This window comes from Saccopteryx leptura, chromosome 3 (genome assembly GCF_036850995.1).
Source record: "Saccopteryx leptura isolate mSacLep1 chromosome 3, mSacLep1_pri_phased_curated, whole genome shotgun sequence".
Taxonomy (NCBI): Eukaryota; Metazoa; Chordata; class Mammalia; order Chiroptera; family Emballonuridae; genus Saccopteryx; species Saccopteryx leptura.
The window spans coordinates 12,539,832-12,828,189 of record NC_089505.1 but is presented as its reverse complement, the minus strand read 5'-3'; the positions used below and the strand labels follow the sequence as shown (position 1 = coordinate 12,828,189).

At 44.0% G+C, this 288,358-nt stretch overlaps 1 protein-coding gene and 1 non-coding gene across 8 annotated transcripts; one reads left to right on the top strand and one right to left on the bottom strand.

Annotated features, from left to right (window-relative positions):
• The first annotated feature begins 76,747 nt into the window (after positions 1-76,747).
• Positions 76,748-249,273, top strand: SCAF8 (SR-related CTD associated factor 8). Of its 7 annotated transcripts, none has more exons than XM_066372952.1 (22): positions 76,748-78,234; positions 78,572-78,655; positions 84,683-84,745; positions 109,849-109,932; positions 113,420-113,464; positions 116,655-116,816; positions 119,978-120,131; positions 120,922-121,052; positions 125,770-125,946; positions 127,031-127,110; positions 128,812-128,929; positions 131,595-131,726; positions 132,008-132,120; positions 133,830-134,023; positions 137,704-137,804; positions 141,929-142,042; positions 143,263-143,419; positions 146,044-146,180; positions 147,735-147,879; positions 149,718-149,786; positions 153,162-153,380; positions 154,082-156,197. In XM_066372952.1, exons 1-22 carry the CDS (start codon positions 78,154-78,156, stop codon positions 155,533-155,535), a joined length of 4,014 nt encoding a protein of 1,337 aa, XP_066229049.1. In that variant the 5' UTR covers positions 76,748-78,153; the 3' UTR covers positions 155,536-156,197. The 7 variants fall into 7 exon arrangements, with proteins under 7 accessions (XP_066229049.1, XP_066229048.1, XP_066229044.1 ...); XM_066372947.1 differs by lacking the exon at positions 76,748-78,234 and adding an exon at positions 249,187-249,273 and having other exon boundaries at positions 78,291-78,655; positions 154,082-155,549; XM_066372948.1 differs by lacking the exon at positions 76,748-78,234 and adding an exon at positions 215,364-216,479 and having other exon boundaries at positions 78,291-78,655; positions 154,082-155,549.
• TRNAG-GCC (transfer RNA glycine (anticodon GCC)) lies at positions 184,883-184,958 on the bottom strand. Its single transcript has one exon. It is a non-coding gene; the product is annotated as a tRNA-Gly (tRNA).
• Positions 249,274-288,358: the final 39,085 nt, after the last annotated feature.

Below are 288,358 nucleotides of genomic sequence, written 5' to 3'. Positions count from 1 at the left end.
GGGCGGGGGGGGGCGGGGCGGGTTTGACCAGGGGACCAGCCGGAACACACGACTGCTCCCGATTCCCACCCCCCCTTCAGAGCATCGGTTCCCTGCCCTACAGCAGTGACTTTGCGGAGCTCCGCGTGGGGCCGACAGTCATGCCGCCTCCAAAGGGCCCGACCTGCCTGCGCCGCCTTCTTCTCTTCGGTTTCTCCCTGGTGCTCGGCATTGGCCCGGTGCCTCCATCACAGCTGGCTGGTGACTACAGTGGGGTTCTGACAGAGACGAGACTCACCAGAAGACAAGGGCAAGGTCGCTGCGGGCTGGATTCAGGGATCTTAGAAGACCCCCAGGGCAGTTAGGGAATGCTCCCATCCAAGCAGTGGGCCAGTGAGGGAATGAGGGTCCCCATTACCCGATATGCTAATGAGGCTGAGTGGTGAGATGCAGGATTGAAACAAGCCACCCAGAGGACTCCTCTCACTCTGCTCCAGGTGCCCAAGGAGGAGATGTTATCACGACAGTGTGACAGCAAGCCTGAGGCTGAAAGGTGATGTGTTTCTCCTTGCTGAGTCAAGCAGTCCCCAAAGTGGAAAAAACAAAATTGTTAGGACAGAGGACCTTGTTATTTGTTACAGAGCTCTGAGTTAGTCAAAAGCCTTAGAACTTTATTTTATTCGGAGCCAAAAGCAAGCGGCTGCTCACAACCAGAAGTGGATGCACAGCTTTGCCAAACCGAGAGAGCTAGCCAGGTTCCAGGGCCTGGCCTCAGCCAGCAAGGAGGAGGGGCTGGGGCCTTGGTGGCCAAAGGCGTGAAAGACAGTGGTAACACACACAGACAAGGAATGGGGTCTGCAGGCCCCGACGCCCACTGAATGCCAGGAGGTTCAGCACCAGCGCTCAGACCCTGACACTGGAGCAAAAGAGTCATGGGAGAAACACAAGCCACCCCCCTATGCCCACAGGCTGGCCCACCCTCCATGCTGCATTCTTGTGTCCCCAGGAGCGGTGGCAGCGACCCCCTGGCTGCTACTGCGGAACCCCATCTCACCCACATGGACTCATGTCAACACGCCCATAGGAGAAATGGCCCAGATTTCAACTTAGAGTGGGGCTTAGACTGTGGGGAAGTGAAATTACTATAACTTTATGGGTGAGGGCCCCTGGGTCAACTGATGTGTTGTGGTTTCCACATCCGAATGTATATGGAGTTGAGGTATTACTCACTTCGATGTCCCTCCTCCTGAGTGTCAGAAGAATTCTCCTATCCACAGCCACAACCTACTCCCTGAGCCTTCCCCGGGGGTCCAGTAGAAACATTACAGAATCTGAGCAGGGAAAAGGGAAGTCATGGCTTCCTCATGCCATTCCCCACCTGCCTAGGCAGCCGCCGAGTGCACCCCTGTGGAACGTAAGAAGGCAGCTATCAACCTCTCACTACGCTCTTGTCAAAACTGGAGGTTCTGTGATACTCCTGCTTGGAGTTGGGTCAGCTCAGGCTCAGTGACTAACAGGATGGGGAGAGCTGACCAGGCCTCAAGGTAGAACTGGTGTCATCGGGGACACAGCTGGCCCGGCTCCAGGGGTATCTTGGGTTTACATGAAAATATGGCGGCTGCCCTTTGAGGAAAGCTGCACTTCCGACTCTGACACTTGAAGTAAAGTCACCTGCTCAATGGAGCCCTCGGTTTACAGAAGTTCCCCATAACACCTCGTCACCTAGGCTGATGCTTTGGCTGAACTGAAACCCAATAGTGTCCACTGGGCCACTTGGGCCAGGGATGCAGAGCTGAAAGCAGAATGAGGCAGAATGAGGTCACTCCATTCACTGGACAGAAGTCAAAGCCGTCCTTCCAGTCCTGGACTGCAGCCCCCTTAATGAAGTGCGCTGCATTTTTCCGGATGCTTGGCTGCTGCCGGTGCCGTTGCTGGCTGCCCAGGCTCCCCTTTGGAAGACTACAGGCTATCCGATTAAAGACACTTTTCTCTGGGGCTCTGAACTAGGGAAATGGGTCACAGTTGTGACTTGTGTAGATTTCCATAATAAGAGCCCATTTTTCTGATGAGACCAACTAGAATCAAGCTAAGCAAGACTGCACCATTAATGCAGACTGCCACGATTAACACTGGAATCCATCAACACACTGGACACGACAGTGCGTCCACCATCATAGACACGGCACACAGTAAAGAATGATGATGCCGGCGCTAACACTGTGACTGTGAGTCCTGCCAAAGGTTGGTCCATTCGTCTTGTGGTCAAAGATGCCATAGTGTGTGGATATTAATCCCTCTGCTCCTGGCAAACTGACTGTATCAGACCTTGGCGTCTCCTCTAGGGTACAGTTGGTGTCTGTCAATATTTTTTTCAGGGTACAAGTGTTGCTGTTCTAGTCCAGTTAGTAAACTCTGGCAACACCTTGTGGCTCTTGAACTGTGTCATGTATTTCTGCTTTCTGGATCACTTATAATCAGAAAATGGTACACCTTCTGTTGCAAAAAACCCAACAAAAACTAATAGTTAAGATATTTTATGAATAGCCCATGTTCCCTCCAATCCACAAGCATCCGGGATTGTTGAACACTAGACTAACCTTCCCAAAAATCACTTCTAAAAGATTCTGACTTGAAAAGCTTTCCTTTTGTACATCCTGGTCAACACAACAGAGTAAAGCAGTTTGGCCACTGAATGCAGTGTCTCTAGAGAGGGATCATCCTGGTTAGTAATCAGAATAAAGGGGCAAAGGGTTGCATATACCTATTTTGAAAACCCAGTATTCCACCCGGACAATTTCCGGGCATGATATGGCTCTCTCCTCTAACACTAACCCGAGCCCAGTCTACCTGGTACACCCTTTGGATGATGTCAACTCAGTCCAAAGGGGACCTATCACCTCCACGCTGAAATCTGGGTCAGCTACCTGAATTCTGATGTTGTCTTGACATGGCCCTAGATCCAGAAGACAATGATCACTTGGTAGGGTACACTGTTCAATGGTTCCCGTGCTGACCAGGGAGATGACATAACTGGTCTCTGTAAGTGTATGAAAAACGCTGCCCTTCCCCCTTCCAGCCAGCGCACAGCAGCTGGGCCTGCCAGGGAGGACGCAGAACCCTGGCTCCCCAGGAATGTCCTCCTCTTGCAGCCCTCATCCACGCTGCTTTGAATTATAGTTGTTTTTCATGCGGTCTGTTCCCCTTACAAAGCTGTAAGTCCCCCAGGACTGAAGTTCACTTCCCTCTCTTCAATAATGCTTCGTACAACACTTTGCGTGGCTTAGGCTTTCTATGAAAACTCGATGCTGGCTGCCTGTGTCACCTCCGCTCTGACCTTGACTGCTTTGGACCTGCTGCTGCAGGAAACACAGTCTTGGAAGAGACCTCGAGAGGCCCTTTTGGGTCCCTTGGGAATGAGCAGGAAGGAACCACAGCCTGGAGAGGGCGGCTGACAAGCTGGCACGGGAAGGGAGCAGGGGGCATGGGCCAGGGCCTGGCGTGGGGCCTGCCCTTCTTCGAATTATATTCAGTTACAATTGGCCTCGACAACTATTTAGTTTATAGGAATAAATCTTCCCAGAAAACACTGGAAAGAACATCCATGATAGCATTTGCATGAAGTGCATTAACAGACATTCCTCACTGAAAAGAGAGGTTCCAGCTGCCCCGAGAAGCCTGATAGAGTTTGCAAAGGGCAGCAGTAGAAACAAGTCCCTTTGCCTTTTTTCCTAAAATGAAGTCAGTGCCAACTGGCCCTCCATCCAGAGGCCTCCTCCTTCCTCTAGGCCAGTGGTGGTCAATCTGGTCCCTCCCGCCCACTAGGAGGCGCTCCAGCTTTCATGGTGGACGGTAGCAGAGCAACCAAAGTATAAATAAAAAGATAGATTTAACTATATAGTAAGTTGTTTTATAAAGATTTATTTCGCAAACTTAGCGAAAATCCAACATAAAATACTTGGTAAGTAATTATTATTATAAGCTTTAACTTGCTGTAACTCTACTTTATAAATTTTATAAAGTAAAGTTACTTCCCTACTTTATAAATCACCATTACTGTGGAACCGGTGGGCGGTTAGAAAATTTTACTACTAACAGAGATACAAAAGTGGGCAGTAGGTATAAAAAGGTTGACAACACCTGCTCCAGGCCAGCGAGGAGCACTGTAAAAAGCCAGTAATAAATATTTGTATTTTGTAGATCTAAACAATGCTTTTTATCCTCAAGTTTTATCAGCTTTCTCACTTTTTCTTGTATTTCTTCTTCCCAACGAAGATGATAGTGAGGAAGGGTCCCCCATGGGTCTTCCCTGGCATGTGCCTCTTCGGTCTGGCGTTAGAATAGGTTCCCAACTCCTTTGCTTTGTGTTCATTCCATGGCACTTTTCCCATAGGTGGCAGTTTCTGTTAAACCCATAAATCAGTCATTTGTGGATGGTCGGGCAATTTTTTTGGTCATAAAATCTCTTACATGACTCATGACTACTAACTTCATTTACTTGATATTTTCCCTGGGTATATATATTTTAGCTCTGAGTCATAAGAAAATAATCTAGCAGACAAAAGCTACACAGAGATTTCACTGAGTGGGGCCAGCCCAATACAGATAATAATCATTCTCATTTGCAGATGATTGGAAGCCCATTCCTGTGGATATAGTATATAACCCTACAATCTTACCCTTGGAAAAAAGAACATTAGAATTCATCCCCTTCCACCATCTGATTCTCCAAAAGAGAATACTGAAGCCTCGTGGCAAAGTAATGTCGGAGGCAGGGCAGGAAATCAGATTTCTCCATTTCTCAGCAAGTTGTTTCCGAGGAAACCAAAATATCGTCCAGTAAAAATGTGTTACTAGCCCTGGCCGGTTGGCTCAGCGGTAGAGCGTCGGCCTAGCGTGCGGAGGACCCGGGTTCAATTCCCGGCCAGGGCATACAGGAGAAGCGCCCATTTGCTTCTCCACCCCTCCGCCGCGCTTTCCTCTCTGTCTCTCTCTTCCCCTCCCGCAGCCAAGGCTCCATTGGAGCAAAGATGGCCCGGGCGCTGGGGATGGCTCTGTGGCCTCTGCCTCAGGCGCTAGAGTGGCTCTGGTCGCAACATGGCGACGCCCAGGATGGGCAGAGCATCGCCCCCTGGTGGGCAGAGCGTCGCCCCTGGTGGGCGTGCCGGGTGGATCCCGGTCGGGCACATGCGGGAGTCTGTCTGACTGTCTCTCCCTGTTTCCAGCTTCAGAAAAATGAAAAAAAAAAAAAAAAAAAAAGTGTTACTAAAGCCTTACACATAGTAGGCCTTCAATAACTATGTTTACTGAGCACATGATTCATAGTGGTTTCTTTTTTAAATCTCTGGTGATAATAAATAAAAGGGGGAGAAGAGACTAAGCACCGGTGCAGAAGAATTCCACCCTCAAGGAAGCGGAGCACGATCCCTGCGCAGAGGCAGAGGGCTCAGAGTGACTTCCCTCCAGGGAGGACAAGCTGGGAAAGGTGAAGGGGCCAGACTAACTCTACTGTGGAGAAACCGACGGCCACTGCCTCAGCCAGGTAGGTGATCAAGGCCAACATCCACGGTGATACGTCATGTTGGTAGCACGGCCCCTCAACCAGATGCCATGAGAATGGTACTTCCTGTCTAGTCTTCCGTCCAAAAAACCATCACTCAGTCTACTCATGAGAAAAGCATAAAGTAAATCCCAACTGGAGGACTGTCTGCAAAATTCCTCACTGTTACTCCTGAGACTCCCCGGACTAGGAGAGTCTGAGAAAGTGTCACAGCCCAGGAGAGACTACAGGTTTGACAGATCAATGTAAATTGGGGTACAGTGGACTCATGAAACAGAAATAAAAAGACAGTAGTAAAAAAATTAATGCAATCTGAAAAAAGGAAAAACTTTAGTTAATAATAATAGTATTGGTGTATTGATATTGGCTTATTAACTGTAACAAATGCACCACATTAATAATATAAGATGTTAATAATAAGGGAGACCCTCATACGACTATAGGAGAACTCTCCATACTATCTTCTCACTGTTGTGTAAATCTCAAACTGTTCCCAAAAATATGATGATTTTTAAAAATCCTGGGTGAAGGGGTCAGGAGAAAAAGCAAGTGTTCTCAGTTGCAGCTCTACAACCTCCTGGCTTGCTACACTATGCCTATTTCATCCATCTCATCCAAAAGTGTACCTTTCAGGAAGGAGTTGCCTTAGAGAAAAAGGAAGGGGAGTTACTGAGCTTAACTTCACCAGAGTCCCCTTCCCACCCAAATATCTGTGTCATTTGTTCACACAAACCCCCCAGATGGGACTACGAATTAAGAAAACTAGAATACACGATGCGTGAGGACAGCGATCTTCTGGTTTGTTCACTGATGTTTCCCCAGTTTGTAGAAGAGTGTCTGATACACAGTAAGCTCAACAAATGTTTATAAAATAAAGCCTTAGGGCAAGAAATTACCCTTTTAAAAATATCTAATCTATGAAAGAAGATCTAAAATGCTATAGCTGATTTTTCAAAATAAATATAGCAAAACTTAAATATTCAAATGAATGCGGTCCCTCCAAAGTAGTACCCTTGGCAGGCACACACTTAATTCAATCCTGCTGTTAGTATTCCAAATAATTTTAGAATTCTTCACTTGGAATCTTCAGCACTCACAGAATCAAGTCCAAACGTGGAAAATGAGAACTTCACGCTCTCGGCAGACCCTGCCAAGCTCTCAAGACTCATTGCTATTCTTCCTCCCCTCACAGTTTTCCTCTAAACCACCTCCCCTGAGACAAATGTCCCCTGCCTGAAACCGTTTCCCATCCGCCTAGCCAACGACAAAATTCCAGTTCCTCCTTAAACTCCTAACTCAAGGGACACATTCTCTGAAAAACTCTTCCTTGCCATCACACCATCAGCATTCCAAGAGGTAATCATTTTTGGGTCCTACCTCTGTCCCCTGTCATTGCCCTTATCGTGATGACCTGTCTACGTGTTTATCTTTGTTTTCCATATTAACTGGTGAGCTTCTCAAGGGCAGGAGCCTCGTATCATTCATCTCCGATCCACAGCTACCTGCAGAGCTGCTAACTCGGTAAGTGCCTGTTGACTGGAATGGAATAAACAGGACTGCGTTACATCCAGAGTCATATGACATAGTCCTTCGAACAACCTCAGTGGGGGGAAATCTTAATGCCTTGAGGATGGAATATGACTGGGAAAAGATCAAAGCCGTTTAGTATCTATTGAGCAATGCCATTGTACATAACCCAGAAATGTCTACAAATAATGAGTTGAATGTTCTTAAATTGGCTCCGAAATAGTCTGAATAGCTTATAGCTCAAACTGTACCTACTACAAAATACTTATATTATGTACATAACTGAATCTAGTTAATGCAAGATGTAAGCATTCATTTATTCAACAAAGCACTCTTTTAAAAATGTAGTAAGCATAACTCTGTCTAGAGCTGTGGTATTGTGAGTATGAATAAGACCAGGTCTCTGTCCTTACCAAACTCATATCAAAGGGGTGAAGACAGATCTACCTGATTAACACATAAGTCAGACTGTGATAAATGACAATGGTGTAAACACTATACGTTAGGGACACAGATTCAGAAGTAGGTCTTTTTTTATTTAGCAATTTTTTAAGATTTAATTTGATTGTGGTAAGAACATTTAACATGAGATCTACTCTCTTAAAAGGTTAAGTGTAGAATACAATATTGTTGACTATACAACATTATAGAGTAGATCTCTAGTACTTATTTGTCCTGCTTTACTGAAACTTTGTTCATTAGCAATTTCTCATTTTTATTTCTCATCAGCCCCTGCCAACCGCCACTCCTTCTTTCTTTCTTTCTTTATTTATTTATTTTTAATTTATTTTTCTGAAGCTGGAAACGGGGAGAGACAGTCCGACAGACTCCCGCATGCACCCGACCGGGATCCACCCGGCACGCCCACCAGGGGGCGATGCTCTGCCCCTCCGGGGCATCGCTCTGCCGCGACCAGAGCCACTCTAGCGCCTGGGGCAGAGGCCAAGGAGCCATCCCCAGTGCCTGGGCCATCTTTGCTCCAATGGAGCCTCGCTGCGAGAGGGGAAGAGAGAGACAGAGAGGAAGGAGTGGGGGAGGGGTGGAGAAGCAGATGGGCGCTTCTCCTGTGTGCCCTGGCCGGGAATCGAACCCAGGACTTCTGCATGCCAGGCTGACACTCTACCACTGAGCCAACCGGCCAGGGCTTCTTTAAATCTATAAATTTGAGTATTTTAGATAACTCATGTAAGAGGGATCATGAAGTATTTGTTTTTCTGTGATTGGCTCATTTCCATGTCCTTAAGGTTCATATATGCTGTTACATAGTGTAGAATTTCTTTCTTTTTAAAGGCTCAGTAATATTCCATTAAATATTATACCACATTTTCTTTATCCAATCATCTGACAGTGGATGTTTCTATGGCTTCGGTGAACCATGCTGCCACAGACGTGTGAGTAGTTCGTTTTGACTAGGAAGGTATTAAGAAAGCCTACACTTGCATTATCGTCTTCAGCCATCATCAGCTCTGGATGCCTAGGGTGTATGAAAATGAAAGTTTAGACCAGATTGTGGTAACTCTTCAATACTAGCCTACGGTATCATTCTGTAAAAGAATGTGCAGCCATTGGAAGTTTCTAAGCTCAAGGCAACTACCAGAGCTATGTTTCAGGAAGATGACTCTATTGCCTGTCTGGAGGACAAGCTGAGGATGACCCTGGTAAGGGACAGGACTGGAGAAGCGTGAGAACAAGGAAGTCCCGGGAGCCAAGGCATTCGTGGAAGCCAGCAACTCTCATACCGTTGGTCTCAAGATCCCTTTATCCTCTTAAAAATTATTGGGGATGCCAAAAGAGCTTTGATTTACATGGTATATATCAATTTACATTTACTCTATAATAAATTAAAATTGATAAAATTCTAAAACAGAAGAATGCATCAACACACATTCTGTTAGCCATTAGAGATGTGACATCATTGTAGTTTCTGTAGCTTCTGAAAAACTCCACTTTCTACTCCTTAAAGAGTAAGAGTGAAAGAAGAAAAGAATGGTTTGTTATTACTATAAACATATTTTGATCCCACAAATCCTCTGAAATGATTTCAAGGATCCAAAGAGCTTAAGAACATACTTTGAGAATAACTGATCTAGGCAGAGATAGCAGGGAAGCAGACAGATTACACTACAGAAGTAGACTCAGAAGGACTTGGTGGCCTTGATTTAGTGGTGGGGTGGAGTGGGGTTTGGAAGCAAATTAAGGAGAAAAAGAACCTAAGAATGACTCGTGCTTTTATCTTGGAATACTGCATGAATGGTGACTCTTTCTCCCAGCCCTTCCCACACATACATATGTGATTAATAAAGCAGAATTTGAATATGTTCACATAATACTCACATACTTTAAAAGTGTCTATTAAAGTAAAACACTAGCTTGTTTTCAAGAAGGGAAATGCTTGTGCTGCCTTTGCATAGAGTCATTTAAAAAAATGGATAGGCTTCCAAAGGTATAATCCAATACACACACACACACACACACACACACACACACACACACACATAAAACTTTAGCTCTCTGCCAAAATGACTTCAAAATATTCTTCAAGAATTCAAATCTCTAAAACTTTACTTTCTGGTCAAGGGCATCAACTTCCCAGTGAAGCTATTTAGGTTTCTTTCCCTGACCAAGGGCCATGTTTCCTTCTTGACCAGATACGATATCCTGTAACCCTTACCTCTGAGTCCCTTTGTATGGAATTCAACTCTTTATCATTTCAAAGCAGAGCTAAGCACAAAGCCTGCTCACTGAACCCTGAGCCAAAGTAAGTCATATATCAACTTTTTTTAAAAAAAAGGTACTCCCTTTTATTAAAAGTAGAGAAGGGAGTCTGAAATATGTGGCATGTTTTATGTGTTCAGGCTGGATTCAGAAATAGAGATGGCATAAGTGTCTACTTCTTTAAATACCTCTCATACTTTGGATTGTACCCTTGAGCCTGTAGTAGTTATGGCATTTTATAAAATAATAACATAATTAGTTTTTTTAAAAGACACTCCTTTTAGTTTTAAACAAAACGAGGGTTGAGTGTTGTTCTGACTTGTACACCCAGCTAGCCTCCACTTTCCCCAAAGCTCCCAAAAGCAGTTTAGCAGATGGGGGTCAGTCTGATCCCAGGTTACTAAATTAGCCATACACATCAGGTTCTCAAAAGTCCTCTGGTAAGACTATTCAATTCTCCCTTTTCTTGTGATCGACAGACAGAGCTGGGTGCAGATCCACTTTCCCCGATCAATAGCCGATTAACGAGTAAGTTAGGAAATAATTCCTAGTCTCAAAAGGCAAGCAGGTCCGTTTTTCATTTCTTTGTGGTTATTGCTGGTGGCTCCGTCCCCAGCTTCCTTGCGGCCTGCATGGATGCGGTGATGCTCTGTCCAGTCCCTCCTCCAGGCGGGTGGCCCCACCGCCCAGCTGTTCAAGGCTGGCTGCTGGTGGCTCACAGTTGCCTTATTCTTGAGAGAACATCCTCACTAAGAAGTGCCTGGGAGGTTATGCCCCCCTCGCTGTGGGGGCAACGCATAGCCACGGGCTCACCGAAAAGGCACGGTCCCGTTTTCTCATGCTACTGCTGGATGTCACTGGAACTATGTCTACTTATTTTCTTGCTATTTTCTCACTTCCTTATAGGTTTCTCTCTCAATTAATCACTTACACTAGATAAGTCACTCTTAGTTCAAACTTAGAACAGGGCCTTTGGAGACCCCAATGAGGAGTATTTATAAGACCAACTTTTTTACAATGAAAAGGAGGACAAAAAAAATTGAAGAAAACAATGTAAATAAAAGAAACATTTTCTTCATTGCAACAATAATACACTATAATATGATAAATGCATAATAAAAACATTGTACAATATTTTATTTTGTAATTATGCTTACATGCCTATTAATTTTTAATAAGAATTGTAAGAAAAAAAGTACTCATTTAGATAATATTATAATCGTGTCTCACCGCACTGTACTGATCCTTGACGAATCATCACGTCAAATACAAATACATCACATCACATGCAGTGGATTGACTCTGCATTGGTCGAATACGGACATTTACAGATGAGTCTTCCAATATCAAAAAGGAGGACATGTAGGAGGACACTTTTTGAGGGAGGACGGAACTTACCAAAGAAGGACTGTCCTCCCTAAAGGAGGACGATTGGTCACCTTAGTATTTACATAAGTATATATATATTTATAGTTTATATATAAATTTACATAATTTGCATGATTAGATATAAAGGTCATATAAGTCATAATTGATGACACCTAAACATTGTTTAAATTGATGCCTGACCTGCGGGGGCACAGTGGATAAGGCAACAGCCTGGAATGCTGAGGTCGCCGGCTCGAGAAGCAACTGTGAGCTGGTGCTTCCACTCCTCTCTCCCCCAGCCTTTCTCTCTCTCTCTCTCTCTCAAATCAATCAATAAAATCTTTTTTAGAATATATTGTTTAATTTACAAATTGTTACAAAATACAACTGGCCCCCGCACCTCCATATTCAGGTCTGATGAAATCCAAAATATCATTCAAATTAACAGCAAGAACCAATGCTCCGGAGCAGAGAAAGCAGGATGAAATGCAGTCATTGTGCCCTGCATAACGATGGGGCATTAATACACAGTCAACAACTGGATAATTGTTTTGCAGAAATTTGATTGGAAATAACACTCAGTTAAAGAATGAAAGTGACTGAAAACTGAATGCTTATAAAAATGGTCCTGGCCCTGGCCGGTTGGCTCAGCGGTAGAGTGTCGGCCTGGCGTGCGGGGGACCCGGGTTCGATTCCCGGCCGGGGCACATAGGAGAAGCGCCCATTTGCTTCTCCACCCCCACCCCCTTCCTCTCTGTCTCTCTCTTCCCCTCCCGCAGCCAAGGCTCCATTGGAGCAAAGATGGCCGGGGCACTGGGGATGGCTCCTTGGCCTCTGCCCCAGGCGCTAGAGTGGCTCTGGTCGCGGCAGAGCGACGCCCTAGAGGGGCAGAGCATCGCCCCCTGGTGGGCAGAGCATCGCCCCTGGTGGGCGTGCCGGGTGGATCCCGGTCGGGCGCATGCGGGAGTCTGTCTGACTGTCTCTCCCCGTTTCCAGCTTCAGAAAAAAAAAAAAATGGTCCTGAGACTTTCATGTCACTTTTTGGATCCCAGAATACCCACTTAACATGTAGGGGTAACTATACAGGTTTGGGGAGTAGAAAGATGGGAGTTGGGCCACACTCCAATGTTCAAATGGCCTTTCAGATTCCACCATGATCCCCAACTCCATTGTCCTGTCCGCAGCCCAGAGGAAAGGATGAACAGTCCTGTCTCCGAGAGCATCTGGAGGGAAGGGCTGTCGGCTGTGTGAAATAGTAATAAAAATACACAACAGTGCACTGGCATTTTAACTAAGCTTTTCAGAATCTTAATCAGTAGATTGATAGATGAATAAATGGAAACAAGAAATAGAGAGAAAATACTGGCATATTGGTCAATTAGTCAAATGGAATCTATTTTTTATGCAGAGGATAAGTTGGAATTTTCCTTTTTCCAGGAGACTCTATTTTATAGCATGAGCTTGACCCAGAATAATTACATGTAAATAGAATTTTAAGATAGAAAAACAAATGACAACCTTTCCAACTGTGAATTCAGAGCTATAATACTAAAAACCAAAAGGAAAATACATGACATCACTTTCCGTGAAGAATGCAAGCGAATGACAGGAATGTAGTTTAATCATCTCTGCGATATATAAAGAGGTTAATCCTATTTTAAGCACTTTATGAGCTCGGACCATAAAACAGATCATATTTAAAAATAAATATTCATGACTTGAACATCTGAAGAGCATGTCTACATTTAAAGGAGTCAGTCCAGGAAAATATATATTCATTTTCCAACGAGGTTGCCATTTTAAACAATCTAGGAGACCTTATTTTAGAATCACCTTCACAAACTACAGCATATTTTTTAAGAAACATTTTTTAATTTAAATCATTTTTTATTTTTCAATTAAATTTGACATACAATATCCTATTAGTTCCAGGTGTACACCTCAGTGATTAGACACTATGTAGCCTACTGAGGGATCCTCGCGATAAAGCTGGTACCCATCTGACCCCCACACGTTGTTAGAATGTTACTGACTGTATTCCCTATGCTGTACATCCCCATGACTCTTCTGTAACAAACAGTCTGTACTTCTTCTTCTCTTTACCTTTGTCACTCTTCTCCCCTGCCCCCCTCTTATCTGACAACCATCAAACTGTTCTCTGTATCTGGGAGTCTGTTTCTACTCTGCTTGTTGGCTTACTTTGTTTCTTAAGATTCTACTGTTGATAGATCTGTATCTGTGGCCATTTTATTGTTCATATTTTTTACCTTCTATTTTTCTTCTTCTTAAAGAAGATCCTTTAACATTTCATGCAATACTGGCTTGGTGGTGATGAACTAACTCCTTTGGCTTTTTCTTGTCTCCGAAGCGCTTTGTATGTCCTTCGATCCTAAATGATAGCTTTGCTGACTAGAGTAATCTTGGTTGTAGGTCCTGCTTTTCGTCACTTTGAATATTTCTTGCCAAGTTGGGCACCCCAGGGGCACCCTTCCCGTGTGGGCTGTGTACAGAGTTCCTGTTGTAGTTAAACCTTGAGTGTTGTTGGCGTGTCAACGGGAGAAATTTACCCCCAGGCTAACAGGTCTCCAGGACTGGCTGCAACCACTGACAGCTGACCTCCGACCACTATGGAGGGTCAGCTGTGCAGAGCCCCCCCCCCCCAGATCAGGACTTACTTCAGGGGGAACCTGGTGTCCACTGAGTCCACCCCTTGAGTATGTCATTTGTGGAGGTGATTGGGTGGTGCTCAGCCACAAGCCCCACTGGTTTTTACAGCCAGAAGTTATGAGGACTTCTCTTCCCAGCACTGGAACCCTGGGCCGGGGGAACTGGTGTGCAGCTGGGACCCCTGGCTCCTCAGCGGTGAGCTCCACAGCTGAGAGGTCCCTTCTGATTTTTATCTGCCACATGTGGGCATGGGACCAGCTCGTTTCACATCTCCCTCCCTCCTACCTGTCTCCAAGTGGCTTCCTCTTTAAATCTCTAGTTACAGAATTTCTGTACAGCTAGATTTCAGGCTATTCTGAATGACAGTTGTTCCATAGTTTAGTTGTCACTTTGATGTGGTTGTGGCGGGAAGTGAGAACCTCGTTCACCTACGCCGCCATCTTGACCAGAAGTCTCTACAGCACATTCTTTTAAAAATTTTCAGTGGTGAGAAGTCCTTGCACTTTGAAGTTGGATTTGACCTTGAAAAACAGCCAACACCTATTTTCAGACATACCTGAGGAAAACTGAGTAACAGGCTTGGATCATTAAGGCAATTACAGATGTGTGGTAATTTACAAAACACGCAGGCCTAAGAGAAGTTAAAACAAAGGCAGTCGCCATATCCTGGCCCAGTTACTTATTGTGGGGTGTCTCCATGGCGTCTCCCCCACTTCCTCCTCCCTCGATATGAAAACCTATTGAGTTGTTTTTATAGCCCTAAAGTTCAGATCTCAGGACATAAATTAAATCATATAATATGATAACAATACTTTCAGCAACAATCTCTCCGTGATGTTAGCTTGAACTTTGACTCCTTAAGGCTTAGGTGCTTATCAGTTACTTTACCATAAATCTTGATGTGGCAATGACCCTGTTAAGAGCACGGGCCCTGGAGCCAGGCTGCTTGGGTTCAATTCTCCGTTCTGATACTTAATAGTAAGGTCAGTTACTCCTAATTCAGGTCAGAGGACCTTCAAAGGATCAAAAGCCATATAGTGAGTGATTCACAGGGCTCTGAACATGGAGGACACAGATGGCTGTTGAGAGGCGCTGTACAGCATCATAACTGGAGGGCCCAGTGTCATTTCCAAAGAAGTGGCCTTTATCGCTGTTATCACAAACTGTTGGTTGTTATACCGTATTCTGTTGCATTCTATTCCACCGCAGATTGAAACAAGCGTCTCTGTTTCAGAGACACCAGTATGAAACATGTGTGCCTCCTCATCAATGAAATACGGTAAGAGGACATGATGAGAGGACCTCCAGCTGGCTAGTCTCAGCGGATTCTCTCCTACATTTCAGGTGGGGCCCCAGCCTCCAGAAGGAAAAGCTTCCCAAGATGCAGTGACAAAGGTGACAACTGAGCTTTTACTTTATTTAGCACACTGAGAAGGGGAAAGAGCCCCCCAGGGAAGACTATTTTTATATGAGGTGAAGAAAATGCAGAAGAATGTGGAAAAGTTTGGGCAAGCATACGTGGTTCCTAAGGCAGGTGTTAAAGAAATGACCCAAGTGAATTCTGAAATGCAGGACTATTTTTCCATCTGTGGAAAGAGTACACTGTTCCCGTCCAAAGCAGAACAGCCGCTCAAGAGGGAAGAACTCTGACTTCTGTTGCCATGCTGCCCTTTGGGTTTCTGGCAGCTCCAGGTTCGGGCTACAACCCTGATTGCTGTCACCTGGGCTGGCTGGCCTTCTACGGCACCGGAGCCAAGACATCCTGTAATTAATATTAACGATGCAAATGGGACAGTGGGCCCTAAAGGCCCAGATCCCATTTGTAACCATTTATTTTTATATTCCAATTCCACAAATAATTAGTCAAGAATCTGCACTACGGACAAGGTATTGTTTTTAAAAAACGGGACCAGGTGCAGAGTGTTTTGCCCTAAGGGGTGAGAAAAAGCCTCCAATCCAGCATCCACTTGGAACTCCAGTCTGTGCAGGGGATGAAGGGTACAGGAACTGAGAAGGGGGGAGCGCAGAGGGAGAGGTGGAGGAAGGAGAGGGAGAGAGGGGTTTCCATCTGTAAACAGTCCGATTTTCTTAGTGTGTTGAACTGCCCCGAAAAGAACTCTACACAGACATGTAGGAAAGCCTGCCCTCTGGTAATGCATTGTAATCCACCAATCATAAATTTGAAAGAAACTGACCACACAGACTAGGTCTCTTCCCATCTCACAGTGTCCCCACCCCACCAGCTACAACAGTCCAGTTTGTAAATGTGAACCACACTTCCTGTATAAGAATGTGACTTTTGGATCCATCTCAGCTGGTTTGGAAGCATGTTTGCATAAATTGGAATGTTTTGAGCAAGCCCTTGAGTAAATCTGGGGTGGTTTGTGTTTTTTTTTTTTGCAAATGAATAGAGTATCATTCAAGGGTATCTTTCATTTTTCAGTATGAAATCTGGAAAACAAACAGCAGCACCACTTATCCTGCTTTTGAAAGTTGAGGTAGGAAAAGAAATGTCTCCATTTTTATTCACTTAGAAATAACTTCTCCTTAGAACGATTAACAGTTACGTTTCAGTACTTTCATTGTTACTCAATAACAATAATATTGCTCATATTCTATTGCAAGTCATCCTAAATTGTTTAATGTCTTCCGTTTATGGTTTGGATCAAATGTTACTTGAATTAGATCACTGAACATCTGGGTCTTGAAAATCTTGCATGTATAAAAGGATTTTTTAAAATAAGATTGGCAGTTATTATGGGAAAGTTGGCAGTGTTTTGTTAGGTAACTATCTCAGAACATAGTTTAACTCAACTTTTCCTTGTTTTTTCACCTTTTTTTTTTTAAGATTTATTGATTTTACAGATTGGGAGGGGGCAAAAAGTATCAACTCACACTTGCTTCGATTTATTATAGTTGCTCATTGCTTGCTTGTTGCTTGTCATATGTGCCTTGTCCGGGCAAGCCCAGGGCTTCGAACTAGCAACCTCAGCGTTTGAGGTCAACATTCTGTCCACGGCACCACCACAGGTCAGGTTCATCTAATGTATTTTCTAAAGGCAGCTTCCCAAATACAAAAATGAGTATGTTTGGCTCTCTAGTCCTTTTCATAACTAACTCATCAATGTCATTGTTAAAGGTTTTGTATCATGGTTTGTCATTGGCAAACTGAATGGGTAACATACTCAAAGCCTGTCAGCTCTAACTGGCTGATTATTTTTCAAGTTTGATGACCTCATGGCAGTGAATCTGAAGTCTTCTCCGCCATGCCCACTTTTCCTGGCATTTTTCTGAAATACCAGAGTTCCATGCCATTCTGTCTAAGTACCTAAAAGACGACAATGATATCACAGAAATTATATTATTTTGAGTTCTAAGTTTTTCTTAAATATAACTCCTGGCTAAGACTTCCCGGAGGTTGGGCAAAGGTCAGCCTGGTGTTTTTCTGTCTAAGTGGGTAAAACCAGAATTCCTTGGCCTTGCAAATTCTTGCGGTTTCCGTGAACGGCTCCTCCATTCTAACATCAAGTTCATCCTCAGTGTTTACTTAAATGTGTTTGGCCAACTAATTCTTAGTTTAATGAGAATTCAGTTCCCTGCCAGGAGTCCCATTTGGATCATTTACTTCTTCTTTGTTGATCATATCAAGCAAATCATTACAAATAATAATACTATAATAACATAGTTCTTTCCAGGAAATGTCATCTTGCTCATGGCATCTAAGACTGGATAGCATTAAAATCTGACTTGCTTTTTTCTTCATTCTGAATGCAGTGCAATTTAACACCCCTTGAAGAGAGACGGCGTGGAGAGATGCTCTGGCTTGTGAGCAGCGTCTCAGCGTGGTGGTCAGATGAGAGAGAGCTCTGATAGAACTCTCCCCAAGTATATGTTGTGTACTCCACTGTTCCTGGTTCTGTGGTGACGCGAGATGTTTTAGAAAATACCACTGTAAAAACAGGCCGTGAAGGCAGTTCAGAATTAAATAGGAAAAAATAAGAATTCCATTTGTTTTTCATTTTCTGGACTTGTAGAATCCAAATAACTTTATTAGCCTTTAATGACAAATGAATGCAAAATAAAAATGCCCAACAATGCAAAAACATTACAAAACATTTCATTCTGAAAATAAAATATTTGCCTCCATCTTCTGTTTTATCTATCTGTTCTTTTTAAATTTTTCCATTTATTTGAGAAAGAGAGAGAGAGAGAAGCATCAACTCATTGTCCCACTTAGCTGTTCCATTTAGTTGTGTGTTCGTTGGTTGCCTCTCACTGTGCCCTGAGCAGGGATCAAAGCCACATCCTCTGTGCGCTAGGATGATGCCGTATGCAGTGCGTCACCCAGCCAGGACCTCATGTATTCTTGTCCCATCTGTTCTGACATTCCACCAATCATACAGAAAGAAGTTTTCTGAATTAGTGAAAGAAACAGTGCTGGTTTGGATGAACTATAGACAATCTTTCTAAAGTAATATTAGTTTCCAACAGGACTTTGTAGAGCACACTTAATAAATCACTTCTCCAAAAAACAGCATGAAGTACTTCTTTGGCAGTAGATGGAAAACAAAAAGAAGAAGAAGAAGAAAAGGGTAGAGTTTAGGGGGGGAATGCTTAATCTCAATGTCAGGATGTATTTGGCTATAATTACAGAATATCCAATCAGAAGTAACAAATAATACAAGATTCTCTACCTCACCTGAGCAGGAGCCTGGGAGGGAGTTGCTAGCAGAGCTCAAGGTCAGAGTCAGTAACATCTCTGTTACGCTATTCACTCATCCTTTCATTCAACACTCCTTTAAACACTCCCTCGGCCTCCTCTGTGCCAGCCCATGTCCTAGAAGAACGTGTTCACACTGGTCCTGGGCTCAGGACCATGCAAAGCTCTAAGGCTGCTACCAACACAAGGTAAGGCCTTTCTTCTCACAGAGTTAACTCCCTCTGTATCAGGAACAGGCTCGTATAAAGGACACAGAAGTAAAACCGGACACAACAGTCAGACATTCATTTGACTATCACAGACTATATCCATCTGGGTAGGGACTTTGACAAACTTAAAGCAGAAGAAAGAATTTTCTGGAGGGTTATTGAGTGGCTCATAAAATTGACTAGAAGGCTGGAGAACTAAGCTTAGAAAACAAGGAATCCAGAACCAGGGCCACATAAAAGGAACTGCATCTTCACAAAGCCACTAATAGACTCCAGGTACAAGACACAGCCATGGCCAGATGAATTCTAAATTGCCAGTTTCATTTAGTTTCTGGCCCCTTCTCAGGAAGAGGTCACATGTACTGTGAACTTACTCTATGTCAAGCCCTGTTCTAAGCAAGCTAACTCTATCTCACTAATCCTCACAAGAACACCCTGAAGGAAGCAGTTGTCCCATATTGGGGGTGGGGGGGAGATACTGAGGCTTTCTGAGACTGAGCCCCAGCTGTGAGGTCACAGAGCTGGGGACAGAGCTGGCCCTCGAACCCAGGCAGTCCAGCTCTACAACTGCATCTGCCTCTCAAAGTCTGAGCTGATGGCCCGTATCCCAACTGCCAGGAACCAAGACAGGCATGTAGGTGACCTTTTTGCCTTCCCAAACATATACATGGTCAATTCTACAACATGGAAAGGGACATCAAACGCTGACAAAAAAAAAAAAAAAAAAATTTTTTTTCTTTTTTACACAATTTTTTTTTTCATGCCAAAGGCTACAAAGAAAGACAGGTAAGATGTAAAACAAGTGAAAGATCTAAACATGGGGGGAAACATCCTCGTTCTTCTTAGGATACACTCTCCTCTATTCAGCTGTACTCTGAATGCTTGTTTCAGCCTAGGAAAGCCCCAAGGTTTGCAAGAGTTTCCGGGAAGACCAGTTAAAGCCAAGCATGATGTTTTTCTTCTGCACTCTCTTTGAATTGTGCCGGGTCAACTCTAATAAAAGGGAACTCTCTTGTTTCAATGCTCAAATCAGCGGATATAAAAATGTCCTTATTTTATCCTACTTCTGAATCGAAATGATTTTCAGAAAATCATATGCGCAAGCATAAACTCGGGGAGCACTTTATTGAACACAAAAGAAGGGAGACTAAACCAGAACAAGAACTGCGAGTATTGCCTGATCAAGGTGGTTGCACAGTGGTTAGAGAACCGAACTTGGATGCAGAGGACCCAGGTTCAAAACCCCAAAGTTGTCAGTTTGAGTGCGGACTCATCTGTTCTGAGCAAGGCTCACCAGCTTGAGCCCAAGGTCGCTGGCTCGAGCAAGGGGTCACTTGGTCCGCTGTAGCCCCCCAGTCAAGGCACATATGAAAAAGCAATCAATGAATAACTAAGGTGCCGCAATGAAGAATTGATGCTTCTCATCTCTCTCCCTTCCTATCTGTCCCTCTCTCTGTGTTGTAGTAAAATAAGGTTATAGTAATTAAATATATAGAAATATAAAAAATATGGAAGATATATAAAAGTTATTAAAATATAATATTAAAAATAATTAAGAAAATTAAATAATTTTATTTAATTAATATCAGGGGTGCAAATGTGATAAACAGACTCTGACTTACAAGCAGGACCCAGTTAGTGTGTGTGTGAAGTTATACCTAGATAAGAAGTGGCTTGGTGTCATAAGTTTGTAAGTTAATGTAAATAAAAACATCTTAAAAAGTGGTTTGATGTAAACATTTCAGTAGATTAACATAAAAGGGATTCCCTGTAAAGAACTCCCAAAAAGGTGGTTTGAGGTGATAATCCTGTAGATTGACACCTGTTAGAAGGTGTTGGCCAGAAAAAGTACTAACGCTGAGGGGCCCCCTGATGCCGTAGTCGCCCAGACTCCAACGTGAACGTGGACTGTCTCCATGCCGCTCTGACCAAAGACAGCCGAGAAGAGCACACCGGCAGGGTCCCCTTAAGCTGTACCCAGGCATGCCAGAAGGATTGGTGAGTAATAAATTGCCTGTGTGATTCTTGCAACTAATTTGTGTGTCGGTCGTGTCTTTCCTCCAGTGGCAGTTTGTTTCAGCACTTATCAATAGCATCCTTATAGTTGCCTCAACAGTAGTCTCGAAGAGGCTGCCAGCCCTGCTGATAAGCAGGAGTGTCCCACAGCATGGGGAAGTCGAATCAGGGACACCTGATTGACATAGAGGTTGGGCTTCACTGGGACACTCTGTCTCTTTCTGTCTCTGTCACACACAAGAAAGAAAGAAAGAAAGAAAGAAAGAAAGAAAGAAAGAAAGAAAGAAAGAAAGAAAGAAAGAAAGAAAGAAAGAAAGAAAGAAGGAAGGAAGGAAGGAAGGAAGGAAGGAAGGAAGGAAGGAAAGAAAGAAAGAAAGAAAGAAAGAAAGAAAGAAAGAAAGAAAGAAAGAAAGAAAGAAAGAAAGAAAGAAAGAAAGAAAGACAAGTATTTACATCAGGGGTCCCCAAACTTTTTACACAGGGGGCCAGTTCACTGTCCCTCAGACCGTTGGAAGGCTGGACTATAAAAAAAAACTATGAACAAATCCCTATGCACACTGCACATATCTTATTTTAAAGTAAAAAAACAAAACGGGAACAAATACAATATTTAAAATAAAGAACAAGTAAACTTAAATCAACCAACTGACCAGTATTTCAATGGGAACTATGGGCCTGCTTTTGGCTAATGAGATGGTCAATGTGCTCCTCTCACTGACCACCAATGAAAGAGGTGCCCCTTCTGGAAGTGCGGCGGGGGCCAGATAAATGGCCTCAGGGGGCCGCATGCGGCCCACGGGCCATAGTTTGGGGACCGCTGATTTACATTCTCCCCTACATTTTCAACGGAAAAGTGAATGACCATTTGTGGATGCAAAGTTCAGCCAGCCAAGTTCAGGTCATCTTTCCATGTGTCCTAAGGGTTACAGACACTCAGCTATCCACGGCTGTGACTGGACCCTGTGTCTGTGCCTCCCCTCAGCACTCTGCCTTGAATCTGTGGGCTCTCTCAGCTTATACTCCAGTAGTACACAGAGAAGACCCTGCTGCCCGTGTTCACGTTGCTCACCCCTGAGGGAAGTTGATGAGAATTTCTTATTTTGTTCCCATACAGAGAAAAAGAAGTTGCGTTCCTCCAAATTACTTAGATTTATATATCCAGTATCCAATACCTAATATCATATGTGCAATATAGTACTGAGGTATTTTGATAATGGGGTGAGAATACAAGAGAGAGAAAGGGAATTTTAAACTCTTTAGAAACAGAGTCCTGTTCCATTTACCATGGACATCAAATCGTTAAGAACAAGATTCTTAATGCCAATGTCTTCCTTAATAAAAAGCATATCACTAGGCATCTAAAGTATATAAATATGCAGTATTTTTCCTACCAAAGAAAGTCTGGCTTGCTGCTGATTAACCATATGTGGTAACTAACTTCATGACAATGGGCACAGCAATAAGCAAAGCCATCATCTAACTCTGTGACAAATTTAAACTAAGGGGCCTCAAAATTACACCAAAATAAATTCCAGGTAGATCAAGATTTAAATGTAAATGAAGAGAAGAAAGAGAGAGAGCCTAGATGTAACTTACACTGAAGAAGGCCTTTTAAAGTATGGCTCAAAATATGGAAACCATGCAATAAAGAAATGCTACATTTGGCCACAAAACAAGAAATGATAAACTGAAAAGTGCTTGTAATTTCTGTCGCTGACAAAGGGATAGTTTCTCTATTATATAAAGATATCCTAGGATCAATAAGAAAAAGAGTAACAAACCGATAGAAAAATGTATAAAAGATATCACCAGACAGCTCATAGGAAGGGAAATGCAAAGAGCTTTTGAACATACGAAAAGATAATCTGCCTCACTTGAAATGAAGGAAAGGCTAATTCAGAAGTTATTGAGATGCTTTCTTCAATGGTCACACTTATAAAATTGAAAAATGTAGTGACTCAGTATGCTGGTGCATCTTCGTACATTACTGATTGCCATATAATTGGTGCTTCTATGGAGAGAATTTGGTGATAACCACTGACATTTAAAATATCCACACCTCTTAATCTAGCTAATTATGCATATACCATATATATATATATATATATATATATATATATATACTCACATCTCTGTAAAATTATATATTTTTAAGGTTATTTATTAAAGATTGTAGAATATAAAGTAGAAAAATGGCAGAAATACCTTAACAGTCAATCAAGAGACGGGTGATTGAATTTTGACCCTCTACGGGTCGGAATGAATGCTAAGGCGCTGCTTAGAAAGGATAAGAAAGCTCCTTATATTCTGATGTGCGACAATAATCAAGATACATTTTCAGGTGAAATGAGCAAAATGCAGACTATCATCTGAGTGAAAACAAAGGAAAACTCATTCATATAATTACTTGAACACACAGAGATTATCTTTGGCAGGACTTCCAAGAAACTGGTAATGGTTGCCTCTGAAGTGGGGAACTGAGTATTGTCAGGGAACAACAAAAACAAAATACAGCTTTTCAGGAGTTGTGAGTCAGTTGAGCACTTCTCGCCTACACGGTATTGTCAGGCGCTGCAACACACAGGGAGGGCTTCTGCCCTTATGAAGATACAGTCTACTAGAAAGAGAGGCTAGCAGATACTATATCTTAGGAAACCATTATGTATTAAATTGCTTGACCCCAACTGTAAATGCAACTGAGACATAGAAGAGCTAGAGATGGAACAGGAAGACTCTGGGAAAATATCTGAGATGGCTTTGAAATCAGTATTCCAGGCAGAGAGGCAATAACAGCACAGAGGGGTGGGGGAAGGGTCAGCCTGCCTGTGCCAGGAATTTGATTATTAGGAGTTAATGTCTTCCTTCCCTCTTTCCTTTCCCCTTCTTCTTCTTCTTCTGCTACTGCTTCCTCCTCCACTTTCTCCTCCTCTTCCCCCTCCTCCTTTTTTTCCTCCTCCTCCTTCCTCTTCTTGCAGATACCATTCATATTATGACCATGCATCTTCCAAGCACTTTAATGATAGGCAAGGACAGTCCAACCTCCAGCAGCAACCTTGCCAGTACAGCCTTGGGAACAGAGTAAGGTCTCTATTTTTTCTGTATTTTGGGTATATAGCTAATGGCCATGAGATCATTCTTACAAACCTAAATTGATTACAAAACAAATTGATTACAAAGCACATATTAGGAAGTGTTCAAATTTAATAATGTCAAAATTACTTCCACAGCAATAGAAGTACAATAGAGGCCTCTTTCTCTCTGATATAAGCCATTGTGAAAAAGAAATTTAATTAAAATGCATGCAAATTATTTATGGACCACAAAGCAACAGAGTTCGAACTTCAGTATCACTGATCCCGACTCAGCAGATTACAGTAGCAGATTTTAGGGCTTTACTTGCTTCTTTCATTATATGATTTCTTTCACCTTCCCACACCAGCTCTGAATCGAAAGTTCCTACTAACTGTCCCAGCTTGCGACAGAGACACACCCACAGCTCACTGCCCGCTCGGGAAGTCTTCTCTGTGCTTTCGGCTGGAAAGAACGCAGGGGAATCAAAGAATTTCCTTAACCAACGACAGCCAAGATAAACCCACTTATCCTAAGAAACAACTGAAAATGAAATTTCCACTGGGATCAAACTCAACAGAGCTGATTAGCTTTTCTTTCACGCTAAGTTCCTGGCTTACGTATCAGGTTAAGGGGTAGTAAAGGTGAGTTCATTGGCCATTATACTAAACACGAATGTTCACCAGAGAGTAATGAACTTGTGTTTTACTTCTTCAAGTGTCCTTTCTCATTCTTAATGATCAGTATTAAGTATCCTATTTTGGACCAAAATTTCTGTTTGCTTTTCACATTTTTCCAGTTTGACAATAAGAGGCTTATTCATTCTAGAACAAACCAGGCCACCCACCAACTGCCAACTGGTATTATTTTGTCATATTTATGTTGTGCTTTTAATCCATCTTCAGTAGCATTTATATCCTGTTCATGAAAAGACTCACGTTTCTTGTAGTTGTTCTTTCTAGTTAACATGTAACCGAAGTGGAGAAGGGTGGGACCCTAAGAAAATCCCAAAGATATACTATGTTCTCTGGAAGGGATGACTAGCTTTGTTTATGCATCCAGTATCGGGCAATGAAAACTTTTATCTTCTTTTCAATGAAGCTAAGCCTAACTAAGCACAGCTGACTTCAGGGTTATATCCCATGTACTGTATATAGGCTGGTCTAGTCTTTCATCCCCAGCAACCAACACAATGTCACACATATTAGATTCTCAACCAACAAATGTTCACTGAGTGAATTTCTGAGACAGTAGCAAAAGGTACTTCTGCCATTTGTCATGTGATTACACAAATGACTCGGCTTTGTTAGCAACATGCAGGCTACCTTCTCTAATGTTTATTTTCCCACTTTCCGGAAATAGCTTCATCGAACAGGACAAAATGCACACACAACAAACCCCAAGGATTCATCTAGACCTCATTAAATGACCTTTCAGTGAGAAAACTGTCATAGGCAAAACATAAAGCTACTCTTTGAGGTTAGGATTAAAGTCTAAGATCCCAAAATTAATAGCAAGTAAGAAAATTTAAGAAGGCCCCAAAGATTGGCTGAAAGATAATCAAGAAGTTAAAAAAAATGCAATTGGTCTGGAATGCTATGAGAATGCGTATTATAACCTTTCCCTAAAACCTCTATTTTCTTAAACCAGCTTTCATAAGACACTACACCTTGCCACCGAACACTCTAAGCCAAAAACGTATCTGTAAGTGTGTTGCTACAAAAAGAGTTTATAATGAAATATTTGATAATTTAGTAAGACATCAAAACAGCATGGATGAGGCCCTGGCCGGTTGGCTCAGTGGTAGAGCATCGGCCTGGCGTGCAGAAGTCCCGGGTTCGATTCCCGGCCAGGGCACACAGGAGAGGCGCCCATCTGCTTCTCCACCCCTCCCCCTCTCCTTCCTCTCTGTCTCTCTCTTCCCCTCCCACAGCCGAGGCTCCACTGGAGCAAAGATGGCCCAGGCGCTGGGGATGGCTCCTTGGCCTCTGCCCCAGGCGCTAGAGTGGCTCTGGTCGCGGCAGAGCGACGCCCAGGATGGGCAGAGCATCGCCCCCTGGTGGGCAGAGCATCGCCCCCTGGTGGGCGTGCTGGGTGGATCCCGGTCGGGCGCATGCGGGAGTCTGTCTGACTGTCTCTCCCTGTTTCCGGCTTCAGAAAAATACAGAAGAAAAAAAAAAAAAAACAGCATGGATGAGATGTTTCTCTTTCTGTAAAATTGTACAGAAAGGGAAATATCTGAAGATTTTTAAATCGATACATAAAACCCACACAGTACAGTGCACAAGTCTCGAACATTGTACGCCTGACGAATTTCCACTTTGTGTACACCCGCGTGACTACACAGAAATATAGGACATTCCCAGGGGTTCAGAGGCTCTCCTCACATCCCCCCAACATTTAGTAGGTTCCCTATTAGAGGGGTTTGAGGTGATTTTTAACTTTCTTCTTTGGACTATTAATTTGCTAGAGTTTGCAACATTAGTATCACCTGAATAATCAAAAAAATAATAATAATGTCATGTTCACTGCAGACTTTTTGAGCAGGAGAAATGCTAATAAACCAATCTCAAGAAAAGGGGCTTGAGGCGTCTCAACTCCCGATTCCAGCATTTATCTAGCTTTTGCTGTTTAACTTTTATTTTTCTTTTCATATTTTTTCTTTCCTTTATTTGTTTCTCCTTCAAACTTAGAAAAGCCTTCTTTTCCCTCTACCAGTCTGACCTATGCAGGTGCACAGGGCAATGTGTCCATGCTTTCTGGGTCTCACAGGAAGAGCAGCGTCCTCCCAGGCGGCGTGTGGGGCTATCGAGACTGAGTATTGGTGTCTCTCCACAATTCATATTTAAATCCTGATGCTCAGTGTGCTAGTATTTGGCGGTGGCACTTTGAGGTGATTAGGTCATGAGGGTAGAGTCCTTATGAATGGGGTCAATGACTTCATAACAGAGACCTCAAAAAGTTACCTTGCCCTCTTCACCGTGTGGAAAGATGACTCTTACCAGACGCCGAATCTGCTGGAAACTTGACCTTTGACTTCCCAGCAACTGTGGGGAGAGACATGTCTGCTGTTTATAAGCCACTCAGTGTGTGGTATGTAATTATAGCAGCCTGAACAGACCATGACACGTGGTCATCTAAAACCAAAGTGGAATGATCCCAATCAAGAAAGAGACAGGCGTCAGAGAGGAAAGTGATCAAAATATAATAAGACTTATTACCGCAAAAGGCATACTGAAGAAGGCAGCCTGGAGCTGGAGCCACAGTCAACCTCCAAGTACCCATGGGTGCTCAGAGCTTCCTACCAATCTCATCAAGCAGAGAAGTCCCTCAGTGCAGGCAGGTGGGAGAAGAGCAGAAGTGATCCTCTTAATGCCCCTTCCACGGACTGGAGAGGACGTTTTCTTCTATAGAAACACGAGGATCCAGAAATATGATCCCTCTACCACTCTGGGTACTTGGTTGACCGAATGATGCTTAAGGGCTCCGTAAATTCAGAGTCTGGAATCAAAGGAAAGGAAACGGTCTTCCTTTTCTACCTTTCCCTGCCGGGTTTCTTCAAGCAAGCGTATAAATAAATAAACAAGCAAACAAATAAGTGTAATGAAGTACAAAGAAACTTTAAAGAATTACGTGGACTCTTATACATCTTTAGTCATACACAGGGTTGAAATCCCCCGCATTGTTGCAAAAACAAAACAAAGAGAATCTGGTTGACTAGTAACCGATCCCTTTTGTGCCTGAAGGTCCACACTCATCTTAATCTCATTGTCGCACCATGAGACGATGAGTCACCGGAGTTTCTCTGTCAAGTGCAGTTGGCAGTAGATTAAATGCTGAAGCTGAAATTCCCACCATGCCTGTTTTTGTAACCTGTGAAACACATTCAAACAATTCAGGACCCATTTCCTGAAAGGATATTCTCAACTTTCCAGTGACTCTGCTAACTCAAAATTGGACTCAGCCTTCAAATGGAGAGTGTGAGGATCCTGAAAAGGAAACAACATTTTTTTCTTCAAGTAAAAAAAACTCCAGGGTGGGGTGGGAAGGGGAAAAGTTTACAAGATAATGACTTGCTTTCCTTCCAAAGAATTCTCAAAATAAGATCATGCACTGCTTTTTTTTTTAACTTATTTTGTATTTTTATGTTAAATTCTTCATCTCCTCCTCCTCTTTCTCCTCTTCCTCCTCCCTCCTCCTCCTTCTTCTTCTTTGAATTATAGCATACCTATATGGATGCAAGCGTTGGACAGTGAAGAAGGCTGATAGGGAAAAAATAGATTCATTTCAAATGCAGTGTTGGAGGAGAGCTATACAGATACAACACACTGTTGAGACCTCTCTCTGGTGCCATCCCATCACCCAGAGCTATCTCAAGATTTCACCCGTATCCCAGACTGATGTGTCAAACAGGATGCAAATTTTCAAAGGATTTCACAAAGAGAGAAAGAAAAATCACAACAGGCATGTGACTCTTGAAGCCCTCACCTCCCTGAGGACGGAAAACAGTAAGAAGAGCACAAATGAAAAGGTGTTAGGTGTCGGCGCTGTGTCTGCCCTCCCCCCCTTCACACACACACACCACATGCGCCACTGAGATGCCCGTCCTTCTCAAGCCGACGGAGAGGGCCCGGTGGAATCGCTCCGTCTGGGGTGACAGTGGCTCGGTTGCTCTCTGGATCTCAGCTGAGAAATCGACAGCGGAAAAGGAGGGATGGCTAGCTCTAAGGGGGCAAGCCGAAGGATTGCAGACCAAAATGTAAATGGAGCTGCTTGAAATTTTAACATTAAATCATTTATATTTAAATAAATGGAGTCGGTAGCTGCCCTCCCAGAGCACTGGCCTTGCGTGTCTCATGGCTCCAATCTCTGGAATGTCAAAACAGGGCAAGATGACCTTTAGATTGGGCCGAAGGCAAAACTGTGTCCCAGAAGAACTATTGGCCAAGATAACAAGAAAGCAGTGGTGATGATTCCTGGAACGGTAACACTGAAAATGTGAAATACCGTTCAGAATGAATGCCGCTATGTTGTAATATCTACACCACTACAAATGCCCTTCTTCTATTGATGTAATGGTTCCCTTTTTCTTTCCCGTAAATGCCCACTGCCTTTGTCCCCTAGTTTGAACATTATCTGGGCGTCTGCCTGAAGGAATGGTCCCCGAATAGCTCTTCTTATTGATCTCAAATAAATGCTTGTTGCCTCTCACTTTGCAAGGCCTTCTGCTTCTAGGTTAATAGGAATAGTAGGCCATCAGCAGTTGCAGAATTGGTGGGAGCGGAAATGAGTTAATGTTTCCTAAGGACCTCATAAGAGGAGACTGTGAGGTCCTGTCCAAAGGGGCAAACTACACGGGCAAAAAGCAAAGTGGAAGTGACCGCCCAGGCTCTAGCAGCTGAGGGAATGCGATCAGCTGCACTGAGAATGTGTTCTCTGCGTGTGAGAGGGGAGGGCAGGGGTAGCAGGCAGGCAGTGCTCCCCCAAAGCCAGCCAGTCAGCCTTCAACCCCGGCAGGCCAGGAAATGCTAGGCCAGCCCAGGACACTGCCAGAAAAGAAAGGACTCTCCTGGTCTGGTTGTCCCCCTATCCCCGTTCTATGGCAGAAAAATAAAACTGGGGTGGGGGAAGGCAGAAAAGTCAAAAGTCCTTTTTTTCAGTCTCCCCACAAACCCCCTCATCTCAGGGCTAAGCTAGGGAGGGGAGTAGATGCCTCAAGTTTAAATGAGTTCGGAAATTTTGACTAAATTATGATTCTTTGTAATAGCTAAGAACAACTGGAAAAGTAATCTGGGCAGAGGAAGAATTAATCCTGTTCAATAAATTTAACAGATTTAAAAGATACTTAGAAACTGATGGGAAACCGCTAAGCACCCATCACAATGCCATCATAAAAAAGATAATTACCAACCGTTGTCAAGGATGTGGAGAAACAGGAATCCACATATTCCTGGTGGGAATAAAAACGGGACAGCCATTTGTAGAACAGTGTAGCAGATTCTTTAAAAAATAAAAAACAAACTTAACCCAGCCATTCCACAACTAGGTACCTAACCCAAGAAAGATGAAAACAGGTTTACACGAAGATTGTTACATGAATGTTCCTAGCAGCATTATACCTAATAGCCAAAAACTGGAAACAATCCTAATGCTGACCCACCGATGAATGGATAATTCCAATGTACTATATCCATACAATGGAATATCATTCAGCAACAAAAAGGAATGAGTTACTGTTACATGCTGCGGCACTGATGAACATATTATCAAAAACATTATAGAACAACCAAAGGGAGGCAACTGCACTTCACATCTCTCTCTCTCTCTCAAAACAAACAAACAGACACTATATTAATTTTTTAAAGAGGCAAAAGACTACATATTTTGTATGATCCCGTGTATATGAAATGCCCAGGAATAGGGAATCTATAGATTGGCAGATTACTGGCTACCTGAGTTGAGTGTGGCGTGTGGGGACTGACAGCAAACAGGCCCAGGGAAACTTGTTGGGTGATGGAAATAGTCCGAAACTAGACTGTGGTGTTGATCTCACAGTTCTATAAACTTTAAATCACTGAACTACCGTTCAATGTAAGTGTATATTTGCTTACAATGAGCGACTCTTATGGTATATAAAATTATACCTCAATGAAATTGTAAAAGAAAAACAACCAATATGAGATCAGGGGTGGAAAAGTATAGATAAAGCAAGTTTGGCAATGTATTGATAATTATGACGCTGGACAATGGGTAATGGGATTTTACAATACAATTCCTTCCACGCTGATGTATGTTTGAAATATTTTACAGTAAAAAAAATTTTTAAGGGCAGTGAGAGATTAAATTAAAATTGCTTTATAAAGACACATCTAATAAGTAACTCAACTGCTACACTTACATTTAATTTTCAAGCCATTCCATGAAATGTGGCACTCTTCAATAGAAAACTGGCCAAGATCATGCAAATGACTGACATGTTGGCTAGATCTGTATTTGTGTGTTGCATTCAACAACTTTGATAGGCCTAACGCAACTCAAGAATCATGGCATCAAGACATCCTAGAGCTGAAAGAAACTTAGATTACCAGGTGACCTTTGCTTCCGAAAAGGTCTCACACAATAAAGCTATCTTTTTCTTTTAAAATATTTAGAAATGTACATAGGAGAGACTCAAAATCCCTTTGGTGTTTTAAGTCAACACAATTTGGTTGTGTTAGTGAATACTTTCTTGTAATCTGCTGACAGCCAAGTCAAACAGAGAATATTAGAAAGCCGGAAGTTAGTTATGCATCCATTATATGTCTGGCTTCTAATATAGAGAAGAGGCCAATAAAGGAAAAATGGACTGATGAATTAAACACATGCAATATTAGAGAGTTTTTAAGAGACTTTGTTTTTAAGGTATTATGATTCCCAATTGGCTCATGGGACAGATGTCGAGGGTTTGCCACAGAATAGTTGGCAGGAAGGTAGCACCATCTGTTGATATATATATAAAAATGTTTAAGTCTTTCCAAACACTTGTTAAAGTGTCTTGTTAGAGTTAGAAGCCACAAGTTCAGATGAACAATTACCAAACTGTGTTTATACAACACATCTCCCATGGAAACAGCCTATATGTATAGGCTAGGCTATTAAGTGCACACACACACACACACACACACACACACACACACAAATCTATATTATTATTGTTTTTTACTTTTATTAGTTTTTACTTGATGCTGAATTGACTCCCAGACCCTATTTGTTGTTTCGTCAGTTCCTTCTGGGATATCGTTTTCTCTCGTGCAGCCTCCTCTCTGGTTTAGGAACAATCTGCTCTTTATTGGGAAGGATCATCTCAGTGTGGCAGCGAGAGCTCATAATATATGGGTTAACCTGCCCATGCATAATATCTCTAATTATATAACATATAGAAACTATATGGATGCTTGCAGCCCTGTAGATACCTTTGAAATGTCTACACCTTTGCTTCCTCTCACCACTTTAAAACCCTGAAACATTTACACGTAGCCACTCGGAATCCATTGCTCTGACTTCCTGGAAGTTCCTCATGTTGATTATTATTCCACTCCTGCAGAGTGCTGCCAGGTTTGAGGGGATGCTGATGAATGTTGTATCATATATTAAAACCTTCTTTCCAGAAACAAATTAAATATAAACAAATAGACCTTCCCATTCCTTGTGAAAGATGATATGTTTATTTTGCATTTTGAATAAAATCCCTGGTGGCCAATTACAATGCATACACATCTAAACACCAGACTATCCGGTTCTCTTACTTGAGCTCAGTGAGTATGAGGAGGGAAGAAAATGCACTATCATTGTTCACCATGATCTAGAAGTCAATCGTTTAGATCTAAATTCTTTCCTTAACCTTTCAAGAACTGCATACTTCTAAAATCATTTGCAGTGCTAAAACTAGATAAAACATGGGTAGTTCCAACCATGAGCCCAGAAAGTTTTCCATCCCTTTCCTGTAGAATACCAGCTCTTACACAAAACAAGGATTGAGGAGCCACTGAGCCACTTCACCCGCAGGTGTTGTAAGGTACCAAAAACTACAGAATTAATATTAGTATTTTAAGAGGCTTGGAGAACACTTTATTAACTTGGGTTAAGGTGTGCAGAGAAATTGTGAGAATAGTCTCTGTACTGTGTGATTGGCATAGTCAGGATGGCCCTTGGCATTGTATTGTAAATGCAAAGGGGAGGGAAACATGGATCCCCAGACATTCCACCACACCTGTGGGGAAAGGGGTGAATGGCTAGCCAGGTACAGGGAGAGAAAAGCCAGAATAAACCTTTTCTTATAACTATGAGCCATTTGCGGGCATTTGTCCCCACGGAAACTACCTCTCCTATGTAAATGCATGTAGTAACACGTGTGACTCTGGACAGAGAGATAGCAGATGAACACTAGATAATATAGGAATGCCTTTTAATATGTAAAGAGACATCTTTCTACCAATGTGTTGAATTTGTAAATTTTGTTTTCTCCAAAATTTTGTATGGCTTGCAAATTGAACATGATCCTATGGTTAAAGGACATATGACTATAACCAATAGTGGTAAGGGGCTCCTAACTGCAATTTTTGCTTCTGTACTTCCCACTTACAAAACTATAAAAACTAAGTAGAACAAAAGGCCAGTGCACTCTTTTTCAGATTTCTGTCGGAGTTGCTGCCGCTTGGCCAAGCTAGACAATAAAGCTTTGATGTGTCATCGACGGACTTTGTTCGTGTCTTCAATGTTTCGGGTCCCTCTGGATTAGGCTTAACAGTATGTTTTAAAGTCCGTCTAACGCACAGCCTTTTTAAAGCTAGTAATTCCTGTCCTTCAAATTTATGAGCCCTAAATTTATAATTAGTTTGAAAAGAAACACTATAAAAGAGTCAGAGTACATATACTAACAAAAAGTTCAGGCATCTTTCCTGTTAAGGAAATGTACCATATGAAATCCTCTCATGCAGCTAGCTATAGTATTTGGATCCAACTTGCGAACCATTGCCTGATCGCCTGCATTGTTCAGTCTTCTGGTCAATTAACCACTTAATTCAGCTTAAATTTTTGAAAAAGTCAATGGGAGAGTGTCAGGGAGGGTATTTTTCACGAACTAGAAATGCAGACCTGAGGTGAGATGTCTTGTGACAACAGGAAAGAAGCAAAAATCGATGTTGAGAGGCCACCCTTGTCAGAAAATCCTTTGCAAAGATTGCTACATGGGACGAACTGAGCCTTGACCTGTCCTGAAAATCCAGTTCAACAAGTGCTCAGCAACATCCACCTCCAAGGTGGGCAGATAAGACTGTTCTTCGTGGGACAGGAAGAAAATATCAGACTGCCTATTTCTAGTTTTCATTTCTATTTTTGTAAGTGTTGTCTAGTGTGTGCAACAAATAGCAGCAGTTTATAATAAAATACACACACACTCACACACACACATATATAAATGGAGGCGAAAGTAAATAAATTTTATGTTTTACCAACGAAAGTAAGAAATCAAAGAAGTCTGGAGCCCTGGCCAATACGTTAGAATTGTTATAGGAGATAAAATCTATTTACCATCGCTACTCTGGAGTCTCTCAAATATACTGCAGCATCTACACTCAAAACCAAACTAATATCTACCACTTTACTTCCTGGTCTAAAAGAAGAGCGCCCCCCCTCCCCTAAATGCATGACCAATATAATAATGATGTTAAAATTCTATTTTTGTCCCAATCTTGACTCATACTTCTCACTGCGTGACAGGCATCTTGGAATACTTCACTCTTTAGATAATTATCATCAGCATCACTAGAGAAAAAGATTTGATTGCCAGAATTTTGTTTCCCAGGGTCTAATCTGTTTATACGTGGATTGTGGCAGCGATCATGGCTAGTTACCACATATTCTGTTCTCTGCCTTCTGGGCACAAGGAAGGACTGTGCGTCCTGTTTCCATTAAGTGTGGGGCCAGTGGGTGATGAGCAAGGTCACTTCTATTTTGGAGCACTCGATTGGCAAGGCAACTGCTTCCGGGATACTCTCTTTTCTCCCTCTATCATGGTGACCTTCCCCATTAGCATGACTGTTTCAATGACCACTCTGAACAAAGCCCCTCTGCCAGCTGCTAAGCTATGGAGCACAAGTGAGAAATAAACCATTGTCTCAGCCGCTGAAATTTGAGGATGGGTCCTCACCAGAGCTTGATCTGGTTTGTCCTAATGACATCTTGAGGGATACCTGAAAATCCACTCAAAACCCAACAAATTGTAACTCAAAGTTTTGCTTCATAAGTTATTGTAGATTGCAAAAGATCCAGCCTTAATGTTAAAGGACAGGAAGCTCTCTATTAATAAATTCCCCGAAGAGACGAGCGGACCCTCCTGATTCCTGTAGTTTAGAAAGAGGAATTTCATCCTTTGAAGTTTCAAAGGGGAGACTTTGGTATCAGAGCCAGGTGGGTTTGCTCCGGGGACAAATGACAGGAAACTGTCACATTTGACTCCGACTTGAAATTTTCAACTTTGAGACCTTGCCTTTCGAGGTGAGAGCCAAAGAGATTTGCAGACCTGGTTCCTGTTCCGATGTTCCCTTAATCTATAAGGGAAAGGAGAGTTATCTCATGATATCAACCCCCCCCCCCGAAAACTCCATCTGTATTTCACAGGGGATTCGTGTCCAAATACTGGGTGGAGCAAGAGTAGGTTTACAGCTTTGAGTACATGAAACAGAGTTTATTCCTGTGTTATGATTTATTAATTATTATATTATTTTCCATAAGAATAACTGTAAACCTACTTTTGTCCTACCCCGGATGCTTTTATGCCGTTTCATTTTCCTCCTACCCGACTGTGTTTCTTCAGCCCAGTAGAAGACGAAAGAAGGGATGGATCTACGCGAGGCCATTCCCAAAGGCCTACCGTCGGCTCCGGAGGTGGGCGGCGTGGGGCCGCGGGTCAGAAAGGAATTTAGACCCTCTGCGTTCAAGTCACAGCTCCGTCACTAAACAGCTGTCTGGCTGTGCCACGTCACTGAGCCCCTGTCGGCCTGTTTCCTCACCAGCAAATGTGAATGACAGTGGCCTTGCCTCACTCTGAGGTTGTCAGTCTCTAAAGGGACATGACACCTGAAAATCGACTGAACAGATGAGCAACATTCCTAGAAGGGTCATCTGCTTGTGGCTATTTATTAAGAATCAACACAGATTTACTGTCTCCTCATAACGTTTTTTTTTTAGCTAAATTGTTTCTGACACTGCTCTCATTCTTTATTCCTCCTCCTCTAATTTTTCTCCAGTCTGTTTACAGAACCACGAGTAGGAGAGGTTAAGTCAGGGCACAATGGCAGCCGGTCCGTCCTCTGTCCCTCTCCCTCGGGTGACACAAGCACAGGTAACTGCAGTCAGTCACCTGAAGCCCTTTGCTCCTTCCGCCACCGGCCATTACATCTTCACACTCCAGGATGTGGGTTTCCGTATTGACCAACTTGCTAGTCAACTGACCTGATGAAATGTGTGCTGATAAAGGCCTCTTCTGTCCCCATGGGGGCCGTCTGGCCCCAGCTGCATCATTCACCAAAAAGAAAATAATATAGTTTAGGTTTGGGAACAGATGAAAGGGAGGACAGTGTTTTGAGAAAGGGGCACTTGACTCACATTCTGCAGATGATTATCTTCACACGGCCCATAACCAGGGGACACAGGGCAATGGGCAAAGTCACTGGCCAGGCCAGTGTGAGACATGAGTTGGAAGTGGGGCCAGAAGCAGGGACTAGAGAAAGGGTCAACTTTGCACCCATCGCTGACGGAAACAAAAAGAATAACCCCAGGAACTCCGAGCAAAGAAAAGAAAAAGCAGGCTTCTTATTCTTGGAAGTTTGGGGTTCTTTTTCTACAGACATTGAAAAATATACATTTTGGGGAGGTGTCCACCTGCCAAAGGAAACTTTTAGAATTTATGTTGTTAGTCCCAAGCTCCGAAGGGTTGAAGGAAATGCAAGGGAAATGCTACCAAGGATACGTGCCTGTGTGTTCAATTTTTAAATGATCTTTAACTGTGGGCTAGCGAAGAACTTCTACTTTTTATGATGTGCTGTCCTGTCGTCATTTCTTTTTGTCCTGCTTTGCTTTAGACTACGTGGAAAATGTGACATTTCAGAAAGAAGAACCTGGAAAGGAGGGAGATTCGGGGAAAAGAAACCAAAGTAACGTTGGAAACTCCCCTAACCTTGAAGCATCTCCGACCCAAGGCCACAGACACAGTGGCTGCTAGGTGACTGAGGTGGGCATTCCCGTGAATCACGCGTGTATCTCTTTGTGATCACAGCGGCGTTTCCTGTCAGAGTCAACAGTCCATTCAGGGTGGAGTTCACGAGAAAACACATCCTGGTCATGAAACACACTGTTTTCCAAGCCTTTCAGACAGCCAAGCAGCATTCCGGAAGAACGTTGTGTCCAGAGTTGGCCCAAAGATGTTTGAAGAAGTTTTAAATCTTGATATTCAAAGGATTCCCATCTTTTGTCACAACAAAGTCACTTGTTAATCTCTTGTAGATCCATCACACCAATGCCACTGTGTCAGGCACAAAGGGGGCCCAAAACTAATACAAGTCACGCTCGCTGCCCTGAAAGGGTCTTTAGGTCCAACTCAGCCCCGGCTGTGATTCATTGTCCACTGGAATCAACGAAGGGGAAAAGATGGCTAGTGGACACAAGAGAGGTAAATAAACTATAATCCCGAAGTTTTCATCTAGAGCAGTGGTCCCCAACCTTTTTTGGGCCATGGACCGGTTTAATGTCAGAAAATATTTTCACGGACCGGCCCTTAGGGTGGGATGGATAAATGTATCACGTGACCGAGACAAGCTTCAAGAGTGAGTCTTAGACGGATGTAACAGAGGGAATCTGGTCATTTTTTAAAAATAAAACATTGTTTATACTTAAATATAAATAAAATGGAAATAATGTAAGTTATTTATTCTTTCTCTGCAGACCAATACCAAATAGCCCATGGACCGGTACCGGTCTGCGGCCCGGGGTTGGGAACCACTGATCTAGAGACTGTTGCTAATTTATGCAACTGATGCTATTTCTCTGAGCCTCAGTTTCTTCATCTGGAAAACAACAATTAAAAAGTTCCTGCTATTTTCTTCACAGGGTAGTTGTGAGGAAAATACAACAGGTTTGGGAGCTTTAGAACTGTTTATTAGCCTGACCAACCAGTGGCACAGACTAGGAAGCAGAGGACCCAGGTTCGAAACTCCAAGGTCGCCAGGTTGAGCGTGGGCTCATCGGTTTCAGCCCAAGGTCGCTGGTTCAAGCAAGGGGTCACTTGGTCTGCTGTAGCCCCCAGTCAAGGCACATATGAGAAAGCAATCAATGAACAACAAAGGTGCCACAATGAAGAATTGATGCTTCTCATCTGTCTCCCTTTCTGTCTGTTCCTATCTGTCCCTCTCTCCGTCTCTCTCTGTCTCTGTCACACACACACACACAAACAAACAAAACAAAAAAAGAAACTGTTTACTGCTATTTAGTCTACTGTCCAACAAATGCAATGCACGGTCCAGTGTGTGTTTAATGGTATAACCCAGCTCTAAGCTGGAGGTAAATGCAATAAATGTAAGCTTATTCCTCGCGTTTGTTTCCTCATCTTTAAGGAGCTTCGAGGAACAGACCCCCGCTCAAGCAAACCCTTCCCACGCTCTTGGAGGACTGCAGATGTGGTTTCGACTAATTATCCAGAAACATCAACTTGCATGCTCTTCTGCTCCTATTGTGACCTTCACCTTCTAAAAAAAAGGCAGAATGTTCTGTAGACGGGTAGATGTGAGACAACGCAGAACTATTTAGTTGTGTAACATTTATGACCCTGACTCACCACTTGGAAGAGAGCCCCGTGACCAGAAGCAGAGCACAGCATGGGTGAGAAATAACCTCTCGTTGTTTTCATGTCCCGAGACTCGGCTTCCCCACAGCAGAGCCTGCCCAGCCCTGCCTGCCTCGTGACACTTGAGTTTTATACAGAAAGCGCCAGTCAGAGGGATGGTTGAGAGTGTGAGATCCTGCACGTGGAGCAGACCCATGAGATGGCCTCAAGCATGGCCACGTGCACAGGTTGCTGGTGTGGAGTGGGGTTCAAGATAATTCTGATAACAGAAGGGTTTGGTTTGGTTTGAGTTCTTTTTAAATAACTGAGGCCTTCATTAAAAATATATACAAAAAACAATTCTGTAAAAATGGTCATTATCACATAAAAGATAGAATTAGATTTGGTCACTAGGGCAACGGCAAACCAACAACAGGTGGATGAATACATCTGTGACTTGGTGCATAAAGTCTTCTGTTGGGACGACTGTTCACCGCCCACGCATTCCCCTTGGGCGTGGCATACAACGATTGTGGGCTTCAGCCCATACCTTCCCGACTCGAGGTTGAGTGAGCCTATCACTTGGAAGAGTGAGTGAGATACTGCACCACACTTGATGTGGTTCAAGAGCCATTAGCAGTAAATACTCTTACTTATAGTGAGGAGGAACAGCGACACAGTGAAGGGAGTGAGGGAAGGACAGGGTGTCCTGTCAGATGCGTGAACAAAGCTACCATGCGGGAGGTGCCTTCCGAAACAGCCCTGGTAAGTTTCACCTCGATGCCTGACACGACCTGATGGGCTTCCGAGCTACTTCAGTTACAGTAACATCAGAGAAAGTGGCCGAAAGCCTTTCCTATAAATTCAAATGTCTTCCTATCCACATGAATCAATGCATGGAGATCAATGCCTACCTCATATTCAGACACACTCAGCAATGCTATGCACAGGCACACACATAGGGAGAAAGAATATACATACCCTTATCCCACTGTTTAAAAAATGTTCCAATAAGAGAACACCAGCAAACACACAGAGTCTAGGGGAGGAGACAGCAGGCTTCATCAAGCAGTCATGACATTCGAGTTAACAAATAAGCATTCCTAAGTCACAGGGGTCTGAATGACTTCACCAAGATTGGTCCTAAATAATTAATAAGTCAAACACTTTTTTTTCCTTCAGAGCTGAGAACTTTGCAATATTAAAGAATCTTTTCATTACTGGACCATTCAAATTATACATATTTGAAACTTTTTACATTTAAATTATTTAATCTTAGAAATAGAGGGAAATAATATTATTCTATCCCGTATTCTCTAAACCTTTTTTCCCTTTATATGACTTTAGTCACCTGATTGCTATCAAAGAAAGCAATTTCCTATAGCACTTTATTCTACTGCAAAACGTTTCTCTGATACTTATCTAGAATGTGTACCATGATGTTGCCTCAACAGGCAGACAAGACACTGATGAGAGAGACTGGCGGAGAGCAAGAAAGTGTAGCTTTCGGAACCTGGGTCTTAATGAGGAACACACATCAGAATAACACGGAAAGCAATTTTAAAAACATACATGTCTGGGCTGAGCAGTATTCCACTGTATACATGGACCCCATTTTCCTTATCCACTCATCATCGAAGGACGTTTAGGTGGTTTCCAAGTCTTGGTTATCCTGAATAATGCTGCAGTGAACACAGGTAGTAATACAGGGTGGGGCAAAAGTGGGTATACAGCTGTTTGTATGAAAAATCATACGAGAATTCATCACAAGTAAAGCAAGAATAAAGTCTATGTTTCACATATTCGCAACTGTAACCCTACCGTTGTCCCACCCTGTGTGCCTTTACTGGACGGGTCCGGAGAGTATCCTGCTAAGCCAAATACATCAGATGGAAAAGGACACGAAGCATACGATTTCACCCATATGTGGGATATGAGACCCAAACAAACAAACAATACAAAAACAAATCTCATACACATGGACATGGTACGGTGGTTAGTAGAGGGGAAGGTGGCTGGAGAAAGGATGATGGAAGGAGAAACACCGTGCAGTCTACATATGACATATGATAGAATGACACACTGGAAACTTATAGAATCCCATTAACGAAAGTGACCCCCAACAAGTTTAATTTAAAAAATAAAACATATGTCTGGGACCCGCCCACTGAGATTCTAGTTGACCATAAGTCTTATTAGTGGGCACATATTTCTTTGTCACAGTAGCAGTTGGGACAGGTTTGGGGCCCACCTCTCCCAGGGGATGAGATGCTGGCATGGGCATGGCCCTCCAACATCCGTGCTGGCTCTGCCCTCCTTTTCTTCAGACATCCTCCACTTGCCTGGTTGTTCTTAGTGATTCTCAGCTGATTTTGCTCAAGTGTGTGCAACTTTATCAGCAGATCTGAATTCCCTTTACAATGTGGGCAATTTCCAGTAAGTGAGTAAATGATCCCAGGCAGGGCAACTTCCAACGGGGACATTGTTTATTTCACATCACAATTCTCTCCTTTCCATGACCTTCTGCTATCAATTCAGAATTCCAGGGCTGTGGTCTTCGTTCCACACACCAACTCTATTCCCAGGACTCAGAATTGATGTGATGTGTTACCTTTCCGAGGGTCATCTGCCTTTTCTCTAGTTGCAAAATAAGATACATCATCTCTTACATGAGTTTCAGATATTGGGAAATGGGAGAAAGTGAGGGAAGTAATCGTAGACAGAAAGGTGTCTTGTCCACACTGCAAAAATTTTACCACCCGGCCTGGTGTTATTTCTGTTCAGGACTTTTAAAGGAAAATGTTATGGTGTAAGTAGTGACTTTAATGTATTGCTCTATTGACAACATTGTGTAAGTCCTGTGAAGAGCCACATTCGTAAAGATTTTAAGGAGAGCCTGACCAGGCAGTGGCGCAGTGGGTAGAGTGGACTGGGACACAGAAGACCCAGGTTCAAAACCCCCAAGGTCACTGGCTTAAGCATGGGCTCATCTGATGTGAACGTGGGCTCATCCGGTTTGAGTGCAGGCTCACCAGCTTGAGTGCACAGGGTCACTGGCTTGAGTATGGGATCATAGACATGACCCCATGGTCACTGGCTTGAAGCCCAAGGTCGTGGTTTGAACAAGGGGTCATTTGCTCTGCTATAGCCCCCCGGTCAAGGCACATATGAAAAAGCAATCAATGAACAACTAAGGTACTGCAACAAAGAACTGATGCTTCTCATCTCTCTCTCCCTTCCTGCCTGTCCCTCTCTCTGACTCTCTCTGTCTCTGTAAATTAATTAATTAATTAAATGAAAATAAGCAGAGCATGTCTTCCCTTCTGGAGCTTACTTACACCCCATGTGCCCTTGGGTGATACCAAACCTCTGCCTGCCCATCTGTGCAATGGGTATCATCCATCACCTCCTCTCAGAGGTGGATCTTGGGGAAGGTGGTGGGTTTCCCTTACACATTCATCTTTCTACCTTCCTTGGCAGGGTGATTTGGGAATGTTTTTCAAACCGCAAAACCTCTGTGTCCACTCCCTCCTCATGTTAGTGCATTTCATAATGGAGTCAGACTCTTATAGATGAAAAAAACCTAGATCATGGAAGTACGTTGAAATATAAAATATAATAATTTGGCGAGATCTTATTATATTCATTTCCTCTCTATTAGACGCCTTACTACCCATTTTTCATTTGTTCCACTACTAATTATCTAGTCTTGCATTCAAAAATTCTCTTCTTCTAAAAACTGTGGTTAAATATACATAACATAAAAATTGCCCTTTTAACCATTTTTAGTGTGGTTCGGGAATAGTAAGGACATTCACATTCTTGCGAACCCATCGCCACCATCCATCCCAGAACACCTGCATCCTCTCCTACGGAAACCCTATGCCCCTTAAACACTAGCCCCCCCCAGCCCCCCCCCCCCCGTCTCTGCAGTCACCCCCCACTCTCTGTCCCTAGACCGTCATCTGCTCTATGTGCCCCAGGACAACTGTTTCCATGAACAAATGCAGACCTGCTTTTTTAATATTTGATGATTTCTTTTTTTTTTTTTTTTTTTTTTTGTATTTTTCTGAAGCTGGAAACGGGGAGAGACAGTCAGACAGACTCCCGCATGCGCCCGACCGGGATCCACCCAGCACACCCACCAGGGGCGACACTCTGCCCACCCGGGGGTGATGCTCTGCCGCGACCAGAGCCACTCTAGCACCTGGGGCAGAGGCCAAGGAGCCATCCCCAGCGCCTGGGCCATCTTTGCTCCAATAGAGCCTTGGCTGCGGGAGGGGAAGAGAGAGACAGAGAGGAAGGAGGGGGGGGGTGGAGAAGCAAATGGGCGCTTCTCCTATGTGCCCTGGCCAGGAATCGAACCCGGGTCCCCCGCACGCCAGGCCGACACTCTACCACTGAGCCAACCGGCCAGGGCTGATGATTTCTTAAGGGAAGCAGGAGCAACTATATTTTTATGTTTACACTTGATCCTTTACAGTTTGGCTCAAACTTCTTTTTTTCAAAGTATGCAGGCCCAGCGACACTAGCAGTCTATACTCACTACAAGAGAGACACTAAATAGTGAGCTAAAACCTCAGGTGTCAGAGCAGAAAGTCACTCAAAATTTTCTTAAATGTCGATATTTACAAACAATTATTGTCGTACATTATTTAGACCTGTGAAGGTAACAAAGAGAATAACAAGCTTAAAGGGTTAAGAGTAGATGTTCTTAAAGACATCAAAAGAAGGACTAGAGTTTTTATTAGTCTAAATTACTTTTGTTTATTAAATGTTTGCCTGCATTACTTTGATAAATTAAAAATGAAAAGGAATTTATAAAATACCCCTCCACAATATCACAGCTCTGCTTGGACTCTCCTGGCTGGTCCATGTATTATATTTCCAGCAGAGACCAGAAGCCCGTGACCCCTCGCTACACCATCGCCATGACAGCAGCTCCACCAGCTTTGCGGAAATGTTTACGACGCCCGGGTTCATTGAGCTCTGCGCCCTGCTCTCCGGCACTTGCCCGCCCGAGATCTTGTTCCTTGTACACACCCTATAAATAATTCCTGCTGGCGGCTCAGGGAGGACAATGACCATACCTGAGGATGTGCAGAGCATGTGCCCAATCCAAGGACCCAGCTGAGCCGCCGGAAAGCCTCCCTAGCCCTACTCAATAGTCAATGACTACGTGACATTTAATCGCTGAGCTCATTACCACATGGCATTAATCCAAAACCATCTTCGTGACTACACATCTAATCTAATCGTAAAAATTGTGGACTTCCTGCCATGGCCGCAGCCGCCCCTCCACCCCACCCACAGCGCGAGAATATCTTTGCCCGTGGGTTCCTCGTCCAGATCATCTGAGGCCATGAGCACAGGTTTCCATCCGGCGTTCTGTAGACCCTCTCCCCGCCCCCTGGGGACAAGAGTCGTCTGTCCTCAGCTGACTCCCAACAAAAAGATGGCGAGAGACTTATCGGAGGATGACAGAAACTACAGGGACTTTATTTTATTTTGATAAAAATAGTGAACGGTTGTTGAATCATTTACTTAGTGCCAGGCACTCTTGTAATTTCTGTGATGTAAGAACAATTATCCTCATTTTAAGCCAAGGAAACTGAGGCACAAGAAAGTTAACTAGCCTGCTCAAGACAAAAATTTAATTAAGTGGCAAAGCCTGTGTTTTAATCCCAGTTCTGACTCCCGAGCCTCCACTCTACATGACTAAATTATACAGCCTCTCAGTATAAAATAACCCATAAATACAAAATGGTAAGTCCCGAAAACAGGCTAACACCATCAAAATTTATTCCATTACGTCTAGGAGATGTCTGTTCACAGGGAAAGGAATGGAACATCACTGACGAGTCAATACGTATGCTCTTACCTTTCTTCTCCCCCCAAAGTATTAATCATTCTAGATGGCATTCTGAGCTTTCTATTCAATTTCAAAAGAGTATTTTCAAGGCTTGTTCACTAGAGGTCACTCTCCTACCTGTGGCGCCCGGTCTGTCTCGTTACCAGAACGGCAGCAGTCAGTCCACATGTGCTGGCTACTGTTTGATGTGTCCAGCAGATGTCACTAGAAGCCCACAGAGCAGCTGTACTTTGCTGACATAAGCATCTCATTTCTGTCAAGGTAGATTTGTTATTTTAATAAATTGTTCAATATAACACTATTTGGTTGTTAAGGTGGCCTACCCAAAACATTCACAACTCATCTTACGGGAAAGCAAAACAAAATGAAACATCTCATTCATAATAACAAAGTGGGGGGAAGGGTGGGGAGGAAGAGAATTTAATGACAAAGGACAACTCAGATAGAGTTCCAGGTTGTTTTTTCAACGACTTTCACCAAAAACCATACTACATCTAAAATCAAGGATACAATGAGTGCATATAGCTTCCAGGGCACTCCACTGTGCCCTGTTAAGGTGCTCCCACGCGGAGCTGCCAAAACCAGATCCCACACATGAGGGGTCTTACAGAACAGGAATTCGTGTCTCACAGTTCTGGAAGCCGAAGCCCCGGTCCAGCAGCCAGCCAGTTTGACTCCCTGGAGAGAACTCTCTTCTTGGCTTGCAGATGGCCACTGGTATCTCTTTTTTTTTTTTTTTTCTTAAGAGTCAACACAACTTGAGTGACCACCTGATATATCTCTTAGAAAGTAGAGCAATTGTGTTTGTTTTTTTTTTAAACATTTTTATTTTATTTTTTTAACAGGGACAGAGAGAGAGTCAGAGAGAAGAATACATAGGGACAGATAGACAGGAATGAAGAGAGATGAGAAGCATCAATCATCAGTTTTTTTTTTAATTTTTTTTTCAATTTTTTATTTATTTATTTTAGAGAGGAGAGGGAGAGACAGAGAGAGAGAGAGAGAGAGAGAGAGAGAGAGAGAGAAGGGGGGAGGAGCTGGAAGCATCAACTCCCATATGTGCCTTGACCAGGCAAGCCCAGGGTTTTGAACCGGATACCTCAGCATTTCCAGGTCGACGCTTTATCCACTGCACCACCACAGGTCAGGCTGGTATCTCTTTTTACAAGGGCACTAACCCCACCATGAGAGCCTATCCTCATGACCTCATCTAAACCTGATCACCTCCTCCAAGCCCTAAATACCATCACATTGCAGGGTTAGGTCTTCCTGATGATTTGGAGACTGAATTCGGCCCATAACACCGAGTTGAGGGGTCAAGAGAAGTCCGTGCAGCCCAGGTCGACCCAGAATGCGGGTACAGGGCCTTTTAAACCACATTAGGCCTTGGAGGCCGTGTCAACCCCCCAAAGCTCCGCCCTGTTGCCTGATAAGAAATGTATCACTGCACTGATTGCTTACTTCAGAGCTCCAGTCCCCATGTCACCGTCCTGCCTGGAGCAGCCCCACGCACCTAGCCCCTGGGATTTCGCTTGATTTGTCTTGGAAAGCTATCTCAATGCGTCACTGTGTAGGCAGATGCAACTTACAGGACACATTCACAGAGGGCTCTTGTCAGCAACCCCCAGAGCCTAGTGTATATCATGCTATTCGACTTACTGCCCATTTCCTCACTCCAAAGTTCTGAGAGCAAAAAAGGCTAGCCAGGAAGGGTGAGTATGAACATCAACCTTACCGTCTTTTTTGCCATTATGACTTTAACTGCAATAATTAAAAAGTATAACTCCAGTTAGGACATCTGTCTTATCTCAGATAAACCTACTCAAACTCTGATCAGCTCTAGAAAGAGTGTTGAGAAGTGACATGCTTGGAAGAACCAGGTGCTGGGAACAGCAGTCACGTGCTTGAAGGACTTTGTACTTTGTGCTTCATGGCGACTTCTTTGGCTTAACACGGAGGGTATTTCAGAGTGTCTGAAATCAAATGCCATTTCTTATTAGCCTGGGAGCACATTTTCAGTGGGAACACCAAAGGCCATAAAGTTTTTTTCCCCTCACTTCCAAGCTCATATATATGCCCACCTGGTGACCTTCGTGAGTCTATCAGGTGACTATAAACAAACCGAGTTAAGGATTATTCCTAATGAATGGAAGTAGAGCTGTCACATGGTTATGGCTATTGTCTTCCAATGAAATAAAGGCCAAGGCTTTCAGTCCTCATCCGTAAGCCCTGTCTCACCTCCCTGCCCCAGCTGTATGTGTGGTCTCATGCAAACTCGTTCATCCGTTCTTCATGATCACTGCCCAATGTAGAAACTGAGAGTTTCATTTTTGAAAGTGAAAAGTTATTAAGTGAAACTCCTAATTCTCAGACAATGTCTTTCTGCTTTCCTCCTGCGTGTGAGCTACTGGAATCTGTAAGGAACAATTTCTCTTTAGTTACAATCAGGAGGAATTTCAAAGCAAGGGGTAGAGAGCGTATAATACAGTTCCCCGCAATGAATCATTTTATTCACTCCTAGACCTTTCTTATTGGTATCTCTGTCCTCACTTCCTTTAGTAACTTACAACTGGGGGAACACCCCCCCCCAATGCCTCATCTCAGGAACTATGGGCTCTTTGCTCAGTCTCGGGTTTAAACTGCACTGAGATAACTACCTCACACCTCACCAATCTTGAGATCTAAGAGCATTCAAACTTGGTAAATCTTTCCTGTGGCCATGACCATAGATTCTCCTTTGCAATTCTCTGAGAGCAAATCTATGGAAGCTCTTTACCTCCTTATTGCGGGAATCCCTCGTACATGTGCTTCTGCCTTCTCCCATTTCCAGTTTCCTTAATCCTATCGACCTCTTTTTTTTTGGGGGGGGGGGGGGCTTCTTTATGAGATGTGACTCACTGTGATTTACAAATAAAACTTTAAATGTATTTGCATCCACTGTGACCACTTATAATGATCAAGTCACAGAGCATCTCATTAGAAAACATTTCCATTTACAAGTAGTCCTTAAGCCTAAGCACACACAGAGGCAGCAATGGGGAAAGCTCGGTCTGTCCAGTAAATGTGCCAGGTGAGTTGTGTAGACATACAGAAAAAAATCAAACTTTCCATCCCTCACACTATTTACCACAATTCATTCCAGGTGGATTATAGATCTAACTATGAACAAAAGCAATAGTCCAATGAAAAGATAACATAGGGAAAGATTCGTGACCTTGGGATAGAGGAAGCTTCCTTACACAGGAGACAGAAAGCACACTCAATGAAGAAGGTGTTAGAAAAAAGTAAAGTTCATTAACTTTCTGCTTTGCAGCAAAACATCATTAAAGCTGTGAAAAGGCAGACCGAAGTGTAGGAGAGGATGGTTGTAACTAATAAAATTGACTAGAGACTTGTATGCTTAAGATGTAAATTCCTGCAAATTAGTTAAAACAACAACAACCTAATAGAAAAGCAGACAAGAGACTTGGGACACTTTATAAGAGGATAACTTAATGGCCAATAAATGGCCCCAGGGCAGTGCAAATTATAATGGCAATGCGATAATACAATATATCCAAGACATAAAATTAAAAATACATCTTTTGATAAGATGAAAAACAAATGCCAAATCTACACTGTCAGTGACTATAACCTAGGACAGCTATGTTTGAAAACATTAGCACATCTACTGAAGTTGAGGGAGTGGATACATATTTTCTTGTTTGTTTGTTTATTTTTCTATGACCCAATTATTTGGCTCCTATGTATAGACCCAACAGAAATTCATGCTCATATACCTCACAACATGTATACAAGAATATTCAGAGCAGCATCTTCACAAGACCCAAAATTTGAGTGGGGGCTATGTACAGTATTAGTAGAGTAGATAAATAAATTACAGTGTATTTGTACGGTGGAATTCTATATGATAATGAGAAATAATGAACTACTGCTACATGTAACAACTGGTTGGATCCTAAACACACAATGTCTCTGGAGAGTAAGAAGCCACTCATGAGAATATAAGGTCGGTGGATAATGGGAAAGGTCAGACCCGAGAACTTTGGCTAGGACCACCCACAACCAAGCACACCAAAAGAGGCTTCACAGGAACCCTTTGGAAAAAAGCAACAGTCTGCCAGCCAGTGAGATTTCACCACATCATATTAGCTCTACCACCCTAAGGACCCTTTAAATATCTCCCACGCGGGTCACCACTTGCGACTTCCCTGGCCTCCATCTTTCCCCCTGGGCCAGGGAACCTCGCCGGGCGGGATGCGCTCTGTACTATAAATAAGGCCTTTGCTATTCCACACTTTGTGGCTCTGACCCCCTTCCTTCCTTCTTGGCTGGGAAAAATACCTTCTAGAGAGAATACCCACCAAACGACTTTCTGTGCGTGAAGCTCAAGCATGGTCATCAGGAGACAGACTAGTTTAAACTGTGGGCAGAAGGGAGCAGACAGTGATTGGTAGGAAATGCAGAGAAGGCGTTCGGGATGCTGTTAATTAATACTCTATTTCTTAACAAGGTGGTGGTAATTGACTGTGTTCACTTTGTGGTAACTGTCACTTATTTGTGCACTTTTCTCTATGCATGTCATACTATGTGTGTTATAGAAAAAAAAAGTCTCAGAGAAAAGATAAGTAACTAAACATTAAAACTGATAAGGTCAAAGCTGGACCATTAGCATCATTAAGGAAGATTCCACTGAATTCTAGATAGTTAGACTGTCTAACATGCTTTAATATATCCTACTTAATAACAGGATTGGTCCTAAAGGTAGAGAGATGAACTCGTAAATAAGGTTCAAACAGTCAATGGCTACGGCAAAATGAAGGTTATAGAGTCTAGGATATTCACACAGGATGACTTAACATAACACTACAACCTCCTGCCAGAGCAGCAACCTGATGTATAAATACGACTTTAAGAGCAATCTTTCACAAAAAGTTAAGCAAAGATATTCGTGAGGGTAGACCTACTGAAAATAATTTGAAGTGCTATAATTTAATGTTTTGCAGTAAAATGAGGCAGAAATCTATTTTATCCAATCCTTTTACAGAAGGATAATAAATTATTAAGAATTAATTTATATAATACTGAGCATAAGTTACACTTAATAAATCCAAGATTTACAGCAATCTATAAATTCCCACATGTCATCTGAAATACCTTTATTTTCTTCTCACAGAAGGAGCCAAAGTTTTGCTTACACAAACTCCAGCTTGTTCATGTGACCTTATTTTTCTTAACTAGATTTCGATCAAGAAATTCTTTTTAAACAATCACATTTTAATAGCCAAATAATACAATAACATTTTTGAATAACCAATTTATAAGCAATCATTATATTTCTGCCACAGGTTATCAATGAGAGCGAAGTTGAAGATGCTGAAGGTTTCATAAAATCACTATGATTTCTCAAGTTGGAAATCAAGAACTTTCCACTTCATATATGACTGCCCATTGGACTGGTTGTACACGGTCTCAGAAGCAGCTACGCTCAGAAAAAGAGAAGATGCTGATACCAATTGAGTGATTGAAGGAAACAGAAGAGGTTAGGTGAGCAGCTGTATGTAGTTCACTCTGTCAAAAGTCCACTGGGGCCTGACCTGTGGTGGCGCAGTGAATAAAGCGTCGACCTGGAAATGCTGAGGTCGCCGGTTCGAAACCCTGGGCTTGCCTGGTCAAGGCACATATGAGAGTTGATGCTTCCAGCTCCTCCCCCCCCCTCTGTCTCTCTCTCCTCTCTCTCCCTCTCTGTCTCTCTCTCTCTCTCCTCTCTAAAAATGAATAAATAAAAATAAAAAAGTCCACTAGGAAATGACAGAACACAGAGGGAAGAGCAGCGACCAGGCAGTCAGGGGACCTGTCTTCTCGATCAGGTGTTCTTAGCAACTAGCTTTGGTGACCTTAGCCAGACCAGCCCTCTCGGAGCCCCTCAATAAAATGGCGACCTTGTTCCTGATGGCCTTTGTGGAATTTAATTAACAGTGATGAAATGTTTACAAGAGATGTTAGGGAAGGTCCGGACAAAGTCAGCGCCAAGATTACAAACTAGCCAAATTTCACCGGCAGAGATGTTTAGTTTGGCTCATGGGCCATTGGTTCCACAGTGTCTCAAATCTGACTTTGTTGATCACATTTAAAATTGGGAAAATACCACCTAAAAATACCAGCTTCCGTTGGAAATGGACATAGCAACAGTGGGCCTGCACACTCACGTTGAATCAGAGGTGGGAAGTCATCATTCCTCTCGAGACAGCACACACATATCCCATTCTACATGGAGTTTCTATTTCTTACTGTTTCCTCAATGCTGAAATTGACTGACTTAATCTCTCCCAATGGAGTGCCACTGATGTGACTGGTATGTTATGGGGACTGGCCACAGATGTGTAATGTGAACCGAAAGAGCTATACTCCTGGGAAGCTACAACACGGGAGCCCAAAGCTACTATTGTGAGGTGGAGTGCCTTTGGCTAAGAAACATAGGAGAGCTGTTTACTAGTTGCCCCACACACACACACACAATATAAACAATCATTGCCATTCTTAGGAAAGGAGGGACATTTTTAACGTGTCTTGCAGTGACGAGAGACAGCTGAAAAACGAGACCACTGAATCAGTACTGCTTCCTTCAGTTTTACTCTGGGCTGAATTGTGTCCCCCCAAGCCCCACCCCAGAATTCATATGTTGAAATCTAACCCTGGGTATGTCAGAATGTGACTGTATGTGGGGACAGAGACTTTAAAGAGGTCATTAAGGTAAAATAAAGTCATAGGGGTGGGCTCTAATCCAACATGAATGGTGTTTTGTAACAGACAGGACCCAGACGCACACAGAAGACCAATCAGTACGCTGAGGAGGGGGGCTCTCAAAAGAAACCCACTCTGCTGACACCTGGGGCTCTGCCTCCAGAACTGGCAGCCTCCAGGACGGTGAGGAAACATATTTCTGTTACTTAAGCCACTCAGTCCGTGGCTCTATTTGATGACAGCCCTCGCAAACTAATCCCAGTTTGCTTTTTCCCTTCCATTTATATCCTAGAGCTACATTCTTCCAACAACAAAAGCGCAGATAAATCTATCAAATCCCTCCCGGGACTCTCCACGCGTCTGCTCCCATCCAGACGGATGGTTCTGCAGACCAGCCACGCAGCTGTCATCTGGGACTTATTTTTCTTCCTCTCCTAGCTTCACTCTTCCTAAACCACATTTCTTCTTCTTTCTTGTTTCCCCCTTCATTTCATTGTGATACATTTCCTAAGAAATGGTGTGCTGGAAGTCAATTTTCTGAATCCCTGCATGTCCGGGGGAAAGAAGCCTTCGTTCAGCCCTCTCCCTTGATTATCGTTTGGGCTAAGATAAGATTTTAGGTTGAAAATCATATAGCCAGTCTGCATTTGTTTGCTAGAGCTGCGGTAACAAAACATCATAAACGCAGGGGCTGAAACAGCAGGTAGCTGTTGTCTCACAGTTCTGAAGACCAGAGTCTGAGGTCACAGTGTCGGCAGGTGGCGTGTTCTGAGGCTTGGCCGGGAGAATGTGGCCCATGCCTCTCGCCCAGCTCCTGGGGCTTTGCTGGTAGTCTCTGTGTTTCTTGGCGTGTGGAAACATCACCCCAATATCTCTGCCATCACCTTTGCATCCAAATTTCCTCTTTTTGTAAGGACAATAGTTGTATTAAAACCAAAGTTTACCCTACTTCAGGACGACCTCATCTTAATTAATTCCATCGGCAATAACCCCCTTTCAAGTACAATCATATTCTGAGGTGCTAGGCTCTAGGACTGTGACACATGAGTTGGAGTGGGGGGGCACATTTAATCCATAACACACTCTTTTTAACAATTGATGCTGGAATAAAAGTCAGGTCCAAAAAATGTAGACCCTCATAAGAATACACAGGAGAAAATCTTCATGACTTCAGGTTAGTCTAAGCATTTTTAAGTATAATAGCAAAAATATGACCCATAAAAAAAATCTAGCAAATTAAACTTCTTCAAAATGAAAATCTTTTGTGTTTCTAGAAATTCCCTTAAGGAAAAGGAAAAGACAGACCACATATGGGAAGAAAATGTTTCTAAATCACATATCTGCTAAATCACTAGTTTCCATAATACATAACAGACACCATTAAATACTAAGAAGACCAAAAAAAAATTAAAAATGGACCAATTATTTTATTAGGTATCTTATCAAAGAAAATACAAGAATGACTAATAAACACACGAAAAGATACTCAACCTCACTAGTCATTAGGAAAATGCAGGTAAATCCACAATGAGATACCATGTCACATACCTATACTCAAAAAGATATGAGAGCAAGCTCTGGTGAAGGTGTGAAAAGACCAGAACGCTTGCACATTGCTAGTAAACGTGTTAAACGGTATAGCAACATTAGAAAACAGTTTGGAGAATGCTTAAAAAATTAAACACAGACATAAAAAGGAACTTGCTCCTGGTGTGTTACCATGTAGCTAAACCTCAAACAAATTAAGCTAGGTGAAAGGAGCCAGATGCAAAGACCACATATTGTATAACTCCATTTACATACAATGTATAAAAAAGTGTATCTATGGAGAGAGAAGCTGATGAGTGGTTACCCGGAGCAGGGATGGGAGGGAATGAGAATTTACTACAAATAGTTATGAGGGATCTTTTTGGAGTGATGAAAATATTCTAAACCTGGACTGTGGTGACAGGTTTACAACTTTGTGAATTGACTAAAAATCATTGACATTTTCAGTTAAGGTGGGTGAGTTTTATGGCATGCAGATTATACCATAAAGCTGTTATAAAATCATATAGCTTCCGATTTTTAATGTATCATCCCATATTTTCTAGCACATTCAATAGTGCTATGAGAAGCCTATGCCAGTCTGATTCACGTTCTTTCTGTGACCTGGCTTGTGTTTTTGTTTTTTTATTTTAAAAAAAATTATAAATTGATTTTAGGGAGAGAGGAAGGGAGAGAGAGAGAGAGAGACAGGAACATGGATCAGTTCATATATGTGCCCTGACTGGGGATCGAACTGGCAGTCTCTATGCTTCAAGATAGTGCTCGGAGTCATCCAGCCAGGGCCCTTTGCTGTTTTTAACCTCTGGAAACTTGTTTTCTACATTCACTATTAAAAAATCTATAGGCTATTTTTTATTTTTAAATACACATACATTTTAAATACACATCTTAATGTGTATGTGTATTTAATCACTTTGCAGCCTGCTTTTTTCCCTCCTCAACATTGTTTTTGCGAATTATCCATGTTGATAGACAGTAATTTTAACTACTATACAACAATCTGTTTTTCTATTACGATGTAACAAAGAATAATCTTGTTTGTACTATAGTTCCTTAAGGAAGGTAACAGTTTCTCTAAGGAGTGTATCTATAAGTGGACTGTGGAGTCACAGTCTGTGAGCATCTTCAACTTCACCAGAAATTGACAAAATGCTCTTCAAAGTAATCCTTACAATTTACACCTCCACCAACAGTGTGTGACAGTTCTCATTTCCTCACATTCTCACTGTAGCTTTAGACTTTCACATTAGGAAAGAAAATACATTAGCTGAATGTGTAGAAATGAAAACAATCTCTTTAGCCTCGAGGTTCTGAAATGATGTATTTAAGTGTTGGTTTTCGCATACAAGTTGTTGGGCCTCTAATGACCCCTTTAAATCTGAAGATGTGCATCTTCCAACTGTGGAATCTTTTCATTTCTTCCTCTCAGTTGTGTTATGCTCTCTCTTCAGGTCCATGCTGTGTGGCTGCCCAACTGTGACATGCGCAAGCTGCACAGTGATCAACACTGGTTGTTGGGCCCTCTGAAATGATGCTTACCTTATTGTTCTGTCTTTGTTCACTTCCTAAGCATTCTCTTCAACTTTTTCCTCCATAGCTTTTTTTTTTTTTTCTTTTTAGAAAAATCTCTTTCTTTTTATCTGAGTGCTGTTTTTTTGTTTTTTTTCCAGGGTATCCTCTTTGTTACAGACCCAGAATCTGAAAGAGGCTACTAAGCAGAGAACAACACAATTATCTTGTTTCTTGCGTCATCTGCTTCCCCTCAGATCATTTTTTTCTGCTATTTTGTATCTCCTGATTCATTTCTATGATCTTTGTTCAGCCTACTGAAGACTGGAGGTTTGGAATAGTAGATTGAAAATTACGAGTCAGGTGAGCTTGTCATCTGGCTGCCCTGGTGTGTGCAGACAGGGATTGACCTGTCCCCTTATGCCAGATCACAAAGCTGCCCGGATTTTGCCCACTTCATCCTAACTCTCCAGGTATTGTCCTCTCTATTTAAGGTGTTTGGAAGAAGAACAAAAAAGCCCCCTGTTACGCTTCCCATTGATTTCTCTGGATTTAGCATCATCCACTGTTCCTAGTCTGCAAATTTTGAGTGTCTCGAAGACGGCGCATAGTCAGAGGCGGGTTTAATGGCGGGCACACTGGGCACACGCCCTGGGCCCCGACTTCTGAAGGGCCCTGCAAAACCCCAACTTGACACTTTTTCCTAATGACACCAAGTTTGGCTTCATATGTGCAATTTTAACATTACTAGTACATAATATTTTTTATTTATTTAAAAATATGGTTAACATGTCTTTTTATTTTCCTGTCTCTCTTTTTTTAAGGGACCCAATATATTCTTCTAAACCCGGGACCTCAACCGACCTTGATCCGCCTCTGTGCATAGCAGATGGACTCTTTTTGAGCAGTATCCTCTACACCTTGTTTCTAGGTTATTTCTAAGCCAAACTTTCATATTTCAGCCATCTACTCTGCTTTATTAGTTGTTATTGATTCATCTATTTCCCATCTTCCCCAATGAAGTTAAAATCCTTGCCCATCCTTCCTTTCCTTTATTGTGATGATTATATACATTTTTTTCATTATTATAAATTTTCACAGAGATTCATGAGGGAAAAGTAAAAAATCATGAGTTCAGTTCACCAGTTAGAACCAGAAGTCTCAAAATTAATTGAATAGTAAAGGGAACTTTGTCACCCAAATTAATAAATTAGACTATGTTACTTACATAAAATTAAAGTAACATCGAAACTTACTAAATTATAATCCAGGGGTCAGGAATCTTTTTGGCTGAGAGAGCCATGAACACCACATGTTTTAAAATATAATTTCGTGAGAGCCATACAATGACCCGTGTAGATTATGCATTATCCAATAAAAATTTGATGTTGTCCCGGAGGACAGCTATGATTGGCTCCAGCCACCCGCAACCATGAACATGAGCGGTAGGAAATGAATGGATTGTAATACATGAGAATGTTTTATATTTTTAACGTTATTATTTTTTTTATTGAAGATTTGTCTGTGAGCCAGATGCAGCCATCAAAAGAGCCACATCTGGCTCACGAACCGCAGGTTCCCTACCCCTGTTATAATCCGTCACGCAGCACGCAAAAATGAATAGAGTCTAAACTTTTTCCGATTTCTTTAGAAAATGAAAAGCGAGTGGTACATTCAGGAGGGAAAACCAGAAAGACGCCAGGAATTTCTCAGAAAATCAGGGCAGGAATGACACACAAACTTGTCCAATAACTTCCTTAGATTTGGTCTCATTGGTTTTCAATCCTATAATGAGGTCACACCCAGGAAAAATTTAGTTTACATGATTTTGAAGTTACTTTTTTTATACGGAAAATATTATAGAGGCTCTCAGTTACTAGAGAATTTATTTATTGCTATTGATTGTCTAATTTCCATTCATTCAGAATATATTTATTGATGGCTTTTTACTGTATGCCTTTACAACTGCTCTAGGCACTAAAAAGAGTAAAACAAACAAACAAAACCTGCTTACAATCTGACCTTGAATTTGTTTATAGTCTCGTGGTGAAATAGGGAGATAAATGGCCATTTGTAGCCCAGGAGGGTGGAGGGAGGGAGCTGTTCAGTTAACCTTGAGACGGGAAAGTAACTGTAGAAGTGATTATGTTTTAGCCTAGACTCAAAAGAGCAGAAGTGTGCGATGTGTGAGCTGGGAAGAGCATTCGTATCAGCATGTGAGAAACAGCAGGTGCTCAGAGAGCGTGGTTCACTTGGAAGACTTGGAAGTGGCTTGATATTTGTGGAGCATGAAGTGTAAAAAGAGAACTCTAAGTTGACGCTAAATAAAGCAAATGCAAAAGCAATGTGACCTGGACCATTATCATCACAAAAGTATTTATAAAGAAGGTTGTTATCAAATATGCGAAAGTACTTTGAAAACAGTACAGAAACATTTATTTCTAAGCCAAACTTTCATATTTCAGCTTATTTAAAATCTCATTAGATTATCAAATGACTTTTAACAAATGACTTTGGGCAGGTTTTCTTCCTCTAGTCTAGAAGTTGACTTTTCTCCTTTCCTTGGGCAATCTGTTAAAACTAAAGCTAACCTTTTCAATACCTTGCAAATAGCCATGGATATGTTCCTATAAAACTCTGAAGAGCCATTTATTTTATTATTTCACATCAGATCAATGAAATATAGAGTGTTTTTTGGTTTTTTTATTTGTTTGTTTGTTTTTTGTATTTTTCCAAAGCCAGAAACGGGGAGATAGACAGACTCCCGCATGCGCCCGACCAGTATCCACCCGGCACGCCCACCAGGGGGTGATGCTCTGCCCATCTTGGAGCGTCGCTCTGCCACAATCAGAGCCATTCTAGCGCCTGAGGCAGAGGCCATGGAGCCATCCTCAGCACCCGGGCAAACTTTGCTCCAATGGAACCTTGGCTGCTGGAGGGGAAGAGAGAGACAGAGAGGAAGGAGAGGGGGAGGGGTGGAGAAGCAGATGGGCGCTTCTCCTGTGTGCCCTGGCTGGGAATCGAACCCAGGACTTCTGCACGCCCAGGCCGATGCTCTACCACTGAGCCAACCGGCCAGGGCTGAAATATAGAGTGTTTAAAGGTTTTATTTATTTATTTTTAATTCTTTTTTCATTTTAGAGGAGAGAGAGAGAGAGAGAGAAGGGGGGGGAGGAGCAGGAAGCTTCAACTCCCATATGTGCCTTGACCGGCAAGCCCAGGGTTTTGAACCAGCCACCTCAGCATTCCAGGTCGACGCCCCATCCACTGCACCACCACAGGTCAGGCATATAGAGTGTTTAAACAAAAACTTTATTTATTGTATTTCAAGTTGGAAATTAGGAGTTATTTACTCTGTTCGTATTTTAAAAAACCGGAGTTAACTTCTGTTTTATCATTAACTTAGATAAGGGACATATAGACTCTGAAAAGTAACAAATTCACTAAGAGACACCCAAAAGAACAGAGTTCAAAATAAAATATTTTACTGCAGAACTCAAATGGAAGAAGAAATATTAGTATTAAATCAATGTCCTATCCACCAAACTTAACAAAAATAAAATTGATCATGAAGTTGAAGATGTTTGGCTCCAGTTTCATAGGCCTCACTTGTTCATTTCACATTTCTGGCCTACTTAAATATTCATGGAGAATTTTTATTCTTGATTTTGTTCCAACATCCCTAAATATAGACTCTGCGATGAGTAAGCACTTAACCCAAGTTTACTCCTAAACAATCCCATGTTCCCTTCTGCACTCTCACACTGAAGTTTTAAAGTATATTTATTACATTTCTTTCCTAAACAAACAGAAACATTTTAAAACTAGAAAGTGCTCATTCTTCATAAATACTTTTATTAGGGACCCATGTTGTAAATCATATTTAAAAAAATAACAGGTTTGCCTAAGCAAAATTTTTACCGGATCATCCATTTATGTAGCAGGAGTTTGTAAAGCACGTACTATCAGCATAACGCTAGTGGTGGCGCAGCAGAGTAAGACATACACATCCCTATACAGCAGGAGCACCTGGATACAGAGTAGACAAACACGTAACAGAAAAAGGCTATCAACGATTATATAACCAAAGAGAGTGCAATATATCCGTTTCCTATACTTTCCTGGCAGAAGATCCCCTGGAGGAGTTTAGGTCTGGGGAGGAATCAAAGAATCTGACTTCACAAGAACCTGGTGTTGATTATTATTTGATAAGATAAGAGATAAGAGCAAAAGCAAAGGAGGCTGGTGTGCCCGAGGACCACTGCATTAGGGAAGAGAGCAACCTGCCCAACTAAAAGGATGAAGAGCACTTACTCTGATTTAGTGGAGGAAAAAGGTGTGTGTGTGTGTGTGTGTGTGTGTGTGTGTGTGTGTCTAAAAGGGTGCTAGGCCCTGGCCAGTTGGCTCAGGGTAGAGCATCGGCCTGGCGTGCGGGAGTCCCGGGTTCGATTCCAACCGGCACGCCCACCAGGGGGCGATGCTCTGCCCCTCTGGGGCGTCGCTCTGTCGCGACCAGAGCCACTCTAGCGCCTGGGGCAGAGGCCAAGGAGCCATCCCCAGCGCCCAGGCCATCTTTGCTCCAATGGAGCCTTGGCTTCGGGAGGGGAAGAGAGAGACAGAGAGGAAGGAGGGGGGGAGGGGGGGAGAAGCAGATGGGCGCTTCTCCTGTGTGCCCTGGCCGGGTGAGTTTATTCTTGTGTACAGTGTAAAAAGCTGGTCTAGTTCCATTTTTTTGCATGTATCTGTCCAATTTTACCGACACCATTTATTGAATAGACTATCTTTACCTCATTGTATGTTTTTGCCTCCTTTGTCAAATATTAATTGACCGTAAGGCATGGATTTATTTCTAGGCTCTCTATTCTGTTTCATTGATCTATAGGTCTGTTTTTATGCCGGTATTATATGCTCTTTTGATTGCTATGGCCTTATAGTATAGTTTGGTATTAGGTAGCATGATTCCTCCAACTTTGTTCTTCTTTCTCAAGATTGCTGTTCTTATTTGGGGTCTTTTGTGGTTTCATATAAATTTTTGGAATATTTCATCTAGTTCTATAAACTATGTCATTGGTGTCTTGATAGGGATTACATTGAATTTATAGATTGCTTTGGGTAATATGTACATTTTAACGATGTTAATTCTTCTTATCCATGAACTCAGTATATGCTTCCACTTATTTATATCTTCTTTAATTCTTTCTTCAGTGCACTATAATTTTCTGAGTATAGGTCTTTTACATCTTTGGTTAAATTTATTCCTAAGTCTTTTATTTTATTATTTTATTTTATTTTTGAAGCAATTGTGAATGGGATTGTGTTCGTGGTTTCCCTTTCTGATAGTTCATTATTGGTGCATAAAAATGCACCTGATTTGTAGATATTTATTTTGTATCCTGCTACTTTATTGAATTCATGTATCATTTCTCATTTCTAGCAGTTTTTTGGTGAACTCTTTAGGGTTCTCTATATAGTATCATGTCATCTGCAAATAATGACAATCTTACTTCTTCCTTTCCAATTTGGATGCCTTTCATTTCTTCTTCTTGGTTGATTGTTGTGAATTCTAGCTACTTCTAAAATGAGTTCTTTGGCCCTAGCCAAACACATCATTTAACACCCTTTCATTTTATTTATTATTATTATTTTTTTTTTTTTGTATTTTTCCGAAGTTGGAAACGGGGATGCAGACAGATAGACTCCCGCATGCACCCGACCGGGATCCACCCGGCACGCTCAACAGGGGGCGACACTCTGCCCATCTGGGGCATTGCTCTGCCGCAATCAGAGCCATTCTAGCGCCTGAGGCAGAGGCCATAGAGCAGGGGTCCCCAAACTTTTTACACAGGGGGCCAGTTCACTGTCCCTCAGACCGTTGGAGGGCCAGACTATAAAGAAAACTATGAACAAATCCCTATGCACACTGCACATATCTTATTTTAAAGTAAAAAAAAAACAGAACGGGAACAAATACAATATTTTAAATAAAGAACAAGTAAATTTAAATCAACAAACTGACCAGTATTTCAATGGGAACTATGCTCCTCTCACTGACCACCAATGAAAGAGGTGCCCCTTCTGGAAGTGTGGTGGGGGCCGGATAAATGGCCTCAGGGGGCCGCATGCGGCCCGCTGGCCGTAGTTTGGGGACCCCTGCCATAGAGCCATCCTCAGCACCCGGGCAAACTTCGCTCCAATGGAGCCCTGGCTGCAGGAGAGGAAGAGAGAGACAGAGAGGAAGGAATGGGAGAGGGGTGGAGAAGCAGATGGGCGCCTCTTCTGTGTGTCCTGGCATGTGCCCGGTCGGGCGCATGCAGGAGTCTGACTGTCTCTCCCCGTTTCCAGCTTCAGAGAAATTAAAAAAAAAGAATAAACTCAAAATGGATCAAAAACTTATATGTTAGACTCCAAACCATAAAAATCCTAGAAGAAAACATAGGCAGTAAAATTTTGGACATTTCTTATAGTAATATTTTTTCTGATATATCTCCTTGAGCAAGCAAAACAAAGGAAAAATAAACAAATGGACTACATCAAACTAAAAAGCTTTTGCACAGCAAAAGAAACCATCAACAAAATGAAAGACAACCACTGAATGGAAATACATATCCACCAATGATACATTTGATTACGGGTTAATATCTAAAATTGATAAAGAACTTATAAAACACAACAACAAAAAAGAAATTCAAATAAAAAATGAGCAGAGGATCTAAATAGACACTTCTCCAAAGAGGACATACAGATGGCCAATGGACATATGAAAAAAGGCTCAACATCACTAATCATCAGAGAAATGTAAATTAAAACCACAATGAGATACCATCTCACACCTGTCAGAATGGCTGTCATCCATAAATAAACAAACAAGTGCTGGTGAGGATGTGGAGAAAAGGGGACCCTCTTGCACTGCTGGTGGGAGTGCAGACTGGTGCAGCCACTGTGGAAAACAGTGTAGAGTTCCCTCAAAAAATTAAAAATGAAACTGCCTTATGACCCGGTGATTCCACTTCTGGAAATACATTCAAAGAAACTTGAAATGCTTATTTGAAAGAATGTGTGCACCCCTAAATTCATTGCAGAATTATTTACAATAGCCAAGATTTGGAAGCAGCCCAAGTGTCCGTCAGTAGAGGAGTGGATAAAAAAGTTGCAGTCCTTTTGCACAGTGGAATATTACTCTGCCATAAAAACGAGGAAATCATACTCTTTGTGACGGCATGGATGGACCTGGAGAGCGTTATGCTAAGTGAAATAAGCCCATCAGAAATAGATAAGTACCATGTGATTTCACTTATACTATGAACAAAATAAACTAACAAATAGAAACAGACTCATAGAGAACAGGCTGACACCTGGGGCGAGGGGCAGGGAGAGGAGAATGGAAAGTTGAGGGGGAAAAAAGAACCTTATAGACACAGACAACAATATGGAGACTACCAGAGGGAAGAGGGGGAGGGGCAGGTAGGAGGTGGTAAAGGGGGATAAATGGTGATGGAAGGAGACTTGACTTGGGTCGGTGAGCACACAATACAATAGACAGATGACATATTATAGACTTGTACACCTGAAACCTATATGATTTTATTAAACAATGTTACCCCAATAAATTCTATAGAAAAGTAGCAAGAATGAACTGTAACACAGGTCTTTATTTAGGCCAAGAGAATTCTCACTTTGTAGATAATGCAAAGGTATCGGAGCTGAGGAATAACATGACAAAATAAACTTTTTAGCAATATTTATACAGCAGAGGCCTTTAGGAAAAATGCATGGTGAAAGGCAGAAGACCTAGCCAACTCTTTCTTCATTCACTTAGCAAGTATACCTTGAACACGCAAATTATGTGAAACGCCCTGTGCCAAGTAGAAGAAAGTACCACTCTAAGCACCAACAGCCGGTGGGACCAGAACACTGATTCTTGGAGTTGCCCGTGTTTCACCCTCTTTGGTCACTTGAATTTCTTCTTGTAGCCTGCCTTAATTTAGGACTATCCCAGCTTTCACTTCTGTGTGTATGCTAATTTGCCTAGCTATTTGGAGTTACTGCATTTGCAATTAAGATGTTCCATGTAACTGTTAGAAAACTACTCTGTAACTGAAATGAAAAACAATTTTCTTCCATCCAAAATATACTTAAAAGACTCTGAGAGAGAGAAAAAAAGATTAAAGCCATATTGGTGGGTAGCCAGGTCTTGAAATATAGAGAATAGTCAAGGAAACTAGTTTAATATTAATGTGTTTATCAGAACAGAGAGGAATCAATCTGAAAATAAATGAACAGAAGTATGGTCCTCATATCCTGACTGACAGCGTGGTCTCTGCGGTGGTGCTTGCTACATCCATATATTTCACTGCAGAACTTTTAGTAAAAAGAAGCACAAGATACCAAAAACTATTATTGTGTTATGAGTTATTGTTTCACACATTCCAACCTGAAGAACTAGCAAATTTGTTCATTTTCTTTATTTTTTTCCTTTTTATTGAATTTATTGGGGGTGATACTGGTTAACAAAATTATACAGGTTTCAGGTGCAAAATTCTACAACATACCATCTGCACACTGTCCTGTGTGTTCACCCCCCACCAAGTCAAGTCTCCATCCATCACCATTATCTCCTCGTGTCCTTCTCCACCTCCCCACCCCCACCTCTGTTAGCCACTTCTATTAACTCAACTTAAATTGCTTTCTGAGAACCCCATGCCAGCATGTGATGAAAAAAATTACATCAAATTGTCATTTCTACCTAGTGTCAGAAGATATTAAAGTCATGTGTACAACAGAGGTTGTAAACTGGTACCTATTGGCCTAGATTTAGCTTGTTGATATATTTTATTGGCCCACAAAGTATGCATTATAAATAAATACACTTTGTAATGACTAAAATGTTATTCCATATCCCTTTTTATTAGTCTATATAGTCACCACCTTCCCTTATAGTTTAACAGGGGGTCTAGCGAAGGCAGTCAGTCCTTAAGGGCTCAAAAATGAGTGGTGAGAACTGAAACAAGTGAAATACAAAAAAAAAATACATATTTCAATTTTAATCAAAAACAAATTTTAAAAATTATTCTCAAAATGAGATTAGATTATGTTGAAAGTAATTCAAATTTTATCTGAATTAATTTATGATTATATTAAAATAAGAAAAAAAAGGAGAAAGGAGGGAGGGGTGAGAAGATGGAACAATTTATATTAAAATTGTTTGCCAAAAATGAGAGGAATAAGAAAGATTTTTGTGTCATTATTGATGCTGACCAGTATAGAAGTATGGATTAAACACTGCTTTTGAAAAAAAATGTCAACACTAACTAGAGTTCAAAACACAATAGAGTAGTATATTCCAATAATAAATGCTAAGAAAATTGGCCATGAACTATTCACCAAACATTGTACAAAGTTCTCAACATGCATTATCTCTTTCTATTCTCTGTCACCGCTTCATGAAGTAGGAACTATGACTGTTCCATTTTCACAGCTGAGGAAACTATAGCTTAAAGAGTATAGATACGACACACACAAACTGATACAGCAAATCATCTCTAGGACAGGAATTTGAGGCCAGATCTGCTTGATTTCAGAGCATGAGCTCGTGATTTTTCAAATAATATATTACTTCCTTCCAGAACATTAGAGAACATCCAGCAGAGACAATATAGTTCACATGCAAAATTACAGGGAACGGTTCAGAATAATAAAAGGAAGACATAGTAAATCATTTCTTTTAATAAGCTTATTTGGGTAAAATTCAATGTTAAAAAAGTCATAGTAGACCCAAAACAGATGCTAACTATATGTTATTTGTTGATAAACACACAAAATGAAATGATGCAAAAATGATTAAAAGGCAAAGGTTTCAGAAAAAAATATTAGTCAAGTGCAAACAAAAATTCTATTAACCCTATGTTAATATAAAATAAGGCATTCTTAAAATAGGAGCAACAAAAAGTGAGAACTGTTTTCTAAATTGATATACTGGTATTATCAAGTTATATTACTTATTTAATAAATCACATTGTGAAATGTGGGCTCTTAAGAAATAAGGAATTTTCTACCAATGAAGGTAGATTTCATAATAAATCATAACTTCCATGAAGTTTTACTAAGTAACGTTGAGCCTGACCTGTGGTGGCGCAGTGGATAAAGCATTGACCTGGAAATGCTGAGGTCGCCGGTTCGAAACCCTGGGCTTGCCTGGTCAAGGCACATATGGGAGTTGATGCTTCTAGCTCCTCCCCCCTTCTCTCTCTCTCTGTCTCTCTCACCTCTCTCTCCCTCTCTGTCTCTCGCCCTCTCTCTTTCCTCTCTAAAAATGAATAAATAAATAAATTAATTAAAAAATAATAATAAAATAAAAAAAAACTAAGTAACATTGAACCAGAACGCATAGCATCCATCTATCTGTGATCCGCACAGCAAAGTGGCTACACACACTGGAAAAGACTAGCACATGCAGCAGTGGTAGGAAAATTCAACAGCCCCTCCTCCCCAAAATGTGATGGGCAAAAAATAACAATGGGGATAAAATTTTAAAAAGAGAGAGAGACCTAAAAAAAGAGTATAGAAAAATTGAAAAGAACAAGTATCCTACAATAGCAAATACTATATACCTTTGGGATATTTATATATATTAGGCCATAAAGATACTCTCACGGTGTAGACCAAGCTTCTAGTTCCAGAAAAGATGATAAAGTAGCTCAGGCTACTTGCTCAACTCTTAGAGATAATGGAACATTAAAACTAACAATATAACCAAGATACAATTTCTAATTCCTTAAGAAGTATAAGGGTGGCCCTGGCTGGATAGCTGAGTTGGTCAGAGCATCGTCTAGAACTATAGAGGTTGCTGGTTCAATCCCCGATCAGGGCACATACAGGGACAGATAGATGTTCTTGTTTCTCTCTCTCTTTCTCTCTCCCTTCCTCTCTCGCTAAAACCAATAATAATAATTATAAAAAGTACAAGGGTGGGCAAAAGTAAGTTTACAGTTGTGTGTATGTAAAACAACTTATTCTTATATTATTATTTATTAATTATTGCATTATTTGTATTATGACTTTAAACTTGACTTTTGCCACCCTTGTATATATCATATATAACTAGCTGGTTGGTAGAATTACGAAGAGAGATCAGATAAATTGACAAACGTATTGGAGATTTTAACAGATCCTGTCAGAAACACATTTCTAAAGCATGCCTGAAATAAGTGAAGATACAGATAGATGTCTTAAGTAACAGGATTAATAAACTCACATAAATTGCTACATAACCAACCAACCAACCAACCAAATCACAAGAATTCTTTTGCAGCATACATGAAATTTGGACAAAAATTCCACAGATATTCTCAGCAGACTTTAGTCTACATCCCACTGGCCAGACCTGTGGCTAACGGCCCCTCCGAGCTGTAGGAAGCTTATGAACCTGGACTTACCAGCCCCTACTGGAGAGGCAGCAAAGGAGAAGGGTGCTGGGGACGAAATGGGGCAGCCAGTCTTCACTGTTAGCCACATCTCGGTTATGTCATTGTTCTGCCCTAACCTGAATGAGCAAGAGTAACTGAAACTTCAAGTCCCAAGTATTGACACGCAAAGTTTTTTTTGTTTTGTTTTGTTTTTTCGTATTTTTCTGAAGCTGGAAACGGGGAGAGATAGCCAGACAGACTCCCGCATGCGCTCGACCGGAATCCACCCGGCACGCCCACAAGGGGGCGATGCTCTGCCCACCAGGGGGCGATGCTCTGCCCCTCCGGGGCTTCGCTCCGCTGCGACCAGAGCCACCCTAGGACACGCAAAGTTTTGAAGGCATTTCCACCATTCATTGCATCGAAGGGAAGTTTTTTATCTGTCCCATCCAAGTTTCTTTGCAGATGTCAGAATGTCTACTCTCTGAACATTTTTAGGACCTTTATATTATATTTATTTATATTCTTATGGCCCGAAATTGAGCGTCGGAGTGTGTCTAGGAGCGGTCTTTTTAAAATTCATTCTATTCAGCCTCAGCAAGCCCTTTTAATGTGAAGACCTGAATTTAATTCCAGAAGTTTTCCTCTATTGTTTCTTTGACAATATTTTGTTGAGACTTCAGTTAGTGGCCTATGTTGAGTTTCCTGGGTAGTCCGTCTCTCCTATTTTCTGCTTTATTATTTTGGATTCTCTTTTTTCCCCTTCTATATCTATGGCCTTTCTGCTCACAATTTGTTTGTGGCCCAGAAGCCCTGGCGTCACTTGGGACCTTGTTAGAAATGTAGAACTTCAGGCATCAGCTCAAAACTACTGAGTTAGAATTTTTATTAATAAGATCCCCAGGTGATTCTTGTACACATTAAAGTTTGAAAGGTATTGTGGGATATTTTTCCAACTTTATTTCTTAGTTCTATTGAAATATTTTTGTTTTGACATTTATATTACTAGTTTATAGTAGCCCTTTCTTGTACTGTTCCTTTCTTGAAGTTATATATATATATATATATATATATATATATATATATATATATATATATATATAAAGTTTTATTTTAAACCCTCTTCCACTTCTTAAATTATCTGTTGACTCTGGGATTTTTTTCTAGTGTATCTTATTCTAGCTCTTTCATGTTGCTTTATTCCCCTGCCCCAATACATCTGTTGATCCTTGATAGTTCCTTTCTGTTTAAGAAGAAAGAAGTCAAGAATTTGTTTTTCACGTAGTGGGAATGAATTTCTCCTACTCCCTCCTGATGACCTCTTTTCCTAAACAGGGAGTTGTTAGATGGTACATGGACATGTCAATGGTGATGCTGCATTTCATCATTAGCAGCCAAAGAATCAAACCCAGTTCTCGCCTGGGAAAGCTCAGACCTTCAAACCGTTAGATTTTCTCAGGAATCAGGCTTCCTTCCCTTTTGTGAGGCAGCCTCTGGCAAGATAAGAAATTTGGGTGTGAAGTAACATAGCTTTTTTATTTTTCTCAGCCCCACTTTGTACTCTCTACCAACTGAGCTACTCAGCCAGGGCTCCCACCCTCTTTGACTTGTTGATTCCAGCTGGTCTCCCAACTACACAGCCACCCTATTGAAATGTAGTTTGAATTCCATCTTCTCCATCAAAATGCTTCCGTCCCACTTTGCCTCCAAGAATTTGTTTGAAATATCTGATGATAACCCCCTTGTCATTGTTGGGCAGATGAAATATATTATGCTCACTTTGTTAAAGATGGCGCTGCCCACATGGAAGCCCATCGCCCAGGTGATATTAATGTGTGTTGGGGGCGGGCTGTGAGCAGGCAGGATCCTTGTAGCCTGGGACTTGGTTTTAGGACTAAGCCTTTCCCACCCTTTCTGATGTGGGGTGGTGCACTCTCATGAGGAATCCCATTATGCCTCAGATAAGTGACTTCTATCAGAGACTTCCTTTTTTGTATATTGGATTAAAGGTTTTGAATCTACACTATAAAGTGGGGCATACCGGGAGCTTGCTCTCTCTCAGTTCCGGAGATTAGCATTAGAGAGGCGAGCAGAGAGAGGCCACGTGGAGGAGGCAGCCAAGATGGAAGAGTGCTGGAGGAGAAGCCAGTTTGTGCAGAGAGAAGGAGATGGGGAACAGAGGAGAATGAGGCTGGAGAATGAGCTAGAAACTTTGATTCTAGGAAATTCGGATAAGTCAGTAGCTTTGTGAGCGCTGAATGAGTGGGTTTTGGAGCCCAATGTGTCTTTTTACTTGCCTGCCGGGTGCAAGATAGGATTAAAGCTAATGGCCTACCAGTTCTTGGCTCTGTTGTTTCTTTACCGACTGTCTGAATCCAATGCAAACCTGCATGGACCAGGCAGCTCTGATGGTGGCTGTGGCTACTGGCCTTACAGTCATCTACTTAATTGTAGTGTTTATGTTACTCTGTCTATTTCTCCAGTGTTATGTCAGTGGAATCACAGAAGGGACATGAAGCAAATGCATGTTCTTGGTTTAGTTAATCTTTTTTGTGTGTGACAGAGACAGAGAGAGGGATAGGGACAGACAGACAGGAAGGGAGAAGATAAGAAGCATCAATTCTTTGTTGTGGCTCCTTAATTGTTCATTGATTGCTTTCTCATATGTGCCTTGACCAGGGGGCTACAGCAGACCGAGTGACCTCTTGCTCCAGCCAACAACCTTGGGCTCAAGCTGGTGAGCCTTGCTCAAACCAGATGAGCCCGTGCTCAAGGTGGTGACCTCGGGGTCTTGAACCTGGGTCCTCCACATCCCAGTCTGATGCTCTATCCACTGCGCCACTGCCTGGTCAGGAGGTTTGGTTTATCTTGAGCCAGGGGTGTCTAGAGCATTTTTGTGGTGAAATACTTAAATCATGAAAGTGTGGTCCTTAATTGTACTTGTACTCCATGTATAAAGAGGACTTATGAAAGGAATACTATAGCATTTATAAGAACTGTAACTGGCCTGACCAGGCGGTGGCACAGTGGATAGAGCGTCGGACTGGGATGCGGAGGACCCAGGTTCGAGACCCCGAGGCCGCCGGCTTGAGCGCGGGCTCATCTGGTTTGAGCAAGGTCCCACCAGCTTGGACCCAAGGTCGCTGGCTCCAGCAGGGGGTTGCTCGGTCTGCTGAAGGCCCACAGTCAAGGCGCATATGAGAAAGCAATCGATGAACAACTAAGGTGTTGCAACGCGCAATGAAAAACTGATGGTTGATGCTTCTCATCTCTCTCCGTTCCTGTCTGTTTGTCCTTGTCTATCCCTCTCTCTGACTCACTCTCTGTCTCTGTAAAAAATAAATAAATAAATTAAAAAAAAAAAAAAGAACTGTAACTGCATTGCAGGATGCTTCTGTAGACGAGATGATGTAAGGTGGGTGGATTTGTATTCAGTGGAGTAATCAGAAAAGACTGAAACTCCTCTTTGGTGTCAGCTTGAGAAAGGTCTTTAAAGCTGAAGAAGTAGACTCTTTAGTAATCAGATTTTTCTTTGATAGCTATTGATATCATGACATTGAGAGTGTGCTGATAAAATCCTCAGATGAGGTCAAGATAGAAAGCTAATAGATAGGATAGAATCAGGATCAAAAAATGGTAGTAGATTGGAATAATGGGCTTAATCTAAGAGAACAAAGTTTAATATAAATAAGTGTAATGTTTGGTCCAAGAAACCAATCACAAAGGAGTACAGTTTAAGAGCAACAAATGTGATGTGATATAGGAGCTAAAAATAGCAAGTGGAATTTTAAGTTATCCAGACAGAATTATAATAGAGGCCTTAATAGGTCTGGTCCTCTCTGAACTGGGCAGTTCTTATTTGTAGTATTGTGTGTGGTTTGGAGAGTCACTACTTAGGAAGAAAATTACACTCTGGCATAGATCAGAAGACAATGGTTTGGCTAGTGAGATGATCATATGATGGATGACTAAAAGAAATGGGAAAAAGCATAGTTGTTTATGTCAGTAGAAAATATAATAGCTTTTTTTTTTTCTTTTAGGTGAGAGGAGAGGATATAGTGAGGCAGACTCCTGCGTGCGCCCCAACAGAGATCTATCCAGCAACTCCGTCTGGGGCTGATGCTGGAGTGGCGAGCTATTTTTAGCACCTGAGGCAGATGTGCTTGGACCAATTGAGCGGGGTCACGCTTGGACCAGTAGAAGCCACTGGCTGCAGGAGGGGAAGAGACAGAAAAGGGGGAGGGGAGAAGAAGCAGATGGTCACTTCTCCTGACCAGGAATTGAACCCAGGACATCCATATTCTGGGCTCACACTCTATCCACTGAGCCACTGGCCAGGGCCTATAATAGCTTTTAAAAATGTTTTTTGAAAGATTATATTGTGGAGGATGAGTCAAACCTACGCAGTGTGGCTCTGGAACACAGGCCCGAGGCAAGTGGATAAAAGTTCCACGGAAGCATATTTTGGCTCAGATAGAACTTTTAATAGCAAAAAGTATGACCACTTGCCAAAATAATTACATAGGGGTACATGGGAGTTAAGCATTGGTGTATGCTTACATTCTTTTCAACTCTGAAATGTCATAAAACATGAGTGAGGAGGAAGGAAATACAGGTTTGATGCTTTATTAAGTTAGAAGTGAAAAAAAGTCAATTTAGCTATTTCTGGACAATTAATCAGTACTCCATAAATTATGGCCTTGTTTTCAGCATGGCCTGGATATGTCCTCCAGCCTTATAGTATATATTTATATCTATTATATAGCTATACATCAAATATACAGACATATATCTTTATAACGGATATACTTTATATCTTTAAATTACCATCTTCCTTATAACTTAATTATTCATTACTTTATTGATAGAATTTGACTTGTTTCTGCTAATATAAATAATGCATCAGTGAACAAATTTAAAGATAACACTTTAAGCCTGACTTGCGGTGGCGCAGTGGATAAAGCGTCAACCTGGAATGCTGAGGTCGCCAGTTCGAAGCCCTGGGCTTGCCTGGTCAAGGCACATATGGGAGTTGATGTTTCCTGCTCCTTCCCCCTCCTCCCTCTCTCTCTCTCTCTCTCTCTCCCTCCCCCCCACTCTAAAATGAATAAACATAAAATATTTTAAAAAAACTAAAAAAAAGATAATACTGTAAGTTGAAGATTACATTTTATCTTCCATAGATGTATTTGTATATATATAAAATACCATAGACATACATATATGTATATATACATACTAGAATACAGGTATCAACATGGGTGAATCTTATAAGCATTATATTAATAAAAAATTGAAAAACAAATTATTCTACTTACATAAAGTTCAAAACATAGCAAAACCAAAAATAAATTGTATAGGCATACATACATATATAATAAATCTGTGGGGAAAAAAGCAAGAGAATAATAAACAGTCACTTAATATTGTGGCTATCTGGTGGACATAGGGGAAATGTCTGAAATGCAGAGTGCAGTATTTAGGAGGGGCTCAAACAGAAAGTGGGTGGCAGAAGAGATTAACAGCTGGCCTGAGACCGCTATCCTTAGAAAGAACTCCCAGTTTAGACCTTGGCTGGTGGCTGGGAGTTTGGATTTCATCTTGGGAGAGTTCCCACCATTGCCTGATAAGAGTGGCTCACTGTGCCTAAACTGTTTGTACAAACAATGTGGTTCGTGCCAAACACCTGTTTTACTTCCGGTAGTCTTGACTTTTAGTAGGTGCCAGGCAGAGGGAGCCTATGTGTTCAGCACCAATAAAGACCCCGGTCACTGTGTTTCTAATGAGCTTCCCTGATAGGCAACACTTCATATGTGTTGTCACAACTCATTGCTGGGAGAATTAAACTCATCCTGTGTGAGTCCCAAGGCAGAGGACCCCTGGAAGCTTATACCGGGTTTTCTTGTGCCTTTTCTCTGTGCTGATTTTTAGTGGTGTCATTTCTCTGTAATAAATCATACTGTGAATAGGGCTATTTTCTGACTCTGTGAGTCCTCCTAGCTCATATCGAACCTGGAATTGTTCTCATGACTCCCTTACAGAGTGGGTTACACAGGTATTTGTTTTTAAATTTTTATATAGTTCATACATTATAAATATTGCATATACTTATCAGTTAATCAAAAGGAAATCAAAAGAATAAATGAATATAGGTTACCCAAATGAAAATGAGATGCCACTGTATAGAAAGCATTTCAGTAAAATGAAGCAGCATGGCAATGCCCAGAGTCAAATCACAGAATACTGCATTTAAGGAACTCAAAGTACGGACAGGGGGTTTGAGAAAGGGTGAAATGGAAGTAAATGGAAGAAACCACGGTTATGACCATCGTGAGATGGTTTTACCCATTACCTCCAATTCCATTGTCCCACCATATATGCTCCTAGTTTTTGTCCTTGGTGTGCTGCAAGGGTTGGGGCACATTCCCCTCCCCCGACGCCCTCACCTCATATTGAATTTGCTTTTTTTTCTATTACCATTATTGAGAAAACTATAAGTTTACCTTGGCATCTATCTATCTATCATCCCTCCCTCCATCCATCCATATTCCTGGTTTTTTAGTCTTCTCTGTTGACATATAGGTTTATTCACAGTCCAATACCTCATTGCCTTCAAGCTGTAACTTTACGATAATTTTGTTTTAGATAAGGTAGAATAAGTCCTCCCAATTTTGTTCAAACTTGTTTTAGGTATTATAAGCCCTTTTCATCTTCATATAAAATTTGGAATTGGTTTGCTGCTTTCTAGGGTGAAAGAAACCCTGCTTAAAAATAGTTTCATTGAAACTTCTGGTCACTTTGAGAGTTGTCATAACGGTACTGTCCTCACTCCATCAATATGGTTATCATTCTTGTTTGGATTATAATTAAATACATAGAAAAACAAATATCATATAATCTCTCTTATATGTGGAATAAAGAACAAACAAAACACAAAACAATAGATATAGAGAACAGGTTGCTGGTTGTTAGAGGTAAGGGATGTGAGTTGGGAGAAATGGGTGAAGGGAGTCAAAGGGTCAAAAGATAAAAAAAACACACACACACAAATAAAACAGGGTTGTTTGAATCCAGAGGAAAAAAATTAACCATTAATATAGGCAATGGTGTTATAAATAGTAATACACACAAGGAGTAATTCATTTTAGTATCTTTGGTTCATTATTTAGGGTTCTTGCAAAAGTTGTTTCTTTGGGACTCATTTTCATCATCTGTAAAGGGATGGTATAATGAGTTTAATTTTGTTAGAAGTTTGCTTTGTGTTAGAAACTCTGCCTTGAGAGAGAGAGAGGAAAAGAAAGAGGGAAGGAGAGAGAGTAAGAAGCATCCATTCATACTTGCTTCACTTTAGTTGTGCACTGATTGCTTCTCATACATGTCTTGACTGGGATCAGAGCTATGGCTCAAGCCGAGGCAGTGACCCCTTGCTCAGGCCAGTGAGCTCTGGGCTCAAGCCAGTGATCTTTGGGATCATGTTGATGACCCTGTGCTCAAGTCAATGAGTTCACGCTCAAGCTAGCAACCTCAAGATTTCAAACCCACGACCTCAGCACTCTGGGTCCACACTCTATCCGCTACACCACCAGTCAAGCTGTTATTATTGTTACTATAATTATTATTGTTATTATTATTTTTACAGAGACAGAGAGAGAGAGTCAGAAAGAGGGATAGATAGGGACAGACAGACAGGAACGGAGAGAGATGAGAAGCATCAATCATTAGTTTTTCGTTGCAACACAGTTGTTCATTGATTGCTCTCTCATATGTGCCTTGACCGTGGGGCTACAGCAGACCGAGTAACCCCTTGCTCGAGCCAGTGACCTTAGTTCCAAGCTGGTAAGCTTTTTTTTTCTTTCTTTTTTTTTTTTTTTTGTATTTTTCCGAAGTTGGAAACGGGGAGGCAGTCAGACTCCCACATGAGCCCGACCGGGATTCACCTGGCACGCCCACCAGGGGGCGATGCTCTTCCCATCTGGGGCGTCGCTCTGTTGCAACCAGAGCCATTCTAGCACCTGAGGCAGAGGCCATAGAGCCATCCTCAGTGCCCGGGCCAACTTTGCTCCAATGGAGCCTTGGCTGCTGGAGGGGAAGAGAGAGACAGAGAGGAAGGAGAGGGGGAGGGGTGGAGAAGCAGATGGGCGCTTCTCCTGTGTGTCCTGGCTGGGAATTGAACCTGGAACTCCTGAACGCCAGGCCGACGCTCTACCCCTGAGCCAACTGGCCAGGGCCAAGCTGGTGAGCTTTGCTCAAACCGGAAGAGCCTGTGCTCAAGCTGGCGACCTCAGGGTCTCGAACCTGGGTCCTCTGCATCCCAGTCTGATGTTCTATCCACTCTCGCCACGGCCTGGTCAGGCTGTTATTATTATTTTTTAATACACACAACACGTGCAAATTATCACTATGCTTGCCCTTGCCAGATGGCTCAGTTGGTTAGAGCATCGTCCTGAAGCTCAGAGGTTGTTGGTTCCATCCCTAGTCAGGGCACATGCAGGAACAGGTTGATGTTCCTGTCTTTCTCTTGCTCTCTCCCTTCCTCTCTAAAATCAATAAACATTAAAAAAATTGGCACCATACTTACATAAAATAATTGCTACATTTCTTTTTTTGTTTTGTTTTGTTTTTGTTAGTTTGTTTGTATTTTTTCTGAAGTGAGAAGCGGGGATGCAGAGAGACAGACTCCCACATGTGCCCAGCCGGGATCCACCCGGCATGCCCACTAGGGGGCAATGCTCTTCCAATCTGGGGTGTTGCTCTGTTGCAACTGGAGCCATTCTAGCACCTGAGGCAGAGGCCATGGAGCCGTCTTCAGTGCTCAGGCCAACTTTGCTCCAATGAGCCTTGGCTGTAGGAGGGGAAGAGAGAGGTAGAAAGGAGAGGGGGAAGGGTGGAGAAGCAGATGGGCGCTTCTCCTGTGTACCCTGGCTGGGAATTTAACCCAGGACTTCCACACACTGGGCTGACGCTCTACCGCTGAGCCAACCGGCCAGGGTCCTAATTGCTACAATTCTTAAGTTTTCTCTTTTTTTCTTTTGATGAAAGACTACATAATTCTTCAGGAATCTAAGAACAGACTAAATACTTTGTAGAGACAAAGTGAGGTGGGGATTTAGGGTTAAAGAAGTATCAATGCAGGGATGGCAGGGTAAAGAATGCCAGAATTTGGACATTCTGTGGAGGATTGCCTCTTCCCCATTAAGAGGTTCCTAAAAAGGGGAAACTGAGATTCATAGGGGAGTCACCAGGAGTTGTTTGGTTTTTCTCCCCTTGCCCGTGATAAGTTTTTGCTGAGGGGTCCCTGCTAGGTCCCATTTGCTCCCCTCTCTTTGGCCTGAGTTTACTTTTCTAAACCGAATAAAATCTAGCTTGCTTCCTGCCTGTCAGCGTTTTGGTTTTTTTTTTCAAGTGCTCTTAGTATCTCAATATTTTTTCTCATGCTTGGTGCCCTAGGACAAAATAAATACCTAACAGTTCTATTATTATTTGATTTGGTCCAAACAACTTAACTAGTACTTATGTCCTAACAATTTAGTATCCATTTCAAAAAAATAATGCATAATAACTTGAAGGAAATTTTTTTTTTCACTTTTAAATGGCATAATTATGAATGAACTGGATGTGTGTGCCTTTGGGGCACCACATAAATCCTCAGTTCTTGAAATCAGATTGAACATACCCACCCTTATTTCCTGTTCCACACTGACTTTCACAACAATAGCACAAACCCAGCTTCACAAAGGCACACCTGACCTAAAGAATACAATACTATCAGTACATACTGCAATTGTGAATTCGCTGGAGCTATAGATAGGTCCTCTGGTGGGCCAAGTATCAATGAGTTTCCTTGGGTGTTTCCTAGGTCCATCCTGTGACACCACTCTGAGCTTGCTGCTGTGCTCTAGGGCAGTGGTCCCCAACCTTTTTTGGGTCACAGACCGGTTTAATGTCAGAAAATATTTTCACAGACCGGCCTTTAAGGTGGGACAGATAAATGTATCACGTGACCGAGACAAGCGTCAAGAGTGAGTCTTAGACGGATGAAACAGAGGGAATCTGGTCGTTTTTTAAAGATAAAACATCATTCAGACTTAAATATAAATAAAACGGAAATAATGTAAGTTATTTATTCTTTCTCTGCAGACCAGTACCAAATGGCCCACGGACCGGTACCAGTCCGTGGCCCGGGGGTTGGGGTCTGCTCTAGGGCACCTTGCAGTATAGTCTAAATCTAATGGAAACACCCATATTCCACCAGCTTAATTTTAGGGCAACAGTTGATACTTTTAATTGCCATCTCCTTAACATGATTTCCTTGTAAAAGCTTCACTGTTGGCCTTTCTCTCCTTGTTGTTGCTCCTTTTCCTTTTAAACTGACTATTGTCATGTCTTATTCACCTCTGCATGGCTGTTAGAATAGTCAAAAGACAAAAGTAAGAAGGCAGGAAAAGTTGGGCATCTTGTAGGAGCCAAAGGAAAATTCTAGAAAAGCCATAGAAACATCACATGTATACCTAGGAAGAATGGATTGCATCACTGATGGACATACACAGTTAATTCAGAAACTGAGCAATGAGTAAGTGCCAATACAGTCAACATGGCCTAATCTTCAGCGAACACTATTTCTTTTAAGGCAGAAATAACATTATTCTTAGCCTCCCACCTGCTTGCCTCTAAAACTGTCTTGCACGTTCCAAGCTATTTGAGTAGCAAGGAAAGGTTCCCCAGCTACTATAGAGGGTTCAGGTTACCACTGGAAACCAGAAGTGTCTTGGCAAATCTTCCCTATACCTGCAAGTCTTTCTGGCTCCAGGCAAGAGTGAAAACCAATATTCTCCTTATGCCAAAACTTGGTCCCAACTCCAAGTCAGTTTTAATCACTTTGTCAACAGTGAAGATATGTTTCATGTGATCATACTGAGCAGTGAAAGTGTTTCGTTTTCAGAATGAAATTCTGAATTTCCTTTTGTAAAACAAACAGTGAGCTGAGGTGGCTGGGCCATGGTAAGAGGTTATGATCATATCTGAAATGCATGGGAAAATTTTAAAGGGATTTAAGCAAGGGAGTAACTTGATCTGGTTTGTATCTAACCTCCCACCCCAAAAGCCTCTGGCTACAGTCCAGAGAATTAGCTATTCACAAGCCACTTATTGGTGGATACATTCTGAGAAATGTGTTACTTTGCTGTGAGAACATCACAGAGGTACTCACACAAACCTGGGCGGTTTAGCTTACTTACTACATACATACCTATGCTCTGTGGGATAGCCTATTGTTACTAGGCTACACCTGTAGATCACGTGACGGCATTAAATAACACAGGACTAAATCAAGCACCAGAGAAATGACTCATTCAGGAGATCTGGTAAACACGAGATGTATGAGGCTGATGTTGGAAGAACACAGCACACTGTACTACAGCAATCTTTTTGTAACTAGAAAGAATACACCAAAATGATAAAAATTAAACACATAAGTCAGTAAGTAATTTATTATCGTGTTATGCACTGTACATAACTGTATGTGCCTATAGTTTTACATGACTGGTAGGGTAGTAGGCTTACACCAGCATTACCACAAGCACGAACAATTTATTGTGCCATGATTTTATGTTGGGCTACGTCACTAGCTGATAGAAATTTTTCAGCTCCATTTCAGTCCTAAAGGACTATTATGTTACATGTAGTCTCTTGATGACCAAACCGTGGTTATGGGTCATGATTGTAAAGTCAAACAAGCAGGGGACCAGCTAGTTAGTAGGCTACTGTAATTCTTGCCAAAAGATCCTAACAGCTTGGCCTATAAACACTGGGGGCAAATGGAGACGGAGAACTTGTAATAGCCTTTGAGATTTGAAGGTACTGTATATAATTACTAACTCTTACTGAGGAAGTAGTTATCCCTTCTAAGTAGTCAGTCCCCCGATTAAAGCTGTCAAGGACATGGCCTTGAACCCTGAAAAGTAAAGGCCCGCGTTTCTTAGTGTCTGTCATAGGGCTCTGGGCTCCAGTTTTTACCGAGGCAACTTGATTCCAACCACTCTCCCCAAGAAACATTCGGCCCTCATTTTCCTCCCTTTCCTTCGCATGAACTGGGAAGTGACTGCTGAAAAAAGGACAGCGGTGTTTATCATGTGAATAGATGTTCACTTTCAATCTGGTATTGGTTATTTTACATTGTGCATAGTGAGAGAGGAGGCATTTTGCTAGCAGCACCTCCGGTTTCATCGAGAAATACTGTGTTCCCCCATGCAAATCCTGTGCGGCGGAGGCCCGCGTCCCCGCGCACAAACGCCCTCACTGTGCCACCCGTCCCCGGGACTCGACGAGCGAGCACTGCCTGCCCCGAGCGGCTCGCGGGCTGCAGGCGTGCTTCCCTGTCCCTGTGCCCCCACCCGGACCCGAAGCGTGTTTCTAACGTTTCCTCCTCACGCTATTAAAATGCTGGGGCACATCGTTCCCAAGTAAACGAATGACTAAAGAACTTGGCTTTCTTCTGCTAACCTTAAGGACACTGTCCGGGAAAGTGCTGAAGATCACTAACCCAGCCACTCGCATGGCAACAACAAAAACATGGACAATGTTATTTGCTAAACTTGCGGCTTTCAGGGGACTTTTGGTTTTCCCTTGAGTAACGCTTTGTAGTGTCCTGCAAGGGCCGGCCGAGGTGCTCCCGGGGCTGCAGCTCTCGTGCCCGCGTGGGCCGGGCGCACAGAGGGGGGCCGAGAGCTGGCCGCCCCAGGACCAGAGCAGCCCGGCTCGGGGCGGCGACGCTCTGGCCTGCACTCCTCGATGGTTTCCGCGCAGCCGCCCGAGCCCCGCGGGCCAGTCGCTAGGGGGCGCGCTGGCTGGCGCCGCCGATCCCGGAGCTACGCGGCCGGACTTGTTTCCGCCATATTGGATGCCGCAGCCGCTGCTGCCAGCGCTTCCTCCTCCGTCTTCGCCGTGCGCTGCTGGTTCCTGCGGCCCGAGCGGCGGGGAGGTGAAACCGGAGCCCGTCGGAGGAAGAGGAGGAAGGGGGTGGAGAGTGTAGGGCCCGGGGCTCCAGGGGGGGCAAACCGAGACGGAGCGGGGCGGAGAAGAGCAGGCGCCGCGGCCCAGCCCCTCCCCCGCCCGCTGCGACCCGCCCAGGCAGCGCCTGTGTTCCCCGGCCCGGCGCTCCGCCCGCCCCGGCGGCCATGCCCGCGCCTCGCTGCCCCTGAGGGAGCCCGGCCCCGCCACTGCTTGTCCTTCCGCTCCGGCCTCGGGGTCGCCGCGGCCCGCTCTCCCGCCGGCGCCGCCGTTGCCGCCGCCGCCCCCGTCTCGCTCTCCCCACCCAGTGCAGTGGCCGCCGCCTCTTCCGCCGCCGGGCTCGGGGCCTCCGCACCGACAACATGGAGGCCGTGAAAACCTTCAATAGCGAGGTTGGTATTGCAGTGGAACCTCCGCCCGGGCCCAGCCGGGACGGGGCCAGCGGCGGGAGGGTGGGCACAGGCCCGCGGGGCGCTCGGGATGGGGCGAGCGGCGGCCTAGTCCCCGTGGGGGGAGGGGTGCTTCTCCGAGTCCGGGGGGGAGGCCAGGGGGAGGGCCGTCCCGGGGCGGAGGGAGGTTCCGGTGTCGCCAGCGCCCTATCGAGTGGCTGCGGGGTTGGAGGAGAGGCTCCCGGCAGGTCTCGGGGTCGGTTGCACCGACGCCTGGCCCGCCCACCTTTCTTGCTGGGACCCGGAGGTTTTGAACTGCACTCTGGACACCACTGGCCCCGGGGTTCTTAATGGGGCGGGCACCGAATGCGGGCGGTGCAGGAATGGCACTAACAGGGGTGACGATCTCCGGTCACGGTGCACGTAGTGTGCATGATCGAGAGGCTGTTGGCTCGGTAGCCTGCCGAGTACGGGCTTAGGCTAATGGGGTGGTTGGTCCGGAGGCCAGGTATTTCTTTGATTTTTTTTTTCTATTCTTTCGCCCCCTCCTCCCACATTTCAGCGTAAAACGAATGGGAAGAGATCTGTCCACGGAGAGAGGGAAGGTGCCCGGGAAGGAATTCCCATGGCTCATTCACATGTCAGATGTAACACTAGGTTTTTAACAAGGAGTTGTCCAGTTTTTACTATGTAATTGAATTTGCTAGTTTGAAGGGACTCAGATTTTGATAAAGTAAGTGTATTTTAAAAACATTAAAACTCCGACTTAAATAGACCTTAATGCAAAAACATTAAACATTAAAAATACACACCTACACAACCAGAATTACCCTTAACCTGTAAATATTTATTTCAATGTGATATTAACTAAATTCGCATAAATTTTATGAACTTTTGATATGAAAGTGCTCTTAGTGTATTCAATAGTGTAATTAACAAAATCTTACTCATCTTTTTAAGTATGAGATTTGCTGTGATAATTTGGAGAGGACAGTATTGTTAAAACCTGCTTTACAGTTTTGTTTCATTTAGATTTCACCCTTCCCCCCCCCCCCCCCCAAGAATTGGCATTTGGGAAGTTTAGAAGGAGGTTAAAAGTTATATAACATTCTTGTGAATTGGCCTCTCCATATTAGAGTACATAGCAGTGACACAGTTGTATGAAAACAAGCATTTTTTTTGGAAAATAATTTTTTTAAGTCAATAGTTCGAGCAATAGACTTGATTACCTTTTTTATTTTGTTTATTAATTCATAGCTGATAATTTAGAGCAAATTATATTTCGTTCCACCCCTAAAGTACTCTGTAGTGCATAAAATCTGCAATACCAAGTATTTAGTAATGATACTATGTTCTAATTTGTTAACAGTTTCACATCTGTGCAGGAAACCTCCCCTCAACTTTATGTAGCCTTTTTTATTTGCTACATAGGTGTTACAGCACTAACACAATGTAAAAGTTTTTTTAAATCTTTCTCCCACTTCAATTATTTGATTTACCCACCCCACCCCTTTTTGATGGGTGTCTCTTGTTTGGAGTTCTTAATGTGTGTCCTCTGCAGAGTGTTAAGCAGGATCTAATGTGGTAGGGAGAAACAAGCGCCCTGGTTGCTCACAGTAGAGCACAGTGGACTAGAATGTTACAGTTGCTTTTTCATTTTGGTATTGATATTAGGTATCAGGGACCTAACATCTACTTGGCATTTCACCTCTCTTCTAACTTGATCTTTATAGAACAAGTAGTAGTAGTCCCATTTTGATGTTTGTAGTTTCACTCTCCATCTGTGGATTACAAATAACTTAAAATCTTTTAACTTCCTTAATTTCCTAATATACTCAAACTTTATCATGTTTGAAAAGTGGGGTTAGCTTAAAAATAGTAGCAGTACAGTTACCAATAAGTTGAGGAAGGGAAATACATTTGAAAAATATTCATAAGAATATGCTTAAAATTTTGGGGGGGATTAAACATAAAATACATAATTTTGATAGTTTTTTTTATTTTGAATATATTTCTGTGAATGTCTAATACTAGCTGATGTGAAAATTTTGTTGCAAGTAAGCATATAGCAGGAAATATTTCAGTAATAACTATTTTTCCTTAAATCATGTTGCAAAGTGCAAAAATAAAAAAGAAATCCAAGTTACAGGATTAGGGGAAAAGATATTTTAGAAAGGATACTTCTAGTGAATTTGGTTTTTGAAGGCATTTATTCTTGGGCTGAGCCCTTCAGCACTTTCTCTGTTATATTTAAAGGTATCTTTGAAATATTCATTGAATTGTGAAGAAATTCCATTTAGTTTTATAAAGCACCAAAATTTAGCCCTAAGCATAATTATTTGTCAGTGAGATATTTTGATACTTAAAATGTGTAAAATATGAAGTGCTTAGCTTTTATGGCTTACTAATTAAATTCTCAGATTTTAAAGACTGCTCTTTCCTCTCTGGTTTGGAAATAAGATCATGTCACAAATTTTAGTTAAGAATACAGGGGTTTTTTTTTCAAATTTTTCCAAAGCTGGAAACAAGGAGGCAGTCAGACAGACTCCCCGCATGCGCCCGACTGGGATCCACCGGGCATGCCCACCAGGGGGCGATGTTCCGCCCCTTTGGGGAGTAGCTCTGTTGCATCCAGAGCCATTCTAGCGCCTGAGGCAGAGGCCACAGAGCCATCCCAGCGCCCAGGCCATCTTTGCTCCAATGGAGCCTCGGCTGCGGGAGGGGAAGAGAGAGACAGAGAGGAAGGGGGGGGGGTGGAAAAGCAAATGGGCGCCTCTCCTGTGTGCCCTGGCCAGGAATCGAACCCAGGACTCCTGCATGCCAGGCCGACACTCTACCGCTGAGCCAACCGGCCAGGGCCAAGAATATAGGTTTTTAATTTGCCAACAGTAGATGAGTTTCAGTTTGAAAATCCCTGATCTTATGCAGGGTATGTATGAGTCGTTATTGTTGTGCCCCTTCCCCCAGTAATTTCTCAAAGGATTTCTGTGGCCTCCCCACCCCTGTGTTCAAAATTACTGTTAGATGATCCTTTACGTGGTAAATTCCTCTTAATTACCATGAGTTAAATGCGATTTAGGCTCAGAATTTGATATTTACGTGCTCACTGTGCTAGTTATGTAGGAAAACCTTACTTTCCACTTAGCATCTTTGTGATGAGTGTTTTTCCCATCACCACTAATGTCAGTTCTGAAATGAAAGAAAGTTTTTGTCCAGTTGGGAGTGTAAGACTTCCTAAAAGTCAAGACTTGACTGAGTAGGGAACTCGAGGAGAATTGTTGTCATTATACGATAGTGTAGGTTTTGCTGCTCTTAGGTGGTGGTGGCCTTTAGTTATTCTGGTTTAGAGTTCTTACATCGGTGAAACGGGTCTCTTTAGTCTACCCAGACCTGCGGACTACTTTAGGACCACAGTTGATTACTAGATTGCAGCAGTTTCATGTGAGTTGTGTATCCATAACTCTGCCCTTAAGAATGCTGCTGTAGGGAGGTCATTATGTATGGTTTGCTTTTGAAAAGTAGGAAGGGAGAATAACAATGCTTGACCCTTTGTTTAGAAAATTATAACTTAATTGCAGGGGCACGTTTATAACATAGGAACTCCTATATAGAAAAGAGAAAAATCTGTTACGCATTGGTTATGCTCGGATAAGAAAATGAAGGATGGTATGTTTTACTTATGTATTAGATATTTTTAATATTTAAGGACTTTAAGAAACCAGCCCCAATACCATTCATTATTCTTAAAAAACTAATAACTATTCAACATAATCAAATCCCAGTCAGCGTCAACAACTATGGTCATTTCCCACCATGATCATTTGTCTTGCTGCTCTGAATAGGCTGCGTGGGAAGATCTAGGACCAGATGTGTACATTTGAGATGTGTCAGGAAAATTAGTGCAATTTCATTTTTGGATATACTTTGGTTCATCAGTTCTGAGAGCCTTCTAGTACCTTTGACTATTTTTAGGGTACTTAAAATCTTAGTGTTTTTGTCCTTAGGATTCTTTGGTTAGTCAGATAACTTACTCTTTAAATTGTTCCAGGATAGACTTTCCAGTTATTATCATACTGTTCTATGCCTTTCACTTCAAAAGTGAAATTCTATCTCCGTTTTACTCCATTTCCAGTTTCCTATCAAGAATGTTCATTTGTTTAACTATAAGACTTTTAAAACTCCACCAATATCTGGGCATGGGCATGGGTTGGTAGAAAACGGTAATAAAAATGTGAATTTAAAAAAAATTTTGTAGATTTTTTCTGTGTTTATGGCTCAGGAAAGGGAATTTATGTGAAGCAGCTATAAAACTGCATTTTCTTTCATTTTCAACAACCAGGGAATCTTTCTTCTTTTCCTTTTCTAGTTTAGCTTTCCACTGGGAATTTTGGTTAATTGTATCAATCAGGCTATCCTTTTTGTTTCTACCTTGTGAAAATGCCTTAAAGATGTAGCATACTAGATGTTATAAAGGAAGCCTTCACTGACCCCTCCCTGCCCCAATGGTGTATGTAGGTCTCTACTTCAGCACTAGTGGTATCTTGGACTGGATAATTCTTTGCTGTGAGGAGCTGTCCTGTGCATTGTCATGTCATAACTCTGTCTCTAGGCATTACCAAATGTCACTTGGAGGGCAAAATTGATCTTGATTGAGAATCACTTAGTTCCTCTGTTAAACAACAGTCTTAAAGCACTCTATACATTGCCTTCTAGCGATTACTACAGTTTTAAGTACTGTAATTAGTATTTGCATTTCCCACCAGACTGTGACTTCCATGGGGAGACAGTGACTATATACTGTCATTGCTTTATATCCTTGGCAGGTAGCACAGTGTCTTAATACATGGTGTACACTAAATACATATTTCTCGAATGAATGGATGGATGACATGCCAGGTAGATGAGTGGCCCTGCACCAAGGTAGTTAATACTTATGGACATTTGCTTTTCTTCTCTGTAAAATAAATGACTGATTTGAGATTATGTTTAGAGTTCCTATTGGAAAATTCTTAGACTAAATATAAAATTAATTTTTTGAAGGACTTACGTGTAGGAACTATTTTGACAGTCATTTTATGGCACTTTAGAAGTATAGGAGATTAGCTGAAAAATTTTTAATTAAAACTCTGATATGTTGATAATTTTCACTTCTTACTAAGGGAGGTGAGTCAGAAGGGGACTGCTTCATCGAAGGGTCCAGTTAGATTAAATCTATCCTAATTTTGGCCTGACCTGTGGTGGCGCAGTGGATAAAGCGTTGACCTGGAAATGCTGAGGTCGCCGGTTCAAAACCCTGGGTTTGCCTGGTCAAGGCACATATGGGAGTTGATGCTTCTAGCTCCTCCCCCTTCTTTCTCTCTGTCTCTCTCCCTCTCTCTCTCCTATCTAAAAAATAAATAAAATAAAATAAAATATTTAAAAAAAAATCTATCCTAATTTTATGTTGTAATTACGGTGTTTTCAAACCCTTTTTTGCTTTATTGTTTTTCACTTGAAAACAATATATGCTAAAAGTTGTGGGGTTTTTTAAATCAATATTTTAAAAACATAGTATAAAGATAATTGAAATTGGTAATAATTTTGAGACTATATGATTTGAGAGTGTTACAATCTTAGGTTAATTCAAGATTAAGTATAAAAATTTTTTGGCAAGATTGAAATTCATGTGATATATGCATCCTAACCATTTTGTTCTAGGCTCGCATTGAGTTTATTACAGTAGTTTTGATTTAATTTAGGGGATGTCATATTGCCTGGTATTGGGAATAGTCATATTTTATGATCACTTAGTCCTTTTTTAGAAATATAGTTGACTTAGAATTGGTGATTATATTACTACTTGTACATGGAATTTCAGATCTCTCCTTCCAGGACCAGTTTTGCTGGTGTTGGATGCCTTCTAACTCATAATGGAATGAGAGAATGTAGTCACCCTTGACCTTGAACATTGGCTGAGCTCCTAAGCTCTTAAGTGAGCTCATTTATTCTGGTTTTGTGTTCTCAACATATTTCTCTACTCCTCTCTCTCAGGATTGTGCCTCTCCTCCTGCTTGTACAGACTGCTTTTCCAGCAGCATGGACACGAGAAGCATAGTAAGATGATTGTGACCCACGAAAGGCAGGCCCTTTGGAAAATACTAGGTTTAAATTGGTACTGAAATGATGTCTTTATTATATGGGCAGTACTTGGGAAGCAGAATGAAGCTTCTCCTTAGAGTTTATTAGTAATCTAAGGAGCATATGTAGGAAATAGGTTGAATTTCTTCACAAAAAATAGGTTAAGAAAAAAGTTATTTGCTTAATAGTAAGCATAAATCATATGTACTCTGGCTGTATTTATTTGCATTCTACTCTACATAATTTTACTGTATATTTTGTAAAAGAATATAATGTTACCTATTTACTATGAGTAAATTACAAACCTTAATTTGATGGTTGCAAATAAAATGTGTCTTATATTTTGAGGAAGTTTCAAATTATAAGATGACAAATCATTGACAGATAGGCTGTAGCAATGGAGAAACAAAAATGACTAGGTCAAGTTTTTTGATTTTTTTAATTATAGAACAAATTTTGGTAGATGTAGTATTATGAGAAGTAAATGCTGATGAGAAATGTTTGTATGGCCTGTGAGGTCTTATGTGAGTTGATGCTATCGTGTTTGATTGTAAACACGATACATTTGCTCTTTTGATTTTATGCATTGATTTTTGTCTTGATAATTCTGCTTTACAAGAGTTTCTGATAACAGTGTATTTAAACTCAGGGAAGGGTATGTAAACATGTTTCGGTATCTGCTATAGGTCAAGAAATATATTACAAACTTTGTCATTGCTCTGTTAAGTCAGAGTAGGGAATATAGATAATTAGCCTGTATATTTTAAAGACAGTATGGTTGTTAAGTTAATGTATGCCAAATTTGTTTTTTAAATAATTCTGCAACTTAATGTAATTTATAAAGATTGATTTGAAAGAACTGAGATTTTATTTTTCCATTTGTTTGTTCATTCATTTAACCAATACTTAATGAATACTTACCATGTACCGGACATTGTTCTGTCTGCTGGGATGGTAACAAGACAAACAAAAGCTTACGCTCTTGGAGCTTATGTTCTTATAATGCTTTGCATGGCATGGCCTTGCTGCAGAGCTATTGATGCTGGGCAGGTATTCTTTTTTTTTTTTTTAAGATTTTATTTATTGACTTGAGAGAGAGAGAAAGGGGGGGAAGAAGTGGGAAGCATCAACTGACAGTAGTTGCTTCTCATACATGCCTTGACCAGACAAGCCCGAGGTTTCGAACTGGTGACCTCAGCATTCCAGGTCAACGCTCTGTCTATCCACTGCACCACCACAGGTCCTGCCAGGGCAGGCATTCTGACTCAGGTGGATTCCTTGCTGGGGTTGCTTTGTCTGCAACACCTCTGTCCAGGCTCGCATCTACCTGGTCTGTTCGCAGTATTTTGCCTTACACAGTCTGCATTGCTTATCATCTATTCCAAATAAAGATTGAGCAAGGAGATTTATTTAAACAAGAATATGATACTGTGCCCTAGATAGATGGCTCAGTTGGTTAAGTCATCGTCCTGAAGTGCAAGCGTCGCCAGTTCGATCCCTGGTCAGGTAACATACAGGAACGGATCGATATTCCTGTCTGTCTCCCTTCCTCCCTCTGCCCCCATTCCCCTCTCTCTTCCCCCCTTCCCCTCTGGCTAAAATCAATAACTAAACATTAAAACAGAAAGAATACAATAGTGTGTTTTTAACAGTGGCCTAAGGTATTAAAAAATGCATTTGGTATTTTGGAAACGTAGCTCTTTTAAGGGTATTGTCTTTTGTCAGTGAGATATTAGTCTCCACGTGCAAATGATTAAATAATATTTTCTTAAGTGGTCACCAAATCTTTATGAATTTAGAAGAATAAGTTAATATTTGTATTTTTAAAACAAACTTTTCCTTGATATAAGTTGAAACATTTGGTGTTTTCTCTCTCATAAATGTTTTTTTTTTCTGAATTCGGTTTGATTCCTCAGGGCTCATATCAGTAGCTTCTCAGGAAAGGATGAAACAGTTTGGATCATGTATTTAACTGTGTACAACTTGGGAAATGATAGAAAGATCGTTTTGTATTGGGTCACAATCTAAAAGGTTGACCAGTAAATCTGAAACTAATACAGTGTTATATGTCAATTATATCTTAATTTTAAAAAAAGGTTGACTAAGTTCCTAGTTAATGGCATTGATTTAGTGATGTTTTAATACTGTAAGTCTTGTGGCAAAAAATAGACACAGGTCTTTGAATTTATTGAAATATTTGAAGTTACATTGATAAAAAGTATGACTAAAATTTTTACAAATCAACACATATTGCAAATGTCTAGTTTCTCTAACAGCTGCTTATTATATGAAAAGATACCTGGCATATATATGTGTATATATATATTTTTAAAATTTTTTAAATTTATTGATTGATTTAGTGAGAGGAAGGGAGAGTGGGTGAGATAGGAGCATTGATTTGTTCCTGTATGTCCCCTGACCCGGGATTGAACCTGCAACCTCTGCACTTCGAGCTGATGCTCCCGCAAAATGAGCTGTCTGATCAAGGCCTGGCTTACGTACTTTTGAAGTACTTTTTATTTATCAAACATTGTTAAGAGTGAGCAACTCTATTTTATAGAGCTTTATAATGTGCCCCTCTTTTCCCCAACCATCATTCTGTTTCAGTGGGTTTTTAGGATAACCTTGTAAGAAAAGTAGGATAAGTGTGATCCCCGTTTTACAAATGAGGAAACTGAGGCTTGCCATTGTGGTTTTACCCAGGAAATACAGCTCTGTAAATATTAAAGCTCAGATTAGAAGGACCTCGGTCTCAACCCCTGGTTGAGATGTTTTTCTTAGCCTTCTGTGTGAAGGAGAGCCATCACTTGATTTTTCACAATTTCTTTTTACTGGCATAAGGTCCAAATATAAGTTAACTTTATTTTTATTTTTATTTTTTTATTTTTATTTTTTTCTGAAGCTGGAAACGGGGAGAGACAGTCAGACAGACTCCCGCATGTGCCCGACCGGGATCCACCTGGCACGCCCACCAGGGGCGACGCTCTGCCCACCAGGGTGCGATGCTCTGTCCCTCCGGGGCATCGCTCTGCAGCGACCAGAGCCACTCCAGCGCCTGGGGCAGTGGCCAAGGAGCCATCCCCAGCGCCAGGGCCATCTTTTGCTCCAATGGAGCTTTGGCTGCGGGAGGGGAAGAGAGAGACAGAGAGGAAGGAGGGGGGGTGGTGGAGAAGCAAATGGGCGCTTCTCCTGTGTGCCCTGGCCAGGAATCGAACCCGGGTCCCCCGCACGCCAGGCCGACGCTCCACCGCTGAGCCAACCAGCCAGGGCCAGTTAACTTTATTTTTTCCCCCAGTTTTTAAACATTATTTGTACAACATTTTTACAGAAAAGTTCCATGAATGCAAATTTTTGTGTACACTTCATCCAGATTCCTTTACCTAATTATAACCGTATGCTCTTTCTTACATTCTTCCTCTCTGTATGTAGCCATGCACATGCAAACTTTGGGGGGAACATTTTGAGAGTAAATTGCAATTCATGGTAACTTTTACTTCTAAATGACTATTTTCTAAAGAGATATACATTCACTTATGTAACAGTAGTGCAATTATCAAAATCAGAAATTAACATCGAGACATTGCAGTATTTTCAGACCTTATTGGAATTTCACTAATTGCACCAGTAATGTTCTTAACTGAAGGAGTAAATCCTACCCTACCCCTTGGATTCACTGGTCTTGCTTCTTCAGTGTCCTTTCGTCTGGAGCAGCTGTCTTTTATGACCTTTGATAATATTTGGTGAGAGAGGGCCAGTTACATTTAGAATTCCTTCAATATGGATTTTTCTGCTTGATACTTCATGATCAGGTTTATGTTATGCATTATTGGCAGTACTCCAGATATGATTTTTGGCCTCTGGAAGCAGGTGATGTCCATTTATCACATTAATGGGGATGTTAACTTTTTTCTGCAAAGTTTCTCCACTGTAAAGTTCCTGTTTCCCCCTTGGTAATATCTTAAGGGGAGATTATTTTGAAAACAGTGCATATACTTTGTTACTCATCAAACTTGGCGCCCATCTGTTTTAGCATCCATTTACTTCTTGCCTGAGTCAGTACTGAATCAGTTTCTACAGAAATAGGGCATGGCCCATATGTTTGCTGGACCTTGCTGCAAACTTTGAAATCTCAGAACTTGCTTTATAGCATGCTACTTATAAATAAAAAAGTTGAGCAGGAAGATATATTCCTTATAGGCCTTATAAGGCTTATTTTAACATTAAAAACAAAACTACTTAAACGGCTTCATTAGTGAAATTATTCACTCAGCAAATTTTTTTGAGAACTTAACTACCATGTGCAGACACTATTCTAGATTTTATAAACTTAACAGTATGCAAAACAGATAAAAGCCAGGCCAAAAAAAATCTTGCCTTTGTGGAATATACATTCAGTTTTTTGTGTAGGTGTGTATTGTATTGGAAATGCATGTCTTCTTTTTTTGTTATTTAGTGACATTTTAATTTTTTTTCTTTTCTTTTTTTTTTCTTTTCCACAGAGACAGAGAGTCAGAGAAAGGGATAGACAGGGACAGACAGACAGGAACGGAGAGAGATGAGAAGCATCAATCATCAGTTTTTTGTTGTCGTTGCAACACCTTAGTTGTTCATTGATTGCTTTCTCATATGTGCCTTGACTGCGAGCCTTCAGCAGACTGAGTAACCCCTTGCTCAAGCCAGCGACCTTGGGTTCAAGCTGGTGAACTTTCGCTCAAGCTGGCGACCTCGGGGTCTTGAACCCGGGGGTCTTCTGCATCCCAGTCCGACACTCTACCCACTGCGCCACCGCCTAGTCAGGCTATTTAGTGACATTTTACCTGCTAAAAGTTGTTTTCATGTTAATTGCAGAGTGAGCGTTCTCTTTTAAAACTCGATAAAAAGACAGCAAAGGGAGTGAACTTAAAAGCTTGGCTTGTTTCCCATCTCCTTTTTCTGAAACTATTTTTATTTGAAAATAATTCTTAGTCATGGAGTTTTCAGTGTGTAGTTACACTAACTCACTAAAGGAGGACAATTAAATTAAGTAAAACCTCATTAATTGGGACAAAGAACTCAGACTTAATTTAGTGATAAGTACTATAGGATCTTTAAAAATATTCTTCAAATACATAACAGCAGTGCAATTAATCTTTAAGGCTTTAACAAATAAATGAGAATGATTTTTTTTTTTTTTCCTGAAGTTGGAAACGGGGAGGCAGTCAGACAGACTCCCGCATGTGCCCAACCAGGATCCACCTGGCATGCCCACCAGGGGGCGATGCTCTGCCCATCTGGGGCGTCTCTCTGTTGCAACCAGAGCCATTCTAGCGCCTGAGGCAGAGGCCAGGGAGCCATCCTCAGCGCCCGGGCCAACTTTGCTCCAATGGAGCCTTGGCTGCTGTGGAGGGGAAGAGAGAGACAGAGAGGAAGGAGAGGGGGAGGGGTGAAGAAGCAGAGGGGTGCTTCTCCTGTGTGCCCTGGCTGGGAATCAAACCCGGGACTCCTGCACACCAGGCCGATGCTCTACCACTGAGCCAACCAGCCAGGGCTAAGAATGATTCTTAAGATCCTATCCATAGTTAAGGACTGCTGTGAAAACAGTTGCTAATGTAATTTCTTGAAATAGGAAGAAAGTCTGATAATGTTTATTTATCTAATAAAAGCTCAAGAACTACGTATGTGTAGGTTATCTACTTTTTTTCCTGTCTAAATATTAATACTGCTGGAAAAAAAATACCAAAATGAGTTTTACTACGTTACATGTTTGTTGCTGAAATGACTTCTATCTTGGAGTAGTTTTTCTGTGTTTAATAAATCAATAAACACCTTTTAATTTTTTTTGTAAGACTTTATTGAGATATGAGTAAATGCTTTTATAAGAGTTATTAACATCTCTGCTTTTTATTTATACCAAGGAAAGTAGTGTTTAAATCAGTAGCAACTAGTGATTGGGAAGAATCCTAGAAAGTATTTGCTGGTTATTTGAACTTATTATTTATGCACATTTGCCATCTATAAGGCATTGTATTCTGCAGAGTGGTTACCAGCATTATATTTTTATAACTTTTTATTATTAAGTGAGAGGCAGAGGGACAGATTCCTGCATTCACTCCGACTGAGATCTACCCGGCAAACCCTCTTTGGGGTGATGCTCTGCCCATCTGGGGCTATTTTAAATTTTAGCACCTGAGGTGAGGCCATGAGCCATCATTTGTGCCCAGGGCCTACCTGCTGGAACCATTTGATTCATGGCTGTGGGAGAGGAAGACAGAGAAGGGGGAGGGGGATGACTGAGAAGCAGATAGTCGCTTCTCCTGTGTGTCCTGACTGGGAATGGGAATCAAGCCCAGGACTTCAACCAGCATTAATTAGATAGATACCTACTTTTCCTCAGGCAGCTCATATTCTAATAGGGGTGGGGATGACTGCATTAGCACAGAGTTTGAAGAAGGTAATGTGAATATTATGATACAAAGAGTAGTGATATCATCGTTGTATACTGTGTGTATACTCTTCTGTGTATATCATGATGCAGTCTGAGGGAGAAGACATTATGGGTGGCAAATGATAAAGATCACTTAGAAGGGGAGAGGAGCAGGAAGCACCAACTCGCTTATGTATCTTGACCAGGCAAGCCCAGGGTTTTGAACTGGTGACCTCAGTGTTCCAGGTCGATGCTTTATCCAACTGCACCACCACAGGTCAGGCAGATGGGTGGCCTTTGTATGCTATGTATAAGACCTCATTTTCAATCAGAAGAGAGTGGATATTCTGGGTGGTTTTAAATGTATGTGTTAGAATGGTGGTTAGTATTTTTGTAGAGCAGGGCAGGGCAATGGAGGGATGACATTGGAGGGAGAAGGAAGGTTAAATTAGTACAGAGGAGATGAGGGGCTCAGTGAGAATAATAGTGGGGAGAATAAGGAGGGATGAATGCAGAAGAATCTAGTGATACTAGTGGGATAGAAGGGAAAAGAAGGTGGTGCCAGGGCTTTGGCTACATGGCCATGTAGATAAGATGGGCCAATCAGGAGGAGCAGAAGAAACTTGAGAAAGAATTTGGTGGGTTGGGTTGTATGGGAGACAAGTTTTTTCACCTAGAATAAAAGAAAGATCTTACATATGGAAGGAGGGTTGAACTCACTCATATCCCAGCCGCCTAAAGACACTTCGGTATTTTGTTGAATACAGTACAGTACTTGACGATTTGCTATCTGTGGGACATTAAGGGACAGACAGACTCCTAGTAGGTAGGTCGGGCACAGGATGAGAATAGGAGATTAAGGAGAAAGTACAGTTGTCTTGGGAGGTGATGTAGAGAAAGAAGAGAAGGAATCTGAGGGCAGAATCTTGTAGATACAGTACTCGTTTCTTTCTCGTTTTTTGTTTTTCCCCCAGAAGGCTTTGACCTCTTTTTCCCATCATTGTATTTGCAAATACAAGGACATTTAAAAGCAACTCCATGGAGTATGCTTGACTTTAAATCCTGCTAATACAACCAGATGTTCTTGTGTACATTTAAAATTTATATAGTGAATTGATTCAAAGTCCATTTTTAGCTTTTGGTTTTTTGGGTTTTTTTTAGCTTTTGTTTAATGAGAGTTTAATAGGATTTAATAACATTATATCATTCAGTATTTTATTACTACTCATTCATTCAGTATTTTATTAGCTCCTCATAGTCACATAATGCTTTACCTTAAATCTGTCTATAGTAACCACTTTATTGTGAACATGGAATAGTGAATTTGAAGGCTATATCATTAGAAATAGAACCCATATTTATTTGAGAAATTCCAGCTAATATGTTTGTGGAAATTTGCTTTGGAGAGAATTTATAAACAAATTATTCTTCCTCTTGTTATCATGTGGCCATTTCAGTTACTAGTATTTCTAAAAGTAAGAGCAGGTGAACATCTTTTCATTTTAATGTTTACAGAAGACAGAGGAAAAGAACTGAAATTAAATGAAGATTTATTGTTTGGATCCAGGGAAAAATTTTAAGCTTAAAAGTCATTTTTATATGAGTGTGTGTGCTTGTTTATATGTATGTATTTTGTTTTCTCATGAAGAACCTGTTTCCTTTGATTTTAGAGTAGAATAACTAAAGCCCGTTTCAGTTATGTTACACAGTTATGACTTCGGTTTGTGGCTCTGTGCTTGAGTTCCTTGTTTATTTCCATGCTTAGACTTGCTTTCCAGAAATGACAAATTTTAGAACTGGAAGACTTATGATAGTATATAATTTAACAGACTAATTTTAAGCATGAGGAATAATCGGGTTTCTGATAAAACTTGTTTGGAATCACAGCTTATCCCAGTTTAGTGGCCAAATTAGAAACTGTCTCAGTTCATTCTCGTTTTTATTTTTTCTGTATGGATTTTTAAAATGGGATTTTGGTAGTGTTTATGGGTGTTGGAGGTAGATGAGGAATGGGAATTGGTGATTTTTAGTAGATTATTATCATTTCATGCTAATGCTACGCCAGGATAAGGAACAAACTTACTGCCACTCCTGTTCATAAGGGAGATTGCCGTAGGACAGACAGCATGGCCTTCCTTGGCAGGGAGGTATTGGAACATCTACTTCACCAGCAGTTTTTTAGCAACTCAGTAAAAACACCCTTTGAGTACAAAGCTCGCGTATCTCGATCTCCTTTTTAGGAGCACAGTCACTGCATAAGCCCATATCCTTAGCATGTTTCTAATAGTCACATTGTAATAATGGTGGCTACTTTGTAACTATGTTCTTTAGATATTTCAGTACATTGTTGTTTAGAAGGCTCCTGGTACAAGGATATATTGTAGGATGACAAAGCTGCAAAGTTAGAAAGTAAAATGTGATAGAGTATAGTTGACAAGAAAGAAGATAGATAGTTGTTTTATCATTTAAAAAATGGGGTTGACAAGGTAAGCTCTAGGATCTCTTAAATGTTAACCCTAATGAACAAGTATTCCAATTTTCCTTAGCTTTAGTATACGCATTTTAAAGATAGGGATGATGATGCCTTCCTGACTGCCTATGAGAATTGATTTTTTTTAAAGTGAGAGACAGGCAGGAAGGGAGAGAGATGAGACGCATCAGCTCCTAGTTGCATCACTTCGTAGTTCATTGACTGCTTCCCGTACGTGCCTTGCTGGGGGTCAGGGCTCTCGTGAGCCATCGGCCCCTTGCTCAAGCCAGGGTTTCCCCACTACATGTACACTCTACTTGTCTGAATACCTTCCTGGGGAGCATTGTTTATCTGGGAACTAAATTATGGCACATGTTCTTGTTTTCTTTTTTTTAATTTTTTTTATTTATTTATTTTTTTTCATTTTTCTGAAGCTGGAAACAGGGAGAGACAGTCAGACAGACTCCCGCATGCGCCCGACCGGGATCCACCCGGCACGCCCACCAGGGGGCGACGCTCTGCCCATCCTGGGCGTCGCCATGTTGCGACCAGAGCCACTCTAGTGCCTGAGGCAGAGGCCACAGAGCCATCCCCAGCACCCGGGCCATCTTTGCTCCAATGGAGCCTTGGCTGCGGGAGGGGAAGAGAGAGACAGAGAGGAAAGCGCGGCGGAGGGGTGGAGAAGCAAATGGGCGCTTCTCCCGTGTGCCCTGGCCGGGAATCGAACCCGGGTCCTCCGCACGCTAGGCCGACGCTCTACCGCTGAGCCAACCGGCCAGGGCACATGTTCTTGTTTTCATAAAGCAAAGTCTTAAAGTCCTCATGGATTCCCCAGTATTTAATACCACTTTTATATTTTGTTCTGTTATGGGAACGTGAGGGCAGAAAAACAAAGATGCTTACTAATCCACAGATAGTTCAGTAAGTTGTTTTCTTGAATACTAACTTTTTAATGTACACACTTTAAATTTGCATCTCCATAAAATTGCCTGTGTTTACATTTTAGACACCTGGGGATCATTAGTACATTATCAAAGCTGAAAATGGTAAATCAAAGAATGCTAAAAATCTACCATCTTATAATAATGGTATGTGTATAGCCCACCCCTTCCATTTCAGGAGATTGTTAGGTATTTGAGGTGAGGGTCTTCATGTTATTTTTATTTTTGAGGGGCTTAATGTTGAGCATATGTACAATATAGTTAGTCAAAGAATGCTAGTTTGATGTGTCACCACTTAACTTGGATCTATTAATCAGTTGAGTTTGACTTTGTATTTTCCAGTTCTTAATTTTTTAGTGAATTTTACCTTGATAATAAAACTATTGATCTGAGTAAGAATATTGTGAGTGCTTATAATTAACTGTCAAAGTAAATTAGAAAATAGTATGTAAGGGTAAGGATAATAATTATTATAAATGATATTGGGGCTTATTTCAGAGTGAGACATTCTGCTTTGAGATAGTTTTTTATTTCTGTGAATGTTGGCATAGGATTATAGGTACGGAGTTGTAAAGTTTACTAAAAGTTGAGGGAAATAAGAGAAATGTGTATCACTACCTGTGGCCTTTGGCATTCCACTTCTTTTTGTATTTTTCTGAAGCTGGAAACGGGGAGGCAGTCAGACAGACTCCCGCATGCGCCTGACCGGGATCCACCCGGCATGCCCACCAGGGGGCGATGCTCTGCCCATCTGGGGCGTCACTCTGTTGCTACCAGAGCCACTCTAGCGCCTGAGGCAGAGGCCAAGGAGCCATCCCCAGTGCCTGGGCCATCTTTGCTCCAATGGAGCCTTGGCTGTGGGAGGGGAAGAGAGAGACAGAGAGGAAGGAGAGGGGGAGGGGTGGAGAAGCAGATGGACGCTTCTCCTGTGTGCCCTGGCTGGGAATCGAACCCAGGACTTCCACACGCCAGGCCGACACTCTACCACTGAGCCAACCGGCCAGGGCCAACATTCCACTTCTTGGACAAAAATTTATTCTCCTGGCTTATATTTGGTTACCTGATTACCTTTTGGAACCCAGTAAACTACTTTATCCAAGTTAAATCAGCATATATTTGAATACCTAATATGTGCAAGGAAATGTTTTAGTCATTGTGGGGGATATAAAAACACAGATAATGATCCTGGGTAACTATTTACTGAGAGTTTACAACATGTAGACTCATCGCTTTTCAGAGCGGATGGATAGATGGGTAGAGAAAATAGACTAAGCAGAAAATAAATTATGAGCAAAATGATTTTACATTGTGACTAGATTGCTTATGAAGGTGGTAAGCAGGTTGTCTGAATTACAGGAGGAGGATCTATATCTTAACTACATACAAATGTATACATACATAAATATACACACATACATATCATTGGTGGCAGCATATGATTTCAGGTGCAAACATTACATTTTTCCCCCATTCTTCTGCCTACATGTAGGGAAAATAACCCCTGAGTTTTATACCACTGTGTCTTTTGCATCTCTAGGTATTTGCTAATCTTCTTAAAAAAACAAAAACATAAAACCCAGAGATTACACTTTTTGACTCAGCCTTTGGCAAGCAAAATTATCCAGAGAGATTTAATCATGTTTTCTCCTTGTAATTAATTTTAGTATTACTTTCTACTTATGAGTTAGAGCAGAAACTCTCAAATTTTTTTTTTTAACCACAACCCACAGTAAGAATAGTTTTTGTCATGAGCCGGTAGTCACATATGTAAAAATAGCAAAAAGAAAAGTTTCACCCAAGATTAGCGTACTTTATTATTTTCTATTTTGTTCTGTTTTATTTTAATTGGGTTACAATTACCTTGAGAAAATTTTTATCTAGTGGGTTAGTTAAATTATGGTTTGAAGAAAAGTAAAAGACCGTTCTAGGTGGAAAGAATAGCATGAAATAGAAAAAGAAATGGGTGGTAGACTTTTGTTCTTTTTAATTTTAAGGAAATTGTGTCTAATAAATAATCGCAGTTGTAACATTTTTCTGAACATTTTTCCTGGTGTTTTTGCATTTAATTGTTACATATATAAAGTTGTAATTATTGCAGATATTTTGTATTTGTTATATAACATGTTAGACGTTTTCTTATTTGTACATTAATAATGTGTGTATCAGGATAACTTTTCTATCTCTTAGTATACATTAAAAAAATTTGTTTTCCTGGACTTTTCTTTTTTAAACTGTTATATGATATGTTATATAAAATAACTGTGATTGTGGCCAGTTACGTAAAATATGTAGTCATTAGTGAAAGTTTTATACCTCCTCTGTTTAGCAATATGCTATATTTTTCTTTCAGGTATTGTAATTTTTTTGTTCTAAAATTTTCTTCTTTTTTTTCCTGTCGTTTCTCTTTCCCTGCTGAAAACTTCTTTGCATTTATTTCAAGAGTTTTTCTCCTTTACCTTACTGAGATGATTGTAACTTGAAAGTCTGACTGGTAATTCCAACATCAGTGTCTTTCTTGGGTTGGTTTCTGTCGTCTTTTCCTTTGAGCAGTGGACTGTGTGTTGTGTGTCTGTGTTTGTGTGAAGTAAGTTTGGCTTGTATACCGAACATTTTTAGTATTGTAGGACTTCATTAAGTCCTCTGAAGAATGTTGATGTTTGTTTAGGAGGCATTCAATTTGGTAAGATTCAGGATGCAAGTTCTGTCTCACCTTTTTGTGGTGGGTCCAATGTCACTTCCATTTCAGAGCATTTATTGTGCTATTTAGGTGTGCCTGGCACGTGTGCCATGCAGGAGTTAGTCTCCAGACACTGGGCTTCCCCAGGTTTTGGCTGTCAGAGCCTAGGCTGGGCTTCTTTATGTCTGTTTCGTGGAGGCAGTGTTCCCGAGCGGTGTCCAGGACTTCAGTTAGTTCGTACACAGAGTTAGGTAATCATCTTCCTCAGCTCTCTGGGTTTCCTCATACTGGGTCCAGGGCCCACGGCCTCCTTTTCCCTGTTCCTCTGGCCAACAAGTCTGGTTTCTTCCCAGGGCTAGCCTTCAGAGTGAAGTGGCAAGAGAGAAGAGAGAGAAAATGCAGACTCCTCACTGTATTTTTGGATAATAGGTGTGGCCACAGTGGCTCCCCCAATGCTTAGAAGAGCCAGAGGAGAGAAGGGAGAGTGGGGACTGAAGGACAGTCCCCTCCCCCACAGCATGGAGGACTGCTTTTGGCTAGAGACAAAGCGGATTTCCCTTCGTGGTTTTGCGTCTAGTGTGGGCCAAACTGTTTGATTCTGCCAGCCCTGTGATCAAAGCTCAGAGGAATAGAGGACCCCAAAAAGCTGTGAAGTTCACCTCTACCCACATACAGCGCCCTCCCCCGCTGTCACTGGTCATTATTCAAGCTTGACCTTAGTCTCCAGTAGGCTTGCTGTTTTTTAGACTCCTCAGGTAGTTGCTTTTTTGTGGACTGGCATTTGTAATCAGTGGGAGAGAGATGCTGTTAGTTGGCTGACTTCATCTTGGCTCACTGTAACTCCTATGTACTTGTTTTAGAGTATTTTTTAACCTTCTTTATTCCATGGGTTTAGAAAAGATGTAAATTGTGCATCGAATTAAATGACAATGCAAATAAGTCTTTGTGGCCTAAATTTTAGGGTTTTTTAATGTTTATTTTTGGTAGGGATAGTTTATTTTGTTTGTTTTATTATTTAACATAGTTGTAAACTATTAGATTCTAAAATAAATAGCTTTTTTAAAATGGTATTAAAAACTGTAACATTAACTGTAGCCATCTGCCGTGCTTGAGAAATAGGATATTCTGCTTAATAATAGAAACAGTTAAGTATGTGAAAATGCTTATAGCCCACAGGAAAGGATAATTGGTCATAAAGCACATAAACATTTATATTTGTCATAATCTTGTTAGCACTTACATGTTTCAACTTCTGGCCTTATTTCCTTTTTTTTTTACTAGAGGATTTCTTTTTCCTCCCTCAGAGCTTGGTATATACATTTGAGCTTTGTAGACATATAGATGTTTTCTTACTTCAGATTTCTAATTTTAAGAAAATAAACATCAATTCTGAGAAAGATTTACAATTTTGCATACTCATCACCACATAACATTGTTTATTATCTTCACTGTGTATTTAACTACACACTCTGCAAACTGTTTGTTTATTAAAGTATCCTGTGTCTCCAGAAGCACCCATGCCACCCGTTCCATGAGGTCAGACCTTGGCTGCCTGTTTGGTTGGATCCGTGGAACCCAGCACTAATGAGTGTATTTGGGATGAGTGATGACATGTTAGATTACAGAGGATGGCATTTTCTGTTATTTGTGCTTTATTTTATTTTCCAAAATTTTTTTACTAAAATACTTTTATAATTCGGAAAAAAGTAGAAGGTTTTTTCAAAAAACAATTATTTTTATGTTCATTCACTGATTTTTAGGTATTATAAAGTTTCAGATTTTATGTGCTTTGGTGTTTGCAATTATTTATGGTCTGTTTTTTGTTTGTTTGATTTTGTTTTTCAAAGCTGCATTTGGAACTTTGTTCGGAAGCTTCCATACTAACACAGTCCATTACTTAGTATAAATTGGGAGCTGTGCCTGTGCCTGTGTTAGAGCCTGACCGGGGCGGGGCTGGGGTCCTTGCAGGGCATCTGTAACATAGCCTTTTGGCCACTGCTCTTTAAAAAATTCTGATTGCTGAAGAATACTGCTACTGCTACCTCAGTAGAAATTAACCCACACTTAATTTTTAGTTTTATTTCAGACATTTTTTTACAAAGGAATTTACTTTTAAAATCTTAGGGAAGAATCATTGTTAATCAGATTGTTTTAGAGCAGGGGTCCCCAAACTACGGCCCGCTGGCCACATGCAGCCCCCTGAGGCCATTTATCCGGCCCCCACTGCACTTCCAGAAGGGGCACCTCTCTCATTGGTGGTCAGTGAGAGGAGCATAGTTCCCACTGAAATACTAGTCAGTTTGTTGATTTAAATTTACTCGTTCTTTATTTTAAATATTGTATTTGTTCCCGTTTTGTTTTTTTACTTTAAAATAAGATATGTGCAATGTGCACAGGGATTTGTTCATATTTTTTTTATAGTCCGGCCCTCCAACAGTCTGAGGGACAGTGAACTGGCCCCCTGTGTAAAAAGTTTGGGGACCCCTGTTTTAGAGGATACTTTTCTTAACAGTTCATTCTAATGTTATTTTCTGGTTACACGTTATATCAAGGGCATCTGATTTTGTATGTTACTTTGTTATGTACAATGCTTATATTTTATGTTACTTTGTTATATACATGCTTATATTGTCTAATATTTTTTATTGCATCTCATACCAAAAGTAATATGGAAAATGGTACTATGCGGGAAAGGAGAATTTAATTATTAAGGAGTGAGAAATTTTGGATATAGAGAATACCTGGGTTTTGAATTGTTAAAGTAAAATTTGTAATAAGGTGAATAGTTCTCAGGTATTAAATTTGATGAACAATGTGCCCTTTTCCAAAAGTTAAAATTACTTGTCTGACTGGTGGTGACAAAGTGGATAGAGCATAGACCTGGGATGCTAAGGTTCCAGGTTTGAAACCCTGAGGTCGCCAGCTTGAGCCCAAAGTCACCGGCTTGAGCAAAGGGTTACTGGCTTGGCTTAAGCCCCCCAGTTCAAGGCATGCATGAGAAACAATCAGTAAACAACTAAAGTGACACAACTATGAGTTGATGCTTCTCATCTCTCTCCCTTCTTGTCTGTCTCTCAAAGAAAAATGAAAGTTAAATTTATTAGAGTAACACTGGTTAATAACATTACTTTTAGTACAACATACTTTTATATTGCATACTGTGTTGTGTGTTCACCATCTATGTATTACCATCTATTTAACCCCTTTTCCCTCCCCCCCCACTCCCTTCATCTCTGGTAAGCACCATTCTGTTGTCTGAGTTTTTGTTTACTAGTCATTTGTTACTTTTTGTTTGATATTCCATATAAGAGTGAAATCATACAGTTTTGTCCTTTTCTGTGTGATTTATTTCACTTAGCATAGTACTCTCAAGATCAGTCTATTTTATTGCAAATGGCAGCATTTTTTCTTTTTTATGACCAAGAGTATTCCATTGAATAGATACACTCCAACAGTCAGTGGATGGACATGTAGGTCATTTCCATGTTTTGGCTATTGTGACTAATGTAATGAACATAGGGCTGTCAGTATATATTTATGAATAAGTGTTTTTTATATATTTTCAGTTAAATATATGTTCTTTAAAATTACTCTGTGAAACAAGTCTGATTTCTTATTCCATTATGTAAAATACTGAATTTTTATTTTTTACTTATTTATGAAAAAGAGAAGTGTTTTATTTAAAATTTAATTTCTACTTTGAATTATAAAAGTTTTCACTAAAAATACTTGTGATAGTTTAAAAATATATATAACCAGGTTAGAAAGTGAAAAATCAGTCAAGTCACAGCTCTGTTCTACCGTGTTTTCTGTTGCTGTGTAATACATTGCCACAAGCTTAGCTTATGGCTTAAAATATCATGTACTGTATTTATTTCAGCATTTCTGTGGGTCAGGATCCAGGCACCGGTTAGAGCTGGTGGTCCTCTGCTCGTGGTTCACCAGGCAGCACGGTGTAACTTGGGTAGTACTCTCACTTGAAACCTGGGTTCCTCTTTCTACCTAACTCATTCAGGCTGTTTGCTGAATACAGTTCTTGCTGTTGCAGGTCTTTGTTTAGTTTGCTGGCTGTGGCTGGGGGTTGCTCTCAGTTCTTAGCCTCTCAGGTCATAGTAGCCATGTGCCCATCTGGAATGTGTCCACATGTCAGTGAGAACGCTAGTTTTTTGGTGTCTCTTATAAAGGCATTCATTCTATGGGTTAAAGGCTCCAGCTCTCCTGACGTCATTTAACCTTAATTACCTCCATAAAGACCCTATTTCCAAATATAGTCACATTAGTGGTCAGAACTTCCAAACATAAGAATTTTGTGGGAGAGAGAGATACTGTGGGAGGGCCCTGTTGGCAAGTGGAGTTAGAACAAAATTGTATTAAATATAATTATTATGCACAATGCATGAGGTAGAGGGTGTTATTTTGAGTGGGACTCCTGAAACCATGTCAACACAATAAATTAAAAATAAAAATTTTAAAAATATGTATCTTTCAAGGTAACATATGCATGTAAAAATTTTTTTAATACTTTATTGAAAGGTCTTCCTTCTCACCCTATGCTAAATCCCCTCAAGAAAACACTGTTTTAGTCCATAACACTTTAGTTCTTCTTATGATTATCTTGTTACTAAGCAGTATTTTTTTACTATTATTTCTTGAATGGTCAATTTTAGACATTATTTATTAAATTGACTTTTTGTAATAAGATATAAAGCATTGGTTCACTTGTGCTGATCATGTCTTCTGTAATACTTTGATTTTGAGTGCTGGGCATCTGGAATTCTGCAGGACAAATTCTTTTCCTCTTTGGTTATGTCTTTTGTGTGTACTGTGGTTTGCGTATTCCTTGTATCATCAGTTATCAGTCCTTATCACATTTCCATTTTCGAGGAATTTGTGACATCTTGTCTTCTGATTCTACTCCCCTCCCCAGTCTGCTTTTTATTGTAAGTTATACCATGTGAAATGTTTATTTCTTTATTGTCCTCCTATTTAGGAAGAAGAAAAGACAAATGTCTGTGGTCAGCATGCTCTCTTGAATTGAAAGTGTCAAGATTTTATTGGTTCCAGGAACTTTTGTGATTTCTAATTTTCTGATTTCTTTGGAGACTTGAGGGATCCTATCTAGTATCTCAAGTCCCTAAAAGACCATTGTTGAAAAAAGATGGGTTGGCTTGATTACTGTTTTAATTATTTTAGATTCACATTTAAGGCTAATTCTATTGGTCATAGACTCAACAACTTTGAAGGCTAAGCTTAGTCTGTCTGTAAATGAGCAAGATTTTACTCAAATTTAATGGTTGTTTGGAGTATGTCAGATAGTAAGTTCTTTGTTGGGCTCTTCCGAGGTGATAATGTTATTTCTTTAATAGTGCTCAAGATGGGAAAGGCACTGATCTTTGAACTGAAGAGTTGGTTGCAATAACAAGCAGTAGAGTACAACGTTTTGTTAAGCTTGAGGTAATGAGCCTCACTCAGTGTGTAAATGAAGGAGGGCATGAACAGGCTTTCCAGGGAGGGATTGCAGTGTTTATGCCCCCAAAATAGTGCACATTTGTAAAATTGAGAAGCACTGCCTAAATTCTGGAGTTGGCCTACTTTTCTAAAGTATTTTTGGAATATAGCCTGACCATTTATATACAGATTGTCTGTGGCTGCTTTCTTGCTATGGTGGTAGAGCTGTAGTCTGACAAAGATCATGTGGCTTTCAAATCCTAAAATGTTCACTCTGCTGACCATGGCCTAGTCAGCAATTAGCAACTTTATAGATCTTTATTGGAAGTAAAAGTTTTTTTGGGCCCTGGCCATTTGGCTCACTGGTAGAGAGTTGGCCTGGTGTATGGGTGTCCTGGGTTTGATTTCCGATCAGGGCACGCAGAAGAAATGACCATCTGCCTCTCCACTCATCCCCCTTCTGCCTCTCTGTCTCTCTCTCTCTTTCTCCCCACACACCCACAGCCATGGCTCGACTGGTTTGAGCATGCTGGCCCCAAGCGCTGAGGATGGCTCCCTTGAGCCTCCACCTCAGGCACTAAGTATAGCTTGATTGGGAGAATGGCACCAGATGGGCAGACCATTGGACCCAGACGGGTGATACCGAGTGGATCTCGGTCAGGACGCATGTGGGAGTCTGTCTCGCCCTCTCCCCTCCTCTCTTGGAAAAAGAAGGGGAAACAAAGAAAGGTTTATGTTGTTGTTGGAGTAGCCACCAGCATCAGAGGTATCTCAGTTTAGGTAAAAGATTCCTGAAACCTTGATTTGATTTGAACAAGTTGTTTTCAGATCTAAAAATATGCATTTGATGTGGTACCTACAGGTGATACAGAAATTTTAAAGGTTATTAGTTCAAAGAACACTTTTCAATGTACCTGAGGGGAGTTGAAACAAAAAATGAATTAATTACATTGAAAACCCAAGCTATTGTTTACTATTTTTCCTTTAAGTTGGTAAGTCTTGAATAGCCAAAGGAAGGGGCAGGTCGAGACTGGGACTTGATTTCAGTCACTGGAGTCAGGTGGATAGAGTTTGTCTAAGTAGAGTTCACACCATATTCGGTAGCTTTAGAGTATAACACGTGAAGGGGGAAAGGTTGGATTTGGGAAGCAGATTTGGGAAGAGAGACACAGCAGGCATCAGTGCCCTAGAGCAGTGGTCCCCAACCTTTTTTGGGCCACGGACTGGTTTAATGTCAGAAAATATTTTCACGGACTGGCCTTTAGGGTGGGACGGTAAATGCACAAAATAAAATTATGCGACCGGCGTAAAAACTGTGATATTTTTAAATATAATTGTCGAACTTACAAGACAAGCGTCAAGAGTGAGTCTTAGACGGATGTAACAGAGGGAATCTGGTCATTTTTAAAAAATAAAACCATTCAGATTTAAATATAAATAAAACAAATAATGTAAGTTATTTATTCTTTCTCTGCGGACCGGTACCAAATGGCCCACGGGCTGGTACCAGTCCGCGGCCCGCGGCCCGGGGGATGGGGACCACTGCCCTAGAGAGTTAAAAGTGATCTTAACCGAGGAAATAATTTGATGGAACTAGCAGGATCAGCAGCCACTTTAAACTTTGGAAAAATGCAGCGGGGAGTTAGGCCCAAGAAATAGATGTTGAGATTACAACCTTTATATGAGGACACTGGGTATGCAGGGAGCCCAAGCCTCGAGAGCAAGCAGCCTTGGTCTTCTGACGCCAGCATAGAAAAGAGAAGCATCAGGCAAAGAAAGGTCCCAGAACCGACTTGTATTCTTCAACACTTTTTAGTGTGAAACCCTGGTATGTTTTCCATCCCAGGTCTGATTTTTAGAATACAGAGAGAATTAACTTCCCAATTTTTGGTGGCAGGTTGATATATTTGATTAGAAAGAGTTTTGGAATGAAGCGTGGCACTTGTAATGGCCATGTCACAGCAGTGTTAATAAGTTTTTAGTTGGACAGAAAACGTTTATTAATGAACACTGGCTGTCAGGCATTGTGTCATGTTCAAATCTAAAGATTAAATATAGTGTCTTCATATACAGGGGGTCCTTGGGTTACGACACAGTTCCGTTCCTACGACGGTGATTTAACTCGAATTTTAGTATAAGTCAAAACACACCCTAGCCTAAGTCAATTACCTATTCTAACACATAATCTAGAACATAAAAACACAACTAAGCCACAGGAAAAAAGACCATAAATATACTGTACTGTACACTGAACTGTAGTAACAAAAAAATGACAAAAAATTGAGTGAAAAAAATTTCTTACCTTTATTCCTGTGGTTGGCTTGCACACTGGAAGGGCCATGCAAGGTGGGGGAGAGTGACCTATCGGGAGGAGGAAGCTGTAGAGGCAGGAGAACCTGCAGAAGGTGCTGGAGATACTGGGTCAGGTGCATCAGGGTTGCCTAAGGAACATGCAGGAGACGCTGGAGATGGTTCTACCTGTACTACAGGTGTTTCATCTTGAGAAGCAGCTGATGTGGAGGGTACAGGATCTGTTGTTGCAGGCCTCTGTACCTTCTTAAAGAATTCTTCTAGGCTAGTCTGGAAGGTTGATGACTTCCCTTTCAAAATCTGCCTATAGTATAGCAAGGCTCACATAGTCACCCACGTAGTCCACTAGTACAACTTGAGTGGCATAAGCTGAAACCCTCATGTCTCAATTTTTTAAAGTTTTTATGGGAGTGACTGTTGTAAACTCAAATGTTGTATGTCGAGACTGTCGTAACCCGAGGACCCCCTGTACACTGAATTATAGACACCTTTAAAATTATTTGAATGGTCTAGAAGCACTTTTTATTACTGTAGTCTTTTTCTAAAATAATGTTATAGTGACATAAAAATTCTCAACAAATAGCCTTTTTCCCTTTTTATTAACTTTATTGGGGGAAATGTAGTTAACAGAATTTTACAGGTTTTAGGTGCACAATTCTGTAACACATCACCTGTACATTGTATTGTGTGTTCACCACCCAGAGCTCCATCTGCCATCATTTCTCTCTCCATCCCCTTCTCCCCCCCCTCCCCCCCTGCAGATAGTCTTTGATAGAGGTCCCTGATGATTGAGTTTGATGCTGAGGGTTGAGCAGTGGTGGAATACATAAACATTTAAATTTGGGGATGGAAATATAGGAAAACGATGATGATAAGCTGTCTGATTTCATGTGCTGGGTTCACACTAGTTCATTAAATGTATAAATTTATACTCTACCTACTTCAAAAAGAACTTCGAAGCATCTTAGCCAACTGAATCACAGTTGAAAATAGATTTATTTTTGTATGAACCAAACTGGTTAAGTGTAGCAGAGAAGCAGATGTTAATAGAGACTGGAGACATGTTCATACTAGTGACATCAGTTAGATCCCCAGAAGCCAGTGCCCGAGAAGGGGGAACATGATCAATCACCCTTTGTAATAAAAAATAAGCACATGGAAATTAGCTGAGTTGTTCTGTTTTTGAATTCAAGCAAAATGTATTATATTTTGTCAATTCTTACATAAGAAACGTTTTCAGTAGAGATATTTATTTAAGAAGTTGGTAAAAGAAAATGTTTTAGAGGGGAAATTTTTATTAATCTTCATGTTAAGAACTTAATATTATATGTTAGTACAGGCATTTGGTGAGGAATTAGATGAAATGATGTATGCCTGTTTCCTGATGATTTGCTTTAATAAACAAGTGAGATTTTAGAGACTCTAGAGAAATAGTTGGAAGGCATATGTATTAAGAGATCCTTTGAAAAGTACTAAATTACTCAGTATTTTTTTGAGGAGCACTTTGTGTTTCTGCAGTAAATGCATATTAGAAAGGTGTTCTCAGATGAGAGCTGACTTTTCTGACTGTTGAAAATGTTTGACAAGTCTAAATTACATTTCCCTTTACCTCATCTTCCCCCAGGACCCCTCATTTTTGCCCGTCCTTCTCCCCCTAAAACGAAAGCAAGCACAGCTTTGGTCTGCTAAAGTAGGTACTAATGCTTGATTGAAACTTCAGGGCTTACCACAGAAAATGAAAAATACTGTGTTGTCAACCATAGGGAGAACTTGATACATCTCTCCCCCCCCCCCCCCCCCCCCCCCCAGACAGAGTCAGAGAGAGGGATAGAAGGACAGACAGGAACGGAGAGATGAGAAGCATCAATCAATAGTTTTTCGTTGCGCATTGCGACACCTTAGTTGTTCATTGATTGCTTTCTCATATGTGCCTTGACCGTGGGGCTACAGCAGACCGAGTAAACCCCTTGCTTGAGCCCGTGACCTTGGGTCCAAGCTGGTGAGCTTTTGCTCAAACCAGATGAGCCCGCGCTCAAGCTGGCGACCTCGGGGTCTGGAATCTGGGTCCTCCGCATCCTAGTCCAACGCTCCATCCACTGCGCCACCGCCTGGTCAGGCTGATACATCTTCATTGCCCTAGTCATGTAAATTACTTACAGAAAGGACCATCAAGTAGCTGAGTGAAGAAATGTTTGATGGGTCCTTTAATATTATTTATTTAAGTGGAGGCTACCTACCAAGGAGAAGGATTTTAATTTTAATAATGGCTAACCCTGTTGAGCTACTTTATGTGCTCTAAATTGTTTATGTGCAATGGTTCTGTGAAATGAGTATTGTTTTTATTTTGTAAATGAGAAAACTAAGCTTCAGAGGTTTAACAACTTATAATAAGATGACTTAGTTGGAATTCAGATCCAGATCTTCTTTAAAGCTTATGCAGTTCTGTGTCTTGTAAGTAGTTGTTCATTTTGATTTATTCTTAAATATTCACTACAGATGAAGTTAGATGTAGTAGATATCATTCTCTACTGTACACAGAGGACACAGTTTGGAGCAAAGGAAAGAATCTACAGAGTGAAGGTTTCATTGTTAGAGCTTATTCTCTAGTTGGAGAGGGCAGTAGTGGATCTTAGATGGGCCGGGGCCTGCTGAGAGATTCTTTGCTTTACATGACTTGCTGTAAGCACTAGAGATTATGCTGATGTTATTTATTTTGCACTTGGTGAGTTGACTGGCATAGGGGTAGGAACTGAGGCTAAAATTATATTCAAGTTCCCTGTGAGTTTGACAAAGGTAGTTTCTTAAAGGATCTGAGATCTTAACCCTGGTTGGGCGTTATCATCAATGGGGGGGGGGGGGTCACCTTTATGGGAACTTAAAGGGAAGGATGTTTGTACTTCTGCCAGGATTGATTTCAGCTTAGACAGCTCTTGGTGTACAGTTAACCTCTTATTACCTAACGGCTTTAAGGAACTTACATCCTTTGTCTTTTATTACATAATATCCAGGTATTAAAAGTCATACAATTCAATGCCAACTTACTGCAGTGAATGCTTCGAAGGTGAATATAGTAGAGTGAGAGCATGAAAGGAGGTTTGATTTGGTTTTGGAGGGAAGGGAAGGCTTTCCTCACTGGGCAATGCTTTAGCTAAGGTGGATGAGGATGGGTTAGCTAGTGGGGAGCCCTGGTGGGAGTATTCCAAATAGAACAAACCCATTCTGAAGGCTCTGGTATAGGGAACTGGAAAAGATCCTTGTGTGTGGAGCAGAGGGCTGGGCTGAAGCGGGAACCATGGTGTGAGATGAAACTGGAAAGGTCGGCAGGAGTTAGGTCAGACAGGACCTTGTATAAGTAGGTTTTTGTGTTTCTCCAAAGAAGGAAGTCATTGACCTTCTTAAGGGGTCGAGAGAGCGGTTGGTAAGTAGTACTCACCTAATCAGGTTAGTTTCTGTAGGCAGGCGTGTCACTTCCGTTGAGGTGCTCTTTCTAGGAGAGAAGAAGGTAATCTGGACTGCAGTTGTCATGGGTGGAGGAGTAGAAGAGACAGATATGGGGAAAACTGGGTACAAATTAATAGAATTCGTGGATGGCTAGGTTATGAGGGGTGCTGGAGCAAAAGCTATCTAGAGAACCCCCAGATTTCTAGTTGATTAACCAACACACTCCTTTACATCGTTTAGCATCTGTACAAGTTGTTTGCAGTGCTGTCATGCCAAAGCTTAGTTTCCAGAGTTGTACATAGTACAAGCAGTATAACATTTAAAATCTTAGCATCACTGAGTACAATGCAAATTTTAATCACTTTATTTAAGCTTAGTTGTCTTGTTTCCTGATTCTCTACCTTGTCTTTGTTTTTCCTTTCAACAATGAGAAATTTCAAAACAAAAATAAAATTTTTGGTCGTGGGGAGATAATTGCTACACATTATTATCCCTTGATTTCTAAACAGTTTTATTGAGATATAATTCACATAATATATAATGAACCAATTTACAGTGTCTCCGTCAGTGGTTTTTAGTTTGGTTGTACAACCATCATTGCATTCCATTTTAGAATATTTACATTACCCCAGAAAGAAATGCAGTACTCATTAGTAGTAGTCCATTTTCTCCCCAACTCCCCCTTTGCATTGTAAGATATTCACCAATACACTTTTTTCTTTTCTGGACATATTATATAAATAGAATTCTGTAACATCTGGTTTAAAAAATTTTTTTAATGGCATAGTCTTTTTAAGGATTCTCTATTTTGTAGCATGTATCAGTATACTTCTATTTCATGCCTAATATTTCATTGAATGGTTACAATGCATTTTTGTTCAGTTTTCATCAGTAGATGGGCATTGGGTGGTTTTCACTTCTTATATGAGTTTTTTATGACTAATGTTGCAGTTACCGTTTGTGTACGAGTTTTTATGTGAACATGTTTTCAACTCTCTTGGTTGTTATATATAATGGGGAATGGAATTGCTGGGCCCTATTATATATCACTATGTTTTATTCTTTTAAGAAATTGCCAAACTGTTTTTCAAAGCTGCTACACCATTTTACATTCTGACTAACAGTGTTACAGCGGTTCTGTTTCTCCGCATTCTTACAAACACTTATTTTCTTTCTTGTTGACTATAAGCGAGTGTGACATGATACCTCAGTGTGGTTTTAATTTGTATTTCCTTGATGGCTACTAATGTTGACCTTGAGTTTTAAAAGAAAGGCAGCACTTTGATTTCATTGACAATATAAAATTGGAAATGTTTGGTAACTTCATGCAATTGCATAGAGACAATTAGTTTTGCTGAATTTAAAATTTGTTGGTTTTATTTTCATCAGTTGTATTCCCTGAATGACTACAAACCACCAATTTCTAAAGCGAAAATGACCCAAATTACTAAAGCAGCAATCAAAGCTATTAAGGTGAGTACTAAATTTTATTCTTGTTCTTAGAAAATACTACACTAATATTTTGTAGCTGGAATGGTTTTTATAGATTAGATATGTTTTTCCTTTTTATAGAGTTAATGCATATTCATGGAGAAAAAACACAAAAATGAAAATCGATCACTGCATACTCTCCCACCCAGTGATAAAAACTTAACATTGATACATATTTTTCCATAAACTTTAAAGCAATCATATTTTTTCCTTTTCTTAGGCAGGTAAGATTTTAGATATAGCCACATGTGGAGAATGTGTATAACGTTACTTGGCACACTGACTTTACAGAATCTTGAAATCTTGAATTTAGTAAAATGTTCTATTAGTAAGAGTTTTCTAAATAAAAAATTTGATTGATTTTTTTAAGTGATTATATTATAGATTTGAAAGTGGGCCATTATGGAAAATAATTGTGCCCTCATTGTACATGGGACATTTGAACTGTGGAAGAGACCACAGAATTTAGCCATTACTGTGATACCGTGGTTTTGAACCATTATTAACAATGGATACTTCTGAAAATCTCAGGAAAAGGTTGGACCAGCTCTAGAGAAGTATACATATGCACCAAATTTCTTGGCTTTAAGGATCTTTTAAAACTTAATGTATGACAGCTGTCCAAGAGGTTCCTTCCTGTCCCCAAAGCTAAGACTTCCTGCTTCAGGAGGGCTGTTAAAACTGAGTGCTTCCTTTTAATTACATAGGTAGAAACCGTGGATAGTCGGTGATGTTTTCCTACCCTGAATAAAAACATCAGCCATAACCTGAAGCACCAATTATTTTCATAAATTGTCTTTGAATACAGCTAGACTTTGAATAACTATTAGACTTAACAAATTCCTATTTCCAGAGAATTGCCAGTAGAGAAAACTTATATAATTGGGTGATTTTGCAAAGTTCTAATAGCCATATCTTAGTTTTTAGACCAAGATCTGTAGTTAACTTCTTAAGGCACTAGATTTAGTTAATATCTTACAGCGTTACAGTAATTATCCCTGTATTTATATGCAGAAAATCAAAGAAGGGATAAAGACAGTCAAAAGTGAATACATTTAAGCCAGAGAATTTTTCAAAGAAGTGATCTTTCAGGGTATTGAATGGGCTTGATATAGAATGTTTACTCTTTTGTGCTTTCTTTATCTGTGATATTCTATCTACATTGCGATCTGATTTTATGATCATGATCCTGAGAGTGTGCAAGCATCTATTCATTTTTGTTCTGTGAAAATTAGTTATTGGTGATTTTATTTAATTTTTATTTAGCAGAATACTTTTTAATTAGAAGACTCTGTAAGGCATTAACATTATTTCCATTAACATTTTTTCCACTTTTTCAGATATTTGAAAGTCTAAAAGAAATCAAGTAATTTGCAATAGTTGGAATAAATACAGCTAGGTTTCTCTCAATCAAAAAATCTAAATAGTATGATGTACTGTACTATTTTGTTATATTGTTACCATTTGAAATTTTTTTAGTTTTGAAAAAATTCAAAACAGATGTAAATATTATTTCTACACATGTACATTTTCTGGCTGAATCATTTGAGTTTCATATTTCATTTATAATAGTACTTAATCTTTAAATACTTAAATTTGAATCTCCTCAGAACAAAGACATTTCCTAAGTAATCACAGCACAAGAAATTTCACTTTGATATACTTTTCTGTAATACACAATTTACACTAGTTATTATCAGTACTGACTTGAGTGGCTGACCCGTGCAGCTCTGCTTTTTCAGGGTTCATCCAACATCACATGTATTTGTCCTGTCAACATGGCCTTTTTGCCTTTTTGTATTTTGTTTTGTTTTTTGCTTTTCTTGTTAATGTTCTTGAAGAATTTAGACTTACTGTTTTTGCAGTACTGTATTTAGAACTGCATTTAGAATGTATGTACATTGAGATCTTGAAGATTGGAACTGCTTTTAAATCAGATTTAAATAATACTGTGTTTCATATTGAGGTGTGGTGTTTTTTTTTGTTATTTTTTTTTTTTTTTGTATTTTTCTGAAACTGGAAACGGGGAGAGACAGACAGACTCCCGCATGCGCCCAACCGGGATCCACCCGGCACGCCCACCAGGGGGCGATGCTCTGCCCCTCTGGGGCGTTGCTCTGTTGCGACCAGAGCCACTCTAGCGCCTGGGGCAGAGGCCAAGGAGCCATCCCCAGCGCCCGGGCCATCTTTGCTCCAATGGAGCCTCGGCTGCGGGAGGGGAAGAGAGAGACAGAGAGGAAGGAGAGGGGGAGGGGTGGAGAAGCAGATGGGCGCTTCTCCTGTGTGCCCTGGCCGGGAATCGAACCCGGGACTTCAGCACGCCAGGCCGACGCTCTACCACTGAGCCAACCGGCCAGGGCTGTTTTTTTTTAAATTAGCGTTAGAGGATGATTTTTTTTTTGGGTCTCGTTAACATTGAACACTGTCAACCAAACCTCATGGATAAGTATTGCGAAAGAAGGCCTCTGTTAATAAACTTTGAGTTAAAGTTTAGTGTGAGCAGTTTTACTCTGAATTACATATAGTACATAAAGTACTTAGACGTAAGAAACGCTCACTGTTAAGATGTTTTCCAGAAGAATTGTTACTTAAATATTTCTTAGTGAGTAACTATTTAATATTTTGTATATTGATTTTAAATGTTTAGTTATCTATAAAGGGCCTAATAACTTCTCCAGGTTTATCCATAGTGTTGGTTATAAAACTTAATTAGAAGTTTTCTGAGAATTGATAGTACTCCATTACTAATTTTTAATCTGTGCGCTCACTTCCCTTCTGTTGGTTCCTTTCTGCTGATCCACGAGCACGTTACACATCATTGTATCTCATCATCTGGACTGGCACTTCCCTTTTCCAGCAGAGCAGAAGAGATAAGAATGGTGACAACAGCTCCCTTGCATATATTTTGAAAAAAATTATTTGATTTCAGAGAGAGAGACAGAAACATTAACCTGTTTCTACATGTGCCCTGACGGGGGATCGAACCAGAACCTTTGTGTGTTAGGATGATGCTCTGACCAACTGAGCTATCCGGTCAGGGCTCCCTTGCATTTTGTTGACAATTATTTGATTTTTCTAGTGCTACCCTAATTTAATGATGCTATAGGAAATCTTTTCCTTCCATGAAAATAAGGATGTATATCTGCCAGTGTGCTTATCACAAATATTTTGCTGTCTTCAAATCTTTGTGAAGATATCCTTTCATAGAGACTGTGACAGTTCTTGTGTATCTGTGTTCATGTAACACACTTTGGACATACCATATACCTACTTCAGGAATCCCTTTACTAGTTAGATATTGTAGCTAGTTGTGAAGGGTAAGAGACATGAATGGTTGTCTCAAAATTCATGATTAATATTCATTGTTTTGATACACCTTTGATACTATCTATATTAACTCCTATGTTAGCAGGAAAATCCTAATTTAAGCAAACATCTTTTAAAACCATGCTTTATTTTTTTCTTATAGTTCTATAAGCATGTGGTACAGAGTGTTGAGAAATTCATTCAGAAAGTAAGTACATACTTTTCCATATTGACTCTAAATGTATTATAACTATAGGTTAATGTGTCGTGTTCTTTTCTCTCATCTTTCTTCTTCTTTTCCAAGTGAGAGGTGGGGAGGTAGACAGACTCCCACATGTCTTACTGTATTCACTAGGATTTCCAGCATGATGTTGAAGAGCAGTTGTGAGAGGGGCATTCATACCTTGTCATTCATACTTGATCTTAGTGAGACGCGCATTCCTGCTTTATTGTGTAGTGGGAAAACTTGTAGTTTGTCACTGTTAGGTCTCGTGGTGTTGGGTGTTTTACAGAGCCTGTACCTTTGGACCGTGAACTTCACACGTGCTTTTCAGTTTCTGGTCCTTTTTAAATCCCTTCAGTGAGACAGGATGGCTGGGTGGGCTGCAGTTGAATATTGATTTTCCCCAGGTAAGTCCGGCTCTGGTTAAACGCCTGCAGGTTCGGCTCTGGTGTACAGTTTGTCCAGAGAGCAAACTTTGCTAAGAGCAGAGTGGTGGAGCTGGCTGTCTCAAAGTGATTCCCCTGCCAGAAGCGTGAGCACTCACTGTGAACTCCTGCGCTGTCTCAGCTGGGGTGGTCCCGGGACACATCTTTTCTCAATGCTACTGTCACAGTGTTTTCCAGTACAGTGACCTGTCCGTCTTTACCATTCTAGCTTTGTTTTCTTGCATAGCAACTTTTAGTAGCTGAAATTGGCATCACCAATTCTATTTAGTAATGGAATCACCATAGAAAGTTTGCACATATATTTCAAAGTATGTGGTCCAGTTCACCTAGCGGGTCTTTGGTCAGGAAGACAGCTCATGATGGGCTCAGGAAACCTGCATAATATCAGAATGAAAAATCACACAAATAACGTTTAAAGGTGCATTCTCTCAGTCTCTTATTGCCTTCCTCCTCCCCAGAAGGCTTTTTTCTCCGTAAAACAAGAAATTAGAAATTCCTAATACGTAGTTTGAAGATTATGTAGCTGAAAATTTAATGTGATTTAGCTTTTAAAAAAGCTATTCATAAGGTAAAAAATACTTCAAGACATTGGAAAGTCTTAAGAATTCTTGTGTTTTTTTTAGAACTGATAGATCTTGAAGAGGAAATTGAGAAAACTTCAGATTTTTCTTTACTGAGATGGATTTTTTTGTCTGTCTAGTTAGATATTTTTTGAATATATAGTAGTCAAAGGAAAATAGCCTTGACCAGATTTATGAACTGAAGGACAGATATGCTAGATTTTTTTAAAAACTTGAGGGAAAACTACTTGAAACTTTCAAAAATGATACCTTTCAGCAGAGCAGGTATTTCTGAACCTTTACGTAGGTTGAACCTAAAACTTTAATATCACAACACCAGCATTGTTGCTCTTTTATAAAATACTTAACAGCCAGAATCTTGCAATAGATAGCTTGTGAATTGGTGTCAAAAGTCTCGTTTTCTTGACTTTTCAATAAAGACCTTAAGGAGAAGGTTCTTAAAAAGGATTTGAAGCCTGACCAGGAGGTGGTGCAGTGGATAGAGCATCAGACTGGGATGCGAAAGGACCCAGGTTCGAGACCCCGAGGTCACCAGCTTGAGTGTGGGCTCATCTGGTTTAAGCAAAAACTCACCAGCTTGGACCCAAGGTCGCTGGCTCCAGCAAGGGGTTACTCGGTCTGCTGAAGGCCTGTGGTCAAGGCACATATGAGAAAGCAATCAATGAACAACTAAGGTGTCAAAATGAAAAACTGATGACTGATGCTTCTCATCTCTCTCCGTTCCTGTCTGTCTGTCCCTATCTATCCCTCTCTCTGACTTTCTGTCTCTGTAAAAAAAAAAAAAAAGGATTTGAAGAAGCACACGAAATATTGTCACCTTGGTTTTTGTTTATTTGCATAGTGAAGTCACTTGTTTTACCAGTTAAAAATACAGTTGGAGCCTGACCAGGCGGTGGCACAGTGGATAGAGCGTCTGACTGGGATGCAGAGGACCCAGGTTCCAGACCCCGAGCTTGAGCGCAGGCTCATCTGGTTTGAGCAAAGCTCACCAGCTTGGACCCAAGGTCACTGGCTTGAGCGAGAGGTTACTCGGTCTGCTGAAGGCCCGTGGTCAAGGCACATATGAGAAAGCAATCAATGAACAACTAAGGTGTCGCAATGAAAAACTGATGATTGATGCTCCTCATCTCTCTGTCCCTGTCTGTCCCCCTCTCTGACTCTTGCTCTGTCTTTAAAAAAAAAAAAAAAAATCCAGTTAGAAATGTGTGTTTGTGTTTTGTAGGCGGATTAAACATCTTTTTTCTCACTGATACTCAAGTTTCCTAGAAAAGTATTTTGAGAAGACAGTTTTGATGTCGTGCCCTACGTGTTTTCTAGGAAATTCCTTTGGGTGAAATACTTAACCCAATTAGACCCCAAAGTTGAACCTGCTTTTTTGCAGCCATAATTCCATTTTAACCAACAGTGTGTTGGGGAAGCAGGTTTTTATTATGCTCTGGTCATGAAGACAAACCAAAATCAGGGAACTTGTAACTGTGCTCACCTGGCTAGACAGGCTCGAAAAGCTTGGAGCAAGGAAGTAGGAGACTTTTATGTTCTTCAGTTTGGATAAGAAGGTTGAGAAACATTTTTTAGTGGAATAGCTAAAAAAAAATATTTTTGTAGGATAGAGTCCTGGAATCATAATGGAGTGTTTTATCTTTCTAACAGGTGTGGTATTTGAGAAAAGTTTTGAAACTTTGGGCTTAGTGTCTTTAGAATGTTATACTTTGTCATTTGGTATTTGTCCCTACATTAGTGCAGAAAGCCTTTTGTTAAATGTTTCAAATAAATATAATGCACCTTGACAATGCTTCTGGAGCTCTTTTTTCCTGGATTTGCTGCTTCCTTCTGTGTGGCTTTACAAAATTATTAAGCGGAATGTTAATTATAACAGTACTGTGTCTGTCCTTTTGTTTTGTTGTTCAAGACAGTTCTGCAGTCCTGTTTTGGAACTTAGATGATTGGCAGTTGAACTGAGTATATAGAGTGGCCCAAGATTCTTTAAAATGCCATTCCAGAGAAAGATGGTGTGACTTTGTCAATGTATGAATATTCATTTCCTCAACACGAAGAGTGTTTTAGTATTTGTATAGGATTTATAATGATTTCTGTCAGTACTTTTACCTTCTTATTTCCTTCTCTTCCCACTCTTCTTTTTTTCATCAGTGTAAACCAGAATACAAGGTACCTGGACTTTATGTTATTGACTCCATTGTACGACAATCTCGACATCAGTTTGGTCAAGAAAAGGATGTGTTTGCACCCAGATTTAGTAATAACATCATTAGCACTTTCCAGAATTTATATCGTTGCCCTGGGGATGATAAGGTATGCTCTTTTTCTTTCTTTCTTTCTTTTTTAAAATATATAATATTATCCTTTTGGTCTCAGTGAGACTCTTTAAATTACCTTAATTTATGATTTTATATTATTTTTTACTCTATTTCAAATTTAAATAATTAGTTATTACACAATCCATTTCCTTTTTGTTCTTAGAATCTTAAATAGAGTGGGAAAATGTCAATTTTGCTCTTTTTTAATTTATTGAACCAATTGGTGTTAAAGAAACTTGCTGTCATACTCTTTTGGAATTATACTAAAAGTTTATTTATTCAAACACACAACCAGTTCAGAATTTTGATTACTTGACCTCATTTACCTGGTTTGTGTCTAAAACACAGACATGAGAAGTGATTACTGGAAAATAACTGCTTATCAAAGTTCTTTTGTAATGCAATTTTATTCGTGCTAGAAATCACACTGCTAGGTCTGCTAGATCTGAATGAATGCATATTTTTTACCACATAAAAAAAGGCTGTAGACCCCGAGGAAGGATAGTGAGGGGTGGTTTATCTTCCTATGTGCTCAAAAATATTACAAGGCTATTATTTATTTTAGGTGTCGATTTGGAAACTTAGTGTACTCTTCTGACAGTTAATTACAATATTGCTTATGTAGGAAAAGATCAGAATAAATGAAGATTAGTGGTTGCTTTAAAGAAGAACCACAAAATTAAAAAACTCACCACAAATCTTTTAGTTCGTGTCAAGTCCAAGATTAGGTACTTTATATTTTTAATAATTACAGTCCTTAATCAGAAAAAAATCTTGTTGTAATGTATATACATGAGATATTACGGTATTTTTTGTAAACTATTCTTGGATATGGTTCTTGAGACCGATTTTTTTTTAATGTATTTATTTTGGTACTTTGATAATCTTATGAAGGCAAAAAGAATGCTTCTAATTTTATGTGACTTCTCATAAGTGATTCTTAAAATAGATATTTTAGAGTCCCACCTTAAACAACTCATTTAAAATTTTGTGTACTCATATTCTGTGGTTAAACACTTTTAGAAATGTCATTAGTTTTGACTTGGATTTTCATCAGTTATTCTGAACAAATCAGTGTTGAATTTGTAGACTTCATAATAGTAGTGTTTCTCAGTTATAATAGAGTTTAAGAGAGTTTTTTTAACCATGACAAGAAAGATGACAGTGATACTGTAATCTTAGCCATGAACTTGAGGCATTATTGGTTTGCATGTATGTAGCTACATGAAATGACACTTGTCAGAGACAGGCTGCTTTTGAATTATAGTGAGTGTCTTGGGGCTGGAAGATTTTTTTCTACAAAGCAGAAAACTGTAAGGTACTTTTTAAAGTGCTCATGTCATAAAAAAGGAAAGTCTAATCAGAAGGTATGAGGCGTTCTTTGTGTAATTTTCTATGCTTCATTTGAAATACAGAAATTTGCATATTAATATAGTTTGGACATAGTTTGAAATTTATCAGTATTGTATCATAAGGGATTTAAAAATGAACCAGATCTTTATTCTTTTTTCTCTTTTTATTGTGTGAGAGAGAGAGGAAGGGGAGAGAGAAGCATCAACTTGTAGTTGTAGAATTTTAGTTCATTGATTGCTTTCTCATGTGTGTCTTAACTCCGGGGCTCCATCTGAGCCAATGACCCCTTGCTCAAGCAAGCGACCCTGGGCTCAAGCCAGTGACCTTTGAGCTTAAGCCAGCGACCATGGTGTCATGTATATGACCCCATGCTCATGCCAGTGACCCGCACTCAAGCTGGTGACCTTGGGGTTTTGAACCTGGGGCCTCGGCATCCCAGGTCAGCTCTTTATCCACCGCACCACCACCTGGTCAGGCCCATGTCTTGATTCTTAAAACTGCTTCTTTTAATAGTTGTAAGGGCGGAAGGGAGGAGGGGTGAAGAGGCTAAGGGGGGACAAATATATGGTGACGGAAAATGATTTGACTTTGGGTGATGGGCACATCAACAGTTCAGATGTTATAGACATGTTCACCTGAAACCTATGTACTCTTATTGATCAATGTCACCCCGTTAAATTTAAGTTCTAAATTAAAAAATTCCTTTTTTTATTATCACAAAATACATACCTTTAACAGAAGTGTCTTTTTAATACTTAGTCTCAGTCTATCACTTAAATTATTATCCTAATGGAGTAACGTTACAATAGTAACTAATACTTATTGCTATTTCCAGAAATTTTATATGCTGAACAGTTGTGAAAAATACGAATTTGGTTAAATTCTTTTTTTTTTTCTTTTTGCATTTTTCTGAAGCTGGAAACAGGGAGAGACAGTCAGACAGACTCCCGCATGCGCCCGACCGGGATCCACCCGGCACACCCACCAGGGGCGAAGCTCTGCCCACCAGGGGGCGATGCTCTGCCCATCCTGGGCGTCGCCATGTTGCGACCAGAGCCACTCTAGCGCCTGGGGCAGAGGCCACAGAGCTATCCCCAGCGCCCGGGCCATCTTTGCTCCAATGGAGCCTTGGCTGCGGGAGGGGAAGAGAGAGACAGAGAGGAAGGAGGGGGGGGTGGAGAAGCAAATGGGCGCTTCTCCTGTGTGCCCTGGCCGGGAGTCGAACCCGGGTCCTCCGCACGCTAGGCCGACTGGTTAAATTCTTATTGAGGAAAAAACCCTCTCCTGTCATTAGTTTTAAAATATATATATTTATTTAAATCAAAATAATCTATTGTCAGTTATTCTACACCCTGTTTTTCTCCTCACATTGTCTGGACCTATTTTTCAATAAAGACCTGTTAAAACCTCCCAAAAAATAAAATAAAAAAATTAAAAAGTCAAATATGATAAGGACTTGTCTTGATTTTACTTGTTTAAAAGATAAACTTAACATCAACTGTAAATATAACTTGAGTACTGAATTGAACCCTCACCTGCCTAAGGAGCTTAGCACAGTTGTCCAGCAGCCTTAACCCGCCCTCATCGGACTTCACGTGGGAGCCGAAGTCCCCTCCCCACTCCTGCTTTCTGCCAAATGTAGCTTTCACTTCGTCTGTCTGTCAGCATGGACCTGTGTGTGAGTGAAAGGCCTGTAGGCATTATTTTAATTTATCCCTCCCACCCACTGCCCAGATAGTCCAATAAATTGTGCTAAGGTTTGAAAGCAAAAAATGAAAGCGTCATTTTTCTTTTCCCCTCTAGAGTAAAATAGTGAGAGTGTTGAACTTATGGCAGAAGAACAACGTGTTTAAGAGTGAGATCATCCAGCCTCTTTTGGACATGGCAGCAGGGATCCCCCCTCCGGTGGCCACACCTGTTCTGGCCGGCACCACGGCCGCCATGAGCAACACCCCAGGTACGAGGGATGACAGGCGCGTTTCCTGAGTATTCTGCTCAGACTTTTCATTTGTGAAATAATAATTCAAAGTAACTTGAAGGAAAAATAAAATCAGAAATTATATTTGTGTGTAATTCATTACTAAAAATTAGGAAACTATATTTTTAGTCCCTAGAAACATAAATATAAAAAGTTTGGGAAATTGGTGTGTCAGGTCTTTCCTGTTGAACTGCCTATAATCTTTTAAACTTACATGCAAATCAGGTTGACTCATAGGATACTAGAGAAATTTAATATTATAAGGAACCCTGAAAAATTACTTAATGGAGCTAAGAATGTTTTAGTAATAATCTCAAAATTATTGTTGAGTTGACATTTTTAATTTTTTATTTTCACCCAGGAAATGACACTGTTAACATTTTGGTGTATGTTTAGTTTTGGAGGGGAGTGTCTGTGTGTAGTTTTATGTTACACATACTGTTTTATAATATTTCATTGATGATTGTATTTTGAATATTTCCTTATACAATTGAATTTTCTTCTATAGTAGGATATTTAATGACTGCCAAGTATTGTAGGCTCCTTTAAAGTAGTTAATTGAAGACAAGTATGAACGATCCCCTTGGAACTTGAACATACCAAATTCTGTAATGGTTTTTCAAAATGGAGATAGTAAAGTATAAACATTATATATAAATTTGTATATATTTTATTAAAGTGGCAGAGCAAATTTCTCTAGCTTTTAAAGCCTTATTTATTTGCTTACATATTTATTGAGTTACATGTGATGTCTTTCTTTTTTTTAAAGGAACTCCTGTGACACCTGTTACTCCAGCCAATGTGGTCCAAGGTTTACCTGACCCATGGGTATCCCAGATAGCAAATACAGACACCCTTACAGCTGTTGCTCAGATCTTACAGAGTCCTCAAGGCCAGCAGGTAAGCAGCTAGTCTGTGATATTGACAGCGATTTAGAGCTCATTATTTTACTAATGGATTTTTTCATAGTGTTAACACCTCATTTAGAATATATGTTGTTTTATTTTGTGAAAATAATATCCCACTATATATAGTACTGTGAAACTTGCTTTATTCATTCATTAATCCATCATACCTACTTTTATGTCATTAAAGATTGCTTTATTTAAAAATCAATGTGTCAAGCATTATTGGGAGCTGTTGTTAGTCCAGTAATGAGACAGGGAGGTCTTCTCTCTTGGAGAAGATGTCTTCCTCTCTTAGAGGAAGACAGACAGTGAAAAAGTATGGATCGTGATGTATTACCTAAAATGGGTAAATCTTTATTTTTTTCTTGACTGATTTTAGAGAGATGAAGGGAGTGAGAGAGGGAGAAAGGGAGAAACATTTTATGTTCCGCTAAGTTGTGTATTCACATGGTGCTTCCTGTATGTGCTCTGATGTGGATTGAAGCCGCCACTGTGGCGTCTCAGGACGCTCAACCACTGAGCAATGGCCAGGGCCAAAGCGGCTAACTCGTTCGAGTGACTGGCTAGGTCTGGGGACAGGATCAGTCTTGAAGAGGGTAGCCAAGAGAAGGTGTTTTTTTGATGAAGAGGCATTTGAATTGAGAGTTCTAATGGCTGGTTATGAGGATAAGCCCATGTTTAGCATCTGTTTTTTTTAACCTGTTGTTTAAAAGCAAATTAATTGTGATTTTGTGATCCGTGTGATAAAACTTTCTGAATTTTCTTTCCCCACATACGCATGTGGTGTGAGGTCTTGTTTAACTGTCACCTCAGTGAAGTCTTTGAACCGTGACTTGGAACTGCAGACCCTACCTTGTATTCCCTCACGCTCCTTTTCACTCTCACCTGACTGATTTTTTCCCTTAGCATTACTACCTTCTGTTAGCTTGCATAATTTACCTATTGTGCTTATTCTCTGTCTCTTTCCACTGGGATGTTTGGTACACAGGGCAAGGATTTTTGTCTGTTCTGTTCAGCCATGTGTCTCGGTTTCTAGGTTATAGTATGTGTTCAGTACTTGTTTGTCAAATGAATTAATAATGTATGTTGGGCATACAAAAGATATTTCAGAGTGGAGTTGTTGAGAAGATAAGATGGTCCATGAATGTAAGTTATTAGTGACAAAGTTGAAATGGTAGAATTAAGAGCGGGGCCTGGGTTTCACTAGACATAAATGGCAGGTTGAGAAATAAAGGACTGAGATGCTAAGTAGCGGGGAATTGCCAGAGATTTTTACGTTGCAGTCACGTGATCTATGAGTGGGGGGGAGGAGCAGGTCTGGAGATAGGAGTGTCTTTGTTTTGGTAACGATGATGGAAGGAAAGTAAATAATGAATATGTGAAAAAATAGGGTAAAATCAATTCAATTATAAGTCACAGATTTGACCCAGTTTTTTCATTTTTGGGGTCAATTGGGAAACTAAATTGATAATATACAAAATTATTGAAATATTTGGTGATGCTGATATTTTGAAAATCATAAAGTGTTTTCATTTTTAAAAATATCTGGTGAAGTCTCTTAGTCACATTCCCTGGTGTGTGGGCAGGTCTAGAGGGTTCAGGGTGCCTTCACTTCCCTGTCTGGTACCTGGTGGGTGTGGCTAGCATGCTCTGCTCAGTCTAGTGGCTGGAGCATGCTGACCTCTAGAACATGCTGAGCTCAGGGCAGCCTGACTTCCTATAGGGCAATCTGTCTCCATAGACTGAGTCTTGCAAGAAACCCAGGCACAGGTACAAGACTGTTTTGATCTAGCTTTGGAAGTCCCAGAATATCACTCTGTCACATTTGATTCATCAGACAAGTTGCTAAAGCCAGCCCCGATTCCGGGGGAGGGAAGGAACAGGCTCTGCCTATGGACTGCTTGCACGGAGGGAAGAAAGGGATAGTACACATCTACCATCATGATGGGACTGGAATCGGATGACCTGGACTGATGCCAAAGGATTACTTGTGAAAGGAAGTCTTTGAATAATACAATTTTTAGCAGCTGTGATCTTTAATTTTTTAATTCTAGGTCTAAATATCTCCAAATATTTTTGGTAGCTATACTAAATTGTTCCAGCCAAGGGTATCTAAGACCTGTGTGATGTGGATTATCCTGGGTGTTATATTTTATCCCAGTGATAGTTTTGAATATTTGTCAAATAAAATTTGTGAGGTATTTCAGGTAGACATACACAGTGCATTGCAAATCAAGAGTTTAAGAAAATCATGCTGTCTTGAGCCAGCAAGTCAGATTCTACAGACATCAAAAAGATAATAAGATTATGAACAATTGTATGCTAGTGAATTTGACAACTTAGATGAAACAGAGTCTTAAAAGCACAATTTACCAAAATTAACACAAGATCAAAAACAAAATCTGAATAGCCTTGTTTCTATTAAAAAGAAAAAAATACACACACACACACACACACACACACACACACACACACACCCACCAGCCTTGGCCGGTTAGCTCATTTGGTTAGAGCAGGGGTCCCCAAACTTTTTACACAGGGGTTCAGTTTACTATCCCTCAGACTGTTGGAGGGCCGGACTATAAAAAAAACTATGAACAAATCCCTGTGCACACTGCAGATATCTTATTTTAAAGTAAAAAAACAAAACGGGAACAAATACAATATTTAAAATAAAGAACAAGTAAATTTAAATAAACAAACTGACCAGTATTTCAGTGGGAACTATGGGAACTATGTTCCTCTCACTGACCACCAATGAAAGAGGTGCCCCTTCTGGGGTGGCGGGGGCCGGATAAATGGCCTCAGGGGGCCGCATAGGGCGGGCCGTAGTTTGGGGACCCCTGGTAGAGAGTTGTCCGGTAATGACAAGGTTGAGGGTTTGATCCCCAGTCAGAGCACACACGGGAAGCAACTAATGAATGCACAAGTGGAACAGCAAACGGATGCTTCCCTTCCCCTTCTCTCTCCCCTTCTTTTCTCTGTCTCTCTAAAAAGAAAAAAAATTAACAACAAAAAAAAATGAAGCCTTGGCTGGATAGCTCGGTTGGTTGGAGTGTTGTCCAGAGGTGCGGAGGTTGCCAGTTCAATCCCGGGTCACGGCACATACAGGAACAGTTCAATGTTCCTGTCTCCTCTCTCTCCCTTCTCTCTCTGAAAACAGTCAGACAAACAAAAACTATGAAAATAAATACTTTGGGAAGGAGAAGGGATTTTTCAGAAGAAACAGCACTTAGAAAGTCAAGAAAACATAGTAATGGATAGAATATGAAGTCCAGATTAGAGGAAAACATACGGTCTTGTAGTGGTCTGAACATGTGACTGAAAACTGCTCTTGGGGAAAATGGGGGTGTCAGAAGAGGCAGTTAAAATGTGTGAAGGGAACGTGGGGTCTCTCCTTCCCTCTTTCATCCTTCCCCTCCCCCTCCCTTCTTTCCTCTCTTCTCTCCCTTCTTTCCCATCCCTCATTCCCTTCCCTTCCTTTTCCTTCCTTCCTTCCATCTTGTCTATTCTGTAGCTTTCTCAGTTCAGTAACTCAAATATGTTTTTTATTCTTTGTTATTACATTAGTAATCTTCAGTAAAAGTTTATTTGATAGATAAATGACTCCTTTGTTTCTTAATATTGCTATTTTATAGATGGGCATGAAATGACTTTACTTACAGTTATCTTGAGTGATGATTGTACTGTCTCCCACTATAAACTGAACTTGACACTTAGAGTACAAATGTCTTGTTTAGCAGTAGCTTTTCTATTTTTATTTTATTCTAAACTGATAATTTGCAGATTTAACTTGGGTTTACACCTCAATTAGAAAAGTATTATTTACTTCTAGGATGTATGCAGGGTTTACATAATTATGACATTTTAAGATCTTTCTACTACTTCTGTATTTTAAAAGAGTGAGAGAATGGGCGGAATGGGTTACCTTCAACTCGCATTGCACTGTTCACCTTTAATTTCCTTAGTTTTGGACTCTGCTCTGAGGGACAGATTTCTTTACTTCTCTACTTTAAGGAAACGTTATCAGATGACAGACATGAAAGATAGCAAAGCAGTTGTGATCAGTGCTTGTTCTTTTACAGAGATTAAGTAACAACTTGAAGAAGGGATGAAAAGCTTAGTGAAAAAATCAGTTTGCCTGTGATAAGTTCGTTATCTGGTTATCTGTAAAATTTTCTGACTTACCAGAAGGAAGACAGACTTATTAAGGAATATGCTATATATGGCACACAAAATTAATTTTTAGAAAAATTGTTTTGAGTTTTTTTTCTTGATCTCCAAAGGAGATCAAATTTTATTAAGTTTAAGTTTTGTGTTTTTTTAGATGAGAGGAGAGGAGACAGTGAGACAGATTCCCACATATGCCCCAACCAGGATCTACCAGGCAACCCTATCTTTGGCAGATGCTCGAGTACCGAGCTATTTTTAGCACCTGAGGCTTATGTGCTCCAGTGAAGCTGTCTTCAGCATCTGGGGCCATGCTCAAAGCAATCGAGCCAGTGGCTACGGTAGGGGAGTAGGGAGAGAAGGAGAAGGAGGAGGGGTGGAGAAGCAGATGGTCACTTCTCCTTTTTGCCCTGACTACTCCGGGCTGATGCTTTATCCACTGAGCCACCAGCCAGGGCTGACCAAAAGTTTTAGATGGGCATTCTTGTAGATGAAACTCCGCACCTGTATGTATTAATATCCCTTCTTTTCCCTTCCAGTTTCAGCAGTTAATACAGACTTTACAGATACAACAGCAGAAGCCCCAACCTTCCATTCTGCAGGCCCTGGATGCGGGGCTTGTTGTTCAGTTGCAGGCTCTGACCGCACAACTCACAGCTGCAGCCGCAGCAGCCAACACTCTCAACCCCTTAGAACAGGGGGTGTCTTTTAACAAGGTAGAAATGACCGTATTAAATGTTTTGTGTGAACTAAGGGATTTTATTTACTATCATGTGAGTTCGAATTGTGTTTCATTGTAGAACTATTTCAGTATTCACTATACTATGGAAGATATTACCAGTTTTACAAAAGGTTCAAACTTCTGAAATTAAGTAATTTCATAATTCTGCTTGAAATACTGAGAATATTTTTCTTTGCATAAAGTTAAAGATTTACAGGTTAAGAAAACTGAATTTTGAGGCAAATGATTATTTTTGGAATTTTTAAATTTATTTTTGGGTGTTAAAAATATACTAATTATTGTGTTCTGTAACTTTAACCTGTTAAAATTAAAACTATTAAGTGTGTAGGTTCAAAGAACAATTTTCCTTAGAAGTTGTCATTGTTCTAAAATATTTTGATAAATTGAGGCCTCACTACAGTGTTTTTAATGTTGAAATCCTTTCATGTGTACTTTGTGTGATATCCTCAATATTCTTGTTAATTATGGGAATATTAAAATACTTTGGAAGTGTAACCCTTAAATTGTTTTTATTTTTGCTACTGTTATTTTCAGTAGAAAACACTGATCTATTGGGTTATTAGATTTTTTTAGCCAGCAGCTTCCAACTATAGTTTAGTCTGGCTTTAAATTGCTGGACCACGTAAAAATCATTTTAATTGATCATTGAGAAAACGGGGAGTATTTTAAGAAAAACTGTACTAGGAATAGACCACTGAATATAGTCCTAGATGTTTACTATCAAGTTTTATAACTGTTGGCAAGCCACTTTATTTTAATTCTGGTGTTCTCTGCTATAGAATGTTGGTATTTATCCTGTGTGTTATGATTTGTTCTGTTATATAAGGCATTGTATGTCAGAGTACCTTAAAAGTAAAGATCTTCTCAAACTGTTTGATTATAGTATAACAGCATGATATGAAACATTTTCATATTCAAGTGATACAGATAAATTAGTGGGACATTATTGACCTTAAATAAAATAGGATTTGTAACCATTTTGTGATAAGCACTTTTTAATCTGTCTCTTCTTTCCCCCCTTTCTCTTCCTTTCTACCCCACCTCCTACTCTCCCCTAGAAGTTGATGGATAGGTTTGATTTTGGGGAAGATTCTGAGCATAGTGAAGAACCCAAAAAAGAAATTCCAACTTCTCAACTGTAAGAATCATGTTTTCCTTTATAACCATATTTTTTCCTGTCATTTTTATAAACATTAGATGGGATGTTGCATTCTGAACTACTAGGTATACTTTGAGTAAGTCAGGCTATTTTTTCAGGCTCTTTTGCTGTAACATCGCAGAACGACGTTACAGGCTTGCTGTCTAGTTGCCTCACTATGTTATTTTAACTCACATCTTTGCAGCTAGTTGGGCTATATCAGAAGTCTTCATAGAAACATTGATAAATGTTGATAAATTTAGTTATATTTTCCATATCTGTGTTAGGCTTTAAGTTATTTAACTCACTTGTAAGAATATTTGAAGTAATCGGGAGAAGCTTGCTTCTAGTGCCAGTGGCCACTTCGGGGAAGTAGACCAGATTCTGCGAATGTGGCAGACCAACTGGACGTAGAGATTAGGGTTGTAGAGATTTTGTTTTTTAAAGAAGTGGATTGTATGTTTTTATTTAGATCAGTTCGCCCCCCCAGCAAGTCCGCAGATCCTAGGTTCTGTGAGTGGTTGTGAAAGCCGCACTGGGGTAGCCAGTCTGAGCGGCGGTGTGGACGGTGGTGTGGACTGTGGGAGAATGGGGCGGGGAGGGGGAGCCTCTGGGACTCGTTCTACAGCGGTCATTAATTAGTTCTATATACATATAAGGGTAATGTGTGGAAAGACTTATTTATATAATATAAAATACAGATATATTCTGGTGATAAAGAAACTCTTGAAAAAAAATTAAAAACATTTTAGATGATAAAGTTAGGAGAAGCATTTGTAATTATGTAGATCAGTTTCCTGAACAATAAAAGAATCATCTTTTAACAGTCTTGACAGGAGGTTATTTATCCACTATGGTAATTTCTTCCATTATGAGAAGTTAGTAATTGTCGTGATTTTATATTATTTTGTTACTGATTCCTGTTTTGATATGCCTTCTACACTCATTTGTTTTGCTTTCCGAAGCAAGGAAACATATTTGCTCCATTATCTTTTGAGACATAGCGCTTCAGTTTTTGAAGATAGATATCGTTCTTCCCTGAGGTTTATTTGCTCCAGATGACATACTCTTTTTTCAGCTGTTTAAAGACTTTTCACCATCCTGATTGCCCCTTTGGGGATGCCCTCTTTTTTGTTCATTTTACCTGTGGCACCTAGAATTCCAGGTGTGAATTTCCCAGAATATAGTTAAATTATTTCCTCTTGTCTAAACATTATTTCTGTTAACATACCTAATGTGAATGCTTTTCTAAAGAAAGCAGATTATGGTAGGTTACAATGGTAGATTTCATATGTACTTATAGAACATTTTCCCCACTATTTACTTCATGGTTAGAGAGGTTAATGTACTTTGTTCAAATCCTTTTTAACTGTTTTTAGAAGTATTTTATTGACTTTTCTTAAAATGTTCTATTGAAGTAGTAATTTATATGTATTTAAGAGTATTACAAGATAATAATATCAGATCTTCATCAGAGTATCTCTAACATGCTATCTATTGAAATACTATTGAAGAGTTTATTTCTGTTTTAATGTATTAATGTTCTGAAGTATATCCATTTTCTTTCTTAATATTCCAAAAGTGAACATTGTAGTCAAGTATGTTTCATTTCTTTGGCATCTGAAGGGTGCTGAATACTCAGTTATTTTTATATTGTCTTTACTGGGTTTTAACATGTATTTCCGCTGTTTTTCCTATTAGTTCTCATGTGTCGGAATCTGTGAACAACTCCATTTTTCATCAGATAGCAGAGCAGCTACAGCAGCAGAACCTGGAACATCTCAGGCAGCAGCTTCTGGAGCAGCAACAGCCTCAAAAGGTTCATAACTCCACCTTGTGGTCTCTAGAGTTATTGCTGTCTCTTCTATAGTTGGTGTTAAGTATGGTGATTTTTCTTCAACTCTTACTAGGAAGATAAGTCTTTTTAGGATCTGGAGTTTGTCTGTAATCAAAATGTATTCAAGCAACTTATGACTTGATCAGAAACATTGTAGAAATTAATTTCAGCACACTGGGAGTGGAGAGCAGGAGACAGTGGTGTTTCAGTGCTGCAGCTTAGTTCCTCTCCACTCAGCTCCCTAGCATGAAGGGGAATGATGATTTTGCTACTGTTCTTTGTTTTTTTGGGTTTTTTGGTTTTTTTTTTTTTTAATTTTAAGTGAGAGGAGAGGAGGCAGAGACAGACTCTTGCATGTGCCCCAACCAGGATCCACCCAGCAAGCCCACGAGGAGGTGATGTTCTCCCCATCTGGGGCCCTAGCTCTGTTTGCAACCAGAGACATCTTTTAGCGCCTGAGACAGAGGCCATAGAGCCATACTCGGCACCCGGGGCCAACTCACTCTAACCGAACCATGGCTGCAGGAAGGGAGGGGAAGAGAGAGAAGGAGAGAGGGGAAGGCAAAGGTGAAGAAGCAGATGGGGGCCTCTCCTGTGTGCCCTGACCGGGAGTCAAACCCAGGACTTCCACACACCAGGCCGACGCTCTGGCTGAACCAATTGGCCTGGACCGAGATGGGCCTTTTGACTCCCAGTTTTATACTGTAGGGAATTGAAGTTCAGTGAAATGAAATGTGTAATATTTCTAATATTCAAAACTTTGTGGTGAAAATGAATAATATATCACAAACATTTTAAAATAAGCATTATTAGACAAGTGATAGATACAGAGGTGGACAGAAAAGCAGCACCTGAAGTTACCTCTTCTCTAATGGAGCACGTCCGTCTGTGTGAACACGGGCAGCATTCTGGTGTCTGGGACAGGCATACTAAGTGAAGGACAATGGAAATGTCGAAGAAGGAAGAATTACTTTAGAGCAGAAGGGTGGTAAACCTTAGATACTGCTAGGGTCTGAACTTGTCCTTTTAATGCAAACATTCAATATAAAATATTAATGATATTCCCTGGGACAGAACTTGTTCCTTGAAGTAAGGAGGACGGGATTCCATACCTGTCTTAAAGAAGTGATTCTGATGGAGGTGTTTGGAGTGGGTGCAGTATTTATGTTCAATACATACCTGCTTTCGAATTCGGGAACTTGAACATAGAGCCCAGTGAAGAGCATATGGGTGTTTAAAGGAAAACACAAGTTGTAGTTCAAGGAAAAGAAACATTGTCAGTGATATAATAAAAAATCTCAATCTGTTACAGAGGCAAGAGGGAGTGCTGATGAAGGGTTTATCCAAACAACAGATTTGTTCTTCTGATTTTGTAACACTTTTGACTTGCCTCAGTTCCAGTTTTATTTCACAAAGTTTAGAAGCAGTGAAGTCAAGGTGTATAGTACTCTTGACCAACTTGTAGTTAACACCAGGTTATTGAAGTAAAAAATGAAAGTTAATACACATTTGAGAGTGATTCTGTCTGAAGAATATCAATACCCTCACCTCTTACCTCTCAGCTTAGTTAATTGCTCTATACACTATTTCCAACTCTTAGAAGATACAGTAACAATACCCCTTTGAAAGGAGTAGACAGTCTTAAAAGTTTTGTTCAAAAAATGAGTGATGAAGAAAAGGGAATAATGATGAAAAACAACTCTTCTAATGCATAAGGTGGATAGTATTTAAAAGAAATTTAGAATTGGAAAGTATATCAACAGAATAATAAATTGAATAAATTGTGTAATTGACTACCAGTCCACTTGCCTTACTATATTTAAGATAGGGTGAAATAGCAGAAAATTACACATTTTTATTTACTAGGAAGCTCAAAGTAACCTGCCTAAAAGTTTGTTTGTTTGTTTGTTTTTTACAGGGACAGAGAGAGAGTCAGAGAGAGGGATAGACAGGGACAGACAGACAGGAAAGGAGAGATGAGAAGCATCAATCATTAGTTTTTCCTTGCGCATTGCAACACCTTAGTTGTTCATTGATTGCTTTCTCATATGTACCTTGACCGCGGGCCTTCAGCAGACCGAGTAACCCCTTGCTTGAGCCAGTGACCTTGGGTCCAAGCTGGTGAGCTTTTGCTCAAACCAGATGAGCCCGCACTCAAGCTGGCAACCTCGGGGTCTCGAACCTGGGTCCTCTGCATCCCAGTCCAACGCTCTATCCACTGCATCACCGCTTCGCAGGCCTAAAAGTTTTTATAGTGTCTTAAAGGAGAGAAGAGGATTACTAGTGTCACTCTAAACATGGTAGCCCTCACCACACCTGGAGGTTGTCATTATATGTCATTCATGATATTTCTTTAGTTCATGGTACTGTATATTCTCCACAACAAAAGATTTATTTGAAGACCTACTTGATCTTATCATTCTATTACGATATCATAGTATTATCCCCTTTTTTATGATGGTTCATGCTTTTAGGTAAACTTGATTGTTTACCAAAGTGTAAGTTTAGATTGATTATAAAAGATTAAACATGGGATTTCTTTAAGTGTTGGGTCCTGTCTTAAAACTCATCATGTTTGTGTGTTTAAAATTTCTTTTGTAGTAATTATTGTTTCCCAATGTTTGTGTGTTTGTATACATTTCAACAGGCCACCCCGCAGGATAGTCAGGAAGGGACCTTCGGGTCAGAGCACTCCGCATCGCCGTCTCAGGGCAGCAGTCAGCAGCATCTCCTTGAACCGGAAGCAAACTTAGATGATTCCATCGACATTCAACAACAGGTAAAAAGTCAGTGCTTTCCTGGGTCATACACTTATAAATTAGAGAAAAATATTTCAAAAGATGGTAATTTTTATTAAAAATAGAGAATATTTTATTATTTACTTCATGTAAAATAATGGTGGCCCGAGTGTTTTCCCCACAGCTAAGTTCTGCACTCTAACCGTTTTGCTATTAGGCCTTAATTATACTAATGCGGTAAATATTTTGTAAGAAAGACTTGTTAACACTACTGAATCTCAACCAGGCATTTTGTTTGTTTGCTGTTCTTTTGATTTTTAAGGACATGGATATAGATGAAGGGCAAGAAGGAGCGGAAGAGGAGGTCTTTGAGCAGGAAGCAAAGAAAGTAGCTGTCCACTCGAGATCAAGAACACGTTCACGCTCTCGTTCAAGGTTCTACAATAATATTTACAAAGAGTTGTGTGTAAACATATAAAATGTTGGCTTTATTTCTTTGAATCAAGGTTAAAGGAAATGTTTTTCATTGAATGACATCTTATATTTTCTCAGAAAGAAATAATTTAGAATTTGAAAAACAAGCAGTTGTATTCTGTTTTTAATTAGGTATGTCTCTGGCCATTTGAGTAATGTACATGAATCACAGTCATAGCATAAGACCTTGGCTATGGACTATACTGATTATAGTTAATGTTTTGATGACATCCAGGTTTTAGGATATTAATACCTCTGAACAACAGTTAAATCAGGCCATAGAGGAATAGTGTTAGATATTCTAGTTTCTTGCATTCCATTTCACCTCATAATAATGCCAAAAATGATCGTAAAGATAAAACTACAAAAGTTACTTTTATAAACAGTAAGCATAACATCAATCTATTATAGCACATCTTATAAATGGTTTTCTTGTGGATTTTCAACCTGGCTAAGGCACATTACTGTATATGCTCATTCAGATTTGGATTGAAGGTGCCTTATCTTAACCTGATAAATTTTTATGCAGCCATGTATTCATTGTTTTTGCTATAAACTATCTTAAAACCTAAAGTCATTAGTCTTCAACATTTTTTATACCCTATATCCTGCACATGGGTACCCTTAAAATCTGAGCAGTAGATGCTAGGTGAGGGGCCAATATCTATGATCACTTTTTCAATCATTTGTTTGTTTCAAGAAGTCATTTGTATTTATCTCTTGTAAATGGGGGTCTGACAGTTTGGCTTTCTTTGAATCTACCTCCTGTCCCTGATTACCTGGCCAGCGCAGGTACAGGGTCAGTGCTGGAAACTGCTTTGAGCAGCTTCTCGTGTGCAGCGCCTCCTCAGTGGCACTCTGGGGAGATGTCAGTGGCCTGGGGCTGATGGGAAAGGGGAAACTCAGTGCCGCCTTACATCAGACAGGCAGGCAGCTGAGAGTTCAGCAGTAAAGCTTGTAAGCAGAGTTACTTGGTGGCCTAATGCTCTATTGGAAACAGTCTTTGTTTCCTAATTTTAAAAAAGGAACATCTTAATCACCTAAATCAGTGGTCCCCAACCCCCAGGCTGTGGACTGGTAACGGTCTGTGGGCCATTTGGTACCAGTCTGCAGAGAAAGAATAAATAACTTATATTATTTCCGTTTTATTTATATTTAAGTCTGAACGATGTTTTATTTTTAAAAAACGACCAGATTCCCTCTGTTACATCTGTCTAAGACTCACTCTTGACGCTTGTCTCGGTCACGTGATACATTTATCCGTCCCACCCTAAAGGCCGTTCGGTGAAAATATTTTCTGACATTAAACCGGTCCGTGGCCCAAAAAAGGTTGGGAACCACTGACATAAATGACCTTTTTTACTTTATTGGGCTTTTCATCCCTGTTCTTAGCTCTGATAAATCAGAGAAAGTGAGGCCATTACTGGGATCTCATTCTTCTTCATAGTTATGAGTATTAACTTAGACTTAGTAGGAATTATTAAAAACAAGTTTATGACTCGTGTGGACCTAGCAGTACATAAATTTTAGAGAATGCATGCTTTTTTGACACCTGATCATACTTAAATCTTTGTAATAGATATATAAATAGAAGACCTTTTTTTCTCATGATAAATTTGATAGGAGACTAACTGTCATTAGTAGCAAACTGAGATTTTTTTTTTTTTTAGATCACCAAGAAAAAGAAGGTCTCGGTCCCGCTCTGGCTCCCGGAAGCGCAAGCACCGGAAGCGTTCGCGCTCACGCTCGCGGGAGCGGAAGAGGAAGTCGTCGCGCTCCTACTCCAGCGAGCGGCGGGCGCGCGAGCGCGAGAAGGAGCGGCAGAAGAAGGGGCTGCCCCCGGCCCGCTCCAAGACGCTCAGTGGTGGGTGACGGCCTGCTGGCAGCAGGTGCTGCGGAAGTAGTTGTCTGCCTCGAGTCTCTACGTCTTTTAAGACAGAATTTGAAAAGCAGTTTGGTGCATGACTAATTTGAGTCTTGGTTTTTGTAATGTGATGAGCAAAGAAAAGGAAGAACAGTTTCTACTGGAAGTAACATTATTGAGAGTTAATTTTTTTAGAAAATGGAAATTACAAAGTATAAGGCTTAACTAGTGGAATATAATGTGGACCAGACATGTATGTTACAAGGACACTGGGACTTCTGTGCAGACCTGTAACAACCAGGTCTGTAGGGGTAGTTATTACAGGAAGTGTGCAGATTTTAAAGCTAATTATAAATGTTAAATCAGATCAAAGGACACATTTCTGTTGTATAACTTCACTCCTTTATGTTAATTTATTATGTATGACTAGAACAGATTTGATGGTGGGAGCTTATCTTAGGAGAGGACTGGGGGAGGGTTCACTTAGGAATGTGAGGTACAAGAAAGTAAGGTGTGATTAGCGCCAAATTCTGCCTAAGGCAGAATATTTTATTTAAAAATGTATTGTATAATAAAATACATATTTCCGATGGCTTTAGGCGACCCCTGTGTTTTGGTCGTTTGACCCCCACCGGGGTCGCGACCCACAGGTTGAGAACCGCTGCCCTAAAGGATTCTTAGTGGGTTATGACTTCTAAGATGAGCCAACAGACTCACTACAGGTGGGCAAATGACATAAAATAGAGCCACTTGCCTTTCTTTGCTAAGAGCTGAACCCTGATCATGTTATCTGATTTCCAAAGGTCTCCAAGTAAATTCTTTCTGTGATTGAATTAGGTAAATAATTCGTGTAATTTAGGGTACTGATAAAGCATCTTGGAAATTCAGGCTTTAGATTAAAGGCAAAAGTCAGAACTCTCTTCATTTAGAAGCAGTACTAATTTTATGTGGTCCCAACACATTTTCACATTTTCACATGTGCAGTAGTGTTTTTCTGCCATTGGTCCTTAGAACACAAGAATTTTTATGAATAATCCAAGGGATATGAAGCATCAACACATAATCGCATTCTAGGAATCCAGGGTCCCCTCCTCATGGGCTGAGGGAGACTTGTCAGTGCTTTCTGGGAAGAAATGGAGTTGTAATAATTTGTAGCAAGACAACATTGAAAGGGTAGGGGGAATGTGGAACAGATTTAAGGGCGATGAAACCAGCTGTGATACGTAGGATGGATTAGGAAGAGGTGGGAACTACTTAGAGTAGTCGAGAAAGTTGCTAAGGTTTGTGGTAGGTTAATTAATTGTCCCCCAATGAGGTCCACATGCGAATCACTGGAGCTTGTAAATATGTAACATTACATTTCAGAAGAGACTTTGCAGATCTGATTAATAAGGGTCTTGATGTGGGAGATTAAACTTGGATTATTCAGGAGGGCTCAGTGTAATCCAGGAGGTCCTTCTAAGTGGGAAACAGGGTCAGAGAGAAGATGTGCTGTGAGGGTGGAAGGAGAGAGTCAGGTGGGTAAGGCTCCACTGTTGGCTCGGAAGGTGGAGCTCAGGAGCCATGGGATGCAGAGAGCTTGCAGAAGCGAGCAAGAGGAGGAAGCATTCTCCCCTCAAGCCTCCAGAAGGGACGCCGCATTTACCCATTTTGGAACTTCACTTTAAGGGAATCCGTTTTTGTGTTTTAAACTGCTAGGTTTGTGGTATTGGCTACAATAGCAAAGAAAACTTTTTCTTTTGAGACTTTGTGTGACTATTAAGTTATGTGTGCCTTGAGCGAGACTACAAGAAAAAATGGCAGGCCCAGTCACCAGGGATCTGTCAGCTGAGCGGTTGCTGGAGCTCATGCTGGTGTGGAAGCCGTTTGGTCTGACCAGCCAGAGGAGCGACCTGGTGGAAAACGTATTCAGTAGAGGTCCTACAGTAGTCACGCCCTAGTGTGGGTCTCAGTTACCTCGACAGTAAACCTGCTGTGGGCCTGCCCTGTTATATATAGATCAAAAGTAATAAAAAAGCTTATTCTTCCAAAATGTCATTGATATAAATCGAAATACAGTTGACCCTTGAATTATGTAGGTGTTAGGAATGTTCCTCCCACTGCACAGTTGAAGGTCTGCACATAACTTGACTGCCCCCAAACTTACCTACAGCCATCTCTCTGTATCCATGGGGAACATGCCAGAATTCCCTTATATAAAATGGCTTAGAACTGTGCGTGCGGTCAGCCTCCCAACTTCCTCGAGCCACCAGTGGCGGATTGAAAATAACTGCCGTTTGTGGTTGGTTGAATTCTACGAGGGCCAAATCTATTGAAAAAAGTTCACATATAAGTGGATCTGCACAGTTCAAACCCATGTTATTCAAGGGTCAACTGGATGTTGAAATGCTGCAAATGTATTAGCTATAAATATTTTTAATATCACCCTGGCCGATTGGCTCAGTGGTAGAGCGTCAGCCTGGTGTGCCGGAAGTCCCGGGTTCGATTTCCAGCTAGGGCACACAGGAGAAGCGCCCATCTGCTTCTTCACCCCTCCCCCTCTCCTTCCTCTCTGTCTCTCTCTTCCCCTCCCGCAGCCGAGGCTCCATTGGAGCAAAAAGATGGTCCGGGCGCTGGGGATGGCTCCTTGGCCTCTGCCTCAGGCGCTAGAGTGGCTCTGGTTGCGACAGAGCGACGCCCCGGATGGGCAGAGCATCGCCCCCTGGTGGGCGTGCCGGGTGGATCCCTGTCGGGTGCATGCAGGAGTCTGTCTGACTGCCTCCCCGTTTCCAGCTTCAGAAAAAAATAAAAAAAATAAAATAAAATATTTTTAGCATCTTCAGGAAAAGGGGATGTTCTTGAAGGTATGAACAGTACAGCTAAAAGTAGATAAGATGTCTTGGGTACCATTTGTTTATTAATGGGAAGTGATTTCTAAGTCTTGGCAACAGTTAAGGGGGGGGTTTAAATTTTTCCTTATTCATTTGAGAAAGATAAAGGGAGAGAAGGGGGAGGGAAAGAGAGAAGCATCAACCTGTTTTTTTCCACTCAGTTGTCCCATTTATTTGTGTGCTCGTTAATTGATTTTCCTATGTGCCTGACAGGGATTGAACCTGCAGCCTCTGGTGCGTGCTGGGACCATGCTTTATCCACTGATCCACCCAGCCAGGGCTGTTAAAGAGTTCTAGTTCAGACTTGCTCTCTTTGAATCTTCATGCAAATTATTATAACTTAAGGATAAGATGCTGTTTTTATCTTTAACTGTTGACTAGGGAAAAATATCCACTTAGTCTTTCTAGCACAAAAAAAAATTCTTAAAAAGTCCTCAGGATTGCAATGGAAAGTAGTTTTTAAACTTTGTTGCACATGAGAATTATCTGTGGTGTTTTAAAACTCCTAACTTCTACTCTGTCGTACTCTATACCATTCATCATCGTTTACGGTGGGACCCAGGTACGCACAGGTGGTTCATATGTGCAGCCAAGCTTGAGAGCAGGTGGCATGACAGCAGATGATTTGGCATGAATGCAACCGGATTTCTAGGGTTTTACTTGATCTTTAAGTATTAACAGCTAAAAATGTCCAACACATATTTTAAATAGGCTTAAATTTTATGATGTTGTTAGTAGAGCTTTTTCCTCAGCTCTTTGAGAAAAGTAACTGTGTGTGTGATTCAGGTCATTTCTCTTATGTCTTGGCAGTATGCAGTACGACTCTCTGGGTCGGCCAGGTAGACAAGAAGGCAACCCAGCAGGATTTAACGAACCTGTTCGAAGAGTTTGGACAGATTGAATCCATTAATGTAAGTATCAGTTGTTCAACAATGGTTTAAGGTTAAAGATGAAGAAGGTTTTCACTCATACAAAGTCTCACTTTGGTTCCTACTGTATTTTCCCATGTATAAGATGCTCCCATGTATAAGATACACCTTAATTTTGGGGACCGAAATTTGAAAAAGTATGTGTTACATAAAGTTAGTGAACTCAAGTTTTATTCATCATAAAATTCATACAACTCCTAGCCCTGGCCAGCTGGCTCAGTGGTAGAGCATCAGCCCAGCATGTGGAAGTCCCAGGTTTGATTCCCGGCCAGGGCACACAGGAGAAGCACCCATCTGCTTTTCCACCCTTCCCCCTCTCCTTTCTCTCTCTCTCTTCCTCTCCCGCAGCCAAGGCTCCATTGGAGCAAAGTTGGCCCCGGGCACTGAGGATGGCTCTATGGCTTCCGCCTCAGGTGCTGGAATGGCTCTAGTTGCAACAGAGCAACGCCCCAGATGGGCAGAGCATCGCCCCCTGGTGGGCATGCTGGGTGGATCCTGGTCGGGCGCATGCGGGAGTCTGTCTCTCTGCCTCCCCGCTTCTTACTTCAGAAAAATACAAAAAAATAAAAAATTCATACAGCTCCTTATCACTGTCAAAAAAGCAGAAAATGCAAGTAAAAAATCTACAACCACTGTATAAGACGAACCCAGTTCTTAGACCCCAAATTTTTCAAAAAATGCATCTTAAACATGGGGAAATATGGTAATTAGCCCATTATATCTGCCTTCCCACATCTTTACAAGGATTCTTTATTTCTAGGTATATTCTGCTACTGTTTTTTGCTTTCCTTAACTAGTTTTTAAAATGGAATTCTAACAAATTTTTAGGGGTTTTATAGCAGTGTAGCACTTGATTCCTGAAAACATTGAATGTTTGAGTTAGCAGGAACTAGTGTGGAAAGAGGAAACTGAGTCCCCCAGAACGTAGGGAGTGTGAGACACAGCTGGACTGGGGTCCCAGTCTTTTGCCAGCCTCTTCTCTCCTATTCCCTCTCTGTCTCTCCCTCTCAAAGCCGCCCTTAGACAAGAACACCTGTGTGGCCAGGGACTGTCCAGTCGCTTGAGCTTAACTCACCCACTCCGCTTGGATTGCTTCCGTGGCTTTGCCCAGCTGGTCTCCTTCTTTGGTATTTTCTTCTTCCTGAAGGGCTGTTGTTTTCCCTGGGGCCAAAACTAAGTAGTGAAATGTTACTGTGGTTATATTTACTATTAGTATACTATGTCTATTGGACCTTCTGTCATATTCACTGGGGATTGGCTGCTTTTCCTTTCTAATGGTTAGATCCTTATATGCCCACACTCGACTTTTCTGTATTAACAATAGCATTCTGTGTTTGAATTGAATTTGATCATTTAGTATTTTACTTTCAGCTGTGTGTGATCTGATTAGATCCTCACAAGAAGCCGGTTAAGTAATTCCGAATCTGTACTTTACTAGAGAAGAAACTAAGAGGTTTGCCGAGTTCCACAGATAGTACATTGGTGACGGGTTAATAAATAAGGAATTGTTGGAGTGTTTCAACTTAACTATTTCAGATTTCTCCTACACCATGAGAGTACTGTAGGCTTTTTAAATTTCGCCTGTCAAAATCGTTCAGAATCTACAAGTATATAACCTCTAAATTTTTTTCTGATTTTTCCCTACCCTCAAACTAGTGGTTCTCAGCCCTAGCTGCATGCCAGAAATGTGACACTTGAAAACATAGGGATACCCATGACCAGTATCTTTGAAAACATAGGGATACCCGTGACCAGTATCTTTGAAAACATAGGGATACCCATGACCAGTATCTTTGAAAACATAGGGATACCCGTGACCAGTATCTTTGAAAACATAGGGATACCCATGACCAGTATCTTTGAAAACATAGGGATACCCATGACCAGTATCTTTGAAAACATAGGGATACCCGTGACCAGTATCTTTGAAAACATAGGGATACCCGTGACCAGTATCTTTGGAGTCTTATCAAAGTGCTGCAAAGCCAGGCGCCACTACTTTCACAGATCCTGAATCCAAGTAGCATTTTGGATTTTCTCCTTTTTTGTGACATCTGTAGTCTTTTTTGTACCACAGTTATTTGGGCATTGGTTTGCCTTGTCTCCTTCCTCTTCTGTATTACCTTTTAAAAGCATAGTACTGAGATCACCCCGTGATGAAGCCTGAGCCAGTTAGTGTTCTGGAGGATGCTAGACCGCGTGGAGCGGGGACAGGCTGTGGAGCAGAGGCCCTTGCACCCAACCATCTGCTCACTGGCCCCGCGTGAAGAAGAGCTCCGGCCACCCCCCAGCTGACCGCAGGATGAACTGGCTGGCCCAGAGAGGAAGAACTGCACATGAAGAGAATGGGCCGAGACTCCAATGAGAGAATGAAGACTCTCAGAAAGAAGAGATAAGAAACATCATTCTATAGAAAAACCCAACCTGTCCACGTGATGCCAGGGGAGCAGCTGCACCCTCTGCCCTTGCGTGTCTTCCCATAATGGGCCCAGAAGACAGTCGACTTCTTCTAAGAAGCCTTCCTTGACTACCGTCACTCGATTGTAGTCCCAGAGGGGACCCTTCCTCCTCTGGAACCCACTCGATTCACTGTCTTTACACCTCATTTGGTACATGAAGTACCGTGTGCCCCTTGTCTTCCGCAGAGCCTGCAGGAGGTCAGGGCCCTCTCTTCTTTGACTTGTATTTGCCACAGTGTCAGGAAGAGGGATTTGCACATCACGGAGACAAAGATTTATGGATCTCTCTTATTGTGCATATAAGTAAAATACGTTATATGAAAAAAAGCATAGTACTTAACAAATAATAGGCACTAAATTATTTTGTGAACTGAAGTATATTGAATGGCCATTTATAAAATCTAGGATTTGAAAAATTGATCTAAGATTTAGAAATGTTTTATTTGGTTTTAGGTTAGTTTGAGAACTGAGAAAAACTTTTTAGATTTAGCTTTTAGTATGCCATTGAGAGTTTGAGTAAAATATTTTCAGTGGCTTTGTAAGGAGTTGGATCTACTTCGTAAGAGTTGAAGAAGTGTAGAAGGGATTGAGTAGACTTCTCTTTTTAAAGGTTTGGTATTAAAGTGACAGTAACTTGAAGTGTTAGCTAGATAGATCCAGGGAGAGTTTTGTATTTTTTGACAAACCTACCTTATAAGATACTAATAATACAGTGTTAGTATACCTTTTGAGTTCTTTAAAACATACTGAAATGCTCTTTATTTTTCTGAATTAATACTTTAAGGATAATTTTATGATCTGGTAGTCTATTCAGTAGATAAGTGCTTTTTGTAAATAAAACTCTGATCCTTACTGGTGCTTTTTTCCTATTCCTTTTAAAACCTATAGCAAGAAGTACTTGAACAAAGTTTGTATAAAGTTGAAAAGCTGTAGTTTTATAATTCCTGTAGATTATAGATTTTGTATTAAGGATAAGGTACTGCCTGACCTGTGGTGGTGCGGTGGGTAAAGTATTGACTTGGAATGCTGAGGTCACTGGTTCAAAACCGGAATGCTGAGGTCACTGATTCAAAATCCCGGGCTTGCCCGGTCAAGGCACATACAACAAGCAATGAATGAACAACTAAAGTGAAGCAACTATGACTTGATACTTCTTGTTCTCTCCCCTCCTCTCTCTGTAAAATCGATAAATAAAATTTTTTAAAAGGGGGGGAGGGAATAAGGTACTTACCTAAAACAAAAATTCCTCACACTACGCAATATAAGATTTGGAAAAATGGAAATAATACTGTGAATAAATTGTATGCCTTCAAATATGTTGACCATAATATTTTCCTTTTATCTGGTGGTATTGTATCCATATTTTTATATTTTTTAATTTGTTTTTTATTGTGTATTAGAAAAAACTAATTTATGTGATTATTTAAGATTTCACATATGTCATGACTTAGAGTGAGACCCAACTTGATTTTGAATTTGTTTGTTTTTTTAACTAAGTAATCAGTGTACTTGAGCTGATAAACAGGTAGCTGGAAAAAGGAAAACTATTCAGTATTCATCAGGAGTCAATGTTATGTTTCATCAAAAAATGCCAGAATGTGTTGCCCTTCTTGTAGCCCTTCTAAAGAAAACATTTTTTTTAAATAGATGATTCCTCCCAGGGGCTGTGCTTATGTCTGCATGGTTCATCGGCAAGATGCGTTTCGGGCTCTTCAGAAACTTAGTTCCGGATCATATAAAATTGGGTCCAAGGTCATCAAGGTGAGATTGGGGGGGACGACGGACACATACTTCTGTTCTATTGTATTATTAGAATGTTTCTGTATTTAATTCATCTTTTTTTTTAACATTATTGGCAAACCGTGATGGAAATTCATTATTTCAGTGTAGTTGAGTTACAGAGTTAGATGTAGGTAAAGCAATAACCAGAATTTTCGTCCAGTGGTTCTTTGTCAGCAGGTCACTATTTTATGAGCAGACCATTTCCATCTAGCAGCTTTGTCCTCTTCCCAGTGCTGCCTAGTCATAGCCCTTAATTACAGTATTGATTGTTCCTGCCCAGGCCCCTGTGAAGGGCCTATTTATATTTTTATTTTGCTCTTAGTCTTTAAACTCAGTATTTATTGTGTAGTTTTTCATTTCTTACTTCATTTCTTCTATTAGGAAATAATTTATCCCATCAATTTCTGCAACTGAATTGAGAACTCTAGCATAACTGCTTTCAAAGGAGTTACCATGCCTGTGCTCTGTCATTCTTATGGCGGAGAGTTTCTCTGTGTACACTAAAGTCTCTTTTCCGGAGTGCCAAGATTTGTTTAAATTGCAGTAACTAGTCTAATTACCAGTAATGTAGCTTGACATTTTTTGGTGAAAAGTAGATTTGGATAGCGTTTTGAGAAATGTGTTTCTTTCCAAGTTAGGGTAAGAAATGGAAATAAAACTTATAAACACCACCATTGCTACCTAATGCAGGTTTTATTTAACAAACAGAAACAGAACATGGAAATATTTTCATGGCTACTATTCTTTCAGCAGTGATACTGTGTCCATCCAACTGATTTTTTGACTGAGAGGAGGAGAGATAGACAGATTCCCACATGCGCCCCCACCAGGATCCACCTGGCAACCCCCATCTGGGGCTGAAACTTCAATCATCAGAGCTACCCTCAGGGCCTGGGGCTGATTGATGCTTGAACCAATTGATCCACTGGATGCGAGAGGGGAAGAGAGAGAGAAGGGGGAGAGGGAGGGGAAGAGAAGCAGATGGTCGCTTCTCACGTGTGCCCTGGCCAGGGATTGAACCCAGGACATTCACATGCCAGGGCCGATGCTCTATCCACTGAGCAAACCGGCCAGGGCCCAGCTGATTTTTAAAACTTAAATTTATTTGTATTTACATTGTCTAGATGTAGTTTTTGAATGTTTTAGCTTGCTTTTACAGTATTTATAAGCTTTACTTTTTCCTCCCCTTATTCCTATAGATTGCTTGGGCTTTAAACAAAGGTGTAAAAACAGAATACAAACAGTTCTGGGATGTGGACCTTGGAGTTACATATATACCATGGGAAAAAGTTAAAGTGGATGACTTGGAAGGTTTTGCAGAAGGAGGCATGATTGATCAGGAAACGGTCAATACTGGTAAGAACCCTAAGGGTACTTTTGTTGTTAAAAAGGTTGTAATTAATGAGAGGTTTTTATGATAGGGTGAGTTGTGCTTATTCTATTTCCTAGATTCTTCCGCATAAAAAGAGAAAAATTATGAAACACAACTGTGTTCATTGTATTTTCTTGATGGGTTCTGTTTCATAAATGTAAGAGTGTAGATAGTATATTTTTTATGTATGTCTTTAACAAAGTTGTGGTCTTTGAGAGAGTTGTATATTATATATATGAAGGCTCTTAAAAATTATTTAGAAGTTTGTTTTTTTTTAATTCATTTTTTAGGGAGGAGAGGGAGAGACAGAGAGAGAGAGAGAGAGAGAGAGAGAGAGAGAGAGAGAGAGGAGAGACAGAGAGAAGGGGGGGAGGAGCTTGAAGCATCAATTCCCATATGTGCCTTGACCAGGCAAGCCCAGGGTTTCAAACCAGCGACCTCAGCATTTCCAGGTCGACGCTTTATCCACTGCGCCACCACAGGTCAGGCTAGAAGTTAAATTTAATGGGCTGACATTTATCAATAAGAGTACATAGCTTTCAGGTAAACATTTCTGTAGCATTTGAACTGTTTATGGTGATGTGTGCCCATCACCCCAAATCAGATCATTTTCTCTCACTGTATATTTGTCCCTCTTTCCTGGTAACCACTTCAGTTGTATCTTTGTCTATAAGTCTCAGTTTTATATCTCACCTGTGTGTGAAATCATATAGTTCTTAGCTTTTTCTGATTTAATATTTCACTTAGTATAATGTTTTCAGGTCCATCCATGTTGTAAATGTTACTGTCATCATTTCTTATGGCTGAGGAGTATTCCATTGTATATATGTACCACATTTTCTTTATCCAATCCTCTATCAAGGGACACTTGGGTTGTTTTCATGTTTTGGTCACTGTGAATAATGCTGCGATGAACATGGGGGTGCATGTGTCTATGTACCAATGTTTTCAAGTTTCTCAGATGGCTACCCAGTAGAGAGATTGCTGGCTGATACGGTAGTTCTGTTCTTAACTCTTTGAGGAATCACGATACTTTCTGCCATAATGGCTGTGCCAGTTTACATTCCCACCAGCAGTGAATGAGAGTTCCTTTTTCTTTATTTTACAGAGACAGAGAGTCAGAGAGAGGGATAGATTGGGACAGACAGACAGGAACAGAGAGAGATGAGAAGCATCAATCATTAGTTTTTCGTTGCGACACCTTAGTTCATTGATTGCTTTCTCATATGTGCCTTGACTGGGGGGCTACAGCAGACTGAGTGACCCCTTGCTCAAGCCAGCGATCTTGGGTGCAAGCTGGTGAGCTTTGCTCAAACCAGATGAGCCTGCGCTCAAGCTGGCGATCTCAGACTCTTGAACCTGGGTCCTCTGCATCCCAGTCTGATGCTCTATCCGCTGCGCCAGTGCCCAGTCAGGCCAACGGCTCTATTTTCTTTGCAAGCTATTTTAAACTAAATATTTCAATTTCTTGAGTTTAAATGAGAACTGGAGACTTCAGAAGCTGCTTTGAAAAGTGTCCTAGATTTTGATTAGTATCCATGTTGAGAATGGCAGGAATAGAATCTTAGTTTAGAGAGCTGTGGTTCACATTCAAGCATTCTGAGAATGCTTATAACCAAATGATCTTTTGGCATGCTCTTTTAAAAAACTTGTCTTTTTTATTTTTAAAATTCCAGTTAAAAATGATTAGCAATTATAACCAGTAAGAGATGTTAAAAGAATTGAAATACAATATATGTTACTTCTTCATATGGCCCACAAAGTCTAAACTACTTTTGTATTGGAACAGTTTGCCAACCCATGTTCTAGTGGGAAGAAATAAATCATGAGCAAAAGAGATGAACAGGACAGTATTTCTGTGTTGCTAAGTTTTAAGAAGAAAAATGAAGGAAGGTGGCCTGGCAGTCTGAATGTGGAGCTGGTGCACTTTTAAGTGGCTGAAGAAGGTCTCAGAGAGAGGGTGATATTTGAAGGGATGAGATGTCCAGCTTTCTGGGAGGAAAGCATTCCATATAGAGGGACAGCAAGTGCAATGTCTATTTAAAAATGATGAGACCAGCATGGCTTGAGCAAGTAAGTGAGGAGGAGTGCGTAGTGGAAGATGAAGTCAGAGATGCAGAGGGGAGTCGTGTGCATCTATTTGTCACTGTAACGACTGACCCTTCCTCTGAGGGAGATGAGGACCACTGGCGGGGCCATTAGTGCTCCTTGTTTTCTTTTCGCAGAGCTGTATTTTCAGAAAGATTTTTCTGTATTGAGTTACACTTGTTGGTCTTCCCTGTGACAAAGTATAGGATAAGGTTGGGTTTTTCTCATGTCAGACAGCCTTTGAGATCCATATCTGTTACATCCCTTCTAAATGTTTTCTCTAGACCAGATATTTCAGTGTCTTCTGTTGTTTCCCCTGTCGTGCTTCTTTGGACTCCTTAGTACTTTAATCTGATTTGTCTGGACAAACCTAGGTTGATGTCTGTAGTTGTGGGCGCATCTTGACGATAGGTGTGCCAAGGTAGATGAGACTTAGACAAGCATGAAATCAGTGTATACATAGAAATAAGATGGAAAGCTGAACCAATCTACAGGAAATGAATTTCACATATTTGTTTAGAGTGGGAAACTGTGAAAAGCTCAGAGCCTGTCAAGGAGCCGGCCCCGACGACAACAGAGAGCCCGCCTCCAGTTGAGAAGGAGACAGCGGTGACCACCCAGGCAGAGGTCTTTGCTCCGCCTGTCGCTATGTTACAGGTTAGTGCTGGCAGTTCTTGTCGAATGTGTTGTTTTATGTTTCTGTTTTTACTCACGTGTTTACTTTATAAAACTGGGAGAAATTTTTTTTTAATGGAATAAATACAAATTTAATCAAACATTTTTAGAAAGAAAGTTTTATTTTAGAAACAGTCTAACTTATATTTAAATATTTACTTATTGAACAGATAATTACTGATTGCCTGCGCTGTTACATTTACTGTTTTAGGCACCACCTGAGATTCATGAAAAAAAAACACCAAACACAAATCCCTGGCCTTATGGAGCTTTTGCTCTAAAGAGGGAGACAGAAAACACAAAATAAATGGGTCTATGAGATGCTGTGGAAGGGAAAAGGTAGTGGAAGGGTGATCGGCCTGGCTAGGTGCTACAGGAGAGAACATGCTCAGGGGAGACTTAATTGAGAAAGACATTTGAGCAACAACTTATGGTTCCTAAGGGAATTAACCGTTTGGCTATCCGAGGAAGGGGCCTAGGCCAGGAGCCTGCTTGGTGGGATCTGAGAGTGGCACATGGGCTGGAGTCAAGCGACTGAGAGGCAGCCTCCTGGAGAGGAGACCTTTAGAAGGACTTTGGTTTTTGATCTGAGAGATGGAGCCTTTCAAGGATTTTGAAGGAAGAAGTGGCTTGATCTGGCTTAAGGTTTTAAAGGACTGACCTGGCTACTATTGTGACGATAGACTAATGGGCATTGATAAAAGCGAGGAGACCAGTGAAAAGGCATCTGGATTGATGTGAGAGGATGATGGATCAGATTAGACTGACAGCAGTGGAGAGGGTGAGAAGTGGCCAGATATTAGCCGTATTTTGATGGTAAGACCAGTGGGACCTTTTGGCACAGTTGTATTTGAGTGGTGAGAAAGAGCAGAGGCAAGGATTTGGGTCTGAGAAATTGCAAAGATAGAGTTACTATTATCTGAGAATGTAAAGACTGTGGGAGGAGTTGTTTAGGGAAGGACAATTGGGAGTTCAGTTTTGTGAGTATCAAGTGTCTTTCAAGACAGCAGAACTACTAAGATGTTGAATAGACCATTGACATAATGGCAAGTTTAGAAGAGAGGTAGAGCCATAGTGCAGGTAGATATTTGGAAATTATTGTAACTAGGATGGGTAAAGCTATTTATGCTAGGAGTAGAAAATATATTAATGAGAAATTGGAGTCATTTTAAAGTTGTTATTGATATGCTTCCTAGTCGTAGTTAGGTTGCTTAACAGCACTAGGTATTATAATCTTAATGGGAGATGCAATTTAAGATTAAGCCTGATACTCAGTGTTCAAGTAGGTACCCATTCACATCACATGAAGATGGATTTTACAATCTCCATGCGTACTGTCTGTTGAATAATAGTGCCTTACTCTTACCTCAGATAGGCCTACTTATGAAGATACAAAAAGGAAAAAAAAGTTGCTAATATAATGGTGTTTGTTACCTTCCTAAACAAGAACTAGAAATAATTTACCTTAAAGTATTCTAAGATGTAATCATTGCAGAAGGATAAAATGATCTATGGACTTCTTTTCTATCCATGAAGATTCCAGTAGCACCAGCTGTGCCTACAGTTAGTTTGGTGCCACCAGCATTTCCTGTGTCCATGCCGGTCCCTCCTCCTGGGTTCAGTCCGCTCCCTCCACCTCCTTTTCTACGAGCAAGTTTCAACCCTTCACAGCCACCTCCTGGTAAGGAATGTTCCTATTAATGGAACTCTGTTTAGACTCTTATTTAAACTATTCTTTTCCAAGTTAAAATGCTACAGGGCAGTGATGTTTAAACTTTAGCATATGTTGGAATCACTTTGAAGCTGTGTTAAAGCACAGCTTCCTGCGCCTTTTGCTTACTGGACTGAGGGAAGACAAGACATTGCATTTCTAACAAGTTCCCAGGTGATAGGAGGACCACACTTTAAGAAGCACTGATAGAGACAAGAAATGAAATGCTTTAAAATTATTGAAATGCTCTTAAAATAATTTAAAATTTATGTTTGAGTTTTTATATATTTTTTATAGTTATTATTCATTGGAAAGTATACATTAAATTATATAGATTGTTCCTCCTAAAAATCATTGGATTTCCATTATAACATTAGAAATAATATCTTAAACTGTTAATTGAATCTGTAATACATTTTTGACCTAATTGTTGATAAACAAAAGTTTCTTGAACTATATTCTATAAAAAAACTGTAGCTTACTAAAAGAACACATCGATTAAATATAAATAATTACTTATATAGCATTATTTACCCATTACAGGAAACAAGGTACTATATTTTGATTTTTATAACTTAAGTTCTCCATTGAATAGAGTTCCTAAAAAATACCAAGGCCAAAGAGTAACTTTATTATCTGATAATAGTAGTAATATATTTGTAACATAAAATTTTAAAATTAAAGTTTAGTACATAATTTGAAATTGATGCAGATTTTAATAAGAATTTTTTTTCTGTATATTTTAAATACTTGAAAATTATTCTTGTAAGTTATTTTCTGTATTTGTGATTTGAAAGTCAAAAAATTTTTGTGAGGATATTTTTAAATGATTATGTCAGAAATCATACCATATAAAGTCATTGTGTAGCATTCATCTGTTGAAAATCATGTATCTTAACACATATCTTTAATTACTCCTGCGTGCGCCCCGACTGGGATCTACCTGGTAGCCCCCTCTGGGGTTGATGCTCAAATCAACCCAGTTATCCTCAGTGCCTGGGGCCAAAGCTCAAAACTATGAGCCACTGGCTGTGAGAGGGGAAGAGAAAGAGAAAGAAGGGGAAAAGGAAGGGAGGAGAAGCAGATGATTGTTTCTCATATGTGCTCTGACCAGGGATCAAACCCAGGATGGCTGCATGCTCTAACCACTGAGCAACCAGCCAGTGCCTAGCCACTGTTTTCTAATTGAATTGATAGTAGCCCTGGTATTTTAAAAGTACAAAAGTAGCATGTTTATAGTTTGATCATTTGATATTTAAAATCATCAGCCAGTATTAAACTGAAGGTTGATTTCACTGCGTAAAATATAATATAGTAACATCCAAGGCTAATGAAAATATCTATGATCTAATGAGTAACCAGCATATAATATATATCAGAGAAATACAATAGCACCTTTTACAGGTGACATTATCACATATAATGTTATCAGCAGCTTGAATGCAGTGTATAACTCCCACGGTGTTAGTCACCATGCTGACCTGTAAACGGGTTGCCTAGCTAGTATTAATCATTAGTTGTATAGAATCGCAGAGAGCACCACAGGACCTCAGCACTGGAGTAATAAACACGGTGCTCATGATGAGGGTCTTTGCGTTAGTTAGCTTAGTCTGTGCTGGGGATCAAGTAAGGTAGTGTACATAAAAGTAATTTTTAAAGTGGAAAATACATTCACCAGTATGAAGTTGTAGTCATGGAATACCTTTTTAAGAATGTAGAATTTCATTTATAGCTATTGAAATGTTTTATTTAAAAGAAGTAACTTTTTTCTTACGCTATTTTACTTTGAGTCTGTGTTTTCCATGTAGGTTTCATGCCACCTCCAGTTCCACCACCTGTTGGACCGCCGCCTGCTATTCCACCAGTAGTACCAACACGTGAGTTTTCTGTTTCAGATTTTTTTTTTCTTTTTTTTTCTTTTGACAGAGACAGATAGGGATAGACAGACAGGAAGGGAAAGAAATGAGAAGCATCAGTTCTTCGTTGTGGCACCTTAGTTGTTCATTGATTGGTTTCTCATACGTGCCTTGACCGGGGGGCTACAGCAGACTGAGTGACCCCTTGTTCAAGCCAGCGACCTTGGGCTCAAGCTGGTGAGCCTTGCTCAAACCAGATGAGCCCGCGCTCAAGCTGGCGACCTCGGGGTCTCGAACCTGGGTCCTCCACATCCCAGTGTGATGCTCTACCCGCTGTGCCACTGACTGGTCAGGTGGTTTCAGAATAAATGTGTCATTTCTCATTCTTGAGAATTGTTTTTTATTATTGAAGTTTTCAGACATGCATTTTTTTGTTAAATGATTTCTTAAAAATTAACAGAATTATGATAGTCCATATTCCAATTTGCTCATTTGTCTCAAAATGTCTTTTTATAATTGGTTTATTTTAGTCAAAATTCAAAGAAGGGTCCCCACATCATACTTGTGTATGTATGTATTAAATACCTTCATCTAGAGCAGGGGTCTCAAACTCAACTCGGCATGTGGGCCGGAGAGCAAGATCACAGCCGTTCGGCAGGCTGCACTAGGTCTACAAAAGGCAACTGTTACGCAACACTTTTCTCACTGCAGTTGAAAACAAAAAAAAATCAGTACAACAAGCACAATCGTACATGCAGTTTACTCAGTGTCACAAAACGACCAGAAACTGTAGTTCGCATCACAACTGCTGTTAACTAAGCTAATATCTAGCTAGGATGCTAGAGAAATGAAAAATACAAGTAGGCCCCTAGGCTTACTTAATTTTATCCAAAATATTTTGAACTTTGTGGATTAGTCTGCGGGCCGCACAAAATTGTTCGGAGGGCCGCGAGTTTGAGACTCCTGATCTAGAGTAATACTGCCCAGACCTCCTTTTTGTTTTTAACTCTTCATCTCTTTGACTTTTTGAAGAAGCAGTTTACTTCTATATGTGTGATTGCAATGAATGGATTTTGTTTTTTTGCTTGTTTGTGGTATTGAATTTTTTCCTCTATCTCCTTGAATATCCTGTAAATAGGACATGTTTATCGCCAAAGGCGTGCTTCATTTCACTTTAACTTTTTTGGTGAGAATCGCTAAAGGCGTTGTCCTCTGCACCTGTTGTCACCTCGCATCAGGGGCCAGGCCGTGCCCTCTTTTCCTACTTGAAGACATGTTCCGTGTGCCGGAGCGTTCCGGTGTGTTGAGAGTTCCGTGTGCCAGAGCATTCCATGTGCCAGAGCATTCCGTGTGCCAGAGCATTCCGTGTGCCGAGCGTTCCGTGTGCTGAGCGTTCCGTGTGCCGAGCGTTCCGGTGTGTTGAGAGTTCCGTGTGCCGAGCATTCAGGTAGTGGGACCTGATGATTGCAGTCTCCCTTCAGACTTGCCTCTGGTGGTTTCATCCACTGATCATTACTACTTACATCTTCTTTTCATTACTTTCAAAGTGGCGAGTTTTTGAATTTTATAATTCCTCGCATATTTCTTAGCTAGCATTTTTCTATATGAGTAATTTCTCAGATCAACTAACAGTAGTTACCTTGAAATGCAGTTGTACAGGAAGACGCTAACTTCTTTCCCAGAATACCATGTTTGAAGTTCTGTAGTATTTCCAGAGATGCCAAGTGGCTGAAGCTGGGAGAAGACTTCTTGTATTTCTGCTCCTCTTCCTCTTCCTTTCCCTCCACTTTCTTGCTTTCTTTAGTGTTTATGCATTATGGATTTTTGCTTCCAAGCAGGTGCATTCATTCTTCTCTGGCATTTCAATGTGTTTCGTCTTTGAAAGCGAGAGACCCTTCATGTGCCTCTGTGTCTTCTTGAGATGACTGCATCAGTTTTTGAGAGCTTAGTTTTTGGGACCAATATTGGCCCAGAGGACTTCATGATAAAAATAGTATATATGATAGAGGGTTTCCCTTTTGATACTATCCAATTTCCTTATACTTTTAAACTCTTTACTCTCCTTCAGTGTTTAGACAGTGTTAGGAGTCATTCATCATTTTTGTTATTGTTGGTTAATTAAGAATTATTCTTTCTGAAAATTAAAGTGTTCAGAACTCTGAATTCACCATTCATGGAGATTCATCCTAGAGCCTACCTACCAATTCTTTCTTCTTATTTATTTTGGAAAATCTGGGATCAATTTAATGGAGAAAAAGAAATACTACTGTGTTCCAGATACTCTCCTGTTTGCTCACATGGTCTCATTTAATTCTCATCATTTCTATATTCAGTTCTCATCACTGATTCCAGGTGGTTTCATCCCTGTCTTACAGCTTTCTGTGGGCTGACAGTTTGTCTAGATAATCTAGAGTTAAACATGATCTTAGAGAACACAGTTCCTAAGTCACCACATAAACGACTTGAACAGTGTTGTGGTATAAGTTGTACTAATAATTTTCACTGTTTACTTGTGACTTTATATTCCTCTCATTTTGTTTTTTAAAATTATATATACTTAGGGGGCTTTTCTACTCATCCTTTTAAATGGAATGCTTGTCCTGTTTTTATTTTGTAGTCTTCTCTATCTCCTCTGATGAGTTTCTAGCCTCATTTGACAAAAAGTAGTGAATACGAGAACCCTAGTCCATTGTAATTTCAAGGGGATTGGGCAGATTTTCATTCTCATACATATTTGTCAGTTAACTAATCATTTCTGTATATTCAGATACACATGTATTAGTATCCTTGGAAAATTATGCTTTTTTTATTTTTGGTGTTACTGGAATTTTCTATTTTCTTCAGTTACTAACCCATATTTTACTAAACTCTATTGTGCAACTATTTCTAAATTTTTTTTTCTATTTTAAAAATATTTTCTAAATAGAATTTGTCCTCTGTGTAATGACTTACTGTAAGCATCAGTTATTATGTAATGTGCCAGGTGATACAGGGATGCCGTGAAATGAAGCCCTGTGCTATCAGTAGTGCCTTCCTTGTCAGGGAGATAGAAGGACCAGGGGAGCATTCACAGACGGCCTCAGTGTCTTCCCTTCAGTGCTGTTTGGCTATCATGTTTATGAGATGCCATAGGAATTTAATTCTTGTTTATTTCAATTAGCCTCTGGTAAGATTGGTTTTGTTATGTGTCATTTGAGTCTCAGAACCTAACGAAAACGTTAAGTGAAGACTTACTGTTAGCCATGTTAATGGAACAGTCTTACCAGTTAGGAAGAGAGGATTGGAAATGATTTAAAACATTGGCAAGGCCGTTGGTAGTCATGGTCAGTATTTTAGCTTAGCACATGAATGGTTAGGTAATTCCGTCTGAACTATATCCTCTCCCTCTTTACACAGCTTTGGTGCAGCCGCCTCTATCCATGACGCCGGACGCTGTGAAGGAGGTGGGGTTTGGGGGCCTTGTTTTACCGGGAGGTTCTGTCGCCAGCAGTCTGGCTGCTTCCGCTCTGCCCCCTGGGACCGTGTTCAATCCGCCCCCGAAGCAAGCAGAGCCTGAAGAGAAAGTACCTCATCTTCTGGATCACCCGATTTCTTCTGGTGAAAACGCCAGACCAGGTAAACTAAGCTACCCCCGGAGTCATGACCACTGCCGTGGTCTCTGTAGTGGTATTGGATCTGAGGTGCCATGCACTCATAACCAGTGGAATGCACCAGTGTTGAAGTACTGCAGTTTTTAAGGAGAGACCACTGAATTTCCTATTAAAAACAAATTTGGCATTCTTCAGGCGAGTATAGATTTTTACACTTTTCCATTGAGACAGCTCTCCCTCTTTTTTTATTTTTTATTTTTGGAACTTTTCATATGTTGTTATCAAAATAATAATGTACAGAATATGAATATACAAGTATTAGGTGTGAATAACTTCTGTCAGGTATTATCCGCCATGTCTAGAGGTAAATATGGTGTTTGGAAACAGCAAATCCTTTTTTTATTGCACCATTGTTAGCATATTAAGGTCTGTGGTTTAGAAAGACTGTTGTTCAAGGTGGAGAATCATATAAAATCTGGCATCTTTGTTAACTGAAGATCATGTAAAGATTTTAGGTAGCATCTGCACTTACGTTTTAATATTTAAGTGTCACTGTGCCTGGTATTAATTTTAGCTATAATTTTTGCTTAGTATACTATACTTTGACTCTTGGGGGAAACGAGTAGCTGATTAACTCCAAGCTAACTGCTGGAAATTATAATGTTAGTTTCCTTTTCATATCAAAATAATTGTGTGTGTGTGTGTTTCCCCCCCTTTCTGTTTTAGTGATTCCGAATGATATTCCAAGTAGCTCTACGATTTTAGGAGTACACCCACCAAATGTGACAAGCAGTTCTGGAATTCTTGGAGTTCAAAGACCAAGTGCATCAAGTAATTCTGAACTTCTTGGACTCCGGCCCTCTAACGTTTCCAGTGGTTCTGGGATGATTGGAGCCCAGCCACCAAATCTTCTGAATAACTCTGGAATTTTGGGACTACAGCCACCAAGTGTTTCAAGTAGTTCTGGACTTATGGGAGTGCTACCCCCCAATATCCCTAACAGTTCTGGACTTATAGGAGCACAGCCACCGAACGTTCCAAATGCACCTGGACTTCTGGGGACACAGCCGCCAGTTGGCCCTCCAAACTTACCCCCTCTAAATCTCCCTAGTCAAAGGATGCCTGTGATGCCAATGTTAGACCTCCGCCCGGGACTAATACCACAAGCACCTGGACCGAGATTTCCTTTACTACAGCCTGGACTTCCTCCCCAGCGAGGAGTCCCTCCCCCATCGATACTTGAGTCAGCTCTTCATCCACCACCCCGTGGTCCTTTCCCTCCAGGAGATATTTTTGGTCAACCAGAAAGACCTTTTCTGGTTCCTGCAAGGCAAAGTATAGACAATATGACTAATCCAGAAAAAAGGATACCACTTGGGAACGATAACATTCAACAGGAAGGAGATAGAGATTACCGGTTTCCTCCTATAGACACCAGGGAAAGCATGAGTAGACCTCCTCCGATGGATGTTAGGGATGTGGTTGGACGGCCTGTAGATCCAAGGGAAGGCCCTGGAAGGCCCCCACTGGATCCTAGGGATCATTTTGGAAGACCTCCTGTAGATATCAGAGAGAACCTGGTGAGGCCAGGTTTGGATCATCTGGGTCGCAGGGACCACTTTGGCTTTAATCCAGAAAAGCCATGGGGTCATAGAGATTTTGATGAGAGAGAGCATCGGGTTCTACCTGTCTTTGCTGGGCCAAAAGGCTTACATGAAGAAAGGGGTCGATTTCGGTCTGGAAACTATCGATTTGATCCTAGAAGTGGTCCTTGGAACAGAGGATTTGGACAGGAAGTTCACAGAGATTTTGATGACCGCAGAAGACACTGGGAGAGGCAGAGGGACAGGGATGACAGAGATTTTGATTTCTGCAGAGAAATTAATGGAAATCGGCTTGGACGAGATAGAATTCAAAACACCTGGGTTCCCCCTCCTCATCCTCGGGTTTTTGATTTCTTTGAAGGGGCCACTTCTCAGCGAAAAGGTGACAGTGTGCCTCAGGTGAACGGTGAAAATGCCGACAGACACGCTCCAGCACCGCCTTTACCAGTCCAGAGCGATCCTGAACTTTATGAAAAACTGGCCGCTTCAGGTGAAATGAACAAGGAGAAGAATGACACAGTTGCTGATATAGAAAGTGAACCAGTGGTAGAAAGCACAGAAACTGAGGGGACATAATCATCACTCAGTAGGTAAAAAGATACCTTTTGTAAAGTTGTCATCTCTCTGTAATAGATTAATGGCTGACTGGACCATAGTTGTTCACTTTTGTCTGCCAGAATTAAGTTAATCTGATGTTCATGTTCACTTTTCTCTTAAAATAATTGTACAACTGACTTGTATAGACATTGTTCTTAATATGAACATGGTAGGTAAACATTTTTTATTTTTCTGATAAAATATAAATGTTGCCCCCTGATTCTTTTAACTTCAAGGAATTGAGTAACAGCTTGTCAGAGACTTCCTATGGAAGAAAGGATTTTTTAGATACTACCATTAGGTTGGATATGGTAATAGATATATTTCAGAATAGCAAGTCGTGGTATATCTTACCCATGTCTTTAGGCTGCTGCAGAATTTTACAGTAATAGACAAAGCTGTGATATTTTATGCAAAGACTGGCTCTAGCTATTTGAGGAGCACAATACAGAGATTTTAAAAAGTGATTTTGTAAAATCTACACTATGGTCTCTGTTTCTCCAAAGTAAGTGTTTGTGATTTGTTCCTCATACTGCAGTGAGTAAAAAGAAAAAAGAAAACAACAACATAAATATTAAAGTACGTTTCAATGTTGGGTGAATTTTGTTTTTAGATGCCAATAAAACTTACTTGTTTGATAACAGTGTTCTAGGAATTGTATTTTTTTAACCTACAAATTCTTAAAACCCTGATCATTAGCAGCATGTGATAAGTTACAAGCTTTCTATTACTCTTAACAACAATGAAGAACTGCGGTGGGAAAAGCATGTACTTTAATATAAAAATCATGCGGTCTCATTAGCTTATAGGTAATATCTGTGTATTTATTGTCTAAGTCATGTAGGTTTTTTTTGTTTCTCTATATGTCTAAATTCCTGTACATACAGAGAAAAATAGAAATTAATAATTTAGATAGTAAAATATTTTTTTAAACTGGATTCAAAATTAGGGAAATTTGGCCAATTACATTGCTCATAGTTATAGCCCCTAGCCTTTATGCATAGAAAATAAGAAATACTTTAAAGAAATGCATTGGCTGTTTTGCAGTTTTTAAAAAATATAGTTAAGCATGAAGTTAGATTTAGCATGGACACCAAATTTCATGTAAAATAGTGCTAAACGCTAAAGTACTTACTTGCTGGTCACTTTTCTAAAGTATGTTACTGGCACAAAATGTGTAGTGGTGTTGATGGTTTTTAAAACCATTAACTTGTGTACCAGGAACAAAGTGTCCATCATGGGTTTTGTATTGTAGGCACTGGGTGACACTTCATATTCATCTCCAAGGTAAACTGAGTAGCAGAAAAATTTGGTCTTGGTTTTCTATTTATTTTTGTTTTAACTTTCATTTATTTGCTGTTTATGTCTCCTTTGGGTTTTACATATATATACACATATGTATAAAACCATTGGTGTTTTTTTATTTCTAATGATGACTTTCATTTGGTCCTGTGAATTGTCATTTATAGTTCCTGTGCTTTTCCAACCATTCATTTTCTCCGTTAATCTAGAATTCTTCAGTTAGGTTTGTCAGCCCCCTCCCCCCATGATAAAATCATACCAGCGATTTAAAATCGACTCTTTTTGCTTACCTTAGCTGATGATCTAGAGAGTAGAGCTTTTAAGGTTCCTGGACAAAAATAAAGTCTCTTTTTCTGACAGATTCTGAATAGAAATAGTACATTATTTATTTTGTCATTCAGAAAAGTGGACGAGGGGGGTTTGGTGTTTATTTTTAAGTAATTCGGTTCAGTTTAATAATTTGAGTTGGTTTCTGATCTTTTCCTTAGGTTTAGGGTAACAGGAAAAATTGTGACAATGGCACAAAATTTTAATGTTTGGGAAAGATCTGCCTTGTCTTCAAAGAAATTATATTGACTTAGATGTCTCTCAAACTCCTTTAGTTGCACTTGCCATTATTAAAATTTAGTGACATTCACTTGGATTAAGAAATATGAATGAATGTGAGACTTTTCAGTGACTTTAACCCCAGGCTTTTAAATCACTTTTGGGCCTTCATGCGCAAACTGGAAAACAGACTATACTCGGAACTGGACTGTTTTGAAGATTGCACTGGTGCAGGCTTCCAGGTCGGGTGTCAGTGCAGAATCGAGAAGCAAGCCCGACAGAAAAAGCATTTGTCTTGTTCTCACGCTGTCCTTGCTTTGCTGCATAATATGGTTAGTAAAGGGGTATTAGTCGTTCTCATACTGAATTTTCAAAATTTATATTTATGTTCATCGTTTTTTAAAATGAGGTACAGGAAAGTTGTCTTACTTTGATACGTTTGATGTAGGATCTATTACATTTTTGATGCTTTTGATCATCACAGTGCTGTCACTAGAATACCAGCAACTAGGAATATGCAAAGAGTAACCTAATCATTTCACTTTAATAAGATGATTAAGGTACTGCAGGCAATATCTCCATTAGACACCAAATCACCGTGTTTTGATTTGTGATTTGTTAGAATATGACTTTCTTCAGTATCAGTAGATGGCATTATTGATAGATGTTAATTATTAATATTTAAATGGTTTTTTATGTCTTTAAACATTTCATTAAACATTGGCTTCTGCTATTAGCATAACGACATATACTGTACTTTGATCATTTATATTGTAGATAGAAAAGTAGTCTTTATCTGCAGCATATTATAGGTGGAATGCTCCTCTTGCTAAGTTTATATCAATACATAGGGTGGACAAATACTTAGAAAGCATAGGAAGATGGAATAGTATCAAGTTATTTGCTTAAAACTTTGGAAATTATATAATTGATAAAATTTGTTACTTATTCAAGTTATTACATTCTTACTAGACTTGTTTCCATTGTCCTGCTAATTTAGTTGCTTCTTTATGTAAAAAATAATAGTTTATGGAGCTATACATTTAGGGTTGTTTGGGTGTGGAAGAGTTGTGTTACATTTAAAAAGGAGTTATGTGTTTAATTTGAAAAAGTTTTTTTTAAAAAACCACATAGTTCATCAGATACAAGGTACTATTGATTGTAAGATGCACCATTTAAAAAAAACATTTTTCCAATACGTCATTATAGGGATTATAAAACCCATCCCTAGTTCAGAAATGTCAAAATTTAAAAAGTATTTTGAAATCAAAGAAATACAGTATTGATTATTAAACTTTTTACATGTATTTTAGATGGGCAAATGTAAGGAAAAAGAAAATTTTAATACTCGATTAAAATTTTACTATACCTTATGTGCCTTCATCATTATTACTTTATTGGGTGCTATATTAATAAAATGTTTAAGAGCTTTTAACACTTTCAGAGAACGAAAACAAATATATTTCCTTTTAAATAGCTTACATAATATAGATGAGATCGGTATCTTTATATTTTTAAGATAGGCAAAGTAAAAAAAGTACACTGCTGTGAGTAATCATAAATACTCAGTGTGCCAGATAATCATAAATGTTTTCTATAACTGACGCTGTGGTTTATATAAAACATCTTTTAAACTATAACTTAAATTGGTTTCTACTTTGCACTTCTGAGAAAAAAATCAGGTTACTATAGTTTACAGTGGGAAATTTAAAAGCAAAATACATTGATTCAGCAATGGAACTAGAATTTAAAACTAATGGCCCAGATAGTTTTCTTTGGGGAGCATACTTTAAACAGGGGCACGTATGCCGGGAGCCCTCGGAAATACACTGTTTCTGTGGTTTTCAGGCAGGAAGAAAGCAGGTGTATAACAGTCACCAGGGGAGCACTTTGAAAAATTTGAGGGTGTCACCACAAACTAACTAGTAACAGCATCTCCGGGGGCAATACATAGTTACACACACACACACACACACACCCCTCCCTTCTGGGGGTGTGTGCGTGTTGTCACACCCCCACATACCACCACCCTAGATATGTTAAAATATGTAAATATCTAAAGCACCATATACTTGAGATTATTAAAATATTTTAAAATAAAATACTTGAGTGATACACAATTATTTTTAGTGTTGCAATAGATACTTTAATTGTGGCAACTGGTTTTGGAGGGTGAATAAAAATTAGAGAAGTCCAGTGTCACAGCTGTTTTAAACTCCAGCATTAATCTAGAAATGAAGCGTAGAAAGAAAAGGATGGAAGGGAGCATACGAGATGGTTTTGAAGTATTTTTGACTCAAGTGAAACTTTGTTTAGGATACCTTAAAGAAAAATCTACTTGATGTAATGTAATTAAATGCTTTGATTATGTAAAGGACCTGTTTGGGACAAAATTGCAAGCATTAACTTTATGAAGGTCTAGAAGTCATGTTACTAGTGGGACTACTGAGAATGTGGGTTATACATTAAAACTAATGAAAAATGAGTATTTTATTTTGGCATGAGCTTTGGCATTTTCTTCCCCTCTGCTTAATTCTCTCCTCTTTCAGGGGACTCTTTGTGTCCTGTTTGTAGGCTTGCAGTTACTCTGCCTTGTTCTAATGAAGATGGACAACAGATGTTATAAGTACTTTGTAAACTATGTATAGTATATATCTGGGGCGGAAGTGTGCCTTCGCAGAAGTATCAGAGAAGGCGGCTGAGAGCATGCGTATGTACTGAGTTCAGTAGGGGGTCGAGAGGGAACTTGGAACTTGTGGCTGTTGGCCCTGAGAATTAGAGGAGTTGAACGGGCATGCTACACTTGCATAGCAGTGGCAGATACATAGATAGCACTTGGTTGGCCCTGTGTTGTGGCCCATCAAATCTCTCTCCTGCCCCCGTTTCCCCCCATTCCCCCCACCATGGGCAGCTGTCACTGTTCTGTCCTGTGGTTTTTTTCTGCCCATCTCAGAATCTTCTCATTGTAGCACTTAAACCAGCCTCCTTTTTGACCCGTCATTCCAGGCAAGGGCTGTCAATTGGATTTGTCTGTGTTGAAAGCCGTTTGCTGCCCCTTGGCTTGGTGATTTTTAAGGTTATTTATTTCTAGTATTTAAATACATTGAATCTATGAAATAAGTTTTCTCTTTGATAAAAAACCAGTTGAAGAGGCAGGAGGAACAAAAGGGAAAGACTGACAATATTGAAACACTTTCTACGAGAGCACAGATTTGACCACCTTTGGGTTTTCAAAACTGGCTTTGACATTTGCTAGATGTGTGTCTTCGAACAAAATTACTGCACGTCTAAGCATCACTTCTTAATAGCTAATTTGTAGGGTTACATTTTTTATTACTATCGGTGATGTTAGTTAATATTTAGTGGACATGGACTATGTGACAAGAACTAGAATAATTTTATTACCTGTACAGCTAGTGCTCGACCTACGACCACGATTGGTTCCGACAGACCAGTTGTAACACGATTTGGTCATAAGTTGAGTAGGCTATATGTACAGTACTGTGAAATGATGTTATAAAAATCTTTAAGTCATATTTTATCATAATTTTCTTTGTTCATTTTATGCCATTTGTATTATCTCTACACCATTTTGTTTCTATTTTTACTTTTCATCAGGTTTAAGTAAAACACTGCATTACCAGTAAAACTGGTTTAATATTTGCAAAGACAGTTTCCTCTTGCTGGACATCTTGGGGAGGGGTTTGATGAAAAAATCCAAGACACAAAACACAAATTGCTGTACCGAGTGTGGGATAACAGTTGAAATGGTGCATGCGGAGATGGTAGTTCTGCCGGAAGCTGGCCCGCACTGTCGTACGCCCAGCTGGGCAACGCTTGCACTGCCAGACGTGGAGCAGTCGTGGCTAGCGATTGTGGTCGTAAAGTCGAATGGTCGTAAGTTGCATAGGTTGTAAGTTGATCAATGTTTGCATAGTATAATCCTCATGACAGTCCTGTGAGGTAGTTGTTATTTTAATACCTGTTTCACTAAAGGGAAACAGATTTAAGTGACTTCCCAGGGTTTTATAACTTGTAGATATTTGAACAAAGATTGAAACCCAGGTCTATTAAATTAAAAAATTAGTCTGTACCACCTAATAAAGTGCCGGGCTCACATTGCAGAGGCTCACCAACTAAATACTCTTCTCTTTAGAAAAGGCAGATTTGTACAGGAAAACATAAACTTGAACAGCATATCTTTAATAGGGCAAGGCTGCGGTTCAACACTGAGGTTGCGTGTTTGTGGTGACGAGTATGGGCTGTCTTCTTTTGCTGTTCAGGAATCTGCAGCTCCGGGTTCTGTGTTCAGCCTTTGTTTCTTTCCTTGAGGTTATGCACTGTGGCCTGATACTGTTAACGTTCTTCATACCTCGCTGCTTTGGAGGCAGGTTTGTGTTGCGTTGATATTAAATAAGATTATTTTTGAAAACACTTTTTTCCACAAATGAAATAAAATTTCAAAACTTTTTATCCTTTAAAATGATTTAATACAAGCAAAGCAGAGCTGGTGATTACTTGTAGACTTGCATTTTAGATGGTGGCTTTGGCAGCTCCTTTCTAAACTTTGGGATTTATACACAGTATGTCAATCCAGAACTTAGTACTTAGTTTTCTTGTATATACAACACATATTAAGAATATTCTGGACTGATCAGTGGCGGCATAGTGGATAGAGTGTCAACCCAGAATGCCGAGGTCCCCAGTTCAAAACCATGAGGTTGCCAGCTTGAGGGCAGGACCATCAACATGATTCCTAAGGTCGCTGGCTTGAGCAAGGGGTCACTGGCTCGACTTGAGCCTCTCGGTCAGGCATGTGTGAGAAGCAGTCAATGAACAACTGAAGTGAAACAACTACGAAGTTGATGCTTCTCATCACTTTCCTCTTTCTCTCTCTCTCTCTCTCTCTCTCTCTCCTTTCATGTCTCTCTCTCTCTCTTTAAAAAAATAAAAAATAATTCATGGCTTAAATGAGCCACGTAAAATTACACATAGTAAACATTCAGCGTTAGTCTCATTCACCGCCCGAAGTCGGAGTTTAGAGACCAGCCTTTGTCTTTGCTGGCAGTAGATAACTGGCAGTTCTTTTACTTTAGGAGCATATAGAACCCAATTCAAGGTTTTCTTTCTTTTCAAGTCTTTAGTTCCACTTACTGAACTTATATTTATGTGAGGTTTAACCCCAGCATGCCACGCTGGCCTTGGTCACCTTTTCCTGAGTCTTTAGATGACTGTGGACCTTTGTGTCCGAATTACTGCCTGACCCACACACATCAGGGGAATATGCTTATCACATTGTTACGTTTCTGTTTCTACTGACTTTGCCAAAGGTAATTATTATTTTGCTTATGTTGTGATTATTACATGAAATAAAATGTTCTTGCATTTGAACAATCATTTTTTCATAACATGACTCTTGTGTTTATTACTGAACCTCAGGTCAGTTTACACATTAGTAAGAATATGAGTAAAATCAGAAAACTTGTACTTTGAAAGTACAACAGGATAACTCTTGTTTCTGTGGTCAGGAATAGTACTTTGAGCCTTTTAGTTAGGAGAGGGTCACACTTGCCACCTCAGAAGGGTCTGAAAAACATCACCCCTTTTATAACTGAGAAAAATATAAGGGTTTAGAGATTTTTAAGTAGTAAAACTATTAGGACTTCATTTAGGACTGTGCTTTTATTTTAAAAATAAAGTTTACTTAATAATATTTTAGTTACAGTCCTCTGTTTTTATCATAGTACTTTCTGAATTGTTAGTCAAATAATCTATGACCATAGGTTAAAATGCGTTCTCATTATAGAGTGAGAGGTTTTGGGTGTGGAGAGACATAATATTTTTAACTTCTGTGTCTTAGTCTATATATTTTACCTTTAAAATATATAGATTAAATATATATATTTGTTCTCTTCTTTACAAATAAAAGAAGTCCATGTATATATAGCTTTTGCTTTGTATAGGTGTTTGAATCCACGTTTTGCTGACTTCAAAGCTGTGCTATACAAGAAGATGCTCTTTTGGAAAGATAGATTTACGCCAGGGGTCCCCAAACTTTTTACACAGGGGGCCAGTTCACTGTCCCTCAGACCGTTGGAGGGCCGGACTAGAAAAAAATCTATGAACAAATCCCTGTGCACACTGCACATATCTTATTTTAAAGTAAAAAAACAAAACGGGAACAAATACAATATTTAAAATAAAAAACAAGTAAATTTAAATCAAGAAACTGACCAGTATTTCAATGGGAACTATGGGCCTGCTTTTGGCTAATGAGATGGTCAATGTGCTCCTTTCATTGACCACCAATGAAAGAGGTGCCCCTTCCGGAAGTGCAGCGGGGGCCGCATGTGGCCCGCGGACCGTAGTTTGGGGACCCCTGATTTACGCTATGGTTGGTATAATTAGTTTCCTGGGGCTGCATACCAGAAATTGGATTGATTAAAACAATAGAAACTTACTCTCGCAGTTCCAGACGCTAGGAGTCCAAAATCAAGGTGTTGACAGAGCCATACTTCTCCAAAGACCAGTTCTTCCTTACCTCTCTCAAACTTCCAGCAGTTCTCAGCAGTCCCTGGTGTTCTTGGCTTCTGGGTGCATCACTTCAGTCGGCCTCTGTCACCACATGGCCGTCTTCGGTCGTGGTGTCCATGTCCTCTGTTGGTGTCTAAATTTTCCTCTTATAAGGAATAAAGACACCAGTTTTATGTGATTAGCGTTTCAGCCCACTTCAGTATGAGCTCCTCTTACCTAGTTACATCTGTAATGACCCTGTTTCCAAATAAGGTCCCATTCTGAAGTACTGGGAGTTAGGACTTCAGCAGACTTCTGGATGACAACTTCATAACAGCCGGGGACCTAAAGTTCTATAACTGTTTAAGATCTAAGTACATAGACCTTTTACATTTGAAAACACACCGTGGGAAAGGTTAGAGTGATGAAACACATCTATAGAATTCCATTTTTAAATTACTTTGGATAATACAACAATCAAATTTGAATCTCTAATACAAGTATTGCAGACTGTTAAATACAATGCATTGCCTAACTTTTTAGATGAGTTAGTAATGCCCAGAGTTTTATGTTTCTTTAGTAATAACTTGAGTTAAGGGAATTTTTAAAGAAAACCAATAACATTAGTATTGTATTGCAAAGACTCTATTTACTATGAATTATCTTTGCATTGAAAAATTAATCCTTTTTAAAAAGGTTTTTTTAGACCTCATTTAGACCTGAAAATGTGCGACAAGTGTCTTTCAGTTTCATTTCTATTTGTCTTTCAAAAACAGTATTAGCATTTTCTGTTTTGTCTACTCATTAAAATTTTCTCTTAAGTGATATGACTATTATTTTGCCATTTCAGTGGTTTATTAGAGATAGGTCTTTTTTATTTTCCGAATAAATTACGGGTTCACTCTTTATCTCATAGTACAACCTTAATACATTTTTTTTCTTTTGATCAAGTAAAAAAACAGCTTTGTATTTGATTGAAATTCAAGTTGCATGGCTCTATAGATCTTTCCTAAAAATGTGTCTTAACAAGGGCCCTGTAACTTCTACAGAAATGAGCACAGAGAATTCTGATTTTTCCTTGAAAAGCACTAGAGCACTTAGAGCACTGCCTGGTCTGTGTAGTACTACACAGCTCACAGCTGTGACTATTGTTACGGTTGTCAGTTGTAGGTAATAGAAATTTGTAGGTCATGCAAGTCAGTGTTGTATATTCAGTGCAAATAATTAAGGGATTACTTGTGTAGATTGACTATTGCAACCCAAACTGGGGGAGGGAGAGAATGGATTGGGTGGTTCTTAGAGCCCTATAGGTCTTCTGAAGCTTTTCCGCCTCCAGGGCCTCAACTCTCTGAGCTTCATTTGTGTTTCTGGTCCTCAGTACCGACCTTTAAACACGGCTGTTGGATTCATTAGGCTAGTGGCAAGCATCCTATTGATCCAGGTGGGTCGCCTGTCATGGAAATGTCTGTGTTGTAATTTCAGAAAGGACAATTAGGAAGCTTCTTTTGTTAGTTAATTGTCTGTGTCCATATAGTAACAATTTGGTTGTTAAAAATATTATACATACAGTAGGATCTCAAGTTTTAAGAGTAGGTTTTTTCCCCCATGGGACTTGAAAAAGGCTGGTAAGATTTACACTTGATCCACGAATATATTCTTGCTTTAAAAAAGTTATTAATCACCAAAATAAACTCCTTTCTTAAATGTGTCTGACTCAGGCTACTGTGTGGGAAACTACATGTAGAAAAATGATTAAAATTTTTTGTTAGGTCTTTCTATATGATACTGAATTTGCAAAGCATATTCAGAGCCATTTTATTCCAAAGAAACTGTCAGATAAAATTTGAGATCTCAAGAAAATACCTGTTTGGAAGAGAGAACTGAAATGACTTGACTACTGCTGATTCTGAAATCTCAAGTGACACATTTTAGACAGTTTAGGAAGACATAGTAAGGATCTCGATTCCATTGGAAATCACTAAATAGCCCCATGACCATAGTTATCTGTACTTTCAAATGTAAAACAGTAATTTCTTATCAGAACTTTCAAAAAAAAATTAAAGCTAGATTTTTAGTGGATAATATAAAATTTAATTGTCACTTTGGTATAGAAAGCTTAAAACGGAAGAGGGCAATCTCTTAAACTGTTATAACTCTTGTCTTTCTTTGCCACATTGGTTATTTTAGATTTGTTAGCCTAAAGCTATAGATGTGAGACTTACACGGAGAAGTCTAAGTGCCTAGTGTACCTGCCCCCTAATGCACAATTTGTTTTAATTCAGTCTGTGAGTTTGTAGTTTTCTTCATAACATGACTTTTATATTTCGAGTAAGTAATCCAGTAGTCCACCATTTGATCAGTGGCAGACTAAGGTTGATTTCTACACTAATAGTTTTCAGAGGGTCAAAAAAGGACGCCCTCACCCTAAAAGCAATTTCACTTAACTGATAGTAAAAGTAGGTTATTTGGGAATGTTCATGGATCAAGAACGATTTCTGGAGTAGTCACCTGAGAAACTGGAACAAGGCCCTTTGCCTTCATCTCATTAGCCTCCGGTTCTGTGATGATTATTCTAGTTACCTGAAAGTTGTAGGCAAGGGTATGGCCTTCATTCCTTCCTAATATAGAGGTTGAAACAATTATTTATCATTTTAGAGAGAGGGGAGAGAGAAGCAGGGAGGAGCAGGAAGCACCAACTCTCCTGTGTTTCTTGACCAGGCAAGCCTGGGGTTTCCAACCTGCGACCTTAGCGTTCCAGGTTGACGCTTGATCCACTGTGCCACCACAGGTCAGACCTTAATTCTTTTCTAAACCACTAATCAGATGAGAATGATTTTAAGAGGATTGAGGCCTTAAAAACAGTCATCATATATCGGGTCAGAGAATTGAATGAGGCTGACACTTTGTGGTTAGTCCTTTCAGGTGTGATTTTTCTGAAATTCTCTAAAGGAATATTTTACCTCGTCGCTGTTCTCATCAGCTTAGACAGCTCTCCATTCCTTTTGTAGTTCAGTGGTTGGTGGTCTGGTGGGAAGAGCAAGTGCTTATAAAGCACTCCTTTCTGGGTTTCTTGTCAAAGACTCCGGCACCTTAAGCAGAGCCCCCCCGTTCTGGCTGGGAGCGGATGAGCCAGGTTGACTTTTCACGTAAATATTGTGTATGTGTGCATATGCACGCACATGTATGTTCACACCCATGAGAATGTGTGTATATCAGATACCTTCTCAAAGAACCTTCAGCAAATCTTGTAGATTTCCTTTTTTTAGTTACTTTTTTATTAAAAGTTTATTTTCCACCTGACTAGGCAGTGACGCAATGGACCTGACCAGAGCATCAGACTGGGACATGGAGAACCCAGGTTCAAAACCCCGGGGTTGCTGGCTTAAGCACAGGCTCATGTGGTTTGAGCAAGGCTCACCAGCATGAGCCCAAGGTCACTGACTTGAGCAAGAGGTCACTCAGTCTGCTGTAGAACCCCCCCCCCCCCCAGTCAAAGCACATATGAGAAAATCAATGAACAACTAAGGTGCTGCAACAAAGAATTGATGCTTCTAATCTCTGTCCCTGACTGCCCCTCTCTTGTCCTCTGTCTCTGTCACAAAAAAATATATATTTTTTCCCATTGATATGAGAGAAAGAGAAGGTGGAACAGGGATGAGTGGAGAACTGGGGAGAGAAATTGATAGAAAAGCATCAACACGTTCTGTTTCGTTGTTCCGTTGAAGTGAGCATTCATTGGTTGCTTCTCCTACGTGCCCTGACCGGGGATGGAACCCTTGACCCCAGTGCACAAGGACTATGCTCTGTACACTGAGCCACCTGGCCAGGGCCTTGGAGATTTTCTTTAGACCTTTTTCTGATGGCACTTGAATATTCTTTCAGGAATTAGTTTAAAACCAGTACTTTGTTTTTTCCTCTATTTGAGTCTTATATCTGCTTACGAAGCTTGCACTGTGGGGATTAAAGCCTGATGTTTTCTCATCAGGGCCAACTGAGTCTTCATTAGATAAACGATCCCTCTAAATGCTCTAATAATCAGAAAATAATACAGAATGTATACTCGGTACTAAATGCGTTCTAAGAGAGTAGGCAAGAGAACTACCTGTAATTTTTAAAGCCTTAATGTTTCTGACAGCTGGTTAAAAAAAAGTGCTAGCTTGAAATCATTTTGAGTCGTCACTTCGTCTTCTGATTTATTACAACTGGCGTGTCCTCTTTATAATTACTCTCCAGTGCTCTGAGCAGCCTCAGAGTCATGGTTCGCTTTATGGGTTTGCTTCCACTTCTGACCAGTTGGGACCAAGCTGCCAAGCATTAGTTGAGGCTGAACAGGAGGACTTCAGACAACAAGACAGATGTGAGACGTGGTTGAGCGTGGTGCAGTGGACAGGCGTGTGCCCCTATGACTGTCTAGTAGTATTCAGACAAGAAGAAATCTTCTCATTCCTTTTGTGGTTTCTTTTAAAGCTATTTATGGGCATACTCTCGCAAGCCCCATGCGGCTCGTTGGCCCCTTGAGTGTGGCCAGCTTAGGAGTACCCTAATTAAGTTAATAACAGTGTACTTATCTATGTAGTTTAAGTTTAAAAAATTTGGCTCTCAAAAGAAATTTCAATTTGTGGACCATGATTCAAAACATTTTTTAATCAAACTGATCATTTCAAAGTAAAGTACTTTATTTCATTGAGCCAGTGTACATCAGATTGATTCCTAGTAACAAAGATAGTATGTTGGACTCATCATGTATTAAGAGTACATATTTGAAATGCCAAATTTGGGACGATGCTATGAAATAAAAGAAAACCCCAGACTTTAATCTGGTTTTAGAACATAGCCCGGGAAAGAAAATCTCTGGGGAGCTTCTGTTCAGATGTACACTCTTGGACCGGACCTCTTTAATGTGACAACTTCTCCTAGTGAATGAGAATCAGCAGCGTCCTCAGTGCCTTTGTGATCATAATTATTCCTCCCCGCCTCTGCACTCTAAGTATAGTATAATATGGAATTTACCTCTGTGACAGAACTGAGACCCTGGTACCCTGGCTTCTGACTGTCTCATGTCTTCCTGATCTTACAGCTTTGGGCTGTAATTGAACATTTTTGAAGCCCCAGGAGAGGGACTTACATATTATAGGGCCCGTTTTCCCTATAACTTGCACAAAAGAAAGACCCCCGAGCCTGGGGGAAGTCGGCACCACATCCGTCAGTGATGGAATTCGTTCCTTTCCTGTGCCCCCCTGTGCCCCGGCACGCCAGTGTTTATCTAGAGCAAAGCTTAAAAATGAGGAAGGTGTACCAACATTTTCCTCCCTCCTCCAAGAGACACACACGCTTTACCCCACATCCGTGACAGATCCGTTAATCCGTCCCAGACTCTTTCCTGCTCTGCCCAGCTTGCCCGCAGTGCTCAGGCAGCCGCTGCTAGTCCCAGGTGTTAGCGTGAGGTCTGCGAGCTCTTCTTGGTTCTGAAGCATGTTATCCCGGAAGATCGCATGCCTCTCTCTAGTTTGTCCCAGTGCCCGGCTCCCGGTTTGCACGAACGGTTTTAGTTCATGAGGACACGCTGCTGCAGCGTCCCTCCCTTTGCTGACCGCTGCGCTGGCCGTCTGTCTGCGCCTCCACTTGCCATGAGGTGCAGTCACATGTCACGTCATTTCATCAACCAAGTGCCTGTTCCTGCTTTCCTGGAGTTTTCAAAATAGCAAGAGAGAAAATTATTTACTAGCTCATAATCTTATGGATGGTGTCATTATTTTTTACCTATTTCAGCTCTTTAGAAAGGGGAAAGGAACCCTAATGAAGGTGTTAAATGGAAGTTACTTCTTTTGCCATTTGTTTTAGGTTGAGTTGAACCTTATCAATAAAATTTTCGGTCATTATTAGGAACAGGCTAAGGCATGATGACCTTTGAACCCAGTTAATTTTTGTTTCAGATGATTAAAATAAAATTTTACTTTTTAAAACTGTTAAGGAGACACTTACTTGTATTGAATTAAGGAAACAATTGAAAATAACCTTGAAAATGAGAACAAAATTAGAACTAGTATGTTTGTATTATTTCCCAAAGAAAATAAAACAAGAGGCCAATACAAAGATTGTTTAAGAAAAGAATAAGCATCGTTTAGCATTCAAATATTTCAAGATTTCTTTCTGAAATGAAAAAGTGAAGCTTTATATAAAGCTTTCATGTTTTTGAAATCGAAGTATATATGAATAAGAATTTAAGATTATGGGTTATCATGAAAACAAATGCATGGCCTTGCTTACCTTTTTACACTCTGTACCCTCAAAGATTTTATCAGTTTTGTTTCTTTTGTGTGTGTGTGTGTGTGTGTGTGTGTGTGTGTGTGTGTGTGTTTCTGAAGCTGGAAACAGGGAGGCAGTCAGACTCCCACATGCGCCCGACCGGCATCCACCCGGCACGCCCACCAGGGGGCGATGCTCTGTCGCGACCAGAGCCACTCTAGCGCCTGGGGCAGAGGCCAAGGAGCCATCCCCAGCGGCCGGGCTTTGCTCCAATGGAGCCTCGGCTGTGGGAGGGGAAGAGAGAGACAGAGAGGAAGGAGAGGGGGAGGGTTGGAGAAGAAGATGGGTGCCTCTCCTATGTGCCCTGGCCGGGAATCGAACTCGGGACTTCCGCACGCCAGGCCGATGCTCTACCACTGAGCCAACCGGCCAGGGCCAGTTTTGTTTCTATGAAGAAAAATAAGCCTGACCAGGCGGTGGCGCAGTAGATAGAGCATCAGACTGAGACACAGAGGACCCAAAGTCACCAGCTTGAGCGCAGGCTCATGTCATTTGAGCAAGGCTCACCAGCTTGAGCCCAAGGTCACTGGTTTGAGCAAGGGGTCACTTGGTCTGTTGTAGCCCCCGGTCAAGGCACATCAATGAACAACTAAGGAGCTGCAACGAAGAATTGATGCTTCTCATCTCTCTCCCTTCCTGTCTGTCTGTCTCTATCTGTTCCTCTCTCTGTCTCTGTCAAAAAAAAAAAATTAGTCTCAGAAGTGTCTCCATTTTAGAACTTGACTGAACTCGGAACTTGGAAGTGTCTGGAAAAATCTGATTTGTATAATGTTGGCTTTGAAGAAATTTGACTTAGTTACTTAGATGCAGAGGTTTTTTTCTGTCATCTTAAGATGTGAGCATTGAAATCCTTAGATTTGCTAACTATAATTGAATTATTTATCTCTAGATTGTTTTTATGCTTAGATTCTGTCTCAGTTCTTACACCTTTTAGCATGTTTTCAGGTCATACAATTCTTATTTCCTTGGGGAGGAATAGAGACACAACGTAACAACTTGAGAGATGATCCTGACTGCTGTAGAAACACTTTTTCCTTCAGGAGACTTTTTTACTCACTTGGATGTAGGCCTAGAGCCATGATGGCGAACCTTTTTATTTTTATTTTTTAATTTTTTTATTATTATTATTATTGTATTTTTCCAAAGCCAGAAACAATGAGGCAGACAGACTCCCGCATGCGCCTGACTGGGAACCACCTGGCACACCCACCAGGGGACAATGCTCTGCCCATCTGGGGCGTCGCTCTGTTGTAACCAGAGCCACTCTAGCGCCTGAGGCAGAGGCCACAGAGCCATCCTCAGTGCCCGGGCCAACTCTGCTCCAATGGAGACTTGGCTGCAGGAGGGGAAGAGAGAGACAGAGAGGAAGGAGGGGGGAGGGGGGGAGAAGCAGATGGGTGCTTCTCCTGTGTGCCCTGGCTGGGAATCGAACCTGGACTCCTGCACGCCAGGCCGATGCTCTACCACTCAGCCAACCAGCCAGGGCCTAGTGAACCTTTTTATAAAAACCACCCACTTTTGCAGTGCTGGTCAACCTGGTCCCTCCCGCCCACTAGTGGGCGTTCCAGCTTTCATGGTGAGCCAATCGCAGCGCGGTTTGGTTGCTCTCCCTCCACCCACCATAAAAGCTGGAATGCCCACTAGTGGGCGGGAGGGACCAGGTTGACCAGCACTGCAAAAATGGGCGGTTTTTATAAAAAGGTTCGCCATGCTGGGCCTTTATAGAGATTGTTTTATAGTCAGGTTTTGGGTAAAGGACGTGGGTTTCTTTTGATGTGCCTATTACCAGAGATGTCAGAGGCCTCAAGTGTACAGGTCGAGTTGCTGTTAGAGATACATTTGAATGTTGGTCTTTAGAGTATGGAATTTGAGCTTAATATTTTCATCCTTTCATCGTTACATATAGCAGATCTGAAAGTGAATCCAACTTGAACTTTCTTTGAAGAGACTTGGTAATGTACGCAAGGCACTCACCATTCCATATTCAGAACACCTTTAGGTGATTGTAACCTTGGGAGTTCTGTTTAACAAGTGAGGCTGACCATAGTGATGATATAATGAACAGTGAGGTTTCTCTCTAGTGGGAAAAAAAGTCCTTCTTCCGTACGTATGCTTATTCTAAAGTTAGCACAGATGGGAATCTTTGCTTATTATGTCTGGAATTATTGCTTTAGCATATTTTAGATATTTGTGTTGAAGTGCATTTGACCTCTCGAGGAGGAAAAGAGTACAAATCGAGTTCTTTTAGCTGCACGTGAAGCTGCTTCAGTAAGTTTAGGGATCCAGGAAAAAGGCGAGAGAAATATTTCTAGGGCAAAGTTTCATGTTGTTGTAATAGGTACTTGTGGAAGATTTTTAAGTAAGAGACATTTCTTTGCAGACCAGTTTCCTTGGTAGTAATATCAACAAACACTGCGTGTGTCTGTGCACACCCGGTCTCTCTCACTTGTGTGAGGCCACTGCCTAACTGTGCTGTCAGAAAGAACAGCTTGCACATTGTCAGGAAACTACAAAATCGTTAAAAACATAAACGCTCTGTGGCCTCTGCCTCAAGCGCTAGAATGGCTCTGGTTGCAACAGAGTAACGCCCCAGATGGGCAGAGCATCGCCCCCTGGTGGGCATGCCGGTGGATCCCGGTCAGGTGCATGTGGGAGTCTGTCTGACTGCCTCCCCGTTTCCAACTTCAGAAAAATACAAACAAAAAAAAAAACCCATAAACGGGACTTTCAGGTTGTAATGATTGTATTTAGAAGAGAGAAGTATACGAGATAACTAGTTAGTCTTCTGACAGTCACTCGGCAGTGTGCCGTAATGGAGCTCTTAGGGCACAGATAGGAATGTCAAGTTTCCCTCTACACTGAGCACAGTATTAACGTGGACTAATACTCAGCAGCAGATGAAAGTTATGCGTTTTTCAAAGATGGTGCCTAATTACAAGATTATTTCACTTGTATGTCTTAAAAATCAAATATTGGTTGTAATGGGTAGAATTTGGGACAAATTAAAATATAGAAACCTTCCTGTTGGAGACTTTACAAATTTATGTGTAAATTGTACGTTCCAGGGAAAACGAAGACCCCGAAATTTTTGTTCTGGTAAATAAGAACGTAGTTCTTCTAAGGGTGAGAATACTTTTCAGGATGATTCAGTTCCTTCAGATGTTAATGTAAAGGATTAAATTTTTTTTTAACTTACTGATTTGAGTGAGAGAGGAAAAGATGTGGGAACATCAAGCTGTTCCTGTGTGTGCCCTGATCGGGGATCAAATCGCCAACCTCTGGGCTTCGGGACGGTGCTCTAAGCCGTTACACTAACTGGCCAGGGCACCAATGTTAATGTTTTGATAGAGGTCCTTCACTAAATTCTTTAAGCCCAGGTTCCTCAGTGAACTGCTTTCTGGAGAGCCGGTCTAGGGAAAGAATCAGGGCTAAGGCCTAGGAGAAGAGACACTGTTTGATACCCACACTGTTCTGCTTTCTGTCGTTATGATATGTCTCTCCCATTCTCCACACAATCATTTCATTTCAAAACTTGCCCACACACCACAAAACAGACTTTTTCTCCTCTTTTCCGAGGCCCCTTCTCCTTGCAGTCCACCAGCCTCTCTAAGCTCACCTCAAGTCATCTGGTCCCTTCTAGACCAGCTGTCTCCACCAGAGAGGTTTCGTCCTCCTCCCCCCCCCCCGAGGCTATTTGGCAATGTCCAGATGGTTTTGGTTGGGACATCTCGGAGTGCTGCTGCTGTCCAGTGAGTGTTAGGGGCAGGGACGCTGCTAAACACCATGCAGTGCCTAGGGTAGCCCTCAGGATGAGCCGTTCTCTCTCGCAATGGCTTTGGAAGAAGTGTTCCTCCTGCCTCTTTCCTGTGCTTTTAACCTTCCTCTCTTTGTTGACCCCATGTTTTCTTATTAAGGAGCTTAGGTCTTTTACACATAAAAAAATAAAACTTGGCCCTGGCCAGTTGGCTCAGCGGTAGAGTGTCAGTGTGTGGAAGTCCCAGGTTCGATTCCCAGTCAGGGCACACAGGAGAAGCACCCATCTGCTTCTCCACCCCTCCCCCTCCCCTTCCTCTCTGTCTCTCTCTTCCCCTCCCGCAGCTGAGGCTCCATTGGAGCAAAGTTGACCTGGGTGCTGAGGATGGCTCCATGGCCTCTGCCTCAGGCGCTAGAATGACTCTGGCCTCAACAGAGCAATGCCCCAGATGAGCAGAGCATCATCCCTTAGTGGGCATGCTGGGTGGATCCCAGTCAGGCGCATGCAGGAGTCTGTCTCTCTGCCTCTCCACTTCTCACTTCAGAAAAATATCAAAAGAAGTCTTTAAAAAACATTTTTTAAAAACTTCCCCTTGACCTTTTGCCCTTTTCTAGTCATTGGTCCCTTTATTCTTTTATAGCAAGATCTTTGGACAGAATGTTTGCATTTGTCTCAATTTCTTCTTTTTTTCCTCAGGGTACTGTAGTGTGCTTTTGCTGTCATCAATCCACTGACATTGCTCTTATAAAATTTCCAGTGACATGCTGTACTCTGTGTGTGATCTGTATCCCTTTCCCTGGTCCCCTGTCTGATGGGCACCATGAGCATCTGTGTTCCAGCAAGTTCCTATCGCCTGCGGCTGGCTCCTCCTGAGTCCTTGACTGCTTGTCTTGCTGATTCTTCTGCAGGAGATGGGATCCTCCTCTCCGCTCTGACGACCTCCTTTGTCTTCAAGAGCCACATTGTAGCTTTTTCTCTTCGCTGCAAGCAACCCTGTCCCTGCCCTGCGTATTCAAGGACTTTGTGGTCATAATGTAGTTACTTGCTGACACATTTTGCTCTTTGCAGGCCGAGACCAGACTTTATTTATGCTCCTAGTGAAGCACCTGGTTTGTAATATATACTCATTAAAATTTGTTGAAAGAATAAATGAACAATGAAAAGAAATTAACACTTTAAAAACCACTGAGATATGAAAAAATTTCTCCTAAACTGCACAAAGCCTTAGACCAGCACCTTCCTCATCACACTTGGAAGCTTGTTAGAAACGCGAGTGCTCAGTTTCTAAGACGGCTGGATCAGGGTCTGCACTGGGAAAAGATGCCCCAGTGACGTGAGGAGTGATGGCCTCTGAGAAGCAAGGCTCTGGTTTGTTTCTCTTCCCCGGCAGCGTGGGTTTTCATATGTCCAGATGGCGCGTGGACACACATGGTGTTTTTAATGTTTGTACAGATCAGAATAGGTACTTTTATAGATAGACTTACTGGCAAGAAGGAAAAAGTAAAATGGAAGTTTCAAGGCGAGGGTCAATTGAATACTGCGCACATAGTCTTTAAAATTACATTTCTTGTCATACAGTACTTAGCAGAGGCCCTAGGTGACTTGTTCGTGGCAGAAAGGCTGATGATTTTTTAGTTAGCTGTGTTGCTGGGTATATTGAAGGGCCTTATATGATATCACCTCTGAGTATGTTTGTAACAAGAGCCTTGAGTGCATTTTTCATATGAATATTCTCATTTTGTCTTTAGATTGAATTACACTAAATCTTGGGACAGGGGCTATGGCTTTAGATCGAGGGGATAAATTCACAGACTTCCTTTGGGCCGTTCAGATTTTCAGGGAGATGTCCCAAAGTTTATCTTAGCTTCACTTAACCAGGTGATTCTTCCACCCGTAAGGAGTGAATATAATTTAAACAAGTATCAACTCTCAAGGTTTTATTAAAGTTATAGTAAGCAACCGGACCCACCTGTGCTTTTAAGGTAAACGTATATGGGTTAATGCTTTATTTTGACACAACTTTTTGGAATAAATGTAGGGTTTTAACTGTAGTATTAAAGTTTCTATAACAATTTCCAAAAATAGGGGAAATGAGATTTTTGATTAATAGGTCTGATTTTTTAAAAAGCTCAAAGTTCAATGTTTTGATCAAACATTGACATTCCGGGTTTCTTGCCGATTATTTGAAAGTTTATAAAACTTTATTTTAAATGCTTAACTTTAAACTTGATTTTAGAACTCCAGTAGAAATGCTTGAGGGATGAGAATTGAAGAAAGCTTGTTACCACGTGGGTTTATCGCTGCAAGAAAGAAACAGATTCCTAGTAAGTTAAGCAAATGCTTATTGAAGGAGATTTGATGTATAAATTCTAACAGTTTGGAAGGTAACAGTTGATGGGTAGTACAGGGTGGACAGAACACAGTCCCTGAGCCTCCCAGGGGTTACCTTTCCAGGGGGTGGCAGCCAGGTCCTGTTTCAGTGTAATGTGTGAGTTGCTCTAACAGAAGCCTGTACAGGATGCAAGCCGGAACATAGAGGAAGGGAACTCGTTGCCAGATCTCAGTTAGATGTTACATTTTTTTTAATTTATTTATTTATTTATTTATTTATTTATTTATTTATTTATTTTTACAGAGACAGAGAGTGAGTCAGAGAGAGGGATAGATAGGGACAGACAGACAGGAATGGAGAGAGATGAGAAGCATCAATCATTAGTTTTTTGTTGCACGTTGCAACACCTTAATTGTTCATTGATTGCTTTCTCATATGTGCCTTGACCGCGGGCCTTCAGCAGACCGAGTAACCCCTTGCTCGAGCCAGCGACCTTGGGTCCAAGCTGGTGAGCTTTGCTCAAGCCAGATGAGCCCATGCTCAAGCTGGCGACCTCGGGGTCTTGAACCTGGGTCCTCCGCACCCCAGTCCGACACTCTGTCCACTGCTCCACCGCCTGGTCAGGCTAGATGTTACATTTTTAAACTTCAGCAAATTTTAACTCCCATACTCTCAATATCCTTATCTAGAAAATGAAGATAGAAATACATCTGTCTGGTAGGCTTGTTTTGAGGATTAAATGAAAACATGCATACTATAGTGCTTATGAGTACAATGCCTAAAGCAGACTATCGCTTAATGCAGTGATTTTCAACCTTTTTTGAGCCGCGGCACATTTTTTTACATTTACAAAATCCTGGGCCACACCACCTACCAAAATGACACTCTAACACAGTACATATTTTACATATAGTTAATAATATAGTTTCTAAATGTATTTATACTCACTTAGTGTGAAACCTGGGCCTGTTTCGATGAACACAAAAGGGATATCCTGGCAGGAATGGTAGAAAGACACACACGAAGCTCTTCCTCAACAGTTCTCAGTCTCTCTCTGTTTTTAGTTTTTATCGCAGTCAAGCTTGAGAAGCTCAGCTCACATAGATATGTGGTTGAAAACAGGAGCAATGTCAAAATAGCTTTGTTGTCCAGAATGGGGAACTCCTTGGCAACAGATAACCAAAAACTGTCCAAAGGAAGATCAGCAAACTTTAGCTTTAAAGTTAGATAACATTGTGATGCATTGTATATCACCCTCTGCGGGGGCCTCTTTTAAAAAGTAAAAGGTCAAATATCTATATACACCATCAGGATAGACATAACCAGCTGAGGCTGAGGCTTCATCTAGTGGTGGCAACATTTACCTCCAGTCCTGACCAGGATTAGAAATCGGGACCATGGGGAGGAGTAGCAGCTTCAACTACTCATGGCAGCCACACAATGACAAGTGTGCAGCAGCCCGAGCGGGACCTTCCTGGGTGTGGATGAGAGGCGGCCTACTATTGGTTCATCGCTAGTGGTCGGGATGAATCCTAGAAGGTGATTGGTCAGTGAGCGTTCCCTGTGCCTCCACTCTTCCTGTCACTGATAGCTGGAGGGATTGTGAGGGGAATGTTTATGTTCGGATGGACGCAGCTGGCCGGATAAATAGCCTCCTCCGGCCGTAGTTTGGGGACCCATGTTTAATTTCCCCACAGCACACCTGACCATGTGCCGCGGCACACTGGTTGAAAAACACTGGCTTAATGAATGTTAGGGTGCTACTCCAAGTGGCAGTTACTTTGTATCTGCAGAGAATCTCACTTCTGGCTTTGTGCTTTCTGCCTCCCTCCTGCTCCCTTCGGTTTTGCTTTTGGCATTCATAACCCTGGCCCACGATTTGAAGAAAGCATCTGTAAAATGTTAGAGGGTCAAATTTAGATCTTTTCCGAGTTTATTTTCCTTTATTGTCTTCCCTCCTTCCCTGACATGAGTCACTCACTTTTTAAAGTTTCCAGAACATTAGTGGTGTGGCCATTTTACAGTATGTTGCCTCATCATTCAAGATTTGTCTAATAAAGAAGCCTTTTGTCATATGTGACTATTTAAATTTATTAAAAGTTAAAAATATAGTTCCTTAATCATGTCATCCACACTTAAAATGCTCAATAACTACATTTGGCTTGTACCTGCCAAATTGGTCAACATCAGAACATTCCACAAGCTGTGTCTCGTAGCCCTGTTCTAGAACAGTGGTTGCCGATAACAAGGGACCCAGAAAGTGTGTTGTTTACCTTAGCAATTTTATGATTCAAAATCCCCTCTCCCTCACTGAAACGGGTTTTTTTTTTTTTTTTAATGCTTGTCACCTTTGGTTATTTTCCATTAAAGAGGTATAATACAATGCTTGAACGATTTTGATACTTTTCTAAGTATAAACTCTGGATTGGTCATTTAATTCTCATTTTAAGACTTGATAAAGTATCTTGAATTTCCTTTTCAAGTAAACTTTAGTACAGTTTAAAACATTTTTAGACAGATATCTTTAAAATGTTATCTCTGATTAATGATAACATTCAATTGGATTAAATATTTTCAACAGAGTTCTTTAAATCTCTTTCTTTGTCAGTCTTATATAGCTTATATTTGCCAATTTTTTTTTTTTCTGAACCACTCAGCATGTAGTTTCCAAATGTAAGCCGTATTCATTTAGGGTGTTTCATACTGCAGCTCTCAATGATACCTACATTGTTACTTATGGCACGTAAACATGGACAGATCATTTTGAATAAAACAGAAAAAATAACAAAAAACCCAGAAAGATTCTCTACTGACTATTGCTGACAAATTTACAGTGAGTGAAAGTGTTAGGGTATATAAACATTCCAGATCAGTTTGCCAAAGAACCTGCCTCATATTAATTTATCACAGAAGTGTCCTCCTCATTTGTGCCTGACAAAGACGTTTTCTTTTCTCTTTTTTCTTTCTCTCTCTTTTCTTTTTTCCCCTCCCTCCCTCCCTCCCTCCCTCTTCTCCCTTTCTCTTCTATCTATCTATCTATCTATCTATCTATCTATCTATCTATCTATCTTTCCATTTATTTAAAGTGAGAGTAGGGGAGATACAGAGACAGAATTGCACATTCACCTTGGCTGATCCACCTGGCAACCCCCATCTGGGGCCATGTCACAACTGAGCTATTTTTTTTTCTTTTATTCTTTTTTAATTTTTACAACCGAGCTATTTTTAACACCTGAGGTAGAGGCTGCATGGAACCATCCTCAATGCCTGGGGCCAATGCACTCAAACCAATCGAGCCATGGCTGCGGTAGGGGGTGGGGGCAGGGGAGGAGGGAGAAGCAGATTGTTGACTCTCCTCTGTGCCCTGACCAGGAATCGAACCCTGGACTTACATGCTGGATCAATGCTCTACCTGCTGAGCCAACTGGCCAGGGCCCAGAGACCTTTTTAAAAAAAAAAATTATACCCCTAAAAATGATATTTCTTATTTTCTGATTTGTTGTAATAAAAACAAATTAGATTGCCCTGGCCGGTTGGCTCAGCGGTAGAGCGTCGGCCTAGCGTGCGGAGGACCCGGGTTCGATTCGCGGCCAGGGCACACAGGAGAAGCGCCCATCTGCTTCTCCACCCCTCCGCCGCGCTTTCCTCTCTGTCTCTCTCTTCCCCTCCCGCAGCCAAGGCTCCATTGGAGCAAAGATGGCCCGGGCGCTGGGGATGGCTCCTTGGCCTCTGCCTCAGGCGCTAGAGTGGCTCTGGTCGCAACATGGCGACGCCCAGGATGGGCAGAGCATCGCCCCCTGGTGGGCAGAGCATCGCCCCTGGTGGGCGTGCCGGGTGGATCCCGGTCGGGCGCATGCGGGAGTCTGTCTGACTGTCTCTCCCCGTTTCCAGCTTCAGAAAAATGAAAAGAAAAAAAAACACAAAAAAAAACAAAAAAAAAAACAAATTAGATTTACAGATGTATAAGTAAATAGTAAGTTTAGATAATATGAAATATTGTTATGTTGCCCTTTCAATTCTGGTATGCTTTATTATATGAAGTTATATTCTCTACATTATATAGAAATATCTGTTATAGTTAGTAATTGTAATTATAGTAATTATTTTGAAAGATTGGATGTCAGATCAGAGTTGAGGAGTTAAGTGAATAACCCCTTAATGTTTTTAAAAACAACTTGAATTTAGACTTTGAAAGCATCCTAGAGATCCTTGGCTACATTTTTTTTTTTTTACAGAGACAGAGAGAGAGTCAGAGAGACGGATAGACAGGGACAGACAGACAGGAACGGAGAGATGAGAAACATCAATCATTAGTTTTTTGTTGTGCGTTGCGACTTCTTAGTTGTTCATTGATTGCTTTCTCATAAGTGCCTTGACTGCGGGCCTTCAGCAGACTGAGTAACCCCTTGCTGGAGCCAGCGACCCTGGGTCCAAGCTGGTGAGCTTTTTGCTCAAACCAGATGAGCCCTCGCTCAAGCTGGCGACCTTGGAGTCTCAAACCTGGGTCTTCCGCATCCCAGTCCAACACTCTATCCACTGCGCCACCGCCTGGTCAGGCCCTTGGCTACATTTTTATACAAGGCAAAAACTTAGATTATGACTTTAGTCATGGTGACAGACCTAGGTAGCAGTTTAAAAATAAATAAAAATTTAAATACACACACACACATGCACACACACACACACACACATCTTACTCCACAAAAGTTTATATATAAATCACTTAGTATTCATAGTTTGTACATATCCATAGAAATACAGTGAACAAATTTGAATTCAAATAGACTTCAGAAGGCAGGTCAAGTGACTGACTTTATCTCTCAGTAATCTTAGGGGGATATTTTTGTTTTTGTTTTTGCTTTGTTTTTGTAAAACAGGGCTAATTATAATATTCAGCTCAAGTGTTCACCTAGAGGTCTTAAGAAGTAATGCATGATACAAATACATGCTGCAGTCTGGTTGAACCTGGAAAATACGAGGCTAAGTAAAAAAGAAGCCAGGCACAACATGTCCAGAACAGGCACGTGTGCAGAGATAGTGGTGGCGCTGCGGGAGGCTGCGGAGAAGAGGCAGAGGGCGTGGCCGATAGTGGGTGCACAGCTTCTGTTTCAGGTCATACAAATGTTCTGCAGTTAGGTAGTGGGGATGGTTGCACAACTTTGTGAATATGCTTAAAACCACTAAGTTGTACACTTGAAAAGGGTGAATGTTACAGTATGCAAATTATAGCTCAATGAGAAAACAAACCAGTCATGCATATAAAGCAGTTACCGGATACCTAAGATATAATAAACTCTCCATTAAAATTAATTGCTACTTTTATTAGGAATGATTTGTGAATTCTAGGAAACGCAGAAAATCTAGGAAGTGTAATATTTAGTATTTTATTTCCAAAATGCTTACAAGTGATTTAACTACAAAATAGCGTATTTTAGTTATTTTTGTCAGCAGTAACAGTGTTTATCATGTGAAAAAAATTTGCTAACACTAGTTTCCAAATTCAGATGATAGCTGTAGCAGCTTTTCCCCCAGAAAAGATTCCAGTGTTTAAGTCAATATTACAATATCATTTCAACAGTTTCTTTTTTTCTTTTTTTGTATTTTTCTGAAGCTGGAAACGGGGAGAAACAGTCAGACAGACTCCCACATGCGCCTGACCGGGATCCACCCGGCACGCCCACCAGGGGCGACGCTCTGCCCCTCTGGGGCGTCGCTCTGTTGCGACCAGAGCCACTGTAGCACCTGGGGCAGAGGCCAAGGAGCCATCCCCAGCGCCCGGGCCATCTTTGCTCCAATGGAGCCTCGGCTGCGGGAGGGGAAGAGAGAGACAGAGAGGAAAGAGAGGGGGAGGGGTGGAGAAGCAGATGGGTGTTTCTCCTGTGTGCCCTGGCCGGGAATCGAACTTGGGAATTCTACATGCCAGGCCGACGCTCTACCACTGAGCCAACCGGCCAGGGCCTCAACAGTTTCTTAACATAAGCGTAAGTGCCATTAAAATGGTAAACTTTATGTTCATATATTTTACCAGTATTTAAAAGACAATAAATACCAGGTCTGGTAAGAATTGTTCATCCTTTGTCTTTACTTGCCATGTTTATAGTCCTATCTTTTTATTTACTTATTTATTTGTGAGAGGAAGGGAGGCAGAGACAGACTCCCACATGTGCCCGATCAGGACCCACCCGGCAAGCCCACTAGGGGGCGTTGCTCTGCCCATCTGGAGCCCTTGCTCCGTTGCAACCAGAGCCATTTTTTTGTGCCTGAGGCAGAGGCCATGGAGCCATCCTCAGTGCTAGGGGCCAACTCACTCTATTCTAGCCAGCCTACAGGAAGGGGAGAGAAAGAAGTGAAAGGAGGGGAGAAGCAGATGGGTGCTTCTCCTGTGTGCCCTGACCAGGAATTGAACCTGGGACTTCCACACACCAGGCCAATGCTCTACCACTGAGCCAACTGGCCACGGCCATAGTCCTATCTGTTACTAATTCAGAAAGAGATAATCATAGGAATCTTTCATGATGGCAGTTTATTTACATGTATTTTTGGTTTGGAGCTTTTAAAGTCAAAATTATTAACAACTAACATTTTCTGTTTATATATACCAGGCACTGAATAGGGCATTTCTTATTTCATCTCAAAATGTTAGTACTGTAAAATAGATGATGAGTGCTTCGGGCTTGGCGGGGTGCCGGGGAGGGGCGACACCTCACGGCTTCTCATTTCAGCTGTAGTCTCTGTGTCACTTACCACGTAGAAAATTCTCTAACGTTCAGAATCTGTGATAAAGTGTGCCAGAGCTTCATGTAATGCTGATGGCGGGAAAAACAGTCAACAGCTTTTGTCTCCAGGATTTACATGAGAAAGCGTTGAGGATAAAGGCAGTTTACAAGGTGTAGCCCAGTGCCTGGGAATATAATGCTCTTTATGTGGAATGGTTACTCAGATGTTTGTTTAATAAATTACAGGTATTTATTGGGATACAATTTGATGAGAATTGTATAAACTGTATTAACTGTTACCAAGTTTGAATATGACTGGCATACTGTTTGAGTGGGAGTCTCGGTTGGGATAGAGATATCAAGAAATTCTCGAAATGTTATTGATTTCAAGGAACTTGGAAGGTTATTGAGGGAAGGGAGGGTGTGGAATACCGAAGAACTATGTAAGAAACACACGGTTGGATGTAGTCCAGTGCTGTCGTATTTGGTGGAGATGGGAAATGCTGCAGGTAATGGGAAAGAGAACCCCACCGCGACTGCAGTTAACGGTGGAGCTGGTATTGAAAGTAGGCCTTGAAGGACTGCGTAAGGGGGAGAAAGGGTGGAAGGTATTCCAGGCAGAAATCCTGACCCAGCTAGAGCAGTGGTCCCCAACCTTTTTTGGGCCACGGACCGGTTTAATGTCAGAAAATATTTTCACGGACTGGCCTTTAGGGTGGGACGGATAAATGCACAAAATAAAATTATCCGACCGGTGTAAAAACTGGGGTATTTTTAAATATAATTGTCGAACTTACGAGACAAGCGTCAAGAGTGTCTTAGACCGATGTAACAGAGGGAATCTGGTCATTTTTAAAAAATAAAACATTGTTCAGACTTAAATATAAATAAAACGGAAATAACATAAGTTATTTATTCTTTCTCTGTGGACCGGTACCAGTCCATGGCCCGGGAGTTGAGGACCACTGAGCTAGAGCAAGGGATAAGCTTGTGAGCCAACCCTTCTAAAGTTGATGAGACATAAGACCCGTTTGGCTGGAGCTGGCAAGGTCAAATCAAGGTCAAGGTTTACTTATTTATTTGTGAGAGGAAGGCGTTGCTCTGCCCATCTGGGTGAGCCCGGCTTCCACAGACTCTAGCATCAGGAGCTGCTGTGCAGAAGCCTGTATTTCATCAGTTAGGCAGGTGGGAGCACTTAGTACAGGTTCTTACACTGAAGACTGACTTGATGCCTTGCTGTTGAAGGAGTGGTAATTGGGTGGCTTTTTGTGAGCTGGAGAGACTAACGGGTTTGCTGCCTGGCATCCTGGTGTGGGTCGCATACACTTTCATGTGACAAGGCTGGTCCTTTTCCTTTTTTTATTTTTACTTTTTGCCATGTCTCTTCATTGGTCCATTCTCATAATACACGCTGGACAGTTCGCTGTTACTCATTGAGTCAGTGGTTTTAGAGATCATCTCTTTTTTAAAAACTCACTTAAGTGGTGTTTGTAAACAGAGCAGAGTTTAAATGAGAGGACTAATTTTTAGGACATGCTGGGTTGTTTTTTTTTTGTTTTTTGGGTTTTTTTTTTGTATTTTTCTGAAGTTGGAAACGGGGAGGCAGTCAGACAGACTCCCACATGCGCCCGACCAGGGTCCACCCGGCACGCCCACGAGGGGCGATGCTCTGCCCATTTGGGGCGTTGCTGTGTTGCAACCAGAGCCATTCTAGTGCCTGAGGCAGAGGCCACAGAGCCATCCTCAGCACCCGGGCCAACTTTGCTCCAATGGAGCCTTGGCTGCGGGAGGGGAAGAGAGAGACAGAGAGGAAGGAGAGGGGGAGGGGTGGAGAAGCAGATGGGCGCCTCTCCTGTGTGCCCTGACCGGGAATCGAACCCAGGACTCCTGCACGGCAGGCCGATGCTCTACCACTGAGCCAACCGGCCAGGGCCAGGGCATGCTGTTTTTAGAGTACTGTCAGGGCTTTAGTATTTACGTAGAATTTCTTGACTTAACGTTCATTTCCAAAGCCATTACTTTTCTCAGGGCATTAGACTTCGCTTGTAGGGAATTAACTCTGGACCGAGTGTAGCCGGATCTTGTAGGCGGAGAGGAGAGTGTGCAGCAGACAGGCAGGCGTGCCGTGAGCTCTCACCCACGTTTTCTCTTTGTCTTTCCGACGGAGAGCTGCGTGCCCATCAGCCCGTGATTCCAGGGCACATTTTATTGATACAACTGGTTGGACGGGAGGAGAGTTCCGTGGTGGGAGTGCTTTAACAACTGTTCATATTACCGTGTCCCGTCCGTTCCCCCAAAGCAGGGCCCTCCGAGTGGCTACAGAGGCTGTTGTATGGGGTAGAGGAAAGAGTTATACAGAAATCTGAGATAGCTTTTTACTGAGAACTTGGAGTTTTAAGGGTTAATTATTTAAACTGTTTTCTTGTCATTGTTAGTATAGCAATTCTATTTTCCCTACGAGCTGCCGACCCCTCAGGAGCGAGGACAGTGCCTCACTCACTCTTTTATTCCTGACCGTGCCTTACATGCAGTACATAAATACTGGCTAACAGATTGATACACAGAAATAGTGAATAGGAAATATGTTACAAAATACATAAATCCTAGGTATCCAAGTCAAATAGGGATATTTTCATTTTTCCTAATCCGTATTTATTTAAGCAATAAATATGTCTTGTAAAACAACTCCACATTGAATCGGTGTATATATTCTGTGCAAACACCAACCGACTCACCGACCTGCAGCTATTTTTATTACGTGTGATTGAAAAGGAAGAGTATGAGCAAGGTGAGAGCAGCTGGACTTCCCCACAGTTGGAATGGAATTTTGTTTCGAGCATTCATCAGTGAAAAGTATCATTTGGAATTCTTTCCTACTTTATTTTCTGCAATGGAAAGTTATAGAAATTAAGTTTCAAGGAAATTATTTCAGCCTATAGGAATTTAAAATATTTTTGTTGGTGTTTAAAAATTCATACTTTCCTTTAAACTCGTGTACAGTGTTTCAGGCACAGCTGCCTGTGCACGACTGATGTGATGAAGCAAACGGGCTTTGAGGGCTGGTGTTATCTGACATTATTTTTACATGGAGGTAAAAATCTGCCCACTGGAAGTATTGATCAACTTAGCCTAGCTGCAACTGTTTTCATTTCTGATCACTTCTGAAATTTAAAAGAAAAAAATCCAAAGCCTTTAGTACTACTTTGGAAACCAGAGAGCCAAATATAGGAAAGTGGGCCACTAGAATATTTGACAGCTGAGTTTCAAAGCGTTTGGGAATTTTAAATGTATAATTTTTGTTCTGTGATTGGTGCCTTTGGTAACTTTTTAGGTGGATTACAGGGATTTCCAAGCAGGTTATTTTTTTATATAACAGCTTTAGCGCCATGACTCGTACTCTGCTCTTGAATGTTCAAGTACTGTTTAATTCTTTATGTTTTGTATATTATATATCTGATTTTTTTTTTAAATTTTCTTTTATTAAGTTTTTAGAGAGGAGAGAGAGTGAGAGAGAGAGAGAGAGAAGGGGGAGGGAGGAGCAGGAAGCATCAATTCCCATATGTGCCTTGACCAGGCAAGCCCAGGGTTTTGAACCGGCGACCTCAGCGTTCCAGGTCAACACTTTATCCACTGCACCACCACAGGTTAGGCTATATATCTGATGTTTTAATTGGAATATTTAATATTAGTAGAGTAGGAATTTTTTTTAATTAAAATCTTTCAAAGATTCCAAAAGAAGAAATATTCTGTCAGGTCTCTGAAAATTCACCTACAGAGAAAATTGCATTTCAAGACTCTACATTTACACCAGTAGAGGGCACTGTGCACCTATGAAAGGAAACCCAGTACTGTCTGATAATGAGCTGGTTAGCCCAGTACTAGTAGTATTCATCATTGGTATTTCTAGGAACTTAACCACATTCCTCCCATCTCCAAGGTCACTTGCTTGTCATCATCTAAGAGATGGTCACTTGTTTTTAGTCATATTCGGAGCACATCTGATGATGTTCGGTGGAGTCGTGACCCCCCCTTCCCATACTCCTTCAGGTACATGAGTTAAAGCACCAGAAGTCATGATTTCACACACACACACATCAGAGACTCTAAGAGTTTTGAGGAAGTTTAACATTTATCAGACTATTAACATGTAATTTGCTAATCCAGAATAGTCTCAAAGGAATTGTTTTCAGAACAGTCATCAGCTGAGTAATAGTACCGAATTTTACTTACTAAAACTGCTTATGTCCTTACACCATTACAGTATTCATACAACACAGCGTTTCATTCTGAGAGCATATCGACCACATATTTCAGAGGAGAAGGTTGTTTCCGGAGAGTGTCTCTACAGATGTGTCTACTGAGGTATACAGCAGAGTATTTGGAAACTAAACAATTGCTCGTTGCTTACAGAACTGTAACGGCACCCTTACCAGCTAGTCAGAGCACACCTGGAAGCGCAAGCCAGCTTTGTACACTGACCCAGTCCACTCTGAAAGTGGACGTAAACGGTGGTGGGAGCGCTGCGTAAGGAGCAGCCCGGTGGGGCCCAGGGCACACTTCCTTAGACCAGAGGGGTGGCCTCCACGGGAGACTGAGAACCGCACGCGCGATGCCGTCACAGGCGCCTTTGGTGCTGCTGGCGCTCTGGTCCTCAGGGCTCAGTGGACACAGCAGCGTTGACCTGGGTCCTGTGTGCGGAAGGCGGCCAGGGTTGAACCCGGGCTCTGCCCCTGCCTAGTTCTGAGGTTGCCTTGTAATTCCGCTCTGCACCTCAGACTCCTCATCCGTGACAGGTTGATACGCACCAGCAGTATGCAGGAATTAAGTCCAGAGACGTCAAGTGCTTAGAATAGTGCCTAGAACGTGGTAACTGGAAATACTCAAGCTGCTACTATAACACACCCTCATTTTTTCTTAGTAAAACCCATGCTGGGATATGGGAGCTGAATTCGTGGAGACTTTATTCCATTCCGGACTTCTCCCTGAAGTAAATAGAGTTTATTCTGTGTTTTCTCTAATTAACCCTCAATTAATGATCTCTATATCAAGGAACTAGATGTGTATATAATTTTAATGATTTAAACTTTCCCCAATTTTTTTTAAAGTTTTCATATTCGGTGAGTTTCTTTCTTTTGATCTAGTATTTTGCTCTGGAATTTTTCCTATGGAGCATATAATCACATTTTAGTTACTGCTTTTAATGACTCATATTGACACAATATTTTTGTGTGTGTAAGAGAGGAGGGGAGATAGCGAGGCAGACTCTGGCATGCACCCTGACCTGGATCCACCTGACAACCCTATCTGGGGCCGATGCTTGAGTACTGAGCTGTTCTTAGCACCTGAGGCTGATGCACTCCAACAGAGCTATCCTCAGCACCTGGGTCCGATGCTCATAGCCAGTTGAGCCACTGGCTATGGTAGGGGAAGAGTGAGATAAGGGAGAGAGAGTGGAGGAGAAGCAGATGGTTGCTTCTTCTGTGTGCCCTGATTGGGAATCGAACCTGGGACATCCATATGCCCCGCTGATTCTCTATCCACTGAGCCACTGGCCAGGGCCAACACAAATTTTTTTTTAATTTGAATGTCCTCCTTTCAGTGAGAATCACAATTTTTAGCAGAATTACTTTATAACATTTAAATCCATTATAGTGTTTCATATTGAAAATTTGTCATTTATAAGGCATTTGTATTCAATCCAATTAAGATATTTAAAACAGTTATCTGGCCATTGATATAAAAAGTCTCTTTTAGCTTTCCAATCCAATGTAATAAAAATTTATTACCCACATACCAGTTCTGAGTGAGGGAAACCAGTATCTGGCACATAAATATAAAGACACATTTTTGAAGGTCTGGATTTGGTCTTGAAAGGTGAGACCAGTAAGTACTTTCAATTTTTATTTTCAATATATGCTTTTAAACTCCAGGCCCGTCAGCAGTTAGCCACATAGTCATGGCCTCTTGGTAGGTGGGATAACCCAATTATGGGACACTTTGGTTCCAGTTTGCCAGAGTCTGTTACAGGTCTATGCTGGGGCCAGGGTGGAGCTGATTATTATTCAGATGTGTTGTCTAATAAAACACCTGGCGTTTCTCAGGGGAGGGCTGGGAAGGGCTCCTAGGCAGAGATAGAGACCACAAACTAGAATGTCTCCTCCATTGACTTAGGAGCCACGTGTTTCTTAGGCAAAGGCTGTTAAATGTTGACTGAGGTAGTCCCTAGAGGAACTGACGTTATTGGCACCCAGATGCCTGCACTCCCACTCTTACACGAGGCGTGCGTGCAGGTGCCCCCCTTCCGCATCCTGGTGTAGGCCATCACATAGTACGGGTGGCTCTTTCTCGTATGCAGCTGCGCCGGGCACCGAGCTGTCCTGTAGTGAGCCAGCAGAGAAGGAAGCAGCCTTCTTTCTGTACGCTTCTCCCGGTCGCATTAGCATCTCGTGTAATGAATTCAGAATGTTGAATTTCTTTATCCAGATGGCCTAATGGCTAGGAGGCAGGGAACTTTTACTGGAATATATTGCCATCTATTTCATAAGCCTTAAGTTATATTGGCTTGGATGTTTTGTTTTGTTTTTTTCTTTAGATAAAAAGTAATCATTTCAGTGTTTTCCATGCATTTTACAAGGTTAAGAAATAAGACTTGGAGATGAAATATAAGTTTCCTAACTATATTTTAGTTTTCCAGAATGACATTGTGTCAAGGTAATGTTTCTTCAGTAATCTTTTACGAAGGCTCAGGAAATGGCCAGGGTCACGTTCCAGTAATTTCCTTTTCATTATACCCGTTTCTTCAGCCCAGACCTGGTCTCTGTGTAAAACGTTAGCTCAGGAATTTTGAGTTGGGGCGTTAGCTAGTGTACGGGTGAAGACCGCAACTCCCGAGCCAGACTTCTCCGTCTGTGACATTGGGCGGGCGACCCAGTTGCTCCACTTCATCGTCTGTTGACGAGGTTTCCTAACAGCAGTTGGCAGTGCCGCGCGACATTTAGAATAGACTGGCACGTGGTACGCACTTCACTCATGGTAGCTAGTGTTATTTTCATTATTATCTCGATTCTGGAGAAAAAGACTTTAAGACTGTAGGCATTAGGAGTGCCATGCCCTACTTTCTTTCTTTCTTTTTTTTTTTTAAATTAATTTTTGTGAGAGAGGAAGGGTGAAGGGTGGGGGAACACTGTATGTGCCCTGACCGGGGATCGAACCAGCAATTTCTGCAGCTTGGTACGACGCTCTAACCTACTGTGCTATCCAGCCAGGGCTTAATATTCATTCTTAAAAGAAAGCATCTTGGAAAATATACAGAAATGAAGGTGGATATCTTTAGGTAGAAAGTCTCCCTCTCTTTTCATCAATACAGAATGACTGTATGATCATGTGCTGGTTATGGGATAAAGCCAAGAAAAGCTGTAGGCCTGCCATCTTATTTATTCAAAGAGCATTATTGTGCAGAAACACATAAGAAAGGAGAGAGAGGACAGGGCCCCCTTCCGGAAGTACCCCAGCAGCTAGGGCTGGACGGACATAACAGGAAGGGTGTTCTCTGAGAGTGCAGGTGCGTGCTCCGTGCTCTCTCCCCTGCTCCACCGGGTCCACCTGGAACGGCAGAGGCGGGCCAGTCCCTGCGGGGGAGGCCGGGCGGGCACCCTGTGCGGAGGGAGGCCAACGGGGCCTTCTTTGCAGAGCTGGCTCTAGGAGGCAGTGACTAGGGGCTGAATAAGCCGAAGCAGCCCCGGGCCACCCCAGGCCACGCAGTCGGACCCCCATGCAGTCAACATGGCAGGTGACGAGTCTGCCAGGCTCTGTGGGGCCCCTCGTTCCTGCAGAAGCGTGGATGGTCTTGCGTGGGGAAGGATTGGCCAGCAGGCTCTGGCTGAGTGTAGAAGTCCACATTCTGTTGGAAATTCGGCAGCAAATTGGCCTTGGGATTTAGCAATTCTGTGGGTCATAGATCAAAGAAAATTAGAGCCAGAAGGCACTTGGGGGATTATCTCCTCCATGAATGAGAATTCGGTGTGTCACACTGGGGAGAGGAGCGAGGAATTTGAAAAGCAAGGTTAACACGCTTTGTTTCTTAATGCGAATTAAACTTCAGATCCTCGGGGTTGAGGGGTTGAGGGCAGAGTGTGGAACCTGGTCATGTGCCCAGGATCGGAAGGGGTTTCCGATGGTCGATGGTCGCAGTCGTGAGGAGACTACAGCCCGTCTCTGGTCTCTGCCGTGGCTTCCTGTCTGGGAAGCCAGAGCCCGGGTTCCAGCTGCTTGGAATGTGCATCGTGTGACATCACAGTACAAATTCCTTGGAAGTTTGTGGAAACTAAAAAAAGTGACTTCTGTAAATGAATGATGCTGTTGGTTGCACTCCTAGAAACCACAGTCTTAGTCTCTGGGAACTGAAGATAAAACAATTCCCTCAGGCCCCCTTTAAGGGAAGAGAAGAGAGGCAGTCAAAATAGAGCTGCCAAGTTTCCCAACTAAACATACAGGACAGACACCCAGTTGAAATTGAATTTCAGATACACAATAAGTGATTTCTTAAATAGAAGTGCGTCTGAAATTCAAACCTAACGGGGCATCCTGTGTTTTATTTTGCATCCCTAATTAATTAGAAGCCTAGCTGGTGGTTTGGTGTCCTAGAATGTGTAGGGGTTACACCAGAGACCGTGGTCTTGGACTTTTGTAGATAACCTAGCAATGATGTCTCACTCTCGCCTTTCTCCTTCCTCCTCCTCCTCCTCCCCGAGTTCGGGAGTGTTGGAACAAACACTCTGAGAGCCTCACTGAGTGCTGTGTGGTTGTCAGTGCCATCATAGAATACTAGTACTGGTATTCTGTATCGAGTACTTGGTATACTAGACCCTTTACATAAATTGTGTGTTCCGTGAGAATGAGCTCTGTTATTTTACTTCACAGATGAAACAAGCAGTTTAGCCCAGTTATACAGACAGCATGGGCAAAATGTGGGTTCTCACCCAGGGGCGTCTGATGATAGATCCTGTATTTTTTTTTTTCTGAAGCTGGAAACGGGGAGAGACAGACAGACTCCCGCATGCGCCCGACCGGGATCCACCCGGCACGCCCACCAGGGGCGACGCTCTGCCCACCAGGGGGCGATGCTCTGCCCCTCTGGGGCGTCGCTCTGCCGCGACCAGAGCCACTCTAGCGCCTGGGGCAGAGGCCAAGGAGCCATCCCCAGCGCCTGGGCCATCTTTGCTCCAATGGAGCCTTGGCTGCGGGAGGGGAAGAGAGAGACAGAGAGGAAGGAGGGGGTGGGGGGTGGAGAAGCAAATGGGCGCTTCTCCTGTGTGCCCTGGCCGGGAATCGAACCCGGGTCCCCCGCACGTCAGGCCGACGCTCTACCGCTGAGCCAACCGGCCAGGGCAGATCCTGTATTTTTAACATCCACTGTGTGGTTTGGATCAAGGTTTGTAGCCAGCTCGATGACGGGAGTTACTGAGAACCTATCTTCTTCGCTGTCTATGATGTGACATCCACTTCAGAACCATGTGTTCTGTGTTCAAATTCTGTGCTCTGTCACCTTTCAGATTTAGTTTGTTCACTTTGCCTAAAATAACACTTTCTTTTCCTGATTACAATAGTTCCCCTTGATCCCTTCAGGACTAGGTAGGTTCCCTCTCACGTTTGTAGAGTTCAGCATGAGAAATAGGAATCCTTGTCAGGCTTGACAGGTGACCACCCAGGGAAAGGCACACAGTTTACAGAATCCTGTTGGTCTGTGCTTGGCATGGATCTGTTCACTAGACACGGCCTTGACAATGAGTCCTATCAGGTTAAAGAAAGGAAATCTAGTGTTGAAAAATATGTTACCAAACAGATTACGTGTAAGGTGATTTTATGGTCACTCTGTCGCACAGAACCGTCATCTTCATCGCACTTCATTTCTTCCATGGCTGACTGTGGGACAGAGAATCTGTTTATTTACGATCATCAATTTAAGTCTGACAAACAGAAGAACTGTCACATTGTACTCATTTATATGATCACTACCTATCCAGTGAGCTTTAGTCTAGAAAATCCTTAGTTGTCCTAGTGATTCAAGACTACATTTTGGCTCAGTTGCATCATTAGTGGGGAGGTTTTAGTTATAGGAACGTGGAAGTCCTGTGCACCCTGACCACCCCTCACCGTGGGGCCCGCTTCACCGGGCAATCTTGTGTCTGCGACTCCATTCAAAGCCCCTGGGAACGGTGTGTGCTCCGTGTCCCACAAGGCCCTGTCTTTGTTGTTGGTCTCAGTTTTGTTTTGTTTTGTTTTGTTTTTTGTATTTTTCTGAAGCTGGAAACGGGGAGAGACAGTCAGACAGACTCCTGCATGCACCCAACCGGGATCCACCCGGCACACCCACCAGGGGCCACGCTCTGCCCACCAGGGGGCGATGCTCTGCCCCTCCGGGGCATCGCTCTGTCACGACCAGAGCCACTCTAGCGCCTGGGGCAGAGGCCAAGGAGCCATCCCCAGCGCCTGGGCCATCTTTGCTCCAATGGAGCCTTGGCTGCGGGAGGGGAAGAGAGAGACAGAGAGGAAGGAGGGGGGGTGGAGAAGCAAATGGGCGCCTCTCCTATGTGCCCTGGCCGGGAATCGAACCCAGGTCCCCCGCACACCAGGCCGACGCTCTACCGCTGAGCCAACCGGCCAGGGCCTGGTCTCAGTTTTGTAAAGCTGTATTTGACAGCTGCATGTGACATTGGGGAAACTTTTCAAAATTGTATTTGGGTTTTAGTAGCTGATTTAAATATGTAAGAAAATCATATTTAAAAAAAAAATTTAAGTTGATGTGATATGTACCTTAGTATTTTTCAAATAAGGGATAAAGTGAGTGAACAGTGACCAAAGGGTCCGATTTTGTTAGGTATCATTTGATAGCTTTGGGGGCTAGGTGGCCTGGGAAATACTGAACGTCATTCAGTACAATACTCCAGTCTAAATGCAAACAATTACCGTGATTAACTGTAAACTTGAATTCTAGCTAAGAAATTAAAGTTAAGATATGTGCAGTATTTGATATCATTTTTTCAGAACCCACTGATATGTGGGTTCTTCCGTAGAATTATGTGAAGTAATAATAAATCCTGACAGAAATGATCAAGAGAGAGATTTTGCAAATTAACGGTAGAGAGCAAGTGTGGGAACTGCACTGCCCGCGTAGGGCGGTCATTTCTCATCGTGTTGGTCATGGTCAGAGGTATTTGCTCTCCATTACTCGCTAGACAGTGCTGTTTACTGATTGTTGCAGATGCCTTTATCATTTTGGGAAACTTCTGGAGCCAGCTTCTCTCAGTTGGGTATTGATATCCATGAGTCAATTTTTAGATATGACTGGTATGCAACTTTTGATCTTTGGTGCTCAGCTAAATGCCTGACCATGCCTAGTTCCCAGGAAATAGGATTTCAATACAATTGTTGTGTTGAAATTAATGGCCCAGTTGGGGTGTTCATATTTATTGTATCTCACAGAGAAAAAGATCTTTTCTTCATTTCGCTTTATATGTTCCCCTATTGTTATGGAATGTGAGGAGAGAATTTGAGGTTCTGAAATATTTCAGTGAACAATCAAGCTAGATAATGTTTTTAGAAATATCAATCAGTAGTAAGTAAAGAGGTTTTATTCCTCAAAAAGCATATAAAGCATACTTACCTCTTTGTGCACTTTTTTATCGATGCCTATAAAAAAGAAAATGATGTAAGAAACTCTGGTAAAATAAACAAATGAAGACATATTTTTTTCATTTTTCTTCATAAAGCTATGTGTATGTATATTTGTATCAGCGCCTTTGACATCATTTGCCTATTTGTCCCTGCCCGATGTTTTGAGAAATCTGTAGGTAATTTTATGCAGTTATAGTGACAAATGTTCTCCCCAGCAGCCAGAACTTCCTGTTACTAAAAATTTGCTCTTGAAAGCAAGAGTCTTAGGCTACCGTTGCCTGTGTACTCAAACCTTCCCTTCGGGCATTATTACTGGATTCCGGAAGAGTCGGCATCTCTCTTCTGGGACACGTGGGGTCCACCCTCTGCCCAGTGGCTCACCAAAACCTTGTTCATCCAGCTAAATAGTAAATAAAAATCATCTGGCAACGTAGTGCACTAAGTTCCACTTGTTCCACTATATTTTCCAGTAGGAGAAATTCCATTTTTATAATTTAATCAACTAGGGAAAAATAAATAAAAATTTGAGGTATAATGGGTTCTGCTACAATCCATTCCCCTAAGTAAGAGTTTTACCTACAGAGCAAAATAACGGAGAAAATAGCCCACTGAGTCCCAATAAAAAATATGTTGAAAAATGTGTTTCTACCCAGAGGTTTTACTTAGTGACTCACAATGTTGAATCCAGTTCTCCTGACTTTTTTTTGTTTGTTTGTTTTTTTCTGATTTACTTATTTCACTGTATAATGTTATCAAGATCCCACCATTTTGTTGTAAATGATCTGATGTCATCATTTCTTATGGCTGAATAGTATACTATGGTGTATATGTGCCACATCTTTATTCAGATATATTATATATATGTATATATATAAATTTATTTTATTTTATTATTTTTTTTTACAGTGATTAAAGCCTTTAAGTAAACTCTTGGCCACTTATCTTTCTGCTAATTTAACTTCAGTGAGGGTCCTATTTTGGGAATTTTTGGCTAAAAAATTCTGTTACCAAGAAAAGTGTAAAGTTATGGGGGAAATATCATTTAATTTTCTAAAAAATAATTTCATACTCTCCGCAATACAGATTGTATTATGGCTAAGCATCCCTGTACCTGTAACCTGCCCGTCTTCCGCCCCTTAAGCGTTTGTGCTGGTGAGGGTCTGACTTGAACTAGAACAGGGCGCTGCTACGCCATCGCCACATCTCTCTCTTTCCCGGGACTGCTCCAGACTTGCGTAACGCCCTTGATCGAGAGTTGAGGTGCATTCTGGTTAAGTGGAGATTCTTGATCACCTTACTTAAGATTAACGTCTGTCCCAGTTTCCCTGGAGCCTCTGTCTCTGCCTGTTGTCTCGGGACAATTATAATCTTCCTCGTTTTCACTCTTGAATGTGCTCTCCTATGGGCAGTAAATTATGTGGCCATCAAACTTTTAACTGGTGAAATCAGATGACTGCGATACAGGAGTCACAAGTCATACAGCGACATGTGAGATTTGAGTGAGTTGGAAAGGTGGCAGGGAGTTGTCAGAATTTGACACTGTCGCCTCCCAACTTTGAAGCAGAAGGCAGAAATAGCAACTTTCTGGTGTGTTTGAGGATTGATGCCCCAGAATGGCTTTTAACCTTGAGTTAGATATTTATCACATCAACGTTTGTTGAGTGCCTACGGTGTTGCCCAGTGCCGTGGGCAAAAATGGGGAAACAGTGGTGCACCAGAGAGACCTGTCTCAGGGAGCTGACAGGAATTGCCCCTTCATCTCTCTGTCCAACCTACGTAAACAGGTCACTGTAAAACCTCCCTTTTGCTCCGGAAACCAAAGATGTAAGCGATAGTCTGCAAACTAAGTAATGTTCTCTCCGACCTCGTACTTAACGTACTTCCTTATGGGACTGAATGCAGTGTGGTGTCGTGTGGGAGGAGCAGCTGTGAGGACTGGGATTCCTGGATGAATTATGCGTCGGCAGTGACTGAGACCCGCTTGTTAGTACTGTAGCAATTCCTCCAGGGACTGTCCTTGGTAAACACTTGAGAGCAGAACAAACTGATGATTTACTTCCAAAACCATTCAAACTACCGGGTACTTATCAGGAATCCTGCCTTATTTAAAGGTGCCCAGGACCTTTTATTGTTTTTAAACACAGCTTAGTAAAAACCAGGACGTGAGTATCAGAGGCTCAGAGTAGCCAAAGCAGTTGTGACCAAGGCCCGTTTTGGAGGGGCACTTGGGCCAGGGCAATGGTCAAGGTGGAGGTGGTCAGGCAGGCAGGTCCTGGGTCTTGTTATTAGGGGCCGTCAGCCATCTGGGAGTCGGTGGGGCATTCTGTAGGTATTTACAGGCAGATTGAAGGACAGGGTCTGTGGGCCTAGCTTGAATGAGGTATAGGTTCTTACAAAGCGCACGCCTTTATCAGAGAATGAGTCAGGTTCATATCTCAGACCTGCTCACAGGGTCGTGGCCATCTGGTTTTTCAGTCCACAGTATTAACAGCGGTGAGGCTGACCAGGTACCCCGCTAGAGCGAGGGGTCCCACCGCCTAGCCCAGCAGCCGGGCCAGCGTCTAGCCGTGCCGACAGCAGTACACACTAACAGCTGGTGGCTTTACCTTGTGAGATAAGACAGAAAACTTAGTAAAGAGCAAGAATAATGAGGCACAGCCTTGCATTTCCCTGTGTCCAGATGTGCCACCGCAGATGGAGCTGGATTTATGCTCCACGTGTCATCGTAGTTTTGAAAAATTACCATATGTGGACTGTCCCATTCCTCAACATTGCAGATAACAGATTTAATGTTTATAGTAGACCATACATAAGTCATTGGTTTTTCCCCAAGTCAGTACTTATGTGTAAACACAACCGGAAATTCATGCTTAACTGGGAAACCTGATTTTTTTTCTGGTGGATTTTCAGGAAACCAACTTCTCTTTTACAATTTTAGGCGTACGAGGAACGTGGAGTGGCCTTGAGTTAGGACACTGAGCACCGTTCTCTTTCCTCTCACGCCACGGGGCCATCTGAGTGTGCACTGCTTAATGTCTTCCTCCTCTGAAAACACTTTTCAAGTTCTTCCCGTGTAATTAAGAAAGTTTATTTTTGTTGAATAAAAACAGTAGCAAGTCTATTATACTTGAAACCAAGTGCAAAGCTTATTTCCTATAAAACAGGCGCGATGATGTCACGTTTAAAACCACGGGCCTTTGAGGTTGATCTGATTCAATTCCCGTGTCTGACGTGGATTAGCGTGGAAATGACAGGGGAGACACCGTCAGTCTGCGCCCCTTGTGTGGGGCAGCGTGCTCGTGACAGCGCCCTGCCCACGTCACGTTTCCCCAGGGGCTGCGTGGGGACAGCGGGAGACCGCACACGTCACGTGTAGCGCACTGCCCGGTCTGGCTTGAGGGTTCACATCTCTCGTCATTTTCTTTAGATGTTCTTTTGAAGCCTCCTGTACATGATAGACTTAAAAATCTCTTTAAGTAACATTTTAGGGGCCCCTCTCCTCCGCCTCCGAGGCGCCTGCCCACAAGACGTGCCCGCAGGAATGGCCTGTGGATGCCAGGCCACAAGCTGGCCCTGACCGAGGGGGGTAGGAGGAGGACCACCTAGGTACCCGTGGTGCGAGGGTCTGGCCACGGGGAAGAGCTGTGGCATGTTCGGGAAGCGATCAGTGGATGACAGGGACAGTGAACACTGGATGTTACCTGGTCAATGAGGAGAGCTTGGTTTTTACTTTGGAAGTTGATACACACCGTTGCAAGCTTGAATTTTCCTAAAACATCACTTCTGACCTCCCGTAACCCTGACTGGAAGCAATCCCGTTTTTTCCCCCTTAAGTGTCACGTAGACCACCACTATTTGGCTGTGTATTTCAGTCTTCACATTATGTCAGCCTTATAGTGGGGGTGTATGTGTTGTATGTATTCCTATCCGAGGAGCAGACAGAAGGCGGCTTGTGTGCATTGGATTTGATGGGTTTTTTTAAGACTCGAAATGGCAACTGGGTGGGGGTTGCATTTCAACTTGTTTCCTCATCCGAACGTGCACGGCCACCAAGCCGGCTCCCTGCAGGGCCGCCCAGCCAGCCACACGCCCTCGGCAGGGGGACCCTCGGCGGCAAGCAGCTCCTGGACGACATGCTTTTGGAAAGCTCTGAACATTCCCTATATTCCCCAAGGAAGTTTAGTTAAAATGACCACTCTTCATTATTCTTAGCTGAAAAGACTCATCACATCTCATCGTAAGCGCTCAGTTAGGTTGAATATTTATATACGTTGGCTGTGTTTACGGAGTGCAAGGCAGCAGTGGGTATACATACACCACCTTTACGGGAAAGTCGCTCGGCTGGAAAGGGAGCACGGGAAGGTGGGGTGTGTGTTTGGGGTGGGAAATCCCCGCCTTGTGGAATGCAGACACAGTGCAGTGGAGCAGAAGCAAGGTGCACGGCTGGAGGTGATGAAAGCGAGAGGCTGCAGGGCAGGTGATGGCAGGTGGCCCCAGCAGAGGGTAACCGGTTAGATGACACTGTGGTTGATGCTGCTAGAAGACGCTTAGTCACTTTTTGTCACCCTCATGACAGGCAAGGGCGGAGTGGCGTGAGGGCTGACCGAAGTGCATGTGCAGGTCAGGAGGTCACTGGGAGTCCTTACTGGTAGACTGTGAGCCCATGATACAATAAAGCCTGGGTGGTAAGGGGTTGAAGACAGCGTGGGGCACAGGTGATGGGTGGGACTTACGCTGGCTGGCAGGTTTGCACATGGCAGCATTATCTTTACGTTCTCCTGGGGGAGAAGGGCCACTCAGGAGAGTAGTGATGCATTTCTGTAAGAACTCTTATTATTGGCTCCTTTCTAAATAACGGTATTTTTTAGCCACGTTCCCTCTAGTTTGAGACAAGGAGGTAGTGTATAATTTTTTTCTTCTTTTCCAACTGAAAGAAGGGAAGATAGGCTCCCACATGCACCCCACTGGGATCCATGTGGCAGCCCCATGTGGGGCTGATGCTCTGCCTGTTTAGGGCCAATGCCTGCAACTGAGCTATTTTTAGTGCCTGAGACAGAGGCTCCACAGAGCCATTCTCAGTGTCTGGGGCCAGAGTGCTTGAACCAATTGAGCCATGGCTACAGGAGAGGAAGCAAGATAGAGAGAGAGAAGAGATGGGGGAGGTGTGGAGAAGCAGATGGTCACCTCTTCTGTCTTCCCTGACTGGGAATTGAACCCTGGACATCCACACTCTGGGCTGATGCTCTACCACTGAGCCAACTGGCCAGAGCCAGTAGTATATAATTTTAATTAATAGTTTCCTAACAGTCCAAGGTAGGGAAGTGGCAAGGTAAGGAAGTGACAGAGGTCATACCTGGGTTCTGGACTGTTACAGTGGCCAGAATAGAGTGATAAGAGCATTGGAAGGTGGGGGTTCCGTTCCTGGCTTCGACACCTGCTCCTGTTGTCCTCAGCCTTGAGCCCGTTTCTCGCACAGCAGGCTGCTGCACCTGTCCTGCAGAAACATGATAACAACAGGTGACCTTTTTCTGGAGTCAGTGCTGGCCTGTGCTCTGTAAACGCTCCACCAGGGGCATCACCTAGGACAAGCCCATCATCACCAAGGCTTTGAAACGTAGCCAGCCTGTCGGCAGTAAACCCCTGCCTGGTGTCATCAATGTGACCAAGACAGAGCAGCTCGGGCAGCAGAATGAAGACTCCTTCCATCCCAGCACCCTGCAGTAGTCCCAGAGGATTCCGAGTGTTAAGGATTTAGAAACCACTCCGCAAATAAGTATTGCGTATCCACCACGTATTTCAGGCATTTCAGCAGGTACTGCTTCTACTGTGATGGTAAAAACACGCATCCCAACCTAGAGCGCGAAAAAAGTGAACTATGTGGTGCTGGTGCAGATGGCTTTAGACGAACAACTGTAATAACACCAGAATTGGTAAAAAAGATTCTAGTTTCTAACTACTGCTTATATATATTTCTAAATGAATATGAAGCTATAAACATCCCCCAAATTTTTGTGATATATATATATATATGTGTGTGTATGTGTGTGTGTGTGTGTGTGTGTGTGTATATATATATATACACACCCAGTAGCAGTTTAACCTCTTGAGAGCTGTAAACCTCTGACTGCTGATTGTCCCGGAGACCAGATGACCCGTTACCGACATGGCCTCTGCCCAGCCTTCCCCCCGCCCCTGCGCCGTCCGTGGGGGCCTGTGTGGGGGCGGCCTGGGTCTGCACGTGAGAAGGCTACTCCGCTCCTCGTGTTTTCTTTCCAAGAGGCTGAGGCGCAGGCTGTGCCCCATCTCCTCTGTGTTCACCGCTTGTGCCTGCGCTGGTTTTAGGAATAGTGTTTTGTGCATTCCCATATCTCCTTAACGCTCTGCTTTGCCCTCTCTTTTCCATCCAAGGAAAGTAAAGAGCTTCCTGCCCTGCCTTCTAGGCGTTCCCTGGGTGCTTGAATGTGACACTGCGCTGGCGTTATAGCTGATAGGAGGACGGAGAAGACATCAGTTCCGTTTCCATAAATTTATCCTCTCACAGAGCTGACGATTTACAGGCCAAAAGCTGCAGGATGAGGCGGATAGGAAGTGCCGGCGTAGGAGACCTTTGTCTACCATCTTTTTGTTTTCCAGTGGAAAAAAAAAAAGGATTCGTCTAGGTTTTCAGATTTCCTGCATTTTATTGGAAATACTACAAAAAAAAAGGGAAATGTTTTAATTCTAAAGAATGAGCACGTATTGGTCATCAGTGTGGCTTTAGGCTGTGTTTTGTTTATTTGTTCACCCGACAGATGATTGAGTAGCCAGGCACTGTGTTGGGTGCTAGAGAAATGACTCGCTGTCATCCGTTTAGAAGCCGCAGTGTAATAGTGACAGAAGGCAGGAAAGGGTGGAGACCAGATCTGTGCCCAGAGTTGCGTGTGACTCCCGGGGATCCGGGTCTGGTGGATAAGAGGCGTTCGTCTGAGAGGCTTCCGAAGGAAGGTTAGTCTCGTGGTGTCTGAAGACGGAAGGGGCTGTGATTGTCCAGGGGGAGAGGGCCAGTCTAAGGAAGGCAAGTGAACGTCCCTGGGACAGTGAGCCTTTGTAAAGTCCGATTCCAAGTTTGCTAAGGGCGAAACACGAGGGAAAGTGTGTGATTTTGAGAAAGGGAATGATGTAAATATAATCCAGTGGTAGTTTTAAATGTCTTTGTCCATTAGATTTGGAAAGATGATGAAAGAGTCTCAGTTAGGCTTTTTTAGAAAGTCGAACGAACCATTTAGTAAGACCCCTTCCTTATTAACCCTAGATATGAAAATTTACGAAAGGCAAAGGCTATGGTGATGCTTCATGTAACCGAATCCCAGAAAATCTTGGCTGTCGTTCTAAAGTCTTGAAATAAAATGTTCTCTGAAACATTAATTGGAAGACAGCTTGCTATCACCAAATTGTTGGTCTGGGGTAGAAACTCAAAACTGCTAACAGATGCACCCTACAGATTTTTAAATTATGGCATTATTTCAGCCAGCTGCCACACCATGGGTCTCTGACTCTTCAGACTGTGAACTGTGGATGTGGATGCACTTGTAACTGTTCAGCAGAGCAAAAGGTTCCTCTTTGTGCTGTAGCCTGCAAGCACTTGATTTCCAAACAGACTGGCCTTGACTGGAATTAAGCTATTTAAATCAATTCAGGAGTTTATCTCAAAACTATTTAGATTAAGTTTAGTTTTTTAAAGGCTTTTTTCTTTCTCTTTCTTTCTTTCATTAATTTTAGCAAGAGAGGAAGGGAAGGAGAAAGAGACAGGAACATCGGTCTGCTCCTTTATGCGCCCTGACTGGGGATCGAACCCGCAATGGTGCCTGTTTGTCCAGGTGCTGATGGGAATCCCTGGCAGAGACACAGTGTAGTAAGCGGGTCACTGTCCTTGCGGACGTGCGCAATGCTGGCCTTGACTGCACATGTCTAACCTACTGTCTGCACTGTAACCTTGTTTTCGGAAGACAGAGTTCGAAGGGCTCAGACATACATTCAGTGGACAGGGCTTCAGAAGGGGCAGCAGACACGAGAGGGATAAGAAACTGCAGTGTGATCGTGCTAATGTGACACGTAGGTCCTTGTGCGAAACGTGGTCTGCGAGGGGCCTAACCCAGAAGAGCAGGTGCACCGTCCGGGGGGGTGGGGAGGGGGGGCAACGTGTAAGAAAGGCTACAGGTTCTTACATAAATACTGAAGACAGCGAAAGGGTCTTTTTATGAAACAGAACGGGGAAGGGAGTGGCCCCCCGGGCATTCTGTCCTCGATGAAGTAGAAACTGCCTCAGAGGCAGGGAGAGCCTAAGGAGGGTGAGAAGACTGGCAGAGGACCTCGTCGTCCTCAGGGGTGCCCTGGCCTTGAGCTGTTACCTCCCTGGGAACCAGACGGGCTAAGAGGACCTCGTCGTCCTCAGGGGTGCCCTGGCCTTGAGCTCTTACCTCCCTGGGAACCAGACGGGCTAAGAGGACCTCGTCGTCCTCAGGGGTGCCCTGGCCTTGAGCTGTTACGTCCCTGGGAACCAGACGGGCTAAGAGGACCTCGTCGTCCTCAGGGGTGCCCTGGCCTTGAGCTGTTACCTCCCTGGGAACCAGACGGGCTAAGAGGACCTCGTCGTCCTCAGGGGTGCCCTGGCCTTGAGCTGTTACCTCCCTGGGAACCAGACGGGCTAAGAGGACCTCGTCGTCCTCAGGGGTGCCCTGGCCTTGAGCTGTTACCTCCCTGGGAACCAGACGGGCTAAGAGGACCTCGTCGTCCTCAGGGGTGCCCTGGCCTTGAGCTGTTACGTCCCTGGGAACGAGACGGGCTGACAGACTGACCTCAGAAACCAGGAACTGCAGCGAGCAGGACAGGTTCCCGTGTTTGGAGCGAGGCAGATGTTTTGCTTTTCAAGCAAAGAAAAAGGTAGTTTCCTCCGAGGCCAGGCTGGTGAACTTGACATCAGTCCCAGCGCGGTGCTGAAAAGAGTCCATTAGAAGATTTGCCGGCTGTTACCACGGGACCCTGTGCCCCCGGCGGAACTGGCCGTGGCTCGCAGAGGGCGGCTCCTGCCAGAGGACCGAATGCAACGTGTGCGGGGGTTGTTTGACTGATGAGTGGAGCGCGAGTCAGGGTTTCAGCGAGGTATTTGAGAAAGTAGCTGGAATTTTCTCTATGAGAAGGATGGAGAAAGAGGGCCTGGGTGGCCGTGCAGCCTGGAAGGTACGGGTTCACGGACCGGTGTCAGCTCAGAGAAGTGGGACTGCAGGGGGACTTGGGGCCCCGTGTCCTGGTGGAGCCTGCGGGCACACTCCTGAGTGTGCAGCAGAGGTCGGAGGCCACCACCTAGGTCCGAGGGGGAAGAGCCAGCCCAGTTGCATGAGAAAGGAGCTGCGAGACCAGAGGAGGGCCCGGGACGAGGACAGCTGGGGAGCAGGCCTCATGGGACTGCCGCACGGGGTGGGGGCCCAGGTGGGTTTCAAAGGGGCAGGTCGTTGGCACGGCAGCTTTCTGTTGTTCTCAGTGCGTCTGTGCAGATGGTCAGAGGCCCGGCTAAACGGGCTGAACTGGGAGAGAGGTTTCTGACCTCAGACTTGTCCTCTTCAATTCATGTCTTACTGGTCTGACTGAGGAAATGGATATCATGCATGCTAATTAAACCTCCAGGTGACCCAAAGAAGGAAGAGGACAGAATGTTGGCTGCGTTGTGTACTGGGTCCGGAAAACACAGTGGCTGGGGTGTGGGACGTGGAGAGGCTCTGCAGTGGTAACCGTGAGGCCGGGAGACGGTGTCAGCCCAGACTGACGTGGCTGTCAGACACCCAGGACCGCGGACCCCGGCAGCCGAGCAGTGTGCTTCAAGCTGAGAGGGTGGCAGTCCTCGGCACGGCTGTCCTGCTCCCACAAATCAGGACCCAGTGAGGTTTTCAGCTCAGTTCCGGTTTGGGTACATGGAGGCACAGATTTGGAATGTGTTCGTACAAGAATGAGCTCGATTTAGGGGACACTATATGTCAGATGAGGATTCATATGCTTTAATATGCTCACCCTAGAGAACACCTGACAGGCTTCAGGCTTAATGGCCACTGGCTTAAAATAAGTGAAGTACAGCCCCTGGACAAATACCTGGGTTGCTTAGAACGTTGTCCCAATGGGGACATGCTTAGCCTGTTCCATCCCCGCTTTGGGCAGAAGATAGATCAATGTTTCTGTCTCTCTCTAAAATCAATCAATCAATAAAATAAAATAAAATAAGGGAAGTGCAATTGCAGGATTGGATTTACATTTTGTAGCACAGAGGGCATGGATTCAGGCTCCCTAGCCCTTAGTTCAGTCCAAAATAAAACGGGTGCTTGGGGTGGGGCCGGTCTCAGGAGGTGGGCCCGGCCTCAGGAGGGGGGTCGGGGGCAGGGGTGGGCCCGGCCTCGGGAGGGGGGGGTCGGGGGCAGGGGTGGGCCCGGCCTCGGGAGGGGGGGGTCGGGGGCAGGGGTGGGCCCGGCCTCGGGAGGGGGGGGTCGGGGGCAGGGGGGGGCCCGGCCTCGGGAGGGGGGAGGTCGGGGGCAGGGGGGGTTGGGGGCAGGGGTGGACCCGGCCTCGGGAGGGGGGGGTCGGGGGCAGGGGTGGGCCCGGCCTCGGGAGGGGGGGTCGGGGGCAGGGGTGGGCCCGGCCTCGGGAGGGGGGGTCGGGGGCAGGGGTGGGCCCGGCCTCGGGAGGGGGGGGTCGGGGGCAGGGGTGGGCCCGGCCTCGGGAGGGGGGGGGGTCGGGGGCAGGGGTGGGCCCGGCCTCGGGAGGGGGGTCGGGGGCAGGGGTGGGCCCGGCCTCGGGAGGGTGTCGGGGGCAGGGGTGGGCCCGGCCTTGGGAGGGTGTCGGGGGCAGGGGTGGGCCCGGCCTCGGGAGGGGGGGTCGGGGGCAGGGGTGGGCCCGGCCTCGGGAGGGCCTCCCTGGACACAGGCCTTGCTCAGAGAAGTGAGGCGGCTCAGAGCGGGCGGCACAGGCGTTTGTCTGAGGACATGCTGCTCCCTTGGACTTGAGAGTCCGTGGCGCTCATTTCTCTCCTGTACTTTCCTGTGATGACGGTGGCCCAGCATCACGTGCGCAGTCCGAATGGTGGCTACTTGCGATTGTCTCCTTGTTAGGAATGTGACTGAGAACTGAGAAGTGTGAGTTCTTGTATGGAAAGGGCATCGGGTCCACCTGCCTCTTTCCCTGAGACCCGCTGTCATCCGTCAGGGAGGCGCTGGGTTGGAGTGAACGGTCGGCGATGAGACAGAGGCCACATTTGCCTCTCTGTGCTTCTGGTGCAGAGCCGAGCCAGTCTTAGACCTTAAAGTGAGCAGTGGTTTTCTTGCTTCATTCTTTAAAAAAAAGTTGTTGTTCTTTTTCAAGTAAGCATTGTGGTAAAGATAGACATTTCAGTATACTTTAAATTTTTTAAAAAATTATTTGCTTATTGTAAATATAAAAAGAAGTCCCTCCTTAGAGCTTGGGGAGCAAGCCAAAGGCTGTGTCCTTAACGGTGACTGATCAACAATGGCAAGGTTTCTGGTTCTGGTCAGCGCTGCGGTGACCACAGCCCGAGGTCACAGCTCTGTCCACAGCTCTGTCCTGATCCCTTGGAGCAGCAGAAGGGACTCCAGACCCACGGGAACTCCATTTCCAGCGTTTCCCAGGTGGAGACAGCACTGCACGCGATGCTTTGATGGGCGTGTTGGTCCCGTCGACGTCCACGTGTCCCCTGTGCTCACACCTGCCTCCTGACTGCGGCTGGCTGCGCAGCTGGGCAGAGGGGGGTCGGTTTCCTGGTTGTAGGTTAACTGTTGATTTCCCCAAAATACACAGTCGATGGCCAGGCGTTCTTAAATAGAAGTGCCGTCTTCATTTCCCTCTCTCTCTCTCTCTCTCTCTCTCTCTCTCACACACATACACACACACATACACACACACACACACACACATTTTCCACACTGCTCATACTCTCACATGTTCTCCCTGTCATCATTTAGAGAGAGCTCGGAAGAGCAGTGATCTATATAATAGCACCTGTCCAAGCTTCTGTGACTCTCTTTTCCCTACTTTGCTTTTTTTTTTTTTTAATTTCCATTGATTTGAAGGAGAGAGAGAAGCATCAACTTGTTCCACTTAGTTGTTCCATTTAGCTGTGCACTCATTGGTTGCTTCACATTGGTGCTCTGACCGGGAATCAAACCCGCGACCTCAGCGCGCTGGGACGACATTCCATCCACTGAGCCACCCGGCCAGGGCCCCTGCTCTGTGCCCTTGTCTTCATCATTCTCTCTAAGACAGAGGCAGTGCTTCATTCACCCCTCTGTGTCCAGCTCCTAGCACAGTCCCAGGCACACGGGAAGCTCGCAGTGGTGACCTGATGGAGAAAGAGACCCTGTAAAGGGCACGCTCTTACAGCCAGGGGTAAAGTAGTGGAGGATAAACGCCCGGCAAACCCCTTCCATCCTAGCGTGTCCACCTTGCTGTGGACATGAGCACAGCCCTTCTCCTAGCTCAGGATCCCGGAGGCCCCTGCCCCTCGCCTCTGTAGCAGGGCGCTAGATAAAACACAGCACGCCCAGGCACATGGACTTGCAGACACCTTGCTGTGGACATGAGCACAGCCCTTCTCCTAGCTCAGGATCCCGGAGGCCCCTGCCCCTCGCCTCTGTAGCAGGGCGCTAGATAAAACACAGAACGCCCAGGCACATGGACTTGCAGACACCTTGCTGTGGACATGAGCACAGCCCTTCTCCTAGCTCAGGATCCCGGAGGCCCCTGCCCCTCGCCTCTGTAGCAGGGCACTAGATAAAACACAGAACGCCCAGGCACGTGGACTTTCAGACACCTTGCTGTGGACATGAGCACAGCCCTTCTCCTAGCTCAGGATCCCGGAGGCCCCTGCCACTCACCTCTATAGCAGGGCAGTAGATAAAACACAGAACGCCCAGGCACATGGACTTTCAGACACACACCAGACAGTCTGCAGTAGGTGTGCCCGTGCACAGGCAGCATCTGGGCCTACTTCAGCTAAAGATTGTTTCTTGTTTATTTTCATTTGCTAAGTTTGGCAACCTTGCCCCCTAACTCCCTGGAAGACGCTTATCTGCCGTGCGTTAGGATGTTTCTGTGTCCTCTACAGATTTCTAAGAAGTCAGCTCTGACGTCAGCCGCGCCCCCGGCGGGAGCAGCACTGATTAGACTCGCGGTTCACGGACAGTCTTTCTTCAGCTGCAATATTTATGATGAGTGATGTTCACGGGTGACCCTCCCCGACTCAACGCCTCTTTCTCTTCCGCTCAGGAAGACCTTGAATATAAATAATAGTGACTATTATAGGGATGAACTTGAATTCTTTCTGAATTATTTTTTAAAACAAAAAATTTGCAGATTTGAACTATATTATTGTCGCCAAACCTAAGAAATGACTTGAGACACCTCTCTCAACCGACTGCACATTGACTTTGAGCTTGAGGACGAGGTGGGGGGGTCTAGAATTTAGTGCTGAAAATGACATTGTGGGTTTTACTTCACTTCAAAGGTGTGTTTACTTCACTTCAATGCAAAAGAAAAAAATATATATCTTGGACCCGAGAGGTCCTTTCTCAAGCTCACCTCACCTGTAGAAAAATACCCCAACATTGGGTATCATCGATGGTGTGCTGACAGTTTCCTTCTTACCTGTAACAAAATCGGAACCCATCGAAGCCCACTGACGGGACCACATAAACCATTACCATGATAAGCTTCTTGAAGATTCAAAACACTTGTGTAAGCGAGAAATGATTATAACTTTTCTCAGTTGATAGTCTCTCACAGATGTTCTTTTTTTTTTTTTCTGAAGTTGGAAACGGGGAGGCAGTCAGACTCCCGCATGTGCCCTACCAGGATCCACCCAGCAAGCCCACCAGGGGGCGATGCTCTGCCCATCTGGAGCGTCGCTCTGTTGCAACCAGAGCCATTCTAGTGCCTGAGGCAGAGGCCATGGAGCCATCCCCAGCGCCCCGGCCATCTTTGCTCCAATGGAGCCTCGGCTGCAGGAGGGGAAGAGAGAGACAGAGAGGAAGGAGAGGGGGAGGGGTGGAGAAGCAGATGGGCGCTTCTCCTGTGTGCCCTGGGCGGGAATTGAACCCAGGCCTGCATGCTAGGCCAACGCTCTACCACTGAGCCAACAGGCCAGGGCTACTCACAGATGTTCTTAACTGTAAAAACGGCCCAGGCAGTTTCAGAACCATCAGAGATGAGTCAGAGGCCCGAGGCACAGTTGGAATAAACCAAAAATAAAGCATATGCCATAGTATTCGCTGAGATCGTTTTTATAACTTTGAAATATATATATAATTGAGGATTGATATAAAATTTAAAAAGACAAACCCTAACATACTAACTAGTATATTTAAACTGTACCTTGAATTTCATTTTTTTTTTAAATTAAGAAATAAATGAACAGGGCCTGGCCGGTTAGCTCCGTCGGTTAAGAGCGTCGTCCGGAAACAACAAGGTTGCAGGTTCGATCACTGGTCAGGGCACACACAGGAAGCACTTGACCTGCATCAGAACCGTCAGCAGCCACACCGAGCTGGAGACCTTGTGGAGGGGTGAAGTGCAGGAAACGCCAGCCAACCCGGGGTGGACTGTGGGTGACATGTAGGCGCCACCTCACAGTAGAAGCAGCGGTGGTGACCCAGCCTTTAGACGCCGGGGTCCTTGTCTGTGAGAGGAGGTTAGTCTGGGAGGAGGCCTGGGGCCCCGCACCCACCTGGCACCTGGCACCTGGCACCTGGCTCAGGTGAAGCAAACCCTCCTCGCTGCCATGACAGGTCCACAATCCCATTTCTGTCCCCCCGCCAGGATCTAAAAGGGAAACGGATAAATAGTTAAGGTCAAGGTTCTCCGAAGAGGCTGGGGTGTTTCCTTTGAAGCTGGGAGAGGACACAGGCTCCTGGATGTGTTCAGTGGCAGGTGGTTGGTGGGAAAGTGAGGAGCAGTTTCTGCTCAATATAAAAAGACGGCTGAATCTCAGAGGTTTCTAAGTCGGCTGTGTCTCAGCAGGGACCTCATTTTCTCGTGAAATCCCTTCTTATCCACCGCTCACAGGCAGGGCTGCGCTCATGCTGTCCTGGGACCTGGTGGAATTTTGTTTTCTCAGTTGTCCTGTGTCCCAGCCCAACCACGTAGGCCGCGGCACACAGCCCTGGTCTGCGTGGAGGCCTCTGTCGCCGGCGGTGCCGGCCGGCCACAGCAGCTCCCTGTCGTCTTCAGTTTACGTCTCAGCCGCGTATACAAACGATGAGAGTCCTCACCGCTTCGGGTTCTGTGGCCTGTTTGTCGGTGAATACACGATCAGTGGAAAGGAGGGAGTGCTTACAGGGAAAAAGAGGTTATTCAGAGTCCACCGTGTTCCTGATAGTTTTCCAGCCCCTCACGCTGGGTGGAAGAAGCTGTTTCCGCTGGAATTACTCACACAGTGGGCCAAGCCGGCCTTCAGGACGCAGCATAATTTCAGGCGGGGATTCGGTCCTGGGGAAACATTCGATTTCCAAAAATGTGATGCTTGTTGTTGCCAAGAACCTGGCCCCTAAAAGGTCGCCAGACTTCTTGATGACCATTAGACGCCAGTCGGGGATGTGGCCCCTGAGTTCACAAGAAGAGGAGTTTTATTGTAGGGAATTTTGTGTGGGTCCAGGGGAAGGCCACATTTGTGGCGGCCCCTGATTGCACCTGATTCGTTCAGAGTGTGTAAAATCATTTTAGAACAAGCCTTTCCAAAAGAGGTCGTATGTGTTAGATCAGTGGCTTTCAAAGCGTACCTTCGAGACTGTGGGCGGTGACGGGCAGGGTTCAGCAAGCCGGCTCCGCCCCGGCTGCTCGGCATCCAGGTGTCCTGCGTGCCGGACTCTCGCAGCTGCGACACAGGAGACGAGTTGCCGACCGATGCTGGTGTGGCCGGTGTTCCTGGGTCTCCCAGCCGCCTCACAGCATGCAGAGATCTGCACTAAATAGCCTTGACCGCAGGGCACGTGGTGGCAGTGTGTCACTTACGGGTGAGGTGGCCCGGACTGCTGTCCTCCGTGTCTGCCCTGGGCCTTTTTCTAGTCATCAGTGCGCACCTGGTCTTAGGGTTTTGTACTGGAAAGAGATCTGTGATTTGGGGTTGGCTCACATCTGAGCTGTGTCCCTCACAAATGCCTAGGGTCTCCTTTCTGTGAAGGGACACGAGACTCGGACAGCCGGAGGGAACGCCGGCGTCCCGGCCCGGAGCTCCGAGGCGTGTCCTGCGCCATCCGGGCCACGTCAGCCCCTGAGCACGTGCGGCAGTCCCGTGGCGGGCAGGGATGCGGTGCAGTCCGCTCTCACATGTGGCATATCGGGAGATTTCTTACCCCAGGTCCTGCCAAGGCTGCTGAGGCACGGGAGTATAGAAAGCAGCCATTCAAACACAGTCACGTCCATTCTGTTCTGGGCTTTCACACCCGCCCAAGACAGACGTTCCCCAGACGTCGCTGTTTGTAGACAGAGTGGCTCTGTGAGCGACTCATTTACTTGGGTCATGGTTGGTGTTCTCTGGGACCTCACAAAAGTAAGGCACCGTGCCTTCCTGAAAACTACTATTACATAAAAAGAAAGAGAAAAAAACACCGTGATTCTAGTACAGTGTTTGTCCCAGACATCAGAGTCCTTACGGCGCTGAGGGGACCTCAGGGACAGCACAGACTGGGGACTGTCAGGGCGACTGTCCTTCGTGAGTCCTCTCTACTCTGCGGCGTTCGTGTGGACACGACCCTGGCTGTGTGTTTCCTGACACTGCACTGTGCCCTCCCTGGCTGCAAGGCCCTCATTCCTGTCCCCATCACCTTATGAGCACGTGACAGACTGTGGGAAATGAAGACAAATGCTCGCAACTCAGATAACGTGTCCGTGTCAGAACAGGCTGAAAGCATTTGCACTGGTTACGTCCCCCCACGTTCACAGGAGGAGTAATAGGCTTTGTCCCTTTTCTTCTTTTGATGTCACTTACTTGCCTTTCTGGCCTTTCTTTGAAGCAAGCAGCCAGCCCCTAGTTTTTAATCTTTTCTCCAGGTTAGGAGATAAAGTCAGGGTCCAATGGAGGCCTCCCTGAGTTCCCACCGGGCCAGGCTGTGCCCCGGGAGGTGTTTCAGCCACCTGGCTCCCCCGACCCTGGGCCTCACTCGGGCCAGGGCTCACTGTCCCACAGGGTGGCTCTTCCTGTCCAGAGTGCTCCAGTGGTCCCTCTCCTGGGCCTGTACCTTCTGGCCTCCGAGAAAAGTGAGTGGCTTGTCCTTCTCTCTACTGAGTCGTGTCAGTTCTCTGCTGCCGACTCAGTTTGCAGCTGTTTTTTAAAAAAGCATCAGCTCATCCACTGAGTGGCCTCGTCGTCTCTGCAGTTCGGTTGTGAAGACTGCCGCGGACCCCGGCAGGGTTGTTTGCTAGAGCGAGACGCGTGTGTGTCGTTACCTGGAGCCCCCGCCTCGTGAGGTAACAGCTGCATAGGCAGCACCTACCTCCATGTCGCCTTCGTTGTGCCCGTTTTCTCAGAGTAACTATAAGTACATTCCAAAATTCAAGGCAGTTGCAACAAGCACATCATTTAGGCAACTTGAGCTGCAGAAAACTGGTTCTAGAACTTTCCCAGTTACCTCCAGGTGGCGCTTCCGCCTCCAGGCGCTGCTACGTCTCAGCTTTGTTTGGCGGTTTTAATGTCTTGTTCTTCGTGCCACTTTCTCATTGGAAAGTGGAGTGTGGGGCCTCCAGCTTTTCATTCCTTATGAACTGAAAACCAGTGTGTCGGAGGACGGGGAGGCACTCTGGTGCCGGATAACAAGTGGTCCCTGACTGTGCAAGGACGCATTTCTGCACAAACACTCCTCAGCTATTTAAGGAGCTTGGAATCAGCCACGTGTTTGGAGTGTCAGCTCAGTGACAGATCTCTCTGGAACAGTGGGATTTCTCTTGGGACCTGTACAGGTGGGCCTCCATAGTCAAATGACCCTTCTGCACGGTGTCCACAGTGAGAGGAGCAGGGGACGCGTGTTCCAGCCCTGCCATTTGCCCTGGGACTCTGGGCAGGGCATGTCTCCAACCTCAGTGCTCTGTGGAGGCAGTTCTGTCTCTCTTGCAGGGTCTTCGCTGCAAGGTCATTATGGTAACAAAACTATGCAGAAGAGATGAATCATAATAAATAATGAATTCATCCACATCCGTGTCACCAGCCAGAGACAGCTTGTCAGAAGCCGGAGCACTGGCCCGGGGACCGGAAGACCTGGCTTTCCTTCTGCTCAATGCCTGGGTGACTCGCACACCCATCAACATGGGGCAGGTCGCTGCAGCCGCTCACATCTCGGCTGGCTCATGGGCGGGCTGGGTCCCCTGATGTAAGGACCAGAGAGTTCATAAAATGAGCTTTTAAAACTGAAACACTCTCCAGATCTAAGCTGTGCGACCATGATGTCCACATTCTGTGTATTATTTTCACAAATACTTGATGGTCACTATTGACCTGCTTCAGTGATGGGTCATTTTACCTCCACTTGGGGCTGTTTCTTCAGGATATGCACTAACATGTCACAGAACATCACCAGCATAAAGACACTTGCCCGAGTTGCATAGTAAATTTTACTGTTTCTTTATTTCAAGCTTATTTGTCAAGACAAATATTTATTTCTCTTACCTAGCAGCAAAGAAACACAGAAATTGTGCGTGTTGGTACATGCACGTGCATCAAAAGATCATTCTTGAGTGCCCGCCACCCCACAGTTTGAGCAAACTTGTGTCTTTCCCCTTCTGTTCCCATTGTGGTCCCTGCCTTTTAGCACACGGATGCCGATTGGCTCTGGACAACAAGCCTCTCCTGTTACCACCTGGCCAATGTTATCTGGATTTCAGAAAGTGGCTCTGTAACTTGAGTGTTAGAGTGATTGAGTCGAAGGACTGAGCGGCTTTGTTGTTTGCCTTTTTGAGTAGCTTTAAAGCCAGTGTTTGAGGATAAACTCATTAGCAAAACACTTAGACTCCTTTAAACTAATGGATGGTGTCTCGGTGCCAGTTTTGTTTTGTGTGGGATGATCACACATTTCACAAAGTTGTGTCTCCCCCTTCTGCCAAAGCCATGGTGGGAGCTGAAAATATTATTCAGACATGATTTTTGTCATATGTGACAGACAGCCAGGATGCCTGCCTTCAAATATATAGACTATTATATATATATATATACACATATATATATATATAAAACAGTATGATATATGATATAACAAATAATAAATAGTTATCCTGGGATTATGTAACTTCTGTCAGCCACAGAGGCTTATAAAGATAAATTCAAAATTGGTAAATACAGTTTTTCAATTTTTAAAGCTATTATATTATTAATGAGAACTAATTGCCCAGAATTTCCAAATGTTTAACCTAATATTTGGTTGTATATGTGGCAACTGTGAAAGTCTCATTAAAATTTCCAGCCCGGATCTATTGTCATTTGAACAAGCTGTGAGGACGTAGCTTAGCACGATGGGAAAAGCATCAGTTTCAGGGTCAGACTTCCTGCGTCTAGACCCCACCTGCGCTTACCAGATTATGTCTTGGTGAAGTTCCTTGACATAATTACTTACACTAGTCCAGCTAGTTGAATTTGTTAGCTATGTAGTATGTCTTACTGCTCTTACATACTGCTTACATGCTTACATATCAGACTTACTAATGTGTTTTGCAGGTTTTATATCCATAATTTTAAAAAAGCAAGTATCAAAAAAAAAGACACACTTAGATTTTAAAACGGTAAAAGATGTAGAAATATGTGTTTTCTGAATTGTATGTCCATATAACTTCATCACATCATCATTTAAGATTTTAATTAACTTCAGATACTGATAGATATATTTTAAAAATAGTTATTGATTGATTTAAAGAGAGAGGAGGGGGGAGAGAGAGATTGAGAGAGAGAGAAAGAGAGACACTGATGTGTTGTTCTACTTATTTATGCCTTCATTCTTATATGTGCCTGACCAGGGATCGAACCTGCAACTTTGGCATTCGGGATGGTGCTCTAACCGAGAGCTACCCGGCCAGGGCCCGATGCCAATAGATATTTTGAGACTTCTGTGGGAGTTCAGCTGGTCCTATACACCAAGTGGAACTAGGACCACAGGCAGTGCAAGGGTGGGTTCTGTGTGCTGAACCGTGCCCCTGGCTGACGTGGTTACCAGGTCGTGTTCTGTAAGGAGCTGTGAAGGCAAGACTGCATGACCCAGCCATGTGGTTGACGGGCGTCCCTTTCAGACTTCATCCAGTGAAGTCCTCTGAACCTCTGTGTTAAGGAGCCAAGGCCCAGCGAGGTTGGGTGACATTGTTGGCTATTGGCGGCATCACCTCTGGAACCTGGGTGTCCTGACATCCAGGACAGAGGCCTCTCCTGAACAGTTCCAGCATCAGGAGAGAGACGAACCTTGCCTACTCTGGTTCTCCCTGCTCCACTGGAAGAAGACATGGCATTTTAGAGCACAGAAATTCATCAAACGTTGAAACATTTGCTGTTGTTTTATTGATGCCATCTCTTCTTTAGGAAGTACTTTGGGGAAAAAAATAATAATAAAACTAGGAAAAGTTATTCCATTGACCGGTGATGACCAGTTATTGTTCCTTTTGTCAACAGGCAAGATGAATGGAGTTCTGGCAGCTTCCTGTGTCCCAGGCCTTGTAGACATAAGGGAGACGCGCTCCAAAGTTCTAATGTGCAGCACGTCGGATCTTGTATAAGGAAGCGTTAAAAGGAACCCGCCGTTCCCTGTTGAGAAGGCTCTGTGCTCTCAGGCATTGCTTCTGCTCGAATCCAGAGGCTGCAAGCATGCCTCCCTGTATTACCTGTTGGAGCAGGTTTAATTTTATACATCTGAAACACAAACTCTATGAGTTTCTAGTTCATAATTGTTCTTTTTGGGATCCACTCAGATGAACAGTGTTGCATCTGTTAAGAGATATGCACTTCCACTGCACCAGCACTGATTGCGACATAAATGGCAACGGACTCCATCCGTATCTTTGCCCAGTTCCAGTGAAGGGAAGGACAGTTTGCAAGGAGACCCCCCTCAAGGGAAATAAGTCATACGGTGTTGGAACTACAGGTTACTAGAACCATAGCTTTAGTAAACCAAGGCTTGCTTTCCTTGAACACAACATGTGTAGACTGTAGTTCTTAACTGATGGCTCTCATCCATTATTGTCAGTCATCTCCTGAGACTGACATTAAACTTTCAAACATTGAAAGTCTTAAGCTTTCATTGGAAGAAAAAAAATGGAGCTTTGAGAATATCCAAGGTTCAAAATAATCTGGGTGTTTCGGGTCCTGGCATCCCAAACAGCAGGTGCCCAGGAGGCGGAGGAGAAACCCAGGGCAGAAGACAATGACAGCGAACGGTCATATGACATTGTATCGTAAACATACTTTATAAGTACACTTCTTATCAGTTTCTTATTCAGGCAGAGATTATATAGAATTTTGCTCTAAGTATCCAGCCCAGGATTTGTGTTTTGGAAATGACCAGTGTTGACAATACCTGCAACGGGCAAAAAATGACAAAAACTCAAAATACGAGCACTCTTTATACCTAAAAGAATATTTTTATTATTCTTTTATTTGTTTTGGCTCTGTCACAAGTTAAAAGTTCTTGGAATGCTGTAGTCCGTGGTCTCTTGAAATTTCATCAGTGAGAACCTAACACTTCGCAGTATGCTGTCACTTTGGACATTCATAATAAAAATGGGAACTAATTTTGATGGTTGGTCATTTACTGTGCTTTGTAGCTTATTGTGGTTCACCTTTGCCTAGCAACCAAGAAACTCATGTCACCATGTACTGAACACAGAGATGCGTGCATAGTTGAGGCCTCTCGGTCTCTTGCATCGAATCACTGTCGATTTCTGTATTTGAACAAACACTCTTTCTTTGTTATTTGTTGGAAGGCTAAGATATTTTTGAATGCCATGGCCTTTTTCCTTACGCATTCTACCAACATGGAATAAAGAGAATTCCTGAAGTTTGTACCTTAGCTAGCTTCAGTTTCTAGTGCTACTATATTCTCTGTTAAACTGATTATCATATAACTACAATTTATTTTGATTAGCATGCTTTCTAGTCAATAGAAAATTGCAGAAGGTTATGGATAAAACAGCCACAGCTATCGGCTTTTTTTTCCCCCTTCAATTTATTGATTTTAGAGAGGCAGGGACAGAGAGAGAGAGAGAGAGAGAGAGAGAGAGAGACAGAAACACGCATCCGAGGCTGCACAGGCCCGACAGACAGGCCTCTGCACGTTGGGGTGGTGCTCCCGCCAGGGAAGCTGTCCTTGCAGGGCTGGGCTTTTCGATGGCATTTGTTCCGTCTGACTGCCCAATGTGGCGGAGTATGTTTTTACATACTCCACAATATTGTAGGTCAAAAAACAACAACCCAGCCTGCAAAGGAATCCACACACCTGTGTAGAGAACTTCGACCCTGCCTGGCACTTTCTGCCCCACTTGATACAGAAATAAGCAAAGATCTTTTTCCTTCTATTCTTTTGTAAGGAAACAGGCAGCTGGCTTACCTACAGGCTTAGCACTCACCGGGCCCTGTGCTCCCATCCCATCTGCCCCCCGCCCCCGGAAGGAACAGCACGGATCTGAGGATTAGCGTGGACATTCTGGTGCATATATGAGCAAATAATGATTTTGAAAGTCGAAATTAGGAAAAAGTAAAGTACACAGGAGTTCCTGGGGTTTTCTGTTCCGTGGAGGGGGTGGGAGGAGGCGGAGCAGAATGGTGGACAGAGCAGAACTGAGTTCTCAGGCCTCTTAGCACTCAGCCGGAGGGGTGTGGCCAGGGGCCCATCTGCTAGAAGAGGAACCTTTTACAAAACCCCACAGCACCATAATAAGGCAGAGGGGGCTGCCTTTGTTCCCTGGGTGAATTCCTTTTTCCGAAGGCCCTCCCTGCCCTCTGGCCCAGCAGCTGGACAGCTGTCTTTGAGATCATTCATGAATATGTAACAGTCCGCACTCCGTCGCTGGGCGGAGGAAAGCTTGCGAAAGTCATCGTCTCCGGGGACTTAGAGCACGTTGCGCTGGCTTTCAAAACAGTATTAGGTGACTTTGACAAACTGAAGCGGTTGGGTATTTACACAATTAGAAAGAGTCCTTGATGTGGGTGGTTTGGTTTTGTAAGGAACCGCTGGCCTCTCAATTTGAATTCGAAAACCGAGATCTCATTCAAATGAGATGGGTGGCCCTCAGCAGTTTCTTTGCGGTTAAATTCTTCAGGGGGGTCGGGGAGGACCCAAACATCTGTTTCAGGATGGTCTCCGCATAGGAATTGCACAAAAATGACTCGTTTTACCTGAGGCAATTCGTGTTTTAAATGATTTGGGGGTACAAGCAGTTAAAGTGGTCAAGTTTGATGCTTTCGAAGAAAGCCTTTTTCACTCTTATTAGTAATTTCTCTAAACCCACCGTTTCTGAACTCCTTTGTTGAAATTGGAGGCTGTTCCACACTATTGTGGCAGGCACCAGACCACATTGTTTTTAGGGCTGGGAGCTGGGTGTTCCCCCTTGGGACTGCTCACCAGGAGAGGGGCCTGGCAGGTGGGTGGGAGGGCTCACCCTGGGGGTGGGGGACGCCATGTGTACTTCTGTTTCATCTAAGGCACACATGTCTTTCAAAACGTTTTTAAAGTAGTATAGAAAAAAGGACTCTACCTGTGGGTAAAGGAAATCAAATGAATCTCATTTTCACACATGCTTGTGTTACTGAAAAAGGTAAATTTTTAAATCAAAATATAGAAACAGGTCAAATAGTTATTATTTTTTATTTTTGAGACAGAGAGAGACAGACAGGGACAGACAGGAAGGAAGAGAGATGAGAAGAATCAATTCTTTGTTGCGGCACCTTAGTTGTTCTTTGATTGCTTTTTCACATGTACCTTGACTGAGGGGCTCCAGCAGAGCGAGTGACCCCTTGCTCAAGCCAGCAACCTGGGGCTCAAGCTGGTGAGCCTTGCTCAAACCACATGAGCCCGCGCTCAAGCCAGCGACCTTGGGGTTTCGAACCTGGGTCCTCCAGGTCCCAGTCTGATGTTCTATCCACTGTGCCACTGCCTGGTCAGGCTCAAATGGCTATTATAGACAGTTTAAGAAGGATTATAAACTAGAAAAATGTATATACACATTTTATATCTATTTTTTTTACATACAGCTCAAGTACCATACTCAAGTATATTTTCTAAAAAAAAAAAATATGTCATATAATTAATACAAATTTTAAAATGCACCAGAGAATCATAGTCCTCGAAATAAACATAGTTTTCCAATAGCCAAGATGGCAGCCTGCACACTGGGAAGGAACTGCACACACCTTTTATAATTTCCCCGGGCCATCATGGGTCAAGAGGAGGCGGTTATTGGGGAGCAGCGATTGCTGTTCAGAAGATTTCTTTTTAATTTTATGAAAACTGAGCCAAATCTTATCTTACATCATCTTCAAGGCCCCTTTGTGAAGAGCTGTGCTGTTTGAAAGTTCCGCACGCAGTGTCGAGCAGGCTCAGTAGAGATACACAGCGGGCAGACTACACCGGGCGCCTCCCTCCTCTGGGTCTTGTTCCCACTCCCATTACCGACGGGAAGGGGAGTAAAGCTAGTGAGAGAAGGGAGGAATTTGTGCCGGAAGTGTCCGTGTTCTCAAGAGTTTCATTTTGCCTGTGCAGACGTAGGCACATTGGAGGTCATGGCAGAGTGACCAGAATCCACCTGGGGGACAGAGAAGCAAGACTTCAAAGGGAGGCCTGGCTGGAGACCACCGCAGAGGAGAGGTTGGCCCCGGGTTCCACCGTTAGAACTGGGGAGCGGCCTCCTCCCCAGAAGTTGCCACCTCCGTGGGGGCCAGGCCCTCCCCTGCCTGTGGTGGGTCTGGCCCCAGCCAAAGCCCCGTCGCCTTCACAACGGTCTGACTCCAGCCCACAAGTCTGGCTTTTGATAAAAAATGTTGTATCTTTGTGTCCAAATACCAGTATTCTTTCCTTTTTAATTGCTTTTAGAGAAGGAGGGGTGGGGAATGAGAAGTATCAACTCATAGTTGCTTCACTTCAGTTGTTCATTGATTCCTTGTCGTATGTGCCTTGACCAGGCGAGACTAGAGTTTCGAACTGTCACCTCAGAGTTTCAGGTCATCACTCTATCCCCAGGGCCACCACAGGCCAGTTTCCAATATTCTTTCACCCAACACATACTTGTTTACTGTGCTGAGGTCAGAGGTAGCACAGTGAATTAAAATTATGCTTGTGCACATCGCCAGGATCTGCGTATTAGAAAGGAACCTAGGTGTGCGTTGCACAGGAAGCAGACGAACACGAAAGAGGCTCACGTCAGCGGTTATACACCACTGTTTCCCTAAAAATGACTAGTGTTTTATTAGCTCAACTTGCCGCTTCAGAACAAAGAAAACCGTTCTGACATAGTTTATCTTTTCTGTTTTCCATCCACTGACAAGCATATTGTCTATCTGGTTTGAGATGCTAGGGGTTTTTATATTGGTGAGCCATTCCTATTCAGTAGTGTTGTCTTTCCAGGTAGGGGTTTAACCAGATTTCAGTGGCTTATCCACGCAATTCCCTGGGTTCAATCTCACCAAAACCTTCTCCAGTTGGACATTCTCGTAGCAGATCTTTTTCTCAACCTCTAAACTTTAGCCAGAGAACACGTGCTACCACACATGCTGCCACTCAGTTCAACATGAAATGGGACCAAGTTTTGACCATAGGCGGAAAGAAGGGAAAACTCAAAGTTGCTTGTCAAGCACGGTGGTTTCGGCTGTACAACCTTTGGAAAATTGTAAATAGAACATGAGAAGCTATTTGTACTATTAAGCCTCTAGAACTCAAAGTTTCTTGAGAGATTTCTTCTATTAAAAAAAAAAAAAGGATAGCTGATGGAACAAGAATACACTACAATTTGAGAGTAGGCAGAATCCTTAGGAACTTATTTTTGGCCCACAGTTTTCTGTAGCAAGTTCTTTAACCTTGGGGTGCCCGGGTTTCTTCGTCTCTAGGGTGGAGCTACCACGCAGGCCGTTTGCCCATCTGTGTAGCGAACATACTATGTACATTTCACAAGCAGTGACAGTGTGTGGAAAGCCCTTGGCACTGGAAATGGTGGCCACAGTTCTTTATCTTCTAGGGCAAAATAAAGCAGGGAAACTCCTCAGGTGACTGTGATGTCAGCTTCCTGAAGGTGAAAACAAGTCCGGTGACAGCCAGGCTCACCGGCCACATGGGATGCTTTTTTATTTTTTCCTCCGACAGTTGAATTGTTCCTCTCTTGCTGGCTGGTTGGAAGGTATGATACAACCCTATCCTCGGAGATAAGGCCATTGTGTTCATCTGTTTTCCCAGGATGGGGCGAGTCTGCCTGGGGCTTTGTGAACAGGGCCTGTGAGGCACATGAGTCTGAGAGAAACTGGGAAGGGGACACTTTTGAAAAGGCCAGCTTGTCTCCATGAGCGTGGTGGGCACATTTGCTGAGCCCCTGGTCACAGCCCCTGGCACACCCCAAGGACAGCCTTGAAGGGACAGAATGAGGGAGTGGGAGGGGGCTGTCCTGGGCTCCGAGGACCTTTGTGCATTGGACTCTGACACCTGGTTAGATTTTTAATCTAGTGAGTCTCTCTTCTGCAACTCCAGTCTTCTAAAATTTACCTATTGTTTTGCAATCATCTCAAATCCTTAACTTCGTTTAGGAAAGAATGAACCACAAACACAATGCTGGTTGGGATGAGGGCAGATTCTGCAGGCGGACTTGGGGGAGAACAGCGGGTCCACCTTGTTTCGTCCCTGTAGCCCTGGGAGAGTGGCCCTTTGTGGAGGGGGGAGAGGAGAGGAAGTTGCTGGTGTGATAGCCCCTCGACAGAATCACGAGGGTAGGGTGTCAGAGCTGAAAGGATCACCCAAGCCCCAAGGGTTCTTCATGCCAGGATGATAGGCCACATGCTCGCATATTGAAATGCGTCTTTGCTGAGGGTGGTGGCTTTTCATCAGCTTTGCAGAGAGCTTGAACCCTCCAGCACTTCAAGGCCAATCTTATCAGTCAGGAACCCGCAACAAAGGAACTGAACGGAGCCACGTAGGCAGAGGGGAGCCACGTGGGCGGAGGGGTGCTGCGTGGGCGGAGGGGAGCCGCGTGGGCCGCGTGGGCGGAGGGGAGCCGCGTGGGCGGAGGGGAGCCGCGTGGGCTGCGTGGGCGGAGGGGAGCGGCGGGATGGAGCGCAGGCGGCCACTCTTCTCTCCACCCCTCACGCCCCCAGCTCCGGAGTCGTTGTCGGACATGGGGAGGGGCCCTTGGAGTCACAGGTTTAACGAATTCACCCTCTATCCCAGCCCAGGTCAGACAGGCTGACCTGATTCAGAAGTATGTCTCCCAAAGGCTATAAAAAGAGGGCAGAACTGTTAACAGCTGTCGAAAATTATTATTTTAACGTGCAGTGGAGAAGGCGTCAGGCCCAGGGTCCCAGCAGGAATCCGGGCAGGCCACTAACTGTGGAAAGTGGGCGCCTTGGTCTGTTGGCGCTGCCCTAACAGGGCATCGCGGACTGGTGGCCTATGGAACAGAGATGTGATCCTCAGGGTGCTGGCGGCTGCGGAGCCCCAGGTCAAAGCGCTGGCAGATTCGGTGTCTGGTAAGCGCCATCTTCTCGCCATGTCCACCCAGGGCGAGAGACAAGGCAGCTCGCTGGGGTCCTTTTTCATTTTTATTTTTTAGTAATTTATTGGGAGTGACATTGGTTAATGAAATGATATAGGTTTCAGGTGTACAGTTCTATAACACATCATCTGTACATGATATTGTGTGTTCACCAGCCCAAGTCAAGTCTCCTTCCGCCACCGTCCTGGTCTTTTTTATAAGGACACAATCTCATTCCTGGGGCTCTGTCCTCGCAACCCTTCACTTCCCAAGGGCCTCCAAATACCGTCGCAGCCAGGGCAGGGTCAGGGTTTTTCCTTCTGAATTCTGGTGGTGGGGGGAGGGTACAGCCATTGTCTGTATCTGTAGGCAAAGGTTTAAAGGCAGAAAGATGGTTCTTGCATTTTCTTTTTCTTTATTTAATTTTAACTTTGGTTCTTTGGCCAAACAGGTTTCGCAGGATGAAAGAATCTGACAACTATCTGTGGGACTCTCTTAAAAGCTGACACAGCAATTAGAGGGGAAATGGTTCCACGCAGGGTCACAGGGTCACCTGTGGTCCGAGCTGTAGGTGTAAGAGGTTTCTGGGCTCCCTGAGAGCATCTTAGGGGAAAGGCTTTGGAGGGACCCCTCACCCCCAAGAGGGTGCAGCCTAGTGGTTAGCAGTTCAGGCTGTGGAATTAGCGTCATCTGGAGGTAACGTCCCAGCGCCACCTGGTGGAGCTGCCGCCTCTTCTCTTCCCCTAGGCCTTAGTTACCCGTCTGTAAAATGGGGACAAGCTGTGCCTGCTCACTGGGGTGGTTTTCAGGATGAAGTGAGAAAACAATTGTGTCTGACAGATGTCAGCTGTTCATTGTGCTGACAGTCTTATGCACCCTGACAACATGTCATCCCTTTATGTCACGCAGAGTTACTATTCACCCTACTAGGAAGGAGTCAGGCCTGATCATCCAAGGTCAAAGTCCATGATGGAAGGACAAGGTCTTCTTCATCAGCTGCTGGGTCCCATGACTGATCTCAAACTTTTCTTTCTTTCTTTGTTTTCTAATTACCCAAGTAAGAAAAATATGCTGCTTACAAAACCTAGGGGATATTTCAAAATGAATATGAAGTGATAAAAAAAAAAAGAAGCACTCAATTTTTTTTTAACTAAATAAGAACATCAGAAAAGCAAACAAGTCAAAGAAAGTTGTTCTATTATAAGATGCAAATAAGATGCCAAACCAACTTTTATTTCCTTGGTGAAAATGCCGTACACAAAAGGCTGAAAGTACTGGAGTGTCTGCACGGTCCCTGATCCCCTCATTTTTGTGAGCGGTGTACATCCTTGTTGTAAATGATTCCAACAGGCGTAGATGTTTGTAGACTGGTTCATATCTTTCTAAAACAGTTACTGATAATCTTTCTGTGTAAACTGCTCTGGCCTTCCCTTTTATGTGGTAAAGCCTAGAAAGTGTTTTCGACGTGCCTTTGTTTTTTTCGCAGGCCTAGTTGGCATGGCCTAGTGTCATGGTCTTCTTGTGACAGATGTTTGGGGAAATAGTATTTTGACAAGAGTGTGTCCTCCTCCAGGTGGTTTCTTAGCTGCTCCAGCAATGGTGGGAGCAAGAGGCTGACCTTGGGAGGACAGGACAACCCCTGTCCCATGAGGGGACATGGAAGGATGGAGAGGGCAGACAGGGACTGCCCCAGGGGACAGGATTTCCTTGTGGAGGCAGGAGTTTGGTGCCACTGTGCTGGGGACCAGTGGGAGCCCATTGTGGGTGTGCTGCTGCGGTCCCCGGCTGACCCCCCCCCCCAGGAGGGCAGGGCTGCCAGGGTCCCCGGCCGGGCCCCCTCAGGAGGGCAGGGCTGCCATGAGCACAGGGTCCCCTTTGCGGAGGGTCCACAGTGCTGAGAGGAGCACAGCCAGGGTTCAGCCCCTGCTCACCCCCTCACAGACGCTCTCATGCAGCGTGCAACTTGCACAGCCGGGACCCCGCAGTTCCACTGCAGCCGGAAGAGCAGGGATAAGAGGGAGCAGCCGGATCTTGCCGCGTCTGCCCAGATTTTGAGGGGCAGGTGAGCCGGAGGAGACGGTGCCGGGAGGCGGAGAGCTTCCGAACATGCCTTTTCAGAACGTGGAGAACATCTTCAAGCTTTCCCAAGGCTCGGCGGATGTTCTCCCACCGCTCCACCCCTCTCTCCCTTCCTCCTGGCTGTTCTCCGAAATTCTTCCCCCAGACAGGGGGGAATTCTGCTCACCTCTGAGCCTCTGCCCTCCCCGTCTGTCCCCAGTGGCGTGACCTTGGCTTCAAAGGGCCACAAAGGGAGCTCTCCACGGGTGCATCGGAAGAAGGTCATCTAGAGCCCGGCACAGGGGGACACCGAATCTCAGGTCCCCCGGACCCAGCCTGTTAGGGGCCTCGGGTGTGTGAGGACTAAGTGGAGACAAGGAACAGTTTGGGGTCCCTCTTGGAGCACCTGTCACCATCATGTTGGCTTCCCAGCTGCCTCTGTCCTTGCCGGTCCCTCCTCTTCCATCTGTGCCTGGCCCCCTACTCTCTCGTAAGGGCACTTGTCAGTAGATTTGGGGCCCTCCCAGATAATCCAGGGTGATTCTGTTTAGAAGTCCCCAGTTTACATACATCTGCAAAGACTCTTTTTCCAAATAAGGTTTCAGAGTTTAGGACATGGACATACCTTTTGGGTTCACCATTCAACCCGTATATACACCGTGATTCCAAGCCTGAATTATGTCCGAATGTTTGGGGTTTTTTGTCTTCCCTTAGGGTCTGCCCGTGGCTGCTCGCCAGCCCTGTGTAGAATATTAAATATTCTAGAGTGTCACTTGAGCAATGAATCTAGGACACAGTTGACTGTGAGACAGATTCCCCGTGAGGGTCCCAGCTCAGGCCCAAGTAAACTTACAAAAGACCAGAGGATCCTTGGGGTCCGTGGTTCCCTCTTACCTCCGTCACGGTTCCTAATTCCAACACCCACCGTCTCCTAGCTGAGTTATTATAGGACCTTCTGATTATTACAGCCCCTGCTTCCTGGCAGGCCTTCTCTGTGTTCTTCTTTCTACGCCACAAAGCAGTCATTCCCAAATGTGAGTCTGATTGTGCAAACACACACACATATCACACATTTCACACCTAGACACCCACACGCACCTGTTCCCCTCACTCAAGAATAAAACCCAGATCCCTCAGGTGAGGTGCGCAGGCCTCTCTGCCTCCCTCTCCCCCCACCCCGCCTCTAGAGCCGCAGCCACGGGCTGTTTTCGGGTCCCACGGAGGCGCCATGCCCGCAGGGCCCCTGCAATGATTTAGAGACATATATATAGTATTTTTATTTTGAAGGCTTCTGGCTCATATCCTATCAAACATAGTTTACTATGTGCACGTGCCTGCCACATTTGATAGTTTTTTGGTGCAAAAATATTTTAAAGGTTTTAGTATTTCAGCTCTTGAAATGCTTTGCCTGCGAGTGACTCCTTTAAATTAAGAGGGCCTGTGATTTCTTGGTAATCTTCCATGTGCCTGAGAAGTCTCATGAAGTCAGAGCATCTAAACCTGCATGTTTTTTTGTTTGTATTTTTTTTGTGTGTGTGTATTTTTCTGAAGTGAGAAGCGGGAGGCAGTCAGATAGACTCCCGCATGCGCCCAACCGGGATCCACCTGGCACGCCCACCAGGGGCCAATGCTCTGCCCATCTGGGGCATTGCTCTGTTGCATCCAGAGCCATTCTAGCACCTGAGGCAGAGGCCGCAGAGCCATCCTCAGTGCCCGGGCCAACTTTGCTCCAATGGAGCCTTGGCTGCGGGAGGGGAAGAGAGAGAGAGGAAGGAGAGGGGGAGGGGTGGAGAAGCAGACGGGCGCCTCTCCTGTGTGCCCTGGCCGGGAATCAAACCCAGGACCTCCACACGCCGGGCCGACGCTGTACCACTGAGCCAACCGGCCAGGGTCTAAACTTGCACATTAAAAATAAAAATACAGTGCAGTATTTATGACTAAGTCCTAACAATAAAATTGACAATGCATTTTATTTTGTTTGGATTATATTGATCAGTTCATAATTTCAGCTTTGCAGTTTTCCTTTCATATTCTGAAGCGAGTGTATTTTTTTTTTCCAGGACTCAACACTTTTCTCTAACATCCCCTTCCCAACCCCTGCCTTTGACTGGCCAACTTCTACTCATTCTTCAGATCTCAACTCAGATGTAACTGCCCCCTGGGAGCCTTCCTGACCCCTCCTTCTTGGTCAGCTTCTCCTGTCACATGCTGTCATAGCACTGAGCCACCCCCTGCAGAGTACATCACGGAGTGATTTCAGGACCGGCTCTGTGGCTGGCTCTTCACATTGCCCTGCAGGCCCCACACGCTGTCAGAGTTGTGGTCAGGGGCCACGTGGGCATGGCTGTGGCTAGTGGTCCCTGCTGCGTCCCTCTGAGCAGCTACCGAGAGCGGTGGGGACTCAAAATACTCGTAGTATTCTCCTTCTTCTTTTTTTTTTAATTTTTTTAAATTTTGTTTATTCATTTTAGAAAGGAGAAAGAGAGAGGAGAGAGAGAGAGAGAGAGAAGGGGGTAGGAGCAGGAAGCATCAACTCCCATATGTGCCTTGACCAGGCAAGCCCAGGATTTCAAACCGGCGACATCAGCATTTCCAGGTCGAAGCTTTATCCACTGCACCACCACAGGTCAGGCTTCTCCTTCTTCTTGCGTGCTTAAACCTTATGATAATAATCCAAGTATCTTTTTCCCTCATTTACATTAAATTTGTTGTTGTTTTTTTGACAGAGACAGAGAGAGTCAAAGAGAGGGACAGACAGGAAGGGAGATGAGAAGCATCAGTCCTTTGTTGTGACACCTTAGTTCATTGATTGCTTTCTTATATGTGCCTTGGTTGGGGGGCTACAGCAGACCAAGTGACCCCTTGCTCAAGCCAGTGACCTTGGGCTTTAAGCCAGCAACCTTTGGGCTCAAGCCAGTGACAGTGGGGTCATGTCTATGATCCTATACTCAAGCCAGCGATCCCGTGCTCAAGCTGGTGAACCCGTGCTCAAGCTGGCGACCTCAGGGTTTCTAACCTGGGTCCTCTGCATCCCAGTCCGATGCTGTATCCACTGCACCACCGCCTGGTCAGGCCATTAAATTTTTTAAAGTTAACTTTATCAAATGTATTAAGTGTACATGTTATTAAATGTACATTGGTTAATAAGTATACAGGAAGTCCCCAGGTTAAGAATGAGATCGGTTCTGTAGGTTTGAAAATGTTTAATTATTTTTATGCACAGAAAGTTAAAAGTAAATGCTGTATTAAGACAAATATTTGTCAAAGTTGCATTTAATAGCTAAATGTACCTTTCCAACTTTTTACATACAGAAGCAACTTAAAAACAAACCTACAGAACCAGTCTCTCTTGGAACCCGGGGACTGCCTGTATGAAGCTTTTAGGTGCACAATTCTAGAACACGTCATCTATCTATTATATTTTGTGTGCACCGCCTGAAGTCACCATGTTGGACCACCTTTTCTGAGGTTTAAACACAATCTGGCATTACTTGTCATTGTCTCTCGCGACTCATTCCTGATAGCACACAATGGGCGAGTCCAAATCAGGGAAACGAGATTCATTGTCTCAGTTGCCTGGACACAGACACTTCTTCCATGAACAGCATATGTCCCTGGGCTTTGCAGATTGTTCACCATCGTCATCGTCACCATCTCGTACACCAGTGCGCAGTGTTCTCTGTTCCACAGAACTCTCTGTGTTCCACAGCAGGGGTCTCCCAGGCCACTTACACAACCTGTGCGGCTGGTAATGGAAGCGACACGTCCTCTACGTAGTTACCTGTGAGGCGCAAGCGAGCCGCTGTCTGCAGAGCGTGTCGTCCCAGACCCAGACCAGTAAACATTCAACCCTTCCCAGCTGGCGTTGCTGTCGGTACCGAGGTTCTGGGAAGACTGCTTTAGTCAGGGAGTGCCGGCTTGTTAGTCCCAAATGGGCTCGTGTCACCGGGTGCCTCAGGGTCTGTGGGGCTCAAGCAGGTACCGGGAGCCTCAGAATGCCAGGTCACCTTAGGACTTGTAATCTGGACTCGAACCCCATAAAAAATGTTTGTTGAGCCTGGACCAGGTTTTGCTGTTTCTAGAGAAAGAGACAAGATTTTAAAGTGGTTTGGTTAAATGACCATGCCGTCGAACTCTGGGCGTTCCACCGGAATGTTCTGCTCGTTCCTCGAAGCTCGACTCTCTGTCCTGCCCTGCGGAAGGAGGTGTACCTTGTGCTTTCTACATCTTATTCTAGAAACGTGTCCTGAGTTCCTACTCAGGAAGGGACTGGGCTCGCCACGTAGGAGAATAAAACGCGGGATGTGGCACAGAGGTCTTGTCCTGGAGATGGTGGGAAGACCAGTGTAAACCCTCTCCAAGGCAAGGAGCAAGGAGGGGCTTCAGCAGAGGATCAGGAGGGGGCTGTCCCAGAGAGAGGGGGTATCTGTGGAAGGCGGAGGAGAGGGATGGAGCTGGATTCGTGGGAGAGCTGGTGTGGAAGCCGAGCTCTCACTAGGGATCGGTGAATGAAGTCCAAAGTAAGGAAACCCCAGAGCCAAAGCAGGGAGATGGGAGCGTGCGTAGCAGGGAGCAGGGATGGCTCCAGGTGGGAAAGTGTAGTCCCTACACAGATAGGGGCCAGGACCAGGGAACTCGGCAGTCTGCCTCTTCTTGGATCTTCTCTACGCACCAGGCACCACACCAAGCACATGAGATACCTTTTCTCACTAAACCCTCACGACAGACCTGCAAGTCCCGCTCTCCCTCACCTGTGTGGTGGGATGCAGACACGTAGGGTAAACTGCCCAATGCCACAGCTCATTTAAGTGGTGGGGCTGGAGCTGAGCCCCACAGCTGTCTACCTCCCTCTCTACCGCCCTGCCCCAGGACCGCCCAGACAGAGATGGAGAGGAGGACAGGTGAACGCAGGCAGGTGTTAGGTTCTCTGCTCAGAGCCAGAGGCGGCCAGGAGCCGGGGGAAGGGGAGCCAGGCTGTGTGCTCCGGCATGTTCCCAGCTGGGACCAAGGCCACTTCCTCTCCCTCCAGCATGGTGGCGGCCCGGTAAAGGCAATGATGAGGGAGTTGTTGGTAAAAATGGTCAAACCCAATGGAATCAGTGGAAGCCCTTTATCATTCTGGGGCTTCCTACTTTAGGGTTGCGGATAACTCGTCTTGCGTTTTGGGGCTGCCTTGGCCAGAGAGCTTGCACCCCAGGCTCCAGATGCTGAAGCAGGTGGGAGCCAAAGGCCAAAGGTCGCCGTTAGGAAGTCTGGTCTCGGTCCTCTGGCAGGAAGGTTACGGTGGGAATACTTCACCAAAACCAAGGGAGCTGAAGAGTTGAGAGTAGGACAGGGAGGTGGGGTGGAAGGGCGTGTCAGGACGTAAGCCTCGTGCCACATGGGCCACTTATTTAACCTTCAGTCAGTAATTATCGAGGCACCGGGATACAGTCAGGGACAAACCCCCATCCCACGTGGATGTATGTTCCGAGGCGTGAGTGACATGCACAGTCTGTATGTCCTAAGGAAGAAGGCCACAGACATGGCTAACAACTGTAGTGGCAGCAAGTGCCCTGACCAAAACGAGAGTCTGAAGGAGGGAGTTGGGGGGGGAGGGAGAACAAATCCCGTGTCATCAAGGCAAGACTCTCTGAACAGGTGACATTCCAGCGGAGACTGAAATCTGACTGGTTTGTTGGTGTGAGGGGCAGCCCCTGAGGGGTGTGCAAGTGGGAGAATGTTACCACTCTGATCACATCCCTCCTGCGCCGTGAGGGGGGGAGACGGACCACGGCCAAGTGTGGAGGCAGGGGGACCAGGTCACAGGCGCTCAGCGAAGATGAGACAAGTAGAAGAGAGAGAAGAGGGGGCAGTTTTGGACAGAGCTGCAGGAGGACTTCCTGGTGGGCCACCGTGAGGCTGTGGGGGGGCGGAGGAGTCAAAGGTGGCTCATGGATTGCCGAGTGGATGGATGTGGCAGTTTTTCTAGATGGAGAAAGTAGTCATCCACTCAAAGTGCCCCCCGTGGTGGAAGTCTGGGGTCTTGACAAGCCAGGGGATGAGGAGAGGGGGCACTGTGGGTCTGCTGGTCAGGGGCAGTGTAGGTGGGAAGCAGAGATGGGAATTCTTGGAAGGGTTAACCAATGAGGGACGTTAGATAAAGCCATTATTAGCACAGTGCAGGGAACATCGTGGTGAGTCAGTACCGGGGAGCTGGTATTGCATTAGGAACCGGCCAGGACGGAATAGACAGACCACAGAAGGGCAGGAGGGAGGCAGGCTGGGCAAAGCTGGGGAGACCCTGCAGGCTGTGTGTCCCCTTAGGCTCACCAAGGGAGAAGTAAGGAGGGAGTGGGTTTTCATCCTGAAAACATAGAGGCGTCAGTGGGCCCTGGGAGGTTCATGTGTCCTCCAGGCTCAGGGCAGGGGCTGGAAGCTTCTAGATGTCTGACTCTGGGCTGCAGCAGCTTCGGCAGCATTTGCCCATGGTGCCCAGCCCAGCTCCTGATGCCCACGAGCACGGGAGCCTGGGCATCCGGAAGCCCACAGCAGTTCCCTCCTGCCCATGGAGAAGGGGGTCTGCTTCAGTCCCCAGTGGCTTCCGCTGCCGCCCGCTCCTCGTCCCCTAGCCTCGCCGCTGCCGTCTGGACCGGTCTGGTCAGTCCGCTCAGACGCTACATCCAGGAACACAAGCATCGGGTTGCAAATAAGCAAATGAGAACTGCAGGCCGGTATTTTTCTGTGATCTCCGTTCTCTCTGTACCAAAATATACACTTGATTTTTCTTATAAACTTGCTTTTTAAACCTTTTAAATTGACAGGGGACCCTGATCTGAAATCGTAACTCTCAAATTTGATTTCCGCTGACTTGAAACAGGCATCTGACCTGAGTAAGCTGGACAGAGTCAGACCTCATTGGGAAGAACACGAATATTAGCAATGGGCAGCGCCTGTTTTCTTATCGGAAGACAAAGATCATTGCATGTGCCTATTGCACAGGACATCAGCTGTAATTATTGAAAGTTAACGTCTTTAAAAAACAGAACATGACATTTCCTGGCAGGTGCTTTAGAACTGCGGAGCACACGCACACACTGTTGTCTCTTCTCATGAGACCACAGACGTTTCCACAAGCCTCAGTGGCGGTCCTAATGCACACGGGTCCGTGGTGGCTGCGCTGTCGCAGACAGAGAGGCCCACGTTGCAAGCTGTAAGTCACGTGTTTCTGATTTTAGAAGCTTCCCGCTTATCACCTCCCCTTTTAAGTTCTCTGTCCAGGGCATATCAAGATTTGAAAAGCTGTTACAGTGAGGCCGTGGGGAAATGTGTTGTGTGGCTTCTGGTTTTACCCTTGGGCCCTTCCCAGGCCTCCCTGGGTCCCCAGGGGAAGGTGGGAAAGGACAGACTGTCCCTGTCACAGCTCACCCTTCTCAGGAAGGGAGGCCCAGCCTGGCCCTGGGTTCCCTGCTTCCCCGACGTGCCTGGCAGCCTCCCACCTTTACAGGCTGGACGGGAGGGTCAGTGGCCTGCTCTGCAGGGAAGGACCTCAGGGGAGTGGATCCCCCACATGGGGCAACTTCTAGAACCTCCCAGAAGGTTCTGCACTCCCATTCTCCAAGGAGAGACTTGCTTGTCCGAGGCACTTTGAATGGTCGAGAGGGCAGGCCTGGAAGCGGCTTCACAGAGCTGTGCCCGGGAAGGGGCGTCTTCCTCACGCTCTTGCCCGCCTACCCTCAATGGCCGAGAGGAAAAGCAAGCTCTCCCGGGGGCCTAGCGCGTAGCACTGGCTGGTCCCGAGCATTGAAATATGTTTGATCACCACATTCCGACTTGATCATAAAATCGTGTGCAAACCTCGCACTCTGTTCCAATGGATAGGTTTGTTTTAATGCACAAGCCACGGTTTGTATATCAAACTACTTAGCTCTGTGACTACATCCCCTCCCAGTCTTGACATAAAACCGAGACTCCGAGGAGGATGCTCAGTCTGTCCCAGGTTTGTCGAAGGCAGTGGTCGGCAGACTCATCAGTCAGCAGAGCCAAGTATCAACAGTACAACGATTGAAATTTCTTTTGAGAGCCAAATTTTTTAAGCTTAAACTAGATAGGTAGGTACATTCCTTACTGAGGTAGCGCCCGCACGTGGTATTTTGTGGAAGAGCCACACTCAAGGGGCCAAAGAGCCGCATGTGGCTCGAGAGCTACAGTTTGCCGACCAGGGTCTAAGGCTCTGTGTGCCTGCTGTCCCCAAGCCATGCCTGTGGAGCCGTGGCCCCAAGCCCACTGTGGTGGGGGGCCGTCCCGCGGGAGTGCCAGGCTGCGTGCAGAGGTGTTTCCGGGCCCTCCCACCAGGCCTTCCAGACCCCGCCCGCCCGCATCTTGCCAGCCCTCCGTCCAGTCGCCATCTGAGTTCTCCCACGCGGTGCCTCTGGGTTGGGTGTTTGCCCGGCACCCATTGTTTACCCTCTTAGAAGCTGAGATCATTATCTTCCTGCTTTTTTTCCTTCTCATTTTCCCAAAGCTATTCAAATCTCACAGACTTTCCTGCCCGTCTCCCAGCTTTGTTAGCTGTTGAAATACGTGGGCATAGGTGGGCATGTAAAACAAATACGTAAACAAACAAGAACAAGTAGACCCAGAGCTGACGTAGAAGTCCCCAACCATGCCCTATCGGTGGCTACTTTGCACAATACGCGTCACCTCCCCTGAGGCCAGGCTGGGCCAGAGGGAAGTGGAACCACCATCAGATTCCAAATCCAAAGTGTTCCTTCCACGCCTCCAGCACCCGGGCAGGATGCGGCCACCGTGTGCCAGCGTGTCTGGGTGAACTGTAAAAATCAGGCAGGTGACCCTGAGTGGCTTTCTGCTGATCGGCTGTGTTTGTTCAGGTCGCATATGTACACTACCTTTGAGAAGTTCACGGTTGTTGTTGTTTTAATTTAGCCGACGATATCTCAAACGAAGGTGAGAAACTTAGGGAAAAAAAAAGTTTTTCCTTAGCTAACGTGGAAAGCAATAATGAGGGACGCAGGAAGCATCCTGGTGGTTTTTTAAAAGATAGTGCCTCTCCCTGCATCTGAGGTCTTATAAATATAGATGCTAGCATCAGGTAGCGCTCATGAGCACTTCCCGTGGGTGGAGTCCTGCTGCCTCCCCGGCTTAATTTTCTAAATTCTCGCTTCAGCCCCATTTAGCAGGTGGCTTGGAGGACTGAAAAACCTCCCCAAGGTCACGCAGCTGCGAAGCGGCAGGGTCTATGTCCAAACCCTGTCTCTCTGGCTCCTGACTCCGAAGTCTCCCTCCTGACCACTGTGTGACACACCCACCCTCCCCCACTCCCTCTCTCTGGAGAAAGCTTGCCTTTCTTCCAGATAAGGAACAGTATCTAAAACTACCGATGCCAACCGGAGCTCGGAGCCGCGTTTATCTTTCTGGGTGTTAGTGTGTTTCCTGCTTTTGTTGTTTTGTACGTAGGGAAGGCACCCAGTGAGGCACTGCCCTGCTTTTCCTTCTAGGCGTCACCTCGTCTTTCAGGAGTTAGAATTATTGCTCATAAAAAGATATATTTACATCCGTAATTTAGACATCATGTCTTCTGGACTCATTCTTTTTTTCTGTTTTTAGCTTCCTAAGCTGGAGCTGCTGCAACAACCAATTCGTACCCAAGTGTTCAACATGTTTATAAAGGTTTCCTCAAGAGGGCGCTCCTTGCAAGTCTTAGATTCAGTCAGTTCTCTCAGGTCTGAAACTTGGTTTTGAAACATCTTTTCCGAGACTGGATTGCAGTCCTGTATGAGTGGAGAGGAGGGCCCTGGAGGAGGCCTGAGGAAACAAAATAGAAGTTCAGGAATTTGAATTCGTGGGATGGAGACCGTGAAGATTCAGGGATTTAGGGTCTGCAAAAATTACTATAAAGGGAACTTGAAAAATTTATCTACGTCTTATGATATGTAGAATCATAGTACTGTAAGCCTCTTAAGAAGACAGGGAGAAGTGTCCTTCCCTATTGATAAGGATTTTGGGGGACAGGATTTTCAGCTGCCTTCAATAACTGATGACATACTTTTATGTATCGATCCAGAGTCCTGAGGCAGGGGGTGTTAGAACTTTTGTTTTTGTTCTTCAGAAAGTCACATTCACTCTTCTGAAGACAATGCAGAGAGGCACAGTGTAAAAGGCAGAATGGAAATGAGAACAGAATTCTTAAAAAAATGTTTAATTATTCCAGAAAATGGTAAGAGCAGAGCAGAGCAGAGGAATTAAAAAACAAAACAAAAACAAAAAGCCAGCTGGGACAAATAGAAAACAAATCAGAGCAACAGACCACATTGATAATTAACATTAAATATAAATGTACTAAATACTTCAATTTAAAGGCAGAGATTGTTGGACTAGAGAAAAAGAAGGACCCAAGTGATAGTCTGCCTTTAAATATAGATATAGATAGGCTGAAGGTAAAAAAAGATGGAGTAAATATGTCACACATATTTACAAACAGTATATGTACTTTAGAAAGCTGGAATGGCCTGACCTGTGGTGGAGTAGTGGATAGAGTGTCGACCCGAAATGCTGAGGTCGCCGGTTTGAAATGGCAGGCTTGCCTGATCAAGGCATGTACGAGAAACAATCAATGAAGTGAAGCAACTACGATCTTGCTCTCTAAAATCAATAAATAAAATCTTAAAAAAAAAAAAAAAAAAAAAGCAAGAAAGCTGGAGTGGCTCTATTAACCCGAGATAAAATAGACTGCAGGATGATAAATATAATATTACCAGAGATAAAGGGGCAGTTCTCCAGGAGTGCATTTAAACAACCTGAAATCTGTATATGCTTAGTAATAGACCTTAGAAGGCATGAAGCAAATATTGACAAGAATTTAAGGGAGCAGTAGGAAAATCTCTAATCATAGTTGGAGAGTTTAACGTCCCTCTGTCAATAATTGATAACATTAGACCAAAAGGCATTTCCGTTCATCTAGATTGGCCGTCCACCGGGGACTGAGCTGGTGTCAGCCAATGGGTGCTCTGCTCACGACGGGTTTTATTTAATTTTCTTGGCTAATGAAGAAGCAGCTGTCTCAGCTTGTTACCTGCAGGACGTCTTGAGATTGATTATAATTGCTTGAGCGTGAACCTGAGGTTATTACCTTGGCGAGGGAGCTACAGAGGGTTTCCTCCTCCCTCGCACACGTGACATCGACCCTGTAGTCTAGACAGGATGAGTGTCTAGTGAACAGAGTAAATTGCTTCTGCCCAAATAAGGTGAGGCCCCCCTCTCTGAGGAGCACTTTGTGACTGCTAGAAAACCAGGCTGGCAGGGAGGTGGGCTCCTTCAAGGGCCCTTGTGCTCAAAGTTTGATTAGGCTGATGAGCCCTTGGCTTGAGATTGGAGTTTCACCTACACAGCTAAGTGACACTTAAAATCAAAGATCCTTCATTATTTTACAGCCGCCCACTCAAGACCCGTCGGTGTTGTGCTAAGAGCTGCCTGATAAGATTATTGCCACACAATGGGCAGCCTTGCTCTCTGGGTTCCTCTTACGCTGTCCCTGTCGCTTACTAATTCTCAGCTTAACCGTCTCCTGAGCCAGGAATTTCCCAATTTCCAATGGTTTTTTTTCCAGCCTGCAGAAATCCTGGATTTGAAAAGTGTGGCTATTCTGTCAGGATAGTCCAGAGCAGTTATTTTGGTTAAAGCATCTTCTACTTTCTTTACCAGTTAAAATACATGTGGTTGTGGAGCCTGGACCCTCTGGATCAGTCTGAAGGCAATTCTTATTTCTAAGTTCAAGAACAAGAAAGAAGGACTTTTCACGAAGAAAATTAGTTCAATTTAAGCCTTCTTCTCTTAAGTTCTAAATTAAAAGGAGCTAGAAAATAAATCGACCATTATCCAACTGTACGTAATAGGTGGCATGGGGTGTACAAACTTAAGTTGAACCAAGAAGCCAAATTAAAGATACACACGTGTTTAGTGGTTGGAAGGAAATATCCTAGATGAAATTATATATATATGGAAATATATATATAATGAAATTATATATATATTTATATATATATAATGAAATTATATATATATATATATGGAAAAGAAGTTCTAAAATGTATTGAATAAACAGGGAGCTGGTTTCCAATGAGTTTCTATCTGTAAACCAGTGACATACATCACGCACAATCCCACCCAGAGCTGGAGAAAGTCAGGAAAACATTCGGGACTAATCCATGGAAAAGAGATAAGACTGCCGCTTAGAGCAGTCTGTGAATCACTCTGCCCTGAGACACTCGGGCTCCAAGTCAATGCTTTTATTTTTAGAATCAAGATTGTGATAGTTAGAGTGTTTGTTTCTTTTGTCCGGTACATTTTGCATCTAGTGTTCTTTCCATCTGGTTTCCTGTGATAGGTCAGTAACTCTACCTGACACCAAAGAAAGCCTTTGTGTGTCTCTTAAATCCTTGCTGACCCTGGTGGCAGGTCCCCAAATGTTAAACGGCATTTTTCCATTTTGTTAGAACATGAAGGAAGGACTTTTCACTCCGGGTCCCTGGAAGGTCCTACCGTTTCCCCCTAACTTTCATTACTGCTTAGTTAATCAGTGCAGACGGTGGGGTGGGGGGTGAGGGGGTAGATATTATAGTATAAGTTCAGAAGTAATGCAGTACATCTTCTAAATTAGTTACTTCTCTTCTAATGATTTAATTCTATTTTTCAAAGGGGCGAAAGACATTTGGAGCCCATTTGTTTGTATACAGGGGTGGGCAAAAGTATGTTTAGAGTTGTAATACAAATAAACCATAACAAACAACAATAAACTCTGTTTTGAGCACGCACAATGGTAATTCTACTTTTGCCCACCCCTCTATCATAGCTGGAAGAAAGGAGGAAAAGGTGGAAAACTTTTCCCCCTACTTTTTCCTTGAAACTGTTAAACACGTCAGCAATCGTGGCATTTTAGTGGGAAAAGGAGCATAGGGCTTGGGTCACAAAGGTCACTAGTTATTAGTCGTGTGACCGTGGCACACGAGGGCCTCCTGAGACTGCGTCCTTTCCCGCCCGCCCCTGAGGTTGCGGGACAAGGACACACTGGTGCGGGTGAGGAGGTGGCGTGGGCCGGGCCGCAGCAGGTGCGTTGCGGTCAGTCTGATGGCCCTCGCTCAGAGGCCTCCGCTGCGCCCGGAGCGCTGCCTGCTCTCCTCCCTGGTTTCATTCCCGCTCTACAGAGCATCTTCCTACTTTTCGATTTTCTTTATTCCCTTGACTGGTCAGCGATTATGTTTTTCATTATTTACCATGAACCCAAGCTTTCAACACGGATTGCTTTGGTCTTGAGCGCCCTCCTTACACCCCTCGCCGCACCTGAGTTAAGGGGCGTGGTCTGCAGCATCACGTGGCGGCTTCCCCTCGGAACGTTCTGCAGCTTCACATCTGAGACCCAGAACCAAGGGTGTGAGTTCCCCTCCGGGAACTGGCTCGCAGGGAGACATTGGAGACGATTCTTTCTCTGACCCCCTTTCCTAGGGGTGCTGGGCACCTCTACCTTTACTCCCCTCAGAGCAACTGAGCCTGACTTTTGTTTTCTTTTTCTTTTTTTGGCTCCAAATGAAAGTCATATATTAAATTTACCGATTTCAGAGCGAGAGGGAGAGACAGAAACATCAATCTGTTTCTGTATGTGCCCGACCGGTTCAGGATCGAACCTGGCAACCTTTACGTGTCAGAACGACGCTCTAACCAACCGAACTCTCCAGCCAGGGCCGAAAGTCCCTTTGGAGAGAATCTTTAGGAACTGACTTGTTGTAAGACACGAAGCTGGCCGGCAGTATTACCCTACGTCGCTCGTACACTCCTGTGTGTGAGGGTGGGTGGCCGGAGGCTTCTTTGAGGATATGTCTCATTGATGTAATTCTGAAACAATTTTAAACCCACAGATTAAGAACATGTGTTTCTTCATGTCACATGTTAAGAGAGACTTCAGCTTATTCTGAAATCTATACAGAAGAATGTTTTAAAGCAAAACTCAACTTCCCGGCTCTATTAACTACGGACTGTAGAGAATCTGTGTACAGCGACCCAGTCAGGCCAGCGGCCCATCCAAGCTAGAATTCCTCCTTCAACAAAGGCCTCCGGTTTTTGTTGTTGTGCCGGGAAGGTGGGTGCAGGGGGGTGTGGCGTGTGATAAGGTGGGGAGATGGGGTTTCCCGCTCTCCTCGCAGCCTCAGAATGTCAGGAATGCCCCTCAACAGTGGATCTGGGCATATGACCTTTGCTAACTCCTTCTCGAACCCCTTGGTATTTTATCTGCTATCTCTTGGGACACACGTTTCATATTTTTATTATCTACTGTAGTACAGTACTTCCTCTTTTTGTCCTAAAATTACCTCTTTCAAGCTTCACGGAGTGCCCTCGGCCTTCGGGGTTTGGAGGCCATGATTCCATTGGCATTTTCTCCATTCGGTGCCACTTGATCCCGGGGCGTTGATGGTATCTGCTCAGCCTTTGTCTGTTGGGACCGAGAAAGTGAATTTGGGTCCAGAAAATGGAAATTTTTCAAAGGAGCCTTCCCTCAGTGAGCCAAATAGTTTTTGAGCCAGGGTGCAGTGGTGTTCACTGTGGAAATGCAGGAATGCATCGTGGAGACCATTGATAAAGGGTTAAGCGTCACGGACAGCATTAGCAGAAGTAAAAAACAGAGCCGATCCAAAACATATAACGTACACTCCAAAATAAGCCGGGCTCGGCCCTCTTAATGGATCACTGCAGACATGCCAAATTCTGCAGCCAGTCAATTGTATACATATGGTAAAACTTATCATACCATTCAGCGTTCGCTGCAATATGATTTTAATTATGTACAGATTGGGTACTGGAAGAAAGCGCTGGAATTAAATAGAAGAAAGTTAAACACAAGCCCTTTTACAAATGGCCCTGGCTGAGGTTAGGATGTATGTAGATGACTGCGGAGCCTGCAGCTCTCGAGAGGAGTGTGTGGTTTGGGGAATCTCTGGGGGTGGGACGTGACTCATCTTCGGCTGGGGACCCAGTTGTTTATCTGGAAGGGGGGTTTACAGGAGTGGTGATTATGTCCCTTTGAAGTTAAAACCTATGCTGATGCTCACACCTTGCTCCTTCCATGCTCCCTATCCTCCCTGGCCCCCACCATGATCATCCCGGCAGACCACCTTGCTGTCCGGGAAAACACTGGGTTCAGTTTGAAAGGCTGCGCAGTGGATATAGCAGACTGGTAGCTTTTGTTTTGTTTTATTCTGTGTTTTGACAGAGAGAGAGGGAGGGAGGGAAACAGAATGGAAAACACCAACTTGGTAGTTGCTTCTCTTTAGTTGTGCATGGGTTGCCTCTCATACATGTCTTGATCAGGGATCAGACCTCAGGCTTAAGCCGAGCCAGTGACCCCTTGCTCACGCCAGAAATCTTGGGTTTTCAAGCCTGTGACCTTTGGGCTCAAGCAAGTGACCTTAGGGATTATGTGGATGATTCCTGAGCTCAAAGCCAGCATCCCTGTGATCAAACCGATGAGCCCATGCTCTAGCCAATGAGTCTCTGCTCAAGCTGGTGACCTTGAGGTTTTGAACTGGCAACCCAAGGGTTCCAGGTCAGGGCTCTATCCACTGTGCCACCACTGGTCAGGCAGGCTGGCTGTTTGGAAATGTTCTTTTTCCTTAACCAGACTTTATTAGGCTGTGCCCCTCATTTCTCTGAAATTACTTTTACATAATAAACTCAAGAACAGTGCTGTTCCTTTCCTTCCGGAAAAGAACCAGGGAGCGGACTTTGCTTCCCGCAGGCTGTGGCTGTGCAGGCTCAGGGGTGTGCTTTCTTCACACGGTAGTTTTGATTTTCTTCCTGACTTACCACAATGGCTTTCCTTACTGAGTAGCTTTTGGGTAAACCACTCTGAATTCCAGCCTTCTCTTTTGTGCAATGAAGAGATACACCCCAGAGCTGACAGGACATAAACCTGGTCGAACGGCAGGCCCTGCAAACAGGGTTGTCTGCAGCCTATCCTGTGACCACATCAGATCATTTCAAGGATCGGGCAGGCCATAGTCTGTGCTTTGGCCAGGAGGTGGTAGTGCCCGGGACTGAGCTGAAGGAGCAGGCGACTGGCTGGATCAGGCATGAAGGGTTCTCCCCCACTGCCCGTGAGAGGGTGGCAGGGCGACTGGGAACCCCCAGGGTCATGGGGGGTGGGGATAAGCTGCAGGGTCTGGTGGGGAAGAAACCACACTCCCCACCGCTGCTGCTGCCATTGGCTGGCCAAGCAGCAGCCATTTCCATCTGCTCTTCAGCGCCTGGGCTGATCTGCATGGTGGCTACAATGGGGGCAGGGGGTAAATGTCTGTACGTGCCACCCTGTCCTTCGTGAGAATTTATGAATATTCATTGACAGGCACTAATCGGCAGAGGGGCACACTTGGGGCTTTGGCTCTGGAAAGTTACCAGTTTTGTTTGTTTTTTTTTCATTTTTCCGAAGCTGGAAACGGGGAGGCAGTCAGACAGACTCCCGCATGCGCCCGACCGGGATCCACCCGGCATGCCCACCAGGGGGCGATGCTCTGCCCCTCTGGGGCGGCGCTCTGTTGCATCCAGAGCCATTCTAGCGCCTGAGGCAGAGGCCACAGAGCCATCCTCAGCGCCCAGGCCATCTTTGCTCCAATGGAGCCTTGGCTGCGGGAGGGGAAGAGAGAGACAGAGAGGAAGGAGAGGGGGAGGGGTGGAGAAGCAGATAGGTGCTTCTCCTGTGTGCCCTGGCTGGGAATCGAACCCGGGACTCCTGCACGCCAGGCCAACGCTCTACTGCTGAGCCAATCGGCCAGGGAAGAAAGTTACCAGTTTTAACCCAGAGGGAGTTATGGGCTAGTTAGTTAAGTTACTTCACTCTGGGGACCTGGGTTTCCCTCGTTGGCCTTTTCCAGCCCGCATTTAGTTTCCAATCCAGTCGTGTGCCTCGTCTCCTTAAAATACAGAAGCTCCCCTCAATATAGCAGAAAGCACAGACCTGCTGGCACACGATTGCAATGCAGTGTAAGAATCTGATACAGCAAAGGTATACACCAAGAATAGGCAGCTCTAGAAAGGGGCCAATAATTATGCCTAGGAGTATGAGGGAAGGCCTTCCGGAAGCGGGGATATTGGGCAAAGTTTCGAAGGATGAATAGGGATGCACTGGGCAGAGGCACAAGGAGGGCATTCCAAACGCTGGAGAAAAAGATATACAGGTATCAAGAACTTGGCACGTTTTTGGATAGCAAAATATTCAACAGGGTTGCAATACAGAAAAAATGGGTGAATTGGGAATTCACTGTGTATGAGGCTGCTGCACCAGATTGAGGCCAAATTGCTGTCACCAGGGTCAATTATAATTATTTATTGACAGGTCCCTCTCTCCTGCCAAAAGGTTTACACATAGATCTGGGAATGGGTTTTACTGACTTTCTTCACTCTTCCTGAATCTACTGTGTTTTCAAGAGGACCAAGTGGATTTTCATTGAACAGAGGCATGAATGGATGCTGGTTGGAGGTAGAGCTCATTTTAGCCCAGACTGGTGAGCTGATTGCACAGTGAAGTGGTCATATGCCACCACCATTTGCTTGGACTATATCTCTGGGAATATAGCCATTAAGGGTGTGGAAATGGAGGAGTGGTCTAAACTTATCTATGTTTGAGGAAGTAATTCTGGCTATAATATAATAGATTGACTGGTTTGGGAGAGACTGGAAGTTGGAAGGAGAGTTAGATAACTACTCTAATGGTCCAGAGGAGATATTAGAAGGCCTGAGAGGATAGAGACTTGAGAGATATTTATAAGGTAGAATAAGAATCCTGCCCCAATTTTTGGTGACCAGTGGAATGGTAGGTAGGTATATCAAAGATCATTGTTAACTCAAATAGAACTAAGTCTAACTTTCAAGTAGGTTTCAAGTAAAAAGCAAAGAGCCTGACATGTGGTGGTATAGTAGACTTGGGATGCTGAGGTCACCAGTTCAAACCCAAGGCAAGGCACATACAAGAAGCAATCAGTTGAACAACTAAAGTGAAGCATCTAAGAGTTGATGCTTCTCTTCCTCTCACTTTAAAATCAGGGAATAAAACCTTTAAAGAGGAAAAGAAATTCTAAGACTGGGGCACTAAACATAGTTAACTCATTGATCCTGGTTTAGAATCTTAGTGTACGTAAGAGTTAACTAACCAGTACGTATATTACATATTCTATATAAGGGGCTGGTTTATACAGAATATAATATGCCTATTGCTTTTATAATATACAGACGATGCAAACATACGAGTGAAGAGTATATTCTGACGTTATAAGTAATTGGCGGCCAGCCTCACAGGTTGTACACGGCGCAGCTCTAGGGGGCAGCACTAATAACAGCAGTGTGTCACCCACAAAACTGCTGTATGTCCCTCTTCTCCAGCTCAGTGTAGTAACAGACTCTTGCTTTTAACAACAAATGAAGGTGGGTAGGATGAGAACTTGATAGACTTGCATGGTTTAGTCACGTGACAGGAGTCCTTGTTTGGACAGGTCATTAGTGTGAGATGTGCATTGGATGGGGGATGTCTTTTCACGTTGAAAACTGGAGTTTTTCTTCTTTCAGAGGATCTGAGAGACACTGCTGCTATACCCCCTCTCACAGCATCGGGAGAATCCAGCGTTTGGACAGGGGTTGTGTTTTAAGTCTTCCGAGGGTTCAGGGTCCCTTGCCATGGCGCTCGGTGTTTCCGTGTCCTGTGCAAAGTGAGTAGTGCAGAGTGATGTGAAAGCAGCCATTAAGAGGGTTGGACTTGTAGAGGCAGGTGAAGAAAATGTAGTCCCTTCTATTTTTTCACGGCGACTGTATGCTGCTTTAAAACTTATGTCAATTTTGCTCACGTGCTTCAGGACAGATAGCTTCAGAGGGTGACGGACAGAATGCAGGTCTGGCTCGCTCTCAGCTGCGGCCCCATGCGCTGGACTTCGGACTCCATCACAGCCTTTCTCTGGGGGCCGGGACTCAGCTCCGGGAGTGTGGGGTTGGCGGGGTGCTGGGGACAGGGAGCGACTCTGCAGAATGTGACAGCGAAGAGCGTTTTCTTGCATGTCAGACTGCCCCAGGCTGATGGAAGGAAGGGAAAGGAGCCCTGTTGGTTTCCAGGCAGTGCAGACAACCGTGTTGTAGACAATCTGCAGAAACCCGGACCCTCGGGACCCAGTTGCTAAGCTGTGGTCTGGCCTGGGGCCCGAGCAGAGAGCAGGTCCCGCGCATGCACGCGGAGACCTGTGCTTCCCCACACTCACCCCGCTAGGCTAGTGCAGACACGGAGGGCCGCCGCCTCCGCCGGGCATTTATTTTAAAGAATGTCAGAAAGGAAATGTATCGCTTACCATCTTCCTCCCTCTTTGGGTGTGTTTGTTGTGATTGGAAATCATTCCAGCCCACGTGGCTGCGGCTCTCCCTTCCCTCTTTGTGCTCCTCTGTTAGACAGCCCTCTGTGCAAATAAACAGAACAGGGCGCAGCTACAGAAAAAGGAGCGAAGTCGGCTCGGGAGAGCGGGAATCCAGTCACCACCGCTGGGGCCTCCGCAGCCTGGTTGCCCGCCTCGCCGCCCACCTGAGGAGCGTGGCCAGGCAGTACAGTAGGGGCCTTTGCCAGCGCCCGCGGGTGCCCAGCGCCAGCACGTGGTGCTGCTGATTTAGGAGAATTCACCTGGGGTTTCTCTTGACTCTTCCCATTCGGGGAGAAAATTTTGAGTCGCTCTGAACTCAATTAAAAGCTAAAAGCAAGAAATAAAGCTGAAGAATGTGTTCATTTTGGATAATCATACAGTTTAAAATTTAGTTCCAAAGCTAATTAAACCTCCATCTGTTGGCACTATAGATGCATTTGCCAACAAAAACCATGCGCTTAGAAGGAGGCAGAGAGGCCTGGCCAGGCAGTGGCGCAGTGGATAGAGCGTGGGACTGGGATGCAGAGGACCCAGGTTCGAGACCCCAAGGTCACCAGCTTGAGCGCGGACTCACCTGATTTGAGCAAAATCCCACCAGCTTGAACCCAAGGTCGCTGGCTCCAGCAAGGGGTCACTCGGTCTGTTGAAGGCCCGCGGTCAAGGCACATATGAAAAAGCAGTCAATGAACAACTAAGGTGTTGCAACGCGCAATGAAAAACTAATGATTGATGCTTCTCATCTCTCTCCGTTCCTGTCTGTCTGTCCCTGTCTATCCCTCTCTCTGACTCACTCTCTGTCTCTGTAAAAAATAAATATATATATATAAATAATTATTGAAAAAAAAAAAAAAGGAGGAGGCAGAGAGGAGCGGCGACCTCGGGCGATGGACACAGCATGGCACCCCACAGCCCCTCCAAGCGCAGCCTTTCCGATGGCAGGCAGAGGGAACGGGGCTTTCTGTATCGTTGTCCATTTCTAAATCATTTTTATTTTTCAACTACAGTTGACATACATTACCACCTCATGTTCAGATGTACATCCCAGTGATGAGACGTAATCTACTAAGTGGTCATCCTAATAAACCTTGAACCCGTCAGACCCCATACATAGTAATTACAATATTATTAACCAGATTCCCTATGCTGTACTTTATACCCCTTAACCTTTTAGGGTTCCAGAAGGTTACCATCCTCCCAAACATGGGCTTTAATTGTTATTCTTTTTGTCCTTCTACACCTGGAAATAACAATTGGACGTTGTATTGTTATTTGTCCATTTCAAAGAAATGATTTTTTTTTTTCATGTAAATCCCTTTAGTTTAAAGGGAAACAAAACTCCACAGATATAGAAAGCCACACGAATAAGTGCTTGGCTTAATGAATGGCATTCCCCCATTCCAGAAAGAGGGAGGACTTTGTTCTCACCCCCCATGTCCCCCACTCCAATCCCAGACCGCTCTTCTCTCCCGGAAGTAGCCACTCTTCTGTACTTCTATGGTGCTCTCTTGTGTTTAATTTTTAATAGTTGTATGGGGTTCTTGTATTTTTTGTTTGTTTGTTTTTGTAAGACAGAAAGATAGGAAGGGAGAGAGATGAGAAGTATCAACTCAAACTTGTGTCACTTTAGTTGTTCATTGATTGCTTCTCAAATGTGCCTTGACTGGGGGGCTCAAGCTGAGCCACTGACCTCTTGTTCAAGCCAGTGACCTTGGGCTTCAAAGCCAGCGACCTTTGGGCTGAAGCCAGTGGCCATGGGATCATGGTGATGATCCCACGCTCAAGCCAGCTGCCCCACACTCAAGCTGGTGAATCTTGCTCAAACCAGATGAGCCTGGGCTCAAGTTGGTGACCTCGGGGTTTTGAACCTGGGAGGTTTCGAACCTGGAACCTCAGCATCTCAGGTCAATGCTCTATCCACTGCACCACCGCTAATTTTTAATAGTTCTATCACCCAATTGTGTATCTCTAGATTTGAAACTTTAATGTTGTGCCTTTAAAAATGTTCAGTATATCTTTTTGTTTGTTAAAATTTATATTAATTAGAGAGAGAGAGGGAAACATCAATTTGTTGTTCTACCCACCCATGCATTTACTGGTTGATTCTTGTATGTTCCCCAACCAGGGATCGAAACCGTGACCTTGGTGTATTAGGATTATGCTCAACTGAGCTACCCAGCCAGAGCCTATCTATATATAGTATCTTCTGTAGATACTTCCTCCACTGTTTTATAATTTATCTATTGAACAACTTTTTAGTAGAACTTAACGTATTTAAATTTAAATTCTACCAGCAACATACTCACTTTAGTTACTTTTTCTTGTTAGCTATAATTTTGAGACTCTAGTCCCCCTGAAAACAAAGTGGTAACACCTAATGTAAAACCTAAAAATAGGTTTAACTTAAAAGGCTAAGACATTAAGAAAAACTTCCTTTTGAATCTAAATTGGAAATAGAAAAGAGCAAGTTGTTTTGCTGATATTCCGGGATAGCTTTTTCTTCTGCGATGCCATTGATTTTGCCTTGTAATGTATGTGCTCATAGTGTATTGAATCATTACATTACATGTGATCGTCTGTAATCTGGACGAAGAAAACGGCTTAGGACCCTTTAAGTAAAAGCAAAGCAACACAAGCCAGCTTGGGAGTCTGATGTTCTAGTCTGGTTCCACCTCTGCATGAGGATGAACAAGTCATCAGCTTCCCGCCCCCCCCCCCCCCGCCTCTTCATCTGTACGATGAATAGAACCTTTTCATAAATGAAATAAATTGATTTGACTCCTCACTCAGAAACCTGAGAAAACATCTCTACACAGCAGTCTAGTGCATTGCCACAAATCTAACCTGTAAACGTGGTGTCTGAAACACGTCTGAAGGAAGTTTTATGAGAAGAGCAGAAAACTAAAACACGATTCCATCCTGGTAAGGAGCTCGCAGTCGCCTGCCATCACGACGGAGGTGCTGCTCTCAGGATGACGGCCAGTTAAAGGCCCAGGTCTGGCTTCCTGTCCCCTGTCTCCTGTCTCCCAGACTCCATGGGCTCTCCTGCACCCTCCACAGCAGAATGCTGGGCATTCTTGCAGACCTGGCCGGGGCTGGTAGACCTCCCAGCACACCCCATACCTCTAGCAGCTAGGGCTAGATTTGGCTTCCATCTTCTGGAGGTTTAATCCCCTCTTCTCGAGCCTGGCTTCATCGTGCCCACACGGCTGGTGTCCTTGTGCCTCGGGAGGCTGCGGGGAAGGGGCCTCCTTACCTTACCCCTGTTTCCTTCTCTAGTCCCTGAAATTTCGTGCCAGTCCTTCCCAAGCTCTTCTTAGCTGTGAGCATTAGATGGAGGCATCTCATCCTTAAGGGGCCTCTGGTTGGTGAGAAACCAAAGTTGTTTCGCTCTGGAGCTAGGTGCTAATTGATTGGCGGACACTTAGTCCTCTTTGCTTCAGTCTCTAATAGAGTACTTGTCACTTTGTCCTATAACTTGAGAGCTTCCACACTCTTTTTCACCATGAACTACAAGAGAAAATACATTTTACATTGCGAACCAGCCCACCCAGAGGCATGCATGACCGACACAAGCGTATCGGCACGTCCTTGTGAGTTCCCTGCCGTTCCTGCATGCACGCCGACGTTCCCATTCCGTGCTTCTGCTCTGCTTTACTGGCTCCTTCATTTGTTTATTTTTATTTATTTAAATTTGCATTTATTGATTTCAGCAAGAGAGGAAGGGGAGAGAGAGAGAGACAGGAACACTGAGCTGTTCTTACATGTGCCCTGACTGGGGATCGAACCAGCAACCTCTGCGCCTTGGGACGATGCTCTGCCAATCGAGCTATCCAGCCAGGGCTCATTTATTTATTTTTAATACTGATCAAGACTCACTGAATTAATTCCATGACCTTCTAAGGAGTCACACGCTGCTGTTTGAACAACGCAGTGCTAATTAAAGTGCCTGACTTTCCCTCCCCCCAACCTCTCACTTGACTGGGCCTAGTGGGCAGGGAGCGACAGAGCATGCCCATTTCTCCTCTGGTGCCTGCACGTTGCAGTTGCTCGGATAAATACTCGTCGACCTGAAGGACTGAGCCAAGTCTCCGTGCCCATGCCCGCCGTGTGCGCAGTTGTGAGAGCAGCATGAGATCATGTGTTTAAGGCAGAGAACACAGGGCCGAGCACCAGCAGATGCTCCGTGAACACACGTCTTTTCGGGCTTCCTAGATCTGACGCTCCCTCTAATTGACCATCTGCCTGCACTGCAGTTTTTAAAAATGTAATGAGAAGCTGGAACTCCCCTAAGGCCTCGGCCCGGGCCAGTGCTGTAGGACTTTCCACAATGCCACAGAGCCAGGGGGAAATTGTCCGGCAGGGAAAGAGGCTGCCACACAGGAAGGCCATGGAGAGAGTCTTTTTTTTATTATTATTATTTATTTATTTTAGAGAGGGGAGAGAGAGGAAGAGAGAGAAGGGGGTAGGAGCAGGAAGCACCAGCTCCCATATGTGCCTTGATCAGGCAAGCCCACAATTTCAAACCCACGACCTCAGTGTTCCAGGTCGAGGCTTCATCCACTGCGCCACCGCAGGTCAGGAGGGAGAGTCCTTTTTCTCAGACCCCCGTGGGACTCATTTCTTCACGAAGACTAGAGACTTGAGCTAATTGTTAAGCATTTCTTGGCCAAAAGGAAGATTACTTCCACATTTAAAAAGATTATAGGATAAGTTTAAAGTCAGCATGAAATGTAGAGTGTTTGGGGAATCACAAATCTTCCTAAGAGCTATGGTTTCCGAAAAGAGCACTGGTTGGCGGACTTGTGATTCCACCGGTCACTGGCTGCTGGACTGTGAGGGGGTGCGCTCTCTGGACCTCACTCCTTTCTCTACGGAAAGAAGAATCCCACCCACCTCCAAAATCCTGCGGTCACCACCGGGACGTCAGAGCCGCTCCTTCTGTACTCACTGGGGCTTATATCCAAAGAGAGATCACCTTCCAACAGAAACATATCTCAGCTGCAGGATCTGAATCAAATCCAGCACCTAAAGCATCTTCTCTCTGTAACCGTTTCTTGCAACTGTCACGTAGAAACTCTATAAAGGATGCTTGCGTTGAGCAGAGAGCCAAAGGGGACAGCCAGGCTGTCTGTGTAAATTGAGCCTCAGACATGAAGCTTTTACGTGAACCATCACAGTGTTTTGTAATTCATCTTGTCCCTGAAATGTGCGCTTCTCATGTAACAGGATGTGGATTGATCATTTACACGTGCTTCGTGTAACGAGCTCACGTGTGTTTCCTTCTAGGACAGAGCGGCGTGAGGAAGACGGTGGAGCTCTAAGCCTCGCCGCGTCAGAAGCCTTTCCTCTGCAGCCGTCTGGATTCCGCGTAAGGTCGGTAGCGCTGCCATTGGGCACCTTCGCGACTTCCCGAGTTCTTAGTGAGCAGGCTGTCCTGACGTTAGCAGGGTCGTCAGGAACGTCCCACCCTGGCACAGCTTTGGCATTAAATTCCCGCTATTTTTGGATGTCTGGGAGAAGCCAGATGCTTGGTGTGGAGGGGTTAGTGCAGTTTTCTGCCACCGGCTCCACAATACGGAAGCTTTTCATTCACTCCAGGGGCACTTGCCTCCTGCAGAGATTCCGATGGAAAAGCAAATCAGATAATATGTGGTTCAGCTTCCAAGGCTAAGCTCTGACCAAAAATTACTGAAACGGACCCTCTGACCATTGTTGTTTTCAAAATGAACTATATTCAGCTGCCATACAAGGCAGGGGCTGCACCTTGTGGCACACGTATAGGGAAATCAGTGTGGTTAACGGTTTTTTTCAGACTTGTCCTCTGTTGCTCATCTCTGGCCCACTGCATTAACCTCCTGATCCATCGTCACGTCCTCTATAGTTCCACCACCTTCCATGTAAAGGAAGAGGTGTGTCCCACCATTTCACTCCCCTGGAAACACCCCTGGGTGGCTCCTCATCTCCCTCAAGAATGACTCCCACCTCCCAACTTAACTTTCTTTTTTCTTTTCTTCTTTTTTTTTTTAAGTGAGAGGAGGGGAGACAGAGAGACAGACTCCTGCATGTGCCCCCACTGGGATACACCCAACAAGCCCCCTAGAGGGCAATGCTCTGCCCATTTTTGGCCATTGCTTGGCAACCAAGCTGTTTTTAGCACCTGAGGACAGAGGCTCCACGGTGCCCAGGGCCAACTTGCTCAAACCAATCGAGCCATGGCTGTGGAAGGAGAAGCATATGGTTGCTTCTCCTGTGTGCCCTGACTGGGAATCGAACCCAGGACATCCATACACTGGGCCAATGCTCTACCACTGAGCGAACTGGCCTGGGCCCCAGCCCAACTTTCAAGGGCTCTGTGGCCCTTCCCATGCCTCTCCTCAGCCTCACCTCTTGAAGCTCCTTCCTCACCTTCAACCCCATCCCCTGCTGGGTCCCTCTGCATCTTTGTTCTGTTGCATCTTTGTCTGGCATGATTTCCAACTCCTCTCCCCCTCTCTGCCCTTTCACTCATGTTTCAGGTCCTCTGGGCAGCCTTTCTGGGACCCAGCACACTGGGCTGCAGGCCGCCCCCATGTGTCCGAGGTTCCTGCGCACATCTCTGTCCCTACTTGCACCACATCACGTCCGCATCCCGTTTTTATTTCCCTCTCCCTCCTGCTGGCCTGGACCTCGTCTAGGTCAGGGATTTCCTCATTCTCGAGGCAGCCCTGCACAGTGGTCAGGGGCACAGACCCTGGAGCCTTACTGCCTGGGTTCAAATCCCAGTTCTGGCACTTAACAGAGTGTGTTCCCTTGGACCCCATCTCCTCTTGTCTTTCCTCCTCTATACAGTGGAGGCAGTGAGAGCACCGAGAGTGCGGGGTTCGTGCGCGCTGCGTTAATGTGTATATTAACAGCACTGACAGGGCCAGGCACGCTCGAGAGCTAAGTGTCGCCTGCTTTTAGTACTCAACTCACTCAAGGTTAAGTTCAAGAAAACTGCACGTTTCCCCTGAAGATCAGAGATATGCAAACTGCAACAGTGATTTGTAGGTAATGGATATTTTCTGGAGATGTTAGAACATTTACTGAAGGAAGTTGAATGCAAATATAGTATTTCATGAAATCTCCTGGGTTTCTGCAGTTATCCTTGATTAAATAGAATCGCCAGGCCAGGGGCACATCACCACCGCTGTTCTAATCCCAGAGGCTTCTAAACTTGTGGACCTGCGGAGACTTCAGAAGCTCTGGCTACATTATAGGTTTCTATAAGGCCTGTCCTGGTCTGTCAGCTGTTTTAACAAAACTACTATAGACTGAGCAGCTTAGAAATAACGAAGATGTTTCTCACGGTGCTAGTGGCCAAGAGGCCAAGGTTATCACTCTGTCACTGGCAGATAGATGTCTGTTGAAGCCACTTCCTCATAGATGGCACCTTCTCACTGTGTCCTCCAGTGACAAAGGAGGCCAGGGAGCTGTCTGGGGGTTTTGGGTTTTTTTTGTATTTTTCTGAAGCAAGAAGCAGGAAGGCAGAGAGACTCCGGCATGCGCCTGACCGGGATCCACCTGGCATGCCCACTAGGGGGTGATGCTCAATCCCCCTGGGGCGTAGCTCTGCTGCAATTGGAGCCAGTCTAGCGCCGGAGGCAGAGGCCATGGAGCCATCCCTAGCGCCCGGGCCAACTTTGCTCCAGTGGAGCCTTGGCTGTGGGAGGGGTAGAGAGAGACAGAGAGGAAGGAGAGGGGGAGGGGTGGAGAAGCAGATGGGCGCTTCTCCCGTGTGCCCTGGCCGGGAATCAAACCTGGGACTTCCACATGCTGGGCTGACGCTCTACCACTGAGCCAATTGGCCAGGGCCTAGGTCTTTTTGATAAGTGCACTAATCCCATTCATGAAGACTCCACCTGCATGACTCACTCACTTCCCAAAGGCCTCACTGCCTAATACCATCACTGTGGGGGTTAGGATTTCAGCATGTGAATTTGAGGGAGACGTGACTATTCAGACAGTAGCACCTCCCATTCCTGCACCTCTGCTGTATCTGTGCTCTGCGAAGATGTGTGGAGGGTACTCACAGCGTTCCCCAGCGTGTGAGGGTGTCCTGGGACAGGTGCCTTTGAGCCTGCAGGTGCTCCGTCTCAGGTGGTGGCCGAGCTGTGTTCCTCAGCCAACTCACCAGTATCCTCAACAGAATTCTCACATCCCACCGACGCAGCTGTGATGATGCAAAGGTGTGGCCGCGCGTGGTGAAGAGCAAGGAGCAAGGAGCTCACAGAGCTGTTGCCCAGCCCTGTGATGTGTGTGCTGTGTGCACTGGCCTAGCAGCCTGTAGGTCACCTCTGTCCACGGTCCCCACCGGAGCACAGGCCTTCCTGGAGCTACGGCCTGAACACCAGCTGCAGCACTTGGAGGTCCCAGAAGTGCCCAGTGCCGGGCCTCATGCCCTGCGACCTCACCATGCAGCAGGCAGGCACAGTCGGCCCCTTTTTCTGGGCTAAGTGGGGCTTTGGACCTAAAGGAGCTGCCCGCCTAGAAATCTGGGCCACTTCGTGTGCAGGGTAGGACCTGTGTCCTGGAGAGGAGTTGGGATGCATCTTGCACACCTGGAACTTGGACGGACGCGCTCAGGATGAAGGCTCCTTATACCCTTCCTTAATCCCGCTCCTTCCTGCGGCTCCGCACGGCCTCCCTGGGTGCAGTCCACGCTGCTCGCTGGTCCTGCGCACGTCTCCCTTCCGTCTGGCCTCTGCGGCCGGCCTCTGCCCCACCACTCAGTGAAGGGCTGTCTCACTGCCACTTACTCATTTATGTTTGTATGGAATCTGTGTAACCTTCTGATAATTCTGCTGTTTCTAAACCCTTCCACAAAAGGGCATGGAGTTCTGTAGTTTATTGCAAACATATCTTTAAAAAAATAGTCTTATTGGTAAAGCTACAATACACGTTTTTATTTTGTTGGCGATATGCTGTAAAGCACAAGGAAGAACATCTGATCTAAATAAACACGCCACGCTCTGCTCAGGAATACGCTGTACACACACTGTGTCTCACAGCAGATATTGGTTTGCTCAGCTTCAGAGGGCAGTGTGGCAAGTTGTGAGTTTGATGCTGTCCAGCTTGTCACCCTTGGAGAGTCTGGGGGGGTGTCATGCTGACAGACCGACCGCCCTGCCCCCACCCTTCTTTTTTCCGCTGTGGCAGAATGCTCATGTCCTTAAGACACACGGCCTCTAGAGAAAGCCTCCCACAGTCCACCGTGTATCAGTCACGGTGTTCTGTGTGACAGACTCTGTTACCTCAATTATGTTGTTGACTTCAGGGCCTGCTTTATTTGCTTGTTTCTTAATCTGTCTTTTTGCTCTGTTTACCCTTCTCAACTCTCTTCCATCCATCTGCAGGGAGCCACTGTGACCAGCCATCGGCCCGTCATTCCACCCGTCACAGGCTGGGGGGTGACTACTGCGTGTTCCTCTACCGTAGGTCCAGGACTGTGGCCGGAAACGCGGTTCCACCAGGGGCGTTGTCTTGCATACTCAGTTAATTAAATCCAGCACTTTGTAAAAGTCATCATCACTCTTTCTTAAAAGAAATTTTATTGATTGATTTTAGAGACAGAAAACATGCTTTGTAATTATTGATTGATTTCCTGTGTGTACCCCAACTGAGGATCGAACCCACAACCTTGGTGTGTTGGGACGATGGTCTAACCAGCTGAGCTGCCCGGCCAGGGCAGGGTCACCATCGCTCTCATGTTCTTCCGGAGGGGGCATCCAGGTCCGCGAATGGCCTCCTTTAAAAAGGCCTTGTCTTTCCTCAGGTGTCCTCCGTTTCCTTCTTCCGAAGCTGTCACTTCGAATGTCCCCCTGCCCGGTCCTGCCCGCCCCTTCCACAGGAAGCTCCCGCCCCCGCGCACCGGACGCAGCCTTGCCTCACTCGCCTGGCTCCTGGGCAGACGCTCCGGGGTGCTCTTGGCTGGACCCCTGCACCCCCACCCCAGCAGGCAGGTGTGGGGTGCCCCCAGAATCTTTCTTCTGTTCTTTCAGTGATACATTTTCTCTTTCCAGAGAAGCCACTGCACAGGTGACGTCTAGATTTGAGTCTCTGGCCCCAACTCCTCTGCTGCATAAGTGCCGTCCAGGGTTTTCAGCCCGGGGATCTCTTCAAGTTCGGCGTGACCAGCAGTGAGGGAAGTTTCTCCCACGTCCCCATCTCATCTCTCTCAGCGTCTGATCTCGTAAACCAGAGCCCAGCTGGAAACTTCCATGTCCTCCATCCCCATGAAAGTTTTCTGTGCAGGACCTCTCGTCTCGGTGCCTGTCACCACTGGCCACCTGGTCACTCTCAATGCTGCTGCAGTGGCTCACGGCCGGACTGAGTATCGTTTTCCATGTCACCCTCTACTCAGAAACCTCAAGGGGCTCCTTCTGTCCAGTGATGGCTCCAGTTCTTCTGCCCGGGACTCTAAGGCTCCTTCTAACCTGACCCCAGCCTACCCCGATCGAACTGTCTTCCCCACACACTCAGCAGGTGTTTATGGAGCAGCTGTTCTCTTCGAGGCACAGCCTGGGTTCCAGGGGAATCACGGGGTGAGGAAGGTCGGCCCCTTCTTCGGGACCCTCACAGTGAGGCGGGTGGTGGACAGGAAGTACAGCTGGAACACAGAGAGACTCATTGTGATGTAAACGCCGTTGTCCAAGGCGGGCACGTGCGGTGGCGACCCAGGGACGAGAACCGCTGGTGCAGACACACCCTACACTGTATCTTGAAACATTACCCTTTCTTGAGCCATTTTGTTCAGCAATAGCTCCAGACAGTGCTTCTGGAAATCGTTTGAGATTATTCAGAGTAATTTTTTGAGGAGAAAAAAAATACAACTGCTTTGCCTCCAAACCGGTGGATTTTTGAGGTAGGTTGAGAAGGGGGTGCCGCCATTTTATTAACTTGGGGGCTAATAACACTTTAAAACATTTTGTGATTGGTAAATATTCCACTGAATTTTTATACGAACACGAAAGTTAAATACCTGGTTACCATGGAAACGGTCTCGTGGGAGCATTATTTCTCTTTGTCAGACGCACGGAGAAGGGGTTGCCGGTGAGGTGAGGTTCGTAGGCTGTTCTGCACTTTCTGAGAAGGGCTCTGATTTCCCGGGATTGCCCTCTGCCACCTTGTGTGTGACTCTGCACGGACACACTTGGGGCGAGCACCTCTGTGAACCGAGGCCCCAGGAGGGTCTGACACCAAGAGCACTCTGTCTCTGTGGAAATTCACAGCCCGCACCCAGGGTCTGGCATCCGTGAGACTCTGTTGTGCTTGGACAAAAGGAGAAATGCTCTGTGAACTTGAGACTTTCCTGTTGGATGGCGCCTCCTCTCACCCTCACGCCCTGCATAACCGGCTGCCCTGCCTCCGAGGCCAACCATTTTCCTAGGCCTGCTGACAGGCCTCGCTCAAACTCTTGATATTTTATCTCCAAGTTGCAAGGACCAGCCTCCTGATTTGCCCTGTAAAATTCCAGAAGGCAAACATTTGAGTGTATATTTTCATGGGTGTCAAACTCGCCCTGTGGGCAAACACAGCTTTGTTACCTCTTTGAACTCTGAGTGAGATCTCAGGAGTGTGCCCTGGGGGTAGATGGATACATGCCTCCCCCCTCCTTCCCTGGACATCTGAGCCAAGCACCAGCCTCACCCCGCCTAAGAGGCAGCGCCACCTTACCCACACGCGTGCACGCACACATGCATGCACGTGCACGCACAGGCACACACACACATGCACACACGCAAGCACATACATACACTTGCCTGCAACCCCTGCCCCCAAGCATACACATATCTCCCTAAGGGTTTGCAGAAGGCTTCCCTCAAAGTGGCACCGATGTCCAGTGGAGAGTCCCAGTGGAGAGTCCCTGCGTGGGTAGGGGCTGTCCCCAGGCACCTTGAGTAATTTCTGAGAACTCCTCTTCTTTCTCTTTGCACGGTGTCTTCCCTAGCTTCCCTTAGCCACGAGGCTTTTCCCTGAGGCCCTGCTGCTTGTGGCTTTGATCTTCCTTCTGTCACCGTCTTTTCTCCCTGGCAGCTCCAGCCTGAGCTCTGTGGGGAGAAGGTTCTAGCCACCCAGCCACCCTCTCTCTGCTCCTCCTCTTGTAACCAATGGCATTGGCCAGTCCCTAGGACCATCTGGGCAGGAGAGAGCCAAGTGCCTGGAGAGGGAGCCAGTCCCGAGCCCCGCCATTGCTTTATTCTAATCAGTTGTGCTTACTGGTACTAGGAGTTAATCATTAGCTGAGCCAGACACTGATCATGTGACAGCAGGGTCCATTGATCTAAAGAGGACATCGGCAGCCTAACTGGCAGTGGCCCTTGACCTACTCTGAGAATACGGGAACCATCTGACACTGCGGTCATGCCAGATGTTGGTTTTTGATATTAAGCAACTCACTGTGTACAAAATCCATTGGGTGAGTGTGTACCCATTTGCACAAAGGTTTTAAGTCATTATTGCTGAAAGTCCGGGGCCTTGCCAGTAAGATCAGACTGTTAAAGAAGGCTATGCAAAAATACAAGAAGAGCGGGTTGAATAACCAGGGATGAATATGAGCAGAGATTCAGGACAGCAGGAGCCTGAAGTGAGCGGTGGCTTGCAGGGACACAGAGACAGTGAAAGGACTTCTCGGGTTGTCTTTAGACGGGGTGCCACGTTGCCTCGTCTCGGTGATGCCAAACGTCTGACGGCTGGTGGGCGAGACCGATGCGGATGCCCAAACAAATCCCAGCCTCTCTCTACCGCTGATTCCGGTTTCGCCCTTCTTCTCGCCTTAAACTGGCAAATAAGATGTGGAATTTGGGAAAAATTTCTAGCCTGCCAATCAGTACAGGGATTTGAGAGCTGTGTCTCTCTGTCTATACAGAATTAAAACTATCTTGTACTCTGTCATCCATGGAAACTGGAGCTGTCCTGGAAGGTTCCAGGACAGGCTTAAGCGTCTCATTACCTCGCCAACCCGGTCCCTATGTCCCACCTCCCAGCCCCAGTTGCCACTTAGAACTGTTTAATGGGCAGTAGGGAACCCCCTGGGGTCAGTGATGAAGGGAAAGCCTCATGTTACATCCCTACCCCCTGCAGTGCTGACTTTGGTGCTAACATTTTAATAGCTGAAATCTAAACATAACCTGCCTTCACTTCCTCCGCGTTTGTCCCTTTTTAACCCTCTCCTATTTAACTCTCTCCTATTTAACCCTCTCCTATTTAACCCTCTCCTATTTAACTCCCCCCTCCCCTACTGAAGTCACCTTCTGAGAAGTCTCCAATGACGACCTCATGGAATTCCAAGCAGCCTTGCTCGGGGTCGTTGTCCTTGACCCCCGATACTGTTGCCCCCCATCTGCCTCCGCAGTCTCTCTTCCCTTGGCCTCCATGGGAAGGCTGTTCCCATTTCCTCTCACCTCTCTCGCAGCTGCAACTCCTGTCCTTGTTGGGAGGGCATTCCACAGGGGCCTCAGTCCTCGTGGTCCCTGAGGCCGGCTGACCCTCCGAGCGGGGACAGCTCTCGCCCTCCGTATGTCTGACGGGAACGGGGACCTCCCTCCCCTCTCCCAGACAAAAGAGCAGACATCGTGCATCTCCCTCTGGTCCTTTCCTGCCCTCCATCCGGGGCTCCCGGAATTCCTGCTTCTCCTCTGGGCTGGCTCTGAACACTCACTGCCCTCTCCCTGGCCCCTCGGGCGTTTCCCACCAAAGCTCGTTCAGTCATGCGCATTAGCAGAGTATGTTTGCATTGTTGCCTCCAGGTTTACAAGTTTTCTTCTTAAGAAAATTGAGATGTAATTCACTCTTCCAGCTTTTGATTGCTTATGTATTCTATACTGTGTTAGCCTGCTGGTGTTGCCGCAGACAGGGCGGCTTAGAGAGCAGAGGTTTATTTTCTCGCAGTCCTGGAGGCAAGAAGTCCACGGTCAAGGGGCCGCCGTGCTGGGTCCCTGGTGGACACTCTCTTCCCGGCTCATCAGTGACACCTTCTCACCGTGGCGCCTGTGGGAAGAGGTGTGCATGGAGGTGGGCTTCTGTAAGACAGAGACAGGTGTCTGTCTCTTCTTTCTTAAGGACACCAGGCCTGTCAACACAAGGCCCTTCCCTTATCATCCCATTGACCTTTATTATCTTCTTAAGGCCTCATTGTCAAAGGCAGTCACATTCAGTGTTAGACCTTCATACAGAAACGGGAGGAGGCACGATTCCTCGCATAGCAGATACACTTTCTATTCAACTAGTATGTTAGCTTAAAATAATACATCCATACACTCAGAAAGATGAGAATTCTGAAAGTGAGTGCAAATGAGAATTCCGACGTTCTCCTCTCCCCTCCCAGAGGGTCGCCTGGATCACGCCCGGGCAGCGTGGGCGGGCGCACCATCACTGAGACTGTGGGCCCAGACCGTGACCGCAGGCTCTCACGGCTCCATCGTGGCTGGGCTTCGGCGAGCACCGTCTCTAGATACGTCTTCGTACAACACTGGTTTCTTCTCCCTTCTGCGGAAAGCTGTGGTGTTCTGGGCTGCCTGGGAAAGGACGGGCCCGCCCCCAGCCTGGTGACCCAGTGTGACCTCTGCTTCACTTGGGACCCCCTTCCTCTTCCTCTGCGGGTCCTGGGCCTCCACGCCACACCGCCTTCCCTGTTCCCGCCAACACGCCCATCTCTCCCTCCTCGAGGGCCCGTCCCATCCTTGGTGCATGGCCACCTGCGGCCTAGCAGTGTTAACTGACCCTTAGATCGTGTCATGGTGTCCCCTCAACTGAATTATCTCCCAGAGCTCGCAGTCCAGGTGTCCCCTTCGTGTGACGTCCATCCCTGAGCCTGCCCTCTGTCACCTCACTGCTTCTCGGTCCGCCTTCCAGGACGGCGCCGTTGGCTGGGCCTCCTGAGCCCGCATGGGCCATACGACTTGCTGCCCACACGAGTCCCTGTGGTCGGAATGGGCTCGGGGCAGTGTGGGCAGCCTACACTGCTTAGTCCCTGAACCTAGAGCAGCTCGGCTTCTTGCAAATGGTATTTTCCAGAAGTTGGCAATATACTCTCCCAAAGGTTTACTAGAAGACAAGTTGGCTCCTTATTGAAAACTGCTTTCAACTGCCAACTCAGGTTACCTTCAATTAACGTTGATGAAGGCAACATTTGTCAGCAAAGCGTCCATCTCTTTGGTGCCCAGTGGGGCTCAGGAGATGCCCATGAATCATTCGGATGGCACTTTCCTGGACTGTGCACTTGGCATTAACCTACCCCCGTTCAGTGCCCTCTTCACAGACGGCAGAGCCAGGATGCCAGGGTGATTCGGGCTGATGGGCGCTCAGGAACAGAAAGACTTGGAGCCACCAAAAATGGCACCCGTCTCGGAGCTGTTTCTAAGCCTGGACTTTCCCTGTCAACTCACCAGCAAATGCTGACCCGGGATTCTGGAAACAGAGGACTGAAATGAAGACATCAACTCACTTCCTGAGCTTTAACTTTATGGCCCCGCAGCTGGAATGCGGCCATCCCGTTCTCGGGTGCAGCCATGGCAACCAAGCCTTCACGGGGATGAACGGTCTCCAGGACCTCTTCGCGGAAGCACTCTTCTTTGTGAAATCAATGGGCGCAGCCTGAAATTTCATTCCTTAATCCACTTACGAGGGGACTGTCCAAGAAATCAAGATGTTTAATATTTTAAATGCATATTTTTTTTATTATTTACATGATAAAGTTGGCAGACTCAGTGACTGTCATAATTGTGTTCAGAGTCCACAAGTCATTTACAGCATAGAGTTCAAGTATCCTGTGGCTCAATGGCCTGGCCTGAGATGATGTTGCCAACCTCCTCGGGCTGTACAGTGGCCAAGGACACGGCCTGATACCGCGGGTGACACGCACGTAATGTGCCGATGGTGCAGGTTCCCGGTAATGTTTTCCAGATTAAAGTGTGATGGCAGCTGCTCTGGGAAGGTTCGTTATTATAATAGATTTTTCTGTTTGTTTCTTTCTTCTTGTTTATAATAATGAAGGGCTGAGCTGGAGAGAGTGACAGACTGGGTAAAGGCCAGTGCTGTCTTCAGAAATCTCTGCTAGTTGGATGTTTCTTTGAGGGTTTTTGATTCTTTTATTTTCATACGAGACCCACAGAGAATGGAAAAAAGGGAGGGAAGGAGAGAAAGGGAGGGAGGCAGGGAGGAAGGAAGGAAGGAAGGAAGGAAGGAAGGAAGGAAGGAAGGAAGGAAGAGAGAGGGAAGGGAAGGGAGGGAAGAAGGAAGGAAGGGAAGGAAGAAGGAGAGGGAAGGGAGGGAAGGAAAGGAGGAAAAGAGAAACGGAAAGGAAGAAGGCAAGAGGGAAGGGAGGGGAAGGAAGGGAGGGAGGGAGGGAGGGAGGGAGGGAGGGAGGGAGGGAGGGAGGGAGGGAGGGAGGAGAGAGAGAAGGGAGAGAAGGAAAGGAGGGAGGAAGGGAAGGAGGAGAGAGAGCTGTAACCTTGCCTGTCGTTATCCCATTCAGTTCACAGCACCGCCGCTCTGAGCAGAGTTTAGGTCAGGACACAGCACCCCCTCCAGCCTCCGCCTTCCACTGTGGCTGTTGGCAAGGGCCATCGGGACCATTACAGATGGCACCAGGGCAGGGATACGAGTGCTGGCCTCCGTGTTTCTCCTGGACTTCTGCTGAGGCCTGTGTGGGGAGTATCCGCGCTGGTTGCCAAGTGAAGCATTTTCATAGCCTGAGTCACACAGACAGAGCTTTACTTTGTGGACACAAAACAGGCAAATAAAGAACCAAAATGCCAGTCCTGACAGGCAAAGAAATGATCACTGCTAAGCGCCATCTGTGCACGCAGGATAGTTCTTCACGCCATCGTTCTGGGTTCCGTTTGTGGGAAGATAATGCAAACTTCTGATGAGCTGGCGACTGTTACCCCTCCGGACTGTTTTCTTTAAACCCTGCTTTGAAGCATACTGGTACAAACCAGTAGGAAGTTTGGAAATTCTGTGTTCATCCTTGGAGTTTAATTAAAATACACTGAGCCTTGCAGAAATTTGTGGTGTAGAGTAATGGAAAACTTAGGGACGCAGGAACATAAACTGAGCCCAGGAGGACGGGTCAGGTTTCCCCTCGAGCGCTGGATTTCTCGCCGCCCGTTTCCTCCCAGACCTGTAGTGGGTCATTCTTAAACATTCGAGTTATTATTTTTCTAATAAAGGTTTAATCAATTTGTAGTTACAAGTCTTTGATGTCTACTTATACAGAGACATTATCTGAATGTTCATACTATTTCATATTCCTTTGTGTTTAATTCACTTATAAACACATTACCATGCACCTGCTATGCTCAAAGCAAATGTGGGTGCTAGGGGTACAATTGTGAGCAAAACTAGACCCTCCCGACTCCTTCCGCCATGGAGTTTCTTAATTCTTTGGGGTGCCCTCTTGGTCCTTCCATCCTGTTCAAAGCATGGCATTTAGCTTGTCTTGAGAAGTGAACTTGACTTTCACAAAGCGTCCAGTAGTCAAGAAAAATACATGATTTTGAATACAGCCCCCGCCACCACCATGAAGTGACATGTACCGGGAATTGAAGATGTAGTTCAAATAGTGATGACACAGTAGTGTTCTCCCAAGCAGGATACACATGCTGCCTCCCCGTGGCCAGGTCACCGCCGTGACGCCGTGGGCCAGTCCTTCCCAGCCGTGCTGCCAGGAGGCAGGCCGGGGGTTGAGGGAAGCGACCATTTCCCAGCACACAGGTCCCGCATCCCGGTCACCTGTTTCTGTTTGTAGACATTCAGATTCTTTAACCTCCCACCAGATCGATGGAGCTAGTCTCTCAGGAGTTAAGGTCAAAACTACGCATTTCTCACCGGCACTGCCCCCAGCCATTTTCGTGCACAATGAAAATGAAGAATGTTATTTTCGGAGCGTGTTTGTTAAAATCAGTGCAAAAGCCATCAATGAATGGGTCAACCCCAGCAAACAATTTAGTGTTTGGGGACGGGTGGCTGATATCAGGTAGGTTAAGTTTTTATTTGGGATGGCGTGGCCCTGCCTCTCCCCGAAGCAATAAACGAATGATAATGTGTTGTTATGTTCAGCTGGCAGTGCCAAGGACCTTAATCAAGTCATCTGACTTCTCACCTTCCTCATCTGCAAAGCGAGGGGTTGAGCTGAATGAGCTCTCATCGCCTTGTTATTGAACGCAGAGATACTAGGCAGGTCCCTGCAATAATGGCCACACTTTTATCCTCTCCTGTCCAGTCACCCTTCCACCTGCTGCGCACACATTGGTCATGAGCAGACAAAGGCAGAGAGGAAGTAGAAATAGGATTAGAACAACAAAATGGGTCCTAAGTAAACTCTTTCAGACTGTAGTTCTAATTATTTATTTTTTCTTGTCTTCCTCCTACTATTGAATAATGCCCTTCCTTCTTCTGGTGCATAGTGATTACATTCATCATCTTTAAGTCATTCATTTGTTTATTCGTTCATTCATTGAACTCTTAGGAGTGTCCAGTATACTCTAGGGCAGGGCTGGGGACATGGGGATGCACCAGCACCTTGACTTCATGTAGTTTTTTCCTCTCCTAACATCAGTACCTTTTACCCCAAATAGTCCATTGACATCTTTTCGACTTGAGGCTAATCCTCTTGAAAGGGTGATGGGGAAAATATATTTAAAACATAAAGACCAAAAAAAAAAAAAAAGAAGATGAATTATTTTGTGTGTGCCACATCTAGCTGGCTTAAATTTCCAACCTAAGTTTTTGAAAGACAAATCCTACACAGCGATACTTCACTCTTGTCTACACGAGTGAAAAAAGTACCCCCGCCATCAGTGTACCTGTGTTTCAGCCTTTCCCGCTGTCCATAATGATATTCCTTGGGATCAAGGTAAGCAGCTGGGATGTTCTTTAGTTTTTGAGTTTCCAGAGACAGGGATGCTTACGCTCATTTGGTAACACCCGCTATATCCCGGATAATAAGTGTACACTGATTCAGTTCCTGTATTTGTAAATAACTTTCAGAGATGGCAGTAAACTTTCGGAGGATGGTAGGCGGAGAGCCTTCCTTTCAAAAGAATATTTCAAACTATTTTTCCGCTAATAGTTTTAGAATGTTTTAAATGACAAAAGTCATGAAATGGTTATCATATATCAGAACCTCTCCTTGCTTTGTCATCTGTAGAACTTAAAAGTCCTATCAATAGAGCTAAGAAGTTACCTGGGTTTTTGAGCCCTGCTGGTTGGCTCAGCGGTAGAGCATCGGCCCAGCATGTGGAAGTCCTGGGTTCGATTCCCGGCCCAAATGGGCAGAGCATCGCCCCCTACTGGGCTTTCTGGTTGGATCCCAGTTGGGTGCATGCGGAAGTCTGTCTCTCTGCATCCCGGCTTCCCACTTCAGAAAAATACACACACACACACACACACACACACACACACACACACACACAAAAGAAGTTACCTGGATTTTTGAGTTTCCACTTGTATCTTGGATTTAGGAGAAAAAAAGTATCTGAATTTATCTTTATGATCAATTTTATACTCAGGAGAGAACTCTGTCATATGATTACTTTGTTCAACTATTGTTCATTTCATGTGTATTTTTAATTAAGGTTCACATACAAGTCACCACGAACATTATGCAGACTGACGTTTCTCCCCCCAGAGGAGACATCAGCAGAGTCCGCCTTGTTTTGTGTGCAGAGGCGCTGGGTGGGTGGTGGGTGGCCCCCTCCCCTGTCCTCACGTGTGGGACGGGCAGACAAGCGGTGCTGTGCCTCATCCTGATGTGTTCAGGAAGCCCTGTCTGGACATCTACAAGCATTCCGCATCAGGGAGACCCTCGCCCGTCCTGATCACGAAGTTAGAACAACCTGAAACGTTGCTTTCACTTCATTGTTCGTGTGCAGTGACAGCCAGAGACTCGATAGGTGAGCCGAACCACGCGTGTGACTCTGGGAGGAGGGCACGTCTCCTGTCCAGCGGGCACCAGAAGCGTTTTTCCCAGAAGGTCGGCAGACGTGTGAACTGGCGATTACTTCATGAGACAGACTGTTGTGTCTGTGAGGAAGAAACTGCATCGCAGGAACGGAGCTTTCAGCCTCCCCGGGCGTGGAAACGCTGTGCAGCCCGCAGAAGAACCAGCTCACAGCCTCCCCATTACTCATGCTTCCTGCTCTGGGCTCAGGCCGGCCAGCGGGGTTCCTGTGAGACGCAGACCCCGACGCCTCCCTGGGGCATTCTCACTGCGTGAGTGCGCGGGGGTGCACTGGGGCATTCTCACTGCGTGACTGCGCGGGGGTGCACTGGGGCATTCTCACTACGCGTGACTGCGCGGGGGTGCACTGGGGCATTCTCACTACGCGTGACTGTGCGGGGGTGCACTGGGGCCTAGGGCAGAGCTGCTCTTGATCCTGACGGCGGCTTCACACTTCCATAGGGAAACTCGGGAACTGCAACATGCCACACTGAGCAGAGCATTTTTTTAAAAAAGATTTCACTTACTAATTTTACGGAGAGAGGAGGGGAGGGGAGAGAGAAGTATCAACTCCTAGTTTGCTTCACTCTTGTTGTTCATTGCTTGCTTGTTGCTTGTCGTACGTGCCTTGACAGAGCAAGCCCGGGGTTTTGAACTGGTGACCTCAGTGTTCAAGGTCAACACTTCATCCATAGTGCCACTGCAGTGCAATTTTTAAAAGCTGGTACAGGTCAGTTTATTTTTCTATTGAAAAATCACCTCCTTTTAAAAACCCTTGAGAATTCTCAAAATTCCCTATCTATCGTAAATGACATGTGACATGAATTAAAATGTTGGAAGATCTGCTATTTAAACTAATGATGTTGCCTGACCTGTGGTGGCGCAGTGGATAAAGCATCGACCTGGAATGCTGAGGTTGCTGGTTCAAAACCCTGGGCTTGCCCGGTCAAGGCACATATGGGAGTTGAAGCTTCCTGCTCCTCCCCCCTTCTCTCTCTCTCTCTCTCCTCTAAAATGAATAAATAAATAAAAATAATAAAAAAAATTAAACTAATGATGTTGACATACAAAATGAATGTATACCCATCCCAGCGCAACGTGCTACACAGCACACACGGAACTCCTCACCACGGCCCGGGTGGAGGACAGCCCCCTCACTGGACACGAGGAAACCGAGGCCCGAGGGAGACAAAGTCACCTGCCCAAAGTCAACAGCGAGGAGTAACAGGCAGGGTCCCTGTCAGCTGCACTTGACTCCAAAGCGCCTGATCTAATGAGCTCATGCAATACCGCCTCCCTATAAACAGCGCAGACTCCCCGATGACTGGCTGCGCGGGTGAGAACGGCGTTCACGTGGCAGAGCGTGTGTTCATTTTGACCAGCACTTCACGGTACCACACCCAACTGCATCTCTTTAGCAAGGACGTGAGCGGAGAAGCTAAATGCAGGCTGTTTGCTCGTCTTCTTGTTGTCCGAAATATGCTCTACTCCTCATGTCTAGTTTCCTTGTCACCATCTTCCCACGGCCCCTGGATTCAGCAGCCACATCTGTCCCTTTCACTTAAATAAGGTCCGTCTGTTTTTGGAGTAATCGGGCACAGAGCGGCGTGAAACCCAAAGAACGTATGGTGGTGGAGGCTGTATTGCAGAATCAAGCTTTGAAATGCAACCTTTGATTCCTGTGTCCCTTTGAATGTGGCTTAAGGTAATAACTTACAAAGTATCCCCGTGTTCTTTCTCCCGGTGACTCAGACACACCTTCAGATGGGGCATCAAGATGGGGCTGAATCTGTCCAAAAGCCACCAGGCTGGTGGCAAAGGGGTGACTCTGAGCCCCCCGGCTGGGTTGGTTCACTTCCCTCTTGGATAATGGATAGGATAGGATAGGAAAGGATAGGACACACCTCTTCCCCCCCCACCCCCCCAGATGCCCACAAGGTCTGAGGTGCCATAGCCTCATACTCATCAGTCTAGACCGGGACTTCCTCTAGGGCAGCTGGAGGAAACACGGTCTTCACGTTTCCAGGGCTTGTGCTCTGCCCGGCAAATACTGCTTGATGGACGAGGAGTAAATGAACGTGTGATGTCCGAGCACGTGGAAGGGGCGGTGGCGTCTAGCTCTTCATAATACGCTATTTTTGTGGACATGTCACAGTATAAGAATGTTTCTGCTCACAGGTCGGGGGCCCGGGGGCCAGACTTTCAAACAGAGGCTCCGTGAAAGACTTGGATACTCAGGAGGCTCCCGAGAAAGGTTTCTCCGGACCAATAAATTGAAACTGTGGCTTGAAGAGGACTCTTCCTTGTGCTTCCCCCCATTACCAAATTCTCAGTATTTTAAGCAGCCCTGAATCAGTAGTCCTTCCTCTAAAACTGGAACCCCGAACAAGAGCCACGCTGGGGTGTTGCCCAATTAGGTGAACCACAGGACCTAAATGTCAATATATTGGGGGCAGCTTGTCACACTCAAATGACTCGGGCTTCACTACCCACTCACACACAGTCGCCCAGACCCGAGGTAAGCACCTTTCTGGGCTGGGGCCGATGGAGACAGACCTGGGAAACAGTGTACTGTGCCTGTGGTTCGTTGCTGTGAGGGGTTCTGCCCTCCAACTCTTGGGCCTTGTCCCTAAGGACAGAGATGAAATAAACAGAGAAGAGTTTGGGGGTCCCAAGCAGTGTCCCTTGGGCCTGAGAGGTCCCCATCCAGTGGAGCAGCAGAGTGAAAGGAAAAGAGAAGGCCACGCAGGGCTGGCCTGCGAGCCACAGGGCTGCGCTCAGGGCCTGTGGACCCAGGAGCCCCAGCACCGCAGAAGGGGGACTTCCAAAGCCAGTCTGCCCCCCAGAGCAAGGCCCAGGCCTAGGCTGGAAATGGCCGAGCAGACTGGAAGAGCGTCCGGGTTGAGGTAAGGACACTGCCCAATGGACGCCTGGTGAGGCCGCATGTGCTAGAGAGACCGCGGTTGATGCTCAAGTCAACGCCAGACGGGCTTAGGGAGGACTGAGCGAGTCTGCCCGTCAGATGTCCCTCCCGCCAGGCTGGCTCCGCCCCGCTTCAGAGGAGCGCCTTGCCTGTCCCACACGCAGCCACCTCCTGGAACTTAGTTCACGTCCAGAGAGAAGGAAGGAAGGAGGCCCTGGCCGGTTGGCTCAGCGGTAGAGCGTCGGCCTGGCGTGCGGGGGACCTGGGTTCGATTCCCTGCCAGCGCCCATCTGCTTCTCCACCCCTCCCCCTCTCCTTCCTCTCTGTCTCTCTCTTCCCCTCCCGCAGCCAAGGCTCCATTGGAGCAAAGATGGCCCAGGCTGTCTCTCCCCGTTTCCAGCTTCAGAAAAATACAAAAAAAAAATAAATAAATAAATAAAGGAAAAGGACCAGGGGAATGGGGGAGAATCCTGAATTAGCAAAGTAAGCATCCCAAAGAGCCTCGACTTTTAAACCGGAGGGAACTGAATTTCTTTGGTGGTGAGCTTCAGTATTCCTCTGCTGCTGTGGGTTGAGTTGGGTCTTCTCAAGATAGACATGGAAGTCCTAACTCCTGTGCCTGTGAATATGACCTTGGTTGGAATGGGGTCTTTGCAGAAATGCAACTGAGTCCAGATAAGGTCATTAGGCAGGACCCTAATCCAGTGTGACCAATGTCCTTGTAAGAATAGACACACAGAGACCTATAGGGTGACCCTAGGGCGGAGGGCGGAGGGATACATCTATAAGCCCAGGGACACCAAGGATTGCAGGCAGCCCTGGAGGCTGAGAACGGCCTGGAACATTCTCTCGCAGAGCCTGGCGGAGAACGTGCCCCCGCTGACACTTTGAATTTGGACTCGCAGACTCCAGGACTAGGCGACGGTACATTTCTGTTGTTGAAAGCCATCCGGTGTGCGGTCATTGGTTCCGGCAGCCCTGGAAAACGAATACAGCTGCTGCCTAGAAACGGGGGCTGCCGAACTAAGTAAGCTGCGCTCCATTGTGAGAAGGAAAGACGGAGTTCTGTACCTGTCTTCACCTTTCACAGCACACCCAAGTTTGTTTGAAACCTGTGTTTTTCTTTTGCTCCGGGCGACCCTCTGACCTCTGTGTGTGGCTCTCCCCGAGGGTGTGTGTACCCCAGGGTCACTGTCCTACGCACATCAGTTCAGCAAGTGACAGGAGGCGTCTGCTTTTTCTGGTTCTGCTTCCATTAATCTGACGTAAGCAGGCCAGAGTCAGAATTTACACCGATGGAGGAAATAGATAACAGTTTACAACCGTGTGTACTTTGCAGTAAAAAAAAAAAAAAAATCACTCAGGCCAAGGACTCATCAGGAGGGGAATTACTGACATTAGTGCCGTTACAATGTTTTCTCATATAACTGCAGCATAAGGCTGGTCTGTGGGGGTGATTGAAGGGCTCCCGGGAGCCCTCCTCAATTAAACTGCCCTCATTGCTTACAAGAGTGTCTGGGATGCCGGCATATGTATCATCCTTCCTTTGGTTCTCGAAGGTGTCCTCAGTTTTCCAATTAAAGCACAAATACCCCAGAGAAAATTCACAGCTCAAGCTCTTAGCAACAACCAACAGTTGTTTATGGTGTGAGTTCTACCCCTGGACCCGGAGGAGATACCGACAATGTAAGGGAGGAAGGCCACAGCCAGTTTCCCATTGTGGCCTAGAGCGAGGTCGTCCTCATAAACAGCCAATATTTAATGAACATCTGTCTAGGAAGAATCACAATTAACTTTTTGTGGAAATCTTGAACTTGTTCTTTGTTTTTCCCTCCCTCCCTCCCTCCCTCCCTCCCTCCTTTCTTTTCTTTTCTTTTCTTTTCTTTTCTTTTCTTTTTTCTTTTCTTTTCTTTTCTTTCTTTCTTTCTTTCTTTTTTCTTTCTTTCTTTCTTTCTTTCTTTCTTTCTCTCTCTCTCTCTCTCTCTCTCTCTCTCTCTTTCTTTCTTTCTTTCTTTCTTTCTTTCTTTCTTTCTTTCTTTCAGTGAGAGGAGGGGAGATAGTGAGGCAGACTCCTGAATGCACCCTGACCAGGATCCACCCAGCAGCCCCATCTGGGACCAATGCTGTAATCAACTGAACTATTTTTAGTGCCTGAAGCTGACGCTCGGACCAACTGAGCTATCCTCAGTGCCTGGGATGATGCTCAAACCAATCAAGCCACTGTGTGTGGGAAGGGAAGAGGAAGAGAAGGGGGAGAGGAAGTGGGGAGAAGCAGATGGTCACTTCTCTTGCGTGCCCTGACCAGGGATTGAACATGGGGTGTCCATATGCTGGGTCGACACTCTATCCACTGAGCTAACTGCCCAGGGCCAAGGCTTCATTAATAAAACAGAGTCCTGTCTCCCTCTGCTCTGGGTCAGCTGGTTACTAGCTCTTGACTATGGGCAGGTTGCTTATTCTTTTTTTTTTTAATCTTAAATAATTTTAGTTAATTGGCTTATCCTTTTTAAGCCTCAGGTTGCTCCTCACCTGTGAAGTGGGATAATAATGCTATCTTCCTCATTGGTTGGTTACAAGGTACAAATGCAATAAATTGTCTAGCGCTGAACCCAGTGCTTGGTACAGAGTAAACATTCTGTAAATGTCAGTGTATCATCAGCCCGTGAATTTGCTCTTCCTAGGTTAGTATTTAGTTGAATTTCTTCATGTAGTACTGGTTTCCTGCTAAAATCATCCTGGTTGTTCCGCGTGATCCGGGGCTCTGTCGTTCAAGCGAATACAAATATCAATCCATCACAGAGCAGTAAAGAGCCTCCTGCACTGGGCATGGCCACACTGCCACCAATTCTGTGTTCTGCGCATTTGCAAATGTGCTGAAGGAAAATAACGTATCAGGATAAAAGAAACCCTTCAGTTGTGTTTAAGTTTATAGAATGCTTAGATTATGCTTATGGTGCTTTATCGATGTTAACTCATTTGATCCCTATGCCGTACCATCCAGTAAGTTGTATTGTCCCCATTTTACACATGGGGAAACTGAGGCACTAAGGGTTAAGCCATATGGCTACTGTAAGTGGGAGCCAGGATGGAGCCAGACATTCTGACTCCATAGGAGGGGCTGTTAACTATTATGCTAATGTGTGTGTGTGTGTGTCTCTCTCTCTCTCTCTCTCTCTCTCTCACACACACACACACACACACACAGGCTTCCCCTTCCAGTATGTTTCCATCCATTTCCCTCGAAAATGTGTGATGGCTAGAGCTTTCTAGTCATTTCCTTGTGTAGCCACGTCTAGGGTGACGGAGAGTGAGGGTCAGAAAGGAAAGGGATTGGAGTTTTCCTGAAGAAGAGCCTCTGCTAACAGCGCACTGTGTTCTGCGAGGCAGAGCCGGGGAGGAAAGAGTTGCCATCCACTAAGAAGAGTTCTGACCACGTTTCTTATCTCCACCCTCCGATGGAGAAGCCATGGAGCTGACACAGCAGGAAAAAGGATCAACTGCTAGAGTTACCAACCTCCAGCTCTCAGATGAAAGAGGACAAGGAAATGCTTAGAGCCCAGCTATGTTAAACATGGCACAATGTAGCCTAAGGTGAGAGAGGGGAAAGAGATTCCCGCCCCTGAGGGGAAGACTTTCAGTTAGTACCTCACCTGGATTCAGATTCATGGACTCGACTTTGCAGAATGTGTGTGCAGCCGTGCAGGGGAACAGGTGACCCGCTTTCAAGAGAGCAGGAGTGCCTGCATATTCCGGGCTGGGCCTGTTACACTGACCCCCCCCCCCCCTGGAGCCCACTCACCAGTTGGGGAAGGGGTGACCATGAGAGGACAAGTGGGCAGCATGGGACAGAAGCACAGTCCAGCCCACCCAGATAGACCTGGGAAGATGTTTGCAGATTCCTGTCATTTTTGCCAGGTCCCGAGGGGAGAGAGGGTCACCAGGAGTTTGCTGCCATTGTGCAGAACTGACCGGAGAGGTTTGGAAACGCTTGAGGTTGGAGGTAAAGGTCAGGAGTGAAGGCCAGGAGCAGTCAAAGGTGGCTCTGAGCAGCTTGGGAAAGGGATACTACCGACAGAGGGAGTAGGGAGAGGAGGGGACAGTCTGGGATGCATCCGAATGGCCAGGTGAATGTGGAGGAAGACCAAGGTCACCCTCTAGGGGCATGAGAGTCAGGGGAATGGAAATCATCCTCTCTTAGATTTATTTTTTGTCTTCTCCCCACTGTTTGCTTACTGATGAAATTGTGTTGGGTTGCAAATAAAATGGATTCAAAATGTGACTTTCTGTACATTTTGGGTAGCAGGTGGAGGACTATGGGATGGTAGGCCATGAGTCTGTGGACCCTTTGGGTGACTCTCAGACTCACTGCTTGTTCATTTACTTGTTTTTAGCAGGAGCTGATTGATGGTTGGGCTGAAAGCTGGTCTCCAGCCACAACCTGTCAATCACCCCTTTGTCCACCTGGCCCTTGGGGCGGTTCTGGGGAGACACAAAAACACGGAGTACTTTCTCAGGATGGCTTGTTTCTCATTACCTCACCGCAGGGAAAGCAAGGCGGAGTTCTCAGCCCCCTGCTTCCTTCTCCAGTAGGTAAACTTGGAAGGCCCTTGGGTTTCGGTGTGAGCAGGTAGCAACAGGCGCGCCTCCCGGTCCTAATGATTATCAGGGGCGGGTGCACGGCTCCGTTCAACTGCAGGGCCGGCTAGGGCTCCAGGCGACTTAATAATTTCCTCTTGTTATAGAGAATTGTACTTTAACAAAAGGAAACTGTTCCAAAGCACGTGATCCATGGGGTCCACCGATGTGAAAGGAGCTGGGATTGCTTTACAAGGGCTGTGACAGCATGCGGGTGCGGAGTGGGTGCGGGCGCGGGCGCGGGCGCGGAGTGGGTGCGCGCGGACGCTGAAGACCGCGGCCAGAGGAAGGAAGGCCGGCACCTCCCTGCGCCGGCTTCTGTTCTGTCTCCTGTTCCGCGGCTGCTGCTTTCAAACCAGCTGTTTTTATTAGGGAATTCCACAAGGGAAAGTGTGTTTGCTGGGACTCTCATTCCGAAGACAGAGGAAAATCAAATATGCAGACACAGTTCCCGGCCGCTTCCTGGGGGGAGTGGGGGGTGGGAAGGGGGCGGGCGGAGGGAAGCCGGTAATTCCAGAGGTTTACCATTGCTGACAACTCTCTTTTCTCCTTTCTTTCCCTTTAAAAAGTAGTAAAATAGATATCTTTTTAAAACTCAATACAACAGCAGGGGAAAGGAGTGGGCAGGCAGGTTTCATTAACCCTGTGCTGCAGGGAACCCCCGGCCATGTTGACGGTGGGTTTATACGAACCTAGAAGAGAACATTTATGTCAAAATGATTTGAAAAAATTTTTATGGAAACCTGTTCTTTTACCTATATTGATACAAAGTTAACATTTTATAGAAAGGTTTTATATATAGTCCTTTAGAAAGCTTATTTAATTAAAAAACCTAAAGTTCAGATGTTAAAGCTTGTGGCTTATTTAAAGCTTTATGATTAGAAAGTTTGCATAAAAACCAAACAGTAACTGCAAGTTCAAGGTTGACTTGGCAGTACAGATTTATTAATTCATGTATCTGTTAATTCAAATAAGTATTTATGTGTTAGGCACAAAATTTAAAAAGCAGATTTTTTTTTTCCTGCATGATACTGTGTCTATATTGTATCAATCACTGAAGTTTGTAAATTCTTTTTTATAAAAATGTAATAAGTTCTGGCTGGTTGGCTCAGTGGTAGACTGTTGACCTGGAATGTGGAAGTCCTGGGTTTGAATCCCCGTGAGTGCACACAGGAGAAGTGACCATCTGCTTCTCTACCCCTCCCCCTTCCCTTCTCTCTCTCTCTTCCTCTCCCACAGCCATGGCTCAATTGATTTGAGTGCAACAACCCCGGGCATTGAGGATGGCTCCTTGGAGCCTCTGCCTTAGGCACTAAAAATAGCTCAGTTGCAAGCATGGCACGAGAAGAGGCAAAGCATTGGCCCCAGTTGGGGGTTACTAGGTGGCTCTTGGTTAGGGGGGCATGTGAGAGTCTATCTCCTTTCCTCTCACTTAAATTTTTAAAAAATTAAAAAATGTAATAGTACCGTATACAGCAACTAAAAGAATCTGGTCTTTATATATTGACATTCAAATGTATTTATTTTACAAATGTACATATATGAGGTAATGACACATTTGATGAGTATTTACTATAATTGTTATAGGATACCCTAAGATTTTGTTTTTCTTTCTTTTGCGATATTTTGGACTAAGAAGAAATTGCCAAGTATATAAATCTGAGCCCAAGGTCAGGTTTTAGCTCATTTAATACCCCAGCTTTGAAACGAAAACCCCAAGGTTATATATATCACTGAATTCTAACTTTTTGAGGAGGTCCACAGTGGTTCATGTGTATCTGTCTATTGAACTATGCCCAGGACACCTAAATGAATTTCATAGCTCGCTCTACCAACGAGGAGAAAGCTGCCGTTTCTGACATCCTGGCAGAAGTCCACTCTCCACACAATTTAATTTCAGGAATCACTTCCCTTCTAAAGTCCTGTCCCTACACCAGATGGCTGCACGCCAACAGCCCTCAGTGTTGAGCGTGGCCCAGGTTGTCTTTGTCAGTAGGCAGAAGTGTATCTGTTTGTTGTTTTCTCCCTTCCCACCCTCTTAGAACCGTGACACCCAAGCCCTGAACCTCAATGCTTTCAATAAAAATAAGCAGCAGCACTTACACAACAGAAACGTCAGAAGACCGTGCTGTTCAGGGCAGAGTGGAAATGACTGAACATAACGAGTAGGGTTGGGAGGAAGTAATAGGAATTCAGGGAGGGTCCAACCAGAGAAGCCGTGACAAAGTCCAAGAGCAAGTTGAATGGGACGAGGGAACTGAACAAGAGGAACTTAGGGCCGCAGAGGGAAACTTGAGAGAAAAGGCATGCTCATACTTTGTAAGTTTTTCGTCTCACGGAAAGTGAGTGGGTTCAGCAAACACATTTCCTATGCCGAGGGCTCCAGCGAACACAGGTGCCGGGTCTGTGATCACTGGCGGGCAGGAACCGACTGGACGTCATTAAGGTGCAGAGCATGATAATTGGTATTTTATTTTAATTCATAAAATAGTCACTTTTGGGCCCTGGCTGGTTGGCTCAGCGGTAGTGTCGGCCTGGCGTGCAGGGGACCCGGGTTCAATTCCCGGCCAGGGCACACAGGAGAAGCGCCCATTTGCTTCTCCACCCCCCCCCCTTCCTCTCTGTCTCTCTCTTCCCCTCCAGCAGCCGGGGCTCCATTGGAGCAAAGATGGCTCCTTGGCCTCTGCCCCAGGTGCTAGAGTGGCTCTGGTTGCAACAGAGCGACGCCCTGGAGGGGCAAAGCGTGGCCCCTGGTGGGCGTGCCGGGTGGATCCCGGTCGGGCGCATGCGGGAGTCTGTCTGACTGTCTCTCCCCGTTTCCAGCTTCAGAAAAAAAATAATAATAATCACTTTTGTATTTTCAGATATATTAACCAGATTCACTTCAGAACTTGGGAAAGATGAAATGAACTTAAAATGACATGAGTTTTATCAACGTAGAACAATCGATGTCACAGGCAGCTTTTTCAGGCTGTCTGTTTTGAGGGTGAAGTCCAAGGGTAAAGGCCTTTTTCCCTGTGTCTTGGAGGGTGTCTGCCTATGGGCTCCACAGGAGCCAGCAGCCCAGGCTGCTCCACTCAGAACGCACTCGGAGACTTAAGAGTGGCGCTCCTCGCAGGGCACACTGAGGACCTCTGTCTCCTCTTCGGAGACAGGCTGTCCTGGGCAGGACCTGCAACTCAGAGATGGAGCGCTGGCTGGATTGGCCTGACCCAGCCAGTCTCTGTGGGACTAAGCAAGCGTTTTCGGTCTGGAATCCGGAGCCGTCTTCTAAACAAGTATCATCGGGTAGTGATCCTGCCAGGCAACCTTCCCTTTATCAGTCTTCTTTCAAAGATATATAAGGTAGATGCCAGTAACTGATCAATAGGAATGAAAATCAGCTGTTTGGGCCCTGGCCGGTTGGCTCAGTGGTAGAGCGTCAGCCCGGCTTGTGGAAGTCCTGGGTTTGATTCCCAGTCAGGACACACAGGGGAAGCGCCCATCTGCTTCTCCACCCTCCCCCTCTCCTTTCTCTCTGTCTCTCTCTCCCCCTCCCATAGCCAAGGCTCCACTGGAGCAAAGTTGGCCCAGGTGCTGAGGATGGCTCCATGGCATCTGCCTCAGGTGCTAGAATGGGCCCAGTTGCAATGGAGCAACAGCCCACATGGGCAGAGCATTGCCTCTTGGTGGGCATGCCAGGTGGATCCCGGTTGGGTGCATACAGAAGTCTTTCTCTCTGCCTCCCCGCTTTTCATTTCAGAAAAAAGAAAGAAAATCAGTTGTATGAATCCAAGAGAAAGAAAGGTCCATCAGGCCCTGCCTGGTTCGCTCAGTGGTAGAGCATTGGCCTGGTGTGTGGAAGTCCCAGGTTTGATTCCCAGCCAGGACACACAGGAGAAGCGCCCATCTACTTCTCCACCCTTCCCCCTCTCCTTCGTCTATCTCTCTCTTCCCTTCCACCACCAAGGCTCCCTTGGAGCAAAGTTGGTCCGGGCACTGAGGATGGCTCCATAGCCTCAGCCTCAGGCACTGGAATGGCTCTGGTTGCAATGGAGCAAGGACCCAGATGGGCAGAGCATCGCCCCCTGGTGAGCATGCCGGGTGGATCCCGGTCAGGCGTATGCTGGAGTCTGTCTCTGCCTCCTGCTTCTCACTTCAGAAAAATACAAAAAAAAAGAAAGAAAGAAAAAGAAAGGTCCATCACCCACATGCACAGGTGTGCACCCCCCCCCCCAACTCTACCTGTCAACTACACGCCCATACACACAACGCAGATGGTTTGAGGGTGGATCCAATGGAGGGTGCATCTAGGTTTTTGGGTTAAATGCAGCTCCGTGGGATTGTAATCAGGCCTAGAGCCTTCTCTCTCGGGACTTTGCAAAGTGCAGTGAAGTGAACCGTGGAAGCTCCCGGTGGCCGGCTGAAGAGCCCGTTTGTACTTGGCTGAAGGATCTTGAGGAAGGAGAGGTGTGGCCTTCATTGAAAAGGCTGTCCGCCAGAGGTCTTGGCTGCTCTAAAAGTAGCCTGACCCCGGGGACTTGAGCCTGCACGGTCTTTGTCTGTTCACCATGTAGATCCGGGGGCCAGGAAAGCCCGCGTGAGCGCACGTGAGCCTGTGAACCTGGTGGGCAGGAAGCCGTGCAGAGGCACTCGTGGGAGCCACCATTGCTGGGATCCTCGTTCGCACCCACAGAAAGGCTGTAAAAGCTGCCCTTGAGCTCCATGGAGACAGGCGTTAGGTGCAGTCATCCTAGCCGGGCATTGCCGTTGTGTGTGTGGTTTCTGTAGTCAGTGGGGCCCAGTGGAGGCTGTTTCCCGGGCAGGAAGACTCTCTTCTCATGGTGCTGAGAAATAGAAGGAAGAGCAAACAGCCGCAACTTAAAACAGTTTTCCAAACGCGAGAAAGGGATTTTAAGGAACCTCTTTCCCAGGTGGATCTCAGGGGGAGGATGACTTGTTGGTGGAAGCCATTGGCCAGTGCTGTGCTACCAGAAATCCCAGTGAAGTACACAATCCTGGACGGATTTTGGAAACAACATTCAACTGCACAAACACTACCAGGCACCTTCTACGTGCCAGAGAATGTCCTCAGCTTCCGAGGCTAAAAAGATGAATTGGGCACAATCCTTTCCCTCAAAGAGTTTAGATTTGGCTTATTTTCATATGAAGATTCTGCAGGAGAATATCATAAAACAGTCGATTTTAGCTGTTATTATTTTTAACTCTTTAGAAAATAACCGACTCCTATAGCTGAACAGCCTTGAAGGCTATGCCCCAAGCGGAGATTTCAGTTTATCTTTGGGAGTAGATCTGCTATACCTGGGTCTCTGGTTATTCTAACAGAGAGGTCACACTTGCTCTATAATGAGGGCACTCTGGCATAATGTCCTGATTGTCCCCCTCTCCCTGGCTCTCTGTCTCTGTCCCTTTGCTGACCCAGCTCGACCTTTTGAGGGTTCTGTCCCTTCTCAGTCTAAAGTCTTGACTTTGGGTCTTTCGGCCATTCCCACGGCTCCAAACCGGTCAAATCTCAGTCTGCTTCTCCAGGTCCAGCCTCTGTTCTGAACACTAGCTTCTTATATTCTGCCTGAACTGTTCCCAGATGTACCTTCCTGTCTGTCCCCCCTGGCCAGACTGGTGCTTGGAACCCTGCAGAGGGCTCTCATTGTCCTAAGGATAAAACCCACAATTCTGAACAGGCCTCCGAGAGCATGCGTGACTGGCTCTCCTTTGCTTCTCTGGACTCACCTCCCATCACTTCACCCTCACTCCTTTTCTTTCGGAAGGAGCACTGTTCCTTCCCACCTCAGAGCCTCAGATTCACCATTTTACACTGGAATGATCCAACTCAGTCATCCTTCAGAGCCGGCTCAAATGCTGCTTTCTCTAGGGGCTCTCTCTAGCCCCTTAGCGCTATGTTAACTGTCATTATTTATTACACCTTCTGCATCTTCAGCAGAGACATACAAAACAGTAACAGTCGTGCACTGCTTTACAGTGGGGATAGGCCCTGAGAAATGGGTCATGAAGCGGTTTCATGGTTGTGCAGACATCTCCGAGTGCACTTGCACAAACCTAGGTGGCCTAGCCCACTGCACACATGGCTGTGTGGCGTAGCCTGTCGCTCCCAGGCTACACGCCGAAGCAGCAAGTTGCTGCACCGAATACTGCAGGTAAATATTTGTATACCTAAGCACGGAAAAGGTACAGTAAAGACATGGTATGAGAGAGAAAAAACGATGCACCTGGCAAGGGTCCTTGCCATAAATGGAACTTGCGGGACTGGAAGTTGCGTAAACCAGTAGCATGGTCGATTATTGTCATTATCAAGTATGAGGTACTGTGCCTAATTGTATGTGCCATGCTTTTACACCGCGGGCAGCGCGGCAGGACTGTTGACAACAACACCACCACAAACGTGAGTAATGCATTGTGCTCCGTCATGACTGCAGCTATGCTGTCACGAGGCAAGAGGAAGTTTTGAGCTCCATTATAATCTTATAGGACCATGGTCATTGATCAAAACATTATGCAGCAAATGACTGTTTTTTTTTTTTTTTTAATTAATTATTTATTTTTTTCTTTAGTGAGAAGAGGGAGTCAGAAACAGATTTCTACATGCACCCTGACCGGGATCCACCTGGCAAGCCCACTAGGAGGCAATGCTCTACTCATCTGGGGTATTGCTCCATTGCTCAGCAACTGAGCTCTTCTTAGTGCCTGAGGTGGAGGTCTCGGAGCCATTCGTAGCACCTGGGGCCAACTCACTCCAATCGAGCCATGGCTGGCTGCAGGAGGGACACACACACACACACACAGAGAAGGGGGAGGGTTGAAGAAGCAGATGGGTCCTTCTCCTGTGTTCCCTGACTGGGAATCAAACCTGGGACACCCACATGCTGGGCTGACACCTTACCACTGAACCAACAGGCCAGGGCCAAATGACTGTATTTGTAAAATCATTTGTTTACTATCTATCTCCCTCAGATTGTAACAATTACACAGGTGATACAACTCCTACCTAATCCAGTGCCAGGTGCTGAATAGACATTCCACAAGGGGATTAATAAATGAGTGAGTTTATGTATTGGGGGCTGAATTCCTCTAACAAAACATGGGTGTTCATCTTTACTGTCGACAGAGCTGCATTTCTGCAGATTGTTTTATGTAATGGAGTGGGACTTAGACTGAGGGTGAGGAGAGCCCGCTCCTCTTGCTTTGCTCTGACGGCGCTGCAGCCTAGACTCCGGGCAGGACGCGCTGGTTCCGTTTGGGCTTGGGCTAAGGAGAGAGACGCCCTGTAGGCAGCTATGCATTTCGGGAAGCATTGTTTGGTTTTATCATTTTTCTTTTCCCTTCTGTAATTTCCTTCTGTTTCCCTAAGCCTCCTGTTGAATTTTGTTGACCCCCTCAGCTAGGTCATAGAATGCTGGCAAGAACTAGATGAGGAGTCCATGGCTCCACCTAGGCAGAGTCGTCCAGGGAAAACGCTAAGAGACAACTTGCAGGAGAAGGAGTGGCTGTCGGGAACAAAATGGCCAGCCGAGGGGACAAGTGCCAGCCAAGAGAGGTTTGTAGAAACAGTGCTACTCATTTGGAACGTGCGGGTATGTTTTGGGAGGGGAACCTGACAATGCCTGGACTTGCCGAGGTGACATGGAGCACCCACTGCTGGTCAGCTCCAAAGTCACCCTTTTTACCCTCTCTGTAAAATTGGAGCTGGGCCCTTTAATTTCCTTTGCCAGCTAGCTGCTGTTCAGCTTTGTCAGTAGAGGGCGTGGGGGAAGTAGTTCAGGAAGACAAGGTTCTGCCTGCCGGGTGTCAGGCTCTGACTTGGCTGGTTTTCCAGCATCAGGACCCTGCCGAGCAGGGTGGCCAGCAGCACCCCATGGCCACCAGCTTCTCTGGACAACCTGCTCTTCAGGTGGTGTTCTAGTGAAGTGCTCCCATGAACTAGCTCCCAGGGAGCCGAGCATAGATCGTCAGCAAGTGTCAGAGGGTGGATTTCCAGCGAGTTCCTCTGGCATCTTCCACAGTGAATTTTCTACCATTTGAAGAGCCATGGCCATGCCCTCCTGGACAGGGTCTGGGCCTCAGCGTGGGGCAGGGAGGCTCATCCTTGCATGCTCCGGCTCAGTCCTAGGCATAGTGGCTACCCTTTACACCCTTACATCTGCTATTCCTATTTTCTTTTACGTTCTCTTTACTTCTTACTAGATGATCCCTTGTTGTTCCAAATTCCATAGTACTTAATAATTCTTTAAATGAAACTTCCATTTAATTGCTGTGTGGTTTCTTTCTCCTGATTGGACCCTGGCTAATACACATGGGATGGGGACTCAGACTTTGATTATTTGACTATCATGGGGACGTGTCCCTAGAAGACCAGGGAGTTGGAGACATTTGGGCTATAAGTATTTGTAATGCCAGTGGCCGAGGCCAGGCAGGTTCATGTTGGACTCAGGAAGATGGTAGAGAAACTGAGGAGTCAGAAAGTGTTGGGCCATTCCCGTTTGTGGGGCAGCCGTGTTAGGCGTGCCCATGGGGTTAGCAGCTGCAAGCACTTCACCTGATTGGTGTGTAAGTGCGTGGCTATGTCACGTGTGTATGGCCTATTTAAGGCTATGGGTGCTTGCACTTGGGAGAGATTGGGGGATTGTGGATGGCAGATTGCTTGCCCGCCACTGTGAGGGGCCATTGCAGTTTGTGTGCCTGAGAAGCGGTTTCCTTGTCTGTGTGCTTGTCAGCCGTTGTGAAGCTTTATTAAATGGAATGGCTCGACGCTTTCCGGCTCCGCAGTTTCTTTACTGTCTGCCCAAATCCAATGTAGACCTGCCTGGCCTTGGCCATCGGCACTACACCATTTAATAGTCTTGCAATGGTGGATGAGCAAACAGGCAGGGGAAACCGCTTCACAGGACAGCAGGTGAACGAACAGCGAAACGGCCCTTGCAGTGGTGGGCAGGCAATCTGCCATCCACTCTGAGCCTGACCTAGGCTATGCACACGTGGCTCTGCCGCGTGCTCACACACCAAGCATGCGAAGTACAAGCCAGCGAGCCTAACACAGCTGTTTTCCCAACAGTATTTTTCCAGGTTTGTGCAATGAACATATTACCTGTATAATAAAAAATAAACATTTTAAAAGTGTGAAAAAAGTGCAATAGAAGAAGCAGGGGGACACATACAAAAAAGACCCCGGGGTGGTAGGGGTCTGCAACAGTGCAGAAATCAGTAACATACTGAGGGAAGGTTACCTCGAGGAGGTGGTGCTTGAGCTGAGAGTATTGAAGGGTGAGTGGAGTGGGAGGCATTTCCACGCAGAGCCCTGTGTGCACCTGTGGAGATGGGACCAGGGAGAGGCCAGGAAGGGGTCAGTTATCAGCTCAGTGCACAGAGAACAGGTGGCCGTGGGAGGGGGGAGAGCTGGGCCCTGTGCTCACAGCAAACCCACAGGCCTTGGGTGTGTGGGAAAGTTAATTCCACTTGTCTTTTGGGCTGCTGACCGCGGGAAGAATCCTCCTCGCCTATCTCCGGTCATCTCCAGCTAGCTCAGAGCTGAACTGACCAAGTGCGCCGTCTGCCCTGCTCTGAAATTAACCTCTGGGTTTGTGCCCCAGACCACACTTCCCACCTGGCTGCTCCCGGCCGGGAACGGTAGAGACGTGGATGCTAGGGCAGGCAGGTTCCCAGAAGCACTGGGACCCCTGCGACGGAGAACTCAGGATGCAGGACTCACAGGTGACCTTATAAGCAAAAGGTGAGGCTGAGCGCTGCCCCCACTCCTTCGCTGGGGTCAGACGTGCAGCAAGCCTGGCTCTGGCCCTGCTTTCTCCGCTCCCCTCCCACTCGGTTCACTGCCAGTTCCCCTAAGAAAACCCTCCGCATCCAGCCCTGTCTTGGCGCCTGCTTCTTAGAGGAGCCACACTCGCGCCACATCGGCCTTCCTTCCTCGCCTCGCCTCTCCAGGGAACGCCTTTGTGAAAGCAAGGGCAGCGATCCCGGGAACACAGTCCTCATTCCTGCTCTCCGGAGCCGCCGCCTCTCCTCCTCCTTCCCCCCACTCCCACCCCCGGGCCTGCGGGGTCACTCGGGTGGCTCTAATAAACCGCAGCTTCTCCACCTGAGTAGTCCGAGTTCTCAAGAACTCGCAGACCCCACTCAGCGGTCACCGGGATCCCCCCCGCGGCCCCCTCGCGCCTGCCCACCCGGCTGAGACCCCGCCTCTTCTGCCCCGGCCGGTCCCGAGGAGCCGGGTCTCCGCCGGGCGCTCTTTGGGGCAGGAGCCGGATCTGCCGCCCGCAGCGCGTCCACGGTGGCAGCCGGGCTCAGCTCCGGGTAGGTGCTTGCTCGGTGCTGGCTGGGCTCCTGGCTTGGCCTGCTTGGGACGTCCCGGAGAAAGCGCAGGCGGCGAGGGTGGCGGCGCCGGGGGTCTAGCTGGGCGGCGCGGCGGGGCCGGCTTGCGCTGGGAGGAGGGGGCTCGGGGAGGCGGAGTGGGGGTGGGCGGTGGGCAGGGCGGGGATGGGGGTGGGCGGGGAGGAGGGGGCTCGGGGAGGCGGAGTGGGGGTGGGCGGTGGGCAGGGCGGGGATGGGGGTGGGCGGTGGGCAGGGCGGGGATGGGGGTGGGCGCGGGCCGGGCTTGCGCTGGGAGGAGGGGGCTCGGGGAGGCGGGGATGGGGGTGGGCGGTGGGCAGGGCGGGGATGGGGGTGGGCGGGGAGGAGGGCGGGCCGAGCGCCCGGGGGGTAAGGTGGGGCCACTCTCGCCGGGACCGCCGCTGCGCGCAGGGCGAGGGGCAGTGTGGCCGCGGTCGCAGGAGACTCCCCGCCGGCTCCCGAGCAGGACCGAGTGACCGCAGCAACTTCGCTAACTCCTCCCGGGCGCCTCCCGCGTTCCATCGGATCCCCGCGCCGGGGGCGCGGCGGAGGGGCGGGAGCGGCCGTGTGGCCCGCGGGCGGCCGGTGCCCCGGGCCCCGCGCAGGAGCCCAGGTAAGAGGCGGAGGGCGGGCCCCGGACCTGCCCCAAGCGGGCGCTGCGCCCGCGGCCGCCGCCACCTCCTCTGCAGCCGGGCCCGGCGCCGGCCCCGGTCCTCCGCTTTGTTCCCGGAGCTCTCCCCGCGTCCCCGGGAGGCGCGCCGAGGGTCGTGGCTGCAGGGTGCACAGCCGCCACCAGCCTTGCGGGGGGTGGCAGCGCCTGGCCGCGCGGAGGAGTCGCTCACACGCGGAGTCCTGGTCCCCACGCCAGCGAGCTCACCCCAGCTCTGCCCGGTCCTCCCGCGTGAGTGGGTCCGCACCCCAGACCAGGCCGTCGGGGGTCCCGGGGGCGCAGCGCGAGGGGAAGGTGCTGGGGGAGCTGGTCCTGCCCCGGCGGCGGCGGCAGCTCAACTTTCACAGCGCGGGGTCCCTGCCAAGGCCGGGCCCTGCCGGGCGGTGGGACCGCGCGTCGCCGCTGGGAAGGGGGGGGGGGGAGGTGACAAGTCCCGCTACGGCCGCCCGCCACCGTCCTCGAGGGGCCCTGATGCAAGGAGGGGCGAGGTGCCAAGTTTCTGGGAAAGCCGACACGTTGTGTCCCAAATGGATCATATTTACCAAAAACAGTTTAGGAAGAAAAGAGCCCATTCTTCCCACCATTGACTGCCGACAGCCGCCGTCAAGGTATGGGAGTAAGATTGCGCAGGGAGGGCATCTGTAAGAAACGGTGAAATCGAATACGGAGGAGCTCCCATGCCTCTTCTTACTTTTAAAAATAGCAAAATAGGACGGCTTGACTGAATGGGGGGCGTGGCTTGTTCCTGAGGATGATTGCATTCATGGGGAGTTTTCCCTGCACTTCCTCTGCGGTGGCCCTGGTGACCCGTCTACTCTTTTAGGCATTGCGTCGAGACAGGAGCCTTCTTCACCACGTGGTGAAGAGCTCGGGGTTCTCATGCTTATTCACCCATTCTCCTCCTGTTCCCCAAATGTTGCTGGCCTAAGTATTTTAACCGATTGCACCTGGCTATCTTCAGTGCCATCTCTAATAGATCTAAGGCAGAGTGTGTCTTACACAGCGAGTCTTCCAAGTTCCTTGCAGGTGCAGACCATATGCTATAAGTATTTCAGGCCTAGGCTCTGAATAGAGTGTCCATTACTGGGCTTATAATTTGAGTGTAACCAATGCAACTTGTGTATGTATCTACGCACTTAGATATTTCCTGGTACTCCTTAAGGTGTTTACTTTCTAAGAATTCAGTGTCAAGATTGGAGTAGGTCCAAAAAACAAACTTCTTTTCCATTGGCTTTTACCTGCTCAGCTTCTGGGATAAGACATTTTGCTTTAGGCTATAAGAGATTTTTGTGACTGGTAAATGTGAAAAACACAGCAAGAAGAAGAAGAGTTTATTATTTACTGAAGAAGCCCCTAATGATCTCAGAATCAGGCTTTAGCCCTGCTCCTTAATGGGCCTTCCTTTCCAGTCTCATTTCCTGACTGCTCCCCGGCCTCCTGGCTCTCCTCTCCCCCTCCCTTCCCCTCCCCCTCCTCTCCCCCTTCTCTCCCCCTCCCCTCCCCCTCCCTCCCCCCTTACCCATATGCACAGGCACACACCCTGCCAGACTCATCAAACTACTTCCAAGTTGTCACTTCCAGACCACTGTCTGGAATGCACGGACATTCTGCTTCTGCTGTTCCTGCTCCACTTGTCCATCTGTTGGTTGCCCACACACCCTTCATGTGTCAGTCAAATACCTTCTCTAGGAGGCTTTCTTTCCCCATTCTCTCTAGGCTGTTAAGCTCTTTCTCTAGTAGTCAGTGCCTTTTCTAGAACAGTTTTTCTACAGGTCTGGCTGTGCCACCTCGTGCAGTTGTACAAGTTGTTCACTGCACGGGGTCACTGTCCAGGGGGAAAGTGGAGGCCACAATCCAGCTTGCACCTTGCTTGCCACACCCCTGTTGTACTCCTCTCCCCTAGAAGGGGGCACCTTTTGTAATTCGCCCAAAGGCAGAGTGTGGGCTGGGGGTAGTCAGCTTAGCCTCTCCCCACAACTGTGATCTGCACCATCACAGACTGACAGCAGAAACTCTTAAGTTTCCTTGGAGGAAGAAGAAAAGAAAGGACTGTTTCTACAGAACTCTAGAAAGAATTGAGAGTTTGGAGGGAGGGTTCTCATATGTCAGCATATAGGAATGTGCTTCAGTTTGCTCTATCTTATGTCTGGCGGATCTGGTGGTTCTTAGACATGTCTTCTTGATTACAGGGAAGAATCTGGGCGTGTGAATCCACAGGTGGGCATCAGAGATGTGTGCCAACAGGTGGTGGGCCTCCTCAGCTGATTACCGTTCGAGGCACTAAGGTTGACGCAAGATATCATGATTTGCTGAGGGAGTTAAGAGTGCAAGAATCTTGAAAGTAAGGCCATAAAGCGCTTTGCACGTTAAGGTGCCAATAAATTGAAGTGCCATGTCATATACCGGAATTTAAGGCATCCTAAAGGGACATTTCACAGAATTGAACAAGAAAGTTAAAAAAGGAAGTCTTTGAGCCTGATTTATTTTGGTTTCTCAATGAGAGCAACACTTAGGATCACAAGTTATGCAGGAAAAACGCAGTTTTCATGTTGAGGCAATTTGTAAGCCCAGTTGGCCTCAAGATTTGTATAAGTTCCAAATGTGTATGCAGTTAAACACATCCAACAACTTGTAGGGCAATTTGGAGTTATCTTTTTCAGCTACAATCAATATATGGATCATCTCACAAAAATTTATAAAATTGTGACATAAAATAACATACTTGTAAATGTGAAAGAACTTGCCAGTTGTATGAAATCCTGGAATCTCTAGGATTTATAACATACACCAACTTTAAAGATCATGCCAATTGTCCCATTTTATGGAAAAGGAAAGCTGGTAGCAGAGACTTGTCAAGGGTCACGGAGGTCATGCAGGGGGATAGCCAGGGCGAGTTCTCAGATTTCCTGGCTCTTAATTTATTGCTCTGTTTGTTCAAGTACCTATAAGAACAGTGTTCTGTGTCTTCCATCATTGGCTTCAGTTGGGAAATCTCAAAGGTATAGACTAATTCTAATATCTCAGGGAAAGGGAAGATTGTAACATCAAACCCAATGCCCTGTGCAAAGCAGACATGTGATGGATATTTGCTGAATGCAGGAATAGATGAATGAGCCAGTTGATAGCTTACTTATTTAAAGTGATTATTTGATAAAGTACAAACCAAAGTCCTTTGGAGTCCATTATGGTGGAATTTGGCCTATGTATTCTTTAAATATAATAAAAAGTATTGGATAAAGTTTATGGAAGAGATGGGTAGAAACTGTGTTCTATAGAGAAGCCAGAACTCCTCATAGAAAGGCATCCTAGAAAAACTCAGGCTTTGGACTCAACAGGTCTGCCTCCACACAAGCCTTGATTTTGCACGTCTTAAACATCACCAGCCTTAGTTTCTTCGTGTCACCTCATACATCTTAGAGGCGTTAGTTAGAAGGATCAGATGAGCTCACATGTGTGAAAGGGCTCTGCAAACTTTGGGACACTGAGTGGTAACAAGATGAGAGATAAACTCTGTGGCAGGAAGTGCCTCCAGGCACTGGGCGAGGCTCTGCGTCCCATGATCCTGTGCCCTGTATTCCTTTGAAGAAAGCAGCAAGCCTTTTGCGGGGCAAGGAAGACTCTGAGGCCTGCGCAACTGGCTCAGCGTTGACCAGCGAGTTAGTGAGCCCGCCGATGTATTCAGCACCTTCTGTCTCTGAACTGTAGTGAGAGAACTCACTTGAGGGAGAGAAGAAAGTCAAGAGACAGAAAAGCAAATGAGTTTTGTTTTAGGCAGAGGAGTGATGTGATTTGCATCTTAGAGCGTTCTCTCTTTAGATTGTGGTGAGTGGAACTGGGAAAGCGAGAGAGGCAGAAAGACCATTGTAGTAGTGCAGATGACCACAAGTGGTGCCCGTGGAAAAGTGGGAACAGACGAGGGGAAGGGGTCCCGAGCTGTAAAGGAGGGGAACGGACATGGCGAGTGAGAGACTGAGGAGGGCAGGGAGGGAGGAGGATGCTCCCTGATCCCAGCAACACAGGAGAAGGTTGGGGACCTGGGGGGGGGCACCCAGTTTCACAGAGCGGTGCAGTCCTATAGCTGAGACTGGACCCCGGTCTGACCCCACGCTCCGTCCTCTCTCACATCCTGTCTCAACTGTTAGCACGTCTATAATTGCAAAGGAGTCACGGGTTTTAATAAAAATCTAGAATTTGAAAGCCTTTACTTTCATGAGTGAGTTTATAATTTTAAGAAAGCACAAGATGTGCCCAGTCCGAAGCCCTGCCGCAGACTAAGGCCCGTAGGTACCGCTGGTGCCCCGAGAGGGGTCCCAGCAGGAAGGAGTGTGGGATGTATTTCTTATCTGGGATTCTGCCTGGCCCGGGATCCAGCTCACCTCTCTCCAGGCATTCTGTCCGCTGGAACTCGTTCTGCCTTGTTTCTGTGACTGAGGGTTGTAGACTGAGTAACAGGATCTGGATTGCAGCTTTCATTGTATTTTCACGGTGTTGGGTTGCAAGGTTTCTCCGATACTCATGGTTCCGTTTCTGAATGCATCTCTTAGACATGGTTCTTCCAGAGTTCCCATTAGTCAGTGATCCTTTGCATTGGGAAGAGCATGTGACCAGAATATTGAAGATGCTCTTATCATTGGAGTTTGGGAAATGGCATAGGAAACACGCTTGTAAATATTCCCTTAGATGGGTCCAAGGTAAGGATTCCCACTGACTTTAAAATGCAGTGAGGAGTTTTAGTGCAATGTTTTATGTTGTCATTTTAAAATTCAACAAGTTTTTTTTTGTTTTTTTTTTGGTCTAGTAAAGAGCATTCTATGCCTCAAGATTTTCATCCTTTAAAAGGAGGGTGACAGCCGAGCTTCCCTCAGAAAAGATTGTTTTGAGGCTTGAGAAATGAATGAATGAATGAGTAAACATGCTGTGCTTAGAAGCATGCCTGCCACAGTGAGTGCGGTCGGAAGGGGGAGCTCTTTCCTCCCGGTGTGTGGCGTGTGGGATGTGTCTGCCTCAACTTACACGAGTGAGGGCGCTCAGCGGGACGGAGCTGCGGGTCGGGGAGCAAATACCGACCATACTACTGCGCTTTCCCTTGCTTTGCACGCCGTTCCCCTCGTCCTCACCCATGGAGACTCCGCAAAGCCCAGCGGCTGAGTGTGAGGCGCCCTTTCTTGTGCTTCATGCATGGTCTGTGTCCGTCACACTCAGCAGGCGACAGTCAGACACTGGTGATTCCCCTGTGCCACGGGCAGCGCTGTGCAGGCTCAGTGGGGTACTTTTGCGGGCACTCCTGCAGGGTGCTCATGGAACACGTGCAGTGATCACTGAAACGGTTTTTAAAGACAATATCCTGATGAGGTTTGGTGACCCTTTGCCAAATAGTTGACTCTCTGAGTGGACTTTCTCAGTAATAAAACGCTAAAAGTGAAACCTAATGTTCTCAGTCTTGACTAAGTGTGATGTAGTAGCAGTGCCGTTATGTTGGGTAGTCACAGGTCTGACCCCTGACCTGGAACACGCTTGGTACTCACTTAGCAACTCACCCACACAATTGGGGGCGTAGAGTCCTCGGGGAGAAAGGAGAACTGTTCTCTCGCGATTTCCCGTGTCATCAGCCTCTTACCGACTTTCTTCCTCAGGCTCCCGCTAGGGCGGCGGTCGCTAGAATAACAGTCATATTTGCTTTTGCCACTCTGGATAACCAGGAAGGTGGCTTAAAATGGATTTTATTGCACTTTCAGAAGAGGGTTTTTCATACATGTGAACAGAAACTGAGGAAGAACGCATCTGGGATGCATTAAAATGAACTAAGTGATCAGTTGTGTTGGTGGCATTTGAAACGGCTGGGGTTACTACCTCCTGTATAAAGACACAAAGCCGAATTAGAAACCGTTCATTGGTTGCTTTCCGTATGTGCCCT

What these genes read in the sequence shown, in the direction of transcription:
- SCAF8 (XM_066372951.1), top strand. Translation starts at nt 78,154, where the DNA reads ATGCCGCAGCCGCTGCTGCCAGCGCTTCCTCCTCCGTCTTCGCCGTGC. An exon ending in TGAAAACCTTCAATAGCGAG is followed by an intron (nt 78,656 to 109,848) that starts GTTGGTATTGCA and finishes TATTTTCATCAG; the next exon opens with TTGTATTCCCTGAATGACTA. An exon ending in CGTTCACGCTCTCGTTCAAG is followed by an intron (nt 132,121 to 133,829) that starts GTTCTACAATAA and finishes TTTTTTTTTTAG; the next exon opens with ATCACCAAGAAAAAGAAGGT.